We start from the raw sequence: 275,693 nt of genomic DNA, 5'->3' as shown, positions 1-275,693 counted from the left end.
CAATCTATACGTTAAGGGTTAATTCCTGTTATTTATTTACTTGCATGGGAAACAACCTCGTGGTTTCCTAACCCATTAAGGTTACACTGAACAAATACAGCTTATTGGCTGGTCCAAGTAGAGTTGGTACAATGGATAAGCGAACACAAAAATTGATAGCATGCGGGTAAGAGTCAAATACAAAATCAGAGGCTTCCTTGGACCCCTACATGCTTTAGGTGATTGTTACTGTGCCAACCCGTCAGAGTTTTTTGAAATTGAACACTTTATTTGCGAAAAAAACACGACAACAAAATTCACAAGAAAACGACATCCAGGCAATTGCTGAATTGAACGCTTCAGTATCAAAAGCAGGTTCAGTTTTCTCTCCTTAATTATTCAGGATCTAATTAAAATACATCCATAAATAGAGGAATTTCGAAGATCCCACCTCTACCCTATTTCAGAAACCAAAATAGAGAATGACATAAGCTAAATCAAAGATTCAAAATCAAGATTCATTCAATAAACAAACGTACGTACGTACTGTATTTCTATATACAAAACTACTTTGCCCATCTTGATGCTCTGCTAGCACCTTGTTCTATTCAATCCAATTTTAGAGAGACACTGCAGTGCTGGCTCTAGGCTAAAGCCCAAGAGGCCAGCGAAGCCCTAAAAAATGTGCAAAAACTAGGGTCCCTTTTTCAATGTACTTGTTATTACATGTTTGTTTTTTGTTCGACTCTTGGCCACACCTTTGCTAATGTGCTTTCTGCTAATTTTTAAAATAATTCAACTCCTTTATTTTTGAGAATTCAAGCAGTTGCAACTTGAGACAAAAAAAAAGCTTGTACACCTTTCTATGCCACAGTGGATCGGAAATCATAACTAAAAAACAATATTAACGTAAACCATATTTAATTTAGTTTTTATTTTGAATTTCACAGTAGTACATAGGGCCCATTCTACAAGTTCATCTTAGACCCCTCTATTCTCAGGTCCGGACCTGAGAGAGGCATAGAGTATTCACGTGATTCTTTTTTTTTCCCATATGATTTTTCTTAATTCACAAGATGGAACAACTAGCCGGGTTTTGGTCCCTAATCACGTACATGTGGCCAGATCCATATCCGTACGGGTAATTGTAATACCACGGAATCTGCACTGCAACAACCTCGTTGCTTTTGTTGTCCTCCGAGACCGGGGCCACGCTCACCAGTTCGGCAAATCCCACGTTTTTCCTCAACAACATTGTCAGTGCCACCGCGTCAATCCCGTCTCCGGTCACCTCTATTTGGTTCTTGTCCTCTCCTGCCCAAGCTGCCGATGCTACCCCTACAATTATTCAAATAATACCACATGATTAGTGTAAGTTGTGTTCTTGGAATAATTTATATATATATATATATAGTTAGGTTCCGGTGAGGGATCCCTCATTTTATTAAAATGCGGGACTCCCCTTCCCGATTGAATTTCGATGATCCGAGCCGCTCAAAGTGATCAGAACGTGATTTTAAGGGTCCCCGTGAGAAATAAGCAAAAAAAATGACCGGGAAAGGCTTCATCCGAGCAGTTTTCATTGAACGGTTCAAAAAAAAACTGCTCGGATGACGCCTTTCCCGGTCATTTTTTTTGCTGATTTCTCGCGGGAACCCTTAAAATTACGTTCTGCACACATTGAACGGTTCGGATTTTCAAATTTTGATTGGGAAATGAAAGTCCCTCATTTTGTTAAAATGAGGGATCCCTCACTTGAAAATTCCTCTATATATATATATTCTTCAGCAATTTTGGTGGGTTTTTTAAGGGTTGTTTGATAAAACTGAAAACTTAAAAATTAAGTACTAAAAGCTAAATGCTAAAATTTTTAAGTGAAAAGCTGTTTGATAAATATATTAAGTACTGAATTAAAAAAATGATGAATTAATTTTGTTCCAATTCTCTTTTAATTTACTAATAGTCATAAAATTGAAAAATTAAATACTGAAAACTAAATGCTAAAATTTTTAAGCTGAAAAGCTGTTTGATAAATATATTAAGTACTGAATTTAAAAAATGATGAATTAATTTTGTTCCAATTCTCTTTTAATTTACTAACAGTCATAATATACTTGTGGTAATGGTGGAGGAGTGGTGGAAGAGGTGGTGGTGGAGGAGTGGTGGAAGTGGTGGTGGCGACGGTGGTGGTGATGGTGGCGGAAGTGGTAGAGTGGTGGTGGTGGTGGAGTGGTACATGGGAGTGGTGGTGGTGGCGGTGTAGTGATGGTAGTGGTGGTGGAGTGGCGGTGGTGTAGTGGTGGTTGTGGTGGAATGGTAGTGGTTGTGGTGGAGTGGTGGAGCTGGTGGTGGTGATGTGGTGGTGGTGGTGGTGGTGTAGTGTAGTGGTGGTGGTTATGGTGGAGTGGTGAAGCTGTTGGTGGTGGTGGAGGAGTGGTGGTGGTGGAGTGGTATAGGTGGTGGAAGTGGTGTAGTGGTGGTAATAGTGGTGGTGGTAGTGTAGTGATAGTAGTGGTAGTGGTGGTGGAGGTGGTTGTGGTGGTGGTATGATGGTTGAATGTAAGTACACAAAAATTCAGTCAGAATTAAGTAGTTCAAAGCTACTTAATTTTTTTCAACTTTTTAGCTTATATTTTTAGTGGTACTTAATTTATTAAGCAATGTAAAATATAGTTATCAAACCTACTGAATCACTTATTATTTAATTGATTCAATTTTACGTGCTGAATTTAGGTTATCAAACAAGCCAAGGTGAACATGACAAGCGTGAGGCAGCAAAATAAACGATAATCTTTTTTTTTTTTTTTGGCTCAAGAAAATAAACTATACCTTACATAATGAGGTTGAGTTTGGACAAGATTTGTGGGTATTATGGACGACGTCTTTTTTTATCATTTTTTATAAAAAAAAATTTAGGAAATTGATATTCCCACTCCTGTTTTTGTTATTCACATTTTTTTTTCTTTTAAGCAAAAAATATATACACTTTGAACACTAAAAAACAAAAAAAAAGGAGTGTGGATAGCAAAAAAAAAAAAAAAAAGAGTGAATATCAATTCCCAAAATTTACCCCATTCATATTGAATTTTCAGATTAGTTGTTCTTCTTGATAATTGAGATGAATTGAAAAAATAAAAAATTATGGTCAAAACAAAAGAAACATTGACTAAAGACAAAAAAAAAATTAAACAAAACAAAAAACTATCTTTTTGTTCGTCTGTTTTGCCCACTTCGTACTAGTCGAATCACGGTTCAAGAACTCAGTTGTTTTTTGGCAAAAAATTCAGCCAATTCGGATCGAATTCTTGCAATTGTGCATAAAAATGGAGGGATTTAAGACAAGAAAATTTAGTAATGTATGTGCAGATATATACCTGGAACACCGACTGCAATTTGCATGGCTTTGCAACTAGACTTTTTTGCGTTTAGGGGTAATTTAATGACTACTTTTTGCTGCATAATCAAAAAAAAAAATTAGAATTAGAATTGGGGCAATTTCAAGACTGTATACTTCCTCTTTGTGACCAAAATTGATTTGTATTCCTTACTTGCATGGTTTTGGTTGCTTTGTTTTAGTGAAGAGAGAGAGAGAGAGAGAGAGAGAGAGAGTGTGAATGAGTGAGTGAGTGGCGGATCAAAAAAAAAAAAGTGAGTGAGTGAGTGAGTGAGAGTGGCATGAGTGAGAAAGAGGCTATGTGCTATTTATAGATGTTTTGGTGAATGGTTTTTATTTTGGGTAAATTTCACCAACACCCCCAAGGTTTTTTTTTTTGTCATCTTTATACATCAGTGCCTGATCAGAGGGAGTTAGTAGTTAGTATACAAGAGATTCAAAGGCTATTCCTAGCACTGAACACTAGTCACGTCTCCCGTGAAGCTCAAACTCATGCTTCCACCGGAAAGACAGGTAAGACAACCATCTTGACAAAACATGGTTTTTCCCCTACGGTTTACTTTGTACAGCTTTTGCTTAAAAGTTAAAACTATGAGAAATAACTCTCTCCACCTTGAGGTTTATGTTTGCCTTTCACATCCACCCCAGCTTTTAGTCAATAGTCAAGTTGGCCGTTAAGATCTTGAAGATATCTTTTTTAACCTTGGAATTGTCTAGTCTCTATTCTTAATGATTAATTAATTCATGCATTTTATCCACAAATTACTCTCTGTCACTCTTAACACTATGATAATCTCGCTTAGAAAAAAAAAACACTAGAATAATCTCTCCTTTCCAACAAGCATCATTACTATTCCCAAAACAATCACTATATTAGACACCGGCCACCAAAATAATGACTAGCAATCTGTTCGCCCCCAATTAATTGTATATATCAAAAAGTCTGGAACAACACACAAATACACTCTCACACACACCACAAATGTCTATGTATTTGAAGGAGTGTGAAAGGGACTCGGGGGCAGCAAACTGCTGCGCCACAAAACAGCACAGTTTGATATGCCCTACCCCATTTGTAATCTGTTTGTGGCTTTAGTCCTTGGTTGGTTTTCAAAACACCTAAATTTTTTTTAGGACCCATTACGGGTCTTACAAAGATGATTCAAACTGCAAGTTATTATTAAATTATTTTTTACGGATTCCTTAAAAAAATTACGGAGTAGCACAATTCGATATTGAAATGGCTATTTCAGAATTCATAGTGTATTTCAGAATTTGTAGGGCTGAATTCGTAGGCAGCCCTAAAAATTCTGAAACAGCCCTCACCGATATTGGATTGAGCTAATTTTTTTTCAGGAACCCATAAAGAGTAAATTGGGGTTTGAATCATCTTTGAAGGATCCGTAATGGGCCCCATAAAAATCAAAAAAAAAATTAATTTCATGAATGTGTATTGTTTATGCGTGGTACTATATACATAGTAGCAGAGCTATATATGCGTCAGCCATTGAATCTTGCCAGCCCACTCCATCCAATCATCAAATCCCAATTGCAGTAATTGACTTCATCATCTCTCTTTCTAATTTCAATTCAACTCCATGACTTCATCCCATATCTAACACGTATACATTCAAATGCATGCATATATGTTATTTTGATAGAAGAAAAAAGTACTACAATATTTAATTAATGTCAAAATTAAGACTTTTCTTTCAATCTTTCGTCTAGTGGTGTTTGAGAAAGAGAAATAATATTTTTCGAAAATCAGAACCCATTCACCACTACCAAGCAAACTACCAATTGCCTCTTACCACTATAAGTGGGCTTGCAGGGGTGCATGCCTCCATGTTGATCCAAGTATATATGCGCTCTCTTCACTACCAATGTACTCGTCTTCTACATCGATATATGGATGGCAAAACGTATTATAAGTACTGCTTATAGGACGACTTTGGAAACAAGCTAGTGTGAGAAGGAGGAGAAAATCACAACCGTGGTCGGCTAATGCAGTTTCGTGGGAAGATGGAGAGGAGAGAGAGAGAGAGACATGAATGTGTAATTTAGATAGAAAAAAGAGAGTAAAGAATTCGATTGTCAGAAGATCCGCCTTTTCTCGTCCAATGAATAAGATCCACAGCTCCTTCAATAGTTTTTGCATCAAACGGGGTTACAAGTAGTAGTGTCAGTCAATATTTAAGGACAACACTGTGAATGTGCAATCTCCGTTACCTCCATGACAACGGCTAACAGGGAGTGCAGTATCATTTCTGATCAACGTGAAGGAGGCATTGGTCTTAAATGTAAACCTCAGGGGGTGTTAGTGAAATTCGTCCTTAAATTTTTGTTTTTACCAAAAGCCAATTTATAAATTGCCTTGAGATGCAAGGAATCAACCCATATATGGATTACGTCCAAATCTAATTACACTGCCGCTAATTAATTATCGAGCTGGCCGGTGGTCGATTATGGTCCCTAAAAGGGAGGGTCTTGTTTGTTTAATACTAGCATGGGACCCAATCAGATTTTCCATTTAAGAATATAAAGATGTGACAATAAAAAAAGATGACTTTGATCAATTCAAAGTCCATGGGGAGGATCTACAAGGTAAAGACAAACATACACTTGATAAAAACATGGGATATCTTTTGAGTCGAAAAGGACAATTTTCTCGATGCTAAGCCAAATGAAAATAAATTAATCGGGGAGAAATTTTTGGATGCAAATAGGGTACAGTTGACGTGGTACCTGTGCAGCACATAGGAGCCGTCTAAACAAGCAACAGACAGCTCAGCTTGAAAAGTATCAAACAGATTTTTTTTTTAAAAAGAAAAAGAAAAGGAAAAGAGAGTTTCAATCCGAGCCATCGGTTGCATTATTTGGATGGTTTAGATGTGCTGCACAGGTACTACGTGGTACCCGATTTGCAACCAAAAATTTCTCCCCAATGTTGATTTTTGCACTCCCCCGTAAGAGTGCGGTTAACAATATGGGGAGTGCAAAAATCACTCCTCAATTAATTTAGCTCACCTTCTTGAAAATAAAATGGCCAGCCGAGAGCTTGTGTATAGGGGTACGTGTTTCTGATAATCGCGAATTTCTCCATATGTTTGCCATGGTTATGAAACAATAATCAAACTATAGACTTCAATAGCGTTTGTTGTAAAAGACCAAAAAAAAAAAGCCTTCTAAATTATTTATAAGTTGAAGTCTAATTTCAAAAGCATCGAAAATCAAGCTTCTCTAAAATAAAATCCTAAGAAAGTTTTTAGTTTTCTGCAATTTTTAGAATCTCCAAATTTGTTGATTTTTTTTAAAGAATGATAACGAAAACAAAGTGTCCAACTCAATCGTCTTGAGGGAACACTTATAATCCCTGTTGTTCAATATCTTATACTCCCTCCGTGCCAATTTGTTTGTCTAACCTAAAAATTTCAACTTTTTTAGGGAACACAATTATTACACCTAAAAAGATATAACTTTTCATATTTACCCTCAACTTTTTTACAAAAGTTACTTTATTCTACTAAAATAAGGGTATAAAGGAAAAATTGATGCAATTAGAAGTCAAATGAACAATCATTTTGGAACACTTAAAAGTCAAAAAGTGGACAAATAAATCGGGATGGAGGAAGTACTATCATTAGACCTATCTAGGCCTCTCTTCTTCAACTCACAAAGAAATTGCTAGGAATTGTACGTTGTTTAATAATTTTATGGTCACTAAGTAAGACCGTCAATCCTCAATAAATCAAGACCAAGAGAAAATAGCTTGTGAGATCGATGGATGGAATGCAAGATAAGTACTCATTGTCATAAAGCCATAGTTGTCTCCATTCGTGTACATTTTTGGTTGCTGAATTTGCTCCCAAAAAAAATGTTAAATCTCGCAATTTGTCTCTAACCCTGACGATATGCGAAGGATAGTGGCGTCAAGTCTGTATCACATTGTTTGAGAATATATAGGCAAATATATTTGTCTGTAGAAAGAGAGATCGAGTAGTGCAACACTTCAAATTTTGTGAGGTGGTTTTCTAGTTATCAAACACTAAAGCATCTTTTCACAAAAGAATGAACCTTAAAACAATAACCTTTCATTAAAATTAAGGGTCACACCCTAGCTTCCAACTTAAATCTTTAATTACTCAATAAAATCCCAAAAAATACATGGTTTCATTTTGTCACACGTACGTAGAGGAGTTGTCACACGGTAGTTGCTCCTTCTACTCGTTTAGCAAAAAATTAATTAAAAATTTACTTTTACCAAATGGATTACTCCTTTCACCCTCTGAGGCCTTGTTCCACTAAGCTTTGGGCGCTTAATTTATTCTTATTTTATCTTTATTCAAACTTAGTGAAACAAGGCTAAGAGTTATACGACGAATAAGAAAACTGTGAAAAGCTTATACAATTATGAAATTACTCGTAAAAAATATACTATTGGATTAATTAGTACTCCAACTAGTGGAGTTTAAAATTAAGTCCCAAGTCCTTTTCGTATTCCAACTAGCTAGTGTACTTGTTTCCTCACAACACAGTGCTGACCAAATTCTAGGAAAGTTCGTATACTTTGGGGGCAAGTAATTAGCTCAAGAACTTGATCAAAGTATTAGTATCACAATCGGACTTAGCCCAAATAAATTATTATTACAATATTAAAAACAAGGACGAGTTATACATGACACAACAACAACAACAAAAAGACTATTAAAAGGTTATACAATTATGTACTCCTCATTTCGGGTGGTGGATGGAAAGTAGATTTAGAAATTTGGAGAAAAATTTGTGGGAAGTTACTTTCTTTGTGACGTTGTGGTCTTTGTGGTTGACGAGAAATGATTATGTTTTTAACAACGCCACATCGGGAGCTGGGGTTGTGGGCGAGCAAGATTAAAGCTAGAGTTGCTATGTGGATAAAGGCAAAGTTCAACATTAAGGTGTAAACGGTCGAGGATTTTAAGGTTTTTTTGGATGGAATTAGAATGTTGAAACTGTAAAGATTGTTTGCAGTGGTGTATGAGGTGTTTGTTTTTTCCTCCAATTTTCTGTTGGAAGTCATTGTCAGGGGCGTGGCTTTTTTTTTTTTTTTTTTTTTTCTGCTTTTGCTGATTATTTGTGTAAGTTTGTTTAGCTTTCGTCACTCGAGCCCCCGCGATGTACCCTTTCGAGTTTATATATATGTTTCGTTTTGCCGAGCAAAAAAAAAAAAAATGATACTCCATATGCCGAGCAAAAAAAATAAAAAATATGATACTCCATAAGAAGAGTACTGTTATAAGACAAATTAGTACACCAAATTAATTATTGTAATTTGTTGACTAATTCGGTTGGATGACTTCTATGATGCCATCCTCATAATGATGTCACTTGTAAATCGTAGTCCTTTTGTCACTTGTAATTAAGCTGAGTTCTGTTAAGATTTTTGGGATTTTTTTTTTGTTTTGTCCTTATTCAAATTTTGTTTCGTGTTTGTTAGATTCTTCCAAAAAGTACAAAGAGTGAAATGTAGGTTGTGAGAAATAATTTGATAATATATTAATATCTAGTTAGTCTTGAAGACTAAACCCCTTTTTCGATTGTTCCTAAAGAAATTATCTTTACCATATACTATCTTGTGTTCAATACACATTTTTTGGATATTAATACACTTTTTACTTATTATCCTTTGCCCTTTGGGCAGACGTTAGCATTTTTCTAGGAAAAATTTATGTTGGGCTAGATTTTACAAGTTGTGAGACGCCTAGCCGAATGGTATATACTAAGTTGCGAGACGCCTAGCCCAATGGTTATTGTTTAGGGAAAATGACGGCCTATGAAGTGTTTTGATAATTAATACCGACCAAAGACATATTGAGAACATTTATTAATGCTGAAAATGTCTTTGACGGATATTAATTATTATCTTATCAAAACACGTTTTCGGCCTTCATTTTCCCTATTGTTTACGGGCTCAACACCTTGGGCTGTCTCGTAGTCCGCCAATTAATGCTACCATAGAAACCCTGAAATTGGGCCGAAGTAAAACCATGCTAGATGGTAAATCTGTTTAACTTAAGCTAAATGCAAGTAGCAGCTCAGCCCATGCAGTTGGGTTAAAACCCTTGTTCCCGAGTTCGAGTCAATTTAGGACCAGATGGGTTGGTTGTGAGGACTTCGTGTCCACTTACATTTTGGTGGGGTTCTGGTGACGGGTCTCACGATGTGGCCGGTGATGGACAAATATTTCTCCTCGGTCGAATCAGCATTCTAGGACGGGTGAGTTTCACTATGGTCACATCCAAAGGGGTTAGCATAATCTCTCCAACCCACCTTTTTTACTGGGCAAAAATTTTTTTTGGCCCACGAGCTGAGATTGTTTGGTCTAGGCAATTACATTTGTGATCTATACAATGGGAAACAAAGTCTGGACCGAAGCCCACGACCCAATTCTCACAAAAACCATTTTTTTTTGAACGAACTGTAATGTGATACACAAAAGCGAATCAAATCGTGTGTTTCATACAGTTTCCTTAAAATAAATTCACCGCCTATCAAGGGTAATGAGGTTGAACCAACGTCTGTCTCCCAAGATAATTCGACTGGAAACACGACCCACTGAACATCATCGTAGACTACCTTGGCGGATTGAACTTCGTCTGCATCTCTCTCACCCAAAAACAGTATCAGAATTGCTCTATAGAATATGAAAAACGTGACGTACAATGAAACCATTGAAACGGGATACATCGACATAACGACCAAGGTGAGACCCTTTGAGCTACTGTAGAATAAATTGGGGAAAACTGCATAATTGAATTGCTGCCATAACCTCACATAATGGGGGGTCTTAACTCGCAAAAACCTGCTAGAGCATTGAGCTGTACCACCCAGGTACATTGAACACAGGAGGGATCAATCCTTCGGTTGCCTCGGAAGACTCTCTGACTGCCTCGAATTCATTCACCTCCGAAAATTTCCAACCTTGTGTGCAAGGGCCAGATTCACTTTAGGTAAGCAAAGATTGAATTATAATCTCTTGTTTCTTAGTGAATAATCCTATGTGGTCAAATGAATCAAATTAATCCTGTAATGCAGAGTTGTTTTTTTTCCCCGCATTTGGTATAAACTCGACGCTAAAACTGAAAATTTGTTACTTAGTTTTCTTTTGTACTAATAAGTTCAGTTTAGTTCTACCGCGGCGAAAAACATTTAAGAATTAGAATTTGTAGGCGGCATATTTATAACCACTTTTGATCAAATTATCATGCCAAGATTAGTGGTTTTGAGCAGAAATTAAGGGCAATGCTAAGTGGGAACTACAGGCGACCACCGGGGCGGTCTGTTTAAAGTTGAAAACAAAAATTATATGATCAACTGGTCTTACAAGTAAGTACTTACTAGTGTTTTTTTTAAGAAGGTTTATGGAACGGGTGGTACTGGCCATAATACATATGTGGGTCAAGCGTGTATCATTAATGGGTCAATGCCAATTTGCATTTTGGGCCTGGTTGATGTCAGTTCCAGAATCGGGAGGTGGACTACTGGAATAGAGATGCATAGCAATAGCACAGAGAGCCTTTTTTTTTTTTTTTTTTAAAAAAAGTCATAAGCCCATCGGACAATATGGATTCTAGAAAAGATACAGTAAAGAACCAGAGTTACCTAAACTTCGATCTCAGACACCTACTGTCGAAGCAAGCCAGCCGAAATCGTCGATACATAAGAACCAATCTAGATTTAGATAAACAGAGAATCTAAAAGATCCACAGCTCAAACTCTAAAAACAAACTACCGTTGAAATCTGAAAGCAAACAACAATAATATCAACTATAAGTTAACTACTCTCATGGACTAATCCACAAGCGTTGCCCACCAGAGAGCCATAATTCCACTAGTTGTTACATGACAATGCAAAATCGAAATAGAAGGGATCCTTTCATTTCACAAGGATCTCGATCTTCTGATTCAAAGATATGTAAATCAAATTATCTTTGACTCAGAAGCATGATCCGCAATTCGATCACGAAAAAATTCACCCTAGGCAATTGCTAAATTGAATACTTTTCACTATCTGAAACAGCTTTTTCCTCTCCTTAATTTGTTATATAATCATAATCTTTCCCTAAAAAGAGGAATTCAAATATTCATTAAATCCAACTTTAGAGAGAGGGGGAGAGAATTCTTAATTCACATCATGAAACAACTGTCCGGGATTTGGTTCCTAGTCTCATACCCATGACCCAATCCATCAGCATACGGATTTTGGTTCTTAGTGTCATACACAAAACCCGGTTCATATGCATACGGGTTTTAGTTCGTAGTCTCATACCCATGACCGAGTCCATCTGCATAAGGGTTTTGGTTCTTATATAGTGTCATAACCATAACCCGGTTCATATGCATACGGGTTTTACTTTGTAGTCTCATACCCATGACCCAATCCATATGCATATGGGTTTTGGTTCCTATCCTCCTACCCATGACCTGGTCCATATGCATATGAGTTTTGGTACGAGAAATACCTCCTACGGGAATTTGCACCGTGCCGTCGTCGTCCCCACCGTACTCCACACCCACGCTTACAACCAGCTCAGAAATCGTCAGCTCCACTCCACCGCGTGAATCCCATCTCTAATCGTCATTCTGTGGCTATTGTCCTGCCTTGCAAAAGCTACTGATCCTACGTACCCCTACAATTATAAAAATAGTAACACATACTTAGGGAAAGTTGTTTTCTAAAAGTTGCAATTAAGGTTTTTTCTTAGTACTGGAGTAATAATTTTAAAATAAATGAATACTTGAAAAATTGTTAGTGAACACAAATAGAATACAAATTTGTATTTGAATAATGGTATGGAGTATTCATTGCAAGATATCAACTTTCCCAAAATCGATGATTGATTGCTAAGCTAAAGAGTCGCGATACAACTACACATGCTTCTCTCCTCAAAATTAAATATATCTTACCCCCTCCTACCTATTTTTATTTCTTTTCCGGGTAGGCGTGTCAATATTCGAATCCAAAATTAATTTATTTCATTTGTCTTTTGGAAAATTTCATCGTCAAAAAATCTCAATAGGAAGTTTTGATAGGCGGGACATAAATTTAAGAAGCAAAAAGACTGCACCAAACAAAAAGAACCAATAAATTAAGGAAGTATATAAGTAATTTTATTTTATTTTGTATTTTAAATCAGACCCCCCCTTATTGTCCTACTCCAACACTCTATTTGACATGAGGTGGGGCAATGCAATGTTGCGGACGTTGCTTGCTATTGTAGTGCTGACATACTTCTCTCTCTCTCTCTCTCTCTCTCTCTCTCTCTCTCTCTCTCTCTCTCACTTGGGAGAGGGGGTACAATATAGGTTTTTTTATTAATAAGCAGGAGAGTTTCATACGGGGGAGGGGGTACAATATAATTTTTTTTTAAAGCAAGAGAGAGAGTAGGAGAGTTTCATATATTATGGGGGAGGGGGTACAATATAGTTGTTTTATTATAAGCAGGAGGGGGGGAGGGAGGAGACTATGTCAACACTACAATAGCAAGCAACGTCGGCAACATACCATTGCCACACCTCATGTCATAGAATACTTTCAAAAGCTTAAAAAAACATAAATTCAATTTTATTTTTTTATTTTTTATTTTATAGATATGGATGAACTAGGAATCGCCATTTTTCTCTTTCCTCGGATTACCAAAACTGCAGGGCCAGTCCACCAGGCGACCATCTAGGGCCTCCCATTTTGGATCAAATAATTGGGCCCCAAAATAGTGCTATATATTACAAATATTAGGTATGTGAAATATTTTTCAATTAGGCTACGTAGCACAGTGGTTAAGCGCGTGTGTATGGAGCACAAAAACACGAGTTTGATTCTTGGCGGCTTTCGTTTTTATCCCAAAGTTTTGGAACATTTGTGGGAGTGATTCTAAAAGGTGGTACAAGTACTTTGCCACCAAACTACAGTCGTTGCTTGTTTGTTATCTCAAACAACTCATAAATATACTCAACAATGAGAGACCTATTTTCAAACTTTGCCTAGGGCGTCAGAAATCTCAGGGCCGGACGTGCAAAGATGCATATTTAATTATTTACATATGCTTTTCGTGATGAGTAATAGGCCTCTCTATACGTTTCATTTGGTCGCTTGTTTAATTTTCCCTTTCTGTGTAGCAGTGCTGGGTTGACTTGATTTTTCGTTTTCTCCCAAGTGGTTCTATGGCTGGTGGCCAAAGGAATTAGAGAATACAAAAGAAAGGGAAAGATGGAGGAGAGAAGGTAATTAAATTCTTATACTAATTGGTAGGGTTATAGAATTAAGTTTCTCAAAATCTGTTTTGGGTTAGGATCTTTGTAGTCCCTTTTAGGGACTGATCAAGGGACTAAACGGTTCCATGAGGTCTTTCTTAGAGACCATTAATTCCCGGGCTAATTTCATTTGTCGGAGTCCTTATGTACTTTTAAGGACTCGTTTAGAAAATCAACCATGTCAAGAAGATCATGTTAATCGAAAATCAATTAAATCAAAGTCTGACAACAAAAATAATCGAGAATGGAAAATTGCTAGAGGATCACGAGAATTATGAGAGGAAGGTGATTTATAACTTCGCATTTGTATATATCATTGCATACTCACGTGTTATTTCATCTTATTCGATTGAACAATTTTCTTAATGCATATTAGTGTCATATATGTATCCTAATTCAATTACGCAAGCCATTGAATCAACGGTAATGATTTTCAGATTCTATTTTTTTTTTATAAATGTACTCTATTTCTTATCTTTTAGTGAAATTTGTATAAATAATCTTTTCACTAAAAAATGACAGCGTGAAAATCATTTTTCTCTTGAATCAATTACAATAAACAAATCCACTTCAATATGGCAATCGTTCTCAGTAGATCTCACCCCACGCACATAATCTATCGGAGGAGACAGAAGAATATTCGTGGTCGGAAAGTAGTTACGTGTGTGAATGTTGACTAATTAAAAAATATATATATAATATAGTGACAGGGCATGTGATTGAGACCCCGTTCTAAAAACCTTCTTAAAAAATAAGCAGCTTATTTCACATTTTTAAATTCAAAAATAATATAAATGAAAAATAAATTTTTAAATTTTTTTGCATCGTATAAAATATCTCGATGAGATCTTTCAAATAAGATCCATATTGCATATTTTTATATTTTAATAAGTCCATAATTTTTAAGCTCGAAATTATCTTCTTAAAAAATAAGAATTTTTTTCCCGCAGCGAAACAGGGCCTGAAACACATTAATTAACTTGGTAGTTTCAAGGAAATGCCGAAGCCAGCGGACAAGCAAAATTGTATTCCCAAATGGAAAAAATTATACATTTCAGTGTCGACATTATACATTTCAGTGTCGACATATGTATCTTAATTCAACACAAGTCATTGAATCGATCGTAAACAAATATACTTATTTTATTGAATCAGAAAGTCTATGCCCGTCGCTTTCTTTCATCGCTCCTCCCACCGCTTACGCTTTGTTTGGAACTTGAGGAATGTGAGAGAAACGGAGGGAAAATTAAAAAAAATAATCACTCCCATTGTTTGGTTTAGAGAGAAAGAGGGAGAGAAAATAGAAAAGGCTGCTGATTTTGCCACTTCCTTTTTCGTTAACGCCACTCTTCTGTAAGTGTATTTTTGGTGCAAAAATACACTTGCAAGGGAATGATGTTAAAAAAAAATGAATGGTGAAATCATTTCCCATAGAAAAAACTAAAAATGTGAATAGAATAGTTTCCCTCTCATTTTCTTCTCGATTTTCTCCCATTTTAATTCCTTTCTCTTTCTTTTCTCTCACTTTCCTCAACTTTCAAACAAAGCTTTAATTTCACAGTTCATCTCGCCAATCAATTGTCCGAATTTTAAAAAAACTCTTACAGGAAAGAGTTTAAAAAAGTTAAACTCTTTCTTCAAAGCGTTTTTTTAAAATTCAGACCGTCCAAAAAACACTTTTGGGTGGAGAGATCGACCGAGTGTGGCGAAAGAGCGTGGGCGGAGACATGACTGACAACTCACGTGAATATGACACAATGGCAATTGCTTAATTGAAACACTTCAATATCTAAAACAGCATGTTTCCTTCTCCTTAATTACATTTTTAAAATATTAATCTCTACCCCTTTTCAGTGACCAAATTAAATAGAATAACATAAGCCACATCAAAGAACCAAAAATCAAGATCCATTAAATAAACAACTTTACATTGAAGCAATACGTTCACAATAATTAAGAACGTATTCAAGTATATTCATGTACACAAAAGTACTACTTTACATAGAAAATACACGTGAATTTTTTTTCGTGTATGATAAGTTTTTAATTCACATGATGGAACAACAACCGTCCGAGCTTTCGTTCCTAGTCTCATACCCACGACCCGGTCCATCTGCATACGGGTTTCTAGTCTCATAACCATGAACCGATCCATATGCATACGGGTTTGGGTTCCTAGTCCCATAGCCATAACCCACTCCATACGCATATGGGTTTTGGTTACTCACTTCATATCCATTACCCGGTCCATATCCATACGGGTTTTGGTAAGAGGAATACCCCCATAGAGGAATCTTCACCGTGTCGTCACCACCGTACTCCACCTGATCCACGCTCACCAGCTCGGAAGATCCCACTTTCTTTCTCAGCAACACCGTCAAGTCCACCGAGTCAATCCCATCTCCGATCACCACTACGTGGTTCTTGTCGTGCCCGGCAAAAGCTACCGATTCCACCCCTACAATTACACAAATAACACACTTAGCATAAGTTGTTTTCTTAAAAATGTAATTGAGGTATTTTCTTCAACAATATTATATAATGATTTTTTCTATAATTGAATTCTTGCAAAATTGTTAGTGAACATGAAAAGCGTGAGGTAGGAAACTACAAATCTAGGTTTGGATAGCACAGAGCAAATGGATTGTGTAGTCTCGGCTTTCTAAAAATCTTTTAAAATCAAATTGATTGATTGCCGATATGAAGAATCACGATACATATATACGTGCTTCTCTTTTCAAGATAAATTATAAACTACACCACTCACCCATATTTTAATCCTTTTTTGGTAAACATGCCAATATTCGAATCAAAACTAATTTATTTTTTTTAATTTTTAGAAACTTTCACCGTCAAAAAATCTCAACAAGAGACTATTAAAAGGCATAACAAAAATTTTAAAAAGCCAAAAGCTGGCACAGCTAAGCAAAAAGAACCAATAATTAGGAATGAAGTATACAATTACTAATTCTATTTCCGAGCAAAAAAAAAAAATTACTAATTCTATTTTTAGTGCTTTACCACATTACCGTATTGTTATCCCGATTTTAAATTGTCGAATGAAATTGCAGTATCCGCTCACTTTTTGGCGAAAAATTCCAATTAGAATTCAAAATGTAAATCTAAGACTCCCAAACACCACCAACAATCAATTCCTTAATTGAAGCAGATTATAAAAAATAAAAAATAAAAAAAAAGAACGAAAGCATAAATTCCTTCAATTTGTGCATAAAAATGGAGAGATAAACTGAGACAGAAAATTATGCAATGTTTGTGAATATATATACCTGGAACTTTGCCAAGAATCTTCCAGATTTTGGAACGAGACCTTTTTCCGTTCAGGGCTACTTTAACAACTATCCTCTGCGGCATAACGCAAACGGGTTTCAATTCAGGAATGAGGAAAGCTTTTGGCAGAGTTGTATATGAGTATCTATGAGAGAGAGAGAGAGAGAGAGAGAGAGAGAGAGAGAGAGAGAGAGAGAGAGAGAGAGAGAGAGAGAGAGAGAGAGAGAGAGAGAGAGAGAGAGAATTGCTATTAACAGATATTTTTGGTGAAATGATTTTTATACCAAATTAAGGCCGATGTACGTAGTAAGATACGAGGAATCATCCCATACATGAATTACGTCAACAAATTGACAAATAGTAATCACTTTATTCACAGCCGTTTATACGTATCTTTCACCGCGTGGTGGTATATTATGTTCTGGAAAGGATTTTTCTATATGAAACGCAACAGAAACGACGTGCATGCATGGCCGGTCCAACCCCAAGGCCAAGAGATCTGGACTTTGGGCATCCCAAAAATTTTAATTTTTAGGGAAACTCCATTATTTTACTATTTGGGTTTGAGTCGAACACTTTTTAAGCCCAATAGAATAAAAAAAAATATTGCCCAATTAGAGGTATTAAGTTAGCTCAACCTACCATTCCATAAGCCCAAGTGTCCAACCCACTAAATCCCCAAAATCATTTTCCCAAAACCACCGTATAATACCGTTGCAAAATTGTTTCCCCCCAAACCCGTCCCAAAAATTTGACGATCTCGTATTTTGTATTCGTATGTAATGATTAGTAAAATTTTATATTATTTTGACTTTCTTGTATTGTAATTGTTGTTATAAAAATTAGTAAAAATTAACTCTTTAAGGATCCACTTTTTTTATTAAGCCTTAGCACTAAAATTTTTTGGACCGGCCTTGCGTGCATGGCAAGTTTCCGGCCCCCAGGGAGCGGCAAAGCTGGTTTTAGGTCAAAGATGAGAGAGGGAGAGAGAGAGAGAGTTGAAAAGCATGAAGATTCCACAGTAGTCCTTTTTGTATGTTGTTTTGCCTCCGGGGTTGCACTTTTTTTTATATTAGTTTGACTTTCTTGTATTGTGTACATTTTATACTTCTTCTTCTTTTTAACTTTTTTTTTTTTTGTTTTTTTTTTATTTTGCGTCTAGATACTTTGAGAGCAAGTAATTGGCAGAAAGACTTGAAGCTATTAGGCTCCGTTTCGAAATTTTTTTAAAAAATAAGTATTTATTTTAAAACTTCTCATTCAAAAATAAGAAGGGTCATTCCACAAAATTCAAATAAAAAGTTCATTTCACATTTTCAAACTCAAAAATAATGTAAATGAAAAAAAATTCAAATTTTTTTGCACCGTATTAAAGATCTCAATGAAATCTATCAAACAAGATCCATAGTGATAAGAAAATTATTTGCGTAAATACATGATTTTTGAGCTTGAAGTTGCCTTATACAAAAAATAGGACTGTTGCTATGAGAATGGGCGCCGGCGGAGGGAATCGTACCGACGGCCGCACCGGGCCATCTCCGGCCACCGGATGGCCAATCTAAGCTGTCCAAAATTTCTAAAATAAAAAACCGAGGGGGCGATCGCGGAAATTAACGGCATCCGAGGTGTGTAGGGTACTTAATCCGAGCACCCCTTTTTCGTGTATATGATTTCACACGATAAAGGGGTGCTCGGATCAAGCACCCTAAACACCTCGGATGCCGTTGATTACCACAAAGGCCCCCTCGGTTTTTCCGATGGCTGGAGACGGCCCAGCATGGCCGTCGGTACGATTTCCCTCCTCGACCGATCGGTACCTATATAAATTCTTCCAAAATAAGTACCAACCTTCTTATTTTCCGAAACAAGACTTCTTATTAGACAAAAAATAAGTTCTTATTTCGGTTCCGGAACGGACCCTTAGTCAACAAGATGACTAGCTACTAGCTCGAGTAAAGAAGCCAACCCGTGCGATCAAGGTTGCCTACGATTGTATCACACCATTAGTGATTAGTGGAATGTATCACACCATTAGTCTCAAGCTCCAACAAGTCGGTCCCATGATCTGGTTGTGTGTAATTTCCTTCCCTTGTTAATGGAAATTGAGACTACCTTTGGATGCTCTGTGTTTCATGAAAATTATTTTTGCCCCAATTTTATGTTAGATTCATTCATACTGAAAATCGCAAGAAAATTTCACTAAAGAATGAGAGAGGTTATGGGGCGTGGTTGTTGAAGGGGAAAAAAGTCGTCATTGTTGCAGGGGAGAGAGAGACGCCAGGGATGAGTTTGGAGGGGAGAGAGAGAGAGAGAGAGAGAGAGAGAGAATAACAATTGTAGAGCTTAGTAGGGAAAGTCTTCAATACACACCACTTTAAGGTGTGTACCATATGCACCTATTGTGTGGTTCATATTGTGCCACCTCATACAAAATTACTTGTAAGACCGGTCATTCATAACATTTTATTTCGTATCGTAACTTTTATACTAAAAATTCATAACTTTTCAACAATATGATTCGTAACTTTTTAGCAATAGATTCGTAACATTTTGGGATTCATAACATTTTGGTGTATTTTAATAAGGGTGCATATGATACACACCCAAATAAGGGGTGTGTATTGTAGCACTTCCCAGCTTTTTAGTAACTACGATAACAGAGTCTAGACCCAAATTAACCCAAAACCCAATTCCCACAAGTACTTTCGGATGGTGAATTCCGAAATCAAGGCATGTGAGGTTATTACTATGGGTTTTACATTTGTAGGGTGTAAAAGAAGGCAAAGAAGGAATATCTGCAAGAAGATCAGATGATCAATCTCCTCGATTAATTCATTCCTACGTCAAGGGATGATGGTCTCCTCACTAGCTAATATAATCACCACCCGGCCAACCCCTCGGAATTCTTTGGAATTGAACACTTTATTTTATTACAAAACATGATCCTGGATTCAAGAGAAAATGACACCTAGCCAATTGTTAAATTGCTGATGTGACCCGGTTGAGGCAGGAGCTTGAAGTACGAGAGTGGGTTTTATTCGGAGGATTGGCAATTCGGTAGCGCACGTTGTGGCCAAAGATGCTGTAAAAGGGAGTGGGATTCGTTCGTGGAAATTCTATCCCCGGCTTTTCAACCCTCATGTGAGGATGAAAGCCCAACTTGATGTAATGGTACTTTTATTTCCTTGGAGTTAATAAAATCTATCCTAAACCTTTTTTTTGTTTTGTTTGGGGGGGGGGGAATTGCTAAATTGGACATTAATATATATCCATAACAGCTTGTCTCCTCTCCTTGATTTCACTATCTAATTATCAGAATTCATCCATAGAAAGAGGAGATTCAAATATTCATCGATCTCTCTCCCCTTTTTGAGTGACAAAAATAGAATAACATGAGCCAGATCAAAGATTTACAAACCAAGTTTCATTAAATAAACAATGTAGTATGTTCTATATATGCAGTATGCACAAAACTACTTGATTACAACTGGTAGAAAAAATACAAGTATCATAATTACACCATATTGAAATCAAGTCTATAATATACATCCAATCAACTAAAAGCCCCATTAAGAAGAAAACAAATCCCAACAAATACAAGGGAAATGACACGTACATGCAGGTGAAGAGATTCAAACTCATGACTTTCAAATGAAATGCATGAATCTTGATCAACAAAACTAGCCCGCCTAATTACACAAAACTACTTTACAAATCCAAATTCTTCCATTCAATCCAACTTTAGAGAGAATTCACATGAATTTTTTTCGTGTATAATAATTTTTAAATTCACATGATGGAACAACCGCCTGAGTTCTCGTTCCTTCTCTCATACCCATGACCCGGTCCATCTGCATAAGGGTTCCCAGTCTCATAACCATGAACCGATCCATATGCATACGGGTTTTGGTTCCTAGCATACGCATACAGGTTTTGGTTACTCACTTCATACCCATGGCCCGGTCCATATCCATATGGGTTTTGGTAAGAGGAATACCCCCATATTGGAATCTGCATGTTGCCCTCGCCGCCGTACTCCATCGGACCCACGCTCACTAGCTCGGAAGATCCCACTTTCTTTCTCAGCAACATCGTCAGCTCCACCGAGTCAATCCCATTTCCGATCACCACCACGTGGTTCTTGTCCAGCCCTTCAAAAGCTACTGATTCTACCCCTACAATTTTAGTACAAATAACACACTTAGTGAAAGTTGTTTTCTTAGAATTGTAATTGAGGTATTTTCTTCAACAATATTAATGGGTTTTTTAATAATTGAATTCTTGCAAGATTGTTAGTAATAATGAAAAGGGCGAGAGGGAGGATAATACAAATCTAGGTTTGGATAGCACAGAGCAATCCGATCGCGTAGTTTTGGCGTTCTAAAAGTCTTTTAAAATCTAATTGATTGATTGCTGATATGATGAAGGGGTCGCAATATAGCTATACATGTTTAGCTATACATGTTTCTCTTCTCAAGATAAATTATATAGTACACTAATATATCACCCATATTTTAATCTTTTTTGGGTAAAAGTGCCAATATTTGTATCAAAACTAATATATATTTTTGGATTTCTTAAAACTTTCACTGTCGAAAGATCTCCAAGAGAGACTATTATATTAAAAGACATAACGAAAATTTAAAAAGCCAAAAGCCAGCACCGCTAAGCAAAAAGAACCAATAATAATTAGGAAAGAAGTACACAATTAATAATTCTATTTTTAGTGCTTTCCTATTGTTATCCCGATTTTAAACTGTCGAAACTGCAATAATTCGGTCCCTTTGTGGGGGAAAATTTCTAATTAGAATGCAAAATGTAAATCTCTAGGTAAGACTTCCAAACACCCCCAAAAGATTAATTCCTTGAAGCCGATACAATAAAATAAATAAATAAATCCCTTTTTGATGTTGTGCATAAAAATGGAGAGACTGAGACAGAAAATGTGAATATATATACCTGGAACTTTACCAACAATCTCCCAGATTTTGGAACGAGACTTTTTTCCCTTCAGGGCTACTTTAATGACTACCCTCTGCGGCGCCATAACCAAGACAGATTTCCAATTAGCAAGGCAGAGTTCAGAGTTGTGTGTGTGTGTGTGTGTGTGTGTGAGAGAGAGAGAGAGAGAGAGAGAGCAATTGCTATTTACAGTTGTTTTTGGTGAGAGAGAGAGAGAGAGAGAGAGAGAGAGAGAGAGAGAGCAATTGCTATTTACAGTTGTTTTTGGTGAAATGATTTTTTTATACCAAAGGCCGATCGATTTGTTGGAGTAAGATGCAAGGAACCATCCCGTAGTACGTATGAATTACGCCAACAAGGTGACCAAAGCCTATCGATTGCCAAAAAAGAAGAAGGTGACGAATACACACTTATACATAGAGCGGTTTTATACGTGTCTTTCCCGCGTGGTGGTAATATTAATATTATGTTCCCAGAAGGATTTTTCTACTCTGAGCCGCCACCGCAGATTCCAAATGATGTAGGAGTATAATAATTTCGCTTCAAACTTATTACTCCTAAATATTAAAACTGCGGCCGAGAGGTTTTATTAAAGAGACTAGCTACTAGCCCGAGTAAACGTAACCCAGTATTCCCCTTTTTTGTAAGTACGTATATTTTGGGTGCAAGTAATTAGCTAAAAAAACTTAAAATCCTCAACTAGACTCAAAAGGCTTTTTCTTTTCTTTTTTCCGGGGAAAAAAAAAAGTCGATGTCAGGGTCAATTGTAAAAATATTTAGCAGCGAATATTTAGACTTTTGTGCTTATATTTACAAGCTTTTGTGCCTAATGGAGAATGTTTTAATTTTTGTGCTGAGTATTTTTTTATTACTTCATTAGTCTCTTTTTAAGTGTCCATTATAATTCTGCGAGCCATTTTGGGGAGAGAGAGAAAGAGAGATGGGGAGAGAGAGAACTAAGACTCAAAAGTTGAGTAGCTCAAAACAACATACTTTGGGAGCAAGTAATAATTAGCACGAAGACTTGAAACTGGAGTTTTAGTTCCACAAGATGACTACTAGCCGGCCCGAGTAAACCTGATGCATTAGTCCTTTTCGTATGTTGTTTTTCCACAAGGGAGGCCAGGGTTGGCCGACCAAATTCTACTTATCAAGTTCTTATCCTTCGGGTGCAAGTAATTAGCTCAAAATTGTGAAATTATTGACCAGTACCAAACGTTGAGTAGCCAAACTCTGCAATACTTTTTTTTTTTTTAGCGTCGACAATACTTCAGGAGCAAGTAATTAGCACAAAGACTTGAAGCTATTAATTAGTTCCACAAGATGATCACCTACTAGCCCAAGTAAAGAAGCCAACCCATGTCGAGGTTCCGTACGATAGTATTGATCGCACCATTAGTCTCAAGCTCCAACAAGTCGGTCCCATGATCTGGTTGTGTGTTATTTCCTTCCCTTGTTAATGGAAATTGAGACTACCTTTGGATGCTCTGTGTTTCATGAAAATTATTTTTGCCCCAATTTTATGCTAGATTCATTCATACTGAAAATCGCAAGAAAATTTCACTAAAGAATGAGAGAGGTTATGGGTCGTGGTTGTTGAAGGGAAAAAAAGTCGTCGTTGTTGCAGAGGAGAGAGAGACAGAGAGGCCAGGGATGAGTTTGGAGGGGAGAGAGAAAACAATAAAAAAAAAAAATTGTAGAGCTTAGTGAACAGTAGCTCGGGAGATTTGAAGAGTTAATTTAGCGTAAATTATTTTAGCTAGCCTTGACATGAGGCTGTTTTTTTTTTTTTTTTTTTTTTTTATCGGCTTGACATGAAGCTGTTGGATGCTCATTTTGGGTATTTGCCTAGGTATGATAGCCAATGTAAGCTTCAAAAAGCCGAGTTCTCTTTTAGTTGACAATTTTATCGATAAAAAACGTTCATAGATATTTTTGTGATAAATAGTGAGCACTGTTGGCAGGATATTATTGTAAAGCACTATTGGCACGTACATACAATAATATCCTGTCAACAGTGCTTCAAAATAATATTCTGACATGATAAAAAAAATGTTCTTTTAACGAACTTAGTCAAAGGAAAATATAAGCCAAAAAAAAAAAAACTTTTTGGCTCACTTTTTCATTTTTCCAAAAAAGAAAATGTTTGGTCCATTGATTTTTTTATTTTAAGTTCTATTGTCGAGACAAAACAATAATTTTAAATATTTTGACCAACAACTTGAAAATTCAAAGAAATAGGAAATTTTAAAATAATTAAAAATATCGCATCCTGAGATGATAAAATAATTAAAATATCTTACCCTAGAATAAGTCTTGTGCTTAAAAACAAGTTACAAATAGATCATCATTAGATATGAGTAGACAAACATGACCGCGGAGGGATTTTATGAGAATATTTTTTTTGTATTTTAAAACTTTTACAGTGATGATAAGCTTGATTTAGGGATTTGTTCAACAGTTAAACTGTAGAATTTCAAAATTAGTCGTTATAAGCGTAAGCCATTCCGCTTTAAAAGATTTTCAAAAAATTGCTGTAGATTCTGTGTCCAGCAATAAGTCTAGGTACAGAATGTTTTTGTGGTTGGGGTTGGGGTTGTGGTTAAATGTTCCGTTGGGCGCTTTTATATTTTAAAGTCAACTTTTGCAATGATGATAGGCATGATTTTAAGGAATTTGTTCGACACTTAAGCAACTAGTGAATTTTTTTTAAACGACAACAAGCCAATTACTAAATTAAAAACACTTTAATATCTATAATAGCCTGTCTCCTCTACTTAATTCACTATCTAATAGTAATCAGAATTCATCCATAGAAAGAGGAGATTCAAATATTCATCTCTCTCCCCTTTTTCAGTGACTTAAAAAAAAAAAACATGAGCCAGATTAAAGATTTACAAATCAAGATCCATTAAATAAACAATTAACGTAGTATATTCTATATACACAAAACTACTTGATTACAACTGGTATAAAATATCATAATTATAACACATCGGAATCAAGTATGCAATCACTAGCCAACTAAAAGCCACATCAAGGAAAGAAATAATCCTAACCAATACAAGGAAAATAACATCCACAAGTAGCTGAGGGGATTCGAACTCAAAACCTTCTAATGAAATATATGATATTATAAAATAAAAAATAAAAAATAAAAAAAGAAGAAGAAGAGGTATATGATCAGTCTTGATCAACAAAACTAACTCGCCCAGTTGCACTACTTTACAAACCCAAATTCTTCCATTCAATCCAACTTGAGAGAGAGAGTGTGTGGAAGAGGGAGAGGGTATTCACACTATTTTTTTCTCCAGTATGATTATTATTTTTAATTCACAAGATGGAACAACTGTTCGGGTTTTGGTTACTAGTCTCATACCAATAACCTGGTCCATATGAATACGGGTTTTGGTAACTAGTCTCGTACCAATAACCTGGTCCATATGAATACGGGTTTTGGTTCCGAGTCTCGGACCCATAGCCTTGACCCGATCCATAAGCATAAGGGTAAGAGTAATACCCCCCTACTGGAAACTGCATGGTGCCATAGCCGTCGCCGCCATGCACCTTTCCGTAGCCGTCGCCGCCATGCCCCTTCCCGTAGCCGTCTCCCCCATGCCCCTTCCCGTAGCTGTAGCCGTCGCCGCCATGCATCTTCCCGTAGCCATCGCTTCCATATTCCACCGGGCCCACGCTTACCAATTCAGAAGATCCCACTTTCTTCCTCAGCAATTTAGTCAACTCCACTGCGTCAATCCCTTCTCCTGTCACCACTATGTGGTTATTGTCCGGCCCTGCGAAAGCTACCGATCCTATCCCTACAATATACAAATAACACACATACTTAACCGAAGTTATTTTCATAGAATTGCAATTGATGTATTTCCTTGAGCTAGCAGGATTACTGATTTTCATACGATCGAATTCGTGCAAAATTTTAAGTGAACATAAAAGGCAAGAGGGAGCAAATTATGAATCTGGGTTTGCACAGAGCAATTCGCGAAGTCTTGACATTCTGAAAATATATCAAAATCTAGATTATTGATTGTTGAAATGAAAATATATCAAAATCTACGTATACCATTTTTGAAACCCTTTTTGGGCAGACGTGCCCATATATATGTTCGAATAAGAACTAACGTACTTTTGCAACTATCTTTAAAACTTTCACCTTCAAAAAAAATCTTAATGAGAACTTTAATTTAAACGGCGTAACAAAAATTTAAAAAGTCAGAAGCCCGCACGCAACATATGTGATTAATGAACTTTTTTCTTTTTGTGTGTACATTTAGTACTTTACTACCATTTTGAATGGTTGTCCCTATTTTATATTTTCAAGACAAAACTAAATAAGTGGCATAGAAGGCCCCACTTGTTAGTCTAACGAAGCTAATATGACTCAGTCGCTTTATAAGGAAATTTTTTAATTAGTCTAACAGGGCTTGAAGTTGTGCACAAAAGTGAAGAGATTGATGTATTTCGATATACATATATATACCAGCAAGACCACCAACAATCCTCATGGCTTTGGAACGAGACTTTTGTCCCTTGATGGCTACTTTAATAACTATCCTCTGCTGCATAACCAAAACAGATTTCAAATTAGCATTGAAGAAATTTATAGACTATATGATTCTTCTTTGTGACCAAAAGCAACTTGTAGGGCTTACCTTCATGGTTTTGATTTTCTGTGAACTAGGGGTTGCAAAGCTTTTGGCAAAGGTGTAAGAGAGAGAGAGAGAGAGAGAGAGAGAGAGAGAGAGAGAGAGAGAGAGAGAGAGAGACTTTGTGTCAGCGTGTGTGGTATGAGTTAAAGTTAAATAGCCCTATTTAGACATCTTTTTGGTGAGGTTAAATTTCACAAAGCCCCTCTCATTTGACGACTTTTCTTATTCGCACCCCATCAACTTTTAAAGTGCCTAACGGACCCCCTCATCTATGAAAGTTAACCAATTAGATCCTTTCTATTAAAAACCGTTAATAGAGGTTTAATATATAGAACAAACGTTACGAATTGGATGAAAATACCCTCCCCTCACTAGAAATCAACCGAATTAAATTCTTAAATTCCGAGCAAAAATTAATCCCCTAATTGAACACAAATTGAGCACCTACTCTAGAAAATCAAAAATCAATCTGTTGTACCCGATATCCATTAGTCACCATGCACCATCTCCTCCTCTCTCTCTTTTTTCTTTTCTTCTTTTCTTTTTCAAGGAAAGGGATTACATATATGTTACTCCCATGTGAAAATGGCTGAATTTAAGAATTTCAATTAGCAGGAGATCCCTCTAGAATAGAATAAAGAAGGAAATTGCCCTTATAGGTTCAAGATATATCAATGGATGCAGAATACAAATTAAGGTGTAAGCGTTATGACAAAATCAACCAGAAAAAGGAGCTCATTGATTTCCTCTACAAACGTTAAATGAGAAAATCTATTTGGCTTTGACAATCTAAAGCCGAAGCAAATCTAAACAATTCCCGGTGAACCCTAATCCCAAACAATCTCGATTACAATGTTTAAAGCATGCTCCTCTTTGACCTCCTCAACCCGCGGCTTCTCTTTCCTCTCCCAATCCAACTATTACCCACTCTCAAATTTCCCATACGCACCAACACAGCACCACCACCCAGAGTCACCCTCGTTTTTAGGCCACTATGCTCCGTCAACACCTCAATAGAAGAACTATTGCAACCCTTAAAGCACTCAATCCTCCTTGAGAGGCTTCAAATTAGGCACCTCAAGGACTCCTAAAAAAAAACAACCAGACAAACCTGATCGCCACCACCCACTGAGTAGAAGAAGAAGAAGTTGTTCAAAAGAAAAAAAAATAGAGAACATGAAGAAGAAGAGGAAGAAAAGTGAGGAGGTTTTGGCGTCGAGTTTTGAGGAGCTAGGGTCTAGTGACGAAGCAATGGGGGCTCTGGCGGAAATGGATGCATGTTTCAGCTCCTTTTGAGATTTAGAGTATTGGGATACCTACGGTATTGGAACAGAGAGAAAGATAGAGAGGGAGAAAAGAGGATATAGAAGGGTAAAAATTGTCAATGTGCTCATTCCGTTAACAGAGTTACATAGATTTTCATTTTGAATAAATAAGAGGGATTCTGTTTGAGCACTTTTAAAGTTGAGAGAGTGCATTGAAAAAGTCGATAGATAAGGAGGTCTCTATGGAATTAACCTTTTGGTGAAGAGCTCAAGTATGGTTACATCATTTGGTGTACACCAAATGTCCATCAGATTGTGTGAAATCTTTTAATATTCGAATATTGGTGAGAGCTACCTCAATTTATTCAATTTTCGTCGTTACGAATTCATGTCTGAAAATCGATCTAACCCTTTTCTAATATACGAATGGGTTGATTATTTACAAAAGCTCTTAAAAATATATATTCATCAGCACTTAAATTTTTTTAAAGATATTGAATGACTTCGATTATTTGTGCATGTGGGACTAAAAACGTAATCGACCTCCTCAACTGTATATCAATCGAAAGGCAGGGCGACACAAACCCAAACCAAGCTAGGGAGTGGTTACGTCCACTAAATTGAAGGATTGTATCAACGTCCATGAAATATGAAATTCGCTCTATTGATTCTATAAATGAGAAATTCTGATGGATTCCACATATACATTTTGGTGAAATGATTACCAATTTTTTTACGAGTAAGATGCAAGGAACCATAACAAAATGACGAATGCAGCTGTTTATACGCGTCCGTCTGGTGGCGGTGAAGTACGTCCACCAATAAAATAGGGCGACTTTGATCGATTCAAAGTACGTGGGGAAGTTCTACAAGGTACACAAACATACCATACACTTAAATAGTATAATAAAACATTGATAATAAGAGCTTGTTGCGCACGGTCTTCAATATATATTTTTTTTCAATTATTATTTTTGTTTGTCTTTCTATCTCTCTTCACTCTTTTCTTTTTTTTTATCAGCAAAAAATAATTTTATTAACTCATAAACACAAAGTTACAGAGATAATAGGAGCTTGGATACACCGGCCTGACCATCCAAGACCATCTTCTCCAAATCACACGGAGGAATTGAACTAGGCCCAACGGGCTGAGCTTAATCCAGGAATACATCCATTGGGACAAGCCCACACCTAAAAAGGCCTAAAAGCCCAGATCAGCATAATTCAGCACAAACCTAACCCTAACCCAACCAAAGATTCATTCACTCATTATCCAAAATCCAAAACCAAAATCCTAAAAAGAACAAGATTCCTTATTTAGAGGAAAATGACAAGTATCTCGGATAACTCGATGCTTTTCTAAGATTCCAAATGATTTTCGAGTTTCTCATTAATAATATTTTTATCGTTTCAAAAAAGGAGAAGAAAGATTCCAAATGATTTATAATTAATTTTGCCGAATTTACCACCCGAGTAAACCAGACACGATAGTCCTTTTCTTATGTTGTTTTGTCACAAATTCTATTAAGTTCGTATACTTCGGGTGCAAGTAATTGGCTCAAACACTTGATATTATTCACTAGTTGCACTAGTACAAAAGGTTGAGTAGAGCAAGTAATTAGCACTAAGATCAACTAGGAGGCTAATAATATCACGAGATAACTACTAGCCCGAGTAAACCAAATACAAGTCATCTTTTTATATGTTGTTCGGTCACCAGAGGGGATAGTTGACGAAATTTGATCTACAAATTAATGAATTCCTAAACCGGATACAAGTCGTCTTTTTATACGTTGTTCAGTCACCAGAGGGGCCGGTTGACGAAATTTGATCCGCAAATTAATGAATTCCTATACTGTGGGCGCAAGTATGTGGCTAAAAAACTTGAAATTACTAACTAGTAAACCAAAAGTTGAGGAGCCCAAGTCAAAAACTTGAAATTTACAAGGACAGAAAACAAATACATTAGGGATTTTACATTTGTAGGGTGTAAATTAAAAGAAGGCAAAGAAGGAACTTATACAAGTAGATCAGATTAATTCATTGCTATGTCAAGGGATGATGGTCTCCTCACAAGCTAGCTAATATTAGTATTACCACCCGGCCAACCCCTAGGAGTTCTTTGGAAGTTCTTTGGAATTGAGCACTTTATTTTATTACAAAAAATGACCTAAGATTCACGAGAAAACGATACCGAGCCAATTGCTAAATTGAACACTTTTAATATCTTTAACAGCCAGCTGTCTCCTCTCCTTAATTCACTATCTAATCAGTAATCAGAATTCATCCATAGAAAGAGGAGATTCAAATATTCATCTCTCTCCCCTTTTTCAGTGACAAAAATAGAATAACAAGAGCCAGATCAAAGATTTACGAAATCAAGATCCGTTAAACAAAAAATTAATGTAGTACATTCTGTATACACAAAACTACTTGATTACAACTGGCAAGGGAAAATACAAGTATCATAATTACATCACATTGGAATCAAGTCCGCAATCACTATAAATCTTATCCAACTAAAAAATCATATTAAGGGGAGAAATAATCCTAACAAATACAAGGGAAATAACACCCACAAGCAGCTGGAGGGATTTGAACTCATGACCTTCAAATGAGATGCATGACCAATTCGAGTATTAGGCGAACTTTCACATGCACTCGCTCATGGCTTCTTAACTTAAGAAAGTCTTCATCAACAGAACTAACCCGCCCAGTTACACAAAACTACTTTACAAACCCAGATTCTTCCATTCAATCCAGAGAGGGGGGGGGGGGGGGGTTTATTAACATTAATTCTTTTCCTGTATGATTATTATTTTTTTAATTCACATGATGGAACAACTGTTCGGGTTTTGGTTAATAGTCTCGTACCCATAACTTGGTCCATTTGAATACGGGTTTTGGTTCCTAGACTCGTACCCATAACCTTGACCTGATCCATAAGCGTAAGGGTAAGAGTAATACCCCCCTACTGGAATGCCGTAGCCGTAGCCGTAGCCGTCCCCGCCAAGCTCCCCCGGGCCCACGCTTACTATTTCGGAAGATCCCACTTTCCTCCTCAGCAATTTAGTCAGCTTCACTGCGTCAATCCCTTCTCCTGTCACCACCATGTGGTTACTGTCGTGCGCTGCAAAAGCTACCGATTCTACCCCTACAATTATACAAACAACACATTAACGTAAGTTGTTTTCATAGAATTGCAATTGAGGTATTTCCTTCAGCAGGATTAGTGGTTTTCGTATAATTGAATTCTTGCAAAATTGTAAGTTAACATAAAAGGCAAGAGGGAGCAGAATTATGAATTTTGGTTTGCACAGAGCAATTTGCCTAGTACAGAGCAATTCGCGTAGTCTTGATATCTTTTCATCTCGGCAATCAATCATCTAAATTTTGAAATATTTTCAGAAAGTCCGAGATGAAAAAATATCAAAATCTAAATATACCATCTACTGAACCCCATCCCCCTCCCCTCTTGGTAACCCTTTCTGGGCAGATGCGCCCATATGTTCGAATCAAAACTAAGGTACTTGTGCAACTATCTCTAAAACTTTCACCTTCAAAAAATCTTAATGAGAACTTCTTAACGGCGTAACAAAAATTTAAAGAGTCAAAAGCCTGTGCTACAAGTAACATATGTGATCAATGAATTTTTTTCTTTTTGATTGGTTGTCCCAATTTTAAATTTTCAAGACAAAACCAAATAAGTGGCTCAGAAGGCCCCACTTATTAATCCAACAAAACTGCAATAAGTCAATCGTTTTTTGAGAAAAATTTCAATTAGAATGCAAAATGTAAATATAAGACTCCCAAACACCCCCTAAGAATAAATTCCTTGAAGTTGTGCACAAAAATGAAGAGATTGACGTATGTCAATATACATATATACCTGCAACACCTCCAACAATCCTCATGGCTTTGGAACGAGACTTTTGTCCCTTGATGGCTACTCTAATAACTATCCTCTGTGGCATAACCAAAACAGATTTCAAATTAGTATTGATGAAATTTCTAGACTGTATGATTCTTCTTGATTGACCAAAATTATCTTATAGGGCTTACCTTCATGGATTCGAGTTTCTGAGAACTAGGGGTGGCAAAGCTTTTGGCAAAGGTGTATGAGAGAGAGAGAGAGAGAGAGAGAGAGGTATGTATGAGTTTAAGTTAAACAGCCCATCGGCTATTTATAGGAGTACATCTTTTTGGTGAGGTTAAATTTCACATAAACCCTCGGATCTGACGACTTTTCTTGTAAGTACCCCTCAACTTTAAAAGTGCCTAACGGTCCCCCTCATCTATGAACGTTAATCAATTAGAACCTTTCTGCTAAAAACCGTTAACTGAGGATCAATATCTAGACCAAATGTATGAATTGGACAAAAATACCCTTAAATTCTTAAATTCCTATGAAAAGTCAATCCTCAAATTGAACACAAATCGAACACCTGCATTAAAAAATCAAAAAACAATGGCACACTGTATGTTGTTCGTACGAGCCATTGTCTCAATGTTCGATTTGCAACTGGCCGGACTGAGGATGTAGTGGTAGCTAGCTACTTGTTGCAAAGGGCTAGTGCAAGACCACCTTTCCTACATTTTTACTGGTCTAGACATTCCAATCTCAAGTGAAGGATTAGAAAATTAGATCTAGCTAGAAAATATTTTCAGCACCAACGGCTATGTGAATTGGTACAAACATAAATGTTTGCAAGTGGTGATTAAGCAAGACCACTTGTGTGCTCCAACCTATACTACATCATATGCAAAGTCATTGTGCATTGTGATCAACTGAAATAATTCAATGGCGATGATTTGCCAAAACGATCATAAACAGAATATGCGTTTTATAAAATTGTTATAAACTTAGATGTGTTTTATAAAATTGTCACCATGCACCATTCACTCCCATTTTTCTTTTCTTTTCCTTTCTTATTTTTTTAGGAAAAGCAGTACGTATATGTTAATAATTTACTCCCATGTGAAATTGGCCGAACTTAAGAATTCCGATTAGTAGGAGATCCTTTTATGATAAAAGAAGAAAATTGCCCTTTAGGTTGAAGATATACCGGTGGGTATTTCAGCTCCTACTGAGATTCAAAGTATTGGGATACCTGCTGTGTTGGAAAGGGAGAGAAAGAGAGGGGGAGAAAAAAGGACATGGAAGGTAAATTCTCAATGTTTTCATTCTGTTAACAAAGTTACATAGATTTTCATTTTGAATAGGTGACAGGGTTTTGTTTGGGCACTTTTAAAATTGAGAGGGTGCATGTGAGAAAAGTCGATATATAGATGAGGGGGTCTCCATGAAATTTAACCTTTTGGTGAAGAGCCCAAGTATAAGTACATCATTTAGTTTACACAAAATGTACGTCAGATTGTGTGAAATTCATTTACATTCGAATATTGGTAAGGACTACCTCAATTTATTCAATTTTCGTCCTTAGGAATTCTTGTAGGAAAATCGATCTACTCCAACTCTTACTGATATACGAATGGGTTGATGATTTACAAAGGCTCTTAAAAATATGTTTTAAATATATTGAACGACTCCGATCATTTATGCGGAACCGAACATGATCGGCCTCCTCAACTGTGTATCGATTCAAAGGTAGGGCGACACATGCAGACCCCAACCAGGGGAGTGGTTACGTCCGTTAAATATTTGAAGGATCGTTTCAACGTCCATGAAAGATGAAATTCGCTTTATTTATCCTATAAATAATGAATTCTAGTGGGTCCCACATAGTCTAATATACATTTGGTGTACACCAAACGGTGTAGCCATAGTTTATTTTTTATTTTTTTTATCCGAAGCAGAAACTTCATTCGTAAAAGCCATATGGCATCTATACATAATTTCCATCTAAATACAGAGATAAGAAAAAACCCACCAATAAACGAAGGAAAAACAATAAGCAACCAGAGGCAAATAAATATCTAAGTCCTAATCGTGAGCACAAAGCTCCCAACACGTTACTCCCGAAACAGACCGACCAAAGCCGGCATAAGTGAGGTTTATACGAGTAAGATCGATGCAAGGAATCATCCTAATCTTATGGAGTACGTCAACAAAATGACGAATGCAGCCATTTTATACGCTTCCGTCTGGTGGTGGTAAATTACGTCCCCCAATAAAATGAGGCGACTTTGATCGATTCAAATTAAAGTCCATGGGAAAGGTCAACAAGGTAGGTACTCAAACATTCCATAAACTTATAATTTTTACTATAACATAGACAATAAATTCCTTATGCAGAGCAAAATATGATTTATAATTAATTTTGCCACCAACTAATTAAAATATAAAACTACCACCGGCGTAAAGTAGACAGGGTAGTCCTTTTCTTATGATGTTTTCACAAATTCTATTGCATTCGCATACTTCGGGTGCAAGTTCGTATGCTTCGGGTGCAAGTAATTGACTCGAATTAACACTTGATATTACTCCCTTCGTCCCAATTTGTTTGTCCAATTGTCGAAATACGTGTCTTTCAAAAATATACTTATATCTTATATTTTATAATGTTTTTTATTATTTTGAAGATTTTGTATAATAAAACTAATTGAGATCTATCAAACAAGATCCATATTGCATATTAAAAACTTTACGAATTGAAAATTATAGCCAATTCTTTGAGAGGTCAAACGCTCTTAAAAAGTCAAAAAGAGGATAAACAAACCAGGACGGAGGGAGTATTAACTAGTACTAGTACAAAAGGTTGAGTACAGCAAGTAATTAACACAGACTTGAAGATATTAATACCACAAGATGACTACTAGCCCCGAGTAAACCTGATACTGTGATATAGTAGTCTTTTTTATATGTTGTTCGGTCACCAGAAGGGGGTGGCCGACCAACCAAATTCGATCCACGTATTAATTAATTCCTATACTTTTGGTGCAAGTATGTGGTCCAAAAACTTGAAATTACTAACTAGTACCAAAAGTTAAGGAGCCCAAGTCAACATACTTTGGGATCAGCATGTAATTATTATAGCATTTACCATAAAGACTTGAAGCTATTAGTACCACAAGATTACTACTAGCCCGAGTAAACCTGATACTATGATACAATAGTCTTTTTTATAAGTTATTCGGTCACCAGAGGGGGTGGCTGACCAAATTCGATTTACAAATTAATTGATTCCGATACATTGGGTGCAAGTATGTGGCTCAAAGACTTGAAATTACTAACTAGTACCAAAAGTTGAGGAGCCCAAGTCAACAAAGCTTCGGGAGCAAGTATTTACTGTAGCATTTAGCACAAAGACTTGAAGCTATATATATTACTATAACAAGATGATCACTACTAGCCTTAGTAAACCTGACTCGGTTGAGAATGATTGCATACTGATCACTTCACCACCCATATATATATATATATGGTTGGAGAATTTTAATATCAGCTGATGGCTAAGGTTGGTGTATATATATGGACTTCTAAATTTAGAGGACGAAGGTATGCTCTTATAAATCTACTCCTCTATGAAAACTGCGATACCAAATGGTCGCTTTCTTCCTAACTTCACTATACTATACTCCATTTCAAGGCTGCATCATCACTTTTTTTTTTTTTTTTTTGAAAACATCTTTCGAGAGTAACTGAACAAGCTCGGGCGAAATACAACCCGGTAAAAGTATAACTGACTTGCTCAGACATGAAGAGGCAAGCCAATGCGCTATTCTATTCTTTTCTCTACATCACCAAGTAAATGACCAGTCCTTGTTAGTAGCCCAGCTCTTAATATCTTAAATAATGGCAGATATTTCCCATGGGCAGGGGGAGATTTTGTTGTTAAAGCAATTGATAAGCTTCAAGCAATCTGATTCAAACTCCACCTGTGAGTACCCATGTTCCATTGCTGCAGTACAAGCTATCCGTAGAGCCCAAGCCTCTATAGAGATAACAAATGACACCTTCACATGATCATCCTTCCAAAACTGAGCGAGTCCACCACTGTCTCTGGCAATGATACCAAATGCAGCCTTGCTGCGGGAGGACGAGTATGCTCCATCACAAATGCAGTTGTGGTGGCCTCGGTTACCGGTTTGGTAATCTCGCCGAGTGGTGTGAACCGACGACCAAAGAAGGTCGAGTCCGTAGCTTAGTACAAGATGTCCTCGGTAATCTGTTCAGTTAAGCGTTCGGTATTGGCCTTCGGTCGCTTCGGAGCTATCAACAGCATTGTGTTTGTTCCGACGCTTCCAAAGTCATTTAGCAGGAGCAGTTATGCCAGATGGGCCCGATGAGGATTACGCGGCAAGCTTAATCATTGGGGTCAGATTTGGCCAAGTGCTCCGTAACCGCTTCACTCCTTTCTGTCATATATATGACGTCACCCGAGGCGGTTATCCGAGCGTGACCTCCACGTGCTAGCTTGGAGGACAAGTAAATTTAGGTCTATAAATACAAAGGGATACTCACCTGGAAAGGTATGTCATTCTATCTTAATCCTAAATCTACCTCATTCCCCCTTGAGATCTAACTTGATGGTCGGAGGGTCACTGGGCTATCCCAGCCCTAGTGACTTATTGCAGGATCAGCAGCAGGAGTGCGGAGCCACGGAGGAAGAAACCTAACCTGAACCAAGATCAAGATCTCGTTAAATTGAACCCTACAGCAGCCTTGAGGTATTGTAAATATACTTTACTTTTTCAAATTACTAGAGTATTTTTCTTGTTATATATCCTCTTTGTAATCTTGTTAATCTAACCATTCATAGGATTCTATCATTCATTATCGACAGCATGAGTAGTTTTTTTTTTTTTTTTTTATGACGAACAAGATGATCCTATTAAGTGAGTAGTTGTTATGTTCATTGAGGCCCCGTTCCAGAAACTTTCTTAAAAAATAAACAGTTTATTTCACATTTTCAAATTTAAAAATAAAGTAAATGAAAAATAATGTTTCAATTTTTTTTTGCATCGTATAGAAGATCTCATCGAGATTTTCCAAACAAGATCCATATTGCATATTTTTATATTTCAATTAGTTTATAATTTTTGAGCTTGAAATTGCCTTCTTAAAAATAAGAATTTATTTTCAGTTCCGGAACGGAGCCTGAGTACGATATAGCGGCTGAATGGCTTAGAATTATTGGGTACATGAACAAGTGGGCTTGGACAACCATCCCCCGAGATGTACCAAAAAGGCCCAATGGCAATGATTGAAGCTGTGTGGGCCTAGATTTTGTTTATGTACGTACCTAGGAAAGCCCTTGTGTGAAGTCCTGTTTGAAAAATCAAGATATGTTGATTAAGCTAATATCACTTGAATTTCCCCCATTAGTCCGTCGTATTATATACTTCTCGCGTAATTTGTAATTTCAGGTACAAGATGGATAATTGGCGACCCATTTGTGCATTAAAGGGATTATTTTGGTGCAGAGATGTTTGGAGTATTTGTGTATTTTGAGGATTTAAAACAATTGTATTATACAATGATTCAATGGCCTATCATTTGAAGTTTTTTGGAGGCATATTAATTTTGAGTAAATGTCGAAATTCGGGTCATCACAATCCCGGTGATCAACTACGCCAAGACCATTGCCCCTGGTCATCTTCCATGTCCCGGTTGTGAAAGATGTTACAACTCCATTCTTGACAACTGACCAACTGAAATCAGATTCCTTGTCATACTAGGCACACGTCTAACATGATTCAGTCTCAGCAAGTCGATCTCATCATTATCTAAATAGACCTTCCAGAAATCCCCCCTACACAGTTCTGAAATACGAAGTATATCCATGCATAGAGTGACATAAAGCAAGGCTCTCGAATATACAATCCAAGATTCACTGTGAGAATCCAACAAACAAATCAAAGCATCACTATTTGAATCATCGGTAACATTGACATTTTTCTTACCTTCTTGATTATTCCCATTCTATTGCTTCTTCAGTGCTTTACTTACAATCTCGCTTAAGGTGCCCCTTCGGACTTAAGTCCCAGCAACCCTCTGCTTTCGCATCTCCTTCACAAAATTTACCCCTGCGATACTTTGACCTCGATCTGCGTAGCTCTATCCATTGGCCTTGAGTTGGTTATAAAGTTTCCATATGGTATCAGAGCGAGACCTGTTCCATCCCACATTATATAAAATTCACAATCGACACCCACGATGACAGACCAGCAAAAAAGCTGCACGATGATAAGCTACACGCGGCAGACCTTGGACGCGACTGCCTGTGAGGGGGGTATTAAACATTACTTTGGAGTGGAATAAGTGATCACTTAATAACATTTAGAATCTCTCCACTCATTGTCAATTGATTTTGAGATAGATATAAAGTTTCCACAGTTACCCCTATTGTTATTCCTGCCCGTTTTCTCAGTACTACGCGCTAAACTCGAAGTAACATCTTCCCCTAAGGTTTTTCTCCGAGCATTTTCTCCCGATATCAACCACACAACATCCTCCAATTTTGTCTTTGAGGGCCCGAAAGAATTGTTTTTTTTTTTTTTTTTTTTTTGATCAGATAAAAGGGTGGGAGGGGGCGACCAGCGTAGCAACCCCCCTTGGGCGTGACCATAGGGGCTCCCTATCCGCTGTGGAATGTTCGGTTTGAGCCATAGCTGCGGTCCGGAAAGACAGGCCGTCACCACAGCACCACCTAGGTGCAAGTAGGCATAATGCTTTATCCCCCACCCCCTTGCCACTTGACAAGGCTCGAAACCGAGACCTTGCCTGGGCATGAGGGGCACCTGCCCACCAGGCTACCACCCTCGGTGGTGCCCGAAAGAATTGTTCAAACTCGATAAAAGTACAAGAACTGTCATGCATCTCTATCATCGAAATTAATAGTACTGGCCCACAGGTTGCAACTAATTCATGATCGAATTAACATCGTTGAGATGTACATCAATAATTGCGTTTAATTTCAAGCATCTTTAAGTTAAACACATTCTCATAAGACATACCTTGTTCACTGTAAAAGGGCTTCCCACACTTTTTAGAGCTTTGAACAAATCTTTTGTCATCTTCTCTTTGGCGATATTCGACACAACAACTAATAGAGCGAGACTCAAGGCTATAGGACTTTTCGATCCAGAATATCTCAATCTGCTTGTTTAACGTCATGTGGCTTCTTGCCACCGAGAAACAAATGCAGATCCTTCTGATACAAGTTACCCTCGATTTGCATCTTCAAGAATGCGAATTCAAACTATTCAACTTCTCAATCTTGACTTCTCCATCTCTAGCCATTTTCAAAAACTCTGTTCTCCTAGTTTTTGGGAAGTTGGCCAAGCATTCGAACAAATATGTAACACGTGTAGAACAATAAAAAATAGAAATAGAGAACAAAAGACACGGATCTCATTAATGTCGAAAGAAGCCCCGCAAAGCCTGATTCAACAAAAGAATTTATTGACATGTGGGTGGGAGTCGAACTCAAAACCAAAAGCTTTTTCTGAAATCATGATTGCCAGGTGACTAATGGTCAAACATGAGATATGGAGTATGTGAAATTGAATTGTTCAACATCTAAAACAAGGAATCCAACCTTAAGAATGCCAACTCTATGATTTCCGGCGATCTTAAAAACTATTAGTACCAAGGTGTTGTTCCACTAAAGCAAAAAGTGTTTTTTTGAAAGTTTTGTTCTTATTAAAAAAATACCGCGTGATTTTAAAAACTATTAGTACCAAGGTGCTGTTCCACTAAAGCAAAAAGTGTTTTTTTGAAAGTTTTGTTCTTATTAAAAAAAAACCGCATTCGTTGCTTTTGCGTCAAATTTAGGTGCCGTTGAGCCTTTGAAATAATATGTGATTTCAAAAAAAAAAAAATCTAAAACAACTTGTTTTTTCCTTACTTTTGACTTGAAATCGAGAGAGTTTGTACTAAAAAATGGCCTAGATGTCAGGCAAGTGCTAGACTAGTACTAGGTTTAACATTAATTGTAAGACTAATGACTATGTATGTAATCCTAATGTGGTACTCACTTTCGTAATCTTTAATGAATTTTCGTTTGATCCGGGAAAAAAAAATGGAATCCGACTACACATCCCTAAACAGAGGAGTTTCAAACATTACAAATAAAGATACATTAGAACAACTTCTGGCATACTAGCTCAATACAAAACTATTTTGGAGACCCAGATTTTGTTGAAACTCTGGTACCCCTTTCCTCCTCATACATAGTCAGAATTTCTTACCCCATGTTTTTTCCAGAGAGAGAGAGAGAGAGAGAGAGAGAGGTCAATCAACCTTGAATCCCAACCCTACAGCCCATATTTTTTCTTTTCCATATATAAAATCGTTGAACTCACATGATGGAACAATTATCAGGGTTTTGGTCCCTAATCTCATACACATGACCCGCTCCATAAGGATACGGGTAAGGGTAATACCCCACTCCTGGAACCGACGGCGTGGCCTCGTTTTTCTTCTTATCGTCACCGCCGCCGTCTTTCTTCTCCGGGACCGGGCCCACGCTCACCAGCTCGGAAAAACCCAAGCTCTTCCTCAGCAACGTTGTTAGACAGACCGCGTCGATCCCGTCTCCGACCAACTCTAGTTGGTCCTTGGCCTGTCCTCCCAGAGCTGCCGATTCCACCCCTACAATCATACAAATAATACCACATGATTACTTGATCAGTGTATGTCGTTTCTTGAAACTCTAATTGAATCATAGTCTGCAGCAAAATTAATTATGTTCTCATAATTGAATTGGAAATGGCTCGTGCAGTCTAAGTGATCGCGTGTTTTCAATGATCCGAATTTATTTTGATATTCTTACGAGTAGGAAAATATTTTTACCAGTGAAAATTTGCGACATATCTAAACCATTAATTGACGACATCAACAGAGTCCAGATTGGATTGTAAACGCTTCTATGCTGTCAACAGCAAAGAAGCAGGACCCGATTGAATTCTTTCGAAGCCGTAAGTGAACCACAAATAATCGCTCTGTTCCCAACCGTTGTGTAATATAATATAAATATAAATGTAAATAGGAGTATATATTATACCTGGAACACCAACTGCAATCTTCATGGCTTTGGACCGAGACTTCTGTTCGTTCATGGGTACTTTAATAACCACCTTTTGCTGCATAGCCAAAACAAAAATCCAAATTAGCATTGGGAAATCAAACTTTCAAGATCACTAGAACATAATTCTACTTTACGACTGAAATTAATTTATAGAACTTACCTTCCCCATGTCTGGTTTTGGGTTGCCGTGAGATATGGGTTGCAAAAGCTTTTGGCAGAGGCTTACAAGATCTAGAGAGAGAGAGAGAGAGAGAGAGAGAGAGAGATGGTGATGGCGTGAGCTAGAAAGCCCATATGAGCTATTTATAGATCTTTTCGAGTGAATTATTTTGGTAGCCAAAAGGCCATTGTGAGGTTCAAGGAATCATCCCATGAACACGTCAGCAAAAATGACCAATGCACTTGCAAACCCGTAAAACGTGTCCTCATTCTAGTGGTTGTAAAATTATGGACCCAAAAGGAAGTCGTGTCTTTGATCAGCAGCGGAGGGTGCCCCGACTCCAGCGTTGCAGCTGGACCGTTTTCGGGCCTGTGCCGGGTCCGTATGGATAATCAAAATCGTTTACATTGTAGAATTTGTTGCGACCTGTAACCATGACAATAATTATTTTCATTGGATACTGATTAATATCTCTTAAAATCACATTTGTTTTGAGAAAAATAGACTCAGGACAGTGGATCAAATCCATTTTTCTCAAGGAAAATGCCTAAGGAAAATATCGATTTTGGTATCCAATGAGCATGATTTTTATCATGGTTGAAGTTCGCAATGAGCTCTATAAATTGCACAATTTCGATTACCAAAACGAGCCGACTGCACGCTGCAGTTGGGGTTGCCCCAACAGCTGATAAGCCTGTTCCTATCAAGTATGGGTCCCAAACATGTTTGGCGTGCGCATCCCGGAAGGAGTCCACTGGGCTTGGAACTCTGAGAATTTAAAGAAACCCCACAAATATATTTTTAAAAATCGTAACGATAATAATCGGCGACTTTGATTATTTCAAAGTCTATGGAGGGGGGTCTACAAGGTTAACTCATGAATTTTTGGGTGACAAGAGGGTACGACGTTACAGTCGGTGATTTTGGACGGTTTAGATTTATTTTCTCTCTTTTTTCACCTCTCACCCCATCACTTTCTCTCCTCTTTTTCTTTCTTTTTAAAATTCGGACTGTTCAAAAATATTTTTGAACGACTGAGATTACCGACGGGATATCACTTGTATGACACTTGTCCGGCACCCAAAAACTTCTCCCATCGTACACGTTTAAAAAAAAATCAAAGAATACTCCGTATTAGTATTTTGTTACTATTCAGTGGAGAATGACTAGTTTCTCGATGCTTAGCCGAATGATGTGCAAGTTTCTCAATGCTTAGCCAGTAGCCAGATTAGATCTAATCTTAACAGCATCCCAATTGTAATAAGCAAATGGGTATGGATAAATAAATTTAATAATAATGTTCAAAAAACACCCTATATTGTTAGAAGCATAGTTACAAATTTTTTAGCAAATAACCAAATTTCACTCATTTCATAACCAAACTTAACAATTTTTATCAATAGCCAAATCTCAATAACGAAATTCAAAACTCAATAACTCAAAAACACCCCACATTAGAATCGTCTCATCGAGACAAATAATTTGGTTTGGTTGGGTTCGTGATTGGAACTCGTTTCCAATTGGACAAATGTGCAATGTGTATTGTAGGGGGTTTTTTGGTTAGGAATGCAAAAATAAACGATGTGGAGGTAGAGGTTGTTAAATTTGATTATGCACTAAATGGATAATCAAATACTGATGTTGCACATTTTGATTATTGGTTTTAATTATTACCATTACGGATATGCTCTTATACTAGTCTGGGGGGGAGTAGATATATTTGGGTGAGGCTAGGGGTGTGCAAAAAACTCGAGCCCCGACGGACCCGACCCAACCTGAAGGGTTTCGGGCGGGGCCAAACATGTGGTTCGGTCGGGTACGGGTTCATTTTTGAAGAAAAAAAAAATCAATTTTCGGTTCGGGGTGTTATTTTTCTTACCCGACTCGACCCGACCAAAAGACAACCAATTCATATAGATTAAACCTGACCCGACCCGACCAAACAAGTGGTTCGATCGGGTACGGGTTCATTATTCGACCAAACAAATCGGTTATAAAATGTGAGTACCCATTTTCCTTCTCTGTTTCTGGCTTTTCTTATTTTATAGGAGTTTGTGTCACCTTCGTTTGGGAAACTCTCCTTTTCATGAATGTCGTGGAGCTAATTTTTCTTGTAACTCGTCGTAACCAAGTGACTAAAATTTTTTTGCCGATAAAAATAAAAACATTATAAACTACCATTCAACTTACAAAAGTAGTACGTGCGGGGTATAAAAATTGCCATCCGATATATAGTTTGCGTATAGGGATTATCAAATTCAAAGTCACATTCTTTCAACCTAAATCTTGAAACTAAATAAATTTCCAAAACCACGTGGTTTCATTTCGTCAAGTGTAGAGGAGTTGTCACATGATAGTTTCTCCCCTCCGAGCAAAAGAAAAAAAAATTACGCAAACAATATGAAAAACCAGCTAGGAAGAGTTATATGCGACCAATATAAGAAGACTGAAAAGCTTATCCATTTATGCCATGAAATTACTCGCATTATCGTTCCAACTAGCGGGCCTTGTTGGTTTTGGGTTAGGATAAAAAAATCTGGCCTTGTTCGTTTTGGGGTCTCAAAATTTCTAGGAGAAATGACAGCTAAATACGTGTTTTGATAATTAATGTCCGCCAAGGACATTTTCAGCATTAACAAATGTTCTCGGCATATCATTGACGGGTATTAATTATCAAAACGCATCCTAAGCTGTCATTTTTCCAAACTCCTGAACACAATCTCCTATAAAATTTTTCTATCTTATCTTTCTTCGCTCATTACTCTAAAAAACTTAGCTAACTCCCTCGAAATCCAAACCAAACAGTAGGACAAAGTCCCAAGTACTTTTCGTATTCCAACCCAATACTTGTTCTGTCACAACACGGAGAGGACGGTGCCAAATCGTAGAAAAGTTCGTATACTTGCTTTTGGGGCAAGTAATTAGCATCACAACATGACTAGCCCAAGACAACTTGACTCAGTCGAGAATGATCTGAGAGGGAGGATGAGGCCTCTATTTTTTTTGTGTGGAGTTTTAGCTTTCTTTTGTCTGTCGTCATATGGTGCGTTTAAGAGTTGGTATTGTTGTCTTGTGGTTTCTCAGTCTTGTTTCGGCGTTTTTGCGTTTTATAAGGTGTTGGCAGATGTGGGTTGTGTGGTTTGTCTTTGGTGGTTCGATTAGGTTTTTGGGTGTCCTTTTAGATTTTTCTCTGGCTTTTTCTTACTATTTTGTTGGCTTCTTGCCCTTCTTCTTCGGTCCTCAGTGGCATATGTCAATGTTCCTTTGCTTCGGAAAAGAAATGAGAATGATCGCATCACTTTAAAAGAATGTTAACATCAATTAATTGATGGTTTTGTACGTTGAACCTAGATTTCATCGCATTTGTGTGCCGCGAATAGAGGGGAAAAAATAAATAAGTATTACATATGGAAACTTTATATTCATCTCAAAACCAATTGGCAATAAGTGAAGAGGTCCCATATGTTATTAAGTGATCACCCATTCCACTCCCAAGCAATGTGGGATTTATTTCCTCAACATTACACAGTGAGTGGTTACGACATTTTTTGGCAAAGAGAGGAATTTTTTTGTCATCGATGACCGATGTAGATATTATTTCTATTGAATAAAAAGTTTGCACCTAGATTAGATGAATTGCCCACCTACAATTTTTGGAAGGACTTGCAAGTTAATTAAAGAAATATTAATGTTTTTTTTTTCTCGGCAAACGAAATTTATTAATATTGCATCGTAAAAGGATGGGTTAGGATCAATACACAATTTCTTCAAACTATATGGGTGCCAAGGTATACCTAGAGTCCAATTTCAAGATGGTACGCATATTTTTGGTGTATCTCTAGTACGCATATTTTCGTAGACCAACGGATAGGGGTGTACGATAAACTCCTAATTAGTAACAGATAGGTTTCGCCTATTTTCGTTACGAAAATTTTTGTAGCCAAATTTTTTTATTTTTTTGAAAAGTCTTCTCCATCTATCAAAACCAGGGGCACCCCTGTCTTCGGCCACTGGGCTTTGCCCCCTGTATATACGCAAAGATAAATAAAGTGATACACCTATTAGAATACTTCTGAAGTGACGGTAATATTAAAAAATTATAACACTGGATGAGATATTTTTTTTCAAAGAATTAGAATAAAAATAAAATAACTCTGTTAGAGTGTCCGAATTATCATTAATAAATCCGCGCATAGGGTTGATAGAGATTGTTGTTGTTTTCATGGAGATTACAATGACGTAGATTAATGTACCCTCTCTATGGAGTCATGCTTCTAAAAACCGACAGTGCAAAATAAAATATTACAAATAGCATACTGCGTCACATTGCACAATTTTCTTCCCTTTTGGCATATAGAGATTCGCCCTTAAGTTTTGTCCTTGGCTTTCTTGGTAAACCGACCGTATATACTTTTCTATAAAACTTACGTATGGTCAAAGTAAACACACCTCGATTCGATTCATTTTGAAAAATTAATACCACCATCAACTAACGGGCAGAGGGCAATTACAATTGGGGCAAAGTCCCTGTTTACACCTGTTTTTGACATCCAGTCATGTGCTAGCGTTGGAAGGCTAGTTAATTATCATTTGATTAGATTGGGCTAAAAATAAAGATGTATTGGGTTAAAATTAATGGACCAAGACAATATTTATTGGGCTCGATTAATTTTATTTTAATTCAGCCACGGACTTAGTGTTTCTGGGCCTATATAAAAAACAAAGAATAGAAAGGCCCATAACCCATGGAAGTGGATAATGTCTCTGGAAGCATTTTTGTGAGTTAAACATATAAATAGGTCATTTAATTTAATTAAATGGCTCATTACCCGAGAGACCCATGAAAAGTGGAAGGTGGATAAGTGCTTGTTGATTTGCAAAAATACATTTGACCAAGTCAAATGACTAGTGGTTTTTTATAACCCACGAAAATAGCAAATGGAGATGGCCCACTATCTTCATAACCGCCCATGAACAAGAGTAAACACATGGGTAATTTTCTGTTAACTACCCATGACCCCATGATCCCATGAAGTGGAAGTTACAAAGGACACATGGCGTCACAAGAGGAGGACAACAAAGCCTTTGCAAGCAGAAAAATCGAAGACCTTTGGCCTTTAAATGCAAGTTCACAAGATGAAAAAAGGATTCACACACCAATCAAGCTCAACGCTTAAAACCAAAGCCTTCCCAGCAAAGCAACTATCTCATTTCTCCCTCATTTCTATCTCTCTTGTACCCTTAATTTTATTATTACGACATAACAAAGTTATTCGTATCTCTCTTGTATCCCCAACTTTATTATTATGACATAATAAAGTTATTATACGTTGTTACTTCTTTTCTTACACGGTTAGGAAATTATTAAGTCCTCGCTCGTAAAGGCAAAACCACGAACCAACATTGCAATCCAGCCCTTAGGTTTACAGCACTTTCGCCCTCACGGTTAAGAAGTCAAGAAATGGGCATTCAGTCCTTTACGTTGGACGCGACAAGTCCTGGCACGCCCGCTCAGTCCTTGAGCCACTTCGGAACCGAAATAGTCCCGTATAGAGTATACTTTGGCTCCAAATGAGGTGATAGTTTTTTTTTTGTTTTTTTTCAATCAAAAGACCAAACAATTTCATTAATATCCGTCATACGACATCTACAAATAATCACATTACAGAGCAAGCCATACAACGAGAACTAATAACTAACCAAAATAAAGGAACATAAAATAACCACTGATCCAAATTTGAGACGACTCCGTTGAACTTTAAATCTGAGGTGATAGTTGAGATCCGAAATTTTAAGAGGGAGCAAACTTTAAAATCTAAGACTTGACCATAAGACTAGCCCTTTGAAACTAAACTTGTATGAGAGAGAGAGAGAGAGAGAGAGAGAGAGAGCGGGGGGGGGGGACTAGCCCTTTGAAACCAAACTTGTATGAGAGAGAGAGAGAGAGAGACAGACCGGGCCACCGGGGGGGGGGGGGGGGGGGGGGGGGGGGCGGTGGGTGTGTTGTAAGTAATCATTTGATCCGAAGACGCCAATTTGATTCGGGGGGGGCGGTGGGTGTGTTGTAAGTAATCATTTGATCCGAAGACGCCAATTTGATTAGGCAGCCTATTACGACTTGCGTCCCAAAATTGTTGTTCTGCCATAGTGGGGATAGCGTTCAAAGGAAGGAACGGTTGCGATTTTCATTGTCTTGTCAAATACTCCTTCAGTTCTTCCTTTCGATGAGCATAAAGACTTCAATTTACTAAGTTGGAAAAAAAAATATTACATGAAAATGAGAACAATTTAGGCTCAAAAATCGTCACAGATCCAACCTAGCAAAGCATATGTAGTAAGCGAAAACCACGAAATTAAAAAATAAAAGTCAATTAGTGTTAATGAAGACAACACGTATTAAGGACAAGGCTTCTCTGCCAGGTTTGAGTTGGGACTGCACTGCGCAATCCGGCAAACCCCGACCCCGTTTTGGGTTCATTTTGAAGATCGGTTTCGCTCACATTGCATAGCTCGTTGAGCACTAGAGTCATGCGAATAATCAAGTCAATCGGATACAAAATAATATCGAATCGCAACATGTTTATAGATTGCCTTGACTTTTGGCATGACCGTAGTATTCAACGACCTTTGTGAAAAATCCTTTTTCGCTATCTAAAAACTTAATCAAGCAAAATAAAAGGAATTGAAAAGCAATAAACGATGAACAGTACCGAACACAAGATATACGTGGAAAACCCCTTAAACGGGTAAAAATCACGGAAAGGAAATCATGCACTATAACTCATTGTACGGTTACAAACAAACCTATACTTACAACCTAGAATTGCTCTCGGTTGACCAAGGTTGATTGCCGAATCACTCGTTCACCGCACCCAGTGCTTGACCGCCGCTGCCTTGAATCGCTCAAGCCTTCCAATAACCTACGGAATCCACCGTCGGTACCCACCGGAAGAATGATTCACTCAATAGAATCAAAGTTTGAAAAGAACTCTTGGAGTTAAGTTGAAAGTCTGATGATCAACCGATCATATGATTACTCCAAGAGACAAGCCACAATCTCCCTTAGGTATTTCTCTGATTTGGAGCAAGAGAGGCCGCACAAAAATATCCACGGAAGAATGATTCACTTTGACTGACGAACACTTCCATATTAGCCATACACGGGATTGCTTTATTTCCTTTGCTGGGATTGCTTTATTTCCTTTGTTGGTATGAAATATCCACGAAGTCCTCTTGCACAAAGATTTCCTACCATGCTACTTTCCTTTGACAACCGCTCTCTCTGTCAATTACAAAAGACAATTGGTAGCCTTTCCTAAAGCAAATGCTCTAAAACAATAAGTTTCATCATAAATAATGGGATACAAATTAAAAGAGATTTTGTCATGGGATTTGCCAAAATATGGACTTTACAATCTCCCCCTTTGACACTTCCATGACAAAACAAGCAAAGAACGATTAACCTATCCCTTAATAGATGGAGCACAATTGTGAAGAGCTGCAAACGCAAATCTGGAAAAGATAATCGATTAATCAACAAATTACTCCTCCTTTTTGTCATGGAATGACAAAGGTAGAGCATAGAGAAATAACCACCCAATGAAAACACGGAAGTGAAAGATAAGAATAACCATTGAAAAGTTGAAACCATTTAAGTCAGACCAAAAAAATTTTGAGAAAGCAACACCATAAAAATAGGAGTCTAGAGAATATCTGCAAAAGTAAAAATCAACTGCCACACCGGGCAACTATCAACACAAAATAACTTGGGTTTCCATAGGAGACGGACACATTAATTCGAGATACGAGTGCTAAACCATGAGTCTCAATAAATGTCACTACATTTCAAAAAAAAAAAAAATGCATGAGTAAATTTGTATGCATCCCAAGCATGAATGAATCTGGAATTAAGTGTAACATGCAAAATGGGTCCATGACAATAGTGGGTGTGTGACACGTCAGAAATATTAAGACCACTATCTTCGGATACAAGATTTCTCGTGTTCCATGAGAATGGCAACCACCCTTCCTCCCACGAAGTCAAACCAGGCATGATGATACAAATGACATCCCAAGGCTTAGAAATAACTCCCCCTCAATGATTAAATACTCCCCCTCAACCAATGAGTAGTTTGTCATAACAATTTTTATTGATGCTCCCAAACAAATACATGTGTTTTTATATTTTTACCCCACTGCCGTTTGACACAAATATTGGGAATAAGAGTACCTCATACCCAATCCCCGGTTACTAAGCTAGTTGTCCAACACGGATGCCTTCCCAAAGTCTATCTATTTTGTGACACGAACGCTCAGAGAGAGAGTACCTCACCCCAATTGTCCGGTACTCGATGAACGCCCGGATAAGCATTAAGATCTCACAAATAGACTTTTGTCTTTCTTATATGGTTTTTTTTTTTATAAACAGAACCAAGAGAACATCGTATCCAACCAAGATGCCAAAAGGTCAATCGCCGAGGAAACAAAATGAGACATACTCATGGACAAGAGAACCAACTATCAAATCTGAATAATCTCTCTAATCCTGACGTGTAAACGTGGCGATCATAAAGTCATAAGGCATGGTGCAACTAATATCCAAATATATCTCATGAGTGGAATTAGCAAGAAATGTGCACGCATTCTAAAAAATGTGCATGTATTTGAGTCCCATGGCTTACTACTCATCCTCGAAAAATATGCTTATAGCCTCAAAACTTTTTTTTAAGAATTTTTTTATTTATGAATGTTTTTGGATTTTCTTTAAAACTCAACAAAACTAGGAGTAAAGGCACACAAAAACAATAATAATAGATTACTCAATTGAGAAATAAAACATAGCACTACTAATTAAGTAAAACAGGAAAAAGAAAAGAAAAAAAAACACTCAATCAATGAGGCATACCCCGACGGAATGTATAGCTAGACATATGACACGAATAACCACCATTGAGATTCCACATGTTAATCTTTCTAGTCTCAGAAACCGTATTAGTAGCAAGACAATGCAAATCACATCTTCTGACCCATATGGGTCTGGTCTTCACCTGCGAGCTCTCGCTCTGACTGATAGATATATGTCTAGGATTCATGTTTATAGTGTGGTCATCATTATATCCAACAGGTCTAGGCATTTGTCCATTGTTCCACCTAGGGGCAAAGTTATCACAAGAACCTTTTTTGTTAGTGGCATAAGAATGTTTAGTGGTGGGATAGCCATGCAATTTAAAGCAATTTGGTCTAATATGACCCTTAACTTGACAATAGTCACATGTTGGAATAAATTTAGGAAAATGGTCATGTCTAATATTATATACCTTTCCAATCACATTTTGTTTACCTCCGACTATTTTTGAGGACGAAGCTTCATAAAATCCAAGCCCTGTTTTGTCACTCGTTGGCCTTTGAACATCAAGAATTTCGTCTAACTTCTTGGAACCTGTATTCAAACGCTCAAATAGAATATTAGCATTATCAATTTCAATATTTAATGACTCTATTTTAACTTCTGACGCAGCGTTTAAATCAGTCAAGACTTTGTTCTTTTCTCGAAGACTCTCAACCTCCTTACTCAATTTTTCTCTCTCACTAGTGCATTGCTCAAAAAACCTTGCAACTCTTCCACTTGTTTTTTAAATATCACTAACTCCTTGTTAGAATTATTATAATTCTCAGCCATTTTCAAATTTGACTCATTAATCTTAATACTCTCCTTAAACAGCATATTATAGGATTGTTTTAACTCATCAAAACTAAACTCCTCATCACTTTCCTCATTCTCACTATCATCTGAGGATTCATGATCACTAAGGTTCGACTGTAAAGAAACCCCAAAAGCCATAAAGTTTGTGTTATCTACTTGTTCTTCCTTAGAATTGTTAGATTCACTATTGTCATCCCAAGTTATGTTGGCCTTGAAATTAGCCTTTTTCTTCAATTTGTTAATGCATTCATGCGCCAAGTGACCATATCCTTGACACTCAAAACACTTTGGCCCTACAGGAGGTCCTTTAATCCCCTTCTTTTCTTTAGCACTAGAAGACTCACTTTTTCCTTTGTTTTCAAATTTCTTATTACCATCACCTTTACTCATTTTGTTTTTAAAAAATTGTTTGAAGTTTTTGGTAAATATATCCAAAGCTTCAAGGTTATACTCATCATCACAATATGATTCCCTAGACTCGCTTTGAGAGCTTGCAAAAGAAATCAATGGTTTAACTTTAGATTTTAGAAACTCGGGTTGTAACATATCAGCTTCATAAGTTTGGAGAATACCTACCACTTCTTCAACAGATTTTTCATTGAGTTTATGTTTGCCCTCAAGCATAGTGACCTTTGTCTTAAACCGTTCAGGCAAGGATCTCAATATTTTCTCAATCACCGTAAAAGGAGGAATAGGCTCACCGAGGGTTTCGCAACTATTGATGATAGCGATCAATTTAGAGTAGAATTCATTGAAAGTTTCATCCTCTTGCATTCTAATTATCTCAAATTCAGTAGTGAATCTCTGTAGCTTAGATTGTTTAACAACATCCGTTCCCTCATGACAAGTTACTAAAATATCCCACGCCTCTTTTGCAATCTTGCAATTTGTAATCTTACGATGCTCATTAACATCAACAGCACTAAATAAAATATCCAAGGCACGATTATTAGCCTGTAAAGCAGCCTTTTCCTCGCGAGACAATTCAACAGTAAGTTTAGGGACCTGTTTTTCTTCTACTTTTTTCGTGGGATGGCTATACCCTCCGATGTAAGAATTCCTAATTTCCTCATCCACAGACCTCATGATAGCTTTTATTCAAGATTTCCAGCAGTCAAAATTTTCATTATCCAAAATAGGTGTACGACTCGACGGATGATTCATGTTATTGTTCATGTTTATTATTGCTATAGACCCGCTCTAGGAAGAAATCCAACAATTAATAAGCGACCCGCTCTGATACCAATTGAAAAATCCTTTTTCGCTATCTAAAAACTTAATCAAGCAAAATAAAAGGAATTGAAAAGCAATAAATGATGAACAGTACCGAACACAAGATATACATGGAAAACCCCTTAAACGGGTAAAAACCACGAGAAGGAAATCATGCACTATAACTCATTGTACGGTTACAAACAAACCTATACTTACAACCTAGAATTGCTCTCGGTTGACCAAGGTTGATTGCCGAATCACTCGTTCACCGCACCCAGTGCTTGACCGCCGCTGCCTTGAATCGCTCAAGTCTTCCAATAACCTACGGAATCCACCGTCAGCACCCACCGGAAGAATGATTCACTCAATAGAATCAAAGTTTCAAAAGAACTCTTGGAGTTAAGTTGAAAGTCTGATGATCAACCGATCATATGATTACTCCAAGAGACAAGCCACAATCTCCCTTAGGTATTTCTCTGATTTGGAGCAGGAGAGGCGGCACAAAAATATTCGGTAAAACTTTAAAAGTCAGCAAGTCTGTTTATAAATAAACTGCCGAGAGAATAGAGAAGTTGCTCGAGCACTTTGACTGACGAACACTTCCATATTAGCCATACACGGAATTGCTTTATTTCCTTTGCTCGGATTGCTTTATTTCCTTTGTTGGTATGAAATATCCACGAAATCCTCTTGCACAAAGATTTCCTATCATGCTACTTTCCTTTGACAACCTCTCTCTCTGTCAATTACAAAAGACAATTGGTAGCCTTTCCTAAAGCAAATGCTCTAAAACAATAAGTTTCATCATAAATAATGGGATACAAATTAAAAAAGATTTTGTCATGGGATTTGCCAAAATATGGACTTTACACTCTGCAATATGACAAAATCTACAGAATTTTACGGCGAAACGAATCTTAGACATTAAGAAGGAACAAACAGCAAAGTTTCAGGCTGAGACTACCAAGCCCATCCCACGGGGTTAGGTATCAATTGTATTGTTGAAAGTTAATTGAAACCCATATACATCATAAAACAAAAAATAAAAATTTCTGATTCTATGTCCCCATATTTATCTTTAAGCATAAATGTATTTCAAAAATACTACTCATATATCAATTGATATGCGATGGACATATTTCCTAATATAACTAATGTTCTTGACGAGTTCTAAAAAGTGAAGGTTTCTGATAATTAATTTGGGCTCGGAAAGAATCCACAAAGAGTTCAACAAAACCGTCCATCCCAAAAATGGATCAGAAAGGAGCTGATTCCAAAGTAAATCTCAGCTGGGGAAATTACACCAAATCGCTGGAATTACAGATTTGTCACTGTTAAACCCAGTAATCAAACATTATGTAGTCTTGACTCAGCACAAGGAAGGAAGATGCAACGAAACTATATTTTGAGAGTGATGGACCCGTTGCCTGGACGCGGTTTAGGCGCGGCTCAGCGGTGGACCTTGCTTGCCTTTTTCTAGCCGTGACCCCTGACCCTGAGGACTACTATACTACGACTAGTTTAGAGAGAGAGAGAGAGAGAGAGAGAGAGAGAGAGATAGAGAGAGAGAGATGTGGACTTGTGGCACAAAACTATCAAATGGCGCCAAAGTTCATTGTTTGCCATTATGCTTACGAGCGACTCAGCATTGCGTGTGGACCCAATCAAATTTTGTTGGCTGAATGATGATTCTATGTTTCTTCCCTTCAAATTGGGTCCATATATTCCATTAATCGAAAGGAATCACTTTTAAATATTTCTCCTACGTGTGGTTAATGATGTGACGTAGGTTGTTTCATTAAATATCGATAATGATTAGGATACGAATGTGTTTAGAGTCGTTTGATGCACGTGACTCGTGAGTCTCATCAATGTATTACGAAACTCAAGTGCGCATTTAGACAAATTTGGACACAAATATGAGCAGATCTATGGCCGGATATATGTGGCTCTAGCGCGGTCGCACTACTCTTTTGCTGCTATGTCAATCCATATTATAGAATAAATACTCTGAATAGCAAACTTCAAAAACCAAATAGAAGTTTCTCTAAGAAACTAATAAATCCACATTAGTGCACCCCACTAATGGCCCAGATTTTGGTGCGAGGGGGGGAAGATGACAAAATCTAGATTGGTTTCCATTTTCAGATATCCCTTTCACACTACTATCTCTCTTCTTCTTCTTCTTTTTTTTTTTGGGTCAAACGGAATTTCCTTTCACACTACTATGTCAACAATTGAAAGTAGGTGGAAGAACAGAAAAAAGCAACTTGTTACAAATACTCTAGTTGTAATTAAATAAGCAACTTTCCAGACTACTAGAATTTTCTCACTTTTCTAGTTCTTCTGTGCATGACGTGATTATAATATTTCGGTAGCGAAAAAATTGTAAAATTTTATTTATAGTCAAAAAGTTGTTTGGTATTTTCGATAGTAAATAAGTTGTTGAGAAATGTCAAATTATTTCTGATAGTAAATAAGTTTTTAATAGGTATGTGACTGAAAATTTTGTTGAATTAGTAAAAAAAATTTGTCAATAGAAACCAACTGATAAAAATTTTTATTAATAAAAATAAAATTGTAAAATACGTTATGTTTTTAGTGATTTTTTCTTACTAGATAGAAACGGGGCCTCAGGTAAATTCATTACAGCTGTCACACCATAAAAGTGAGGTTATTGAAAAGTTTCAAACTTTTCAGACCAAATTGCACTCCATGCGTATCCAAAAAAAAAAAATAGTTTGCATACGAGAGGAGGCCCACTAGAATTGTTGTTAACCTTTGCTTTTTTGTGGAAGCTATTTTTACAGAAACTTTTGCAAGTGCTGGTGATCTCAAAGCTGAGAATTGTGAAATGCCGTCAGTATATAATTATGTCGATATATATCACCCTTTGTGGGGTTTTTTTTTTCCCACTGTGTAAATCGGCACGTTGCATGCTAATGTGTGGTTCGTGTTTAGAGCCTTATTTTTCTTTTTCAGTCGGTCCCAAGCTCAGATAAAAGAGGAAGGTTGTGCGTTAGGTAGCTGACAGCCAGCACATTAAAAGCCCGTCAGATTTTTATGACATGTCTAGCGATACTTTGTGAGACAGAATGTTCGTCTATTAAGAAACAACAAGTCAGCAAGATGAGTGTAGCAGAAATGAGAATGTTGAGGTGGATGTGTGGTAAGACTACACGAGACAAGATTAGAAATGAAATGGTTCGTGAGATGGTAGGTGTAGCACCCATAGAGGAGAAGTTGAGGAAAAATAGGCTAAGTTGATTTGGGCATATCTACAGTAGACTAAGAGATGCAGTTAAGAGAGTGGATATGATAGTTTTTGGTAGCAATACTACGGAGAGGGGTAGACCTAAATTGATATTAGATGTTGTTGTGCGCAAAGATAGGTTTGAGTGAACAGGTGGCCCTTGACAGAGTTCAATAGAGGAAAAAAATTCACGTAATCGACACTAAGTGATTGGGACATAAGGCTCAAATTGGTTTGGTTATTATTTTCACATAACACAAGTAATCAATTGTATCCAAGTAAGCAATGATGAAAAAATGAGCTCCTTTAATAACTGGGAAAAAGTTTGATTTTTTTGATGGTCACAATTACAAGAAATTGTTATAAAATTAACGTTCAAAATTTTATTTTTTAAAATATTTATCTCAGAAACTTTTGGAAGAGAAATATTTTTGTGAAATTTTAAAATTAATTTTGACCTATTTAAATTGTTTTTGGACTTGAAATAAAGGTGGGTCTACTTCAAGCCCAATCAAGTCCAAGCAGCCCAAGAGGCCCAGCTTAACAAACCAATTATAGAGCCGGCCAAGCCACAGCAAATGCAAAGCGTTAGTCCTACACACGCTTTTAGTTTAACCGTCAAACATTACGGCCAGGACAAAAAACCTCGCGGCCAATACACAAAAGTTTGCGCTCAACTGCAACTTACTAGCTCTGGCCGCAACAAATGAAAAGCGTGTTATAACCCCGCTTTTAGCTTAACTATAAAAAAAACTGTCTAAATTATTTTTAACTGACTTTGACGAATAAAGCAAAACACGAGGAGTTGGAACCACAGGCACCGGTGTCGCAGCGGCCTCCATGCTATGCCCACCTCTCCTCCTACTTTCTCTGCACCGACCATCAATTCAAATCCTCGTCAACAAAGAAGGAATCAAAATCAAGAACTGGACTAGCTCGTTGACGCCATTGGCAACACCCCCTTGATCAGAATCAACAGCCTCTCCGACGCCACTGGCTGTGAAGTAACTTCCCGCCCTTCTCTCTCTCTCTCTCACTCCATCCGATTATTCGCCATCTGGGTTAATGCCTTTTATGTTGGGATTTGTAATGGGTGTTGTTTATTTTGGATTTTGGTTGTATTTCAGATTCTGGGTAAAGCGGAATTCTTGAACCCAGGAGGGAGTGTGAAAGATAGGAGACGTCGCAGCGAAAATTATTGGAGAGGTGGGTTTTTTTGGCTTAAAACTTTAACTTGGATGGTGAGAAAGATTGAGATAAAAGAAAGGACTGTCCTTTCTCATCAAATCTCTTCATTTTCGGTGAGATTGGGTGAGAGAGAAGGAGCCAATCAAAACATTTTTTTTTTGTACTTTTTTCACCCTATTTGGTTAGATAACACAACCCTTTCTTTTCTTTTCGCGTAAAATCACTCCATTTAGAGAAGGTTGTTTAGAAGGAAAATATACAGAGTATTTATTTGCTTTTAGCATAGAGGAGGACTAATTAAACAATGAATAATGTCAAAAATCATTGAAACCCCAAAACCCATAATTGTCACTCTAATCAAAATATGATTTGCTCCAATCCACAACCACCTTCTAAAAAATCTCCTAAAATCCTCTCCACTCAACTTTTTGTATGAAGATCAAAAAAAGAAAAAAGAAAAAAAGTTTTTGTATGTAACAGTATTTCAGTAGATTCTTTATTGTTCGATCGCGTGACACATCCCTTAAATTTCACGCGATCCGATGACTAGCAATGTACCGGAGTGTTCGCAAAGAATTTGATCCCCAACTGTAGAAGCAAAACTTCTAAAAACTCGATCTGATTTGGATTCCGATTATATGATCAATCCTGTATCAGGACATTCAATCGCCGTAACCAAATGGAGTGAACAATCATGTGAAAAATATCGAACCTCTTCGGAGTTCCATTGATCACAAAATGCCTCTGCACTTGCTTCACTCTCCTGTGCAATCTCAGGTAATGACTCTGGGATATCCCCATCAATATTGTCTTCAAATTCGGTATGTCCTTGACTGCCACGCTCACCGAAAACGCCTTCCAATTCAAGACATCGCTCAACGGGGGGACGTACCCATCCGAAATCAGCACGGGCACACACTCCGCGTAGATTGCCTCGACTAGCCTCGGACTGGCAACTTCGTACCCGCTCGGGCACAAGCAGAATCGGCTCTTTTTCAGCATCGATTCGTAGGGAACGCCATTGGGAAGGGTGTCGTAGACTTGTACGTCCTGGTCTTTTTCCTTCCACTGCTGTAAAAGGAGGTACCTTATGTGGCCGTGCAACCGGCCTGCAAAAAAGGCTAGAATGGGTCGTTTCGAAGGGGAGGGCCCGCCGATTAGGCCGGTGATTTCGCCGGACTTGAGGTTGATTTCTGGCAGGGAAGCGTCCTTGGAAGGGTTGAAACCTTCGGAAGTGTTGGCGTTGCATAAGACTCTGATGGAGTTTTTGAATAGATTTGGCACATAAGAAGTTGTGTGTGGCCCCTAACAAAACACGAACAAGGCAATTTCAGAAGATGTACCATGTTCAAAAAAAAAAAAAAAAACTCTAGTCATGGAGAAAATCAAAAAATTGAAATGCTATAGACGCAGATGAATATTCACAGATTCAGGTACAGATGTCTCTGTAATCATCCGTTGTCTGGGTTTCATGCATTATATATGTGGGGCATATGCATTAGGCGATTGCGTATATATCTGTGCCCGAATCTATCCACATTCATTTGTGTCTGTCCGAATCTATGCACATTCATCTGTGTCTGTGGCATTGCTTTCAAGAAAATGGAAGTGAGGGAAAGTTTCAAAACTTTAGGCCACAAAAACATTGTTCAAGTCAACAATTCGAGAAGCCTACCAAAGTTAAATACTCAAATAAAGGTTGAGTTAGATTTAAATAAAGCAAACTGTCTTTTTTATTTGTTTTTTAGAATTTCAATTAGATTCGCGTGAAAGTTTTTTACATTAGTAATTATCATTTGTCACGAAATCCATATCTAAAGATGAAAAAACTACTGTATAACCAAAAGCTAAAAACAATTCAGTAAGGGTGCTGCTAAATACAACTGCGAATTTACTACATGTAGTCAATTTATAAAAAGAAATTTTGAAATTCTCTTTTATAAATTGGCTACATGTAGTAAATTCACAGTTGTATTTAGCCGGGCCCTTCAGTAAAGATTAAAAAAAAACACAAAAAACAAGAGGTAGTTTTACTTTTACTGGCTTTTTTTTTTTTTTTTTTCATATTAAACACCAACCCATTGGATCTTTTAATGGCTTATCTATCACTTTAGTCCTATAGTTATAGGTAGGTTTCAATTTCATCGTCAAATTTTTAATTGAGTCGATTTAGTCCTCAAGAAATTACTCAAGTTTCAATTTAGTCCTCAAAAATTTATTTGAGTTTATTTAGCCCAGTTGGCATCACTTTGTCCTCCCCATGTGGAAGGTCAGGGTTCGAGTCCCGTAGTGGGCGTTTGAGATTCAAGGCTATGAATAGTCTCTGAAATTCTTTATGGACTAATCTACTAATACTCCGCTAATCCCCGCTGATATATATAATATTGACAGGAAAAAAAGAAAAAGTACTCAATCTATGTCAATTCAATCCTTTGCAAAAATATTAATCAAATTACATAGTCGATGGATGGTAAGAAATCAACTTTATTTCAATAGTCAGATTTTTGGTGTCCGAAGGTCGTATTCTGATCTTGGATTTATGGGGAATTCCGGAGGGAAAAATGTAAGGATTTGTAAAACTCATTTTTGTGGTCTCTTCGGTTCATTTTACTTTTTCATCTGGAAACCCGTTACAAAATTTAATCTCCAAACGCATCCTAAAAGTACTATCCTTTTCTAACACTTTTCTCTTTCTTTTTCTTTTTTTTTTTATCCGAAATCTTTTCAACATTTTTCAATTCAAGCTTTTTGCACCTATTTATGTACTTACCCAATCATGGCACGAGAGCATGAAATGATCAGCACCGAGGCTTCTGTTCCAGAACGGATGCCGTTGAGAAACCACATCTACATAGTCCGCGACGGTATGCCCTATGGCATGGTACTCATGAGCACCGGGCACGTACAGGTACTGAACCATCATGACCACGCTAAACGGAAGGAAATACACCAGAGCTTCATCCGGGTCTCTTGTCCGATAAAAATTCCCCTTCTCCATCTCCATGATGAACCTTCCCTCGCTTGAGTATATACTCCGGCAGGGACCGGTGTGGAACATCGGGAGCTCTCCTTCTTCGTACACGTATATCTTGAACAGTTTCTCCATCTCGAGATAGCTCCTACATTAACAATTGTAACGATAAGCACACGTACGAATTTAGTCAAATTTTGTTATCATGAGGAAGTTGTTGAATTGAGACTTTGTACCGATGAAACGCGTTGGCGTTTCTGTATATAGGGCCTCGAGGGACGTAGTCGGGATCTTCTTGGATTGAGGTCATGTTGTTTTTAGAAGCTTCGCGAATCGAAGACCGGGCTTTCGCCAAAGCTGCTTCTAGCCTCTCTAATTTAGTGTATGTCTTGATTACCCTTGCTGTGTCCGTGGCAGGGCTTTCAGTACTAGAATTCTGCTCTTCCTATGATCAGAATTTAGAGAGTATAAATTTATTACAAGGTGGAGTTTGAAATTGTGATGAAATTAGTAGAGAAAATGCATAGGAAACTACTTACAAATTTGTTAATATTCAACATGGAAGGAGCCAACGGAGGTTCTGCTATTCCAATAACACTAGAAGGCCTTTCGAGTTCTTTGTTTCCGTCTCTAGAGAAAGGCCGCGAAAAACCGACTCTCCTCGCCCATGGTGGAGAGTGGAACGAGATCCAAGACCTCTCGGGACCGAGTGTAAAATCGACTAGCGATGTGACAAACAAAAAGGTCAGAAGAAAAAACACCAAAATCAAGATCGAGTAGGGGAGATTAGACGAAGCCGAACGGGGCATATTCGTCGTAGAGCACATGATCTCCACACTAGCAATTTCCTCTGCCAAAAATTACCAAGACCCTGTTGTTGAACGAGTATAAGACGTATCCATTGCTTCAGAGCCAGTTATTCTTTGCTGCAGACCGGTACTATTCTCAATTCCAAAACCATGCAGAAAAAACACAGCGTGTGGTGTGTGGCATTTGTGGGCATTTTCCACACTGCAAGTTTTCCTTGAAAAAGGAATTCCTTTCTGGGTACAGTTTGTAAGCCAGTGGAAAGGCTAAAAGTCATGTGGGATTTTCAAACACTTTCTGTGGCGTGTTGCATGGGAGAGGGGAGGTATGGTAGGGAGTTGGAAGCAAGGAATTTTTGAATGACCAATTGAAAATTGTCATTTTGAAAGTCCTTTTTTAGGTGTCCATGATCAAACTAAACAAAAATAAGCAATGAAGTGAAAAGAAAGGAAAGAGGAAGTGAATCAGAATCTTTAACCCCATTTGGGTAGATTCTCCCTTCCCATATTCCAGCTCCTCTGCGGTCCTTCAAATGGATTGGAGAGTACAATTTCGGCCCGGAATAGATTTTTTTTCCTAGCCCACTTTGATACGTGATCGGCACCGTTTAATTTTTAGGTCACGATTCTGAGCCCACTTTGGTAATCAGCACCATTCATTTTTTGAACTCATGGAGAGCATCGATCATGGCTAAAATCAAGTTGATCGCGTATTGTTTAATATGATTTCGAAACACCTTTATATTACGAGAAAAATGTTTGAAATCGATTTTGATCTGGTGTTGCAATTTTTTGTTTTTGCAAGATAAATGCATTCAAAAATCATATAAGGTGTTATTCAACCAACTTGATTTTCAGCATGCTAGATATTGTAACCGAGCTAAAAAAAAATGAACGATTCCAATCATTGAAGTGGACCAGGGAAAAAAAATTCGGGTTGAAATTGTACTCTCCAATTGATTTGAGAAGAGCTGGACTCGATTTATGGAGACTTTCCCTATCAGGCAATAACAAGATGGCCAGTTTTACTGTTTTAGAAACTTAAGTTTTGAGGATCAAAAAAAAGAAACTTAAGTTTTGGAAAGGACCATAACAACAAGATTGCCTCCCATATAAAGACGGCCCTGATTTTACACTTTTTTAATTTTTTTAATTTTCTAAACTGAAAAAAAAAAATCTCAATCGTATCTTTCTTCCTAAAAAGAGAATATTACATAAACTTGATTTTCTCCTCATTCCATTTAAGTTTACACTTATCATAGAAAGCAACACATTTATTTCACAAATCAACACCAATTAAAGCAAAAAAAAAAAAAAAACAAATCACACAGAATTAGTTAATCTGCGCATATTGTTAATCATTTTTTTTTTATCTTTGTTTTTCAAGATATATGCAGATGTTTTATGATACACCAATTAGTACTTCCTCAAAAGTTTTTTTATTTTCATTTAGTTCCTGTGTGTATTTGAATTGAAATATAGAAAGCATGAAACATAGAAAGATTCATCATGCGCGAAAACCTTCTCTTACCTATTTTATTTTTATTCTATTCGCTCATTGCACGGGTTCACTGTTAGTTGCTACTATTACAAAACTACTTTTCTCCTTTTTTCGTGGGAGTTAAAAGATAATGAGCCGTCTTTTCTTTTCTTTTTTTCCATTCGTTCTACTCTATCCTATGGGACTAGGAGAGTGGGATGAGCCATTTGACTTAGCCAAAATGGCCTTTTATAGGAAATAACTGGCATCCACTTCCCATGTATGTACGTGATAAAAAGAAGATCATGGGCCATATAATCAAATTAAATGGCCTTTCATAAAAATAATTCTCTTCTTTTTAGAATATTCTCATCCTTTACAAGTTATGGGCTACCTTAGACTTTATATGAACATTAAAGCCCAAAAGATTTAAGCCCAAGACCGGATTAGATAAAAATTAATTGGGCTTTATCTATATTTATATGGCCCAATAATTTTTATCCAATAAATCATCAATTCATGGCCGAATTTAATTAAAAGTTTGGAAAAATGACAGCACATGACGTGTTTTGATAATTATTACATGTCAAGGACAAACTAAGAACATTTGTTAATGCTGAAAATATCCTTGGCGGGTATTAATTATCAAAACTCGTCATTGACCATCATTTTCCCTAAAAGTTTAACTAAATGGCCCTCAAGAGTTGGCCTAAGCCTAAGGTTTGGTGTGTAAAAAATGAGTGTAAACACCATGGTATTCCACGTCAGGTACAGAAGAAGAGCATTACGAGTCAACCTGAAGAATAGTATCCCGTCAAAGACCTTCCAAACCAGGAAGGAGAGTTCGCAGAACAATAGGTGAAAGATTAGACAAAGCTCTATACATTTTAAGTAATGAAATTTCAAATTTCAAAAGTTCTAGCACAAATATTGCCAAACTCTATTTTATTCCAGAAAGTCTACTCACACAGATTTTTTGTGCACATATTGTGCACAGATCACTGTGTGGGGCCTACTAAGGGTCCCACACAAATGATCCGAGCCATTCATTAAATTTAAAATATTTTTCAAGGGCCCTCACGAGAAATCAACTCAATCCGATACCTATAGGTACTCGATCCATACATCTAAACTTTCATTCAGATGTAAATTTAGATTTGACAACAACTAGTAGAATGAACAACTCTCAATAGATAGAGGTACAAAGTTGATTCATTGATCTTCAATTGGGATCTCTTGAGGAGTTAAGAAAGGCTTGGGAGGCATTTCAAGAGCTTCAACATTTCCTTCAAGCATCTCTACAACTTTGTTCATCGAAGGACGATCGCTAGGCCTCATTTGGATGCACCATAGCGCTGTTATAACCATCTTCCTCACCATCTCTCTTTCCTCCTCCGTGGCTTCTCCCACTTCGATTTCATTTCCTTCTTTGAATTGGTCATAAATCCATGAAGGGAAGTAAATTTGGCTTGTGTGATCGGCAAAAGGATTCAAGTTCCTCCTCCTTCCTGCCATTTCCATCAACAACATCCCATAACTATAAACATCAGCTTTGTGTGAAACACGTCCAATGTTTTTGTAGAACAACTCAGGAGCCATGTAGCCCATTGTTCCTCTTGCTGCTATAAGAGACGCCATGCTGTTATCGTTTGAATATAGTTTCGCAAGGCCGAAGTCTGAAACTTTTGAATTGAAATTCTCATCTAAAAGAACGTTGTGAGGCTTGATGTCGAAATGTAGAATTTGCATATCACAACCTCGATGCAAATATTCAATCCCGCGCGCTACTCCAACAGAAATGTCATACATTTGCTTGCAACTCAAGGTGATGTTCTCTTCTTGAGAAAATAAGTATTTCTCAAGAGAGCCATTAGGCATGAATTCGTAAACAAGAGCCCGTTTGGATCTCGTAGCACAAAATCCGATTAGTCGGACCACATTGACATGATGGATCCTTCCGATGGTTGCAACTTCATTCATAAATTCTTGGCCATTGGCTTCGGACTTTCCTAGAATCTTTATCGCTGCGAGGTAACCACTTCGGAGCTTTCCTTTGTATACAGAACCATAGCCTCCTTCCCCAACTTGTCCTTGAACCCTCTGCTCATCTTCTTTATTTGGGAGTACGAGTACCTAATCGGCATGAGGTTGTTTTGACTTTCTAGGAAACCTTCAACGGTATCAAACATTGATAAATGTCTTCTCCTAAACTTATAGATTAAAAATGCCCATAGGCATAACACCCCACATGAAGTCCTTGCTACTAGGAATATCCATCCTTCTCCTGGTATACAAAATATGATCAATTAATACTACAAAACAGAAATAAAAAAGAAAAGAAAAGAAAAACAGAACTCCTAGGTCTCTGCCATTATCACCAGCATCCTAGTATCATGGTTCAGTTTAGTCGTACTTATGTTGTGCGATCTTGTTCCTCGCATAGTCATCGTCCATTATTTATTTTCGAATCGCATCAAATAGATTGGACGATTTTAAAGAGGGCTGCACTTACCAAATTTGGTGTGCAAATCCAAGTAAAATACGAACCACTCTTAGTCCTTATCCCTTCCCTTCCCAGCCCAAAGCAATGGAATATAAATTATAAAAAATAAAAAATTTGTCCCCCAATTTGAAATGCGAAAACTCCTTATGCCCCACCAAAGTAATCCCGAAAACGAATATGACCTGAATTTTTCCATATTTTCCTCATCCTTCATAATTTGAAAGTGATTTTCTCCATTTTTTTGGGGCAGTAAAGATGGAACGAGGATAGATCTTACCTGTGATTTTGAGCACCCGGAAAACCTTTTTTCTTAGCTCTGCAACAAACATGCTCTATGATTCAGTCAACAGACCAAGGTAGTTCAATAGTAGTTAATGAGCAGTCCGGATCCAAGGATCCCGGATTTTATAAAAAATGCAGACCATATTTCTTACAAGTAAGAAATTGTCCGCAGATTCAGACCATTAAAAACACAATTCAACGGCTGAGATCATGGTCCACACCAAAGCCAAAAATCCGGGATCCCTGACTGGATCTGGACTAAGTTAATGAGATTATGACGCAATCTAAGACTCATTTAGTACCAGCCTTCCACATGTACCAAAAGGAGTTAGAAGATAGAGCCATTAGAATTGCAACGAGACCAAAGCTTGATCTATGACAAAATGAAATTAATTTACTCTAATCTAATCTTCACCTGAATTTGCCAGCTATCCACATCATTTTCATTAAATTGTTCCTTCGTATGAATAATTCAATTTTCCTCAAATAGAGATTCTATTTCCATTTCAGCTAGTATATCTTTATCGTCATTATTGGGGGCTTTTGAATAAATTTGGGCCCTGCTATCGGGTTATAGCAATATTTTAGTACTCCAGCATATTGTCCACTAAAAGGGCATAAAAAATATAAAAAAAATAAAAAAGAAAGAAGAAGAAGAGACAAAGAACACTTACGGTTGTACAAATTCTCCGAGCGACCTGCAGTTTTGAGGGAAAGAGTTACATACGTAAAAAAAAATCTCGAAATTCAAGTAGTTTTGTTTTGCTAATCTTCAAATTTTTACTTAACAAATCCCGGATGACAGCGCAACACGCGAGGTGAAGGATTTTTGGACCTCAAATATTATTGTTTGTTTCATTCATTCATTCATTGCATTTTCAGTGGCGCGATGCCCTGATGTATTCGAAAACACAATCTTGTGGCATGTTGACTGGAAGTGTATAAAAACATTTGGACACACAGTGTTCAGATTAAGGTATATAGCCAATATGAAATCTTACGCACATGGAAAGGAGTCTAAGGACAGGATTCGAAAGGACAACAATGTATCGCAGTATTTGTAGCAAGTGACATTGCTTGGATTGAGAGACTCAATTAATGGAGCAATATTCGTCTGGTCCTTGGCATTGTTCACAGAGAAAGGACAGCCAGTAAAGCTCAAAGCCTCAAACCCATACTCCAATTTACTGTGGAAATCCGAGAAGGAAACGTTTGCTTCACTTTTGTCAGCTGGCAAGCGCAACAATCTCATAACTATTTCGTATAGTTTGCAATGATCCGCCACATCCGAAGCTCTTAAGTTTTTTTTTTTTGTTTCACGGCGTTATACATCAGCGGGGTTAATAAGAGTGTTAGAGTTAGCACGAGGAGACCAGAAGCTATCTATAGCTCCGGTCCCCTAAAGGGTCTGCCATTTGTGGGGCTCAAACCCAAAATATTCAACAAAAGAAAAGCAATGACTGACCAACTGCACTAAGCAGTAGTTGTCAAAAAACTCTTAAGTTAGTCCCGAACAAAAAGTAGGAATAGGACCTCTTTTCCCCTGACATAGCGAAGAAGGAGGCGGAGTAGCTTTCGCAATACAACTAGAAGGGCTAGTTTTACTGTCCGTGTACAACGGATGTCTTTTCACTGGCTTCTCACAACTCAACCGTAGTGCTTCGGCTATAGCATATGGAATATTACTACTGTAATCGGGATAATTCTTTGTTAAAGAATATGTTTTGCCGTTCAAAAAGTTGTCATACGAATCATACGAAATAGAATAAAGAGGACGGGAGGAGCAATTTCCCCGTTGTAAGCCAACATCCACTACTCGGATTGTATAGTTGTCGTAGTTGATTGCGTGGACGTAGTGTCTTGCTGAGTGAAACAAGTTCAGTACAAGACGATTGCGCTCGCATTCCAAATCGTATTTCTTGATTCCACAGTTTTCTGGGTCGGATTTCAGTCGAAATGAGGGTCGGATGGGGATATTTCCACAAGAGGAGGAAGGTCGGACACAAATCAGACTTGTTTGAGCATTGCAATTGCCCAAAAACAGGGCAAGAACAAGAAGAAGAGTATGGGTTTTGTATACATCGGAGAGAAGCCTTTTACTAGACATAGGAAGGAGAGCGAGAGAGAAGCCTTCTACTTCACATAGGAGAGAGAGAGAGAGAGAGAGAGAGAGAGAGCAATTTAACAATTGCCCGAAAACAGGGCAAGAACAAAAAAGAGAGAGAGAGAGAGAGAGAGAGAGAGCAATTTAACAATTGCCCAAAAACAGGGCAAGAACAAGAAGAAGAGTATGGGTTTTGTATGCTTCGGAGAGAAGCCTTTGGGCCCGTTCGGACAAATAAGCCACAGTGGTTTATTTTTTGTTCTTATTTAAAAAAAATTTGTATCACTTGACTTATTGTCATTTTTTTTTTTTGGGATTATTGCATCCTCACGACAAGAGGAATCTAAAAAGTAAAATTTTTTGACCGAAATCCAATTTTTTTTGAATAAAGACGAAAAAATTGGCTTATTGATTTTTTTTCGTCTTTATTCAAAAAAAATTGAATTTCGATCAAATTTTTTTTTTTTACTTTCTAGATTCTTCTTGACGTGAAGATGCAATAATCTCCAAAAAAATGACAATAAGCCAAGTGATACGAAAAAAAATTTAATAAAGACAAAAAATAAGCCAAAGTGGCTTATTTGTCCGAACACCCCAGAGAGAGAGAGCGAGAAAGAAGCCTTGTACTTCACATAGGAGAGAGAGAGCGCAATTTAACAAGAGAAATTTTCCAGTGCGGAGTGGGTACCACGTCACTCGGCTAACGTGGTGCCCAAGCGAGCACATCCTAACAGTTCAAAAATATATTGGACGGCCCAGATTAAAACACTCTCTTTCCTCTTTCTCTCTCATTTTTCTCTCTTCAAATCCGAACTGTCCAAAACCACAATGGACGTTCCGGATGCACCGAGCGGGCACCGCATAGTACCGCTCGGCACTGATAATTTTCTCATTTAACATGGCTTCCTCTTGACTATTTCAACAATATAAGTGTTAATCAATTGATTTGAACCAGACATTTGTCGGTAACATATGAAGTTGGGTGAGGCTTCGGGCCCGCGTCATGGGCTAGCTTCCCACATAGAGAAGTTTGGTCTTTGTGCCGTGGGTGTGTGTTAAAATGGTTCTCTTGGCCCTCGTTAGTAAGCAATTATCTAGTTGAGTGAGTTTAGTAAAATTACCATATGCTTAAAAATTAAATGTTAATAACTTAATTACAAGGACAATGAGTTGTCAAAATGAATTGGTAAAAATCCATGTTATATTGAGGTGTACTTAGCAGGGGTCTTAGCATCTCCAATTAAGGAGGTCAAATGTGACATGGGATGTCAAGTGGATAAATTGACATTTTAACCAACGTCAACCCATAGGTTAATTGCTTAGATATATAGCTTCCACGTACAAGGAAACTTGCAACGTATCATTTTAGTGTAATGCACGTGGATCCTAACAAGACTAATTCTAAGAAACCAATTCTATTACCCACTAAGAAAAATTATTATATCCCCCTTATGTACATACATAGTTGTGGAGCTCTAAAAAGTGTATAAACCTCACAACAATATGTGATGGAAAAAGGACCAAGGCATAACCTAACGGTGCTTATAGGGGACTCAATAATCACTCCAAAAATCGAAGTCTATGGTACAAACTTACAATATATATATATATATATATATGTTGGTCATAAAATTTTGATTTTCAATATAAACGAAACGAGTACTAAGAAATAACTACATATATAACTTACCTGATGTCTAAACAACATTTCTCTTGCTCATTACCCCAAAACATCATTCAGTGCTCAAACCAAACAATTAAAGTCTAGAGGTCCGTTGAGTTTAAAGAAGAAGATATATATGGAAGAACTCCAAATCGGTGGATCCTCAACAACTAAGAACAAAATGGTGATCTTCCTCTTCTTCGCATTCTTCTTCTTTCCCGCAGAGGTTGGAGCCAGAGCACACGATCACGACGATGCGTGCATGCCCAAGAGGTGCGCAGACGAGGGCCCAGAAATCCGGTTCCCGTTCAGGCTAAAGGATATTCAACCAGACCGTTGTGGCCGGCTATGGGCCTGGCTTTGCTCTTACCTGCTCTCACAACCATGAAACCCTTCTTGATAACCTGTTTAACCTGTTTTGTTCCAGTATAGTGGTTGTTTACACCATAATTTAGTAATTTAGTAATTTAGTCTAATATGATCGATTAGGTCAAAATGTTACACGTGGCAGCACATTTTAGACTAATTAATGTAAATGCAATGTGAAGCCTATTAAGGAAAATCAAGTGGACTCATCGACGGTTAATATTCAACTCCGGAACACGTTTCAGCATGCGTTACATACAGATCGTGGACAAGACAATTAATGCAGGCAGGCAGTTGAAGCAATTACAATATTGAAAACATGTGAGATCATGAAGAAGCAACCGCCTCGTAGTGGAGCAAGAATAGGAAGCATGGAAGTAACCACTAAATTCAAATCAAAGAAGGGAATTCATCTGATTTGAATTTCAAGTTGAAGACAGCCTATAAATACAAGAATAAAAGATATTTAAGACCCCCCAATCAATCGCCCAAAGGCTTCTACTTTTATCTGTACTTTACATTTCTTACTCTAGGAGTAGCTTGTAACGTAACTGTCCGTTCGATTGTGTTCTCACCGTCGATCGACTTCTACCTCGAAGAATAATGAAGTTCATTTTATTGTTCTTCTTTCATCTCCATTCACTTCATTAAGTTTGCTTTCAAAGAAGTCATGAAATACGGCAAGAAACCAAACTCTACCATCACAAACACCCACATTTCCAGCACGCTCAACAACTCTTAGTCGATTCGTCGACTGCAAGTAAAAAAAATAGACAAACAGTGGTCCAACACATCAGTTACAGTACTAAGCAGTTTGACTACGAGTTCACCGGTTGTGTTCCGCATCAGGAAAACTCCAGCTTAATATTCAACACATCCCCCTGCCTAACCGGCGGGTACAATTACGTCACTGATCTCTGTGAATACCACATATTCAGTTGTCCTTCCTCCTCAGAATATCCATATGACCCATATCGATATTCCCCATATCAATATTCCCCAATCTATGGATGCGTTAGCAGCCCAAAGACGTATACCTTGGTGCTGGATTCCTATGATTTGATCTGCGGACTGTTGATGAATTGCACAAAGACTACTACCTTTCAATCAGCACGTGGCACGTGGCCATTATCCCCAAATTCTCAAGGCTACGCATACTGGTCCAGACCAAACTGTGGGGAATGTGAACAAACAGGCAAGTATTGCAGATTCAGTACTAGTAACAATAACAGCAAGCAGCATGAAACCGAATGCTTTGGCATCCCTAACCAACCAACAGGTACTTCCCATCATCTCATCATTCAGAAGAAAAAGGAAGAATGTTAATTTACTTCACTTTTCCTCGTGCTTTCATTTTATTTGCTGTTTTTTTCAATTAACTGAAGAGTTAAAGATTGGCTTCGATCTTCAAGTTGCGTTTTTTTATGCTTGTTTAAAGCTATTATATATATTTGTTAAATGACAAAAAGTAAACTAGAAGGATTGATTTTATTTTATGAATTCCAATAGAGTATGATAAATTGACTGGTGTTTTATATATTATCTTATACAGGTGAAACGAAAATCCCACTTGACGTTTTAGGTGAATTGTCTTTCTTTATATTATCTTCTCCTATCTTTTTTCTCTATATTCCCTTTGTAATTTGGATGTTTATACTTGCAGCTCTGATCCTCCCACCTGGCCTTTTGGTTCTTGTTGAACTTGTCATAGCTGCATACTTTGTCCACAGATCAATCATTTTAAAGAAAGAGTATCTAACGGTTGAAAGATTTTTAGAGAATTACAGAGCTCTCAAGCCTACAAGGTACACATATGCTGAGATAAAGAAAATTACTCATAATTTGAAGGACAAACTAGGCCAAGGAGGTTATGGAACAGTTTACAAGGGAGAGCTTTCCAATGATGTTCCTATCGCTGCCAAGATCCTCAACAACTTCACAGGAAATGGCGAAGACTTCATCAACGAAGTAGGAACAATAGGTATGATCCACCACATCAATGTTGTCCACTTGGTCGGATATTGTGCTGATGGGTATAAAAAAGCTCTTGTTTACGAGTACTTGCCACATGATCTAGAGAAATTCATTGCATCTGATCATAAAAAAGCTTCACTTGGTTGGGAGAAACTCCAAGATATTGCTCTAGGCATAGCCAAAGGAATTGAATATCTTCACCAAGGATGTGATCAAAGAATCGTTCATTTCGATATTAAGCCTCATAACATCTTGTTAGACAAAATTTTCATTCCAAAAATCTCTGATTTTGGGCTAGCCAAGTTGTGCTCGAAAGAACAAAGTGTTGTATCAATGACAACTGCTAGGGGAATGGTGGGTTATATTGCGCCAGAGGTGTTCTCGAGGAACTTCGGCAATGTGTTACACAAGTCAGATGTCTATAGTTTTGGAATGTTGTTGCTTGAAATGGTTGGAGGGAGGAAGAAGAATTTTGATGTTCATGCGGAAGAAAATAGTGAGGAAGTTTACTTTCCTGAATGGATATATAATCATTTAAATTGCGAAGAAGTAAATAACAATGAAGTTGAGAAAGGCGGAGATGCCAAGATTGTTAAGAAGCTAACAGTTGTAGGACTTTGGTGTATCCAATGATACCCAGGAGACCGGCCCTCAATAAAAGCTGTGGTTCAAATGCTTGAGGGAGATGGAGAGACTTTGGCCATGCCCCCGAATCCCTTTTCTACCACAAGTCGATCAATCACAAGGGGAAACATGGGCGGAAGGCATTTTAGTAGCATGTTAGAGATCATTTCTGAATCCGATTGAGAGTGTGTTGCTCAATTGGATGGAGTTATTACGAAATGCTAAGAGTACCAATGGGTTGGGTACTGAGACGAGCATGCGGGGCTCACTCCAGGTTCCGCACGGATGATCTGAGCCGTTCAATAATTTTTTTTTTAAAAACGGAGTGGACCCGTGAAAAATCAACTCAATCCGATATGTGTAGGTGTTTAATCCAATTTTGTATCTTTTCATTCATTCAGATTTCAGGATCCTATAATTTGAATGAAAAACGAAAAGATTGGATCAAAACTTACACATATCGGATTGAGCTGCTTTTTCAGAGGCCCACTCGATCTTTTTTTTAATTATTGAATGGCTCGAATTATCCATCCGGAACCTCCCCGCGGGGTAGGACTCAGTTATTAGGAGAGTCAAATGCACTATCTTTTTCTTTTTTCTTTTTTATAAGTAAATGCACTATCGATCTTTTGTTTGTGAGTATCGTAATACAAGTCTGTACTCATCTACTATTGTACTACCCTTATTCCAATACAATTTACGAGAGAGAGAATAAACTCGAACTTGCTTTTTCGGAGTTTCTATGAGAGTGAAGCCTTTCAATGGTGTGTTTACAGTTTTGCTTTGTTGGGTTATTTGTGAATTGCTTTGTTTTCGCTTCTCTCAATTTACTGTAATTAAGAGCTATGAGAAGGTTGAAACTGCAATTTACTGTTCCAGGCGGCATTCTTATAACTTAAACTTAATTTAAATCTAAATTTTTTGTCCTTATTTGAATTTTTTTCGCATTTGTTAGTTTGCGCCAAACTTTTGTGGGTTATTGATTCGTCTCGACAAGATGAATCGGAAAAGTAAAATTTTTTTCACTTTTACCAAAATATTTTGAGAAATAACCATTTTTTAGCGCAAAAATTCCGCATTTTCATTGTAGAAGCTCACATATTGTACTTCGACATAAAAAGGTTTGGGTTGAATGCTTAATTAATGTGACTGTCATGCAAGCGGCACTTACAAAACTAAAACCAATTTAATTTTGGTTATGAAGACCGTTTTATACTAGTATATATCAATATCCACACATACAAATACATACAGACATATATATACATATATACATATATATACATATATACATACATATATATATATATATATATATATATATATATAAACTAATAAATCTAATGCACGACTTGTAAATTTACGGAAAATTGAGTGCCTAAAATTATTGCAACCCGACGTTACCGAAAAGATTCGGCCATGACACCTCCTCGGCATTTCAATGAAACATACATGATAAAGAAGGGAGCAACCACATCACACCCTTCTTTTTGCATGATTGGTCATTTGTATTAATTTTACAGTAAATTTCCCCATTAATTTCATAGATTTTAGGTTCTTCAGAACATTGTGGCATTTTTATCAAATATTATTTCTCTCACGAAGTTATAGATCTTCGAGGTGATTTTTAGAATTTTAACATTGCCTCGATATTTTGGTTTTAGAGATTTTCTTTTGTCATCAACCCAAAAGAAAGGAAATTAATGAATCGTTGGCAGTAAAAATTGTAAAGATGAAAGGGCAAGGCCGCAAATGCATCATAACATGGAGCAAACATCCAACGAGCTAGATTGGGACCATCGCCTCGATAATCATATGTCACTAAAAACCCAAAATGAAACACAACTGGAAAGGAACCAACCAAAATACAATATATATTAGTCTACAATGTACAAAGACTTGGCAAAGTCACATGTCATTATCATAGAACTAATGAAAAAAATCTTTCCTCATCTTTTCGTGTTGGTTGCGTTTGAATAACAATGTGAGCTTGGGGCTTGTTCAAAAATTCTTTCAATCATTCATGGTAATATTCCTTGAACTCCATAGAGCAGCAATGCTCTTAAGACTAGGAAAGACTTGGCAAAATCAATTCATTGTCATTATCAGAGAATAGAGCTCGCTGGAAAAATCTTGCAATCAGACTCCATAAAGGCAGCATACACTTGGTAAAGTCAATTGTTAGGAAATTTTGTCTCCGTCTCCATCGATATTAATGAATAACGTGGAACTTGACTCATTGAAAAATCTTGCAATGAGTATTTATTCATTAACATGGCACGTCAACACCTTAATACAATCATGTAAAGACTAAAAGGCCCTTCATAAAGAAATAAGGTTTATGCGGCCCACAGGGGAGCTCTAGGGCTGCTCTGTAGAGATTTTTGACACTCCTCAAGTGTTCTCCGGCAACTTGCCAGATGCTCTAACTCTAAAAACACTCACCTGGCGTAGATCGAGCTATTTTGTTTTTTGTTTTTCTGAACGGCAAAAAAACCTTTATAATCTTTGAAATTGTTACTATTAACTCTATCGAAAGCATGTAAATCACGTAAGACTTATATAATAAAGCGCATCGGAATAATATATTTCAAGCTTTTCAAGATCGACGAACCGAGATCCGCTTTACAAGCACCAACTGCAAACACAAACACCGTCTTCTATTCTCGACGAGTCGAGACGAGAAGACTATTAGAGTCTGCTCTTGATATCCACACCACACAAATCCTAGGATTCTTAGATGGAAATCCTAGAGAGTGAAGATATTTGACAAAAGAATATTTTCTAGAAAAGAAGGAGAGATAGAATTATGTTTCTGGTTGTGTGTATCTCCGAATATTTGTTAGACTATATTTATAGATAAAGAGTTCAAAGTCTCCTAATAGATAAAGATAATCTATTATTTTTGAACTCTCCTAACAAATAGAAATAAGGAGTCTGTCTCATCGTTCTAACAAACCCAATCACTTAACCCATCATGTGAGTTGGATTCGGTCCAGCCGACCCATTTTACTAACATCTCTCACTCGTACACATTGGGCTCTTAGACAAATATCTCATCCATGTCAATTTTATCAGTTCTCTCCTCATACAGGAAATGAGGCGTGGGACCGACAAGAAAATCAAGCTAGATAGGAGTATCATATTAAGCTTCCATCAAACTAGCATGGCACATCACTCCAAAAGATCTCGTCATTTCCCTAGACAAAACTAGCCACATTGGATCGAGCATCTCCAATCCCTCTTGAGTCCCGGCTTAGAGTTATGCTCAACCCCCTTGCGTTGGTGTGCTTCCAATTTCAAAAGTATTTTTCATTTTGAGATACAGTATATAAGAAGATAATAACTTGTCCACGTTTCTATTTTGGAATGTCCCAAAATAAGCGTCCACTTTCTAAAAATAACCACCAAAATATGTCAAACTTCCAATTTTACCCCTAAAAGTACAATTTCATTTCTAATTGATTTGACAGCTTTTTAAATTTGTGTCATTTTTAGATTGACAATATCTTTCAATTTATAGGAGTAGTATTTTTCATGATTTTGAAAACTTTGTATAATAAAACTAATTGAAATCTATCAAACAAGATCCATATTACATATTTTTTGAGATCTATATTGAAAGATATAAGCGGTTTCAATACATATAATTAACTTAACAGTTTTAAGGTTAATTTTGAAAATTAATTAAGAGCAAATATTTTGACTTCTTAAAAAGCTCGATTTCCCGCAGAGGACACTTAAATTGGGACAGAGGGAGTATTATCTAGGCTTGTTAGGCCTTTAGGTGTTACGGGCTCGTCCCGTCTGGTTGTTTATCCGACTTTGGTGGGATTCCTTTTCCCCTTCCCCTTTCTTGATGTGCCCTTGTCAAGATCCTAATAAAATTTAATTTTGCCGATCAAAAAAAAAAAAATGAAAGGTATTGATCAAGGGCACGAAGGCATCATAACATGGAGCAAGCATCCAACTTGCAAGATTGGGACCATCACCCAGAAAATCATATGCCATTGAAACCCAAAATGGAACACAGTTGGTAAGGAACCAACCAAAATATTAGTTTACGACAAAGACTTGGCAAAGTCACATATCATTATCATAGAATGTATGAGAAGAGTCTTTCCATGTTGGTTCCGTTTGAATAATAATGTAATAATGTGATCTTGGCTCGTTCAAAAAGCAGCATAGACTTGGAAAAATCAGTCGCATAGACTTGGACTCATAGACTTGGAAAAATCAGTCATTATCAGAGAATAGTCTTTCCCCAGTCTTTTAGTCCTTGTTTTGTTAAAGAAGTCTTGCAATAACTGGTGGCCATATTCCTAAGACTTTGTACACCAGCCAAGACTTGGCAACGTGAAATACCATTATCATAGAATAGAACTCGTTAGAAAAACATCGACTCCGTATAGAAGCAAAGACAGCAATCAAACATAGTCTTACGCACTGACTCACTTTAAAGAAGGGAAGATGCAACGAAAGTATTTTGAGAGCGATGGAACCACTAATTGGGTCCATATATTCCATTAATTGAAAAGAATCACGTAGGCAATTTTTGTAATATCGATAATGTACAATATGAATGTTTTTCGAGTCGTCTGATGAGTGTGAATCTCATCAATGGATTATAGATTCAAGTGCATCGGACGAATCATTACGCAAATGTGTCTAAATCTTTATCCAAATATTTGTGGCAATGTCTCCGTTTGTTCAACATAGAACTTTCTCACTTTTTTATAGCTGTGATACCAGAATAGTGAGGTTATTGAAAAGTTAAATTGAACCAAACTCTAGAAAATTAAGTTCGCATGCTTTTGGGGCAAGTAATTGGCTCAAGGACTTTAAAAAATTAGCTCAAGGGCTTGAACTATTAGCATCACAATACGAGTAGCCCAAGTCAACTAATTGTATCACGTGGAATTCCACTAAGCAAAAAAGACTTTTTGAAAGTTTTTTATCTTTATTCAAAAAAAATTGCGTTTGTTAGTTTTGCAACAAACTTTTTGTGGATTATTGATTCGTCTCGACGAGAAGAATCGGAAAAGTAATTTTTTTCTTTTTACTTTTGCCCAAATATTTTGGAAAATAACCACTTTTCAGCTTTTTGGGTAAACGTAATTTTTTTTTTTTTACTTTTCCGATTCCTCTCGTCGAGACGAATGAATAATCACAAAAGTTTAACGAACACAATTTCTTTTTGAATAAAGATAAAACCTTCAAAAAGTGCTAAAAGTTGAGCAGAACGAAGCCTCAGTCGCGAATGCAAAAGATCGCATCACTTTAGGAGAATGTTATCATCAATTGATGGCTTGTTATCATCTATTGGTGGCTTGCAGAACCTGGATTTCATCGCATATCTGTGCAGTAGCGACATTTTTCTGTAAACAGATAAAATTGAATTATATATGTCATCCACGACCGATGTAGATATTATTCCTATTGAATAAAGATGTTATTAAAAAAAAAAATCGCACCTAGATTAGATTAATTGCCCACCTACAATTTTGGAAGGGCTTCCGAGTAAAATTAAAAGAAATAGTACTATTAAAGTTGCATCGTAAACCGATGGGTTAGGATCAATACACAGTTTCTTCACACTGTATGGGTGCCGAGGTGTAGAGTTCAATTTCAAGTTTGGTGATGCTACCAGCAGATAGCAGGACAGACTGAGTCCCACTAAGGTGACACTTTTTTGTTGCACAACATCGGCCGTGAAATTTCCAAACTAGATTTTTGCAGGATAACCAAGGCCGAGCGCAAAGAAGTTCATCGATCGCGCCCACTGCCTCGTGAAAACAGCGTTGATGTCTACTACTAGTATCACAGCTATAGGGGACATACCTCCTTTTGGTCTGGAGCGACGGCAGCTCTTCTTGATTTACCTTTATAGGTTTTGGATGTTGTTCACATTATGTTGCACCTACTTTGCCACGGCTGGCCTTGGGCTAAAGCCCGAGGTATGGCTGCTTTAAGCTTCAATATTGGGCAAAAATTAGGGCCTCATTTTCTATAGAAAAACGTTAATATATATGATATATAAAATGTTCCTTGTTTCAATGTAGAAAGGCATTTGGCACCAGTGTTGCGTGCAAATGCTTTAAAGCAAGAGGTGTCCTGGTAGTGACCTATCGTAATGCATACTGTAGGATTACTTACAGTATCACTTTTACATAACTATATAAGTTTTTGAGAAATTTTTGTTATTTTCTTTTTGTTTGTTGTAATCTTACTTTTAATATCAAATTCACAAAAAAATCACTGTCGACAATAAATAGACCAAAATAATTTGTTTTCACTCAACAAATTTTGATTAAAAAAAAGAAGAGAGGTTAAAATTAATTATTTTTTATTGCTAAAAATAGTATTATTACAAGAGTAAAGTTAATAACATGATTAGCTAGAGAAAACGAATAGTGTATATCGCCGTGGCAAAAAAAAAAAAAGTAATACTTCATTCTGTTTGTTTCATTTTTTTCTAATTGTAAAAGAAATTTAAAGTTTATTTTAGTTAGAAACTAAAAATACCATGTTTCATTGTTTTTATCTGTATTAGTCACCTATAATGATTTTTTATTTTTTTTAACAATAACCTAGGGCCTCCATTAAAAATTTGCTTTAGGTGTTGAAAATGTCAGGGCCGGCCCTGTACTTTGCATCCGTATTCCCTCGTAATTGTTTCCTATTATATATGCATTTCTTGCCAATATTCGATTTCATGAAGGAAAAAGCTATGGTACTACACCTACCATGGAAATGTTACGCATATTTTTATTTTGTCTATGTTATGTACTTATTTGGTTATTCACGGAGGGATCGCCATTGAAAGTTTACGGTACCCATAATTTTAGAAGATGGTACGCATATTTCTTGTGTATCTCTAGTACGCATATTTTTGTTAAGTAACGTATAGGGATGGTACGGCAAACTCCTAATTAGAGCAAGTTTACCAGCTGAGGGAAACAGGCGAAAAAGCTATTCTAGCTAACCAAAGAGTGAAATTTTCACCTGCAGCAGCATTGCTAAAACCCACGGTAGAATCCCTTTAGCTACAATTGTTAGCTTCTTCTACCTAACAACTGTTCATGAGAAATTCATTAAACAATTAGTTTCTCTCCTCCTCCTCTCTCTCTCCAACGAAGAAAGACTAGAAAGACTTGGATCTGGAATCAATTGACTGCACAGGAGGTCCGGCGAAACCGGAATCAATCTTGATGAAGGTCTTCAATGAAGAAAGGCTTGGGTTTCTCTCTCTATTGTTAGCCGGAATCAATCTTCAACGGAGATCCGGTGACGTCGTCAATCAATTGCGAGGTCCGGAGACCTCGATCTCACCCTGCTCGGTAAATATAGATATAGTATATATGAATGTATATAGAAATATATACTGTAAATGTATTATTTACTAAATAGTTAATGGATAGAGAGAAGAAGTTGGGGATGATTCTTGATCGGTGGGTTCAATTTTTGGACTGGATTTCTGGGTTTTTCGATGGTTTCGGGGGTGTTTGGGAGCCTACTTTTTGGCTTTTCATTTTCAACTTTTTGTCGTTTTAGCTTTTGAAATTATGATCAGAATGTATTTTGTATTTGATAGAGTGTTTGGATGATATGTACAAAATGCATTTTGCAGCAGGAGTAGTGTTTGGAAGATATGGAATGCAAATGAATTATGGATTGATTTTTTACTATGTTGCCCATGTTATTAATAATGGTTATAAATAATATTTTAATCTAATTTTTTTATGTTTTATTTTGAAATTGCTTTATTCTTCATCAATTGAAAGTCTCGAACTATTTTTTAATTATGTTTTTATTGTTTCAAGTATTTTTCGCTCTTTCCTCCAACAATGTTTTGATTTTTAATCTAAAGTAACAATTAAGTTAAATCGAATAATTGCAAAATAACGAGCTTGTTTCCCATAAAATTCTAGCTAATCAAAATCTTTCTACTCCAAGGAAAAAAAAAGAGGCTTCCACACGAAGAACGAGAAAACAAGAACAGGAGATCCATGTGAAATCAAATCAATCCCTAAACCAAACAAAAAGAAAACAACAAATACCCACAAAACAAATCAATCCCCAAACCAAACAGTACAGTGTCTAATCTCCAGAACAAAAGAAAGAACAGGGCACCCAAATTTTGACTAGTCTCATACACAAATCAGTAAGTGATGGGCGATTTCAAGACATTTAGAGATGGGCGAGGGTGAGTGTGTAGATTGGCAAACTTCTCCAGTCTTCTGCTCCTGGTCTCTATTTGTGTTGTGTGGTGGTAGATGTGAGTAATAAAAGTTGCAGTGGCGAGGATAAAGTTCACATGAGGGTTTTGAGGAATTATGGAAAAACAGAGAGGGTAGGGATGTAAAATGGTGTGGCTGGAAAACGAAAATTGGAAAACGAGAATGGGAAAAACTCCTCCTGACCTTTTTTTCTCTTCTCTTCTCCATTCTTCAAATTAGAGAACTCATTCTCAAAGAATGAGTTTTGTGTCTTGCAGCCAAACACCCAAAATAGGAAAAGTAGAATTGGAAAAGGCAAAAATGTGGCTCCCAAACACCCCTAAGTCGGAGAGAGAGATTTGTGGGTTTTTGGATTTTAAGATTTGGCTGAGGAAAAAATTGATATTTTAATAAAGAATAGGTAAAATAAATAGTATTGATGTGGTGGTGAAAAAGATTTGAGTAGGTAAAATAAAAAAATTACACTGTTTACTAACATTTTTATCTAACATCCGGTAAACTTGCTCTTAGTTGTGCTTGTTTTGGATGATTGCTCATTTTTTTCGTAGTAGTTACATACAGTATTTTTTTTCGGCGTTGGTTTCCCCTTTTATTCGTGAACAATTTTTTTTTTTTTAAAGTGCAACATAGGCTTCTCCATCTATCAAAAGCGGGGCACCCCTGTATATTCCGCCACTGGGCTTTGCCCCTGTATACCCAAAGATAAAAGATAAATATGTTTCCATGGCTCCTTTCTCTTATATCTAATTGCAAGATGCTTCCGTGGCTCCTTCCTCTTATGCAAGATGCTCCCGACCCGGTAAATAGAATGTTCAAGTAACTCGTATTCTCAGGAAAGCAAACTTCATTGCCGATGGTTTGGCATAAAAGGCGTTGGCGTCAGATGGAACTTTTGCATATGTTCCATTTTGTTTCACCTTCTGTATCTCAATGCTTTCTTTTTGATGTTAGTGGAATGGCTACCTCTCGTTGTGTAGCCTACCATCTAGTCTCAATAAGTAAATAGAAAGTCTACAGCCACCGCACGCCGTGTGGGGCCCATTTCGGGCTCCGCATGGATAATACGAGCCGTTCAATAATTTTAAAAACAAATACTGAGTGGGCGTCGCAAAACATCAGCTCGATCCAATATGTGTAGGTACTCATATCAAGCTTCTCATCTTTCTGTACACCAGAAAACCATTCTTTCCATTTTTTTTGATTTCTCAAATATGAGAAGTTTGATCCGAACACCTACACATATCGGATCGAGCTGATGCTTCGCTGCGCCCACTCAATTTTTTTTTTTAAATTATTGAACAGCTCGGATCATCTGTGCGGTGGCCAGCCACCGCATTTTTGGTACGGTAACGGTAGTGCTGCTCATAAATAAACTTGCTCCTTGAGATTAAAAAAAAGATAAATAAAGTGAGAGAATACTGAAGTGACGGTGATATAAAAAAATTATAATGCTGAATTAAATATTACTTACTTTTGGGTCGATAGAGATTGTTGTTGTTTTCATTGAGATTACACTGACATAAATCTATCTCTCTCTCTCTCTCTCTCTCTCTCTGAAGTCATGCTTCTTAAAACCGACAATGCAAAATAAAATATTACAAATAGAACTAAGAAAACGATTTAAATATGGGGGAAAGTCTGCAATATACACTACTTAAAAGGGTGTACCATATGCAGTTATTTTATGATTAATTTATAAAATTTTAGTGTGTTTTGTAACTTTTGTTCTAGAATTCATAACCTTTCAGCAGTACGATTCGTAACATTTTCATTATGATTCATAACATTTTGGTGTATCTCGTAATACGATTCGTAACTTTATAGCAATACGATTCGTAACATTTTCTCTACAATTTATAACATTTTGGAGGTGCATATGATACAGACCCAAATAAGGGATGTGTATTATAGTTTTTTCTTAAAAATGGTTTACGAATGCGATTGCACCTGTCAGTTGTGTCCAAGGGCATATATACTACGTCTAAGACTTCTAAACGAACCAAACAGCTCAAAATTTTATCTTGTTCAAACTTTGTTTATAAAAAAATAGAAGCCAAGCTTAGTCACGTTTTTCCGTTTGTTTATGAATTCAAACTAAGCTTGAGCATATAGGTGTTTGGCTTAATAAACTCGTGAATAAAGAGATCATTCTATAAATAATAAACGTATAGGGGTTCGATAATAAATATTCCAAAATATGATATATAAGTCACGTTCAATATAGATATTTCTAGCTATGGTTTTCTCGGCAAAGATTAGAGAGGTAATTAAGTGGTAACATAGTAGGTACTTCATCTTCCCTTTTCATTTAAACTCTATGTAGCTTGCTTTTTCTAAGTACTTGTTCTTCCTGAAAGCTCAAAACTTCATGAGTCTATGTTCATGCTTAGAATTTCGAGATTGGCTTGCATATTTCACAAGTCAAGCCAAGTTTCTCATGAACACAAAATTTCAAACGCAAGCCAAGCTTGAACAATTAATCCCAAAAAATTCTCAAACTCAAGCCAAGCTTGAATACTAGTAACAAAGAGTCAAGCCCGAACAATATTGTGTTTGGCTTGTTTGGCTCGATTAGCATCCCTACACATTTCACAATTTTCTTCCATTTTGGCCCCTTAATTTTTGTCCTTGGTTTTCTTGGTAAACCGACAATACTTTTTCTATAATTTAGGTATTAGGTCAGCTTACACACACCTTGATTAATTTTAAAAAAATTAATACCACCGTCAACTAATAGGTAGGGGGACTATTAAAATTGGGGCAGAGTCTCGTATAGTCTAACTCCAAATGAATTGCTAATTAAGATCCAAGACTTTAGGAAAGAACAAACTTCAAAATCTAAGGCTTGACCACCAGACTAACCCTTTGAAGTTGATAAACCAACCAAACTTGTATGAGAGAGAGAGAGAGAGAGAGAGAGAGAGAGAGAGAGAGAGAGAATTTTGGAGATAAGTGATCATTTGATCCGAATTGCCAATTTGAGTTAGGCAGCATAATCACGATCGACCAGCTTGCGTCCCAAAATGTTGTTCTGGCCATAGGGGGGATAGCGTTAAAGCAAATGGTTGCGATTTTCATTGTCCTGTCTAATATTTTCTTCCTTTCGATGAGCAAAAAGACTTTTGCTAAGTTGGGAAAAAAATTATTACATGAAAATGAGAACAATTTATGCTCAAACATCGTCAAAGATCCAACCCAAGCCAATTAGTATATGTCGCAAGTGAAAACCCAAAATTAAAAAATAAAATCCAATTTGTGTTAATGAAAAAAACAAGTATTAAGGACACGGTTTCTCTGCCGTTTGAGTGGGGACTGCACTGTGCAGTCCAGAAAGCTGACCCGTTTTGGATTCATTTTGAAGATCGGTTTAGCTCACATTGCATAGCTCGTTGAGCACTACAGTCATGTAAATTAAAATCGGATACAAAATAATATCTAATCGGAACATGTTTATATAGAAACAAAATAAGTAGGGCCCACTGGATTTTAACTTGATTCTATATAAATGTGTTCTGATCAGATATTATTTGGTGTCATACTGCCTTGATTTTTTGCATGACCGTAGTACTCAACGACCTCTGTAATGTGACGAAACCGATCACAGAATTAAGTCGAAACGAACCTTAGACATTAGAAATGAGCAAATCCTTAAGTCTCAGGCTAAGACCGCCAAACCAACTCCTTGGGATTAGGTACGTATGTATTGTATTGAAAGTTGAAGAACCGGACTATTTGCAACCACAAATTTCCTGAACGTAACATGTTTTCATATGCAAATGAAATGTGTATCATAGTATAAACAGGCTACGTTCAGGAAATTTGTGGTTACAAATAGTCAGCCCCAAGTTAAATCCCATTTACGCACATTAAAAAATTTCTGATTCTGTGTCCCCATATTTATCTTTAAACATAAATTTAAACACTATATCAATTGATATGTTACGGACATATTTCCTAATATTACTAATGGTCTTGACGAGTTCTAAAAAATAAAATATTTCCAATCATTGAACTGGGTTCGAGTAGAATCCACAAAGAGTTCAACGTACAAGATCGTCCATCCCAAAAATCGACCGGAAAGGAGCTGGTTCCTAAGTATAGTAACTCTCAGCTGGGAAATTGACACGAAATCGCTTGAATTACAGATTTGTCACCGTTGAACGAACCCAGTCTTGACTCTTGACTCAGTACAAGGAAGGAAGGTGCGACGAAACTATACTATTTTGACAATTGAAAGTAGGTGGAAGATGACAAAAAACAACTTGTTACAAATAGTTGTAAATTAATAAGCAACTTTCCAGACTACTAGATTCTCACTTTTCTAGTTCATCTATGCACGACTGATTATAATATTTCCATAGTAAAAAATTTATAAATTTTTATTTGTGGTTAAAAAATAATTAAGTGTTTTCGATAGTGAATAAGTTTTCGATGGATATGTGAGTGAAAAGTTGTTGAATTGGAAAAAACTTTTTTTGTTAGTAAAAACCAGCAGGTAAAATGTGTTAAATCTTTAGTGTTTTTTATTAGTAAAAATAATATGGTAAAATGCGTTAAATTTTTAGTGATTTTTTTTGTTACTAAAAACGGGGCCTCAAGTAAAATCATTATAAAACTGTCACACCATAAAAGTGAGGTTATTGAAAAGTTTCAAACTTGTCAGACCAAAATGCACTACATTATGTATATCCAAAAAAAATAAAAATTTCTTGCATTCATACCAAAATGCACTCCATGTGTGCGCCCAGTTCTTTTTTTTTTTTTTTTGCATATTAGAGGAGAACCACTAGAATTCTTGTTAACCTTGGCTTTTGAGTGGAAGCTATGTACTGAAACTTTTGATTTTTGCAAGTGCTGGTGATCTCAAAGCTGAGAATTGTAAAAGGAAAATGATTTATATACTCACTTTTTTTATTATGGCACTCCATTTCTTGTCTTTTAGTGAGACTAAAAGAGAAGAAATGGAGTGCTATAATCAAAAAATGAAGTACAGAAATCATTTGCCAATTGTAAAATGCTGCCAATATATAATTTTGTCGATATAAATCACCCTTTGTGGGTTTTTTTCCCACCATGTAAATCGGCACGTTGCATTCTAACGTATGATTCGTTCTATTTTTTGTTTGCTATTATTTTCACATAACACAAGTATTCAGGTGTATCAAAAAATTAAGCAATGATGAAAAAATGAGCTCTTTTAATTACTGTTAAATTTTTTGATTTTTTTGATGGTCACAATTACAATTATAAAGTTTCAAGAGACTTTTGGAAGAGAAATATTTTGGGGAGATTTTAAAATTAATTTGGACCTATTTCAATTGTTTTTGGACTTAAAATAAAGGTAGGTCTACTTCAAGCCCAATCAAGTTCAAGAAGCCCAAAAGGCCCAATTTAACAATTCAATTATAGGCCTGGCCTAGCCACAACAAATGGAAAGCGTTATTCCTAGAAACGCTTATAGGCCAAGCCCAAAAGGTTGGGATCTGTAATGGGTGTTGTTTATTTGGGTTTTGGTTGTATTTCAGATTCTGGGTAAAGCGGAATTCTTGAACCCAGGAGGGAGTGTGAAAGATAGGGGTCACAGTGAAAATTATTCGAGAGGTGGAATTTTTTTGGCTTAAAACTTTACCTTTGGATGGTGAGAAAGGGTGAGATAAGAAAAAAGAGTACTTTCTCACCAAATCTCATCATTTTGAAAGAAAAAGAGAGAAATTTTAACTTCAAATTTTGTGTTTTGTTTTTTATGTTGTTGTTTTGCCAAACTTGGATCTCTTCAGCTAGGCCAAATGCTTCAAACGATTCTCATTTTATTTGTATCTTTGTTGAAGTGGTCTTCTTCTTCTTCTTCTTTTTACCGAGGAGAAATTTCGCTTTCTTTTTAGGTTTATTGCAGACACGGTGAACAGAAATAATGTGATAATGGGAAAGTAGTTTTTGGAAGAGAAGATATAAAGGTTTTGCTTTTGCTTGATTGAGCTTAGAAAATGAGAAGAATATACATTTGGAAAGCTATAAAGGAATACTTTATTTGCTTTTAGCACAGAGGAGGACTAATTAAACAATGAATAATGTCAAAAATCATTGAAACCCCAAAACCCATAATCGTCTCTCCATTCAAAAAATGATTTGCTCCAACCACAACCACCTTCTAAAAAATCTCCTAAAAATCCTCTCTACTCAACTTTTTGTATGTAACAGTATTTCAGAAGATTCTTTATTGTTCGATTGCGCGAGAATCTTCACATCTTTTAAATTCCACGCGAACCGATGACTAGCAATGCTTTGAAAACTCGATCTGATTTGGATTCCAATTATGTGATGATCAATCCTGTACCAGAACATTCAATCGCCGTAGCCAAATGGAGTGAACAATCATGTGAAAGATATCGAACCTCTTCGGAGTCCCATTGATCACAAAATGCCTCTGCACCTGCTTCACCCTCCTGTGCAATCTCAGGTACTGACCCTGGGATATCCCCATCAATATCGTCTTCAAATTCGGTATGTCCTTGACCTCCACGCTCACCGAAAACGCCTTCCAATTCAAGACATCGCTCAACGGGGGGACATACCCGTCCGAAATCAGCACGGGCACGCACTCCGCGTAGATTGCCTCGACTAGCCTCGGGCTGGCAACTTCGTACCCGCTCGGGCACAAGCAGAACCGGCTCTTTTTCAGCATCGATTCGTAGCGAACGCCCTTCGGAAGGCTGTCATAGACTTGTACATCCTGGTCTTTTTCCTTCCACTGTTGTAAAAGGAGGTACCTTATATGGCCGTGCAACCGGCCTGCGAAAAAGGCAAGAATGGGCCGTTTCGAAGGGGAGGGCCCGCCGATTAGGCCCTTGATTTCGCCGGACTTGAGGTTGATTTCCGGCAGGGAAGCGTCCTTGGAAGGGTTGAAACCTTCGGAAGTGTTGGCGTTGCATAAGACTCTGATGGAGTTTTTGAATAGATTTGGCACATAAGAAGTTGTGTGTGGCCCCTAACAAAACACGAACAAGGCAATTTCAGAAGATGTACCATGTTCAAAAAAAAAAAAACTCTAGTCATGGAGAAAATCAAAAAATTGAAATGCTATAGACACAAATAGATGTGCACAGATTCAGTTACAGATGTCTCTATAATCATCCGTTGTCTAGGTTTCTTGCATTATGTGGGGCATGTGCATTAGACGATTGAGTATACATGCGTCCGAATCTGTGCACATTCATCTGTGTCTGTAGCATTGCTTTCAAGAAAATGGAAGTGAGGGAAAGTTCCAAAACTTTAGGCCACAAAAACATTGTTCAAGTCAACAATTCGAGAAGCCTACCAAAGTTAAATATACTCAAATAAAGGTTGAGTTCGATTTAAATAAAGCCAACTGTCTTTTTTATTTGTTTTTTAGAATTTCAATTAGATTCGTGTCAAAAAAATCTTGCATTAGTAATCATTTGCGTGACAAGAGAAATCCATATCTAAAGATGAAAAAACTACTGTATAACCAAAAGCTAAAAACAATTCAGTAAAGATAAAGAAAAAAAAAAAAAAAACAAGGTAGTTTTACTTTTACTGGCTTTTTTTTTCCATATTTTTTTTAGTTTTGGTCTAAATTTTTATTGTTTCACACCCAGACACCCTTCTGGTCGAAACAAATTGTAATTAAGTCTCAAATATTATATCGAAAATCCAAGAAAGAGTTTCTTAAACACCAACCCATTGGATCCTTTAATGGCTTATCTATCACTTTAGTCCTATAGTTATAGGTAGGTTTCAATTTCATCCTCAAATTTTTAATTGAGTCGATTTAGTCCTCAAGAAATTACTCAAGTTTCAATTTAGTCCTCAAAAATTTATTTGAGTCTATTTAGCCCAGTTGGCATCACTTGGTCCTCCTCATGCGGGAGGTCAGGTTCAAGCCCCGTCATGAGCCTTTGAGATTCAGGGCTATAAATAGTCTCTGAAATTCTTTATAGACTAATGTACTAATACTCCGCTAACCCTCACTGATATATACTCCATCCGTTCCATAATGTTTGACATTTTCAAGAATGCGTGCCATTTTTAAATTGCATATATCTTTTAATCCATAATGTTTTAGGCAGTTTTTTGAACTTTGTATAATAGAACAAATTAAACTCTATCAAACAAGATCCATATTGCTTATAAAAAATATTATGGATTAAAATATATTGTTAATTTTTTCACAAGGCTGGAATAGTGAAAGTGTCAAACATTATGGGACGGAGGGAGTATAATATTGAGAAAAAAAAAAGTACTCAACCTATGTCAATTCAATCCTTTGCAAAAATATTACTGTCAAATTACATAGTCGATGGATGGTAAGAAATCAACAAAGAAAAGTCAAGAAGTCAACTTTTATTTCAATAGTCACATTTTTGGTGTTCTGAAGATCGTATTCTGATCTTGGATTTACTCCAAATTCCGGAGGGAAAAACAAAAGGATTTGTGGTCTCTTCGATTCACTTTACCTTTTCATCTGGGAGCCGTTACAAAATTTAATCTCCAAACGCATCCTAAAAGTTCTATCCTTTTCTTACACTTTTCTTTTCTTTTTCTTTTTATCCGAAATCTTTCTAACATTTTCAATTCAAGCTTTTTGCACCTATTTATGTACTTACCCAATCATGGCACGAGAGCATGAAATGATCAGCGCCGAGGCTTCGGTTCCAGAACGGATGCCGTTGAGAAACCACGTCTACATAGTCCGCGACGGTATGCCCTATGGCATGGTACTCATGGGCACCGGGCACGTACAGGTACTGAACCATCATGACCACGCTAAACGGAAGGAAATACACCAGAGCTTCATCCGGGTCTCTTGTCCGATAAAAATTCCCCTTCTCCATCTCCATGATGAACCTTCCCTCGCTCGAGTATATACTCCGGCAGGGACCGGTGTGGAACATCGGGAGCTCTCCTTCTTCGTACACGTATATCTTGAACAGTTTCTCCATCTCGAGATAGCTCCTACAACAATCGTAACAATAAGCACACGTACGAATTTAGTCAAATTTTGTTATCATGAGGAAGTCGTTGAATTGAGACTTTGTACCGATGAAACACGTTGGCGTTTCTGTATATAGGGCCTCGAGGGACGTAGTCGAGATCTTCTTGGATTGAGGTCGTGTTGTTGTTTTTAGAAGCTTCGCGAATCGAAGACCGGGCTTTCGCTAAAGCTGCTTCTAGCCTCTCTAATTTAGTGTATGTCTTGATTACCCCTGCTGTGTCCGTGGCAGGGCTTTCAGTACTAGAATTCTGCTCTTCCTATGATCAGAATTTAGAGAGTATAAATTTATTACAAGGTGGAGTTTCAAATTGTGATGAAATTATTAGAGAAAATGCATAGGAAACTACTTACAAATTTGTTAGTAATATTCAATATGGAAGGAGCCAACGGAGGTTCTGCTATTCCAATAACTCTAGAAGGAGCCAACGGAGGTTCTGCTATTCCAATAGACGGAGGTTCTGCTATTCCAATAACTCTAGAAGGAGCCAACGGAGGTTCTGCTATTCCAATAACTCTAGAAGGCCTTTCGAGTTCTTCGTTTCCGTCTCTAGAGAAAGGCCGCGAAAAACCGACTCTCCTCGCCCATGGTGGAGAGTGGAATGAGATCCAAGACCTCTCGGGACCGAGCGTAAAATCGACTAGCGATGTGACAAACGAAAAGGTCAAAAGAAAAAACACCAAAATCAAGATCGAGTAGGGGAGATTAGACGAAGCCGAACGGGGCATCATATTGGTCGTAGAGCACATGATCTCCACACTAGCTATTTCCTCTGCCAAAAATTACCAAGACCCTGTTGTTGAACGAGTATAAGACGTATCCATTGCTTCAGAGCCAGTTATTCTTTGCTGCATACCGGTACTATTCTCCATTCCAAAACCTTAGAAAAAAAAACAGGCATGTGGCGTGTGGCTTCTGTGGGGATTTTCCACACATGCAAGGTATCCTTGGAAAAGGAATTCCTTTCTGGGTACAGTTCGTGAACCAGTGGAAAGGCTAAAAGTCGTGTGGGATTTTCAAACACTTTCTGTGATGTGTTTGCATGGAAGAGGAGATGCGGCATCAGGTAGGGAGTTGGAAGCAATGAATTTTTGAATGACCCATTGAAAATTGTCATTTGGAAAGTCTTTTTTAGGTGTCCATTGATCAAACTAAAACGATAAGGAATGAAGTGAGGAGAAAGGAAAGAGTTTGTGAATCAGAATCTTTAACCCCATTTGGGTAGATTCTCCCTTCCCATATTTCAGCTCCTCTACGGTCCTTTCAAATGGATTGGAGAGTATAATTTCGGCCCAGAAAAAGGGTTTTTTTCGAGCCCACTTTGATTTGTGATCGGCACCGTTTATTTTTTTAGATCACGATTCTGAGCCTATTCTGGTGATCAGCACCGTTCGTTTTTTGAACTCGTGAAGAGCATTGAGCATGGCTAAAATCAAGTTGATCGCGTATCGTTCAATATTATTTCAAAACACATTTATGTTACGAGAAAAATGTTTGAAATGGATTTTGATCGGGTGTTGCAATCTTATTTTTTTGCAACATAAATGTGTAAGAAAATCATATCGGATCAACTTGATATTCCGCATGCGTGATGCAGTCAACGAGTTAAACAAAATGAACGGTTCCGATCATTGAAGTGGGCTCGGGAAAAGAACTTTTTCGGGTTGAAATTGTACTCTCCAATTGAGTTGAGAGGAGCTGGACTCGACTTATTGGAGACCTTCCCTATCAGCCTATAACAAGATGGCCAATTTTAGAAAGTGAAGTTTTGGAAAGGACCATAACAACAAGATGTCCTCCCACATAAAGACAGCCCTGATTTTACACTTTTTAAATTTTTTAATTTTCTAAACTGAAAAAAAAAAATGTATCTTAATCGTAGGAGTATCTTTCTTCCTAAAAAGAGATTTCTCGAGGTAATTTTATATGATTGCTAACCCCAGAGAATATTATATAATCTTGATTTTTTAATTCCTCATTCCATTTAAGTTTACAGTTATATCATAGTAGAAAGCAACACACTTATTTCACAAATCAACACCAATTAAAACACAAAACAAATCCCCCAGAATTGATTAATCCACGCATATTAATTGTTAATCAAATGTTTTTGTTTTTCAAAGATATATGTAGATCTTTTGTGATACATCAAACACTTCGTCAAAAAGTTTCTTATTTTCATTTAGTTCCCGTGCGTATTCGAATTGAAACATAGAAAGATTTATCATGCGGAAAAACCTTCTCTTGCTTATTTTATTTTTATCATATCCGCTCATTGCACGGGTTCACTGCTAGTTGCTACTGTTACCAAATTACTTTTCATGTGGAGAGCCCGGAGAGTGCCAGTTGGTTAGACATTGAATTTTCAGAATTTTAAAGTTTTCTTAAGGGGAAAAAAAAAAAAAAAAACTTGGATAGGTGAATCCAATCGCCTAAGATTATTCATGATTTGGACGTATCTTATGTATATATGGGCTTCCTTCTTCCCGGCCTGTCCGGTGTGCGTGGATTGTGCTCCACCGGATCCTTGTGCACAAATGAGCATAATTACTTTTTCCACCAAGTCCTTCCCCACGCATAGGGTTGGCAACGGGGCGGGTAGGGGGTGGATACCACTATCTCCGTCCCCGATCCCCGAATCCAAATCCATTCCCATCCCCTCCCCGATTCGCACTGGAGAATTATTTTTACCCTCCATCCCCTTCCCAAACGGGGAACGGGGATCCCCGTGGGGAATCGGGGATCCAACTGGAACCACAGGCAAAATCGATATTCTTAATCTGGTATCCCTCTTGCAACAAGACGCCAAGAACAAACAACACACGCAAAACTCTTTAAAGCTTCGTTTTTTAATCTCTCAACAGGACGCTATTTCATGAGTTTCAGACGTAAACAATATTTATCAAACGTGAACAATATTTATCTGACTAGAACTATCGATTTGAGCTCTTTTTTCTACTAATCTTTTATCCGTGGTAAGTGAATTCAATTACTTCTATGTTAATTGACAGTGAGATTTAGTTTCTTTCTTTCTTCCTCACTTATGTATATATAGTACTCCTATATAATTTTCATTTATGTATATAACTTATTTATTTTATATATATATATATATATATATATATATATACACACACACACACACACACACACACACACACACACAAACGGGGCGGGGCGGGGCGGGACTCATACCCATCCCCTATCCGTTCCCCATTTTTTTTTAAAAATTATCCCCATCCCCTACCCACGCACGCCCAGCTGGAGACTCTCTCCCTCTTTTCTCTCTTTCCCTCACACGCGCATGCACATTTAGAAATCATCCCCTCTCTCCTCTGTCTCCCCCTCCCAACAAGTGGTCCCTCCCTCTCTGTCTCATCCGTAGTTTCCTCTCTCTCTCTCTCCTCTCTCATCCAAATCAAATGGGAGCTTCGGCGAGAAGGACATACTACAAGGATGGAAAAGATAATTATTAGTCCATCAATACATTATATACAGCCGGAGGTCCATTTACACCCCGCTTTCTTAAAATACCCTCCAACACTAGGGCTGTAAACGAACCGAATCGAGCCGAACCCTGTTAAGTTTTGCTCGGGTTCATTAAGATATGAGTTCTGCTCGGGTTCGGCTCGAGTTCGATTCGAGCCTGAACAACTTGGCTCGAGTTTGGCTCGTCAAAATTTTTCAAGGCTCGGGTTCGGCTCGGTTGGGTTCGTTAAGATACTAGTCTGGCTCGAGTTCGGCTTGGATTCAGCTCAGGTTCAATTAGATCTTGAACATCTTGGCTCGAATTTGGCTCGTTAAACTCAAATGAATCGTCGAGCCAAGCCGAATCTAAGCTCGAATTGAGCTCGTCAAGACTCAGGTTTGATTCAGCTCCGCTCATTAAACTCAAACGAACCCAAACTCTCTCATTGATCGTATAGAATTTAGGAGAAAAATAAGTATTGAATTATATATACAACCTTAAAAAAATTTACATTTACAAATAGACCCCTATTGAATTATTAATTAAATTTAAGTATAGGTTCGCGAACCTAACCGAGCCGAATACCGTTAGGCTCAGGTTCAGCTCATTTACGGAACGAGCCTAGAATTGAGGTTCAGGTTCAGTTCATTTAGCGGACGAATCGAACTCGAACGAGCTCTTACCGAATCGAGCCTCAAACAGTTCGCGAATGGCTCAGTTCATTTACAACCCTATCCAACACGCACAAAACCGGAACTGAGGAACAGAACAGAAAAAGGTTAGGAGGAACAGTAGTTATAATGCATCGGCCTTTTACTAGTTACATTACACGGCACCAGATTCTGTGTTATTTTCTTTACATTATTTCAACTTTTTTTTATCTGATGAATTTCAATTGGAGTATTAGATCCTTGGTTTTTGAACGTTTTATATTCCCTCCATCTCTAAATAAATTCCGACGCGAAAACCTAGGTCTTTAGAAATGTCTTTTTTTCTTTTAAAAAGTCAATTTTTTCATAACTTAAAGAAGAAGAAATTAAATAGGCATCCTACCTACTAGACTTATTTAGGTGTCTATCATAGAGGTTTTAAATACTTATGTTCTCATCCTTAAAATACATTGTTGCCCCATTATACCCCTATCCTTATATTATTATATATATTATGTATAGAATATTTTTATTTTAATCCTTAACTATAGGCCACTAAAGTTTCAAATCCCCCAATCTCTCTTTATCTCTCCCGATTATCCCGATTATGGAGAAGACCCACTGGCGACGGCTCTCGGCATCTCCTAGGATTGCGCCCTTATGATAAGTATAAGCCAAGTGTGGTATATGCCCAACACCCCAATACCAACTGGTACCCGTACAAAGTCAAGTTGTCCAACTAATCCATCCTTCTCCCATTCAGCATCTCTCTCTCTCTCTCTCTCTCTCTCTCTCTCTCTCTCTCTCTCTCTCTCTCCCCGCCAACCTCCTGTACTCCGCCGTTACCTCCGTCGCCGATGCTCCTGGTTCTTCGACGAACCATGGATGGCCCACGTCGCTCGAGCGATTAATTGCTCTATAAGTGACAGATGGCATGATTTTGTTTTTCAAAATAAGCGATGGTTCCGTAGTCGAAGACAAACATTTACCATCGTCATATTTTAACCCGTTGATTGTGAGAACTCGCCCTCCTGAGATCACATCCAACTCACCGCCCCTGTACTAAATTAGTTCCAGCATCACGCCCACTATTTCGAAGACCGGTGGATAAGCCACTATTTTTTGTCATGATTTCGGTGTATGTGTTTCGATTATTTCAAATTTTGTTATGATTTTTTATTTCGGTGTATGTTTTTCAATTTTTGTCATGTTTGTGAATTGATGATGTTTTGTTCATCTACCTCGATTGAAACCTATATTTCTCAAAACTTGTTATGTTTTCTGATTTAATCATGTTTTGTTCATCTATCTCGATCAAAACCTATACTTCTCGAAACTTGCCATATTTTTCAATTTTGTCATGTTTTTTAATTGATCTTATTTTGTTCATCTACCTTGATCAGGTATTGCCATGTTTTGTGAATTGATCGTGTTTTGCCATATTTTCCGACTTACACATTTGTTTTTGTAAGAGTCATGTTTTCTTTTCAGATTTTAGGGGAATAAAAATATGAGAGAGAAGATTAAGAGAGAAAAAATTCAAAAAATTAGGTGAGAGAAATGTTTGAAAGAGGAGAAAGAATTGAGATAATTAGAAAAGATAAAAAAGAAATGAAAGATTTAAAAAATTAGGAGAAAGAAAGGGTAGTTTAGGATTTAATTGAATTTGAGGATGGAAAGATAAGTATTTAAACACATTAGGATGAACACCTAAATAAGTATGGTAAAAAGGATGGCTAATTAAATTCCCCCTTAAAGAATTCGTTGATATCTATTGATTTGTGATTTTTTTTTTTAAAGAAAAATGCATATTTTTAAAGGTTTAGGTTTGTGCGCAAGACATTCATTTAGCGACGAAGGGAGTACAAACATATACTAGTATTGTAACATTGTTCTATGGAAATAATGTTTAGTTTAAAACTACAAATTTTTAACAAGGAATCCGAAAATGGTACCTGTTATTTTACCGTTATGGGTACATATCATACTAATAGCAGAAATGGTACCATATATGGTATGGTATTCAACACCATAATTGTTATGGTCCGTAAATGTAACGATCTGCGCCAGCTAACATGCTAATCATTCGCCTAATCACGTGCCTCAAGTTATACAATAGCTGGTCGAAATCCATTATATACCATTTCACACTTTCTAAAGTTCCCAATGTGGGACTTACCTAAGAGGTGGGCTATCACAATCTCCCCCACTTAGGCTGGCAACGTCATTGGCCCAGCAACCTTCCCCTGGTGACCCTAGTGTGTCACTTAGTTCTGTACAGCACAATCATTGTGTTCGTATCAAATTCTAGAGGTGGCCCCCAACATGTGGACCAGGGTTGTGCTCTAATACCAATTGTAACGACTCGCGTCAGCTGACCTGCTAATCATTCGCCTAACCACGTGGCTCAAAGGTTAACCTCAAGTTATAAAATAGCTGGTCGGAATCCATTATATACCATTTCACACTTTCTAAAGTTCCCGATGTGGGACTTACCCAAGAGGTGGGCTTTCACACTTTTTTTCCCCGAACACCCAGATAATCGATCTTGTAAAATATAAAGTAGTATGTGAAAAAACAACAAATAATGTTATTTTTGCTAATTTACTTTTTTCTTTCTTCAAAACAAAGTAATAGATAATGATATATGTCTTAATATATTCTTTGTGTCATTTAAAAAATAACATATAATGTTATATGTGTCACTATATTCTTTTTCTCTCATCAAAGTAAAGCACCAGCTAATGTTATATGTGTTAATTTATTGCTTGTATCTTCTGATAAAGCAAATAGATAACATTATCTATATCAATCTATTTGTTCTTTTTTGAAACTAAACATCAGATAATGTTATATATGGTAATCTATTTATAGTATCTTCAAAAAAAAATAACAAATAACATTGTCTGTATCAATATTTCTCTCTCTACAAAATAAAGAAACAGATACGTTATTCGTTCAAGTTTAATATTTGTATCTTTTAAGAAAGGAACAGATAACTTTATCTCTATAAAATAATTGACGGCTTGAAAAATACAATTAAATTTATTTCACAAGATCGATTATCTGGGTGTTCGGGAAAAAAAAAAGTAACATATTAAGTACTTTGCAAATAAAAGTTACAGATAATGTTATATTTGCTAATGTATTTTTTTCTTTCTTCAAAATAAAGCAATAGATAATGTTATCTGTGTCAATTTATTCTCAGTACTTTCAAAATAATGTTATTTGTGCAAATATATTAATTTTCTCTCTCCAAAATAAAGCAACAACTAACATTATTTGTGTTAATTTAATCTCATTTTTTTCTTTAAAAAAGCAACAAATAACGTTATCTCTATTAGTTTATTTTATTCTCTCTCTAAAATAAAACAACAAATAGTATTATTTGTGTTAACATTATCATTAGTTGAATATGTAAAAAAGACTAACAAATATTAATATCTGTTGGATTATTTTTTTTTATTCAATAATAATTGAGTTTCGATCACAGTTTTTATTTACATTTTGATTTTTTTCGTTGAGACTACTGAATAATTGGCAAAAATTTGGCACGAACCTAACAAATTAAAAAAAATAAGTACATAAAAAGAAGCCATTTTTTTAAATACATATCTTTGCCACGTGCTTAACACTTAGTTTTTAAAATAAAACACACAAATTCTCTAGTATGAATTGAAAAGCTAATTCAATTAACTCAAAATTTCTCTAACCCATAGACCACAGCTGATGCAATTTTACAAGGTTGGTCTTTTACAAGGAACCAACCGATCAAAAACAAGTCGTTGGCAAATGATTTTTTGGTCAATAACCACCAAGGTTTACTCTCACACCTCTTGTATATTTCATTATCTTTTGGGGTAGGTAAGATTATAAATATCAAAGAAAGGGCAATAAAAATCAGTAAGCTAGAGTTAAAAACTTAAAATGTCACGGAGCATCTTTTATGGAATTCAATTGAAAGACCTTCTTTGTTAATTAATTATGCTTGGTTAATTGGTTTGCATGTCATTATCAGGTGTCCTATTTTGAGAATGTGTGTGCACGTGGAGAGAGAGAGAGAGAGAGAGAGAGAGAGTGTGTGAGAGAACAAAACAAGTGTCCCATGGGAAAAGGTTATTACACATGTCACGGACTCACAGAGATGATGATGGGTGGAAAGCGAATAAGAGCAACTACATTAAACAATGTAAAATATCTTTTTGTCTATTTTGGAGAGAAAAATTACAAAACATGGAACATGATGAAACAAGAAATGAGATGACAAAGGATAAATGAAAGGGGGATTTGGAGGGGTAAAACCTTCCCAAAACCTCCCGGATTTGGCAACGACGGGGTTTGACCTCCTCTTCTCAAATCTAGCTTCTACCGGACATGAAACCTTTATAGTATTTATCTCCACCTTCCAAAAATCTGAACCAAACACCGAATTTGAGGGACACCCGGAGTAGAAATCTGGGGGACTCACATATCCCCCTTCATCTCCTCCATCCAAACAGCCCCTTAGGGTCCGTCCATTTAAAAGTATTCCAGTGTAAGATCCTTATTAATCAGACAAAAATACCCTTTCTCATCTCTCGCACGAGCGTGCCTCCCAATCTCTCTCATCTCTCCTGCAATTTAACCCCGTACGTTCCCACTAATCTCCCTTAGAACAAGTTTACCGATGTAAATGTAAACTACCCTGTGAACAGTTTTCAATTCTATTTTAGCTATCAATTTTTTCTTTCACAATTACACCAACACAATCTATTTTACCTATCATCTATTAAATTTTTTTTTCTTTTTTCAATATTAAAAATAAAGAGAGGAGAAAGGAGAGAGAAAAAAAACAATAAAAAAAGAAAAGAATATGAACAATTCTTAGGTAAAAATGACTAAGAACTGTTCACAAATGTACTTTACCTCTTCTTTTACTTAATTTGGTGCAATATATCACCTTCATTGTAAGGCCCTATATTATGGAAACTATTGGCCCAATAACTTATTGGAGTCTAATTAAACAACCCAAAAGGCTTACAGCCCAAGTTAGTTATACTCCCTCCGTCCCTTTTTAAATGTCCTACTTCGTAACTCCAACTTATTAAAAAAAATCATCATTATACCTTTTAGATCAACTTTTTCCTCCACTTTCCCTACTTACCCATCATCATTACACTTTTTACTCACTAACTTTTCAAAATGGAATCTACTTTTAGGGACAAAATAGACAATGTACCAACTTTTACCCACTAACTTTACCAAATGGACACTTATTAAGGGACAGTCCAAAATGAAATACTGGACTATAATAAGGGGACGGAGGGAGTAATATCTTTACATGCTTTCTTATATACTACTTAGGATCACTTATATAGATTTCTGATGTAGGACGGAGTTTTAGACTCATCATAATCTCTTTCTAAAAATCAATCCATATACGACATTTTAAAACAATAACGCTACCTACATGACAAACGGCCATAAGGCTAGATCAACCAAGTCATTTAAGCTGACAACAAAATACTTTTAGCACATGGACTAAGTCGCTGACAGACCAACCACACCTGACTCAATACAACTGTGCTAATTTTTAATATAATTGTTGAGAGAGGGAGTGGTTCTAGAAACCCTAAGCGAATCTAGATGTCTGAATACAGATCACGGAGCCGTATGTAACGATTCGAACTCATTTGGGTCCCATAGCATTTCTCTCTATGGAATAACTTTTAACTAAATCGAGATGGCGATTTTGATCTTGTAAATTGGTCCTAATGTTACATGATCTCAACTATATATAAACAACAACATTCAATCTTCTCAGCCAAATCGAGTGAATTATCATATAAAACACATCAAATCTCTTAGGAGGATCATTCACCAAAAAATGCCTTTGCACCTGCCTCACTCCCTCTTGCAATCTTAGATACCGATCCTCCGGTATGCCCACCAGAATATTCTTCAAATTCGGTATCTCACTCACCGAAACCTGAACCGAAAACGAGTTCCAATTCAAAACATCGCTAAACGGGAGCACATAGTTCTGGGAAATCAATACCGGCACGCACTCTGCATAAATCGCCTCCACGATCCTTGGGCTCGCAACTTCCCACCCGCTCGGGCAAATGCAGTACTTGCTCTTCTTCATCATGTCTGGGTATGACTTTCCCTCCGGAAGATATTTGTAAACTCGTACATCTTCATCTTTTTCCATCCAGTGTTTTAGAAGAGCAAGCCGAATGTTACCATGTGCACCCCCTGCAAAGAACGCCAGGACCGTGCGGTTAGAAAGGGGCAAGCCACCGGTGAGCCCTTCAATTTCGCCTGTTTTTAAGTTGATTTCTGGCAATGATGCATCTTTCTTCGGATTGAAGCGCTCGGATGTGTTTGCGTTGCATAGTACCCGAATTGAAGTGGAATATAATTGAGGAACATACCGAGTTGCACGTGGGCCCTGGAACATGAAAAAAATTTATCTGAAAATTGTAGAATATATTCCTCAGAGTTTACCGAGAATCAGATTTACAGTCTTACCCAATCATGGCAAGAGAGCATGAAATGATCGGCTCCGAGGCTTTTGTTCCAATACGGGTACTTCGTAGAAATGAGACGAATATAACTACGGATTACCCATTTTAGGACGGATTTGCTTTGGGTGACCGGGTCAAAGAGGGTTTGGAGGATCATCACCACACTAAACGGAAGGTAGTAAACATGAGCTCGATCAGGATCACGGGTGCGAAATCGAGTGTTTGTTTCCATCAACTTGATGAAAATTCCTTCCATGGAGTATATGTCCTTGCAAGGACCAGTGTGAAATAGTGGTGGCTCTCCTTCTTCGTAGATATATATTCTAAACATCCTTTCCATTAAATGGTAACTTCTGCACAATTCAAGAAAATCATACGAAGTGAAGTAAAAGAAAATGAAAAGTATTTTCTTTCTGAACATAGGATTCTTTTTTTGAGCAAAGAGGTTACTAGGAAAAGAGGATTATACTCGACCTGTGAATTTGTTACTCCAAACTGCAATCGCACTACAAGAGGCAATCCACCAATTTGAGGATGAGGAATTATCAAAAAATATACTATATATTTAATTACCTGCGGAAAGCATAAGCATTCAGATAAATGTCCCCTTGTGGAATATAATCTGAATCTCCATCAAGAGGCGATGAACGGTTCTGATTGATCACGGCATCTCTGATCAGAGCTCTGGCTCTAGCAAGTCCTGCTTCAACCCTCCCTAGTTTTTCATCTATCTTCTTCTTACTTCTTCTGAAACCAGATTTGATAGTGGCACCACCTTGCCTTGTGTCATCCTGTGCCATATAGGAATAGCAAACCCTTAGCGCATGCATTTTCCAAACGCTTGGCCCAACTAAAAACAAAATTTGATAAAACTCCTTTTAATATTTCCCGGATGATAGATATTGTTCGCAAAAATGATTTTCATTTTTCAATTAAAGGTGGAAAACATTTTCCAAAGACAACGAAACAGATCAACTAAAATCCGACAAACGCCACCAACAACCGTCCTACAACCACCACCCCAAATTGACACTATCATTAATTTGGCATAAATATTCATTGGAAAATGGTTTTTGAAAAGGTAATGTATTGTCGAGGAGCCTTTGGCCCAACAGCGTTAAGAGTGCAACTTTAGTACTTGGAGAAACAAACAGAGCAAGCATACTAATACAGAAATTACAGTTGAAATAGAGGAATTACGGTAAAGGAGAAGTTGGAAAAGGAAGATGAAGATGAAGATGAAGATGAAGAAAGGTAGGAAATGCCACCAGTCCGTGACCATCTTGACAGTGGAAGAAAGAACAAAGATAATCCTTTGGAAGTATTTGTTATTGCAACCAGAATAACAATGGCAAATGAAGTCACCAAGAAGAAGATGCTCATACGTAGGCTTGTTCCTTGTAACTGCCTCATCACTCTCTCTCTCTCTCTCTCTCTCTCTCTCTCTCTCTCTCTCTCTCTCTCTCTCTCTCTCTCTCTCTCTCTCTCTCATTCATGATGTGAAGAACTGAAATCACCATAAACAAGACATCCCAAAAAAGGGAAAGTCTACAATATACACCCCTTAAAAATGTGTACTATATGCACCTATTTTATGGTTCATTCATAATATTTTAGTGTGTTTCGTAACTTTTGTTCTAGAATTCATAACCTTTCAGCTGTACGATTCATAACATTTTCATTATGATTCATAACATTTTGGTGTATCTCGTAATCTTTATACGATTCGTAACTTTTTAGCAATACGATTCGTAACATTTTCTCTATAATTCATAACATTTTGAGGGGTGCATATGATACACACCTAAATAAAGGGTATGTATTGTAGTCTTTCCCTCCAAAAAAAATCTTACATGGGTAGTAACACTACATTTTTACCCTCATATTTATTCTCCTTCAAAGTCCCTCACATTTAATCTTACTGACTCAATCATTTTAGGGAAGGAAGACACAACGAAAGTATTTTGAGAGCGACGGATCCATTGCCTGGACGCGATTCAGCCGGCCGGGGACCTTGATAGTTCACTATCATTCAATGGTGCCAAAGTTTTTTTTTGGTTTCTGCTTTTTATGGTCTTTGTTCAGCCGGGGACCTTGATAGTTCACTATCACTCAGCACACACTGATGTTCAAGATTTCTAAACCTTGAATGGAAATTCTGTGTTTTTTCCCTTCAAATTGGGTCCATATATTCCATTTAATTGAAAAGATCACGTAGGTAGTTTTTGTAATATCGATAATGTACAATATGAATGTGTTTTGAGTCGTCTGATGCAGGAACGGAATCAAGATTTCTTAAACACGGGTGGCCGAATTATTAACAATAAATTTTGAAATCTCAAGAATCGGGAATCTGATACTTTATTTGGTTTGGATTTTGAGGGAGCTTTTTTTTTGAATAACGAGTTGAGAGAGATAGAAAGATAAACGAGAGTAATAATTGAAGAAAAAATTGATTGAAAACCATGCACAGCGAGAGTGGTTGGATTTTAGGACCCAAAAGAACATAGTTTAAAGTATTTAAATGTCTAACACTTAATACCAAAAAAAATAAGTAATATATAGTTGCTCTTACCAAACAAAAAACAACTAATCTTAATGTAAAAAAAAAAAAAAAAAACTCCGAAACTATGCGGGGGCCGCGACCCCATAAGCCTTGGATGTAGCTCCGTCTCTGGTCTGATGGGCGTGAGTCTCTAAAAATCTTTATCCAAACATCTGTGACAAAGTCTCTATTCGTTCAACATAGTAGAACTTTCTCACTTTTTTGTGCATGACTCATTAAAATTGGGATAAATTCATTATAGCTGTGATAAATAGTGAGTTTATTGAAAAGTTAAATTGAACCAAACTTGCCAGACCAAAATGCAGAAATAACCCAAATTTGGTATTTGCACTTGGCATGGAGGAGGACAAAGTAAACAATCAATAAACCCCAAAACCCATCATCAATTGCTCCCAAGTCTTGAAAAAATGATTTGCTCCAATCCGTATACCACATTCTAAAACAATAACGCTACGCACACGACAAACGGCCCCTAACACCAGCAATACCATTAGTATGGACCGAGTCATTTAAGCTAACAACCAAACACTTTCTGTACATGGACTAAGTCACTGACAGACTAACCACACCTGACGCAATACGAATGTGCTGAAAGAGGGGGTGGTTCTAGAAACCCAATGCGAGTGTAGTTGTCTAGATACAGATCACGGAGCCATATGTAATGATTCGAACTCATTTGGGTCCCAAAGCGTTTGTTTTCATGGAATAACTTTTAACTAATTATCGAGATGGCGATTTTGATCTTGTAAATTGGTCCTAATGTTACATGATGCAACAAAATAATTTCCTGCTTTCAAATTGATCAACTACATATAAACAGCAAAATTCAATCTTCTCAGCCAAATCGAGTGAATTATCATATGAAACACATCAAATCTCTTTGGAGAATCATTCACCAAAAACTGTCTTTGCACCTGCCTCACTCCCTTCTGCAATCTTAGATACCGATCCTCCGGTATTCCCACCAGAATTTTCTTCAAATTCGGTATCTCATTCACCGAAACCTGAACCGAAAACGAGTTTCAATTCAAAACATCGCTAAACGGGAGCACATAATTCTGCGAAATCAACACCGGCACGCACTCTGCATAAATCGCCTCCACGATTCTTGGGCTCGCGACTTCCCAACCACTTGGGCAAATGCAGTACCTGCTCTTCTTCATCATGTCAGGGTAGGAAATTCCCTCCGGAAGGTTTTTGTAAACTCGTACATCTTCATCTTTTTCCATCCAATGTTTTAGAAAAGCAGGCCGAATTTTACCGTGTGCACTCCCTGCAAAGAATGCTAGGACCGTGCGGTTAGAGGCGGGTAGGCCAGCGGTGAGTCCTTCGATTTCACCTGTTTTTAGGTTGATTTCGGGGAAAGATGCATCCTTCTTTGGATTGAAGTGCTCTGATGTGTTTGCGTTGCATAGTACTCGAATCGAAGTGAAATATAACTGGTGAACATACCAAGTTGCACGCGGGCCCTCCAATACTCGTAGTAAGTCGGGGGCAATGAGAATTTCGTGGCGTGAACTGAAGTCTGAGTTTGCGAAGTAAGTCGGGGGCAATGAGAATTTCATGGCCTGTGTTAGCCCCAAGGTTTTTGAGGTTTTTGATTTTGATGATAACAAACATGACCAGTTAGAATTACATTAGTCAATTGGGCATCATTGGTGAGATATATTATTATTGGGCTAATTATATTATTTCTTGATTTTGAAGGGTCTTAGAAGTAATTCTTTGGCTAAAAGCTTAAAAGATGTTCTTTCACAGGGAATCATTTTTCTAACCTAGTCTTCTCTGGCCCTCCACGTTGAAAAGAAAAGAAACAGGCGATGTAAACAAGAAGGAAGAGGGGCTGCGAGAAACAGGGGTTTCGGTTCTATCAAAGGCACAAATTGAGCAATTTTCTTCTTCAAAATTGCTGTCTCCAATAGATAAGAGAATTGAAGAAGGAAAGAGATTAAGGAAAATCTCTTCCTATTGACTAACGGCTGGAATGGGTTCAAAAAGGAAAGAGGAAATCTTGTGCAGGAAATATAGAGATTGAAGGAGGAAGCAAGTAAGGCAAGGGCTGTTTATTTGCAACGGCTAGTGGAAAAAGACTTCCACGTTCTTCTGATTTTTAAAGATAAAAAGGGAGCAGAAGAAGGCAGAGAATTATACACGACTCTTGAAGAAATCCACTGTGAGCTTTCTCTTAAAAATCTGTCAGTCACAAATTCAAAGCTTTCATCTTGAATATCTACACTAGTTTGAGTGTTATCATTGAACCATATTGTAAAAGGGTTTTCACACCCTCGTCTGAGATTGAGACTGTTTTTTGTGAGTGATTTTTTGGTAGAAAAAAATCATTTGGGTTTAGGTGTAACTAGCGCCGGAGTCTTAGCTAGTTGGGAGTGGATACGGAGAAATCGCTCGTTGTAAGGTTCTCTAGCACCCGCGAAGCTAGAGGTTTGTAACGACTATTGGAGATAGTGCAGCAATTCCCGAGTAGGACACTTGGGGAGTGGAGTAGGCCGTGAAGTTGCGGACCGAACCACTATAAAATCCTCGTGTTAATTTTCTCTATCCCTTACTCTTTTTCCTTTATGTTCTTGCATTTCTATATTGCATAAGCTAATTGATAAATTACTGAAAACAGACTTGGAGTAGAATAGATTGATAAATTGGTTATTTGCCTATTTATTGAAGCTCTAAAAATCTGTTACTTAATTCTCTGTTTTTGGCTTTCTGCTGTGTTTTAGATTTTAAGCTCACTCCATCTACTTTGTTTATAGTATTGCTGTCTGGTTTGAGTCCGACTCAAATATTGTGCTAAAGCGTTGTTTTTGTTTCACCTTGCAATTATTTTTTTAATTTGAGAATAGTCAGTGAGAAACCCAATTCACCCCCCTCTTGGGTTGCTTTTGGACCAACAGCCTGAACGGAAGTGTGAATTTCCGAAATGAGATACTCACGACTAGATTGTGCCCAATGCGCAAGGCTCCCTTATCAACTTCCGGGTAGTTGTCAAAATAACTCACAGAACCCTATAGTTGCATTTGGTTGATTTTAGTGAACTATAGGTGTGACGCCGGGTACGTTTCACCCATGATGCAAATTTATATGGGAATTGCTCAAATGAATTCGAGTAATTCATGAAGGTGTAGCATAATAGCACTATTGTAACAGGTCATGAATCCCACAAATACAGAATGAAACCTGGATGTGGTTTCCTTTCCTCCATTGTGATTTTCATTGGTTATGAATACTAAGTTCCGCTTGCCCATCTCTCCTTAGCTTATCATGCAAAGCCATTTCTGCAAATCTCTCTCCACTCAAGAGTTTATAGTCACTATTTCTTTCACTTACATCTAGGACTGTAAATGAGCCGAGCCAAATTTTAGCATTTTCAAGCTTGTTTATTAAGTTTTCAGCAAGCTCATGCTCTAGCCAAGCCGAAAGGAAGATGGCCTGGCCTTGAGTCAAGCTCGAGTTTGTTCATGAGCCCTAAGGAGCCAAAAGTATCATATATGTATATATATATATATATATATATATATATATATATATATATATATATATATATAGAGAGAGAGAGAGAGAGAGAGAGAGAGAGAGAGAGAGAGAGAGAGAGAGTTCCTTTCTGCTAAGGACCACCTTAACTTAATAAAATAAGGACCTCCCTTTTCCGATCGAATTTCGATGATCCGAGCCGCTCAATGTGTTCAGAGCATGATTTTAAGAGTACACGCGAGAAATCAGCAAAAAAGAAAGATCGGGAAGGGCTTCATCCGAGCAGTTTTTGTTTATTTTTTATCGAACTGTTCAAATTAAAACTGCTCGGATGAAGACCTTCCTGGTCTTTTTTTTTGCCGATTCCTCGCGGATACCCTTAAAATCTACCCTTAAAATCACGTTCTAAACACATTGAGCGACTTGGATCATCAAAATTCAAACGGAAAATGGGAGAAATGGAGAGGTCCTTATTTTAACTAAAATAAGGACCACCTTATTTGAAAATGACTATATGTATATATATATACACGCTACTAGGGCTACAATGTGAAATTTTCATTAGGTAGATATGTAAGTTTTAACATATAGAAGTTATTAATTAAAAAAAGTTCCTATTTGACGGAAATTAAAAGATAATTTTTTGTTTAGTACTTCTTTCTATCTTAATTTGTTTGTCCAATTTTAATATCTGTGCCTCTTAGAAAATTATAGATTTCAACTTTTGATGTTTTATACAACTCTGGAAATGGAAATTTTGTCAAATACTCCATCCATCTCTAAATAAATGTCTGGACCGAAAATCTAGGCCTTTAAATTATTATAAATGTCCGGACCGAAAACCTAAGTCTTTAAATTATTATAAATGTCCAGACTAAAAACCTAGGCCTTTAAATTATTGGAGTCGCTCAATTTATTTAAAGTATTTTTTGTGCAGAAAAATCGATCAAGCCATATTTTACAAAGATCTATAAAACAATATTGTAAACAAATGAGCGGTTTTGATCATTTTGTGTGGGACTCTGAAATAGGAACGAACACAATGCAGTGTACACCAAGTGGTGTACCCATAGTTTTATCCACAAATCTAATAAAGCCTTTTTTTACTACAAAAATGATTCCTCTCCCGGCAAAAAGTGGTCCGTCAATTGAACTTGCTTTGAAACTATGAATACATCATTTGGTGTACACCACATGTATAATGCATTGTGTGGACCCATCTTAGGGTCCCACATAATAAGAGGAGCTGATCAATTTATTTAGATACTTTTTTAAAAAATCCTGCAAAAGTATCAGTTCAATTGGATATCAGTAAGTGCTTGATCCATTCTTTACTCAATTTCATGTTAGAAAATTGAGCAAATAACACAAGCTGAGCTAATTTTTTTATTTTTTATAAGGTACTTTCAAAAAATATTTTAAACAAACTGTGTGACTTAGACCGTTTGTGCAAAATCTTGAAATAAGTCCTCACACAATACGATATACATTTGGGTGTACACCAAATGGATAATCCATGGTCGGACTCCAAATCTAGAATCCAATCCAACCTAATTATCTCCCCTAAAATTTGAAGGGATATGTGGAGCCGGAGATCACTAACGAGGTTGTATTCTTATGGACCTTTTGTCTAAAAAAAATTTCGGCATTTTTTTATTTTTCTTAATTTTTTGTTGAACTTTTCGTTGTGATTTTTGGTTTAATCATACCTCTCGACAAGAACCAAAAGTATAATAATGTGAAAACAAGTTAATGTAAAACAAAACTTTAAACAAAAAAATACTAGCTGATAGTATTTTCAGCTAGTATTTTTTTGGCCTTTGGTGATAATAATTTTTTTACTTTTTTAACTCGCCTAGTTGAAATTGATAGTTAATTCAAAAAATATTATGCTAATTTAACAAAAATTCACCAAAGATAACAACCAAATACACAACCAAATATACTGAAAGTGCTCATAAAAAAATACCGAAAGTTGCGGATAAATAAATAAATAAATATATATATATATATATATATATATATATATATATGTGTGTGTGTGTGTATACACAGTCCGAATCAAGTTCACATTCTTTTCCGTCCGCACCTCCACTTTTCCGATCGAATTTTGATGATCCGAGCCGCTCAATATGATCAGAACGTGATTTTAAGAGTACGTATGAGAAATCGGGAAAAAAATGATCGGAAAGGACTTCATCCGAACATTTTTTGTTTGTATTTTTTTGAACGGTTCAATGAAAAACTGCTTAAATCAAGCCCTTCCCGGTGTTTTTTTTTTTTTTGCCAATTTCTCGCGGACACCCATACAATCATGTTCTGAACACATTGAGAGGCTCAGATCATCAAAATTCGATCGAAAAAATGAGGTGCGGACGGGAAGAGATGTGGACTTGATCCGAACTCTATATATATATACACACAGTCCGTTTCCCGTAAGACCATCTCATTTTAATAAAATGTGAATCTCCCTTTCCCGATTGAATTTCGATGATCCGAGCCGCTCAATGTGTTCAGAACGTGATTTTAAGGGTATCCGCTAGAAATCAATAAAAAAAATGACCGGGAAGGGCTTCATCCGAGCAGTTTTTGTTTGTTTTTTATCGAACGGTTCTAACAAAAACTGCTCAGATGAAGCCCTTTCCGGTCATTTTTTTGCTGATTTCTCGTGGGTACCCTTAAAATCACGTTCTGAACACATTGAGCGGCTCGAATCATCGGAATCAAAAAATAGGAAAAATGAGGAGGTCCGCATTTTAATTAAAATAAGAACTCCCTCATTTGAAACTGAGTGTATATATATATATATATATATATACACACTCAGGATCCCCTCAGGGATCCCGGACGGAAGGCCTGGTGCGGACCGCCCCTCTCAGCCGTTGGATTTAATCCAACGGCCACGTTTTAAATAGCCAATCTCGCGGATCTAAACAAAGTTGGGTCGGGTAAAAACTATAGGATCCGGGTTATAACAAAACAATATCTCACCCGGCTCCTCCTATTTTTTCTGCGTTTGAACGAGACCACGAAGAGAGAGAGAGAGAGAGAGAGAGAGAGAGAGAGAGAGAGGGGAAGAAGAAAAAGAAGAAAACGATTCACGCACAGACGACGAACAAGAACAAGATCGAAACAAACCCACACCAGGTATATCTCTCTCTCGAAATCTCTGGCTCGTATCTCTCTCTCAACCGGACTGTAAATTAATTTTTTTCCCCCTTTTTTTTTAACCAGATCGACAAAAAACGAAGAAGAAGAAGATGAAGCAGATCGAGTCAGAAGAAGAAGAACGAAGATGAACAAGGTATATCTCTCTGTCTCTCTCTCTGGTTGTTCTATGTTTGAGCCCTAATTGTATGATTTCGAAGCCCTAATTTTGGGATTGGATCTATAATTTCAAAGCCCTACTTTTGTTCCTTCGCTGCTGTGGGTTTGTTATCTAGTCTAGCTATATGTCAAGTTCACGAAAGCATGTGATTTTGAATCCCTGCGTGTGATTTCGATCGGTACAACAAAACGATTCTTGTCGAGTTTGCCACCCACTTATAACGAACTGTGAAAATGGAGGCTCAATAAGAAAAGGAAAGCAAAACCAGTGAGAAATTAACACAATAATTCTTAACGGTTTTCTTAACTGCATGCTTGCAAATCCCTGCACTAACTGCATATATCATAGTTTATTACTCCCTCCGTCCCTTTTTAAATGTCCTGCTTCGTAATTCCAACTTATTAAAAAGACATCATCATTATACCTTTCACATCAACTTTTTCCTCCACTTTCCCTACTTACCCATCATCATTACACTTTTACTCACTTACTTTTTAAAAAGAAATCTACTTTTAAGGATAAAATAGACAATTCACCAACTTTTACCCACTAACTTTACAAAATGGACACTTATTAAGGGACAGCCCAAAATGGAATACTGGACTCTAAAAAAGGGACGGAGGGAGTAACAGATACAAGAGAGGTCCATTGCAAAGGAAAATGCTCCTAGGAATTTGGCTCAGCTTGTGTAGAATTTTGTAAGGCTCTCATCAGAACTTTGTTTGAGATCCTAGACCTATAATTAGAACACGCGCTCATGCATGCAAATAAAACAAGGAACGAGACAAATACCATGATTTAGCATCCTGTACTTTGGCTTTCAACATTATGGAGATTGAACAAAAAATTTCACGCATCCTGTCCTTTGAACAAAAATTTACAAATCTCAACACAAAAAGCTTAAAAGCCCTGTTTCACTAATTTAGTAATAGTATCATAACAAACACACTTCACTATCATGAAGAAATACTACTACTACTACTTGAGATCACTTGCTGCTTTTGTTCTTGCAGTACTTGTGCTGATTAAATACCAAAACCTACCACATACAAATTCGCCATACTAATTAACAGACTAATTTAACCCAATATGCCACACATGTACCTTATAACACAGAAAAAACAACCCAAAAGATAATTCAAGTTCATTTTCCCCCATTCCTCATTTGGATTGCATCAATCTCTTTCTGCATAGCTTCAATCTTCATCTACATTGTGATTGTTGTCTTCTGCATTTCTTTACTAATGCTCATAGATACTGAACTCTCACATTGTTCAACAGTCCTCACAGCCTTTAATTTCGTCTGAATCGTCATTGACCCCAAATCAGCCCTTTCTTGCAAAATGCAAGGCTCATTCCAGCAACAACAAAAAAAACACAATCCAACACCTACATTCAAAAAAAGGATAACCAATAGTCGAAATGAGAAGTTGAACAGCAAGACATTTAGAAATTAGCTAAAAGATTTGTTTATAAAAAAAATGGATTTCGTATTATCGAAATCAAGCCCTAGGCCAAATGAGATCGTTAGTCAGTTTGTGTTTCACAAATGAAGACCTGGGCATTTCAAAGCCCAAAATAAATCTTGCAGAAAAACACAGATAATAATCTCGTTCGATCCCTAAATTGAACCACAAAGAATTAAGCCTAGAATCCTTCAAGAAGCATAAACAACCAGTCCAAAATCAAGGCAGTCCGGAAAAAAGCAAAGCTAGCTAGATATTATAACTGGAAATAGCAGAGACAATGAAATCAAATTTGTATTAGAATTAGGGTTTTTTATAACCAAAATTACAATTACGATTTTTTTCAAAGCAGACTTAAATTATTGTACATGCTTTAGGTTGTTGAATGTACAACAAAGCAAAGCTAGCTAGATATTATACTTACGAAAGTTTGGTGAGTTTTTTACTGACATTTTCATAGCTTTGAGAAGAAAAAAGAAAACTCCAAATCCTTAGAAAACCGTTAAGAATTATTGAGCCTTTTCAAGTCCTTAGAAAACCGTTAAGAATTATTGTGTTAATTTCTCACTGGTTTTGCTTTCCTTTTCTTATTGAGCCTCCATTTTCACAGTTCGTTATAAGTGGGTGGCAAACTCAACAAGAATCGTTTTGTCGTACCGATCGAAATCACACGCAGGGATTCAAAATCACATGCTTTCGTGAACTTGACATATAGCTAGACTAGATAGCAAACCCACAGCAGCGAAGGAACAAAAGTAGGGCTTTGAAATTATAGATCCAATCCCAAAATTAGGGCTTCGAAATCATACAATTAGGGCTCAAACATAGAACAACCAGAGAGAGAGACAGAGAGATATACCTTGTTCGTCTTCGTTCTTCTTCTTTTGACTCGATCTGCTTCTTCTTCTCCTTCTTCGTTTTTTGTCGATCTGGTTTAAAAAAATGGGGGAAAAAAATTAATTTACAGTCCGGTTGAGAGAGAGATACGAGCCAGAGATTTCGAGAGAGAGATATACCTGGTGTGGGTTTACTTCGATCTTGTTCTTGTTCGTCGTCTGTGCGTGAATCGTTTTCTTCTTTTTCTTCTTCTTCCTCTCTCTCTCTCTCTCTCTCTCTCTCTCTCTCTTCGTGGTCTCGTTCAAACGCAGAAAAAATGGGAGGAGCCGGGTGAGATATTGTTTTGTTATAACAAGGATCCTATAGTTTTTACCCGACCCAACCTTGTTTAGATCCGCGAGATTGGCTATTTAAAACGTGGCCGTTGGATTAAATCCAACGGCTGAGAGGGGCAGTCCGCACCAGGCCTTCCGTCCGGGATCCCTGAGGGGATCCTGAGTGTATATATATATATATATATACCGAAAGTTCAAGGAGAATGGAATCTTTATCTTCTTCTTCACCGCTGATACACTAAGACTCACCACTATACACACAGGCGAGGAAATCATGTAAGCTCTCTTTATCTTTATCTTAATCTTTATCTTTATCTTCCCTCCTAATATGAAATCATGTAAGCTCTCTCTCTCTCTCTCTCTCTCAATCAATGTATGCACTTATATCTAGGTTCATTCACATATCTTATTCGATGTACTTATTGATTAGGTTCATTTAGACTTCTAGGAATTAGAAGAGTCTTTTCCATGGATTATGAATTGGGACGTAGTTTTTAATTTTATGAATAGAGTTGAGTATTGAATTTGAAGATTGAAGCTGCGGCCACCGTATTTGGGGCTACGATGCTTGCAAAAATCGCCTAACCAAGCGAGGGTGAAACACTCTTTCTCTCTCCTCTTCGTCTCATTCTTTCCTTTCTTCTTCTTTGCCTTGTTACCCATATAATATTCTTACTGGCTACTATGTTACAATCAGAAAGTCCCACATCACCTACGCATGGGCTTGGCCTAAGTGTATATAAGCTCTTGGGCACCCTCCTCTTGTAAGCTGGGTTCTACCCACGAGTTTGTATCATTCCCACCCAATGTATCTACGTTTCTTATTGTCGGCAGCAATACTCCCAAGTGTCGTAATACTGTCCTACATCACTTTTACACCAGGGCTCTATTGGAGAAAGACATAAAAGAGTAAAAGCTTGGGTTATCATATCTAGCAGTGACCACTGACATAATTTCTCTGGATTTGTAGGTTGATTTCTCAATCTGCATTGAATTATGTCTTGGTGAGACCAAGAAGTTGTAAGACTGATTTCATATGTAGAGCAAACAAATCTGATGAGGAACCTATTCAGAAGTTCAAACGCGACAGTCTATATATTGACAAGCATGGCAAATTTCAACACTTCAATCACAAGAAAGTTTCCAGAAAGAAAGGTAAGGCGATGTTTATTGGCATATGATTTCCGTACATTTACCCGAGCAATAATGGTCAGAATTTGCTTAAATTGTTCATCTTTGTTTAATAGGTGGCTCTTTAAGGGGACAAGGGTGGAAATATGGATCTGGATTTGTTGATGGAATTTTTCCAGTGCTGAGCCCAATGGCTCAACAAATTTTGAAGTTTGTGCAGAAGGAAGAGGATGTAAATAGGATACATGATTCTCTTGGAACTCTTCCTCCCACTAACACCACATGGGATGATATCATCAGTGGTTTGGTGCAGCTTCGTTTGAACAAGGACTGGGATCAAATCATAGTGGTCAGAACGTCCACTTTTCTTTTTCACTAGAACCTTCCATTCTTGTTCTCTTTCTTTCGATTGGTGGTTTGGGTTGATTTCCAGAGGCATAAACACTCAAAGATGCTATTGTACTGAGATATATTAATCTTTGGACACCTGTTTGGATGACATCAAAATGAGTTTGAAATTATTTTCTCAAAGTACATGAGGAAATTATACTAGTTAATTTTTTCCTTTAGAGTTTTTGATAATTTTGTGTAGCTTTGTCTCTTAACTAATTTGGAGGAAAACACATGAATAATTCAGTCTAAACCAAAATAAATTCTTATTTCAGGGCTTAGGCACCTCCTTATTTAACTCCAATGCTCCTGTATATAATTTGTCTAGGGGTTTAGATCACAACTGCCCATTTGACAGATATTAAAATACACGTAATGCCAAAAAGATAAGAACTGTAATGCACATTTCACATATTTTAATGCTGCTTAGATACTTCTATACACCTTTTATTATATATGTCGATACAGTTTTTGCAAATCAACCACCTCCCAATGGGCTAGTGGGTTGTTATTAGCATTTTCCTTTATATAAGAGCCTAAAATCACTTAATTTGAATTGCATCCACTCAAACATCTTGATTAAGTTCAAAAGAAAGCTCTAGGCATTGAAAAGTCAAATCTAAACAAATTTACATTAGGTTCATAAATACAAAAACCAAACCATAATGTAATTGACGTCTTCGAATTATGTTGTTCGGGATGGTGACCATGGCAATACTAGCTATTCTTCTGTTCCAGCTTAATCTGAGTGCTTTCAATTAGATAACACATTGTGTGGAAGATAATGACTATGAATGGTACTTTGGTTTCCGTTCGTATATAGGAGTATTTGCGTCATCTTTTATTTTCCACTTTGTGTTCTTATTTTTTCAAATTTCATTTTGGCTTGTCAATAGTTAGGAATAGTTGATCAGTCTTTCAAGTTGATCTCCCATGGCTCAATGTTTTCTAATAATGAATGATAACTTCTGTACAGGTCTGTGAATGGATTTTGCATAAGAGTTCCTTCCATCCTGACGTTATCTGCTACAATTTGCTTATTGATGCTTATGGACAGAAGTCACTATATCAGAAGGCAGAATCCACTTATTTGAACCTTCTACAAGGTCGATGTATTCCCACTGAAGATACTTATGCTCTTCTAGTAAAGGCCTACTGCATATCTTGCCTGCTAGCTAAAGCTGAAGCTGTCTTTGATGAGATGAGAAAAAATGGCCACCCCCCAAGTATGTTCTCGTCTTTTACGCCCTCACATTTAAACCAACTGTTATGGCCAAGAATTTTCCTCTGAAAATTTTCTCGAAAGGATAACTTTCTTCAATTGTTGAAGTCCGTACTCAGCTATATCCGTTCATTATCGAGAGCCTTAAGAATTGAAGCTTTTCAGAATCAGCTCTCAAGCAGTGTGAAAAGTTTTTTTTAGTCTAAAAGCAAGAGCAAAACCATTGCCAAATGAACTTGCACAGCTTTCAGTAACACGCCCTTATTACTCAGTTTATAGTGTTTTATGGGTTATTTGTATCTGGATGCATTTGCTTCTGAAATACTTCACAGTAAGCGTTGTAATTATTTTGGATTTTTCAGTTTGTTCTTTTTGGTAGGGATTACTTTTACTCCAAGTTGCTAATTAATCTAAGTCTCCAATAGATTGCCTTCTTACCCGAAACCCATGTATGCTATTATTACTGTTATACTAATTGCCTTTGTGGCCACAAGAAGTGTAATAGACCCTAGTGGATTGTTTATTGAGAGGTATTGCAAATTCACAATCAGCTTTTGACACTTCTTTTTTGACATGCTTTTTTTTTTTTTTTTTCCACAATGCTTGTATGCAGGTACAGTTGTATATAATGCTTACATGAATGGGTTACTGAAGGGAACAAACTCACAAAAGGCAGTAGAGATCTTTGAAAGGATGAAGAGAGACCACTGTGAACCATCTACTGAAACTTATACAATGATGATTAACCTATATGGAAAGGTGATCCCTGGTATATACTTGATTTGATTTTACATGTTTTTGCCCATGAACACCTATTGGCTTTTTATCGCAATTCTGTCAGTCAAATTCCTCGTATCATTTTTGCCAATAGACAAGTTAGATATAACAACAATAGCAGCCACAATTACTATCACTTAATATCATTAAGGTTGAGTCGATACTTATCTTATGACTCGAAGATAGTTAACAGTTATCTACTAAAAGATAGAAGAAGATGAGACAAAAGGCAGACATTTAAGTGAATTTTAATTATGATAAGCAACATTGAGCTTTATTATTCTTTTAGATCCTTTGCGCCTAGCAAAACATTAGACCAGACAATGCCGGTTGACCAGAACAATAATACTTTAGATGGTCTCATTCTTAGACAGTAGCGAATCTAATCACCATGCATTAGTCATGAATTTCATTGAAGCCAAATTTGGAGGACAAAACATCTGGCCTAATCAATGTATTATGTACGCAAGAAGAGAATAAGACATCTGCCGCCAAAGCATACTTCTGAACCACCAAAAATGACAATTATGAAGTTCATGCGTTCGACTCAAGCAGAATTGTGCATAAATCTTGATACACACAGTGGAAGTTCTAAAGCCCCATAAGTAGAATTGTTGTATTTTGTTCATTCATTATTGATGGGGCACAGACACTGTGTCCACAGTTATCAGTATTTCAGGGCAATTTCAGGCTATATTTAACCTACAGTCATGAAAAATTTTCTGACTCCAGAATAACTTTGTTAAGTACAGTAAAGACCATTTGATCATTCTGGTTATTAGAGGGCAGAGATCCTACGTAGGGTTATACTCTACCATTGCTAATTTATTGAACTTTCCAATATCAAGATTTTCTCTTTTGACGTTGCCCCTGACATTGTTTTCAGTAGTTTTATTTCTTCCTATGATAGGAAAATTCTAGTATTCCTCTATACTGCAGGCAAATCAGTCCTACATGGCCTTGAAGTTGTTTCATGAAATGAGGAGTCAGAAATGTAAACCGAATATTTGCACATACACTGCTTTGATAAATGCATTTGCTAGAGACGGACTCTGTGAAAAAGCAGAAGAAATATTTGAGCAGCTACAGAAAGCTGGGCATGAGCCCGATGTATACACTTATAATGCCCTCATGGAAGCATATAGGTGACTTCTCAAATCTCTCTCATCGTGTGCACTTTGTCACATGAAATCAAAACCATTTTATTGTGGTTTACTTGACCTGAGAAATAATAATATAAAAGAAATTGGAAGATGAGGAAAATAAAATGTAAACAAAGTTGATAAGACAAATCGAAACCGATAGGAATTTTTACAACATGTAGGTAGTTAAGATCAAACATGTTGGAATGAGTGCGGATGAAATGATCATGTTGAGATCAATGAGGGTGGTCTTGTTTTGTTTGAGAAGAGTTCTTTGAGAATTTGCAAATAAAAAATAGACCAATTGATGCACTTCCGTGGGGAAGTGAGTTATAATCCAAGTTACCAACGAGGAAGGCGTTTTACCAAAAAGATGATGTGTTGAGGCTGCAAACAACAATGTTCTTATTATATGACTTTACGTCGACTATCTGGATCCCATTGGTCTGAGTAATTTACATTAATGGAAATAGTATCATAGAACGAACTTTAAGTTAAAAGTATTCTATGGGGTGTTTCTGGATTGTGTACTGTGTAGGGACTGGGCAGAAGTGAAGTCCATTTGCTAAGTGATAATAAGTTAATGGTTGCTGTTGTTACACAGTTCTGCCACCCATGAACATAAATGTTCCTTGAAAACTAGTCTTTACTTCTCTTTTCTTTCTTGGACTTTTGGCTCCTGACAGTCGTGCAGGTTCTCCTTATGCGGCTGCAGAAATATTTTCACTCATGCAGCATATGGGTTGTGAACCAGATAGAGCTTCATACAATATTATGGTAGATGCATATGGGAGAGCTGGTCTTCATGAGGGTAAAAGATTGCACTAATCCTGTCTGTCAAATAATGAGTCTGGGGATTTGTTGCCTGATTTTGTAATTTATTTTGCTGAAAATTTTAATCCCGCTTGGAAAAACAAAAAGATGAGGTCTCATTTCACCCTTCTTTTGATTTGGTATTTTTGTTATTACCATCACTGAATCCAACGAAGGACCGAATACAAATAGTAAGAGGCTGAGTCTGCTCTTAGGAACCATTTAACAGAAACCCCTTAAAGCTGAATTTTCCTTTTGGTAGCTTTCACATATTAAAGAGTCCAAATGATGGCTATGAAGAGTTCAACTGTTGGCTAGTGGGATATGGAATACTACAGCAAATAGAACAAAGTGACAAGGTTACAGAATTCACTAGTCCCTGACTAATCAAACTATTAGTTTTCTGGGAGAAATGTTATAGCATTTTCCCCGTCCAAACATTAACAAACTAAATAGATTTGGGGGATATGAATGGATATGACTTGTCAACTCATTGAAAAACTTGGAATCGAATTCAATGGCATTGCTATTAATATGTATCTCACAATTGAGATGAATCTAGAACAAGCGGTAACTACATTCAAATTATTGACACAATGCTTGACTGATTAATGGAAGAATGATTGATTTAGCTCATATATGATTATTAAATTTGCTTCTTTTACATCAATCCGCCTCTTATGGCTTCACCTCTATTGTTTGTGGTTAGATGCACAAGCTGTGTTTGAAGAGATGAAGCAGCTAGGAATAACCCCAACCATGAAATCCCACATGCTGCTGCTCTCTGCCTACTCAAAAGTTGGCAATGTAGCAAAATGCGAAGAAATCGTGAACCAGATGCAGAAATCCGGTCTCCAACCAGATACTTTTGTTTTCAACAGCATGTTGAACCTCTATGGCCGAATTGGACAGCTAGAAAAAATGGAAGAATTGTTAAAAGTCATGGAAAATGGACCTTTATCTGCTGACATCACCACATACAACATATTGATCAATGCATATGGAAGGGCAGGTTTTTTCGAAAAAATGGAAGAGTTGTTTCAGCTGCTCCCTGTGAAGAAGTTGAAACCAAATGTGATGACTTGGACTTCTAGGCTTGGAGCTTATTCAAGGAAGAAACAGTACAATAGATGTTTGGAAATATTTGAAGAAATGATTGACGATGGTTGTTACCCCGATGGAGGGACTTGTAAAGTACTTCTCAACGCTTGTTCTAGTGAAGACCAGATTGAACAAGCTACTGCTGTCATTAGAGCAGTGCACAAGGAAATGGATACTACATTGCCAGCTTGACGACTGCCAAGGGGTGAACTCCCAAATGAGGCCTTGTGGGTTAAAAATTTGTTGTTTCCATAAGAAGAATGGGGCCCAACACTTTTACCTTTTTTGATTTTTTTTTTTTCTATTTTACTTGTTGAACGTTTTTAGAATTTTTTTTTCTTGCCTTGCCCCTGGAGATTGCAATGTTTTCGCATTGGGTATTGACTCAAGGATATGGCAATTTCTCCAAATCCGATAAGTACCCGCCACCCGCCCCGCTTATTTGGAGGAGGGTATTACCTGATTTTTACCCTATGGGAGCGGATATGGTAGAACTTAAAAAATCTCTGCTTTGATACGGAGCTGAAATGAAGGTTTTTGTTTATTGCTTTAACTTTCTCTAGTAAAAATTAAGAGAGAATAACAAAAAGAACATGCCAAAAAATCGCAAATAAGTTGGGGAAAATGGGCCCTTAAGAGTTACTATGTCCTGGATTCTTCAGGAAGTAGAATTTTAGTCATCAAGACACTTCACTTCATTACACAATTTACTCCTGGTGCAGATCATTGGTACCCCCCATCTCATTTCTGTGCATTGGCGGAAATTGAGCAAACAAATGATTTGTATATACAGACAATTCCATTTGATAAAAAAGGAAGCGGAATCATCAAAAAAAAGGGGATGAGATCATGAGTTGCATTATGCACATCAAACTGTGGAATTATCATCTCAGAACAATGTAACTGTGAAAACATACGCACTAATTCTGTTATAATTCATCACTAAATTACCGTACACGGTTAATGTTGGATGGGAAAAAATAGATGAATCATCTAACGGTCTTCATCAAGTATATTTGGGTGAGCTTCCCAAAAGCTCTGCTCAATTATGTTACAGTGTTCCACCACAACTTTCTTCCGAGATTTTCCATCAGGTCCATCACCGTACCTCTCAGTTGGATCCTCCTGCATACAAAATGAAAGGGTAAACTCTACAAATGTTTAGACGGAGTCAGCCACGCTCAAAGTTAGGTGGTGGTTCTCCTCTCAAAACTAATGGAATTAGTCCCGTTTTAGGACTGAAATCTTTGCTAATGTTTAAACTTTAGTCCTCACAAGAATTTAGTTTTTGGAAAACACAGCTCACGCTGCACAAATCATGTTTAACTTGAACGCCCTGCAAATTTTCCCCTTGCACTTCCTAAGGATTTAGTCAGGAGCACTTCAAGGTTTTGTTCCTTGCACTTTTTAACCGTTTTGTCATGAATAGCCTTGCCCATTCAGCAGGCGGCAGGATTAACTTTTGGCAATGGATTGATAAAATGTACAACATGCAAGTCTCACACTTTTTCAGAGTGGAAATGGTAAAAGTAACATAATCATGGCAGGAAAGAGATTGAGAGACCGACCAACCTTGTCCCAGAAAACAGAGGATCCCTGACGGAACATGGCTGGTAATGTCTGGTAGTCAATACCAAATTGCTGGACAAGCAATTCACTTTTCTCTTGTGCTCGAGTACCCTGTAGAATACACAAAAATCCATGGTTATGTGCATTCTTCTACTTACAAAACCATTTGTTTTGAGTTGATTCATGCTAAATTAGAGTCTATCCTTTCTATGTCATAGGCATGCCTCACTTATAGTAGCACATGGACACAAATGAGGATGAGTTCAGGAGAAAAAAAAAAAGATTATCTGGTCGCAGCCTAATGATAACTGGTGTCATCAGAAAACACACTCTTTGGTCTGGATGCATAAGCAATGAGCCAATGACCTGTGACGAATGACATCAGCAAATAGGCTACTCACGTTAGCCTTCACCGAATGCATTTACTGTCCACACCACGGCGAAAGGGCTTATAGGACTAACAGAATGTCAATGGGCATAGCAAGGCTTGACAAGTTTTCTCATCCCTTCATGCTTTTAAGTCAAGAAACCTCATATCCTAGTAGCCACGGAATCAAGGAGATTATTGTAAAAACAACGAACATTGAGGAGAAACAAAGAAAAGATAGTAACGCGATTTAGGAAGACAGAAAAGTAATGAGCAAAATAAAATAGCATTGACTGAAAGAATAATGCTCTGCCAAAGAAAAATACAGGAACACTTCTCAAATGAATATAAATGAATTCCAACAAAGTTTAGCACCTTTAGGTAGTCCTGAGCTTCACTTTTACTCTGGCCGGACTTGACGAGAATCCAGAAACAAGTATTGTACTGATTGTTAATGTGACCTATAATTCATAAACACAACAGAAGTGGTGCGTTTAGAAGGAAGTTCTCACGGAAAACTTTTTTTTTATCAAGGGATTGCTGTGCACCTTCTTTGTTTTGGTTTATACCATGAATATTAAGAAATCTCATACCAAAATAAGAGTCAACTCAGGAAACAAGTACTCACAATCAACTTGTCTCCATGCTAGGTAATCTAGAAGAATCTCCTTTGATGGATAACATACAGCCCGTCCATCAAAACTTGGAGGAGGGTTCTTCAACTCTTTCTGTGGGAAGAAACCTTTCCACTTCATTACATACATGGAAGAGAAAAATGATACAATGACAGACACAATGCCACTGCAAAGGTGATTTAAGGCTGTAAGTCCACATTAAATAGAGGAGTTGCCATCAATCAATTGCAACTAAACTTCACAGGAAGAGAGGAGGATTGTGTCTTAACATACTTCTAAACGGTAATAGTTTTCATGTAATGGCCAAATCAATATGCTTCTACTCAGACTGCAAGGGATCTATAGAGCCTAGAAAGGCCCTACCCCTACATCCCAGAGTTGAGTTTGTTTCAAGGATAAGGGGCTTCTATCATGATCATCAGTCACAAAAAATTTCAGACTCTTGAAGTAAAAAGTTTACAATCCAACAGAAAACAAAGACGTTGATCTCTAATCTCTATACTTCAGCTAGAAAATCTAGTAAATAATAGAAATCACAGTCACTATCTTTACTCACGAAAGCACTGGTAGAATTTTGGATTCAACCTACGAAAATATCCGAGAAGTAGATCTCATGCCAACGGTTAATTCTGCCAAATCAGCATTACTCATAATAGCAAGATTCAAGACTATTATTTAGACATAAAAGGTGTTCTCATTTCACAGGAATGATTGGTAAGCCAAAATATGCTAATCATGTTATCTAAGAAGATCCCACCCATCATGCAGTGCACCCAAAACTTCCCCCCAAGTGCATTTCCAGAATGATTTCCAACATGTGATATCTACTGGGAAAAATCAGCACAATAGCATAGGAAGAAAAGAGAACAATGGACAAGAAACCTGGCATGCCGGTCATGGAACTGGGAATCCCTCTTCAAAACAAAGCTGATAAAAAAAAAATTTAATTAGAAACAAAATTGTGCTGAATCAAAAGGTAGGACTGAAAAAGTATGCTAAAACAAATTTATAACCTGAACTCGTCACTGACACCATATGAGAAGACTACATCCTTGAACTCTTCCATCACAGCCACCGCACATGAATTCATAAGGTTCAAAGCCTGCCCATCGTTTGGCTTCTCAAATTCATGCTCTTCAGAAAATCTACCAAGAGGCATAAAACTGAATGGTTGAGTTCCACTAGCAACATCTAGTGGATTAAACAGGCCACAAAATTCCATGCATCACGATTTTTCCTAACACCCAGTAATCATAAAAATTCCTGAAACCAAGAACATCCTACACAGCAGCGCCCAGGTTCATTTGGTACTTCTTAGTGGAACTCATGGAACTCTCTGTCAGACTTCTTCAACAATGGAGTTTCTGCGAGTCAGTCAAAGCAACAGAGGACCATATCGCCAAACATTTATTTATTTACCCGTGAAAGTGACGGCCATCAATTCTGACCATGATCCAAGTAGAAGGCAACAACTTGCGCTCAAATTCGAAGGACTTGACATATTCAGGTTTAACTTTGTTGATGTCCTCTTCAAAACTACCTAGCTCCTTCAGGAGACCCGAGTGCTCACTCCAGAAGCTTCTTGATGCTATATTTCCTGAATGGACCAAAATTACGTTCCTCCCAGGACTTTTAACAAGAGTTTCACCGTCTTTATATTTATCAATATCTTCCCCCTGAAATAAAGATGATAAAGGTTTTAGCTTGAAAGGTTAGACGGAGTATGCAAGTGAAGACAGAAGAGAGCAACAAAGATTCGAAAGACTGAAGTCTATTTTCCCATCACGTGTATCTGCAGGAAAGACAAGGTATTATGTTTTCCTTTTTTCTCAAGTAGGCACAGTTAAGTGGCGTTCAGGCCAAGCAGAAAATCCCAAGCCTCGCTATCATGGTCTTGTACCAATTTATCCCAACCAACATTGACTACTACAAGATACTCACGCAGATTTCGGCTCCCAAAAGGACAATTGTAGCCTCTGTAGGATCACTTGGATCAGTAATCATGAAGTATATACATCCAGTATCCGGATCCTTGGATAAATCCTGGTGAATCCTTGAATGTAGAGGAGAACAGTTTGAAGGAACTAAATTTTATGTTAACACAAACTCCCAAAAGCAGTCAGTACACCATATTCCATTTTTCCTCATGGTGTCCCACAGTAGTGTCATTTCATCCTCTATATAGGCTTTGGACCTTCATATCGGCCTCAACAGGTGGCACCTTGTCCAATGAGATAGCGCACATCTGTACATGCAACTGTACCAGCCAACGCTGACATAGCTGGTTGCAGGATAGTACTAATTTTCACCTGTAGCGGGTCTTGCTACAAAAGCCGGCTTACAGGTGTATTTGTATGTCGATTTTTAGCCTAGCCGCCCGTAACCCTACAACCAATGCCTGTTATAGAGCCTAGCCACCCATAACCCTATGACCAATGCCTGTTACAGAGCCTAGCCGCCCATAACCCTTACGACCATCCATTAAAGCAAGATAGATACCCTATAGAACTGACAAGCAAGGAAAGTGATTCACCTGGATCTTCTTCCTATCAGCTTCTTCCAGGCAAGGAAAGTTACACGAGTCAGTGTAGCAAGGAGAGACTTCGACTCAACTAACATTTTCTGTGACATTCAATCATAAAGTTTCAGCACAAAAATGTTTCCACACTTTCCAATACCTTGATTTTTCATTTTTATCAAACTACCCCTAAGGCAATGTAAATTAGTCAACCATAAAATCACAGTTAAAAGAGTGTGAACTGTGAAATATAAAACACATTAAAATTAAAACTACAGGGAGACTTAGATTAGTTACATTAGTAGAAGCCAATTCATTAAAAATAAATAAATCAAACAAAATAAAAGGAGAAGAAGAAGATCAAGAAAATGGCAACCTCTGACTTGAATCTCTTTGCCCTCCTGAGAACGCATGACCCTTGGCGGAACATTGGAGGAAGTTTTTTGTAGTTGATACCAAACTGTTGGAAAAGCAGCTCATTTTTCTCTTGTTTCCCAGTTCCCTGAAAATAAACATCTAATCTATCAGGTTATTTACCCAATTTGCCGAGTTAAGATAGTGAATTGTCTGTTACAAAAGTTAATTTACACAGATGTGAGGGTCATATGTAAAGCTAATCCCATAGGCTACTATAAGTTCTTGTAAAATACCCTGGATATTGTATTCAGCAGTAGCAGCTGGGTGCTGTTGTATTATGTAAATATGTACTGGGGCTAGAGATGTCCCCTTCCTTACTTTAATCAATTCTAACTAACATTTAAGAACTCCCTAGCATCAATGTGCATGTAAGCAATTAACTATTTAGGAGAAAATCGAAGTCTAGCAAATCTCTTATCTTGAAGTAGGGTGGGAACACAATGGGAAACTGGAAGGCCAAGCAAACAGACCTCAAATGTCAAACACATAAAAGTGAATTATGCAGCATTCCTCAATCCTTGCATAGCTTGTGGACAAAAAGTCAAGGAATTTGACCGAATATCATTTAAACTAGATAGCAGAAGATTGATATCACCAGAAACCCTGTTCTACTTCTTCCTTCCAAATGCTAGACAGAAGCAAGTTCTATGTCTAGCCTATCGTCACATCACTAGAATATCGGCTGACTTTGAAGCATGGGTACTTTAAAAAAAGGTCAAACATATTCGGCACTATTACTAAGTGCACCAATACTTTGTGCATCACATCTGCATGCGTAGCAGATTTGCAAAACACAGAACCAAACTGCAATTGGGTTCTGAACTATACGGGGTATCGTAATAGCACTTCCTTTTATAACTAGATGAAATTAACATGATAGGACGTCTTTTTAATTCTTAGCATGCATTTAGAATTAAGCTTTGGTTTCTAGGTTATCTAAAATCTAGGCAATGGGAGACCGCCTAGCCAACTAGGCTGAATTTTAGAAAACAGCATTTACGTGCTCAGCATAAACTTCCATTGAACAAAAAAAAAAATCCATACATTTGCTATCAACTAGAACCCAGCAAGAGCAGTAACAAATGGATGCTACCAACATGAAAAATAAGACCTCACATCCGGGGCACTACATCCGAAAAATTCCTAAATTGGCTAAATAATGCAAATGTGAGCACCTTCAGAACTTCTTGTGCTTCCCTTTCACTCTTCCCACATTTGATCAGCATCCAAAGACAAGTATTACACTGGTTTTGGACATGACCTGCAAAAGAATAAAAATGTTGTGCTTTAATCACGTAAGTTCAGAACCTCTGTATACCTATCATGTATGAACCCAAAAATCCATATTCACGAAACAATGGTGAAATAAGATTACTCGGGGGCATTTTTCTGGAGGCTCAGTCTCAGTAGCAAACACTTACAATCGTTTTGTCTCCATGTAAGGTATGCTTGAAGAACCACCATTGATGCACAGGTTATGATACGAGATTGAAATGAAGGAGGGAACCTCAACTCCATCTGAGGAAAATCATCCTTCCACTTTGTCACATATACAGATGAGAAGAGGGATACAACGACCGAGAGTATTTTGCTGCAAAGAAAATTTTAGTAGTGAGCTTTCTTTTATTGAGAATATTTTAGTAGTGTGCTTAATAAGTCTATGACCCTGGTCAGGAAAATGATTAAAGAATTTCATTTGGTGGTAAGCTTTTTCATGTGGAAGATGGACAGTGGGAGGAGGATTCGAGGAGAAAACCTGCCTATACATGTAGATGTACATATCCCTTGGTTTTAAAGGCAGAACTCCTAAACTTCATCATTACCTAGGTTATTCCCAAACTGGACATTTTCCTTTCCGATACAAAATCCCAAGGGACCCCATATTGTTAACGTTCAAGATGGCTTTCCGTTTATAACTTCCCTAATTTTTTTCGTTGGAGACATTAGGATGGTATATGGACTTCAACTTAAGGTGGCTAGAAGCAAAAACACATATATGGCAAATCTAAATGATCAAAAGAAAAGGTTTCCATTGTCCTGCACTAAATTTCTATCAAAGGAAGGTATATTCTAGATAGTAACTGTATAAAGATAGAGCTAGATTCACAAAGTTCATATCTGCCTCTAAAGTGTTCTAGAAATGCAATACCAGGTACGATTTACAAACCAGATGTGATTATGATACATATGGTTATGGAGCTAGCTATTCTTGAAATTCTATTAGCACTAATGCTGTGACACTCCAACAATGGAAACCAGAAAAAGTTCTCTTGTGGCGACCTTCCTACATGCCCTAGATTCATACTGGATGGTATAGTACCGAGAAAGTGCTTATGCACAAGGAGAAGATCATCAAATCAACAGTATGCGTGACTATCAAAAAGAAGCTGGGTGCTTGATCTCCATGGCAATCAACAACGTCATTCACCTAATCCATTCACAACTACTATTGCTGCAGACACCGAATAAAGGGGATATCCATTGTGGTTATGACATAGCTCATATCTCGAATAAAGACGCTAGTATTATTTTTCTTTCTCTGCATTACTGACCAGTTTAGTTCAAAATAATCCTTATGAGCAATAGTAATCAAAACTCAACAACAGGAGGAAGTTAAACTTGATACATCTAGTACCTGACTGAGTTTTCGATTTTTGGGATGTCCCAAAATGTTTGTACTCTTTAAAAAGTCAAAACTAAAAAGTGTGTAAATTTTAAAAAAACTACCCCTCATTAATGATTAAAAATCATAAAAAAAATATAATCAAACTTTCTATGGAGACGTGCATTAATTGCATGTCCCCTTAAAAAGTTGGATTCCCCATACATGACAAGCAATACGGAACGGAGGGATCAAATATTTTCCAAAAATGCAATCCCGAATAGTAACTTCTAGTAAAGTTGCACAACCAACACACATTGACGTCGACTCAGAAGTATTTGTCACAATCACCAAAATCTGACAACACCATTAGGCCAATCACACAGAGGCTAAGCTATGAAAAGTACCTTGCACGCCTCTTGTAAAATGCGGACTTCTTTTTGAAAACAAAGCTGCAAGTCACATCCCCAAAAGTGAATAAAATCCACCAAACTAGTGATAGTGAAATGATAATGACCATCATGAAATTTGGCAAGATAATGAATAACCAAGGAGATACCTGTACTCATCCCTGAATCCGTAAGAGAAGACAATATCTGGATACTCTTCCAAAATGGCAGCGGCACAAGTGTTCATCAAATTCAAAGCTTTCTCATCGTTTGGTTTCTCAAACTTGTGAACATCAGAAAACCTATGAGAGAGAGATAGAACAATATAGTAAAGTTTCCAATATAACCATCAAATATGGCCTACCAACTACCCAGTGAAGCTTCGTACAAACCATGACAGCAAGGTCCGAAAGTGACACAATTTGTAAGATAGAGTCACTTCAGCAATCTCAATACAACCACAACCACAACATGCAGCATGACTACGTTGAGCAAATGTGCAAGCCATTTCAAGTTTCAACAATGTTAAATAGCCAACTTGTAATTTATCCAGCATACTCCTTTCTGCCTTTTTAACTTCAAAATCTTCATATAATAACTAATATAAGATTGGGAAGAAAATTCCTCCTCCCATTCTCACCCTTGGTCCTGCACACGTATGTGTAAATGCAAGTTCAGTAGAGCACAAACACATAGTTGTGGACAGTGGGTACAACCTTGCAGGCAATACATGGCCAACTCACATGGACACTCCTCACATGCACTCGTGCAGCATGACAACAAAATCCTTCAGTTCATGTCATACTGGCCATAGGCTGACACTTATCCTTACCAGCCAGCAGTCAAAGACTCAAATCTACCTCAAGCGAAACTAGGCTGAAAAAGGAGCTAAGTGAGTCCGCCTGAAATTATCATAGAAATTGTGGATTCGAGGATGGAGTTAGAATTCTCAACACACAATATAGCCTCGCCCTACCAATGGGCGGTGAGGCTTGCTCACTGATTAACTTGAGAGAGAGAGAGAGAGACCGTTGTTGACCAGAGCTGACTCCTAGTACACTCTATCTTACGATTCTTACCTACATCTCACATTCTAGATAAATGTAAAATGGTCCTAGGGGGTCAGACACGAGTGTCCCCAAGCACAACAGGTGATAGTAGTGGAACTAGGGAAGCCACGTCACCTCTCCATGGCTGAGTTGGCTCCCCTAGCTCTATCCCTCGCACAAAAGGGACCTCCCACCCATAAAAAAAGATTCCACAGGCCCACAGCATGCCAAGTGTATTCACTTGAATACCCTCGATTTTCATACGAACAAGTAGGTTATTCTCAGCTCATTGCACGATAAAATTCGAAACTCAATCCACCCTAATCTAAAACTTGAACATACATCCCAAGTTCATTTACGTATGATTAATTAGTTTGACATAAACATGAATATTCCTAAGGCAACCGTATGCGGCTAGATCATATTAACTACGTCCTCTTTTATCTTTAGCCCCCAAATCCCAACCCATTCGTGACTGGTGCAAAGGAGTCACATTACATAATAACCAAACGTGGCAATTGTAGTATTATTGTTTAAACAGGTATAGAATTTTGGTTCGACAATGTTAATTGTTAGGCCTCAAAAAAAATTGTTTTTCTATCTCTTTAAATTTTTAGCAGAAACTATATCATAGAACGCTCTCTTTTTGTGATTGGAGAATTTTAAATAAACTTATCAGTTAACAATAAACGACAAGTAATAATGTGTTGTTTATTTTCACAATCTTGAAACCTAGAGTTCTGGATGACAACCCACACAAACTGTCTAGAGCCGCCACTGTGCCTGTTGCCTGGCTCTCACATCTCTTCACCCTACCTCAGTGTCATCGCCGTTCATCATCAAGCCAATCATCTTCCCAGAGGGCTCGGGGTCAGTCAGGTCATCTATCACTGTCCAGTGACTCCAAACAAACAAAAGAATCCAGGATTTGTGATTCTAGAACTCAACAAGGAAAATGTTACTGATTTACAGAATGAACGACCCATCTCTTTGTTTCCTAAATCTCAACAATTAAATGCAGGAACCAGAGACCAGAACACCAATGAATGACGGAAAAGATGATCATTAGCACATATAATGTTTCAATCTCATATTTTGTATACTATTACATGTAAATCTTGGTCCATAAAAGAAATAAATACAGCTTTATTTAACTCAATGTCAGTCAAACTAATAATTGATTTTATTCGATACCTGCGAAAATTGCGGCCCTTGATCCGAACAACAATCAAATTAGGCAGCATAACTTCATCTTCTTCTTCGAATGATTTCACGTACTCGTATTTGCTGTTTGCCATAAGACTCAACAGCGTACAAAAGATACTCTTTCCGTCTGGCTTCTTGCTTTCTACCAGAACAACGAACAAACGCTTGGGAGTCTAAATAAATTCGTTCAATATATACTCGTATATGTATGTATGTATGCACACCTTTTGATCCGAAATAGCAGAGTTCTTTTTTTTAAGGAAAACATCTCTCAAACTATCACCTTATTTTTCTATTTCGTTCTCAAACTATTAAAATCACTTATTTCATCTTCGAACTATCCAATTCCCAGCTATCAAGTCCAACTCCTAACTCCATCCATGAATTTGGATGGAAAACTCACCATATGCCAAGCACGTGAGTTTTTAAGGGGTAAAAATGAAATTTCATTCCTTTAACTCCCAAATTCGGATGAACACCTCTCTCTCTCTCTCTCTCTCTCTGTGTAAGAGACAAACCAAATTTCTCCCTCTTCACACACCCACAAACCCGTATGGAAACCAATTCCAAACCCATTACTCTACAAAACAAACCCAATTCCAGCCCTCCTCTCTTTCTCACCCACACACCCACCGAACCCATAGAATTGTCGATATCTGTAATTAGAAAACTTTTTTTGTAAATCTCGCCGGAAATCTACCAAATCCCTTCTCTTACATCACTCAATCTCTCTTCCCAATTAATCAAAATCAAATTGGGATATCGAGGGCTGATGTGATGGTGTGATTAATCTCACGATGTCAGATTGGGAGTTCCCCGATTCATTAATCAAAATACCAAATCGACATCGGAGTTACCTGAGAAATCCAGTAACGTTGTCGTCAGAGACTAGGTGATTTAATACCTCATCGAGTACAACAAAAAAAATTGAAAACCGAAGTTGGAATCGTGGCTGGGACAGTGTTTGAATTGTCGGAATTGGACACCTTTCTTCATAGCAGTAATATGTGGTGGCAAATTAGAAAGGTCGGACCAACTAAAAGGAACCTCTCGAGTAGACGATAGAGTGCCCCTCTAGTAACCCGATCAGCAGAGGGCCCCTCTGGTTACCTGACCAGTATGTGCCATTGGTCATACCGGTCGCATGTAAGGATTCCAACTAGCTCTTGATTGCGATTCATACATTTTAAGGGCGCTTCAAAATTTTCTCAGCTATATGTCGTAACAACATTGTTGTTGCATAAAGCGGTTGCAGGATAAGCCGAATGAATATGAGGAGAAAATTTCTCTTATATCCTTTCGACTTTGATCAAAAATTCATTTTGGTCCTTTATTTTTCAATTTCGGCATAAAAACACTTCGACTTTTCAATTTTTTTCAATGTCATCATTTAGAGATATATACATATATACACGAAAAATAGGGTGTTTGGATCAAGCACCTTACATACATCGGATGTCGTTGATTCCCGAGTTAGCCCCCTCATTTTTTTTTTAGAATTTTTGGACAGCCGATTTGACCGGAGAAGGCCCGACGCGGCCATTGGTTCCTATATCAGGACTCAAAGAAAACGGAATCCTTCTAAAGGATGACATTTAAAAAAAATTGAAAAGTCAAAGTATTTTTATACCAAAATTCAAAGGTAAATGACCAAAATGAATTTTTGATAAAAGTCGAAAGGATATAAAAGAAATTTTCCTGAATATGAGAGATAAACATAATAAGAATTACGACTCAGTGCACACGAGAGATCTCCACAGCCATGGAGTCAGGGGAAAATCAGAATTACGCAAACTTACGGATCCGGGGGCTCTGCTATGCCATGAGGCACAGTAGCGCCTACCCACACCCCAAAACTGTGCCGTTTTGAATAAAAAAAAATTTTAAGTTATCTATTTGCAATCCTAAGGAGCAGAAACGTGATTATGAGAGCTTTAGAGATAAAATTTAATTATGTCTCTTTAGAATAATATGATCAGAATAAAAATATCTTTACACTGGTTCAACCTGATTGAAAATTGAATCGGTTAATTTTTTAACCATATTTTTTAATATATAAACGTTCTAAAAAAATTAAGTGCTCAAATTTTTAATCCGTTTGAACAAGTACGAAGATCTTATTATTCTGAACATATTATTCTAAAAATGCATAATTAACTTTTGTCTTTAAAGTTTTAATAATCGTGTTTCTGTTCCAGAAGATCCTAAATAAAGAGCATATACTTAATTATGAGAGTTCTAAAGATAAAAGTTAATTATGATCCTTTAAAATAATTCGTTCAGAATAATAAGATCTTCGTACTTGTTCAAACGGATTAAAAATTTGAGCACTTTAATTTTTTTAGAACGTTTATATATTAAAAAATATGGTTAAAAAATTAACTGATCCAATTTTCAATCAGGTTGAACTAGTGTAAAGATGTTGTTATTCTGATCATATTATTTTAAAAAGATATAATTAAATTTTATCTCTAAAGCTCTCATAATCACGTTTCTGCTCTTTAGAATTACAAATAGATAACTTAAAATTTTTTTTTATTCAAAAGGGCACAGTTTTGGGGTGTGGGTAGGCACTACTGTGCCTCATGGCACATGGCACAGCAGAACCCCCGGATCCCAAACTTACCCAATCATGGCACTTTCGCATGAAATGATCGGCTCCGAGGCTTCTGTTCCAATACGGGTACCTAGAAGAAATGAGACGGACGTAGCCACCGATCATCCGTTCCAGGACGGCTTTGTCGCGGATGATCGGATCGAAGAGGGTGTCGAGGATCATCACCACACTGAACGGAAGGTAGTAAACATGAGCTCGATCGGGATCATGGGTTCGAAACCAGGCGTTTGTTTCCATCAAGTTGATAAAAATTCCTTCCATGGAGTATGGAGGGTTTGGGAACTTACTTTTTGGCTTTTCATTTTCAGTTTTTCGGCTTTTTGACTTTTTGAATTATGGCCAGAATGTATTTTGAGTATAATAGAGTGTTTGGGAGATTTGTGCAAAATGTATTTTGAAATTGTAGTAGTGTTTGGTAGATGATTGTTGAGAATGAATTATGAGTTACCTTTTTATCATATTGCCCTTTGTCTTCTTATAACAGGTCACTTCCGTTTTTGTGTTAATTTTTTTTTTACTTTATTATTGAATATTTTTTATGAGCTGTTTATTGAAGTCTATTATTCTAAAGTAATGTTTTGTGTTTGTCTCTTCTTCTTTTCTTTTTTTTTCCAGATCTGCTGTTTGCCTTTGGGCAATATATTATTGTGGTAAAATAATTGTTTTTTATATGTAATTTTTTTCCTTTTTGTAATTTAAGGAATACATTCGGTATTTTTATTTTGGTATTTTAGACATAAAAAAATAAGACCAATGTTACAAGTAACACTTTAATTTAACGACAAACACATAACATAAATATAAAGAACAATAAAACAAACACAAACACTTTATTAATATTACAAGTCCGAAGCCAAAAAAAAAAAAACACACACAAACCACGCCTACAAGCAAAATGAAAAAAAAAAGCACAGCGAAAAAAACAAACACACAGGTTCAACAACATTACACAACCTCCAAAGTGTCGAGGTGACCTAACGTATATTGTTTTTCACAATGAAATCTCGCATAGATGCCCTTACAGTGTCCATGTTACGATCATCACGTTGGACCCTACTGCCATGGTTGCCGTTAGGTGCTGTAGTTTCTACTCCTCGATCTGAAGGCAAGAAATTTGGTCGCCTATCATAGAAACCAAAAGGAATGTCAGGAAAGTTGTTCCTTCTTATAAAATTATGAATCGTCATCGTTGCGGACACAAGAGCTACTTGTGTTGTCATTGTGAAGCCAACAGGCATGTCACAAATCAGAGGCCAACGAGCTTTCCAAACGCCATATGTCCTTTCAATGGTGCACCGAAGAGAGGAGTGTATTTTGTTAAACCTTTTAAAGTTGGTCCTTGGTGCGCCTCCGTCACGCCATTCAGGAGGGTGATATCTACAACCTTTGTATGTGGTGCTAGATAACCACGAGTGTTTGAGTACCCGGCATCTACCAAATAAAATTGATCTGTAGTGATTGTCCAATACGTTAGTTGTAAAATTTTAGTACAATTAAGGTGTAATATAAGTAAAGGAGAAATCACAGGACTAACCTCCTTGTGGTGTTGGAAAATTTAACGCAGGATTTCTTATACAATCATAAAAAATTCTTGTGTCGTGCGCACTTCCTTCCCATCCCGATAACACGAACGTGAAGCACATATCAAAGTCACATGCGGCCATAATGTTTTGTGTTGGATATCCTTTACGACCAATCCATTTCTGTATAGGGTCGTCCGTAGGTGGGTGGGCTTTTATGTGAGTGCCATCAATAGCCCCAATGCAGTCCTACATATAGAAAATTGAATGGTTAAAAGCCCAAGGCTACGAATTGGCTGGGTACTCATAAAACGAATAAATCAATTACAAAAAATACCTTGAAATGTGGATAATATCTTGGATTGTTAGCTATTTTGCTATGCACTCCTTGTTGAGGCCATGGTCTAACCCAATCAATAGCCATGGCATTGAGGGCGTTTAGCACATTATGGAACTGCCTTGATATAGTCTCCCCTGAATGTTGAAAACGTTCTTGGGCATTTCTATTATTAGCTCGTTGGCCCATTATTCAGAGAAAGATAGCTACTTGCTCAGCAACCGAGATTCGCTCGGATACTTGCAACCCATAATTATGCTCAAGTTGGTAAACAAGTGAAAATAAATTCATCTTACTCATACGAAATGATTGATACATACGCTTTGGGTTTCCCTCTTCTAGCTCGGTGACCCAAGCTTGACCAGTTAAGGCAGAGGTACGGCACGGTTCCTTGCACATGTACGTATCATGGTGGATGTTACATATCCCAACAGCAGCTCGTCTCATTCTTGCATTTGCCCGACGAGGCGTAGGATGACTCGACCCTTCCCCGGTATCGTACGGATCTCCATCGTAAGGATCTCCGCCATACGGATTATCGTTGTCACAATTTTCTTCATCATAAAGATCATGATTGTAATCATCCAGATTTGTATAATTTGCCATACGGATTTGTAGGGGTAAACATGCACAGTGGTAGAATATGGGCGGTTTTGTTGCAAATGGAGCTTTGTTTCATGTTTTAAAAAACACAGCCAAGTGTATGGGTATTTATACACATTCTTGGTTATTATTGTTTTGTAAAGCAAACCCCCCTAGCCATGTTGCCAACAGATTTTCAATTGGCACTATTCAAATTTTTTCGAGAAGTTAAATTCACTATTCACATTTGGAGCTATTTCATGCATTATTGGACTTTTTCCATAAATGTGACTTGTCCTTCATGCATTATTGTCCTCCCCCATTTGCCAAACACCAAATATACAGCCAAAGTGTCAGGAAAGTTGGGAATTCAGAATCTGCAAGGACTCGTGAAGTGCATTATTGGCCTCTTGAAAGCAAGAAAGCTTTGAATTATTGGGCTCCATCTGATTGCTGAAAAAACCTAATCATGTATGAACACACCCCATAGATGCAGATTCGGGCAGGGAACTGCCCATATTAATATGAGTTAGTCGATTTGTGAAAGGGGTTAATTTGCAGAACTTTCCACACAATCCTGGCCATTGTGTCACCCAACGTATGACTTTGTTTCTATTAATCAGTAATCTTATGATGAAGTACTCGGAAGTTAAAGAGGCATATGATGTGACCACAAGCTCCATTGTATGTGATGAACAAAACACAGCACTTAATTTGCAGAAATTTGTTTCGGCAACAAATAAAACTTTCAGAATAAATGTCAAGGATTCCAAATTTTCACTGAGGAAAAGATCTCCAAACAGGCAAACACAGTCAAACACAAGTACATAAATGATCCAATTCTTCTTAAGGAGCTGTGTGACAGAAATTATTTATTTATTTATTTTTGGAAGAGTTGAAAGAGAGCGGAATCATGTTCTTTTAATCTTTTCTCAGCTGCCTTTAAACATGTGATATATTGTGATTTCCTTCTAAATAACTCTATGAATCCATGATTGGCATATAGACCTACTGTACCATTTGAAGGTTTTTCTTATCTTGTTCACAGAAGCTAGTAATGAAAATAAAAGACCACCAGAAAGTCAGCCAGGATTGTTTAGAACAGTAAATGGGGACGCATTTCATCCAATGACCCCGGTTTTAACCAATTTTTTCTGTTTATGAAGTGGTGCAACAAATTAGACTTGCGGACTTTAACTGGAAAAAAATAGCTGACTTCATTATTTTAGTGAGATACCCACCCAGTTATTTAACGAAATTACACAGAAACAATTCTCATTGATTTCAACAGCATAATATTTCAAAAGTCTGCACATACGTATTAATATGAGTTAGTCGTTCATATGACACATCACAGAAAAGTAAAATTTGGTAAATAAAAAAAGAATCAACACAGACAATGACAATACAAGTTCTAAGAAACTGCCTAAACATACGAAAAAGCCATCGTTTTTGTTCATATGGCATAGCAAACTTCGAATCAATTCGACTTCCAATGCAGCAGCTTATCTGAGCTACAAATCATTCAACTTATGTCAAGCTTGCTTAAACACCCTCAAACTCATGCCAACATTTTTTCTGTTATGCTTGGAACCACAAAAATTAACCATTTAACTCCAAAAACAAGCATCAATAACTCCAAATAGTACCATTAACTCCAAATTCTACCATTAGTTCAGTAGTCGACCAGACAGAAGGACCATCAGTCTAAAAGTACTACAATCACAGTCATACAAACACAGTCATACAAGTCTCATAAAGTGTCATCGAAAACCACCCAAATTTAAAACACGCAAGTCTAGTAAACACCGCTTGAAAGAGGGCAAGACATGAACTGAGGTCGCCAGACAGAAACTTACCGATTGTTGAACCAATTGCCACCACCCATTTTCTGCAACTCAGCTGCTTCCACCCTTTGCAATTCTTGGGTTATGAAGTGGTACCTCCTAATTTCGTCCGGGCAAGTCATGAAAAGCGTTCGGGTCCTCGCATCTCTGAAAAGGTTATGGGCTTTTGCCCACAACGTTGGATCTGTGTCAAACTCAGGAAGTAGCAATAGCTTCTCACCGCATTCTTTTATCGTTGGAATGTCAGAGGCAGCACGGTGGACGGAGGAGGGAGAACTTGCACTGTCAGTTGAGTCGCAGATTTGTTGCATGCAAGCTTCAAGTCTTGAGCCCATGGTACCCTTTTTGCCTTTGCCTTTCTTCGTAGCCGATCCATCAACACGCCTCTTCTTGGAGACATCTTCAAGTGGGTGCACCAATTCTTGAACCTCAGCATCATTATCCAACAATGCATCAATGTCATCCACCTCCAAATTATAGTACACTCTTTCGGGGTAGCTGGAATTGAGCCAGAACTAGGTGTGCATATGCTCACCAGTAGCTGTATTGCTACCAAAAAGGATGCGCATTTCCTCCTCAAGTGGCAAAGGTTTTTCCTTGAACTTGATACAATCAGGATGGCGCTGCAAATAAACATATCATTTAGGAAAATGATTTAAAAATAACCTCTATATTTTGTCGAAAGAAAAACAAATTCACAAGGCACAAATACAGTGCTTGAAAGAAATTGGGAGGAAGGAATACCATCAACTTGAGATCCCACCACTCCTCTGATGCTGTAATAGCACCCGTGTCTGGATCCCTACCTAGTCCGGTTTCACCTAAAACCAAGTGTTGCCATAGCTGCCACTCCTTTTTCAAAACACCCCATTGATTCTTCAGTTGGCTTCTGTCATAATCCTTTCCTCTTCGTTCATTAAACTTCTTCAGAACATTGGCCCACCCAATCTTGGTAAGTTGGGTTCCTTCTTTGTATCCAGCACCTCCCAACTCTTCCACACATGCTTGGATGAAGCACTCTTTGGACTGTGCATCCCAAACTGCTTTCGTAGCTGTAGTTGCCACTTTTTTCCCTCTCGAAGATGTTGTTTGAGTGGAAGACATGTCTATAGTAGTGGAAAAACATAATTATACGTTCTGAATAAAAGGAAAGCACAACTGTCCACCAATCGAAACGTCCAACCAAATGATTCCTTCAATGACCACCAATGACAAGAGGAAGTTCAATTGGATGCAACCTATGCGAATATTACATATTTGTACACGTGTATTACTTCTTTCATCTACTATTTCATCATAGTATTGTAGGTAGACAACATTCATATACTTTCATTGCAAATAATTGCCAATAATTGCCTTAACACAATTCCAAGTAAAGAAAATGGTACTTAGGTTCAACACATAGGTCATAAGTACGACTAAACAAGCCAACATTTATACTCCGAATTAAATTAACTACAATAAGTTTCTGCTACATCTTGCCAATTCCTATTACAACATAATAATGACAAAAAGTTGGGAAATTACAAAATAACGTGGGCATCAGTACTTGGCTAACACATAGCCATACTAGAATCTGAATTTAATAACATCTCCCATCTTCATTTCAACACGATGACCCCTATCGCGATAACAATGCATATGGCCAAAAACTTTGTCAACATCTTTGAATACTCCAATTGTTGTCGAATGATCATAACCTCTTTCTCAAGTGCTACAACTTCATCAATGACCTTGGTAGCACAGACATTGGAAGCACAGACATTGGTATATTCAGTCGATCCCCAACCGCCAATTTGACCACTGCTTGTCCATTCCACAAGGAGGCACCAGTCAAAGAACCCACACCGAGCTGCCCTCTCCTTACGACATATAAAATACAATTCTCCTTTCGACTTCTCACTCTTTTCAACAACCTTAATTTCAACCCTTGTCCCACAATAACAATTTCTTGGCTTATACAGAAGTTTGGGGGTGTTGGTAACCCCTTTCTTGGTCTCACTCTCCGCTCGGTAATAACTATTGCTCGATGACATTTGCCTTTAACAAACAGATATATTACTACAGATTAGTGCAAAATAATTACTATAGATTTTCTTTTTTAAGAACTGAACGCAGGGTAGAATTTTTTTCAACAAAATCTGCAAACATTAACCAGTACCGTAAACCCTAAATGTTGATGAAGAACTAAAACAGTAGGATATTCTTTCATCTTCTTCTTCCCCTAAAGAATAAACTGGGGATGCTTTGGTAACTAATAACTGTAATTTACTTTGCTGTTGAGACTGGAACTCAGATATAAGATTTGCTGCTCCAACAGTTAGAATCAACTGCAGGCATTGAGAGTGGGTTTGGAAGGATTCGTCGTAGTGGACATAACCCAACCGCAAAGCTCATTCCTGTTTGTATTTTTTTTTCTTTTTCAGCCTGTTTAATTGGGGGTTTAAGATTAGATCTTGCTGACGGATATTAGCTACTATTATCAAGGTTAACGGATATACCATGCAATATCTAAAACAAAAGGGGAATTATGAACATCCTAATACAAGCAAAGATCTGTTTGGGCTATTGCCTAATCAAAGAATAATTCCTTGTCAAAACAAATTATACTAGTTGCATTCTACTCTTGACGGAAAACTGAACAGTTGCATTTTAAAAAACCAGGAATTAATGTTTGGAACTAATGAAATCACAAAACAGTAGGACAAAAGAAGTTTTGACAAAGAGAACTGCTGCTGTGCCCAGGTCACTTATCTTGTTCAATCACAAGAGGGTGATCTACTTTTGGTGGAAAGGTTTTGGCTAAAACCTGATTGTGAAACCTGGAAAACTTGGAGATTCATGGTTTTTAAGTTGCTACACTCCACTGGGGAGACAGGCGCTTGGGTACCAATCAAGAGCTTAGGCAGTCAAGCCTTATTTCTGGGCGACAATCATTCTGTTTGTGTTTCAACATTAGAGTTTCCCGAGTGCCTACCCAACTGCATATACTACACGGCACAATGAAATATGGGAGTCAAAGCTAAAGTAGAGCTTTTGATCGATAATTTGATTTTTCTTTTTTTTCCCCAAAACACAAGGGTCTGATTGATTCAACACATGGGCCACCAAAGTCTCAACCTGTCTGTCATGCTTACACATTTTGGGGATTTCCCATTCAGGACTTCCACAATTTGGTAAATGACCCATTATTATCACATCGATGTTCCACCATACGTTTGTCAGGGGATCGATGAGGACTCGGGCATGGAGGGATTATATTACTGGGACACAAAACAGGAGAGAGAGAGGACCCAATACTCTGTAAAATCGGAAAATATAAAACCCTTGTCAAATCTCTCTCTCACTTGCTCTAATCTAACAGATCTTTATAACAACCTACACACAGAAACCCTAACCTCAAGCCGCAGAACAATCCTTAGCCGAAGAACAAGAAAAGAATACCTGAAGATTGGGTACAAAAAATTGATGAGAGGTGTGGTGTAGATCTGCTCCGGCTGCCTAACTGTGTACGACGACGACCGTTCTTCTCGTTAACCTCTTTCTCTGCTCTTCTTTCTCTACTCTTCTTTCTCTGGTCTCTCTCTCTTCTCTCTCTTCTCTGGGTGACCTAACGGTTGTGTGGTGAGCAGATGAGATGGGAGTGGATAAGGAGGAGTTGCAAATTTGGTAAAATGAGAGAGTATTATAGGTATATTCGTAATAGACACTCAAAATCCGAAAATGAGAATCCAAAAAACTCCTCAAACCCAGATTTTGGTTTTTGGCTCCTAAACCCAAAATCCAAAAACCTATTCTCCCAAAATCCATTCTCAACTTCAGTTGTCAAACACTCAAAATCTGAAAATGAGAATCCAAAAATTTGCTTGCCAAACACCCCCTATATGTCCTTGCAAGGCCCAGTGTGAATGCATACATTTTCCAACGTTTGGCACCGCGAAAAACAAAAATCAATTTTGTTTTCAATATTCCACGTGCAATAAATTTTTTTTTCCAAAACTGATTAACATTTATTGATTAAAGGTTAAAAATGTTTTTCGAAGTTCAAGGAATATATCAAAATCCGACAAATGCCACCAACATCCTCAGCATCACCAGTACCCACTTTGGCTAGTGGCTACCACCGTTGAGATAAAACCGCCACCACCACCATTGCCACAATCACTGGGATGAGTATTTCTTGGAAAATGGTTTTTAGAAGAGGTAACGTTGGTTTAGTAAATTGTTTCTTTGGTACGAAACAAACAGAGTCGTACGTAACACAAAAGGTTAGGGTGGAAACGGAGGAATTACGGTCGAGGAGGAGTTGGAAAAGGAAGAAGAAGAGGAAAGGGAGGCAATGCCACCAGTACCCCATGACCATGTCGAAGATGGAAGAGAGAACAAAGACAGTCCTTTGGAAGCATTTGTTATCACAACCACAATCACAACGGCAAATGAAGTCACCAGGAAGAATATGCTCATACATAAGCTTGTTTCTTGTAACTGCCTCATCTCTCTCTCTCTCTGATTTTTTGTGGTTGCAAATTTCAGTGAAGCTTGTAAACCTTAGGTGGTCGGCAGAGGATTGTATTGTATACGTACGACCCCCTATAAAACTGCTACTACATAATGCTTTATACAAAATTTCCGTAAGAACAAACAATACCACACCGCGTATTGTGTCTCGTTATGATTTTCAAAATGTTATGAATAGAAACAAACAATATCGCGATATCGCGCGGCATTGTCTATGATTTTTGAAAATGTATGTCACATAACCCATGGTTTAATCACTAAAAGCACAACCGTAAAATCAAAACAATCTCTGTCAATTCCTTTTTTTGGCAACAAAAAACGGGCGGAGGCGGTCTTTCTTTTCAACCGCATACAGTTCACGCCATTTTGAAGTAACGAAAAACAAGTATAATCAGGCTCCAACTGATGATTTCCCAACACATCAATCATACCAACAAGACGAGCAAGAACAAAATATGTTTCCAATCGAAAAGATATACCAATCGACCATAGGCTTCTGATCATCAAGTTCAAATCCACCAATATCGGTTGCGCCTCTGCTTGTACTTTGCTACTTGATGTTCAAACCAGTCCATGTAACGACAACCTATCAAATCTGCATCATCCTCCCCACATTGGAGAGAATTTACCCTCAAATTCACTGGTTCTTCGTACCACCTATCCCCACGATAAGGCATGAGATGTTTTCCCATAAACACGTCAGAAGTACGAATATGACTTGGAAGCTTCAACCGATACGAATTGAAACATACAGTCTTGTCAACAAATCTCATACGGCCCAATCGTTCACCCAGCAAACTTGTTGTCCTCTCCTATTGGAAATCGATCCCTAGTCAAAACAGCCTACACGAATAAATCCACGGATGAAGACTCCGCAAACGACTTCACGGATGGAACAAAAAGCTCCATGAATAACACCACGGATTACAAACGAATAGCTCTCACTTAGAAATCCTCGAAAGCGTCTTGCCTCCACGGGTATTTCACCTTGCTCTCTCCATTATAACTATCTCTCAAATATTCAAATAGTTCTGATGGCCAACTATGAATATCCTAGCGCACAAACCCCCCCCCCCCCCCCCCCCCCCCCCCCCCCCCCCCCCCCACACACACACACACACACACACATATACGTATAATTGTTTTCAGGTCATAACCTCTTACGGTCCACACCGTCTGGACCTCCCCTTTCCCGATCGATTTGCAATGATCCGAGCTGTTCAATCTGTTCGAAATGTGATTTTAAGGGTAATTGCAAGAAATCAGAAAAAAAAATGATCGAGAAGGGCTTGATCCGAGCAGTTTTTTACTAAACCGTTCAATAAAAAACTGTTCGGATCAAGCCTTGTCCGATCATTTTTTTTGCTGATTTCTCGCAGGTATCCTTAACATCATGTTCTGATCACATTGAGCGGCTCGGATCATCAAAAATCGATCGGGAAATGGGAGGTCCGGACCTAAAAACAACTCTCTCTCTCTCTCTCTCTCTCTCTCTCTCTCTCTCTCTCTCTCTCTCTCTCTCTCTCTCTCTCTCTCTCTCTCTCTATATATATATATATATATATTATATAGGAAGAGAGCACAGTGGTGGGATCCATTAGAGTTCTCATTCAGTCAGTTAGTTGTGGGAAAAACCCATGACTTATCATGGACCACTTTCTTAGGGAACGACTTTCCCCTCTTCCTGATCAATCTGTTATACAGATATTTATCACATCCACATATTACAATCATGTCCATCAACATATTGTGATAACATTATAACTATAGAGAATTATCAATGAGGCTCTTTCCTACGATTTTATTTACTATATTCCACATGAATCATAACCGTAGAATAATTTCATTCAAAAGTTTTTAGAAAAACTTTTAGTATATTATACTTCTATAATAATAAATAAACGCTTTAAATGAAAATGTCACCGGCCGTTTTATTTTGGTCCAATGTTATTGTGAAAATTGCTCGAATATAGTTGCCCATTGGACTTTATGTTCACATCTCATGTCGTAGCGAATAATAAAAATTGTTACCCAATAAACACATATCTATGGATGAAAACAATTAACTTAACCAAAAGAAAAAGAAGTTCAACCATTGATTTTTAGGGCATAAAATTAACAAGTTTAGTTGGTATTTTGTATGGGCGCGTATGAGGGGTTTGATGATGAAAAAAGGCAAGGTGACAAACTACTCAGTTGGTCCTGGTAATGCCCAAGTTGTTTTGGGGGATGAGGCAGGGTATTGGTTGGGGAAAGGGAGACTGATTGGTAGTAAGGTATACCTATTGACATTTTGTAGGCTTAAAAAAATTTGAACATACATTAAGGGGCAAAAAAACTTATGTACACCCCAAACTTTATGACAACAAGTAATTCAAAATTCAAACACATAGGACCGATAAAAATTCTTTTACAATCATGCTTTCAATTGAACTATATATATACAGTTATTTTCAAATAAGGAGGCCCTTATTTTAGTTAAAATAAGGACCTCCCCATTTCTCCTATTTTCCGATTGAATTTCGATAATCCGAGCCGCTCAATGTGTTCAGAACGTGATTTTAAGGGTACCCGCGAGAAATCGGCAAAAAAAATGACCGAGAAGGGCTTGATTTGAGCAGTTTTTATTTGAACCGTTTGATAAAAACATAACAAAAATTGCTCGGATGAAGCCCTTCCCGGTTTTTTTTTTTGTTGATTTCTTGAGGGTACCCTTAAAATCACGTTCTGAATACATTGAGCGGCTCGGATCATCAAAATTTGATCGAGAAATGGAGGTCCTTATTTTATTAAAATAAGGTAGTCCTTAGGAGAAGGGGACTCATATATATATATATATATATATATATATATATATATATATATATATATATATATATTGCTTCTTCGAAGTTCCATATTATTTCATAGTTTGACAAGTTTAAAAAGTATCATATAAGAGACAGATGAATGTGATTTTTCTCGATAAACTAGGAAACGAAAAAATGTTATTGGCTATTCTTACAAAAAAAATTCTAGAGCCGCCATTGTCCAGAAGAGTATGTATAGTCATGAGGACAAAACATCGTAGTATGCAGTGGAATCGTGCTTTCTCAGGAAGCTCATGTGTCCAGAATTTGGCTCTAGCAAGTGCTTGAATAGAAAATGCAATTGATTTATCTCATGATATCAACCAAATGGTTTGGGGACGACAACTCTACAAATGAGTCGTTACATTAGTTCAAGGTCATGCTCCTTATTCTATTGCAGCTGATCTCGAGTACGTTTTCCATTTGGAGAGAGAATTTGAAAGTAAAGCACTCAGACTTGAGAGGGAATGTCTTGTTGCAGTTGATGTCACCTCCTCTCTTGTTATGGTAACCTGGATAATCTCTCTTCTCAAACCTCACTCTCTCTTTCAGACAGAAACCTGATTCAGCTGCAAGCACTTCCAATTCCCATTTGTTGTAAGGATAGTCATCCCTGTGGGTGACATGGACTTCACCGCCTTCCTTCACCAGCATCCCTCTGGCACTATTGAAGAACCCCCTCAACAGATCCTTGTGCAACCTGTGTCATTGTTTGATCACCTCAATAGAATCATTAATATCATAGTGTGTCTAGATCGAACGGAATGCTGCAATAAACACTATCATATCAAGGTTTTGATCGAATCCCGTACATCTAGCCGGTACGGTATTCAAAACATTGCTTCACATTTGAATTTACGGTAGGCACCCCTTAAATTGTACGAAACTTATAAATTGTAGTAAATGCTTACTCAATTAGCTCTTCATCTTTTTCGGTGTAGCCAGAAAAATGGCCAGCATGAGGGAAGTTAAAAACTACAACGTCGAATTCCCTGTGTTTTAATTTGTGATGGAAGCTCATCTTATGAACATCAACTTTATGCAGTACTAGACATCCCAAGCTCTCCAATTCCTCCAAGTGTTCTACACTGCTCCAGTGCTTCTCTGCTAGCAAACCTGATAAAACACATAAAAGATACGTAACACAAAATGAAAACAGATCCTTGTGGAGCCAGAAAAGAAGAGAGGTACGATATTCAATTTTGTGTACTATTCCTTTCGACTTTATGCAAACCTTAACAAACTCAAACATTGTCCCCCCAGAATTAGTCGGAATACACGCAAACTGGCCCGGAGTTTGGATAACTCAAACATAGCCTAGTCATAACTCGTAGTAAGTGGATATAACTCACGTTTGGAATGAAGGGAAGTGGCAACCATATTTCGTCCAAAGCCAAAAGCTCTGGCTAAACATGCTGAAAATGAGAAGTCCCCTTCCCCCACCAAAAGTATCTTCTGGGCACTGTTGTAGTGTTTTATCCATCTCACTTTCTTCTTCTTCTTACCCATCTCTCTCGTCTATCTTTCAATATATTATAGAAATGTAGTTGAAGCCTCCAAACTTTATAAGAGAGAGAAATGTGGGAAAGTGGGGGAGAGAGAGAGAGAGGGGAACGTGGGAGAGGGAGAGAAAGGGAGTTGAACATGGAGAAAAAATTATTCTATGCACCTGAAATACCATCACGTGGTACTTCAAAATTATTTTTCACATACATGTGTTTTTCAATTCATAGAATGAGGCCAGTGCTAGTGTGACAAACAAAAAGGTCAAAAGAAAAAACACCTAAATCGAGATCTAGTAGGGGAGATTAGACGAAGCCAAACGGGGCTTATTCGTCGTAGAGCACATGATCTCCACACTAGCTATTTCCTCTGCCAAAAATTACCAAGACCCTGTTTTTGAACGAGTATAAGACGTATCCTTTGCTTCAGAGCCAGTTATTCTTTGCTGCAGACCGGTACGATTCTCAATTCCAAAACCACGCAGAAAAAACACAGCGTGGCTTTTGTGGGGATTTTCCACACCGCAAGGTTTCCTTGAAAAAGTAATTACTTTCTGGGTCCAGTTTCTACCGAGGGATTGCGCTGCACAGCCCCGTGCGGCGCAGTGTACTGTGGGGGTAAATCGTTGTTGTTCTGGTTTTACTCCGATGATCGGAAATATTTACTTCGTAGAGCTCATCGAGTAGAACAAGTGTATCAAAAATTAGCTCGATCGGATATCATTTAGTGTCTCATCCGAACATTATTATCTTGAAATTATTAAGTGTACCAAAAAACAGTGGATTTTAATTTAGTGTTTCGGTTCCATTCATTTCAAGATAATAATGTTCGGATGATGCGCTTAATGATATCCAATCGAGCTGATTTTTGATACACTTGCTCTACTCGACAAGTTCTAAGAAGTGAACGTTTTCGATCATCGGAGCGAGACCGTAGCGGCGGCGATTTGTCTCGCACAGCACGCTGCGCACCACGTCTCTCGGATATCATCTTGATTTTTTCCTCATTCCGCGCATATTGTTAATCATTTTGTATGACCGTTTGTATGACCATTAATCCGCGCAATTTGATAGCTATGTGGAATATTGTCCAAGTGTTATGGGACTGTCTGTCTATGACGATAAAAGTCTTCTGTGCCTTTCTTTTGTTCTGTACGCAGTTTCTCCAGTACTGGACCTTTAATGGTCCCCTATTTCTTTGCACATGTAATGTCGATTCCTTTATTAATGAGCAAAAATTGAGAGAGAGATAATGAGAGAAGACAGAGATCAGTGGGAAAATGAGACGGATGGACCCCCCCGCCAGTGGGACATTAATAAAGGAATGTTGATTCCTTTAGTATTAAATGAATTCACATTGTTTGGGAATGGAATGGGTGATCACTTAATAACATCTGCGATCTCTTCACTCATTGTCAATTAATTTTGAGATGGATGTAAAGTTTCTACGAATGGTGTGAAAACAGAGCAGGGTGTTGGCGGAAGCTAAAAGCAAAAGAGAGAGTACTACTAGAAATTAAAGCAAAAGAGATATTTACTAAAGCAAAAGGAAATTAAAGCAAAATAAGTATGGACCTCTTTTCTTATGGTCCTTGTCGGTAGAGATGGCAATCCCGGCCGCCCCACCCCGCCTCAAATGGATTGGGAATTCGGAGATTTTTCAGAAATCGGGTAGGGGATGGGGATAATTTTTTTTTTTAAATGGGGAACGGGTAAGGGATGGGTATGAGTCTGTCCCCGCCCCATCCCCGCCCCGTTCGTGTGTGTGTGTATATATATATATAAAATAAATAAGTTATATACATAAATGAAAATTATGTAGGAGTACTATATATACATAAGTGAGGAAGAAATAAAGAAACTAAATCTCACTGTCAATTAACATAGAAGTAATTGAATTCACTTACCACGGATAGAAGATTAATAGAAAAAAGAGCTCAAATCGATAGTTCTAGTCAGATAAATATTGTTCACGTCTGATAAATATTGTTCACATCGGAAACTCGTGAAATAGCGTCATGTTGAGAAACTAAGAAATGAAGCTTTAAAGAGCTTTGCGTGCGTTGTTTATTTTTTCTTGGCGTCTTGCTGCAAGAGGGATACCGGATTAAGAATACCGGTTTTGCCTGTGGTTCCAGTTGAATCCCCGATTTCCCACGGAGATCCCCGTTCCCCGTTTGGGGAGGGGATGGAGGGTAAAAATAATTCCCCGGTGGGGATCGGGGAGGGGATGGGGATAGATTTGGATTCGGGGATCGGGGACAGGGATAGTGGTATCCACCCCCTACCCACCCCATTGCCAACCCTATTTGTCTGTCAGAAAGGGAGAGAGAGATAATTCACTGTCATCGGAGACGGAACCAGGAATTTCACCATGCAAAGACGACCGTGCATGTAGGAAAAAAATATAAATACACGTGCATAATAACGTGAATATATTAAAACTCAAAATAGCAACACTGCATACTTAATTATGCTTTTCATAAATTAACAGATTGCAAAAGCAATAACGACTCACCTTAGCCTATCTAGTAAAACGAGGCATCTTGAATTGTACTCGACGCTCTTTCATGTCATTAAAAGCATCGATTATAGAATCGGTGTCATACCCTCTCACAATATCCTTCTCGAAATTGCCTTTGCAGTCTTTAACAATTGGAAATTTTTGTGCTGAGAGAGAGCGGGGAGGGGGGTGTGCCATTGAGATTTTAGGGTAAAAAGAAATAAAATTGTAAGACACTAAACACATCTAACGAAACGTGGAGGTAATTAAAAAAAAACTAATGAAACGTGGAAATTTATTATTTGAATATTCACAATGTTAACCCTCTAATTTTATGTTTTGTTATATTATTGATTTTTAATCCTTGAATGAAGATTTTGTGTTTTTTCCGTTCAAGTTGGGCCCATATATTCCATTTAATTGAAAAGAATCACGTAGGAAAGTTTTTGTAATATCAATATGAATGTGTCTCGAGTCGTTTGATGAGCGTCAGTCTCATAAATGGATTATAAAATTCAAGTGCATCAAACGAATCAAAATGCAAATGTGTCTAAATCTTTATCCGAATATCTGTGGTAAAGTCTCTGTTTGTTCAACATAGTAGAATTTTCTCACTTTTTTGTGCATGACTCATTAAAATTGGGATAAATTCATTATAAATGTGATCCCAGAATAGTGAGGTTATTGAAAAGTTAAATTGAACCAAACTTGCCGGACCAAAATGCAGAAATAACCCAAATTTGATGTTTGCACTTGGCATAGAGGAGGACAAATTAAACAATCAATAAACCCCAAAACCCTTCATCATTTACTCCCAAGTCTTGAAAAAATGATTTGCTCCAATCCGCATACCACATTCTAAAACAATAATGCTAAACAGCCACAACACCAGCAATACCATAAGTATGGACCGAGTCATTTAAGCTGACAACCAAACACAATCGGTACATTGACTAAGTCACTGATAAACCAACCACACCTGACTCAATACGACTGTGCTGAGAGAGGGGATGGTTTTAGAAACCATAGCGAGTTTAGTTGTCTGAATACAAATCACAGAGCCATATGTAACTATTCGAACTCATTTGGGTCCCAAAGCGTTTGTCTTCATGGAATAACTTTTAACTAAATCGAGATGGCGATTTTGATCTTGTAAATTGGTCCTAATGTAACATGATCAACTATACATAAATAGCAACATTCAATCTTCTCAGCCAAATCGAGTGAATTATCATATGAAACACATCAAATCTCTTTGGAGGATCATTCACCAAAAAATGCCTTTGCACCTGCCTCACTCCCTCCTGCAATCTTAAATACCGATCCTCCGGTATTCCCACCAGAATTTTCTTTAGATTCGGTATCTCACTCACCGAAACCTGAACCGAAAACGAGTTCCAATTCAAAACATCGCTAAACGGGAGCACATAGTTTTGGGAAATCAATACCGGCACGCACTCTGCATAAATCGCCTCCACGATTCTTGGGCTCGCTACTTCCCACCCACTTGGGCAAATGCAGTACCTGCTCTTCTTCATCATGTCAGGGTAGGAAATTCCCTCCGGAAGATTTTTGTAAACTCGTACGTCTTCATCTTTTTCCATCCAATGTTTTAGAAAAGCAGGGCGAATTTTACCGTGTGCACTCCCTGCAAAGAACGCTAGGACCGTGCGGTTAGAGGCAGGCAGGCCACTGGTGAGTCCTTCAATTTCGCCTGTTTTTAAGTTGATTTCTGGGAATGATGCATCCTTCTTCGGATTGAAGTGCTCTGATGTGTTGGCGTTGCATAGAACTCGAATTGAAGTGAAATATAACTGGCGAACATACCAAGTTGCACGCGGGCCCTGCAATATGAAGAATTTATCATAAAAATCCCTAAGATAGAGAATTGTTACACAGGAAAGTGCACACACATGAATTACTTGGCTCCCTTAAGTTTTTAATGAACAATATTAGCCACATTTAAAAAGGAATTCGACCACGCAGTGAGAGCAGTTTATGTGCTCTTTCCATTCTCAAGATTTTGTGTAGATAGTAATTTAGTGTAAAGTTTTTCACTTGTGATGTGAATTCTATCGAAATTGGAGTACTATTTCAGTATTTCAGAATTAACAGTAACATGTGGTGGCAAGAAAGGTCGGATCAGCTAAAAGGGGCCTCTCTAGTAGACGGATCGATAGAGAGCCCCTCTAGTAATCCGACCAATAGAGGGCCCCTTTGGTAACCCGACCAGTAGGTGTCATTTGGTCATACCAGTCACATGTAAAGAGTCCAACTAGCTCTTGATTGCAATTCATAAATTTTAAGGGCGCTTCAAAATTTTCTCAGCTATATGTTGTAGCAACATTGTTGTTGCATAAGGCGGTCGTAGGATAAGCAGAATGAATAAGAGAGATAGGAAAGACAGATCGTGAGAGACTCAGAGAGAGTATAGCAAGTGTTGTAATTTGTAATGCGTATGCTAGATTGATTTTCCTCTCTCAGGAACATAATCAGTGTTACGCAAACTTACCCAATCATGGCACGACAGCATGAAATGATCGGCTCCGAGACTTCTGTTCCAGTACGGGTACTTGGAAGAAACGAGACGGACATAGCCACCGATTATCCGTTCCAGGACGGCTTTGTCGCGGATGACCGGATCGAAGAGGGTGTTGAGGATCATCACCACACTGAACGGAAGGTAGTAAACATGAGCTCGATCGGGATCACGGGTTCGAAACCGGGTGTTTGTTTCCATCAAGTTGATGAAAATTCCTTCCGTGGAGTATATGTCCTTGCAAGGCCCAGTGTGAAACAGTGGTGGCTCTCCCTCTTCGTAGACATAGATCCTAAACATGCGTTCCATTAACTGGTAACTTCTGCACAAATTCAACAAAATGATAAAGCAGTAAGGCACAAGGCAGCACTGGCCGGAAAATGCGGCCGGGCGCAGGGCCGGCTCATAATGGAGGCGAGAGAAACGATCGCTTCCGGCCCCCGAATTTTGGTTCAAAATTGAGGCTTCACTGTAATATAACTTACATATTAATATTAGAATGTTTCCAAATAAAAACACAATTGTATCTTATTTTCTTCAAAAACTCGTACAATCATATCTTTTTACATTTATATTGTCATAATTGTATCCTTTTAGTTTGACTTTTTTGTTATTTTTGTACTTTTATCATTTTTTAAAAAATTCATGAATATATAAGGAGTTCAATATATGGAATTTGTTTTGGGCCTCCGAAATATATGAGCCGGCCCTAGCGGGGCAGAGGATACGGTCCGTGCAAATCGATCAAATATTCATTCGATCCAGTGTATTTTTTGGTATTTACAGACAAAATAGCACTTGGCCACTTTGAATAGTTAATTGTTGTACTTAAATCCCTTCAGAAATCTATTCTCCTCCAAAATCCAATATTCATAAAATGTTTTCTTTTATGAATTCATTTAACATAAGAAATTTAAGGAAAAGTTCAAAAGCAGTTGTTTAATTACGTAGAACCTAACGTAGGAACCTATTTTCCTTACAATTAGGTTCCTGCAAAAATCTTGTATTTTTTCAAAGAAAATTTTATTTTAGAATTTAATGAACAAAAGATTTCTTAATCTACAAATCATAAGTGCGAGGAGAATTAAATTTCATATTGCTTAGTCCAAAATAGTACGTAGGTAATGGAAATTTTGAATTTTCTACTCCAAAAGTTGAAACTTTTTGAGTAAAGTCGAATCCGATTATTACATATTTTGAAAAGATAATCCTAGTAGAAAATGTTAAAGATGTTCTATTACTTTCCTGCTAACCGAAAACATTTTCATGAAAGTAACCGTTCCAGGAGCTGGGTCAGACCAGGTCATTACTAACCCAACTCGAAGCATTCAAAAACACAGAGGACTAGAACAAGCCCATTTATAAAAAAACAAAAATGGCCCATGAGTTCCCTTTAAGCCCAGCCCATCAATATAACATTAGACATTTTGATCTTCCAAGGATGAGTGATAACTGTGATATACATGACCAATTTTTTTTGGGTGCATATGTAAAATTTATTTTGATCTCTCAAGTAGATGACCATGCCTAAAGGCACATCGAAACGTAATAGGAATGCTCATGGCTAAGTTACCCGCTCTACCTGATTGCTCTGCGCAACAAATGTAATCCACACATAGCGTCGCTTATGATTTTGTGATATTTTTCTATTTGATCATAAAATGCAACATTTAAATAGAGATACATTACCTAAAAAGTAAGGAGAGAGAGTGTAGATTTATTAGGAGAATGTTCTACATATCTTTTAAAAAAGAATGATCTAACGATTACAACTTAACATGAAAAATATGATCCCATGGCCATGGATATTACTTTTTTTGTACATACCGACATTTTTGTGAAAAGCCACTCTGTTTTATAATATACATAGGAAAATATATTAAAATGGTTAAACTAAGAAGTTTCGGCATTTGAGCATTTACCTGTAATTTCAAGAATAAAATTATTTACCTGCGAAAAGCATAAGCATTCCTGTAAATGTCCCCTTTTGGAACATAATCTGAATCTCCATCAAGAGGCGATGAACTGTTCTGATTGATCATGGCATCTCTGATTAGAGCTCTGGCTCTGGCAAGTCCTGCTTCAACCCTCCCTAGTTTTTCATCTCTCTTCTTCTTACTTCTTCTCAAACCAGATTTGTTACTGGCACCATCTTGACTCTTGTCATCCTGTGCCATGCAGGAACAGTAACCGATTAGTGCATGCATTTTCCACGTAGATAAGTTTTCTTCCCAAAATTGATTTACATTTATCGATTAAAGGTTAAAAATGTTTTTTGAAGTTCAGGGAATAGATCAAAATTAATTCGACGAATGCCGCCAACATCCTCAGCGTCACCACTACCCGCTTTGGCTAGTGGCTACCACCATTGAGATAAAACCGGCACCACCACCATTGCCACGATCACTGGCATGAGTATTTCTTCGAAAATGGTTTTAGAAAAGGTAACGTCGTCCTAATAATTTGATCTTTGGTTCGAAACAAACAGAGTCATACGTAACACAAAATTAGGGTGGAAACGGACGAATTACGGTGAAGGAGGAGTTGGAAAAGGAAGAAGAGGAAAGTGAGGCAACGCCACCAGTACTCCATGACCATGTCGAAGATGGAAGAGAGAACAAAGACAATCCTTTGGAAGCATTTGCTATCACAACCACAATCACAATGGCAAATGAAGTCGCCAGGAAGAAGATGCTCATACATAGGCTTGTTCCTTGTAACTGCCTCATCTCTCTCTCTCTCTCTCTCTCTCTCTCTCTCTCTCTCTCTCTCTCTCTCTCTCTCTCTCTCGATTATTTGTGGTTGCAAATTTCAGTGAAGCTTCTAAACCCTAGGTGGTCGGCAGAGAATCAGGTAGCTTCCAATTGTAGCTCTCTTCAACCCACCCATCCCCCGGAAATGGTCAATGCATTGTACACGTACGACCCCTATAAAACTGCTACTACATTATGCTTTACACAAAATTTCCGTCATCAGAACAAATAATACCACGCGGCATATTGTGTCTCGTTATGATTTCGAAAATGTTATGAATGGAAAAGAACAATGTCGCGTGGCATTGTGACTCGTTACGAATCTTACGATTTCAAAAATGCATATCACATAACCCATGGTTTAAATCACTAAAAGCACAACTGTAAAATCAAAACAATCTCGGTCGATTCTCTTTTTGGGCAACAAAAAAGTGATCTTTCTTTCCAGCCGCATAGAATTCGATTACGCCATTTTGAGGTAACGGAAAAAAGGTATAATCAGGCTCCAATTGATGATTTCCCAACACGTCAATCATACCAACAAGATGAGCAAGAACAAAATATATTTCCAATCGATAAGGCATGAGATGTTTTCCCATAAACACGTCAGAAGGTAGATGTTCGGACGTTCAAATTCGAGGGGCATGCACTGGGGCTCGTTTGAAAGATGGACTTGGTGTTTGGAGATTATACTTTAGAATGGGATAGGAGAAGGATACGGACCATAATTTTTTTTGTTGGTAACGCAGAGTGTCTCAGGGCCAACTTACACGCACTACGGAACTAAATCTCTAGGGTCCCCCACCAGCCTTGGCTAACCCAAAGGGTTTTTACGCATAGATTTCGGCATTTCGCAGTACAGAGGAGTCGAACCTAGGACCTTTAGATGGTAGCCCCCTCCGTCCTGGAATCCAAACGGTCGATTGCTGAGATGAACGGCCGAATCGATCGCTCTGCACAGCTCTACAGTCTCCCATTCCAATAACATAAGCCTCAGTTTGGTTGGTATTTTGTATGGGTATTTTGTATGTGTGCGTATGAGGGGTTTGATGATGAAAAAAGGGCCAAGTGACAAACTACTCAGTTGGTCCTTGTAATGCCCAAGTTGTTTTGGGGGATGAGGCAGGGTATTGGTCTGGGAAAGGATGACTGAGGCTGCGTTCTTTAATTTTGAACTTAACTTTAACTTAACTTAAATATACGAGTTTTGTTTTTATTTGAATTTTTTTCGCATTTTTTAGTTTTACGAGTTTTGTGGTTATTTCTCTAAACACTTGGGTAAAAGTAAAAAATTTATACTTTCCCGATTTCTCTTGTCGAAACAAATCAATAATCCACAAAAGTTTGGCGCAAAACTAACAAATGCGAAAAAAAATCAAATAAGGATAAAACTTTTAAATTTAAGTTAAGTTCAAGAGAACGCAGCCTGATTGGTAGGAGGATATACCTATTGACAATTTGTAGGCTTATAAAAAATTTGAACATACATTAAGGGGGGAAAAACTTATGTACACCCCAAACTTTATGGCAACAAGTAATTCAAAATTTCAAACACAGAACCAATAAAAATTCTTTTACAAACATGTTTCCGATTGAACTATATATATTTGCTTCTTTGAAGTTCCCTATTATTTCGTAGTTTGACAAGTTTAAAATGTATGGTTATCTAAATCATATAAGAGACAAGATGAATGTGATTTTTCTCGATAAACTAGGAAACGAAAAAAAGTTATTGGCTATTCTTACAAAAAAATTCTAGAGCCGCCATTGTCCAGAAGAGTATAGTCACGAGTACAAAACATAGTAGTATGCAGTGGAATTGTGCTTTCTCAGGAAGCTCATGTGTCCAGAATTTGGCTCTAGTAAGCGCTTGAATAGAAAAGGAAATTGATTTGATCTCATGATTTCAACCAAATGGTTTGGGGACAACAATTCTACAAATGAGTCAAAATTACATTAGTTCAAGGTCATGCTCCTTATTCTATTGCAGCTGATCTCCAGTTCGTTATCCATTTGGAGAGAGAATTTGAAAGTAAAGCACTCAGACTTGAGAGGGAATGTCTTGTTGCAGTTGATGTCACCCCCTCTCTTGTTATGGTAACCTGGATAATCTCCCTTCTTAAACCTCACTTTCTCTTTCAGACTGAAACCTGATTCAGCTCCAAGCACTTCCAATTCCCATTTGTTGTAAGGATAGTCATCCCTGTGGGTGACATGGACTTCACCGCCTTCCTTCAATAGCATCCCTCTGGCACTCTTGAAGAACCCCCTCAACAGATCCTTGTGCATCCTGTGTCATCGTTTGATCGCCTCAATAGAATCACTAATATCATAGTGTCTGGAACAAAAAATGCTGCAATAAACACCTCATGTCAAGGTTTTGAATCCCATACCTCTAGCTGGTACGGTATTCAAAACCTTGCTTCACATTTTAATTTACTGTAGGCACCCCTTAAATTGTATGAAACTTATAAATTGTAGTAGTATATGCTTACTCAATTAGCTCTTCGTCTTTTTCGGTGTAGCCAGAAACATGGCCAGCATGAGGGAAGTTGAAAACTACAACATCGAATTCCATGTGTTTTAATGTGTGATGGAAGCTCATCTTATGAACATTAACTTTATGCAGTACTAGACATCCCAAGCTCTCCAATTCCTCCAAGTGTTCTTCACTGCTCCAGTGCTTCTCTTCGAGCAAACCTGATAAAACACATAAATGATGGTTTAAATTTTAACGAGTGATTATGAGAGACAAAGAATGACAAATCTATGAATTTGATGGGCCATGTGACCCCATCACATTTCGAAAAACACCTGCTAATGTGTTAAACTAAGTAAACGAGGTGAAAATTCCTAAAGAAACTTAAGTTCGGAACCAATTCAATCTCTTTAAAATTGAGAGCATTACAATAAGTCGGAAAAATATCTACGACGTCGTAGAATTTCATCTACTTGTGGCCGGTTAACTTTTCTCAGCTTGTGAAAAAAGAATAGTTGTGATCCCGGCCATTAGATGTAGAGTCACCCTTGAGGATCCAAGACTTCAATTTTTCTTTAAATGAAAAGAGAAAAGAGGTACGATATTCAATTTTGTGTACTATTCCTTTCGATTTTACGCGAACCTTAACAAACTCAAATATTGTTCCTGGGCCAGAATTAGTCGAGGTATACGCAAATTGGCCCGGAGTTTAGATAACTCAAACATATAAAGCCTAGTCATAACTCGTAAGTGGATATAACTCACGTTTGGAATGAAGGGAAGTGGCAACCATATTTCGTCCAGAGCCAAAAGCACTGGCTAAACATGCTGAAAATGAGAAGTCCCCTTCCCCCACTAAAAGTATCTTCTGGGCACTGTTGTAGTGTTTTATCCATCTCACTTTCTTCTTCTTCTTACTCATCTCTCTCTCTCTCTCAGGTTTACCCTCAAGGGATATCTATCAATATATTATAGAAATGTAGTTGAAGCTTCCAAACTTTAAATGAAGAGAGAGAAATGTGGAGAAGTGGTGGAGAGAGAGAGAGAGAGGGGGGAACGTGGGAGATGGAGAGAGAGGGAGAGACTTTAAGGGTTGAATATGGAGAAAAAATTATTCTATATACTTGGAATATCATCACGTGGTACTCCAAAATTATTTTTTACACACATGTGTCTTTTAATGCATAGAATGAGTCCCGTGCTAGCATACATCAAACACGGGACCGGGAAAAAATATGAAATTATATTTTTTATCAACTAGCGTTGTACTCATTCGATACACGTGAACCAAAAACCACTAATATTATACTCCTATGCAAATGTGTTTTACCTTCAAAAGCATCCAAATTTTCTAGATACGTGGTATCCCAAATTCATTTTTCACCGCACATATTTTTTAATGCATAGAATGAGAACAATGCTAGTGTGTATCGAATTTGGGATCGGAAAAAATATTAAAATATCTTTTTATTAACTAACTTTATGCCCGTTCGATACATGAGGCCGAAAAAACCAATGCGGTTTTCTTTATCCTGTGCAACGAACGGACACAAACGCTAGTAACTAATTTATACACGAGTTTACTGGATTGAGTGGTAGTACTAGTATTAATTAAGACATTATGTGAAGTGCATTGTGTTGGGAAAACGAATCCCCAAGACCTAGTAATGACGAGTACAGATTGGACAACAAAAATACTGCAAAAACCCTACAAGGCGGAATTAGGGTTTTACCACAACTCCTGCGTCACGAACGCTGGTTGAACTTGTTACAGCACATCTTGCCGTATTCCCCACACGTCTAGAACACGAACTTAGTGTGGACTCTTTCGTGATCTGTTTGCTCTCTCTAAGCCTACCTCTATTTATTGAATAATAGAAAAACATCCAATCTGACCTAGAGAACATAACATGTATATATAGAGATACGATAGGGACATAAAGAGTAATAAGTCTGGGCTCTCAGTGTAAATAAGAAAACTTAATCCACCATGATTCTATTTCTTATTTCACTAATTATAATTCACCCCATTACAGAATTATAATTGCACTCTTGTCCTTATCTCAATTATATTACGAGCTCCATGATATTAAATATTTATTAATCTCCCTACGTTAAGATTACAGATACCCGCTGATTAAAATAAATTACTAACACATTGAACAGAGGATAGAAGATAGAGAGGCAGCCGTTCAAGTTTCCAAGGTTCAAGTTTTCAAGGTCGTTACTTGACTAATTACTCGAAAGAGGGGATATTAATGTGATGGTGGTGAACAATATTTACAGTGAAAATTGAAGTTTTAATGGTCGTGTAGTGGATATTAATTTTTTGTTCTGTTTTATTTTGCGGAACCAATCTCACCAATCACAACTTTAGGTCGCGTGGCCATACGGTAACTGCGGCCCTTTTAGTATAGAGACATTCCGCACAAACTTTCGTTTGCAACAAGAGTGGCCCGATGAATTTTCGCTCTTAGGACTTGGCCAGCTAGTCTTGTAGCTAGTTTTGTGTTTTGGGAAAGATACGGAAGAATTTTCGCACAAAATCTTATCATCAACAATGTGGTGATGAATAAAGTAATTGTTCTCTATGAGCTCACATGTTCAAATACCATCGAGGCTTACATTTCAAATTTCTGGACCGCTGAAAGATTCGCTAGCACGCAAGCTAGCACGGACATCCGACTATAAAAACAAAACAAAAAAAACAATGTGGTGTTGCCACATTTCAAATTATGATCAACAACGACAGAGGTTTTGTGAGAGTTTCATGCTATTTGTGAGACTCGCATTACTCTGTTTTCTAGTGGAAGATTAAAATATATTGGTCTAATTTACTTTTGTTATGAATTTTTTTTGAAAAATGATATGGCACTCTAAAAATTGATGGAAAGTGACTTTGGAATCACACTGATTTTGAAGTGCCTCTATCAATTTTAGTGCTAATATCATTTTCCTTTTCTTTATAATAACCATAGTTGAGGTGGTTTGATACACTTGGTTAGGGTTTCGATCACCTCACCTCAAGAGTACTTTTATCCTCCAAATCCCAACAAACCTCAACCATTTTAGGTCTAGATTGGAATTGTTTAGAGTAGTTGTTCCTAAAAAAAATACACTCTCTTTGAATTACATTTGAGATTACTAATCCACATCCCACCACCTCCTTAATAATCATATGCAACCCAACTCACTCCTTGCCAATCCCACCTGAGCCCTGCTATGGAAACACTATTTTGGTGTACATCAAATGTTCACTGCATTTTATGTATGCATTTGGTGGGACCTACTTTGAAATTCCACAAAAATGATTTGAGCTATTCTACTCTCTTTAAAAAAAATTTAAGGGTCCCCTATAAAAAAAAAAAATTTAGTTTAGTCAAATGTCGGTAAGACCGATTCTTTGCTCAAATTAATGTCAGCAAATTGGGTATAGAATCGATCAACTTTTTACCGCTATCCGATTAAGCTGATTTTTTTGTGTAGATCCTTAAAAAGTGTTTGAAACGAATTTTACATAGATCCTTAAAAAAGTATTTCAAATGAATAAAGCGGCTCCAATCATTTGTGTGAGACCCCGAGGTGGATTCCACAAAATGCAGTGTACATTTGGTGTACACCACCACCACCATTGTCACGATCGATCACTAGCACGAGCATTTCTTGAAAAATGGTACTTTGGAAAGCTAAATTTTTCCTACGAATTAATTTGTTGGTTTGGTCGAAACAAACAGAGCGTGCTTAACACGAATGTTAGGGTGGAAACGGAGGAATTACGGTAACGAAGAGGTTGGAGAAGAAGAAGAAAGGGAGGAAGTGCCACCGGTGCATGACCATGGAATTGAGGATAGTGTTGTGCAGTGGTGTGCGCAACATCGTGTTGTACACCTCCGAGCCATCAGACCGTGCATCTAACGGCTATGATCCGACGACTCGGATCTCATCTCAGCAACCAATGATTCAATTGTTAATTTCCGATATGAGATCCGAGCCATCGGATGTGCGATCCAACGACTCAGAGGTGCACAGCACCAACCCGAAGTCCATGACAATGTTGGAGATGGAAGAGAGAAAAAGACAATCCCTCGGAAGCATTTGTTGTCACAACCACAATAACATAATGGCAAACAAAGTCACCAGTAGAAGAGGATCATCTCGATTTGTTTGGTCGAGTTTTGAGGGACATCTTGGGGGTAACGAGTTAAGAGATCAGAAAGAGAAATGAGAAATAAAAATAGAAGAAAAAATTTATTAAGAACCGTGCGCAGAGAAATGGGTTTGTTTTAGAGGCCCAAATCAAAAGCAGAGGACAAATATGTTATAAACTAACAAGAGTAAGCCGAATTGATTTTTGTTAAAGATCAGGTACAGAATTAGTGCTATTCATAAAAACACAAAAGTGTTTTCACAATTCCAACATTTAGTCAATTTCAGAAGATGCAAGTACCGACACTTTCACTTCCCAGTTTTAGTACACCATAGCAAGAGCTAAATTTTAGATTCATCGATTTTTGGATGAATTCTATTAATTAGGTCTTTTGCATCATCCGAATTTTCGCTCTTAATCCTTCACAAAAATATTTAGTCTAAATATATATATGCTAAATGCATTAGAATCAGTGCTACGAGTAGAGATGTGTCTAGAGACTCTAGAGTCATCCGATGCACATAAAATCCACACACGTTAATTAGGCGGCTACAAACATGTTTAGAAGTTAGAATCTATACCGAAATATATGCATCTCATCTATTTTCCACATATACGTGGTATAAGCATAATTACTACAAACATGGAGATCCCAACAGCAACAATTATACCTCCCAGTCCGATGTGACCAGTAGCACATTCCTCTATCTTATGGTCATGCTCGTTATTCTCTTGCAGTTGATCACCAGTGTTTTCCATGTTGATTTTACCTCCCAATCCCACTTCGCCAATAGCACATTCATTTATTTCATTGTCATGCTCGTTATTCTTTTGCAGCTGATCGCCAGTGTTTTCCATGTCGATTTTACCTCCTAATCCCACGTCATTATTCTTTTCTAGCTGATCACAAGTGTTTTCCATGTGGATTCCCAATCCCATGTCACCACTAGCACATTCATTGATTTCATGCTCATGCTCATGCTCATTAATCTTTTGCCGCTGATCATCAGCGTTGTCCTTGTGGATTACACCTCCCAATCCCTTGTCGCCACTAGCACATTCATGAGCTACTTCACGGTCATGCTCCTTATTCTTTTGCGGCTGATCACCAGTGTTATCCATGTGAAGTGAGAACTTGGATGTAAAGCACTCAAACCCGAGAAGGAACGTCTTGTTGCAGTTGATATCACCTCCTCTCTTGTTGTGGTAACCTGGATAATCTCCCTTCTCAAACCTCGCTTTCTCTTTCAGACTGAAACCTGATTCAGCTCCAAGTTTCTCCAATTCCCATGTGTTGTAAGGATAGTCATCCCTGTGGGTGACATGGACTTCACCACCTTCCTTCACCAGCATCTCTCTGGCATTCTTGAAGAAACCCCTCAACAGCTCCTTGTGCATCCTGCATGCGTAAATTTTCAATCGCCCCAATTGAATCATTACAGCATCATAGTGTTTGCAGATCGAAATGCTACAATAAACACTTCATATTTCAATTTACCGTATAATTGTATGGAAACTTAAACATTGTACCGTAAATTGTATGGAAACTTATACATTGTAGTACTTACTCGATTAGCTCTTCATCTTTTTCGCAGTAGCCATAAAAATGGCCAGCATGAGGGAAGTTAAAAACTACAACATCAAATTTCATGTGTTTTAGTGTGTGATGGCAGCTCATATTATGGACATCAACTTTATGCAAAACTAGACATCCCAATCTCTCCAATTTCTCCAAGTGCTCTTCACTGCTCCAGTGCTTATCTACTAGCAAACCTGAGAATAATTACATGAAAGATATATTATATGTGCTGCATGCAAAATGGAATCAGAACATTCGATTAAGTCTTGTTTGGGGAACTATCATTCTGTCTACTAGTTTTTATTAGGTTAAAATTCCAAAAGAACTTAAGTTAGCAACCAAACATTAGAATAAGTTGAAAAAAATATTTACCCCGTACTTAGAATTTCATCTACTAGAAGCCGGTTTCACTCTGAGCTTGTGAAAAAAAAAAAGTAATCGTACGTGGTCCCGGCCATTAGACGAAAAAAGAGACAAGGGATCATTCAACATTCTCTAAGAAATAAGTATGTACGGCCATTTTGTTTAGTCGTATTCTTTTCTATTTTACGCGAACCCTAACAAACTTAAACATAGCCCATACAATCGTAACTCGTAAGTGGATCATCCGTTATTCCGAACTACCAAAAAAAGAAAAAAAGAAAGAAAGAAAGGTAAGTGGATCACTCACGTTCGGATTGAAGGGAAGTGGCAACCATATTACGACCAGAGCCAAAAGCTTTGGCTAAACATGCTGAAAATGAAAAGTCCCCTTCCCCCACTAAAAGTATCTTCTGGGCACTGTTGTAGTGTTTTATCCATCTCACTTTCTTCTTATTACTAGTACTCATCTCTCTCTCTCTTTCTCTCTCTCTCTCTCTCTATGATTTACCCTTTTGACTGATTTATATAGGAGTGAACTGGATTAAGAGGTAGTTACTTTTTGTACTAATTAATTAAGACACTACGTCACTATCTGAAGTGCATGGAACAGAGGATAGAAGATAGAGAGGCAGCCGTTCAAATTTCCAAAGTTCAAGTTTTCAATGGTCGTCACTTGACTTGATACTCCAAAAGAGGGGATATTAAAGTGGTGGTGGTGAACAATATGTGTGGTGGTGGAAATTGAAGTTTCAATTAATGGTTGTGTCATGGATTTTCATTTTTCATTTTTTTCGATCACGCCGAACCAATCTCACAAATCGCGACTTTAGATCGCATGGTCACACCGTAACCAAGGCCCTTTTGGCAGAGAGATATTTGAATTTTCACACAAATATTTTGAACAATGTGATACTGCTTCAAGAATGGCTGGGTTTGGATTAAAAATTTTAAATGACTTTTTTTTGTTTTTATTTAAAAAAAATCGTATTTGTTAATTTTGCGTCAAACTTTTGAGACTATTGATTCCTCTCGTCAAGAGGAATCGGAAAAGTAAAAAAAAATTGATCAAGGCTCATAACTTTTTTAACAAAAATATGTCAAAAAGACTTTTTGACTTATTTGACTTATTTTTGTCTTTATTCGAAAAATTATGAGTTTCGATCATAATTTTTTACTTTTTCGATTTTTCTCTCTCTGGGATGAATCAATAAATTACAAAATTTTACGCAAAACAAATAAATGCAAAAAACAAATAAATAAAGATAACCAAAAAAAAATCACTTAAACTTTTTAATCCAAACCCACCCATCTACTTCACGCTTGCACGAGTCAAATATAGTAATACTATTAGAGCATCTCCAACCCATGCTCTATTCCTCTATTTGAGAGTATGAAACTCCTCCAACCCATCCTCTCAAGCCTCCTCTATTTGAGAGGATGTGATTTTGATCCTCCATATTTAGAGTATTAGAGAAAATATGGAGGATCTCCTCTAAAATCACTTTATGAATAAATAGAGGGTTTGTGGTTGGAGTAAATAGGAATAGTAATTTTCTCTAAAATCACTTTATGAATAAAATAGAGTATTTTGATACTCTTAAATAGAGTATTGGATTGGAGATGCTCTTAAGAAAGAAAAAAGGAAAAAAAAGAAGAGAGATATCCCAAGGACGTTAGATTAGATTTGTTGGTGGTAGGTTAGTCCTTCACATAATTGATTAGGATTTGATTCTTGAGATTAGACCGTAAGATAAGAAGGTAGTAATTTGTTGTGAATTTTTTAGTCGGGCTACTCTTTGACCGAACCGAAAAAGAAATTAGTTAAGGTGCGTGTAAACTTATTCGAACACGATAAAAACAAGAGAGAGAGAGAGAGAGTGTTGTCACTGTGGTGTCACTATCCATCCCGATGCTGTACCACTCCATGAATCGACACGCGGCGGGTCGACCACCAACTGGCGCCACGTGTTCATCACGAGGGACTCGCCCTCCCCACGCCTTCTCTGTGCCTTTCTTTTTCCCCACTGCCACTTACACCTTCAATCGCAACACCAGAATCGGATCGACATTATAATGCCCTCCATGTATATACTACTAGACATACAATATTAAACCCAAAAAAGAGATCCCAGATTTCCACAACGAAGTACTTACTTTCCCTTTTTACTTCCTCTTCCTCCGCCTCCGGCTGTAGTTTAACTAAAACCATTTATTTACCCAGAAGAAAGGAGGGGACTGGGAGGATATATACAATGAAGGTTCCAACAGGGTTCATAGCCACGCTCTGGAGCTTCCTGTCCTTTCTTCCTTTCTTCTTCTTGCTCCTCCTCCTCGGCCTTCTCAAAGGTACATAGTTCTATATATATGCACATATGTATTCAAATGTAACCCACTCTTTTGTCATTTCATAGTGTTTATGTGCGTACCCTTCAGCTTTATATCGTCTTTCCATTTGGGTATATAGGTTATTGGCCGGTTAGGGGTCATTCCACTAGTTCTAAAAATCATTCCTACAAGTCAAACATTACATAAAGCCAAAGGGAAAGAAGTGGGTAGCAGAACTTGTATAGGTGGAATGCGGAGTCCTTTGGAAGCTTAACCCATCAATGGAAAGTCTTTTTTTGTTTTTTGATCCTTTAGAACTTGGGTTTGTCCGAGAACAATGGGAAGTCAAAATGTTACTCCAGTACGGTGGGTTTGTGAACTTATGCAGATTGCATCAAAAAACTTGACTTCTTTGTGTTAATTAACTGAAGCGTTTATAAACACCCATTTTGTGTGGTGTGTGTCCATTTGAGATGGGGATGTATGTTGGAAATCTTTTATACGTCAGAATTGGTGATTTGGGTTTGTGTTTTGCTGGAAAAGGGGTGATCATGGCTCCAGTGGTGGGAAGCATTATTGGGTTTGGAAATTCAGCAGTGATTATTGGGCTTTGGCCAGCACACTTCATCTGGACCTGCTACTGTGTGGCAAAGTATGCTTCCATTTCCCTTACCCCTATGCCCGTTTGTACATAGCTCTTAACATATACTATAATCAAGTACTGTTCTGTTCTTATGCTCTGTGTTTCTCACTTTCTCCTCTTCCATTTGTCCCCTTTGTGCACAAAATGTATTTCAGAACCAAAAGGCTTGGACTGATCTTGAAGATTTTGTCACTGTTGTTGCTGCCAGTGCCTTTAGTCCTTTGGCCGATCGTCGGAATAGTTTGTAGCTTTTTGGGTGGCATTGCATATGGGTTCTTTGCTCCTCTACTTGCAACTTTTGAGGCTGTTGGAGAGAGTGTCACCGATAAGTTCTTCCATTGCTTTGTTGTGAGTCACTCTACTTTCACTACTTTGTCTTAACTTTCTTCTTGAGTTATGTTCTGTTTGATACGTTGAAGTAAATTTCTGCTTAACGCCCTAGTTTAAAGACATTGCTGAACGCGCATCATTACCTTGTTTGAATTGTTTAATGGACATAGAATTGAGGATAACCAGCTCTAGTATCTTCTTCCCTCAGAGATTTTTTTCCTCTCTTTCTCGGCGAAAGTCAGTATTGTTAATTTAAGTTGGTGAGGTTTGAACCCAGTCAAATCCATGGAAGTACATGGTGCGTACCACTCCACTTGCTCCCTCCTCTATATAATTGCACCTTTTTGTATTCTAGCTTCACTATTTCTACTTTTTGTCTGCACTAATAGTTTTTCCTGATAAATCCTTATGTTCAAATAATCTGAAGGTTGTTGGCCTGATACTACTTACTATTACCAAACTTTTTCCACCAATATCCAAAATTATAATTCTGTATTCAATTTATTTCCTAGCTCCTATGAAGCACGGATACTCTATTTTGGCCTCCGTATCACGTATCCGTATCGGATACCGATACCCTCAGATACTCTCCGGATACGTATCCTATACGCTTTGTAAAGTATCCTGCTTTTAGAATTATTTTTGGGTATCCCGATACGTTTCAGATACGCGCGAATACTCTCGGATTTGTATCCGATACATTTTGGATACGCCGGATACGTGTCGGATACGCTCGGATATGTTTCGGATACGCACGAGGGTAAATATGTTATTACTTAAAATATATGAGTTAAAATTGCAAGTAGGACTATATTTTTCTTTTTTCCCCACCAATCGACACCAGAAACACACCAACAATATCCTCTCTCGACAACCTTGTAAGTCTCTCATCTCTCATCTCTCTCTCTCTCTCTCTCTCTCTCTCTCTCTCTCTCTCTCTCTCTCTCTCTCATTGTGTGTATGTAAATATATATAACTATATTGATACAATTATATATATAGAACTATACGTGAATATATCGCTCTCAGTAGGTGAAATGGTGAACTTGTGTAATGAAAAACCTAAATCATTAATGAAATTTTAGGAATTAAAAATTATATATAATATATTTTTAATTTACTTTTATATTCAACGTATCATATCCTTCTTTTTGGAAAAATCACGTATTTGCGTATCCGTATCATATCCGTATCATGTATCCGTATCCGTATCTGTGCTTCTTAGCCTAGCTCGGATGGTTTCAAAACCCCATAATTATGACTACTTCGTGCTAATCTGTCATCCAACAGATGTTACATGGACTCGGCTACTGGTGTTGGGTGTACATATGTAATATTGATTTCGGTTTTATGGAGACGTCAACGTGCCATAAATATAATATTGATTTGGTCATATCTTCCTTCTATTTTTCAAGATAAATGGGTTTTACAAGGTTCCTTATGGCATTAGTTAATAGCCAATGGTAGTTCATGGTAAATTCAAAGTAGAAAATATGCCTTAATAGGGGATTTCCATTTAAACATGTTAGACATGGATCCCATACCCTGTTTTTTACCGGATGGAAAAAAAAAAAAAAGGATCACCCTCACTTCACCAAATGTAAACACCCTTAATTATCTCTTCTAAATGTACCAAGGCAAGGAGCACCCGCCACACTTGGATAATGGGATGTTTGACTTGTGTAGACTAGTGATAGATATAAACACTGTTGAACATTTGAAAATAAATGAATTGTTTTGGAAACTATGAATAGTTTACCGTGTTCCAGTTCCCTTGAATGCGTAAGTAAAGGAGTCTGACATTTAGGCGCATCCCGGAACCAAATGCTTCTTGTACCTTGGCCTTTAATTACCCCCAAGGGCTCTTTCCATCCAACTTTTAGACCAACCCAAGTAACTTTCTGTTGGTATTCTCTGTTTCTAACTCGTGTATTGCATAAAGTACAGGATGGAATTTGGTCCACAATCGAGTCAAGCTTCACGGTGGTATGGGATTTTACCGATATCTGCTTCCACTCATATTTCTCCTTCATGGATGAGCTGAGTGAGGAGATGCCTGCGGACCAGAATCCTATTGACATAAAGTAAAAGTTTCCATTCAATGTTTCAGACACAATGACAAATGGTTGTAGATATGGACTTAATTTATTTCTTGTTTTGTTTCGTTAGGCTATTAAAAGTGCCGAACTGTTTGTTGGTTATCCTTCTTGGCATCCTAGTGGATGTGCCTTTGATTACGGCTGTTGCTATTTGGAAAAGCCCTTGCATGCTGTTTAAAGGGTGGAAGAGGATGTTTGAAGACTTAATTGGAAGAGAAGGTCCGTTTCTGGAGACAGTATGCGTCCCATTTGCTGCTCTTGCAATAATCTTATGGCCACTGGCCGTAGTGGGAGCTGTGATAAGTGCTTTCTTTGCCAGCTTCTTTCTCGTTCTATACAGTGCAGTGGTTGTCCATCAGGTCTGCATTTCTGACTTCTTTGCAACTGACTTTTATGACTTTCAAGGTAGTAGCTAAAGTCTGATATAAATTTTCCAGGAAGACTCATTTCTGATGGGACTTGCATACGTCATGGCTGTAATTTCTCTTTTTGACGAATATACAAATGATTTACTGTACTTGAGAGAGGGGTCCTGCTTTCCCAGGTACGATGTAGGATTATGGATTCTATGCTGTATAACTTGGGCATAATATGTGGTCTTTGAAACCTAAGCTATTTGCTGTATATCATTCCATGTTTAAGCCAGGTCAATAACCTATGTTACATGGACGTGGTGCGAATGTCATGTATGCATGTGGGAGTGTGGGATTCTTCTAATTTCCATCTCAAGGCCACGGACATGCCACCTTGTTATATTTCTTTTTTGTTATCTAGGATAAATACAAGGTGCCTTGGGGATTTCATCATAATGTAGGAGTTCCATGCTAATTTCGAATGACAAAATATGCTCTCTAGGCTAATGTCTGTTGACAGTCTGACTGTCCAAAAGGGGTCCTTTATACAGTTCGAAGAGCCCTTCTAACGTAGTTATGAACAAGTATTTATTTTGTATTCGACGATTTTGATTTGGAGAAAACATTTCGGCAGTCAGGCCAAGATACCGTCGGCACATAAGCCGTGGCGGCGGCATTGACAGAAAAGAGTCAATTGACAGTGTTAGAAATGGTCAGCAGAATTGGAGAGAAGGATCATACAATTCAAAGCTGGTTTCAGAACGATCATGGACATTAAAGTGGGCTATGCAACAGAACACCCCTATACAGGTTCGGGATACATTTTATGTGATTGCTAACAAAAACTGTTTTATGGATTGTGGGATCATTGTTACAAGTGGCAGATATGGGATTGGCTGTTCAAATCATGCGAGGTGAATGGGAGGATACTACTCCGTGAGGGTCTAATTGATGTCAAAGACTTGGAGGAATGCGTTCTACAGGGAAATTATAAGAAGTTAGGTATTAAACTACCTGCATGGTCCATTCTACAGTGTCTTTTGGCTTCAGCGAAGTCAGATTCGTCAGGGTTGGTGATCTGTACGTTCCTGTTCAGGCTCATTATTTTGATGATGTATGTTAAATAGACCACAAGATTATATTTTCCTCTTGGATTTTTTAGCTGATGACGTTGAGTTGACGAGAAGTAACTGGCCAAACGACAAAGTGTTTGAGTGGTTCATTGGGCCACTCTTGATAATGAAAGAGCAAATAAAAGGACTTCAATTACATGAAAATGAGGAGATCTGCCTGAAGAACCTTATTATGCAGTGCAAGAATGATAAACCAGAAGAGTGGGATGACACTGGTTTTCCATCCAGTGACAATGTCAGAAGAGCTCAGTTGCAAGCAATTATTAGAAGGTGAGTAAATTTCTAATATTTACTGGAAACACAAAATAATGAGGCTTAGAACCGAGAAAGATAGATCCTTAATGAGCCAATTCGGGTGAAGGAGATTATATATTTAGCATTAGGCTTGTTTACATCCTGATATCACTTACCAGAGGGAAGAACATGGAACATGTCAGCCATGAAGTAGATTATACGTGAATATCCACTAGATATGAATTTGCAGTTCTTAAAGTTATTGAAACGTAATATTTATAGTGTCTGTGATAGGCTGCAGGGAATTGTTGGTTCCATGTCCCGGATGCCAACCTTCAGACGACGGTTCCAGAATTTGGTGAAGGTGTTGTGCATAGAAGCTATTCAGACAGGTGTTTTAGCAAATGATATGGGAGAGAGACTGAAAACCAGATATGGTGGCAAAAACTTCCCTGGAGGTGGCAGTGGGAAAAGTAAGGACGCAACAGCAGAGATAAGCGAGCATTATGCGGATGATGGGAATATTGTGTGATGATAGTGTGACTGTGTGAGAAGAATTTTCCATGATATGTAATTGAGCCTTTTGGTGAACTGTTTCTGAATCCCCTTTTGCATTCTAAATCAAAAGATCCTCGTCATCGACCAGTCTGTCATTTGGGGAACATTTCTATAAATGAGTTCAATATATACTTGTAACAGACGGAACGTTGTGATATACGTTTGCTGTGGCCTGTGGGATACCAGTGCTCAAAAAGGCCGCCTTGGGTGATTATTTTGCATAGTGATAAGTGCAATCATTTGTAGAACCGACTTTACCTTGGCTTGAATTATTTTACCCCGTGTCTGCTGTTGGAGAAAAAGACTGCATTTTAATTGCATTTCTGAAAGAATGGAGTTTTCCCAGTGCAATGACTCAGTAGCCTTTGTTTCAACATGCATTATGGTTGTGTGAGTTGGTTATGTAAATTGAAATGCAAATCTTGTATTGTTACCAGCAATATGATTGTCTGCAGTTCAGTCACCCCATTCTTTGGTTGCGGCGCACTCAAACTCGAGTATGCAGTGATTCTCTGTGCGCACTCAAACTAGATTATGCAGTGATTTTCTGTGCACAAGAATCTGTTTACTGCAAGAGTTGGAAGAGTTGGTACATCGGCTCCCACCTTACTTGTAAAGTGGTAGATTTTCGGGAATCAATCCCGGGCTTGAATGTTAGGCAGGTTGCCACCTTACTAGTAAAGTGGTACATTTTTGTGAATCAAAATCGTGCTTGAATGGTAGGCGGGATTAGCTGTCTAATTCCCTGAAAATCGGTATACGAGGTATCCTCCACTCCATGACTACGAAGTTGAAAAACAGACCCATTGGCTCGTAAAATGTTGAATGGCTTGAAAAACTATAATGATTTGAGGACAAACTTCACGTCCATGCAGTGGCAGAGCCACCTTAGGTTCACCAGGAGACGGGTCCCACTGCAATTTTTTTTTTTTTTCAGTTTTTTTTTTATAGTTTAAGTTTTACTTTAATCAAACAATATTGTTTTTATATGGTTGAGCCAACTAACTAATACAGTTACATGCATATCAAGAAATTTTGTCAAATAACTGAAAATGAGGTGAAATATATTTTATATAGAGTCGCACTTCAATAATCAAAGCCAATTGTTGATGGATTTAGACAACCCCATCTACACGAAAACTAAATAGAATAAAAACACCCTTTGTTCTAGTCCAGATTTTGCTCCTTTACTTTTTATGTTCAAAGCCCTAGAATTGCCTAGGCAATTTTCGCATTGAAATCACTGTACCAATCCAACCTCTGAGCTACCAGACTAGAAGGCTGAAAACTGAAAACGGTTGGGCATAAGGAACCACCTCGATCAAAGAGAGTATATATAGTTAGAAGACGAAAATCGAAAACCTGTTGAATGTTTTCCTATTTTAAGCCCTTCTTTTTAGGGAATCTGTTGCCCACAGCCTCAAGGTGGAGATTTTTCCTCAACAGAAACAAAAGGAAAATAATGTTAGAATCTCTTTCTTTTCCCTAGACTAAATTTCTGAACCATCTTTCTCTGGTGAATTCCACAACCCTTTCAAATCATTCTCTGGTGAATTCCACAACCCTTTCAAATCATTTTCCCCACGAAATCACCACTTTTCTACCTTCAAAAGAATACCCAACATCGCCGTCGATGCAGTATTGTGGCTCCAGATCTCGACATCGGAACCATTTTTCTCCCCTACTAGCTTTGATTTCAAGGTAATTTGCATCTTATCAAATGCTCAATGAAGAATGCATATCAGTACCCTAACTGTGTAAGAAACACAAAACATTGCAACGATGGCTTATAGACTCTCTTCCTCGAAAGCCCAATCATTCTCCTACTCCGAACAACCTTTAGCAGAAAGATTAACAGACGATCCGGTAACACACAAAACAGCACAAAGCACGGTCATCTGCGTCTACCGGGCCCACATCGGGGGTTACTGGCGCAACGTGACAGTTTTATGGTGCAAGAACCTTATGAATCATTCCATCACAATTTCTTTTGATAGCATAGACAGTGAACACAATCAATCTTGCAAGATTGACTTCAAGCCTTGGCACTTTTGGAGTAAAAAGGGGTTCAAGCCCTTTGATGTCGACGGAAACCAAGTTGATATTTATTGGGACTTGCGATCAGCAAAATTCTCCGGTGGGCCTGAGCCATGCTCGGATTTCTACGTTGCCCTAGTTTCTGAGGAAGAGGTGGTGTTGCTTTTAGGGGATTACAAGAAGAAGGCTTATAAGAGAACCAAGTCAAGACCAGCCCTAGTTGAAGCCCTAATGTTTTACAAGAAGGAACATGTGTTCAACAAGAAAAGTTTCTCCACACGCGCCAAGTTTGACCAGAGGAAAGAGGATCACGATATAGTTGTGGAGAGCTCGACGGCAGGGGCCAGAGACCCGGAAATGTGGATTAGCATAGATGGTATCGTGGTGATCCACATTCAGAACTTGCAATGGAAATTCAGGGGAAATCAGACGATCTTGGTAAATAAATCACCGGTTCAAGTTTTCTGGGACGTACACGCTTGGCTATTTTGCACACCTGGCTCAGGCCATGGTTTGTTCATTTTCAAGCCGGGTGCACCGGAATCAGATAGCGACAAAGAGGATGAAAGCAGCTGTGGTGTTGGTGGTGATGGAGAGAGTGACGATTGTAGTAGTAGCAATAGCAGGTATTACTCGACTCTAAGTCATTCAAAAGCATCTGAGTTTTGCCTTTTTTTGTATGCATGGAAGCTTGAATGATTCTGTCTCCTCATTTGGAAAATGGTTAAAAAGAGATTGCAAGAAATTGCATCAATGTCATTGGGCTCGGTGTGGAACAAACAATTGGGACAGTAGAAGAGTGTGGGGTGACTGGTCCATTTTGATCTGGTTCAAACCCAGGAATGTTGGGTGCATTATTCCAATCAGGATGCAAGAACTAAGGAAGCAACATGGATGATTTACCAGTGTAGATATCAAAATTTTGAGATACTGCACCATGTTCAATGTGTAATAAAAAAAAAGTGTTGTAGTACAATCATATAGAAACACCTAATAGAAATCCAACCAGCCTTCAGATTCTCTTCATTTTTTATTTTTTATTTTTGATAAGTAGATTCTCTTCTTCCTCTCCTGTTTTTGGTGCACAGCCTAGAATTCAGCTTTGAGCTAAAGAAATTGGACAAAAGTTTTTGCAGCAAAATAGTCAAGGTTCATACAGGGCCAAAGGAATAATCAGACATCTAAAGCATGTATGGATTGATAATGTAAAACTGCCAAGAAATAGTAATTCCAGATGCCATTAACCACACTCACTTTTAAAACAAGCCAGTTCAAACAAGGCATTCACATAGATCAAGGAAGTGACCAAAAAACAAGGAGGGCAAAATATAGGACAAGCCAGAAGTCTACGTCACCTCCCAAAACATCTTAGTATCGAAGATGCAAGGGTTGAGGAAAGAAACTTCAATCCAACAGATCCTCCAGGGAAGTAGGAAATCGCATAGTATGACAGGGCAAGGACCTATCGAGATAGAGTGGCAACAATTTAAACAAAGCAATGTCACAGAAAATACAATTAAGATGTTTAAAAAGATATGAAGAATCAGCACATTTGAGAATGCATCATCATAGCTTTTCAACAGGAAAAAGAGGGCATGAACTATGAACCATCATAGCAATAACCACGTTGCATATCTTTTCCAACCCCTGGGGTTTAACTCCCACCCATGTGCTATTAGTTATTGTCTTGGGCCAATCCATAGAGGGTTTTGGCCTAGCTTTCATTGGGACCCCCAGTAGTGGACAGTGGAATTGGTCCTGCGGACTAGTCAGTCCATTGATCCGGATAACGTGTCATCAAAAACAAAATATGTGTATCTTTACCGAAGTGTTCTAAGATTAGAGCTAGCCTATGCCCATACAGCCATACAATCTGCTTTACTTACAGCATCACTGAATCCTCGTTTCTTCACCTTAAAAGAACAGTAGGGAACTTTTCAACAAAGTGTGGATACTATTTGTGCTTTGCATGTTCAATGAACATTTGAAGAATCTAACTTCTGATAAGACCAAATGCAACGCAACTAATTAAAAGGAATACAAAGAAATGATTAAGAGAATGCTAATTAACATCAATGACAAGATCATATCCAAAAATTTCCATGTCTTCAAGGTTTGTGTTCATTAATTTCAAACCTGACTTCAAGTTCTCATGGCACCACTGAGAAAAAATGGAAACTGACAAGCTATATTGCTACAGTGTTTGAGAACAATTGCTTGCATAATTAGTTTTGTGCGAATAATTCCACTAAAATTATTTGATGTAGTTGTGTCTAACACATGTTGTCTAGAAGGAGGCACATTATTTGCAAGAGCGCATAAGGTTTTGGCCAGGTTCGGAATTATCAACTTAGCCAAGCCTCAGGCTTTTAGACACACTGAAGAACCCATCTGGAACCAGATCAGGTTGGTATCTATCCAGATTTCTTTGGCAAAGACATTCTACAGATTATGAAACAAAGTGCTGGTAGAGACCAGAGACAAGTAATGCGTACTGTAAAAGAGGGATTGGTACCTGTAGCACAGAGAAGAGCACGGAAAGGATATAGCTGTGAAGCACCATGGAAACATAAATTGTACCCACCATTGTGCCAATGAATCCCAATGTAAAAGGAAGCCTCTGGAGATGGAGAAAGAAAGAAACATAAAATGAGTGAAAAGCAAGAAAATGATAGATAGTCTAAACGCGAAGAAAAAAAAAGGATGAATTAAATTTCTCAAAACAGCAGAACCAACAATATAAGGTTATTCATTTCTGTACAAGAAAAGCATACTACTAAACAAGCAAAATGTAAAGCATAGCTGTGATACCTCCGTGGATGACATGTGTTGAAGCTGATTCTTAGGACCTTTGAGGGCAAAGAATGAGCCAATAATCAAGGCGCAACCAATAGTAAAGCAGAGTGCGAATTTTTGAGGCATTAGAACCATGACAGGAAGGAACATGGTGAAGGCTATGAAGATAAAGAACACTCCAGTGGCAAGGAGTAAACCAAAGTACACCAGAGATTTTCCAGATGGGACATTGCTGGTGGCAGACTGTAAACTCCCTGGTAGATCCCTCACTCCTTTTGAAACCCTATAGACAAAGTCCAATGAGTTGTATTTACTGATTTCCTATTTATGACGTTAGAAAAACAATTTATTGCCAGTACATGAATACTCACCTGTAAATTAGCAAAATAAAATATAGCAAAAACAGACCTCACAAATTCATCACACTACCGAGCTTATTGATGAAAACAATGATTTTCCAAACCAAGCCTTAACTCCTTCTCAATTAGGGTCAGCTAAGTCAATCCGTTTTCTCCGTTGAGCTCCGTCAAGGACATTGTATTCCGTAGTATCAAAGAACCCAGTTCTTTTTTATCTACCACCTCTAAGGCCAATTTTGATCTACACCTCACCTTAGACTTAGTGATGCCAAGTACCATATGCTGTCACCACATCACACCTCTTGATTACCACATCGACCGATCTACAATCATGTCTAAACCACCTTAATCTATTTTCTTTCATTTCACCTTCTTTTATCAGTGCTACCCCCACCATTCTGCAAAGGTTTTCGTTTCTAATTCTATCTCACGAAATCTTAACACACATCCATCTCAAGTTGTCAACATTCTCACAATTTTCCTACAAATATTCATTTTCCACGTCTTAGAAACTCTCAACATTTACCCGTACTTCCCTGAAAGAGCCCACAACATAGAATGGTTATCAGCATAAAAGTTTCATTGTGCATCAGATCATCAAAACATTTCCCGTTAGCTATTCAAAGCCATTCAGCTACTTTACAACTTCCTAACGAACTAACAGCCATTTTTTCTCATTCAAGCTCAAATTTCCATAAGCACCCCTAGGCCCTAAGCAGAATATATGCTATCAATAATTTCTAAATACAATCTCCTCACATTCACATACATAAACAGCGAAATTAAGACCTAAATTTTGCATAATTCGATGGCAATTTCAATAAATGAGCAAGGGTGACAAACGGGGTTAAATGGGCCCACTAGTGGACGGTGGGATTGGTCCCCGGGACTTAAATAATACATTTTTCCAAGAAAAATTTGAACTTTTCTCATGAATTTAAAAGAATTTATTGATATCTAGTAAATAGTTGAAAACTTGAATATTTCTTCAAAAATTTATCATTTTAATTTCTTGTTTGCAGACTGGACAAACAATTTGGGACGGAGGGAATATCTAAAAAACCTCAAGTCCTTTTGAACTACAGCCTGTAGGGCCAATTTTAGTTTACCTTCTCCTGTTACTACCATATAATTCATCATACGAACCCATATCACTCCTCTTGACTACCGCATCAACCAATCTATGATAGACATGTTCAAACCACCTCAATCCATCTTGTCTCTATCTTATCCTCTATCGGTGCTACTCCGGCCATTTCACAAAAGTTTTCATTTCTAATTCTATCTCAACAATCATTTGATGTTCCTACTTCAAACAGTTTCCACATCATAGAAACCCTCAACATTTACAGTATAGGGAATGGGTATCAGCATAATCGTTTCATTCTGCATATCAGATCAGCAAAACTTTTGCCAAAAGCTATTCACAAAAAAAAAAAATTGATTCCAATACTACACAACGTTCTAACAAAATAACAGCCAAATTTCCTCGTACAAGCCCATAACTCTCCATAGCCATCCACAAGTAGAATATGCTATCCATAAACACTAAATACAATCTCATCACATCCACATACAGAAATCAGAAACAGTAAAAGTGAGACCTAATTTCACCAATTTCAATGGCAATTTCAATAACTAAGCAAGTAAGGGTGACAACAGGGCCAAATGGGCTCTGCTAGTGGACGGTGGTATTGGTCCCGGGATCACCCATTTCTGTCTTTTCTTTGTCCCTTTTTTGTCTTTGCTTTTTTCGTTCTTCTCAATAGCCCTTTTCATGTCATGGACTCATGGCTTCCCGAAACGAAACTCTATGTTTCAATTGTGCGGATATATAATGTGCAAAAACAATAGGGTTTCCGTAAGGTTTCGCAATTACTCGAAGCACACGTCTGGTCACGAACGAATACAAAAACTAAAAAAAGAAAAGAAAATGGGGGTTGAAAAACGGGGTTTGTGCTTACACGTTGAAAGTGCCGGAGACCTTATCGCTGGCGGTAGTGACGGCGGCCTCGAGATCGAAGCCTAGGGCTGATTCTGATTCTTGTGACTCTTTCGACGCAGCGTAAGCGTTCCAATCGGCGAGCAAAGACGGCGACGTTTTCTGCAGATCGTTCCTGCCGTTGCTGCTGCTACTGGGGCCGCCGGCGAACCATGCTTGGGCGGTTTTCTGCATGGTTTTATAGGGTTTTGGAAGGAGACAGAGAGAGAGAGATGAGCGTGAGGAGTGAGAGAGAGGGAGTATAGAGGATGGTTCGAATTTGTCAGCAGCCAAATCTCAGACTCTTTTCTCTCTCTCTCTGACTGTAAGAAGGTTCATTTTGACTGGAGATCTGATGCGTCTCTTTTGGTGGGTTGTATGGAATTTGTTTGTCGCAAAAATGAAGGAAGAAGAGAAAAATAGTCGACGGAAGAATACGGAGTTGAATTTTGTTCATCCTCGCCTCAATATGTTGCTATTGGTTGAAATGATGTTGCTCTCGTCATAAAGTGATATCGTGTTTATAAAAAATGTGTATTGCATGATAAGCAATTAAGCATGATATGTGATATCGTGTTTATCAAAAATGTGTATTGCATGATAAGCAATTAAGCATGATATCACTTTATGGTGGATCCACGCCATTTCAACCAATAAAATGAATGATAATATTCATCATCATTTAAGGAGGGGAGCAAAATTACACTCATATGTGGAGAAATTTTTTTTCTTTAAAAAAATAAGAGCACTGTATTTTGAAAACTTTTCTAATTTTTGTTTTTACGGTCTTGCTAATCTCTACCCACTAGACGAAGGATAATAAGTATATAATGACAAATAAATTTGGATATTAATAAACATTTCACGAATATCAATATATTTTTTATGAGTATCAATACGCTTTTTATCCTTTATTCTACGCTTAATGGGCTAAGGTTAGCATTTTTCTTCTTTTCAAATCAAACCAAGGAAGAGCCGATCAAAAAACAAAAACTTGAAAAACAGGAATCATTCAACCAAATTTAATTACGTCGTCCAACCAATAGAAACTTTTGTTACTGGTGAAAGTCAATCAATATTTATGTAACTAACCTAAATATTTACGAGTACTAATCAAACTGATTATTTTAAACAATTAAAAATACTATAATATGTTTCCAAAATTGTAGGAGTATTCATAACTACTCTGAAATAGGGGTAAGAAAATGATGTGTGAACTTCGAAGTTCTTAACTAAAACAGTGCATTATTTCACTTTTTTTTGTCTTATGCATTATAGTTACAAAATATATGTAACAATTTTTGCGATAAGTTTTTATTAAAAAAAGAAGAAGAAAGAAATAGTATTCCTATAACAAAATAAATACTAGCACTCCCTCTGCCCGCAATTGCTAGTTCCTTTCTAGTATTTCAGATCTCTCCAAAGAATTGTCTATATTCTTTATATATGATATTTTTTATATGTAATATCAATTTTATTTTATAGATTTTTATTATAATTTTTTTAAAATTAAATAAAAATTATTAGATTGTGAATTATAAATACAGTAATAGTAATTTTTAAAGTGACACAACTGCTTAAAAGAGATGATGGTGGAACCTACGAAAAGAAAATTAAAGAGCTATTCTCTTCATTATTCCATATGTTTTTGGAACCCTACGGGAAAAGAAGGAAAAAAAATTCCTTCATTATTTGGTTTGGAGAGAAAGTGAAGAAAAATTGAAGATTACTTCCAGAGAGCGTTTCAGAGAGGCCTGAAGCAGCAACGAAGATGAAGGTAGCTCCGAAGCTCATTTTCCTTTTCAACGACGCCGACGGCTTCGGCACCGCCATATTGGACGCTCTTCAACCAAACCCTAGCTCAACTCTTCGTAGATTGTAAGTCTTTCCTTCCAACGTCTATTCTGTTCCGAAAACATAATCTTTCTGTTCATGTTCTTACAGCAATTTAATCTAGTGGGAAGAACTTGTATTTTTCAGGGAAGACTCGTTCGAACTGTCTCTGGAGGGGTACGGGATCAAAGATCGTAAAGTTTCTGGCAAAATCGTTCACTTTGTAGACCATGACGGCCATTATCAGGTAGGGTTTTGATGTTACGCCCTCTATAATTGGACATCAATTTGTATTAATTTCGGTGATATTAATCGTTTTTAGGGCAACATATGTATATGCTTTAACCCCAAGGGGTTGGCCTAGTGGTCAAGTCCTAGAACTTAGGTTTTTTTTTTGGGTAAGTTAAAGTTTTATAACCACCACAAGAAAGCACAAAACAAGCCCAGGGAATACCCATTGGCCAAGCAAAACAACGGAGCCGTAGCTACACCAACTCCTAAGATCTACTAAAAACACATGGAGAAATAGACCAATTTCGACAAAGCATGTCATGCTCATAGGAGTAAGGGACTCTTCCCCATGAGCAAACCCTATCTCTAATTTCCGCCACAATAGCTTTCACAACCAAAACCGGACTCCTACTCTTTTGAGTGAACACTCGAGCATTTCTCTCAAGCCAGATGTGGTAAATAGCTGCAGCCAACGACAACTTGTATATATCAGAGCAAAACCCCTTAACTTTACAATGCTTTACAGCCCACGCGTGCTCATAATCCCAACTGTTCGGCCGACGCAAAACCAAATTCCTACCCAACAGGTCAGACCAAATACCCTTTGCATAACTACAATCAAAGAAAATATGTCCATGAGATTCCATACCCTGATTGCAAAGCACACAACAAGCAGACACTACCATACCCCAAGCACAAAGTCTATCCTTAGTTGCTAACCTTTTAAGGCAAGCCAACCAAACAATGAAAGCCCACCGAGGGACATTTCCAATAAACCACACCACAGAGGACCAAGGAACATGCTGCCTTTCAACCCGAATAGCTTTCCAAGCAGATTGCATTGAGTAAACCCCTGAAGAAGAAGGTACCCAAACAACAGCATCCTCAACCTGGGAATTAGGAAGGAACCCAGCAGGGGTACCGGCAACAATTTGCAGGGTAATGTGATTTCTTGGCCTAGGCCAAACCCAAGCGTTGTTTTGAATAATAGAGTCCACTCTGGCTAGAAGAGATCTTCCAAGGTTATAGATAACAACATCCCCAAATCTTTGATGCAAAGGCCCTAAAGGGTGCCAATTATCAAGCCAAACAAAGGTAGCCTTTCCATTCCCAACTATACGCTTGATAAGAGGCTGCCCTAGAGTCCTCAACTTAAACAACTTCATAATAGTCCAGGAAGAGTCATGAGGAAGAGCCATATACCACAAATTCTGATGCTTGATAATATACGTATGAACCCATTCAACCCAAAGAGAATCAGATTTCTTACTAATAGCCCATAAATGTCTTAACATAATCGCCTTATTCCATTCTTTCAAAGGTTTAAAACCCAAACCCCCTTCAACTTTAGGGACACAAACATCTGTCCACTTAACCTTAACCCCAGAATTCTTGAGATCAACCCCAGACCACAGAAAAGCCCTCATCAAAGCTTCAATTTCTTCAAGATGCGCTGAGGTAAACGAAAAGGGAGCACCAATACATTTGGATCTGAAAAAGAACTGAGTGAATTAACTGCGCCCTCCCCCCAAAGGACAAAGTTCTGTTAGACCAACTAATAATCCTCTGCTGAACTTTTTCCTTCAACTGAATACAATCATCATATCGAAGTCTAGTGGATATCAGAGGCACACAAAGGTATCTAGCAGGGAGATGTCCCTCCGGAATAGGCAAAAAAGACAATAAAGAAGCCTCAATAGTAGTTGACACACCTGAGAAGAATATTTGACTTTTCTGAAGATTGGGCTTCAACCCAGAGAAATAATAGAAGTCATCCAGCGCCTCTTTAAACACAGAGATAGAATCCCAATCAGCACCAGACAGCAAGAACAGGTCGTCAGCAAAAGCTAAGTGAGCTAAGGACAGCCCACCACAACGGGGACGAAAGGTAAAATTCCCATCTCTAATCTTTTCTTCAAGAATAGCATAAAAACCCTCCATAAAAAAGAGGAAAAGATAGGGAGAGATTGGGTCTCCCTGTCCCAAACCCCTCTTCCCAGGAAAGAATCCTTCAAGTTCACCATTCACAACAACAGAGAACATAGGCGAGGTAACACAAATCTTAACCCATCTGATAAAGGTATTAGGAAAATTCATAGCATGCATAACCTCAAAGAGAAAACTCCAGTCTACAGAGTCATAAGTCTTCATCAAATCGACTTTAATGGCACATCTTTCAGGAGAATCATCCCTATGATAGTTCCTTACCAACCCCTATGATAGTTCCTTACCAACTCTTGCATTAGAACGATATTATCTGAAATAGCCCTTCCTTTAACAAATGCAGCCTGAGAATGATTGATAATAAAGGGGATAACAGGTTGCAACCTTAGCGCCAAAATCTTAGTGATGCACTTATAAACAACATTACAACAAGCGATTGGCATAAAGTCCTTCATAGTGAGAGGGCAACTAATCTTTGGAACCAAAGCCAAGGCTGTGGCATTCAAGCCCTTAGGCAAACATCTGTGAGTGAAGAAATATTGAACTGCAGAGATAACATTTGGACCCACAATAGACCAATTCTTATGATAAAAAGAAGCAGAAAAACCATCAGGACCAGGAGCCCTTTCCCCTCCAATAGAAGACATAGCCTCCTTAACTTCAATAGCAGAGATAGGCCTCACCAAACAGTCCACCATATGCCCAGGAACCTTAGCATGAATGAGAGAGTCCAAAATGCCAGAAGAATCCTTTTTAAGGGAGAAAGGGTCACCCAAAAGCTTCTTATAGAAACCTAAGATCTCCTTTTTAACCTCCTTAGGCTCCTCCAATCTGACCCCAGCATCATTGCAAATAGACAAAATTTTACCCCTCATAAAATGACTAGACATCTTCTTATGAAAGAACTTTGTATTTTGATCACCTAAGGCCAGCCACTTTACCCTAGATTTTTGCCGAACAAAAGCTTCCTCAGCAGCAACTAACTCAACATATTTCATAAGCCCATCCTTTTCCAAACCATGCAACACAGAATCAGAAGGAGAACTAAGACATTGTATCTGCAACTGATCCAACTCCTCCTTAGCTTTAAGAACTCTATTATGGACATCACTATAAAATTCTTTGTTGAAATCCTTCAACAAAGGCTTCAACCGATGAAGCTTGAAGGATAAACAATCCATAGGATTCCCACACACCTCCAATTGCCAAGAGGGAACCAGAATACTAAGAAATTTCTCAGGGGACATCCAAAAACAAAGAACTTGAAATAAGATTTCCTCCTAGCTTGAGGAAGAATAGACACCACAATAGGGCAGTGATCAGACATGCTGGGGGCCTGGAAGACTGCCTCAGATTCAGGAAACTGAGCCTGCCAACTAGAATTAACAAATGCTCTATCAATCCTAAACTACCCCTCTTATTTGACCAGGTAAAGAAGAGCCCCTGAGAGGTCATATCATCCATATCAATATCTTCCTGACTTTCATTAAACTCAGAAGTAGCAACAGAATCAAAGGTCTCAGAACCAACCCTTTCATTATGCCTACGAATTGAATTAAAATCACCCATTAACAGCCAAGCATCCCCACCAACTTAGGGATGGCAATGGGGCGGATCGGAGGCGGATATTGCAATATCCGAATCCAAACCCTCCACCCACCCTCCGAATCCGCCCCGAACTCCGAACAGATTATATTTTTGTCCTCCATCCCCGCTCCGAACGGAGAACAGATATCCAAATCCGAATTTGGGAAAGAAAAAAAAAACAGATTGGAACTCGATAAAAAAAAACTCACAGATTGAAAAAAAAAACAAATAAAACTAACATGGGGAGGGAGTCTCGCGGCCGCATTCCTGAGGGGAGATTGCCGCATCCCTTCGTTGCCGGAGGGTTTTTTGAGAGAGAATGAGAGGGGGGTTGGGGAGGAGAGAGAGAGAAGGGGGAGAAGTCATGGTCGAGGAGGGTTGTGTGAAGTGAAGTCGATTGGGTAGGAGACTGACTATTGACTAACACTAACCCTAAAAGTAAGAGATATTTATATAGTCGGATATTCGGAGGCGGATCGGATATCGGAGTCGGGGCGGATCGGATCGGAGGTAGACTTACCTCCGAATCCGATCCGATCTCCGAAATTTTTTTGAAAAATAATTCAGAATCCGCCCCGATATCCGAAAAATCCAATCCGTTTAGGACGGATAACAGATAGGATACGGACGGATCGGCCGAGATGGCCATCCCTACACCAACTACACCATACAAAGAACGAAGATCATGCCATAACACCCTCCCATCCAGAGGTTATTGAAGCCATAAATCACAGACACATAAAAGAAAAGCTGTGACTGGACCTGCTGAACTCGACAAGTAATACTCTGATCAGTAATAAGACTTGGAGAAACAACATAACAAGAAGGGTCCCAAGCAACAAGAGCCCTGGCAACCACACTAGACCCTATATTCTGAACGAAACCCCACTGAGAGGGCGAACAAGTCCTCATAGTAGAATCCAAATTATTTAACCTAACCTTAGATTCAACAAGACCAACAAAGGCCAACTTATTATTGTCAATCCACCGCCGAACCTGATTTTGTTTCAGGGGATCATTCAAACCCCTTATATTCCAAGAACCAACTCTATTCATTTCTTCTTTCTCCTCCTACCCCCTTGAAATTTACCACCCCCACCCTTCTCCTCAATTGGAGAAGCACACCCAGTAGCAGGTAACGAGGGGCCTTGCTTAACCACCCATATTTTACCTTCAGCCTTTGGCACAACATCAGGCACAGAACATTCATTATGGCCAAAAACTTTACACTTACTGCAACGAGAAGGTTTCCACGGATACCTAACAAAAAGATCAGTACAAGCCCCTTAGGAAACTGCAGCTCAAACGATTCCGGAAGCACAGAGTCGATATCAACTTCAAAACAGACCCAAGCAAAGCTAAGGCGCTGATTAGCTTCAGTTACCTCATTAGCATAGAGGGGTTTGCCCACTGCACTTGCAATGTAACTCAACCCTGGACCATTCCAGTATTCTAATGGAATATTAAAAATCTGAATCCATAAAGGAACCTTAGATAGACCCACTTTCGCCAGTTCCATCTGGGGATACCACTGCTGTAGCACCATAAGCCTGCCATTAAAATGCCACGGACCATTCTCTAAAATCTTCCTATAAGCCCCATCATCACCAAACTTAAAGAAGAAAAAACCCCTTCATTAGAGAATACATCCTCAATCCCAAATTTATCCCAGATATTAAGAGCAATAGATTTAACAAGTGGGAATGGTAACATCTTATCAATAAAATAACCCACAATACAATTCTGCCATCGATTAGCCCCTTCCTCAACCACAGAAAGAGGGGGAGAAACTCTAATCTTCTGACCATCGACAATTGGAGGAAAGAATTCAAGAGTCATACGAGAAGAAGAGGAAGCACCAGTTACCTTATCTTTCCAAGAGGAACGAGGAACAGGTTGCTCTGAAACCGAGAGCTTCTCCTTTCCTCCCGGAGCCATTTCAATTTGGTCACCTCCGCAGAAAGTTCCTTGATCTGTTTCGCAGCAGAACCATCAGTAGCAAAATTAGGAACCGACGCCTTCTGAAGCATATCAATAATATCAACTTTTGGAGAAACCCTAGACATGTCCAAATCCGAAACCCTAAGACTAGGAGGATTGGATCAGATCCGGAAAATTCTCCATGAAATACTTAGCTGGTCAGTTTTATAGAGGAAAGGATGAGAGGTACGACGGCATCAAAACCACCGTCGCCGTCGCCTGGTGTTCTTGGAACTTAGGTTTGCTCCCTCCTAAGGTCTCAGGTTGGAAACCTTGTAGATGCTATCAATTCCTATTGGGCTCCCTGCAAGTGGGCAATGGGATTGGGTGCCCAGGATTAGTCGAGGTGCGTGTAAACTGGCCTGAACACTTGAGTTATTAAAAAAAAAAAGAGAGATGTATCTGCATTGGGTGCCTGTCCCTTGCCTCGTTTTTGAATTCAGAGATTACTAATACTGCGTTGTAGCTATGTGTGTCAGATGATTGAGATAAGTTGATCAGTTTGGACCAGTTTGCATCTTTACATGATCGCGCTAGACCCAGCTTGTGAAACCTACAATTCTCGAGATCTCTGACAGTGTAATGGTGTAACTTGTAGAGTTTTGGTTGCCCGGTCTTCCTACCCTGAGTCCATGTTTGATGACCAGTATAGGTTTCGGGGAGTTTGACCAGATACTAGGTACTACGAGATTCTGGGAGGGATTAGTAGCTCAGGCTATTGGAAGGGTGTGGTGAGACTTGGGGTTACCTTTACTACATTTGCTTCAGGTAATATGATATAACATGGTAGCGAAAACATAGGATAAATTTGGACCTTTCAATGGGATGTGTTTAATCCCACAGGGTAGGTTTATCAATAACACCATTTTTTGGTTTTACCAATACCGTTGGATTACCAATGCCAATCCGAGCACTCCCATTGCCAATCCAAACATGCTCTCATGCGGCCCACAATATTACCAATCCTGGTCCTTGATTCAATCCCACCTCCAAGAGGGTTATCTAACATGCCTGAAGAGTAACCTTCTACCAAAACCACCCATTAGTGAATTCAACATATTTCCTGTGAGGTGATGTTCAATTTGGATCTCCTCTTCTAGATCTCTTGAGTTGGATCTGGACTAAGATCCTTCTTCCCAACCCAACTCATGCAAGACAGAGAACCACGTTAGTGCCTAGCCGACCAGAGTCGACCGGTAGGCACTCCAATGGCTAAGTAAGTCTCAGTTCAAGGAGGGAAGTACAAAGCTAGAGCGAGTAAGAATGACTTACTTCTCTAGGATATTGTTCCCTACCTTAACTTGCCTTGACCAAGCCAGCTTGTGCCTCTCATGGTGTCATGAATGACCGTTTCCAGTTCTGACGTCATGCATGACGACTGTTGAGTGCCATGCTGGCGATGGCCCGTGACTGAGCCATGTGGCACATTCGTCACCCGCTGCCACGTGGGCAAACTGATCTATGCGGCACAGACGTGGACTCGTTTCAGAATACATAGCCCTCCACCAGCCGACCTAGCGCCTCAACCCTCCTGCGATGACATGGTCCAAACAACCCGTTCAGCCGTTTGGGGGCATTGGTTGCTGGGCCTTCCCCAGGTTGGGCATGTTCGGACGGCCTGGGTACAGGACCTGCCATCCAGACCACTACAATTCCCAAGTTTATCCGGGCACCTTAACAGGGAAAAAGAAATTTATTTGACTTTTTAGGTTACTACCAAACACCATAAAAAAATCTAAGGAAATAACTTTGTTTTATGAAATATTTTATGAAAGATGTCTGGAACTTTATTTTCCGACAAAACATGCAGAGCAGTTGAGTGGAAATCAATGAAACGTTATGGATATTCATGGCATTGTTTGAAATTGGGAACATGATAAAGGACATAATGTAGAACAATGGGTATATAAAGCTAAACTTTTGTTTCTGCTCCGTTCATTGTTCCCATCATTCCATGCTTGAACTTTGTATGTCAACCACATATTGAACTTTCAGTTTGATTTACACCCTCGATATACATCAGTACAGGATACTTGATATGCTTTTCAGGTGACTGTGTTACTCATGCAAGATTATGAGCCTCCGGTTTTGGCATGTGCTGTCAATGAAGTTCTGGCATCAATGAAAGAAGAAAGTTTTTCAATTGTGCTCCCAATTGTTGTGGCAGCACCAAAGCTTAAGCTGGAAAGAAAATTCTCCACAACTAGTGACAAAGTTTCACTTTATGGTCTGCAAATAGGTCCAGAGACAGATATAACTCGAACCATGGTCGCGAAAACCCAAAAGCCACCATTGTCAATGCAGATTCATCATGAACCTTTGGCTTGCTTTATTCAGTTGGTCCGTGTCTTGAACCTGCCAACATGTGTTCTCATTGGGCGGAGTAGTGATCAATTTCAAAAGACATCTGCAGAGGAACTGGAGGTACTTTTTTCTTTCCTTTAATTTTCATCAAGTAAAATTACTCTTTTTCCCTGAACTTTTTGAACAATGGTCGGAAATATGGAAGTTGCAATTGATGATTTTTAGACTATAACCTGACCTTGTGCATGAATCCTAGATGTAGTTGATGCTGATATTTATAGGTGTGTTCTACTTCCTGAAAATCCAATAAAAGAAAAGACATAAAATTCCAGCAGTTCTACTTCAGCTGTAAGAATGAGAAAACAAATTTTTTTGTAGTAATTATGATTCTAAGCTCAGTGTTGTTTTGCTTGTCTATGTTCTGCCATGCCAACAACGATTTGTGACCATCAACTCTCTAGCCTTCTCTACGATTTCGTATTGGCACTATAACAGTTTCTGTTACACTGGTTACTCCATATGCGTGACTTACAATGTGGGAACCGACATCAATATGATTGTCGGATATTCTATAGGAGGAGGTTTACTTCTTCAGTCTCTTTGTCTTCTGAATTAGTAAATCATATTGACTTGGTCACCAATCATATTATCATTTGGAGCTTCACAATTCAACTGGACTGGTGTTTTATGTTCCTAGTTAGATGGAGATAAGCACAGGGATGACTCTATGTTACAAGTATACTCGGGTATTATTACTTTGGGACCACCTTTAATGGGACGGTAACATCACCCCAAGCACACAAAGGCCCTAATTTGAGAATTGGGCAGCTCACTGTGCATTTGCTGCTTTTTGTCCTGCGGCGTGCAGTGGAGGAAAGGTCACTTAAATGGGTCAATAGGATTTTGGTTGTAGTCATATCCAGTTTTCTCTGTACAATTCTTTTTTAGCTCTCTTCTTACGGCTAGTCTATAGCTTTATGCGTGATCTCAATCTTCGTACTTTTGTTCACAGGTGATCAATGAGATGGCAGAGCTCTTGACAGGCATGTCTTCCTTGAGCTTTTTGAGGGAGAGGATGACATGGAATCCAACCAAGACGTCAAAGGACGACAAGGAACCATGGCGCGCACTCTATGGCTGAACCTCAGTTGTTTTGGGGACATTAGATGCGCTTATGCGACCAATCAGTCAATGCATTGACTTGTTTTTCATTCTTGTCTTGTTCTTGGGGTTAATAGAAGAGCCCGAAAGCACAATTCTTGTAACGCTAATCCCTTTTTTGATAGTGATAGTCATTGTCTAATACAAGAGGAAAACCACTTCTATTGTGAATCCGTTCCGAGACTTTGTATCTCTCATTTTTGTGGAAAACCACTTCTATTGTGAATCCGTTCCGAGACTTTGTATCTCTCATTTTTGTGTTCTTTTTCTCCAGTAGATACATTTCTGGAAGCTCGTCCATGATATCACCTTATTATATCAGACTCTGGTTTTGAGCTCCCGAGGATGCGATTTGCAACTTTGCCATGGCTGTGCTCTATTTGTGCGTCTTATACGTCCTCAGATTCGTTCAAACAATTTCTTAAACAAATAATGGTAATGCAATCATATTGTTAATAGTTATTACATCATGCGACCCCTTGCCTCTCTCGCGCCACAATCTTCCCCACGGCCATTTGCCACCCGTCTCCTGCCCTTTTTCTTTGCCAAAGATAGGGTGTTAAAGGATTAAGTAAGTACTTAAATAGATCACTTATAATGTTTTGACTATTTACTCGAGTCTAAATCTCATTCTGAAAATTGATGCTACACAATCATTGGACTACCTGGCCGAACCTACCTTGTTCCTTTTGGGATTTGGAATTTCTCTTTGCATACGGTCTCTAATAAATTTTATCTCAATTATTAAGCTTATTTCTCGATCTATTTCTCTCCACTCATTACCAAATTTCCAAAATCAAAATCTCAAAATGAAGCGGAATTTTTGTGACATCCTCTTTGTCACAAGCATATGTATTTTACAAATTATCATAAATTCAAGTTATTAATTTATCTAAATTAATACTCCATATCTCGCATCTTTGGAGGTGATGAATGGAACGGACAGGGAGAGAGGGAGGAAAAATGAATGTCAGAGAGGGGAGACGGGGGAAGAGAGCAATAGTTAATTGCGAAATATAGCGGGCATGGAGAGAAACAATTTCTTTGCTCTTTTAACATCCCAAAAAACTTATCTCCAAATATCTTTGCTGCTTTGTTATTCATGTTTTTTTCGTGTTCAGTGATTTTATACTACTATTTAACTTTATATTATTTGAATGTATATAGCATATCTTTTTCTAAAAGTACAAGAATTATTAAAATATTATAAAAATGATAATACCGATATTGTTTTTATTAGTGTGAAAACTGTAGTGTATAAAAACCTCGTACCAGCAACACCTTGACTGAAGACAAATACGCAAAATTATGTACTCCTACAATGTTCTTATCTCGAAAACTTGTCTCAAAACCAGTGGGTGTATGGAGATTGGAGAGTGCGAAAAAGACAAAAGTGGGTGCATTTAGAAACTCCCTTTAAACTGCATTTGGTTTCCCGCACTAAACCCAAAATCTCTCTCTCTCTCTCTCTCCCTGCTCTGCTCTCTTCTACAATCCCCCAATTCAGAAACCCTAGGTCCCAAACACCCACAATTCCACCAATCCAAAACCAAAGTAGACACCTCTTGCAGTACCAACTACTCTCCTTGACCAAAATGTCTGCAAAGGCGGCAGCCGACGATCCCTGCAACACCGAGACCGATGAAGGCACGGTCGCTCTCCAGAAGAAGCGGTCACGGCGCGTGAGCTTTGCCGAGATCACGTCCGTCCACGTGTTCGACCGGGACGACGACTACGAGACGCCTCCCGAACCCAGACCTAGCTCCGAAAACGAGGACGAGTTGGGGTTTCTCCGGTTCCTGGCCGACGGCGAGGAGTCGTCGCAGAATGAGGAGAAGGTGGAAGGAAACGAAGAAGACGACGAGCTCGAGGACGGACGGAGGTCGTTCTTCCGGCCGTTTGAGTCCCCGTCTCCTGGAAGCACCATTGGGTCTGCTACCTCTAATGATGGCAAGTTCCTTAGTACTTGGAATGTCTGAATATTTATTATTGGTCTGCATTTGGAGTGAATTGTCTCTTTCGACGCGTTTTCGTTGCTTAATCTTGCTCTATAGGTTAAAAATGGTCACTTTTTTCTTTTAATCTCCGGTGATTACTCTTTTAACTGACTCTGTGATACCTGTCCCACATCTCGGAAGTCTACATTTGTGATCCTGGATATATAAGGAACCATGTAAGCTACTATTAGTAATTAAGCATTTTGGGTCATGTGGTGAGGCTTGTGGATCAAAATCAACGTACTAGGCCAGGGATTTGCTTGAGGCCTTACAAAGGGTATCAGAGCAACCTGGGTACCCGACCAAGTGGGCTCGAGTCAGGGAAAAGACCCGTGAAATATCGTGGTGACTATAGGCTCTGGGCTTATGTGGCCCCTAGGGAAAAGACTTGTGTTTTACCCTGTGACTCTAGTGCTCAACCCCTACTCAAACTTTTACCCATCATTGGAGACTCACTCCAATGATGGCAAGTTCCGTAGGATTACAATGTCTGAATTTTTGTAATTGGTTTGCATTCGGTGCAAATTGTCTCTTTCGACCTGATTTGGTTGCTTAATTTTGGTTTATGGGTTGCTAATGATCGCTTTAATCGTGTTCAGAATGAGCTTGTAAATTTTGTGGCAAAAAAATTTGGTCACAGGGTGTTGAAAGGGGGAAATGCTACTATGCATCCTCTAGAAAGGGCTCTTCGGTAAGTACACAAAATTATTCGGAACTGGTGCCAAGATAACACATAACAAACACTAATATCGGGCAATAACCTAGTTCAAAGGGACTCCCACTGTCTGAAGCCTGCCAATATAGATTACTGGGAGTATTAAATTACTCCTATGTTTTGTAAAAGTACATTAGAACATGAACATTTGGTTTCTTAATTGTGTTAATGGGGTAATAATGGTCACTTTAACTATGTTCAGATATGAACTTGTGAATTGGGTAGACAAAAATTAGGCAGCTGGGGATTGAAAAGGGGTAAATGCTAATTCAACCCACTAAAAAAGGTTCTTTTGTTGGCAGTTGGCACACATAATGGTTCGTATCGAACGCTGAAAAAGAGCGTCACAGACACTTAAATGACAGTCACTGTCTGGAGCCTGATTATATTGTTTAACCCTTAAATTAGTAGAAGCTCTGTTCCTGTATTTTTGAGGGTACATGAGTATGTGGACATTATTTTGATTTTGGGGCCAATTGATTGACAATTGAGTGAAATACTTCTGAACTATTAATCTTTATTTTTTCCAAAGTGGGGTAGCAGGTATAATGAACCATAGAAGGGGTGAGTGAAGGGGTGAATAGATGAATTCCTGCTTTTGTTTCTTCACTCTTTTTATGAGTAGTTTTGGGGACATTTAGTCATGTTATAATGCAGAAGACAATTTTGCAGAGGACAATTTTTTCGGCCCTGTATCAGCTAGTTTTATCCAACATGGAAGGTTTTCAGACTCTGCAGCTTCAGATGAAAACCATGATATTACGTTGGATTCAACAGCTTTCTCAATGCATTTTCGTAGTCTCGCAAGATCAGACTCAGGAGGGGATTTGAAAACCCCAATGGGTGTTCATCTTTCTTTTGAAGAGAAAACTCCTACACAGAACACTGTCTCCGCTAATGTAGGAAGCTCCATGGTACTGACTGTAGCTAAGCCGATATCGGAGTCTTCTACATCTGTTGATAAGTTAAGTGGCAGTCGATATTCAAATGATATGAGTCTTGTTGGAGAAAGCCCACAGAGGTATGACTATGGGAGATTATCTCCTGGACTGGATGCACTACTGGCTGAAGGAAGTAAGGACTTGCATGCTGTTTCAGTCTTGGATAATATACCCTTTTCCGAGTCATCAATAAAACTAAAAAATAGGTCTTCGCCATCTAAGAAGCAAAGTGGCCTGATAGAGCCTGTTGACGGTAGAGAGAAAGAAATGGGCAGCATTGATTCTGCTGAGTTGGATGACGCAAATGGTGGTTGTAATGTCTCCCCCCTTGGTAAGATCACATCCGGTTTATCTGATATGCACAATACTCCAGCTTCTGATGTCTCTGTTGATAAGCAATGCTGGTCTCCTAATCAGTTGACTGAAGTAAGAACCTTACTCCGTACCTACCAAAATTCTTGTTATCTTTGTGCTTTAGAGTGGGTTTTATTTTTGTGGCGAGTCAATTGACTCCAGGTTTGTTACATGAATGATGCTAATACATGTTGTGATAACTTGGATTCTCTTCTTTTTCAGTCTCTGCAGCTTTCTTATATTCTTGTTTTTTTTTCTTCCTTCTTTTGTATTCTTTGGTTAAGAGTCATTTTAATCTTCTAAGTGAATCAACTACTCTGAGTTTTGTAACGTGAATGGAAAATAGATGCAAACAATAACTTGTATCTGTCTTCTCTTTCCTTTTCTGCCATTTCTATTTATAAGTTGTGCTGCGTTATTTTCCTTCTTGGCTATTACATATCTATTCTCGTATGGTTTTTCTTGGGGGTTGATATCATGTATTTCTGTTTACGCGTGTGTTTCTTCTTTGAACTATATTGGAGTATTTTATGGTATGGTTAGTCTTGCTTTTACGTTTCAGTTTTCTGTAATAAAATGCAAGAAAGTGACTATGTGAAGAACACTTGTGTTTTGGTAGATATGATTGGACAACCTTGTTTTGGTTTAGACCTCTCAAGATTTGCTAAAAAATTGGCACCTTCTATCTTGCTCATTTCCATTATAACCAAAAGTAGCGTAATCATTCTTCTTTGTGTTGGTTATGTGAGTCTCATTGTTGCTAGTTATCCGGTTGTATCATTTGTGATACTCTACTAAGTGGTAGGCTTTACACAAATTTATTTATCTTTTGTTGGAAGTTTCTGTGTATTGAGTCCATGTTGCTCTATATTTAACACTGCAAGGAATTTCAAATTGGAATTGCAGCAAAGATCGTATGATTATTTGAACTATTGTGCTGGATATGGAATTGCAGGGGTTGACATGTGCTAAGACTAAGGATTCAGACGCTTTGGAAATAAGAAGGCCAAATTCGGACTGTGATGCGGCTATTTGTGAAAGCCAATCATATCTTGATAACAAAGCTCAACGAACGGATGTTTTTGCTTCAAGTGGATATGAAACCCCACCAGCGCCGGCATTGTCTTCTTTATCTGCTAAACAAAGGCTAATAGTTTCGAATAATGATAGTCCCTTGCAAAACCTCCAGATTACAACTCCTTTCAAGAATCAACAAAGTTCATTTGTAAGAGATTTAACAAGGAAACAAAGTGAGATTGTATCGTCCATTCAGAAAAGCATTTCAAAACTTAAAATGCTCAATGCCTCTCCCTTTTCCTCTTCTCTGAAAGTTAATAATGGTTCAACACTCATACCACTGGACATTTTCAAGAGTACTGTGTACAATACTGTACTAGATAGAGACAGAGAAGATGTTCAAATGGAATGTGTGGACACTGCAGTTGCTTGTTCTGAAGATCGATTATTTATTGTCGCCACGGAAAATGGAGAACTGAAGTCTTCAATCAACATTGATGCCAGTGACATTGAAACTGTGGAAAACAAGGTAGATGTAAGTCATGCTAAAAGCTCCTTAGGTGTTTCAGAGGATGGAATTTCACCTGGTCATATCTCTTCAGGTTTCTTTCCTAAACTTAAGGAAGAAGAGGGTTTACTCTCTCAGATCACTTGGTCTGGAAACAAGATGCGGAAGAATTTATTGACACCTGGAGACCCAATCAAAGGGATGGTTTTTACCTCTGCAGAGGACTCCTTGTTCATGGAGACCATGCTTGACCCTTCCAATAATAAGAAAACTACTGGTACTCCTCATAGAACTCTGCCTTCTTCAGAAAAAATCATGGAAAAGGCATCAATAGCGTCGGAAAAATATAGGGCTCAAGATAGAAGACCATATGATCAGGTTAGCAAAAGTGCAGACGTGAATCCAGGACGTGATGCAGATTCAAGGGACAATGTTAGAAATGCAAGCCCTTTTACTATCAATAAATTGGATTCTTTGTTCTTGGATACAGCACTGTCTAGCTCACCCATCATGGAGATCAACCATCCGAAAGAATCCATTAGATTAGAAAGTATGGATGACATTGGGAACTTCCAAACACCTTTGAGTGATAAGGACACAAAAGAAGTTCACTCTATGATTGTGAATGGGAACCTCGATGTTGACAAACCAGTGAGATTCAAGGAACTTACAATGGGAGGGGTAAAAGTTTCTTCTCTTGGTTCTGCTTCTCCATTTGCCCATAGGGGCGGCATTGAGCTACAAAGTCAAAAGGTAATTTTACGTTCATGGATGCATAGCTTAATTGTATTATTCACCTTGCACTTGAGGTAAGGTAGTGTATGCCCATCCATGGAGATTTTGAGCCCCATAGAACCATATAATAGGACTCTCTCTTCTTTTTATCCACTGTTTCTTGATCAGTACTACTGTCATTTGCTTAGAGACCAATAATAGTCGTTGTGGGGTCAGTAGAAGTCATAGTTAGGTGCCCATGCACAATCTCCTGACTACAGTTCTTGGCTGATTGCGGTTTGGCTGTCTTTTGATGCTTACACAGTTAAATATGCAGCAAGTGGTGAAACTGGTCACTCAAAGTCCGTCAAGGAAAGAGAACCATAATGCTGCACATAATGACAAACAGCATTCAGTTATGGTGGAAGGCATACTGTCTCCCAACTCCAATTACTTGACAGATTCATTTGGGAACTTTCATGCACGAAAAAGAAGAAGGGAAGACACGATACCTGGGAATAGTGCCCTTTTGGATGAAATTTCCAGGATCCGTAGGAGCCCTAAACATCATAGAAGCAAGGTTGTTTCAGAATCCTTTTCAGAACAACCTAGTGAAAGTAGCACTGAAACATCTACAGTAGGACGTGACAGTGAAGCAAGAGTGCAGCATTGGGCTGATGTATGTATCTTTGCCTTTTTCATGTTTTAATTTCTTTTTCTTTGCCAGGTGGTTCTGACTTTGAGCTATTAACTTTTCTCCTCCTCATTCTGGCCAAGTTTAACTGAAGGTTCTGCACTACAGGTCTTTTCAAAGTTCTTAGCAGATGCAAAACAATTGTTTTCACCATCAACTGATAAGCTTAATTTGCCGGCGGTATTGTCCCCTCTCACCATCTTTTTTATTTGTCTTTTTCACCTGACCCTGTTTATAAACTGGTTTTGGGCAGGGTCTAAATTGTTGTTTGCATTTGGTGGAGTTGTATTTTCCGCATTTCTAGTTATCTATCAGAAAAAATAAAAGTAGTTTCTATGATATGTTTATTTACCACTAGGTGTTATCAATTTTTATTTATTTATTTATTTAGCAGCAGGCAATTTTCCCCCTTTTCCAGTGCATCTTTTTGTTTGGCAGATTGCCGTGCTAGAAGATGTTTTGGTTAACCTGCGGAGGGTGCAAATATATGAGACGCTGTGCTCTGAAGTTCGGTCTCAGGTCTGCTTGCTTACAGGGTTGTTGAGTTATTGAATTAGGCATATCCTTGTTTTATGGATTGATGATTCTGTAGACATAAATTAGGAGCAAGTAATAGTTGTTGACCTGCTAACACACTTCATGGACTGCCTTTCTACCTTTTCCAGAAATTATCTCATAATTTCAGCAATCCTCAATATAAAAGGTGATTTCTCTTTTATTTGCTTTGTAGGTATGATTACTACTTGTTTATATAGGGTTGGGAAAAGATTTGTGTAGCTCAATATGCTTGTATCTCTTATGTTTGTCTCACTCATTTCCCTGGAATTTGTGATCATATTTTTGCAGAATTGCTGAAACGAAATTGTTGCTGCATAGATTTGTGCATGAACAGGCAAAATTGCAGTTGATGAAAAAGAAGCGTGAGAGACTAATGGTACTATTCATTTATATTTGTGTTTTAGTTTTGAAATGTGGATTGTATGTGACATTCTAATTATCTTGCCCATGCAGAAAAAACTACAGCTATTGAGCTCTGGAATTCAGGAGTCTCAAATGTTAAAGTTGAAGTTTCTTCCCCGCCTGTCTGTACCATGTACAAGAGATGCTTGTGTTGAGTCTGTTGACAATAATCATCGCCAGTCGGTTAATTTTGGGGGCACACAGGAGGAAGAGGTATACCCATCGGATTTAACATACGTTATAGATGCCCTTAGCCCAAGGATATTGCTATACCAAGTACAGAATTGTTCTCTTTTTGTTATATGGATTACAATTTTGTTTTGGCTCCAATTATCTGGTGAAATACTATCTTTGCTGGTATCATGAAAGCTTATTGCCATCATGATCGCTCATGAAATCCCATAGTTAGACATTTTGTCTCTCTTAATTATAAAGAATGAGTTCCTTGATTATCTGATGATCATTCAATCTCTTTGCTGAAGTAATATTATGTGAATAGCCAGGAGGTTTCAAGTAATTTTATTTATTCTAATTGTGTGGTGAGAAATCTCTTCTCTCGTTTGCATGAATTTCTGAAGTTTGGGTTGGTTGTGTCCTTAATGGAAAGTCTAATCTTAAATTGTAGAGTAAATATCTCTGACACCCCTGAGGTTTCCCTTAAGTACAAATGCCCCCTCCACATTTGGGAAATTATTTTCAACCCGACATTTGGTGCTGCATTTCAATTACACCACAACAGTTAGTTAACAGTTATGTCAACTGGTAAAACTTTCAAAACGCCCATTTTAACTTAAAAAATCTATGGGTACACCGGTTGGTGTGCTCAAAATGTACACTAAATTGTATGGGACCTATCTCAGAGTCCCAGAGCCATCCAATTTGTTTAAAACATGTTTTTAGGAGTCCGTGTACAAAATCAGCTCAGTAGGATATCAGTTAGGACTTGAATTGATCAACTCGTTCAATTTGTTGGTAGGTACCAAAACTTGAATGACTTGATCAAGCCTTTACCGATATCCAACTGAGCTGATTTTTTATGAGAGCCCTTAAAAAATGTTTTAAACAAATTTAAAGGCTCCCATCATTTGTGTGGGACATCGAAGTGGGTCCCACACTATCCATTGTTCATTTTGTGTATACCAAATGGTGTACCCAAAGTTATTTGTAGTTAAAACAGGCATTTCAAAAGTTTTTAACGGTTGACATAAGCATTGAACTAACTGTTGACTAACAGTTGGGGTGTAATTGAAATGCAACACCAAACCTCAGGGGGTCGAAAATCAATTCCTAAATGTGGAGGGGGCGTCTGTACGTAAGGGAAACCTCAAGGGGTGTCGGTAATATTTACCCTAAATCGTATTGTATTTGATTAGCCCTGTATTTTGCACTCCTATCGTATATGCTAAACAAGAAGAATCACTATTACTTCACAGCTTAAACTTGCTGGTTTTTTTCTTGGCCCATTGGCAAGCATAGAAATACATTATTTCTAAATTGTCATTAATACCATTTTTTCTGCAGTTTGATGTCTGTTGTAGACAAACTTTGTATTATATAGGAGTAGCAGTAATGGAACTCCCTTCGTGATTAGTTTGTCCTTTTTCTAAGGACTTGTACTGATTTGATTTCTTCTTAACTCTACATCCTCTCTCGAATCGGTTGGGACAAGACGCAATAGGTTAGGTAAAAATATGTATGTATATATATTCATCTATGTATATAAAATGACTCTGGTTGTAGGCTGATTTATTATCGATTCTCCATCATAAGATTTATTTTGCGTCAACTTATTTCTTCTTTTTGGGTTTTTTGTTGCTTCTTGTTGATAATATATGGTGGCTGCTGCTTGTTTTACAATGTCAGGTTTCTGGCGACAAAGTAACTGCTCTGAGGCAGGTACTTGATGACTCGGAAAGAAAAGTTATGAGCTTATGCAAATCTTTTCTCAATTATTCTAAGAAGCAGGGACAAACAAACAGTGCAGACACTATTTTATTTGTTAGTGATCAATTGAAGAAGAAAGCTTGTTGCAGGTTTATACGCTTGGATATGCAGGTCTCTCCTTTTTCTGTGCTTATTCTCTCAGCGTTCAATACCAATGTGTTCTGTTGCTGAGACATGTCATGTACCTTATTTGGTCAGTTGTGGGATGTTGATAATCTGGAGAGTGCAAATGATCATCATAACATTGTTCTCAATTTCCTTGGATTCATCATTCAAAGGTCGGTTCTGCTCTAATTTCTCCTTATTTTTCTTCTCTTTGTGGCTCAATTTGCAAGAGCCAATTTTTGCTTATGTTCATCTCATCAAATGTTAATGGTGTTGTGAATTATAGGTTCACAATAAATGTTGCTCCAGTTTCAAGGATAGTCATTTCAAATAAGCCGAATGATGTGAACATCTCGAAGGTAATACTATTTTATGTCTTTTATGTCTGAAGCAGTGGCTTACTTTGCTGTTTGTTCTGTCCGATTGTATAATTCAGTGCTTGTTTGCTCAGTAGAGTTTCCCAAACATGGATGTTTGCACTGCTTTTGCATTTGTGTTAAATGCAAGCACTACGCGGAAGTATGTTGGTTCTATAAGTTTGACTCAAGAAACACAAGTGAGTTTCTGTACCTCTTGCATTTTTAGCACATCTTTTTCTGGTTCACTCCTTTTATTAAACTATGTAATTACTCCAATTCGTTTACAGATTTTCTATATACCAGCCCTTGTTTCATGGCTTATTGGCCTCAGATTCCACTTGTATTAACATTCTGTGAGCGATAGATTTTTCAGGAAACCTCATGTATTTCTCAATACTCACATTCATATTGGAATACTTTTTGCAGATTACCAGTTCAGTTTTAGGTAATTTGCTAGATGTTGTTCAAGAGGTACAAGCAGCAAGTGTTGAGCTACAGAATCTGACATATACAAGTTTTCGTTCTACATCTGGTAACTTATGTTGCATCCTCTTTCACTTTTTTGTTACGTAGATGTGTCAGTTCCAAATATATTTCAGAATTTATTCTTTTGTAGGGAAAAAATTAAAATCATCTGCCTACAGAAAGTGATGTGGTCAAACATAGTTCCATGCCATGAAGGCATGGATATAAAAGCTCATTTCTTGTCAAGGCAGACATTTCATATTGCTTTTATATGTGAACCTTGCTCGTGTCTGAGTTTTGACCTGGGTTATACTTCAGGTCATCAGCAGTTGAGATTATTTTCCATAGGAAGTCAAACTGATTGAACATTATATTTCCTAGTTCTTGGCCTGTTTCCAGCTTCAGTAGATAAACAAATTTCAGCTCACCTCTGGGAAAGATGGTGCTCGAGTTTCGACTATTAATTCCAATAGGACTCATCAAGGTGTATGCCCTACCAAGTAACGCAGTTGCCTCAGTCTTTCAGCCTCAATCCATCTCAAGACGTGTTTACATAGACTTTATACAAGGAGTTGTTAACTCCATCTCTCTTTTGGAGCTTGAAAGAATATTTTTGTTTTTCAAAATGTTGACTCGCTCTTACGACCTTGCTGCCTCTTGCTATGAACTTTGTTGTATACATTAAAACAAAGCGCCGAAAGATGGAAATGTAAAAGTAAAAAGATGGACAAGAGGCTGTACTGTTTATACGTGAAAACATTTCTCTGAAACTGGTTTAAGGTGGATCAACATTACCTGAGAACCAGCGTTACAAAAAGGTTAAAGATTTAACAGTGGACTCTTCCTTTCTATCAAAAATCCTCCTATTGTGTTCTTCCCAAACAACCGACATCAAAACCATAGGTACCAACAAGCAGGTAAGTGTTCCTCTTCTTCCTCACTCTAGCTCCACTCCAAGAACAATGAAGGTATGCCAATGAAGAAGGTTCTCCACCTAATCTTATGGGGAAAACCCTCGCCGAGTCAAGGATCCAGAACCACAACTCCTTTATCACCTCTCAGTCGATAAGATCGCTAGTAAGTTCCTCCCTATCAAATCACCCCTTGCAATGGAAGAGTTGCTTCTCATTTGGTACCTTGCCTAGAACAAGCCAATCAATCGGGCGCAGGAAAGAATTTCAGGGGGGAGCTCACCCGTCTTGTTCTCTACTCTTTGCTCGGTGTTGTCACACATAGGAAAATGCCACCTTAGGGGAGCATTTCCCCACACCTTTCCAAAGAAGAAATGACTACATTTCCTTAACCACCTTATTGGTGTGTGACTGTGGGTGTATGTGATCTTGTAATAACTACCTTATTGTCTTTGGCATGAAGGATACAGAAAGGAAACATTACATGTTACATGCTTGAGTGGTTCAATTTCATTCATACTTTGATGGAAAGTGGGCTCAGGATTTAGCACCATTGAAATTTCTGTCAGTATTATACTGTTATTGTATGCTACGTTCATTTGCAGATATTCATATGGTTGCTCAGAATTGAATTGCACTCTATTTCTTCCTGCAGTGGAACAGCTTGAACTACATCTTCATTTCATCGATTTTAACAGTGGTAGGAAGGCGGTGTTGTCTGTTGACTTGTCATGTGTAAAATGGTATGATCCCTTGATCTTAATTCTGGTGTTCGAATTGATTTCTTGCATATATGTGTACATCTACTCCCTTCGTCTTATATTCTTTGTCATGTATGAGGACTTCAACTTTTTAGAGAGACATGCAGTAATTTGGTTCGAATTTCAATTCTTTGTCATGTATAAGGACTTGGAACTTTTTAAGGAGGCATGCAGTCATTTGGTTTAAATTTGAATTCGATAGCATCATTCACAAAATTGCCCCAAGTTGTTCTACTTTTAGCTATTCTTATAGCTGTTTATAAGGATATCTTTTTGAAAAAACACTTTTTTCGTTGACTTTTCAAAATAGACAATGTTTTTGGTATATCCAAAAAGAATACAGGACCTGGATTATGGATTTATGGGTTAGATGGAAGATATAGTATAGTTATATATGTAGTCATTCCATATGTGAACTGCCTTGCCTGGTTGGATCTTGTCTAGCTATTCGGCATTGCTTCTTGCATCGCATTGCATTGATTTACCTTTTGTTAGGCCACCTGATGTTACCCATATGATTTGTGACACCCTTGGGCCATGGGAGTCAGCAATTTATAAGCTTCACTTGTTGGCATGACCCCAACATTCCAATTAGTGAAGAGAGTTTGTTAGGAATCTTATGATATGATTATTTCTCCAGCGTTCTACCATACCTACAGCATTTGTATCTGCAAATTGACAATTAGAGTTACATTAATACATTCATATGCATATGCTACAAGCATGTTTTTATATAGATATTTATGCCAGACTATCGTAGTTCCAGTGTCTATAGGAGCATTTAAAGCCTTAAATCATTGCAAAGGTGACATGCTGTGAAGAGATATGGTTATCCCTCATTGCATTTTGTTAAGACATAAAGAGTGTTATGATATTTTAGTCTGAGTTGTCTATTTTTGGGTCATTTCCTCTGTGAAATTTGGATAATTCTTGCAGCCTATAAACTGCAACCTGTTTATTTGACAAGATTCTGTATCTATTGTAGTCAAGATTTTGTTTATTTTAGTAAGCCCCTTTCGTTTCCCTTTTTCCGTCTTCCTTCTTTGGCTATCCAAAATACAAATCCTCTGTTCTGAGTTTTCTGTACGACCCTTGAAAATCCCGATATTATATTTGAAACCTCCTTAGTCAAAGGGCATCCCTATCTGTTCTTTTATTTTAACTCCATCAACCCTTAAAATACTCATTATCTGGCCACTTCGTCTTTGAATCATGCAACTTGCCCTGTAAAATCCAAATAAGCTCTTAAATATTTACTGAAAAATCATAGGAAAATCTCTCTTAGCTTGACCCAGCAAAGCTTTTTCCCAATCAATCAACAATTTGGATTGGATGCTTGATCCCTCCAAGTCATGGAAGAGTTGGCTACTAGAGATAATGAATTCTTTAATTTCGAAAATGATAGCTCTTCAGGTTTAACTTAGCTGCTATTACTTTTTCCCCATAAATTGTGGTCCTGTCCTGTATTGGTCCTTTGTTAGGTTCTGTTTTTTTTTTTTTTTTGGATTGGTTCCTCTTGTAGAATGGTAGTTGAGTTTCATACTCATGCAATTGAATTCCTCTACTGAGCGGTTATTTTCCCTTTTGAATAGGTCCTGCCACCAATATAAATGTGCTAGCTAAATGTTGGTATATATGTATGTGAGCTGATCCATTGACCATATAAAAGTATAATATTCTGCTAAGTAAAAGATGAAAGAGAGGGCAACCGACTATAGCAACCTTCCTTGAGCATGACTCTATAGGGACTTCAGATTGGCGAAGGATTACTTGAAGGACTAATCACCCATAGGTTTCTACCGCCTCTCCAAGAGTTAATGGGTCAAAGTTGGGCCAGTATGACTGCAAGGTACAAGGGACGTTATCTAGAACTTGCAACCTCTGGAACCCAAACCTTGTGGACATGAGTTGTTTACCATTAGGCTACCATCCCAGTGGTCCATAAATTTATGCTCATACTCTTATGTATGCATGTGTCATTATTGTGTCCTAAAAATGTATCTCGACTTGTCTGATGTCTTGGTTGTCAAACAGGGGGATATATCCTTCTGATGCAGTACCGGCTGTACCACCTCAGTTGGAGGGTCCACCTGATGTGTCACGGAAATTGCTACCTGAACCACAGTTAGCTGAAATTAGAGCTGCAGTTCAAAGTCTTCGAGTTGGATATTCGAGGATTATACGCCTTTGTAGGTGTGTTTCCGAATTGGTTCAAACTTGGAGCGGGTGAACGGTAATCGGTACAAAACTCCAACAAAAGTGAAGCTGCCAACAATTTGTTGGTTTGCCTTGCAATGCAGGTGCCGAACTCTTTTGGCCGTGTAAAACATACAAGAGGTGATCTCATACGGGTTTCTATAAGTACGGATCTATTTGGTGTATTTTTCTCTGTTGTTCCAAGAAACTACCAGTGTGCGTATGCAATGGAAATGTTTGGATAAAGGAATGTGCTATATAATGTACCGCAGCTAGGTTGTCCTGATGAATGGGACTTGGATCTCTGACTTATCTAGTGAGACCTGGCAGAGGCTGGACCTGTGGTTAATTCAATTAAGCAGGATGTTTAGAAAGCTGAACTATTTGGTTGGTTTTCTGCCAACTATGGGTTGACCATTTGGTGTACACCAAATCTACACAAGTTTGCATGTGATTCATTTTGGAATCCCACACTAAGGTGTAAGCCGTTTAATTTGTTCATGACATTGTTTCAAGGGTTTTTGCTAAAATTCATTTCATTCGGAGATCTCTTAAGGCTTGATTAATTCATTCAATTTGTCCTTGCAAATTCAGTGACAAAAATCGATCAAGCTCTTACTGAAATTTGAAAGAGCTGATTTTTCACGTGGACTCTTCAAAACATGTTTTAAACAAACTGAGTGGCTCAAAGACTTTGTGCTGAGTCCAACATAATCGGGTGTAAATTTGGTGTATGATGAATGTTGTACCCACAAGTGTTTTTTTATTTATTAAGAAAACAAATCTCACTGCATAAGCTGAAATCCCTTGTCCCAACATCCAACATAACCCATTGAAGAAGGTGTATTAGTGCGAGAAGGGTTAATGTACACAGCATCACCCGACTATAGTGGGATAGCTTTATTGGCTACCGCCCTTGAACCAGGCTAAAAAAGGTGTGGTGGACTGGAACTGGAGACGGAAATTGTTCCAACAAAGAAAAAGGACTTTTGTGTTTGGACTTGTTGCAAGACAATTAAGAATAAAAAGCCGTTTGTGGAATTAATCTTTTATTCGGGTGAATTCTCTGCAAATTGTACGATTTTAGTATTTAGTCACGTTTTTCATTCATTTTAATCTGGAAAAGAAAAGTCTTGTATGTAGTTCATGATCTGGAATTAATCTTGCTACGCTTCCAATGTTATAGTCTGAGAAAAGGAGAAAAACACTTTAAATGCTTAAAAAGCGGCTGAAAATGGATTAACCTGTTTATGCAACTACCACGAGATGAAAATTGCACGTATTTTCATTGTAGACGATCTTTGTGGGACGGATGGACTATATAATTATGTAGATTGTCGATGTATCACGCTATCATGCTTGAATTTTTTTTGATCGGCAACATTATCATGCTTGAAGACCACTTGTTGCCGCCCAATGGGCTAGCATTGATTAATGATGGACCGTTGATTGTGTACTTTGAATTCTGATGATTTAAAAAAAAAAGAGAGACCACTTTGTTAATTACCCATTTCATGGTGAGATAGCGTTCGTTATCCTTGGGGCATTGCCACGCACATATTGTCGCTCGAAACCCCTCCACCACAACCCATTGTCGTGGGTATGGCTGCGAACGAACCGAGTTGCTCGTGGCTCGGCTCGTTTAGTAATTGATTCGAACTCGAGTTTTAGCCTCCTTCAGTGAACGAGCCGAGTTTAAAACTCAAAAGCTCGGCTCATTAATTTGCATATTCTCATTAAATAAATTAATCAAGTTCGGCTCGTTTTGCACCCCTTAATTGTGGGATTTACGCACTTAGATGTAGGTCCCACAACAATGTCTCGTAGCGGAAAGATTTGGAGTACTATGGATGGTGCTTCAGGTGCGATGTAAAAAAAAAAACCATCACGGAGGGTTTAGATCTTGTAAGTCTTATCGCTATCTCGTCAGAGTGGGTGATTGCTCTTACAAAGTTTCAACAAGTGGTAGTCGTGGATTCCACATTTGTGCATGATTTTGTACTAGTGTGTACTCCTCCTTACACAGACCCATGATGTGTCGATTGCTATCAGATACGATAATCATTTACAAATATATTCAAGCTAATTAAATACCTCCGTCCCTATTTGTCAATGAAAGAGCCATTGGGATGGTGTCGTGCAGTGATGTGCGCAGCACCGTGTTGCGCACCTCCGAGCCGTCGGATTGTGCATCCGATGACTCGAATCTCATCTCAGCAATGAACAGCTCTCGAACGTTAATTGTCGAGATGAGATCCGAGCCGTCGGATGCACGATCCGACGGCTCGAAAGTGCGCAACATGGTACTGTGCACAACGCCAACCCGAAATCCATGAAAGAGTAACACCTCAGTTTAACAGTTTTTCCAACTTACCAAAAGTGGGACGGTGTTTAATTTCTTCAATAAGCATTACCAAATTGTTTGACAATTTTATGCTTTTAGGGGACCATTATAGTGGAGATCTAGAACTGTTAATCATAAGGAAATTTCGTCTTTCAAACGATCTTTCATTAGATTAGTTTATTATAGTAATTAGTAGGGGTATTAATGTAATGAAAGTATTATAATAGGTATGTGGGTGTCGCACGTATAAAGAGCATTGCACGTGTGCATACACATTGTAGGATAAAATTATTATGAAATTGAGTTGCCCTTCCATTTTTCAACACGACTTATCTGGATGTCCGGTCAGTTTGTCCGTACCACGATTAATTCTGGGGCTTAATTTAATAACCAAACAAACCCTCGAGTGGCTCAAATGTTTGTAATGTTTGACCTTCGTAAAATTCGAACATGTGATCTCAAAAATTATTTGTTTTCTCATGCGCACTTGGATCAAATTCCCTAGGGTTCACTTCCTAACTCAGATCTTCCTCTGTAAGAAGCATAAAAGAAATCTGCGGGAGAAATTATATGAATGCGGAACCGATGAATTTTTTTTATATATATATATATTAGCTTAGGGTGTCCAAGCTAGATTATGTGCATCAAGAATAACCTCTGGAGAAAAAAAATCCTACCATCCACTAGCTGGGCATTTAAAGTTGGTCCTATAAGAGTTGATAGTATCTAAGATCGAGGTTTCAAACCTCATATCTAGGAGGACATAGACTCTTAAGTGTCATGCTTTTACCATTAGGCCAATGGGTTGACCGATTAAGCATTAGGCTCCGTCTAGTTGTCAGGTACATTGTGTGAGAAATTGGTTCTCATAAAAAATGAATTGAGGTGAAGTAACAAAAAAATAAAATTTATTTTCCTGTATGTGTTCTCTTGACAAGAAATCTTGCAGAAAAACGAGAATTAGACCTATTTTGTAGGAAAGTGTTTTCCAATGAGAAAGTAAGTAAAATCTTATGGCTCGCGTATTTGGTTATTCTGGATAATCTTAATAAGCAATTCGCGCGTCCGATTCCCAGCAAACAAAGTACAGTATAATCCTTCAGTATATCATACTACCACAAAATGAGCCGATAAGCAAGCCAACAAATTGCAGTAAAGATTCTCTCGTATGACAATCAATCATGTAATCTAAAATAAAGACTAGCAGTAATTTCATTTGATGATCCGATCCGATCATTTTGTGCGTCTCGATGCATTCATCGTCATCGTAAAAAAAAAAGATACTGAAAGTCAAACTAGGTATTCATAAGCGCTTGGTTATCCTATGTTTGAAGAACAAATTACTTTTGAGGCAAATATTATTTGTCCATTTGACATCAATGTCATGTCAAATTGATCCCCTTCTTTTTCTGCAATGATGACATACACATACTATTAACAAGCAAAACTAAACAGTTCAATTTACTAGGTTGCGTTTTGTAAATTTGTAAATCTGAAACTTTTTTCGGTATTTTTTTGTTTTTTTTAACCTTTAGTTTAGCTTTTCGTCGTAATTTTTAGGATTAATCGTTCTTCTCGACGAGACGAATAGGAAAAGTATAAAAACATGTACCGATATTGAAAAAATTCAAATTAGACGACATTTAAAACAAATAAGACAACTGTTTGATATTTATTTTGTCTCTAGTGATTTTTTTCTTTTGTTTTCGTTCAAAATTTTGTACTTTTTAGACTCCTCTCGTTGAGTCGAGGCGGATGATTAATCCAAAAAATATTACTCGAATCTAACAAAAATTCAGAAAAGACTAACAAAACACATAAAACGAAGAAAATAATTAAGTTCACAAGAATGCGCCCTAATCCAAATCGGGTTGGACCGATTAGTGCCAACTCGTGAGACCGAGCTGTGCCGGCTCGCACCGGTTTTTTTTGTTATAAAGTCTCCGGTCTCCACCCACATAAAGCAGAATATGATGATGAAAAATAAGGCCACAAAGAAAAAAGGCGAATGAGATAAGGAAAAAGCTTATGACGTGTCATCGCATGTGCCAATTACTCCTAGTACACTTGGAAATGTACACAGTACTACTACAGTCTTTTGTTTACGGTCGAACATGATGTTCGGGCCAACTTACGTGCGCTTCTACTAATCTACTTTATGGTGTGATCGAAGATAAATCATTCACCCCACAACTAGAGCTGTAAACGAGCCGAGCCGAGCCGAGTTTTAGAGTGTTCGAGCTCGGCTCGCCAAAAATTTAGTTGGCTCGAGCTCGGCTCGAGCTCGTGACGAGCTGCAGGACTCGAGCTCGAGCTCGGCTTGAGATGTATTTATAGAGCTCGAGCTCGGCTGGTTTCATAAACGAGCCGAACATTTTAGCTTGAGCTCGTTCGTTTGTGTCTCGAACCGAGTCGAGCTGAGCCGTTATCGAGCCGAGCTTCGAGCTGCTTGCGAGCGGCTCGAATCGTTTGCAGCCCTACCCACAACTACGGTATGACTCAAGAATCGAAACTTGATCAACTGTGCAGAAAGCAAATCTACCGACTAATTGGACTTATAGTTTGGGCTACAATACTACTACTAAATACTACCAACCTATGCATACAGTAGTATGTTTGTGGTAACAAGACACCAGTACGTTTTGGAGAGAGAAAATATTTTGAAAGCAATGAGACCTGAACTGGGATTTGGCTGCTGCTTTGGGAAATGACGAGGATCCTCTCCTATCTTGTTATGGTACATTTGGAGTAGATTGTTCATTTATATACTACCTTTGTCACAATTTAATTATCACTTTTGAGAGTTTGTGTCGCTTTTTAATTGATTATATTTTATAATTTATAATATTTTAAGTGATTTTAAAAATATTGTATTATAGAACCAATCGAGATCTATCAAATAAGATTCATATTGGATATAAAATTTATTACTAATTTAAAAATATAACTAGTTTTTTTATCCAGTTAAAATAAAACTGGAACAAGTAAATTGGAATAGAGTGAGTATTAGAATAGATTGTTCATTTAATAGTAAGAATCTGTCACCATTTTTTGGATACATTTTGTATAATTACTTGATAATACGACGAAATCTCATTGTTGTCATATCTGGTGAGTGCAATTGTAAGAAAAAAAAGTTACTATAATAGAAATAAAATTGTATTTGAAAATATTAATTTAGGCTAGAATACTGCTCCCTCGGTCAATTTTAATAGTAGTACCTTACGGGAAAAAAAGGTGCAATTATTGAATAAAATTATATAGTACTTGTGGTCATGAATTTTCGAATTTTTTTGCATCAGATTAAGTAATCATAATTTTTAATTCGATGCAAAGAAACTCGAAAAGTTATGTACAAAAATAGTTTATTTTTTGATCCGAAAATTACACGTCTTTTCATAAAGAACTATCATTTCAAAACGGATTCTGTTTGGTTTGGGATCGGGAGGAGATTTTGAGAATAATGAGTAGAAATAGATAAAAATAAAAATAATAATAATAATTAAAGAAAATATTTATTAAGGATCATACGCAAAAGAAAGGCTTGAGTTTTTGAGACGCAAAACTAACCCAATCATTTTCCGGCGCCAAAACCCAAATTACGTCAGTATTAGGAGTATATGACTATAGCACAAATATCTATCCCGTACAATTATTATCAGGAAAAGTGAACCCTGCCTTTTCGATGAGGACCGAGGCCAAGAAGCAAAAAAATCTAAAGGATACTCGGAGACAGGATTTCCTGTGCCAAAATTTTTTGTGCCTTTGTGCCAAGAATTTTTGGGACCGTTGGATTTTAAAATATATTAAAAAATCACATAATTCGTCGGTCGAAAAGTCTCTTTTTACGAAAGCACAAAAATTTTCAGAACGGAAGAGATCGGACCAAATGGGAGAGGGGCCTAACTTTACCTCTCGTGACAGGGACATGGTCCCACCGCCAGTATCCCACCACACTCTCTCTCTCCCCCCACTTTTCTCTCTCTTTATCTGCACTTTTTATCTTTATTTGAGATATTGTATCTTGTGTCACAAAAACATTACACCCACCAAAAGTCTTGCAATACCAAAGAACTCTCAGAGTCAGAGAAGATATTTCGGAGAGAGAGAGGGGGAGAGAGAGAAGAGATAGAGTCAAATTTTTTTATTGGGTTTTCCAAGATTTGAAGTACTGTGCTTTGTGGGCTGTTTTCGGCTAAAAACAGGTATTTATATTTGTGAATTGTCTGAATTTTTTCCATTTTCTTTTTCTATCTGAAACAAATAAGTTAGATTTTTGCTATAACTTCTTTTTGTTTGAAGATCTGTTCTTCTATTGAGTGAAAATCGAATTTTAGAGTTTTCCAGCTGATTACTCTGTCTGTGTCTGTTTGTGCTGTTTTCCGGATAGCTCTTCTGATTTTTCTAGAAAATTCAACAGTTAAAAATTAGAATAATATGTGAAATTCAACTGGAATTCTGAACCCTCTGGTGTTAGATTTTTATTTTTCTACTATCACAAGAAATCAAAATCTAAGCTTCACCTGAGTTTAAGTTTAGTTTTGGTAATTTAGTGCACAGATAAATTCCGAGTAGTTTTTATTTAATTTTTATGGAATTTTGGTTCACAGATAAAATTGTTAGTTTTTATTCTTTGGTAAAATTGTTAGTTGTTTTTGGGAGTTAGTGAACTCATGTAATAGTTTTTATTTTATTGTGATTGGAAATAAAAGCACAAGTTCTTTGATTCTTGTAATTCTTTTCTCTACATGGATTCTAGATGCTCAATAAGTTGGGTTTCCTTTATCTATCTTTTCTGGGTATATATGTCTCCTTTACTGATGTGCTTTTGGAATCCCTTATCATTTTCACATCCACTGTGTGAAGCATACTTTATTTGTCAACTTATGTTCTCAAATTCCTCACAATCTTTTGAGCAACACAAACTTGTTGCAATGGTAAATTCATTTTCCCTGTCCTCTTACCCATTCAAAAGGAAGAAAATTTTATGCATTAAATGGTCTTAGATTCCCATTTAAGGGCATAACCAGTGCACCAAGCTCATGCATATGCAGGGTATGGGGAAGGGTTGATCTACGCAGCCTTACCCTGCAAGTAGAGAGGTTGTTTTCATCCACTATTATCAAAATAATAGGCAGATAGTGAGCAGGCATGTTTCGTTGAACCACATTTAAGTTCGGTGTGTTCTCATGGTTATGGTTCTTGGTTCCTATCTATTTCCTGCTAATATGATAATATCCACCAACAAAGGGTAACTGTGCAATTCAGTGGTTATGATAATTAATCATGCATTAACTTACATGTTGGCTTGCTTAATGCAGATCACATACAAGTAACAAGAAGGAAACAAAGGAACATGGGTTACGCTTGTGATTTCTGTGGGGAGCAAAGATCGATGGTGTATTGCCGGTCTGATGCCGCTTGCTTATGCCTATCCTGTGACCGCAACGTGCATTCAGCGAATGCACTTTCGCGTCGTCACTCGAGGACCCTTGTGTGTGAAAGATGCAATTCGCAACCTGCATTCGTCAGGTGTGTTGAAGAGAAGATCTCTCTTTGTCAGAATTGTGATTGTTTGGGGCATCCTAATTCTACCTCAGGTTCAAATCATAAGAGGCAAACAGTAAACTGTTATTCCGGTTGTCCTTCGTCTGCAGAGCTCTCTACAATCTGGTCATTTGTTTTAGATATTCCTTCCGTGATTGATTCCACTTGTGAGAAGGGACTGAGTACAATGACCATTACTGATAGCAGTCCAACAAAATGTGAGGGCCCTTCACAAAGTAAGGATGGGCAAGACGTGTCTGTTCCAGTTGAAGTAAATGATGTGAAGATTGTCGATAAGTCGAGTGCTTGGACAGGGTCTTCTGCCATGCCTCAACGGAATCGACCCGCGGGATTGACAAATTCAACATCATCCAAGGTAATTTACGAGGCCTTGTCTTGAAAGAAGACAGATATTTCCCCTTATCTCAGGAACTGGCACCTTTTATTATGTGGAGTTATCATACCCATACTTGTGGATATCTGATTTCTACATCTTTTCCAAATTACTCCATGGCCCCTCTTTATGCATCCAAGCATTGCTGTATTTGTGTCTTACTGGGTCAAATTAACCTGAGGCTATTTGCTGAGCAAAAAAAAAACTGGAGGCTGTTTGTTCGAATCTGAGCACATCCACTTTGTTGTTCCTAATCCACCCACTTAGGAAAGATGGTATCCAATCCTAGGTCTCTAATTTATTTGGAGACTTGATTGCCTTGGTAGTGGTTTCAATAGAAATCTAAAGTGAAGGCCTCCTGATTGTCTTAAGTTCCTTCTCCAATTACCTATGAACGAAAAATGTTTGATAAGCAGTAGTTCTTGCAGCAACTCTTTTCCCAAGTACAATTACCAAGAAGTTTTCCATCTATTCCTCAAAACCTTTTTATTATTAGAAGCATAAGTGTTGTTGTAGTCAACCAAACAGTGTTCATTGTCAGAGTCTCCTGCTTCAACTCATCAAGGTCCTACCGTTGCAGCTCTTTAGCTTTGATTTTTGGGCCTTTTGTGGCAAAATGGGCCTTTGTTCTTGCAATGTAATTCATCATATTACCAAGGCTAGTCATTCAGTAACCAAATTAGGCGGAGTTGCATGCAGTGATAATTTGTTGACTGTCAATTTGGACTACCCAAGAACAAAGTAGATCTAGCGGTTAGCTTTGACTACGTAATATTATGATTCTGGTTGGATTTTTTATTTATTTTTGTTTCTTCTGTTGCTTGAAATTAATCTGAATTTCTTAATTTATATCAGATGTGCAGTCCTGAAACAAAAGCACCTGATCTATGTGAGGATGATGGATTCTACGAGGACCTGAATATGGATGACGTTGATTTGGACCTTGAAAACTATGAACAACTATTCGGCGTAGCTTTTAATGATCCCGAACACCTTTTCGGGAATGATGGGATTGGCAGCTTGTTTGGTGTGAAGGGCATGTCTGCAGCTGAGGTCCGCTGGCCTTATCTCATCTTTATTGTTCTTATATGCTGTAAAGGTCGTGTTTGTTGGTTGATTTGGTACTTATATCTCTTTCTTCTGATTGTGCTGGAGAAATGGAACTTCACCGATAAAGTTTGCCACATTCCCTGTCTACCAAATTTTAATGGACTGTTGTAGGTGGATATCTCTTAGCAATGACACCCTCCCACACCTCCCAAAAAAAAAAAAAACCTCCCTGGTTTTGTTATTTCTTAGCCATGCGGAAACATTGACGAAATTAATTGTCCTGACAATATTTTATGCCTTCCTGGGAAAATTTCCATGTCCTGTTTAGGCCCCACAGCCGGCCCAGGCCTTGGGCATCCCCAAGATGCCCAATTTTTGGGGCACCCCAATTTTTTTTAGTATTTGGGTTGGTAGGACTCTTTTCAGGAAATGCTTAGTCCAAGTTTCATAAGCAAGGCCCAGCCTCTTGAGCATTGATACTGAGGCAGTCGGACTTTCTACTTATAAAAGATTCTTTGCCTTCATTGTTTCCTTCAACTAGCGATGTGGGACTATAGGTGAGAGGCTTTGTTTTGCAACTTGTTTGTCCCACATCAACAAAGGAAAGGCTCAATTGGCAAAGTGGATTTAATACTATAGTTTTGGCTTTCTCTGACTGTTTTTTTTTTTTTTTCTGTAAAAATTGTCAAGCGTTTAGGGCACCATTCTTAGAACAGGCCTTGGGCACCCAAATACCTTGGACCGGCCCTATTAGGCCCTAGTCACAAGAATCTCCTACCGGGTTTGATGATTCCCCTCTTGAACCTAAATTCTGCTACGCAGGGTAAGAAAGTAGTTGTAACCTTGCTCTCATACTGAAAGGACCGCATTCCCAACTGGGATGGACGCTCTCAAACACTGAATCCAAAGCAACACAATTGGAAAAAAAAATTACAAAGCAAGAAAAAAATCTGTGGTATCCATCAGCTCAACAGTTAATATAGTTCGTGATTGACATTAATCTCCAGTATATTTGTGTCTACAAATAACATGTAGATGTTTCCATAGATACTTCCGAGTCCCAACCTTGAACTCTTCAATGTGCCCTTCCTTCGCTGCACTGGTTTCTGCTTCGTGCAACTATGGTCTACCAGTTATTGTAAGAAATCGTTTTTCTTGTATAGTGAGGCTCCCAGACCCTTGGGAGGCTTTTAAATGTCGCTTGGCGAAACTCCAATACTTGATGGTAAGTGCAACTTTGCCTCCACAAGAGTTTTAGTAGCAGTTTTACATAAATGTGCCTTCCAGAAAGTGTGATGTCAAGTTGATATTTGCTTTTATGCAAACATTCCTTAGGAACCTCCATGGAAGGACTTCCAGCATAGCTTACTACACCTCACAATTCTTGAAATTTCAATTGGCGCCTTTGGTACTCCAATTACAGCTCCTTGCTCTCCGGGTTTTGGGTTACATGGAAATTCCTAAGTGAGCCTGGACAGCTAAAGTGGAGTTCCAGTGGTGCTGCCTTTATTTTTAAACAGAAACGGACAAGTGGAGAGAAAGAACTTGTTGGGTAATGATGCATGTATTTAGGTAAGTCCAAAGATTCATATATGGGGATGCCAATTGGAGTAGGCAATAACATGTACTTTTGTTGGCCTTGGCTCTGCACCCTGAGACCTAGTTATGTCTGTAATTTGTTTTCTCTCATGGCTCTTGATATACACACTCTATTCTTCAGTAGATTCTGATATGTTCTTGCAGGTTTTCACACATTTCGTTTGTGCTGAAAACCTTTTCCTACACCCTAGTTTTGAAATTTTCTAATTTTTATGCACTTACTTTAGATGTTCGTTGTTTTTTCAGGAGTCATCAATGGGAAAGGTTAATGCAATGCAGCCAGCTTGCAGCAATGGGGCATCTGCTGATTCCCTCCTGAGCTCTAAAACTGAGCCAAACCTTGGTTTTGCAAAGCAGGCACATTCCACCCTCTCATTTTCTGGGAGTACTGGTGGAGATCATCAAGAGATTCAAGACTGTGGTGCTTCTTCAATGCTTCTCCTGGGTGAACCTCCATGGGGCCCTCCATGTCCTGATAATTCATTGCCTTCAACTATTAGGAGTAGTGCTGTTTTGCGTTACAAAGAAAAGAAGAAGACACGCCAGTAAGACTTCTCTTTTGTTTGAATAAACCATTCAGGTTTACTGCTACTGTTTATTATGCCCATGTGTGCAATCCCAAGGAATAAGAGGGAAAATATGTCAGGAAAAAGACCAAAGTAGGCTATTTTATGTTGGAAATATAAAAAATGCCGTAATGAGAGTTGAAAATCGATAAATAACGAAAATATGTCTTGTTGTGCTGACCGACTCAATTTTTGTGCTCCTATGAGATGACCCTGCATCTTTCTGCTTTGGATATAGTTAACTTTTAGCTTCCCACGTATCTGTTGTTGCTATTGTCGTCTGATTCCGAAAAGATGGTTTGGTTTCTCATAATTGACTATGATTATGTTGATTGTGTCATTAGATTTGAGAAGAAGGTAAGATATGCCTCTCGCAAGGCAAGGGCTGATGTAAGGAAGCGTGTCAAGGGGCGCTTTGTCAAGGCTGGTGAAGCTTATGATTATGACCCATTGAGCAAAACAATGAGCTTCTGTAAGTACAGGTTCAAATTTTGCCATCCTTTTGATGAAATAATGATCAAAGTGGGAAACAAACTGACTTTTTTTTGGGGGGTGATTGTATCACAGGAGCTACATTGTCTTAAGTGCATAAAGGTGGAAGTAGAATGCTCTCTCTTTGAAGCACCGATGAAATTCAAGATGAGTAACAGTTTCTCCATCAGCAGAAAGGATGAATGGATCGTGACATGATCCGATGATAAATGTATATTGACAACCTAAACACCGTGCTTTATCCGATGAAAGCAAGTTTGCATGCCCAATCTTCTGTACCACGGAAGAAAAAAGGAACTCTGATCGGTTTTCTCAGCTGGAACCGCGATGAGTGTTCATTATCTGGACTCTGTCTGACATTTTTTGTTCTTGAATCTGTCACATCTGTGAACCGTGAATCCCTTGATGTATGATCGGTTGCCAAATTCAGTGGCCAGGTCTGATTTGTAATTTTCTTCTTATTATTAATACCTCTTTTATTGACATGTATAGTAGATCATGGCTTGGTTAGGTAGGGAGGCAAGAGGCTTGCAATTATGTAGTTTTTGCTTTGTTATTCGGCCGGCATGTACATCATATATCCTTTTGCTGGAGTTTGGAGACACTATCTGGGAAATCTTGTAGCAGTTCAACATTGAACTTTTTTGTTCCTGTATGACTTACTTGAAAAGCAGCTCGATTGTAAAGATACTTGTATTTATGTCAACTTGGTATTACTTACAGACTGAAGGCTGGCATTGCTGTTTGTATTCTTGTGTAGGAAAGATCAGTACCAATCCACTGGTCAATTTAAGTGAGAAATTGCTCCATAGAGATAAGTTCATTGACTTGTATAGAAGATATACCTACAACAGTAAAGCTTGCCGTTTTTATTGACGGTGGAACAAAAACATTTCCAATTTTTACGTCTTCCATTTCCAAAACCCGGCTCTAGCAATAACCTTGAGCACGTAGTCACAATTTGGGCACAATTTCACGTTTCTAGTCCTATCAGAATCAGGACAGGTTTATAGGACCTGATAATGGAGGTTAAGATGTACTGCATTTCTTTGTTCTTCCGAGATATTTTAAACCTCAAACAATTCCACGATCGCAAACATATGATTCAATCCGTGCATCACCCTTGCAGAAACTCGTATGTGCCCTAATTTCCTTCTTGATTTTTCTTGCGTTGGACTTGGACACATTAAATTGAGTAAGCTGCTCGGTGTGAACCCTAAAATCCAGTGATCCAACTATGCAGAGAGAAATTCTAGGCCCAGAGAAAAAAAATTGGCGCCAAACTATTTATTAAAATACTTGCTATATCGAATCGGTAAATCGCGAATGGAATGTGCCAGGAGGTGGACAGTGATCCGACCACGAAGACAGAAATTCTAGGCCTTTGGAAAAAATTTGGAGCCAAACTATTGATTAAATTACTTGAAAAATCTATCCGGTATGACAAAGTACTCATTACAAAACTTTGGCATCAAGGAGAGAGTAACGAACAACAAAGCACCCAGCTCTTGTTGGTGTTCCACACGTCAGTCATCATCGGATGAACTATCTGATGACACCCTTCCAACATCATCTTCCACCGTTGTATCCTGGTTGCACATTGCACAGAGTTTATTAGAGTGAAAATTTAACCTCAGCCAATGATGTGAGAGAGAAAGAGAGAGAGAGAGAGAGAGAGTAGCGAGAATGTGTAAACGCGAATGGCAAATTTATACCTGCATCTTATCCCAATCCTTAAACTTGGGATTTGTTAGCATGTAACCATCACGCAGGGGAGCCCAGGCAGGACCTTCACCGTCAACTGTGCCTCTGGATGTACCAGCCTGCACATCATTAAAAAATCAACTCATTGGAACATGTTGGAATCAACAAGACACTAGCAAAAGGAGAAATGAACCCCACGATCCCAGCTCCCAATGGTTAATTGCAACATTTTATTCATAATTCCTCGGAAAAAAAAAAAACCATAAAGAGGTCCAGCAGAGTGGTACACAGAGAGAGAGAGAGAGAGAGAGAGAGAGAGAGAGAGAGAGAGAGAGAGAAAATCAACCTTAGCGAGAGTTACAGCTGTTTGTGATGGTGTCTTGCCCAACTCTGAAAAGAAGGCTTCTTTCCTCCGCTTTCTTATTGCTGGCAAGTCCAAGACAAGTAAGAGTCACAGAAAGAACTAAGTCATGGCAGAAACTCAAAGGTGGATCATTTAAAAACGGAGTGAACAATAAATCTCAGTAGATAAAGTAAAGGGTATCAATTCATGACATATTCAATTTATTTTTTGTTTTCTTTATCTAGAGGATGGACCAAGAAGCAGAGCAACTGGCTTAGTATCAGCAATGATAAGGAAGATTAATCTTCTAAGCATAGGCCAATCCCAGTGCAAGGGATGCAAATGGGTCTAGATTGGGTTTTGGGCCAACTTCAGAAATTATAGTTACCAATGGTTTTCTTCTCCAAGAGGCAGCTGGCTGCTGCTTTAGACGGCAAGCACCAATTCACTAATTTGTTCTCTAACAAATGACCTACTTTACAACTCTTTGGGACCCACGCACTTACTTTAGAGCAGTCAGTATGGGCTATGAAATAGTACTTAATTACTCATATGTATGGATTGATAAAAAATTCATAAAGTAATACATCAGTCGAAGATGATTTACCCTCGCTATATCTCACTTCTTATACTAAGTAGTATCATTCAAGTATCAAAAACATTCTGTGTTCTTCTCTAATTATCTTACTCGGCTACATCTTAGAATTGCTACATAATGAGGTTTCAGATGTGAACCAACATGTTCACAAAGAATCAAAGAAGTAGCTACGTGTTTGGGCTTTGGATAGTGCCTTGTAATTCAAATCACAAATTTATAAAGAAGATACAGAAACAATTTGAACTATATGAGAAGTATTAGCATCCAGTGTAGATAATACATTAACACAACCCCTGGAAGTTATCTGCTTCTAGCTAAGCTTTTCCCCCTTAGCACCTTTCCGAGTTTTGGCAAATTCAAAGGAAGTTACTACCAAATTCCTAAGTATAAGTAAGTAGTTACATTTCCTAGGCAGAGCAAAACACAGATTATAGCTATCAAGTTTTAGATTCTCAGCTTCCATACCAATTATAGTCCACATGCTCATACAATTCAAAGGCCACATTTTGGGAAAGTAAGATAACACATGAGGACTAGTGGATTACATAGATATGCAGTGGTAAGCTCTATTGGTTTCAATGATTATGGGTCTGTAGTTTTCTGATTGACAATTTCTATTTAATATGAAACAGCACGATGATTAAGAAGGCACCCAATGGTCGCACAGCCCAAACACAAGGAGCAAGAAATAACCTAACAGATGGAAACCCTTATCTAGCCCAAAAATAAAAAGGCTCAAAGGGTTAACATTCGCCTAATCACTGCATAAAGCATGGTTAGAAAATCTGCCCTGCCTGCCTTGGAAGTGCGGCTCTTCAATATTCAGAAGTGTGATAGTTCTTAATTGACAAATATCAGAAGGACTAAGAAGTAGTCCCATGTCAATTCCTCCTCTCTCTAACTCCACTTTCCTCCAACAATGAAGAAGCACCAAGTAAAGTTGCCTAAAAGAAAAGCCCCTTTCTTATTATTCTTGTCTTGCTTGCCTTCGCCCCAACAAAGAAGTAGGTCTTTTAGCATTCCAAACCAAGTAGGAATTAATAATTATCAACCCCCTAAACGTCCAACTTACAAATGGTATCATTTTAAATTTCACCAAGAACAGAAAGCCAGCTAGGGCAGGACTTCAGCAGAATAACTATCTTCCATGGTTACACCGCTATCTCAGTTCAAATCATATTTACCACTAACCAAAAAAGCAATAGATCACAATGAACCAAAGTTTCTGTCTGCATACCTTTTGCATCTTTAGACCTTGACGGATTCAATCCCTTCTGAGCAATTTGAGCTTTGTTGACCTGTATGAGATGCCCATCAACATCAGTTCAAAATGAAGCATGAGTCGAATGTGGCAGCGAAAGCAAAACCTCTTATGAAACAAAACCCAAAAAAGGATGTTGATTTTAAAAGGAACACAAGCAACTTACAGCATTAAATAGCTTGACCACTGAAACTCCAGCAATGCATGGTGAGGAATTCATTAGTTTTGACATTGGAAATTAATACAACTAAGAACTTTTTTTCCTGATAATATAAATCTTTTTGACATAAACAAGTCTCAGTACCTCCTTTTGTAGCAACTCCAATAAGAAACTTCTCATGGGAATCCAAGAAATTAGCAGGCTTCACGTGCCCCTTCTCCCTTATCTACGTGATTAAGAAATACCAAGTTAATGAAAGGAAATATAATTGCATTGAAAAGAAAACAAATGTGGCACATAGAACTGAAAGCACATAAAAAGGACAGGTGAAAAAACAAGTCATGACAGTTGAACATTATACAGAAGTCAAACGAAATATCACGAGCCCCTTCTCCCTTATCTATGTGATTAAGAAATACCAAGTTAATGAAAGGAAATATAATTGCATTGAAAAGAAAACAAATGTGGCACATAGAACTGAAAGCACATAAAAAGGACAGGTGAAAAAACAAGTCATGACAGTTGAACATTATACAGAAGTCAAACGAAATACCAACTGCTTCTCCTTTTTTGCCTCCCCCTTGACTTTCCTTTCAGTTTCTTCTTCAGCAAGCTTCTCTGCCAGTAGCTTCTTGTGTGCTGATAATACAGGGCCCTGCAAAGATAGTGAACATTACAAAAGTCCTTGAATTAAAAAGTAAGAACGTAAACCAAGCAGCTTAATTACCAGCAGATCATCCGAAATATTCGTCTTTGTAATTTTCTTGAATGCCATCCGGAAAGCGTTACAGCCTTCTGAGAACTTCGTAATTCCTGGCTGAATTTCACCATCTTCATCTTCAGACATTTCATGCTCCATGTCATCATTTTGGGGTTCCTCTTCTTCTTCGTCCGAAGATTTTCCATCAAACACCTTATTTCTGCCATATGATTGTTCATTTCCATTTCTAGCAACATGGGAAGGCTCATCATCATCATCATCATCCTCATCATCATCATCAGAATTGTAGTCCCTCGCCCTTTTGCTATAAAGTTTTTGCATTCTCTTGTCTATTTTAACCTTCTTCTCCCTGGAGCCCTGAAACACTTTTTGCTTCTTCTTTGCCTTGCCACCCTTCTTGTGCCCTATTCTCCTCTTATTCAGGCCATTTCCAGTTTCTTGTGTGTGTACCTCTTCAGCCATTCAGAAGCCCTAACTTCCGAAAGGAAATACAATCAGAGCATTACAGAAAATGAAAAGGGTATTAGTCCACTGTACTCAAATGTCAATCGCAACAAATACTGGCTAGGAAAATTGTTTGCATACTACATTTATAGGTATTCTTTTAAAGTCCAAACATGCTGGCAGTTGCAACAGCGATACAACAAGATACAAGAAAAGCAAAAGAAAAAAAAAGTAAAAAAAAAAAGGAAGGAAAGGAGGAGGAGGGAGAGGGAGCGAAGATAAATATAGTTTGTTTGCTCCACTGTATATATGTGGTATTGCGTTCTCAAAAATGTAAAGTCCTACCTAGTATAAGATTCAGAATAATAGGAACTGAATGAAGCAGTGTTTATGCATTCTAGTCCTAAAATAGAATGTCATAATGAATGCATTCAGCATATACACACGTATTCATAATCTACACTCAGTACACTGTCTAATTACTCTCCAGTTTTGTTTTCCTTCTTGTTTTTAACAAGAAGAAATTATCCCTACTTCAGTGAGTAATTACAATGGTATTCTACAATCCTCCATAGCTCCAAGCCGAACTCATAACAAACGACAGTAAGCTATTTTCTTTATTGATAACTCAAGTGTCCGGCCCTCCTTACGTGAACCTCAACTTATCCTGGGAACCAATCCTACCATCCCCAAGTGGAGGCCCAATTACGACGGTCAACTATTTTCATTTCTGATAACTCAAGTGTCCAGGCCTCCTTACGTGAAATCTCAACTAATCTCGGAGACCAATCCCACCATCTCGGAGACCAATCCCACCGTCCCCTAGCGGGAGCTTAATTGAAGCAGTGGCAAAGCCCCATATGGCATGGCCTTAAATGAGTTGATAGCACCTCTAAGGTTTCGAACCTGATACCGAACGACGGTAAACTATTAACAGCCAGTATTCATTTTAAGTTTACTATTGATGCCACGCATTAGTATTGATGACCGGAGGAGGAGAGAGAGTGATACCTGATCGTCGCCGGAGACGCCGACCGTCGGGGGAGCTGTTCAATGAAAAAAAAAGTTGGGGATTTTGGGGGCGGTTGTGATTCTGATCGATTACTAAGGGCTGAAGCATACTTTTACGAAGGGATAAGCAAAAATCGAAGGTAGAAAGATTGCAATGGGTTGGGCTTGGTGATTGAAGCTTGGCCCGCCCAAAAGCCCACCCCGCAAGCCCAACCGATTATCCGGTCCGCCAACCCGCTATCTAGCCCGCAAAGTTAGATGATAAATGTCCAACAGATTATCTGGTACGAACACCATGTATTATTATTTCAAAAAATTACCTTAAAGTTTAACAATATACTACTTTTTTTTTGGCAGTGATTTCGCTGTCAAAAACTTAGCATATCAACCTATAGGTTACGGGTTTAAAAAATATTTTATGCTGAGAAAATAAGACTGCCTTTCGAAATAAGTTCTAGCATTTTTTTGGGCTTATATGTTAATAATTAGCCTATCAAAAAAAATATATATGTTAATAATTACCTGAGCTTTATTAATGGTTTTGAATTGAGAAAATTGACATGACTTAATTGTGTGATGATTTGGTAATGGTAATTGAGCAATAATGCATGATAATTGAGCTTTACTAATTAATGACATCATAAGAGATAATGTCAGGATTGTCCTTTTGCTAAATGCTACGACTTCAATGACATGTGGATCATTTTTATTAATTTCATGCGGGGAAAAAAAAAAAAAAAGACACGTGCGCACATACTCAAAGTATAAAAAGGCACATGCAAGAGCGAGAGAGATATAGGTGACGGCCGTGACATCATTATAAGTTCCGGCGTTCCGCCAAAGTACTTGTCATTTTCATGTTATTATATATATACAATATGTTTAATCGACATGCAGGCTCTTTAGTACTATCTTACAAATTAAGATGACAACGGCGATGGTTATATATTGATCGGAGAAGTTTTTCCAAAATTATATTGAGAAATATATGTTTGTCTGTTTTTTCCTCAACCTTTGTTTTTACTTTCTAACTAATTGGAACGCGTACACCAATAGTTATATGTGAGAAAAACAAAGCTGACAGTTTCAACAAACCTATAAATGTGGCTTTTTGTGTTAATTAATGACGTTAATTTGTCTTTACTTAAAAATGCATTACTAAAGTTATATGCAAATTAATTAACAACGTACAAATGACAGTTTCCACCTAGTTAACCCACAAGTTTTAATTAGTTGGATATATATATATATATATATATATATATATATATATATATATATATATATATATATAGTGTTAAATTAATCAGAGTGAAAGAATCAGACATGCCTTAATGGTGTTATGATCAGTTTGACAGTAGTTCTACTTTTAGAAGGTGCATATCTGTGATAGTATGTATATATATTTTAAAAATATGAGGTTGGGTATCTCATGCACATCTTCTTCAATTGAAAAAGAAGCATATATATATATATATATATATATATATATATATATATATATATACTACTATATCAGCTACTTTTTTCAAAAGAAAAAAATCAACAAAATATATAATTTTAATATAATTAGAATTATTGAGTGAGACACAAGGTGAACGACTATAATAATTGAAATCTAATTTTTTTTTTTTATCAAGATGAAAAATTAATAAGTATGATAAAGACTAGATAAGAATAAACACGGTAAATTACATTATTGAAATTAGAATGGAGGAAAACATATATCAACGAACAACTCTAGCAAAATAAGAAGGTTCATGTAGGATAAAAATGACATAAAAAATAAAAATAATCAGAGTGATGATTATATCATTATATGAGATGTTTGACACGTGAAACGTACGTGCTCAAAATGGCTAGTCTCTAAGAAAAATGACACGCATACATACATATATATATATATATATTGCAAATTTAACGAACTTATTCAATGCAATTATGCGTAAGTGAAATCAATATGAGAAATAAAGAGATCTTGTGAAGCTTTAATCTAAAGGCAACATCTCATAAATAAAGAGATCTTGCGGCTAAAAAGATGACATCATGCAAATACAGCAAGACCCTATTTAACCAAATGCTATGATATTGTTTTAAAGTAAACAGTGTAATACTAGTAAAAACAATTTTGCACACCTTTGGATTTCGTTCCCCCCTGCTAGACACCCGTTGTGGGTTTGGAGCTTTATGGTCACGCCAAGGGACAGGTCACCACGTCTGGTTGTCCATGCACTCCGGCCCTGTCATTTAGCGAAAAAAACAAAACAAAAAAGATGAGTAATGTGTTTGGCACGTGGAGTGCACGTGCTCAAAGCGGCTAGTCTTGCCATAAGCTCTTAACCAACTCCCTCCATTCACCACTTCGATTTGATTGCACGTGATTGGAAAGTGACAAAAACTTAGGTCATTGTTTGGGCTGACATGATGATAAGCACATAATATTGTATATTATTGTGCTTAATATCTCCCATTTATCACATCATTTTGTTTATTATTGAATATTTTATATGATATTACGTGTAAGGTATGTTTTTTTTATATTTTTATTTCAGGTAATTTAGGATAAAGTGTGTCTTTTGACATCCAATTTGGCCCAATCACTTGAGCGCACAAAATGATGCCGAAAATTTTGACTACTGTATATATACCCCGATCGGACACCGTTAGAAATCAGTCTAGAGCATCGCGGAACAAAGCAGTGCACGGTTGCAAGCCATTGGGGTGTCGGCAGCCATGGCTATATATCAAAGACTCCACTTTCCCGTGAAGGACAGAAAATGAAATATCTACATGCCATAATTAGATAGCTATAATTGTAGAGAGTAGATATTTTTGTATTATATCTTGGAGTTATGTACAAGCCACATGCATAGCAACATGCGTGGCTTTCTTTTATTCTCTTGGCCTATATATATGTATAAAAGAAGACAAACCAAGATGGTCAGAGGGGAAAAACTCGGCAGAAGGGGCCAGGGGAAGGAAAAGAAAGAGCTGAGCGCCAAGGCAGGAGCAGAGGCAAAGCCTCTGTTCCGAAAGATCTGTAACTATACTCTTCTGTTTTATTCTTGGATTATAGAGATGAAATAATACTGGCCAAGTAATTTTAATTATTGTATTTTATTTTTGGTTTCTTTCCGTTTGCTCAATTAATTGTATGGCTCTGCTAAATGATTTTCTTGAGTATTTAAGATCGGGTGTTTGTTGTTTTGACGAACTCGAACACTACGCCGTAAAATAGTTTTCCTAGAATACATGGTTGAGAAATGATGTAATCTATACTTGAGAGGACGGGTCGTGCTTGAGCAATTTTAGTGTAGTGTAGTGTAGAATCGAAGGCGATTAGTGACAGATCGTTCTTAGATTACGTAGCGAATAGTCGAGGCCAATTAGTGACAGGTTGTGCGTAGATTATTTCGAGTCTTTGACGATTCGTGCCTTTCTTGATATGCTATGTCAATGACAAATTATATTTATCCTCTTGACGATTTTAGTGGGGTTAATCGCTACCATGAATCACAGCTGAATGGATGGATTAAGACCTTAAACTAATACAATACAAATGTTACAAAGCCAGGGTGGAATTGAGATTCCAAGACCTTCTCTATTTCTTATCTTTATCCTCCATTTTATTCTTTGTTATTTCAATTTATGCATTTCATATTTTAAAAATCCAAAATCATCTATCTTTTGCTCGGATTAAAGTAGAAATTAATTTTGGCAATTGACACACTTATTTCCCTGTGGATCGACTCGGACTTCCTCGCTATTCTATGCAAATCTTTAGTTGTAGTCCGGTTAATGAAAATAAATAATTGAATTTGACGATTGTTTGATAAACTTCAAAGACTACTGAAGGGGCGCATCACATGAATTTTGCACGTGCGCAACGCATATCGAGTAATTAGATTTTGAATTTCATGAGCTAACACGCCAGGCTAAAAAAATTGAGAAGATAATGTCATGCGGGATAAAAGATTGAGAAGATATTTTGAGAGAGATATTTTAGACATAAATGAAAGAAAAACAATGGGGGTTATTAAAGGGGAGAGGAAGAGATGATATAAAGCAAGCATGGTTGGGAAAGTGGTAAAACCAACCAAGCTTAAGTTTAGCTGGTAACATCTTTGAGGGAGAGATTATTCAGTGTCCATGGCTAGTATGTGGCCTCTCTCAACATACATTGGCGCAAGATTCATAAACTTAGGCTTAAAGGCCCCGCACCAATATGTGGTAGTACAAGAGTTGGAGCACCACATAATGGTGTGACAAGAGGACAAAAGGACTGAATAACTTTCCCTTCATGGGGCCAAGGGCTAAGCTCCTAACCTACCCACTTCATTCACCACTTTGATTTGATTGCATGTGATTGAAGAGTGACAAAAACTTAAGTCATCGTTTGGTCTGACACGAATTTGTACGTGCACAGCGCGTATTGAGTGAATTTTGTGAGCTGACACGCCAAGCTAAATACTTGAGAAGATTTGACACGATAAGAAAGAAGATTGAGAAGTTAGTGCACGCGTGTGTGAGAGAGAGGGGATCCAAAACGATAAATTAAACATAAATGAAAGAAAACCAATGGGGGTACGTTATTGAGGGGGGAGGAGGAGAGATGATATAAAGCAACCCTAGTGAAGAAATCCACCCTCAAGTTAGCCAATAACATCTTTGTGGGAGAGAGTATTCAGTGCCCCTGGGGCACTACATGGGACCCCACCAAATGGTATCCCAAAAATCTCCATCACCACAAGTTGATGTGAGGTTCATAAACTTAGTCTTAAGGTCCCGCACCAACATCCGGTAGTGCAAGAGCTGGAGCACCACATGGTGGTGCAACAAGAGGACTGAATATGTAATACCCCGGATTTGGGGGTTTGAGAGTGTTTAGTACCACATTGGTTGGGAGCTAAAGCCTCATGTGGCATATCAACACCCACCTAGGAGCTACATGGTACATTTTTAGGTATACCTTTTCAGGCCAAGTGTTTGGGCCAAAAGAGAGTCCATGGTCAGCCGGGTCAGGTCGTTACAGAATAAGTTTCCCTTTGTGGGGCCAAGGGCTAAGCTCCCAACCTACCCTCTTCACTCACCACTTTGATTTGATTGCATGTGATTGGAGAGTGACAAAAACTTAAGTCGTTGGTTGGCCTGACAAAAATTTTGTACGTGCATAGCACATATCGAGCACATATCGAGTGAAACGATAGGAAAAAAGATTGAGAAGTTAATGTGTGTGTGTGTGAGAGAGAGAGAGGATCCAAAACGATAAATTAAGCATAAATGAAAGAAAAGCAACGGGGATACGTTATTGAAGGGGGATGAGGAGAGATATAAAGCAACCATAGTCAGGAAATTAGTAACCTAACCACAATCAAGTTAGCCGGTGGTAACATCTTTGTGGGAGAGAGTATTGTATTCAGTGCCCCTGGCACTACATGGGACTTCGCCAAATGGTGTCCCGAAAATCTACCTCGTCACACGTTGATGTGAGGTTCATAAACTTTGTCTTAAGGTCCCGGACCAATATGTGGTCATTAAAAGTCGTGCACCAAACCGAATTTCGATGTACCCAAAAAAAAAAAAAAAAGAAGCTGGATCACCACATGGTGGCGCAGCAGAAGGACTGAATAATTTTCCCTTTGTGGGGGCCAGGGCTGTGTATAAATACGCAAGTTGGGTGGTAAAGAAAGGCCATCACAATCACCATTGTTGTCTTCCTTAAACAAGACTCTGCTCTAAATCTTACCATTTTAGGTTTAAGCCAATACTTATATGCCAAATCTATATATATTTCCATATATATAGCTCAAACTTCGAAGCTCCACCCTGTAAGTTTCTATCCCATTTAAGTACAGTATCATTTTGTTTTGCAAGAATAGTTTTTCTTCCTTGTGATAAATGATTAAATGGCTTTATGGGGTATATTTTTTTCCTTACTATTTTCGTAATTTCTTGATTTCAATAAGTTTTTTTCAGTGGTTCAAATTTGTGGTCCATTTTAAAAGGAGGGTTCTTTTTTTTCGGGTGACAAAAATGTTATATTCCATTATGCGCTTTGTTTTCTTTTATTGCTTATGGTCATAATCTATAATTTATTTGGTCTCCCATATTTAGTGGGCTTATTGAATCTTAGATCTCTTCATGTCATTTTATTTTTCCGTTTGATGTGATGTAATGAAATTTGGGTAATTGGATCTAATGTGTGAGAGTTATGCGATATCCAATTAATTATTATTATGCATATCTTCGTGTACTGCCAATATTTCTCTTTAATTACTTAATTTTTCTCCCCATATATACAGCTAATTTATGGAGTAAACTCTTTTTGGATCAAATTAAAAGTTAATGTGGAGGAGTTAGAGCAAGTCCAATTGGGGGTGGATATATAGTCATTTTCCAATCCCAGATGCAGAATATAGTGCTCCAATGGGGATGAAAAATGGCAAAGATGGAAAAGGGATTGTATATTTTCATCCCCAAATGACTATAGCTATCCTTGTCATCTCATCCAAATCCAACTACCATCTACCAGAAAGTTTGTTAGAGTTACCTGATAGTCGCTGAAAAATGGCCAGAAAGCTTGAAACCTGTCGGAAATATGGAAAACAGGCCCCGAACTTGCACCGTTCAACTTTGCCGGGGCATACCGATGGTGAGATTGAGGGAGGAGAGAGGGATCGCTGCCGGCGGAGCGTTCAATTTGGAAGATTAGGGTTTCGCATGGTTTGGGATAGGGTTTCACACGGGGTGTGTGTGTGTGTGTGTGTGTGAGAGAGAGAGAGAGAGATAGAGAGAGAGTAAAGTTGATCACTAGAAAACAAAATCAGGCTGTTGGAAAATATAACCGTTCAACGGTAGTTGAATTAAGTTGGGAGGAAATAAGGTGGAGAGAAAGTTAGTTAATATTTAGGATTCTTTGGTTCTATTTTGAGTACTACTATTTGCACCGACGGTTTCCGTAGGGAAACCGTACCGATGGCCACCGGACGGCCGATCCGAGCCGTCCAAAAATTTTTAAAAAAAAAGCCGAGGGGGCCCTAAGCGGAAATCAATGGCATCCGATGTGTGTAGGGTGCTTGATCTGAACACTCTTTTTTCATGTATATATGTAATTGCAAATAGCTTTTTCGTTCTATTTTAACTCACCATTGAAGAAGGGCGAGTCTTATTTTACAAGCAATTAACTTTTAACAACTTTTTGATGCTAAAATGACTATCTCCCCATTGGAGATGCATGCTCTTATGTGTGGGGAAGAGAGAGCAGTTTTAACCCATCACGTTATTTGTTGTTGCCTTTCACCCTAAACGAAATAAAATCCTTAGAAAAATTCCAATACTGATTAATATCATGGTTTATAATATGATTTGCACTCTTTTCATTTCGCTCATCAGTCCTCTTGATCGCTTTGGAAGTGTTTTTTTAGGAGAATTATTAGTATCACATATATCACGAGAGTTACAAAAACTAGACACTACATCAATCAAATGCATGCACTGGTAGTTTTTGATAGGAAAATTCTGAAAGACAAACAAAAAGATTTACCCTTGGGTTAGCATTGTCATTGAATTTCTCCTCAAAATGGCATCACTGGTAACTAGATCCACGTATAGTTGGGCATTGTTCCACTTCATTCTGCGTTCTTATAAATTTATTTTCATATTTTTTGGATTAATCATCCGTTTCAACAAGGTAGAAAGCAAAAAAAAGTTCACTAAAGACGAAAAAAATATCAAATATCGTGGGAGAACAAAGCTGAATGACTCAGATTTGCAATTAAGGTTTAGGGTTTTCACAGGTTGGGCTTAGCCCACTTTGGCGGAGTGAGCTAGATTATCCTTTTTGTGCTTAATTATAATATCTGAGTTTTTGACCGTACGATATTTTGGTTTTTAATTATAAGATCTGGGCATGTAGGCCAACATATGTAATGAGCTTTGTCCCAATATGTGTGATTGGGTTTTGTCTCATCTGGATGTATTGTCTAACCTTGGTTAGATTTTCCCTTTCCGTTTCCTTAATAAATGTTACTTTATTAAACGGAGAAGAAGAAGAAGAAAAAGTTTACAAGAAGAAGCATCTTTTTTCTTTTCTTTTCGGGACCTATGTTTAGCTTTCCATATGAATATCGTGGGAGATTTCAGAAACGTGAATTTTACTGTCATTTTTGCTTTTCTGAGTAGGAAACTAAAGGCAAAAGAGAACACCCAAAGCATATGTTTTTGGTTCATGTAAAAGCAGGCAGGTACTTGGGAGCGGAAAGTGAAATGCATCCTCTCTTCTACTTTTTTTTTTGGTTTGACGGTCAGGGTATCCGATTCAATTTACGCACACCTCAACTAATTGTCTCATCAATTCGGTCAAAGGCAGGCCATCTACGCCGCCTGAACAAAAGAATTCACAAGAAATTACTTTCTTCAAATGAATTTTTCAAACGGTCTTTGCTAATTTCCGCCCACTAATCAGAAGATAATAAGTGTATATAATGACAAATAAGTTCGGATATCAATACGCTTTCTTCAAATATCGGTACACTTTCTACCCATTATCTCCATCTCCTAATGGGCAGAAGTTAGCATTTCCCTTTTTTTCAAATGTCAATGTCAATTTCGGTGAACATTATTACACTGTTTTCATAGGGGTTTCTTCAAAGTTTATTCTTCTTTGATCTTTTTGTAGATTTTGTCCTGGCATCTCTCCATTTTAGTCTTTGCATCATTTTGGATTGAGAGTTGGCAACTTCTTTCATTTCTTGTGCTTAGGTTCCGAGCCAAACATGGGTGTCTGCATGGATCTAACTCCAGCTGATGGAGGAATTCTGCTCCTAATCGCGGTATGCATACTCAAATCCATCCTCTTTGTCAGAAACATCCTCCTTGCCCCCTTCCATCTTGCAGGCATCCGCATCGCATGGTTGGAAGAAGAACACGTCGAAAACCCTTGGGATTGGCACAGTCTCCACGGGACGCGTTCCATGGAGTTGTTCCTGAACCAGTCCCCGGTACTCAGGTTCCACAACTGCCGTGGGGTCCAACACCCGCCTGAACAAGAGTGCATTGTTTGCCTCACCGAGTTTGCACCGGATGCTGAGGTGGATCGCCTTCGTTGCGGCCATGTTTTTCACAGGATGTGCTTGGAGAAGTGGTTGAAGTCTCAGAAACTCACCTGCCCTCTTTGTAGGACGTACGTGGTGCCCCGGGAGGAGGAAGACTCTGCCCCTATGTGAGTTGTGTGCGATCATATCGTACATGTTTCGTTAGCATAGGGCATATGGAAAAAAGGGTTTCAGCTTCTAAGTTTCTATGGTAGTCTGTTTTTGTGGTCACTTTAGATGGATGACAGAACAGATGTAGCAGCTGTTTCTCAGCTCTGTGTTTTTGAACTTGTAGTAGTCCGGAAAACCAGATGAATCTGGTGTCAAATAAAACCTATAGTTTGGTTACGAAACGTACGCTTTGATTTAGCTATGTACAATCTTTCATAATCCAGTTGTAGTCAGTGCAAAGAGAGGATATGGAAATATAGTTCTATGACTACAAACAGCAAAGGAATCTCCAGGATAGCAACCTTATGCACATTTCTTCGCAAAATATGAACCGGTTTTATTGTTATTCAACAAGAATAAGCAATTGCACCAAAGTCAATATCACGAATCGTAAATAGTGTCAAATTATGAACAGTAAGAGTGAGCAATTTTTGATCAAGGTCTCAAATATTAGCAGAAACGAGTACAATCACCGTAGGCCAATGTTAAATATCATGTTTTCATAGAACAGAGTTCGTGGTTGTCCGGTGGAGGAATGAAGCTTATTAAGCGTGGAGTTGGTCGCACATTCTGGACGGTTTGGGCTCAAACTCCGAGAGTTTGGAGCTGATCTCAGAGAGTTTAGAGCCGACGGATGAGCTGCGGGTAAAGCTTGGGTTCCTGTGGTAGCGGCAGCGAAAGGATCCAGCGTGGGTGGTTGGTGAACAGAGGCAGTTTTGTTTGACACTTGATGACTTCTGTAGAGCCATGGGAGATGGTGGTGGTGAAGATAATGCTGTTGAGCTCTTCACCTCCTCTAGTGTTGTGTTTAGCAGCACAGATGTCCCTTGTTGCTTCCTAGATGTTTGATCCATCCTTGCTCTGCATTTACCTGGGGAGGCACATTTAGTTTAGAAATTGACCGATCCCGTTTCGCTAAGGTTCTTATTTTTTAAGTACTTATTTTTTGCTTTACGAGACAGATCATTCTCTCATAATACATCACCTTTAATTCAAGTGTCAAACACAGGAACCTTAGCGAAAAATAAAGATGAATTATTGTTGAAAGTTGGTTCATGAAATCCGGCCAGTTGCTAGTAATGATATGGTTGAAACTTGCTTCTGATTCTAGTGATCAAATGGAGATTTCCTGTCGGCAAATCAACAGCTCAAAATGCAGAGATCGCAATCGAACACGTGGAGAAGTAATTACTGAAACAAAGGCAATCCTGTCAGAAAAGGAAGTGGTATGTTTCTTTTCTGAACCATAGGTTATGTTTGTTCTGCCTTAAATTTCTCCACCAAAGCCTACCAGTTATCCAGGAAATTCAATCCCTGGAAAGAAGAGAACATCTTTGGGTTCACAACAAAAGAAAGAAAAAAAAGAAAAAAAAGCTAACCCCCCCAAGGATTGGCCTGGTCGTCAAGACCAGAAACATATGAATTTGAACCCTCCTAAGGTTTTGGAATTCAAAATCTCTTTGGTACTATCAATTTTTTTGAATTGCTCGTCTATCTGCACCCCTTGCACTCCCAAGGAGAAGGACACGGGCTCTGACACAAAGGTCCCCTACAATAGGTCTTTTAAGTACGTAATCTTGCTTTCGGCTTCAAAAGGAATGGAGGGGTCATCTAACTAAGAATACTACCATGTATTGTACTAATTGATTTTGGTGAATAGAATTCGACGATATTCTGTCGTTGATCAAAGGCATCAAATTAATGTTCCAAAACACGAAACCTCGAATGTCGTCAAGAATGCCCGTAAATAATATACGCAAGCGAAGCGAACCATTAGAAACGCTTCTTGTAATGCCAATGTGTCTGCAGCGTTTATTTCATTTTGTCAATATTCTTGCAAAGACGTACAGGAAGAATCAGCAAGAAACAGAAGAATGAAATAGACGCAAAATTTGTTCCGCATCAGAATTTATATGGTTTGGCGTTGATATAGATTGATGGCCATTACCTGTTGTGTCAAATATTACCCAACGACTCCGGCTTCGAATTGGCTCATCAAAATCTTGATGGAGAGAGAGAGAGAGAGAGAGAGAGAGAGAGGGAGAGGAAACTGTTTTGAGGATTGTACGGTTTGTTAGGAACTTGAATTTTGATTTATAGAACCAAGCCCACGATTTTTACTCGGTCCAAGTTTGATTTTAACAAACTTACCCGCGAGTTTTAGAAATAATAAACCTAAAAATACCACATGTATTCTAGGGGGAAAAAAAATTGGGGGTATTCAAGTGAACGCCCTTCAAAGGGTGGAGCCGCCACAGTCACTACTGCCGGTACTAAATAATTCTTCCTAAGGAGGTAATCCAAAAATTAATCATCCTAGTAGACCACCATCACCACACCTCTAACAATTCTTGGAGCCACCGGGATGATTTTCTCATGTACTCCTCGCTCCGTACCCCTCCAAATTCTAAGGATCTACAATGATGATATGAATCATTCACCTTATAGGTCCTGCAATGTAGAATTTATGTATATAAAATCAGCTTAATCGAATATATATCGGCGCACGAAGAAGTTGCATTTTGTTTTATAAAATGGACGATTTAACTTTGAAACTATATTCATTGCCCCTTTATCAAAACGAAACATAGATCGCTTACATGCTTACTGATAACCAATCAAATTGATTTATTCGCATAAAAAGTTCTTCTCTGTGAGATCTATCAGATTAACAATTCATTCATCGAATGATCGTTGCAGGCCTTGAGATTAAGAATTCGAATGATAGTTGTAGGCTTACGATGAGTGGCGTTTGGAAGAGAATAGAGGGATGTGGCCTGTGGGTATGAAGGGAAGCTGATCACCTACAGTTCAAATGGGCCCGGCAGCAGATAAGCAAACAGGTCAAAACTACCATTTTGGAATCTGTTAGTATTAACCATGTAAGGATTTCACAGAAGGCCTGTTATGAGATACACTGCAATTATTGTGAGACAACCAGAAAGACAAAGGCATATGGTGTATAAAAAACCACAAAACCATTTTTATTACCAGCAGAAGAAAAAATATGACAAAGCGCCCATGGAAATGATCAAGATTGATCTGAATCCAAGACGACGAGGAGAGTCAGGAGACCAAACGAGTGATCGATAACAATATTATTACAACAAATTCCATATTATGTAATCTAATATCAATGGGTACAGAAGAGTCCGAGCAAAAAGAAAACCGAAAGCAGCAGTTACTTTAACAGAAGAACAAATAATAGAACAACACACTGTTATTCTCTCTAGAAGTACAGGACACATGGGAATGCTACTTAAAAGTGCAAACTACAAATTAAGATCAAAATTCTCAAAAAGCAAACGAACAATACCTAAAGACACACGAGGAGATTCCAAAATGTAGCACCACATAGAATGTTTCAAGTCTTGGAAGAATACGGATTAGCTGGAGGCCGAGCTGCAGGAGTTAACTCCATCCTTGCAATCTCTAGTGAGATCACTGAAAGTCTCAACCTGCTTTTTCCCCCTAAAGAACACTTCTGTATCAACAGAGCTCCTCATGTACCCATCAAATTCAACCGGAACCCCATTGTTAAGTTTCATAGTATCACCGTACCATTCACTGTTCTGATCCCATAAGTCCTTATATTCATCAAGGAAATGAGTGGAATACTTGTCTTTCAAAGGGTCAAAGAAGGACGTGTCCGCCTCATCTGTGGCAATGTAAAGGTTCCTTCCATCGTCAATCTTACTAGACAAAGTTGAAAGAAGAGCTCCAGGAGAGGTATCCGCATCAAGATTAGGCCACAGCTCCTTGTTCTTCGCTTTCTCTCCTCTCACGATGTGAACAGAGTCAAAATCCCAATTCAACCTAGACGCAATTGCAGAAACTATGTCCATCAACCGCTTAGACTTCCATACCAGATGCCAAGGCCTTTGCACAACTGATTCCGTCTCCCCTTCGCATACCCTATACCAGTAATTATCTGGCTCAACAGTACCAAACTTCCTCATAATCAAAGTATCCTTAACCCCGGCTAGCTTCATTGGAGTGACCCTTACGTCCTCCACAAGATGGAGGCTCAGCCCATCTTTCTGGTGCCATTTAGTCCAATCGGTCCAAAATTGAACATGGTCCAAAACGGAAGCCGACTCTTTCAAATGCTCAAAGTCAAAATAAAACCTGAAATCTTTCCCTTCTTCATCTTGCTGTGATGACATATGAATTGAGGACAAACAAAGACTCAATTCCATAACAAGTGTCCTATTCAAGTACTGGGCTTCACCTAAAGCACACATGAAACTCCACAGGTACTGTTGCATGCTCTTGCATCTATCGCCACCTCCCTGATAAACCAAGTACCTACCCTGGCTAAATGAATGCTCTGATTCAACCACAGGTAGTGAGTCGTTTACAGTTTCTCCAACTTCAGGCAGAGCGACAGGGTGCAGTTCTTGTGTTGGGAGCTTCTTCTCAAACTCTCCTTTGTGATTCTTCTTCCTCTTTCTGGCATTACCACCAGAATGGTATTCCCCGATGCGAACAACACTAAAAGTGCAATTCTCAGATCTGGAAATCTCAAAGCTCCGGTAGTCCTTATAAAATGCCGCTGCCTTTCCTTCCTTGGGTCTAAACCTCCATGCCATGTGGCAAGAGGTTTCATCCGATCCACGAACAGGTTTACCAAACCGGTAGAAGTGAATGTCCATAAATTGTTCTATGGCAGCCTTCATCATCACATGGAACACCTCCTGGTCTGTGCAGTCGATTGGCTTACCAACCTCAGCCTCGCATTCAAGACTAGTGGTGGTGACAGGCGTCGCATCCTCAACAACATCCGTAACATTTATGAAAGTGGCAAATGCTGTCTGATTTGCAGCCATGAAGTCCTCTCCAGTCTTGACAACTGTGTCATCAGACTTAAAAGTGGCATTTGACGTCGATGTGAGGAATGTTGTGATTTTTGTGGAAGGATGAAACAAAGGGTCCTCAGGTTCATAAGTCGCGGCAATAATAGTGAAAATCAAGACCCCTAGTACAAAAATTGTGAAACCAAGGTTCCTAATCTGTGCAAGAGCATTTTGGCCAAGCTGCTCCGGTCGGAAGCCACCGCTTTGCAATAGTTGATTCCGACCAACCATAGTCGAAAACTTCAAGAAAACCCTACACCCCACCAAGAATAAATGCAATTGAACAAATAAGCAAATACTCAAAGAGAAAAATTAAATAATTCTAACAGTAATAGGTCGAATGATGTCCAAATATTCAATTTATGAAAAAGAAACAAGTAATAGGTTGGCCATGGGATTCAATGTATCGTGACAAAATACAAGGCTGAATCAAACCAAACTAAGTCTTTTGTCCCTATTAATTAGGCTCCGCTACGATATAATCGGCATTTGGCTCTGTCAAGGGCCATATATAAATCGAAAAGCACCTCCATATTTTGCTATGTCAAGACCCCTCCAACCTTGATTCCTACCAGGGCCCAAAACATTGGCCCGAACCGTTCATTTCGTAGACATAGCACAAATCTATTTGATTGGCCATCGATAGGAAGGAACAACTCATACTTTGTTGGACAGGAAATTAAATTCTTTAAACTTAAACTGTCCATTTGATAAAACAAAATATGATTTCATGTGTCTATTAACGTTTAATCAAGCTGATTTACTACAGGGATATTCATTGCGACAACTAAATAAGCAGTTGGGAATGCATAACTCATCAGTATAAGGTATCTTAGTTGTAAACATCTTAGAATGACTATTTTAATCTTTAAGAAGAATGAGGGAAAAAGGGTTAACATGCTCCGAATCAGAATAAATACCAATAATAACAAATTTTGCATGGGAATAAGATTTTTCGTGCTTAACGGTATATTATCTTGTCTTGCGCCCATGCATCAACATCGGTACTAAAATCCCAACCGGAGCTATCTCCGACGGTGTACAGAGTTGCTCTGCATGTTAGAGCAAGGCCAAGGACCAGAAGAATAAATACTAGAAACTGTTTTGCTATTACTCAGGGATCAATGTTTTAGGGCCTGGTAGAACCCAAAAAATCAAGTTCGGAGGGATCTTGAGAGATGGGGTCGGGAGGAGCTGCTCCCACATAAATTCACTGCACATAACAAAAATTTGGAACAAATGTTCCCAATCATTTGCAATTGCGTTCCGGCTCAGATTCAGCCAGCAAAAATACTTCAAGATAATGGATGCTGGCCCAGCGTTTGGGAACACAAGCCTCACAAAACCTAGGCCCCCCACCACAAATAAGAACACTCTCAAGAAATAATATATGAGGGTTATGTCAGAAGCAAAAAGGTCATTGTGTGCAGCGAGAAAGGCAATAAGGTTTGAGAGATTTTGGTAAACAATCAAAGCACACATCAAATCTTTCTATCATTACAGGGATAGATAATCAGAACTCCAAACCTAATAAGGTGTACGTAACATAAGGTTTCTTCGATCCTAATACAAGCGTAACCTAAATCTTTGTCCTAATCAATTAGGGTCCGCTAGGATAATCCATGTTTGACATTTTGCTCTGTTAAGGGCTATCTTTAAACGTGGGACAAGCTCACCTCCGTGTTCCCATCTCTCAAGACCCCTCCAAACTCGATTTTGTGGGTCCTACCGGGGCCCCCAAAAATTGATCTGAACTATTTATTTGATAGACGTGGCACAAATCTATTTGATCAGTCATCAATAGGAAGCGAACTACATGGAAAATATAAATTTAAACCACAACCGTCCATTTCATGAAATAAATTACCATTATTCGCATGTCTATCAATATCCAATCAAGATTTATTTTCTACAGGGACGTTCTTTGCGACATCTAAGAAACGAAGAGTTTGGATCAATGTTGTGGGGTCCGGCACAACCCACAACATCGAGTTTGGAGGGGCCTTGAGGGATGGGGTTGGGAGGTGAGCTGCTCCCATATAAAAACACAGCACATAACAGAAACTTTGAAACAAATGTTCCCAATCCAGAACTTAGTCCAGTGGCTCAAGATTCTGCCAGTGGAACCTAGTCCAGAACTTAGTAGCATAATCATTCAGTAGGACCCCCGTCGTGCTCTCAATTCCCGCTTACGCGAATTTTGGTAATTTGGGATGTTTTCAAAACAGCACTTTCACCCAGGCACATACGCGCATTATGTGACCTAAGTTAAGAATAGTGGATTCCGGCCCAACGTTTGGGAACACAAAGCACACAAAACCCTAGTCCACAGCCCCGCAACACGAATACAAACACTCTCAAGCAAATAATAACACAATCAAAGCACAAATCAAATCGTTCTACCTCCACAGCGATGGAACATATCAGAAATCCAATCCTAACCATCTCCAATCTTAACCTAAAAGCTTCCCCAAATCCAAAATTTGGACAAAAGCCACAAAAATCTACCCTTCCCCATTTTGGATTGTACCCATTTCTTTGCCCAAATCTGGGACAACCCAAATCCTTTCCCCATTTCTCCAACGGCTAGTTTGAGAGAGAGACGTACCAGGTATTATCGTGGCCGGACTGGACACACTACCGCATAAGCAATCGCCAGCAAACTGATTTCGAACCCTCACCGATTGAACTTTAAACACATATGCGAACTTCAAACCCACCGATTGAACCTCGCCATTGACGTCTGAGTCGCCGGCGACCGGGATCTCGCCGTTAAAAGGGCGAAACCGAAGAAATCTTTGTACAAACAAAAAAACGAATCTTCGATTTCTGACCATAAACGCGGAGAACGAGAGAGAGAGAGACGTACGTGGTGTATATATATATATATATATATATATATATATATATAGGTAAAATTTGGGTTTGATGGATGGAGATGCGCCTATCCAAAATGTGTTTTTATCCAAAATTTGACTCAAAAAAAATAAATGGGTGAAGGCTAGAGATGCTCTATAATGTGGGCGCAACACACGGTTTCGTCGATCTAAACTCCTAATGAAGACGAAAAGCAATTCACATAGAGAGATAAGCAAGTATTATTAGAGAAGTGGTGATTCGCGTAAATACAGATCTGTATCTACAGCATTCAGTGATGAAGTGAGAAGCACAGTGGCCATACATACGTTATACATGCGCATGGATCTATAGACACAGCATTTGCGATCGTAATCTCGTGAATGAATAGATTTCTCACCTTTTCGCATGGAGGGCAACAGCGTTTGTGTCTATCATTGCAGCAGCAGCAGCAGCAGCACTCAAACCACACACTAGATTTCTCTCTCTCTCTCTCTCTCTCTCTCTCTCTCTCTCTGTCCCACACGCTGTTACAAAAGCAAACTGGATTTCTCGACCCTCCGTCAAAAGTCAACGTCTTTCGATGATGATTGAACTAGTTCAACACTGGAAAAAGATGAGTGGCCTTGAGATGCTTCCACGTGTGCGGCGGGATTACGTGGACGGTGGGATTGGGGGGTGGTGTATTGCGCACCCGTATCATGGGCACGTCGTTTTTTAGTAGTGTACCGTATTGAATGGAAGCTCTTCCACCGACAGCTAGTTCTTCAGTAACGGAAAAGCAATTATTCCTACTATTTAAAAAAAAAAAATCAATTATTTTTAGACTTGATTTTCAATGGGAGTGGTGGACTATTTCCAGATCTAGATCTCTTCGATAGCAGCGTTTACTACACAACTACTGCTACGGATATAGTGCTCCTAAAGATTTAGGTGGAGTATTTATTTAGGCGGTGTTCACTAAAGATTTTTACGACTTTTTTTTTCCCCTTATTTGGATTTTTTCCCGCGTTTATTAGTTTTGCGTCTTATTTTTTTGGACTTTTGATTCGTCTCGTCAAAATGGATCGAAAAAGTAAAAAAATTACTTTTACCTGAATATTTTGAAAAATAACCATTTTCTAGCACACAAAAAAAGGTCGACTTTTTCTTCTTCTTTTTTTACCTTTTTCGCTAAAAAGTGATTATTTTTCAAAATATTTGGGTAAAAGTAAAAAATTACTTTTCCGATTCATCTCGCAATAATCCACAAAAGTTTGGTGCAAAAGTAACAAACACGAATAAAATTCAAATAAAGACAAAAAGTGCTAAAAGTTAAACGGAACAGGATTGTTAGTTTTATTTATTGGGTTTGGTCAAGAATGTAAATTTTGATACAAAATAATTTTGAGTTTGAATATTATTCCACCCGTCTCCATTTTTTAGTCACAGTTAGCACTTTTTGCTGTCCCAAAAATATTGTCTCACTTCCAAACCAAAAGAGTTATAGTTAGTGAAAGTTCAATTTTATCCTTCTATTTTTAAATCAATACTATTTTCAAAATAAAATATCAAAAAGTAATGATTAAAGAGTAGAATGAGAAAATGTGATAATTAAACATGCAATAATTATGTTCTCTTCTGAAGACAGAAGATTTTACTTACTGGTAGATGAAACTTAACTTTGAGATTCTTGAGCTGATGTATGTGAATTGGGTTCACCTCCAGTCCAGTAGCCTCCCTCCAGTGTACTGTCTAGTTCGTATTTTGTGGGCCTATTTAAGGCCCACGTCGAAAATCGGAACCGTTCATCATGTAGATCTCATTGAGACGAGCCATCTCGTCAAAAATCAAGTCCATCGTATATGTGTTGATACGTGATCGGAACATATAAACTTGCTACCAATGCGTTTTTATTCAGTGTGCCCAACACCATTTTAAATGTGTATCTATCAGTTATCAATACATATCCGATGGACTTGATTTTTGGTGTGGTGGTTCGTCTCAACTAGATCTACATGATAAACGGTTTCGATTATTGACGTGGGCCCAAAATGAGCCCAATAAATGCGAATTGGACACTGGAGGGAGGTTAGTAGACCGAACACGAACCCATGTGAATTGTGGTACCACATGCTGCAAAAAGGACTTGGATTCGATTTCCTTATTCAGCAAGCCGTTCCACAAACGATAAAAAGTACTTTACTTTTTTCCAAATAAATTTTTTTATAATTTTTAAGCTTAAAAATAATGAGCTTACTGAAATTTAAAAATATGTGGTATAGATCTTGTTTAAAAAATGAGATTTTTTATACTATGAAAAAAATTGAAAAATTATTTTCGTAGGCACATTATTTTTAAGCTTAAAAAATTAAAAATAAGTACATATTTTTAAAAAAGGTTTGTGAAATAGGCCTAATAAGGCTACCGTTGATTTGAACATCTCACAAGAAGAGGCTCTACAGCACTGCGTTTTGAACACCAAGAAGTGGCTCCTCAACTCTGATGACCCAATCAATTCGGACCCGAATGCTACATTTATATGGCCCAACATAGAGAAGCACAACATTTATATGGCACAATATAGAGAGGCAAGATATATACAGGAAGCTAAGCAAAAGATAACACAAATAAGCTATAAGACCGAAACATAGAATGGTAGCCAATGCTAGCCTGAAAACCAGAAGATAGCACCCGAGATGGATCGCAAGAAGCAGCAATTACCAAAATTCAATAAATGTAAAAATGGATTTCTAGCCATCCAAACAGAGCATTATCAAAATATTTATGTGGTTGATCAACAAACACTGCCCAAAGGGCTACATTGCTACGCAAGCAAACGCGAAACAAGAGAAGCAGGAGGCAAAAAACAGAAGCTCTGTCAACAGTTTCACTTTTGCATCACCATAAACTTCCTTTAGTTGTGCTGCATCTCCAACAGCCAGAATCGGAATGAATTGTACATGTTAAAACACATTTTCACATATTCAGTTGTTAATATTCAAGATATACAAATGCCCAATGAGGTCAAGAAAATCACCTCAAAAGACCCAGGATGTATACCAGTCATTACTCATTAGCATCTACCTCAGTACTAAATTATATTCATCATTCCCCACCGTACGATTACGATTAAACGCACCAAGAGCAATGCATGTTTAGATCAAAGCTCCTAAACATTTTCCTCACATAGACGGAATATCTGAAGGTGTACAAGATCCTGCTCTCAGCTGGATTTGGCTCAAGCTAAGCTCCACACTTCTGTGAACCATATCTTGCAATAACCTCTTAGCAGTTTCAGCCGCTTTGTCTGCTCCATCCACCCGTTTTGCAAAATCGTAAACAATCCTTTCCAAAACAGAAGAAGTCAATGGCTTTTCCGGCGGAGAATCCCTAAGAAGGTCCAAAAGCGTGCGAGCTCTCTCCTGAGCTTCAGTTGTACCCTCTGCTGTTAATCGTAAAAGGCCTGGAATTGCACCTTCTTTGAGTATAAGTTCGCGGTACTTGTTTCGGCAGCTTTGGCATAATGTGAGTAAAGCCCCAACTGCATGCTCAGTGCTTACAAGAGACCCATCTTCAACTGTCTCCACTAGAGTCAAAATCCCACCTTCTAAATTCGATATTGCTAACCGTCCATCTTCAGTTTTTGAAAGTATTTCGAGTAGGGCTGTGGTTTTCTCAGCAAACTTGGAGTATTTCTTGCATTCTCTGAGAAGGTTGATGAGAGGAGGGACCGCTCTAGCGTTTAGGATAAAAGTGGGGTCCTCTGAACCAGTGCAGAGGTTGTGGAGGGCTGTGACAGCATCGACTCTACCTTGAACAGTGCCTGAGCTGAGGAGATGAACAAGAAGAGGAGCGGCCCCAGAAGATGCTATAGTTGGTTTGTTGGGGGCAGCAGCTGAGAGGGTTAATATTGCGGCAGCTGCTAATTCTCGTAAACTGCTGTTCTGGAAGTTGAGGAGCTCAACAAGAGGAGGGATGGCACCAAATGTTACAATCATGACCTTGTTTCTGACAGTACATCAATGTAAAGGTATAGTATGATATCAATGACCATGCATAAGTAGCTCAACCCCCAAAAAAGGGCAAAAATTAGAAATATGACAACATTAAGGTAATAAGCTGCAAACAATTCACGGTAAAAAGAACTGCCACAAAAGCTAGAGTAATGATGGTGAAAAAAAAGAAGGTAAAACTGATTCCCATCTCTGGTGATGGATAACAGGACAGGAAATGAAACTTAATTTGTGTTCGGTTTTTTTACTTTTGCTTTCTTGGTCCGGTGTTTATGCCGCATGTGTTCGATAAACTAACAGGAGTCCACTAAAGGATAAAATAGAAACATTACAGACTCCCAGCATCTTTCCGTGGAGAGACATGATACAAAAGAAAAGCTTTAGAACTATGAACTAAGGTTGTTGAGGATGATTGCATGAGTTACCCAGATTTCAAACCCTAGGAGCAACTTGAATTCCCATGAAAGGATGTTAGGACATGACTGTTAGACATCTTGATCCACCATGATATTACAAAGGACGATGCTAAGTTGCTAACCAACGCCCTTATGGCGGTGCATAATGTGTACAAATGCATTGATGTCCGAGAAAAAGTGATCAATTTGCTATATTATGTGAAGAGTTTTATGCGATCAATGCTAAATATTTCATGTAAATCCCAAATCAGATAGCAATGGAATAATTTTCAGAATCAGAACATAACTTCTTCAAAAGTTGTTACAAGTATAATTTATTCCTTTTCTGTTAAAAGAAAGACTTGAGCATTACTATCCTCACTCCTCAGTAACTCATATAATCCACATACTTGGCACATCTGAAGGAGAGAAACTAGCTCGACAAAAACCTTACCTGCAAAAAAAAACTCCTAGTTCCCTAACTATCCAATGCCAATTCCCAGCAGCATAATCAATTGAAGTACGTAACCCCACAGCCCCCTTCCACGACTACTCAACCGAAGTCATAACCTTAGTAAGTTTGGTAATCGTTGCGGATTTCACACTAAAGCTATGCAACATAAGGATGGTAAGCCCTCTTTCGTTTCACTCATTTCCGATAATTGGAATGTCCCACAGAGACTTGTTGGTTTCTTTAGCTTCTTGAGCTTTGTAATTTGAAGGCTTTTCCCTTCTAGACATACATATACCTTATTCGGTTTCAACAAGTCTCTCGATTATTTAACCAACCAAACCCATTTGCTAGCAAAGGATCAAAATATCTGGTTGGATCAAAATATCTGGTTCTAAACCTTAACTTTTCTGTTAATCTGGTGGACCCGAGGAAGTGGTTTCTATTTCAGTTACCTAACAAGAAAGTGCAAACAAGAAATTCAGACATGGGGTATGTGGATTGATGTATAGAGACAGAAAGGGGGCGGGGGCAGAGACTTACCGTTCGTTTCTGACGGCGAGATTGAGGAGGGCGAGGAGAGAGGATTCGCGGGCGTCGACGTTTGGGGAGAGGAGCATCGACACGAGGGGCTGGATCACTCCGGCCGCCGCGAATTTGGAGCGAGTCTTGACCGGGGATTTCCTTACTAGTTTCCTGATGTCTCTGGCGGCCTGTATCTTCGCATCGAGATCGCCGCCGATGAGCTTTTCCGCAACTTCGTCAATTAGGGTTTGCTTTTTCTGGTTCCATGTTTCTTCGTCCTTGTCCATAACTGATTCCTCCTCCCCCATCCCCTCCCTCCCTCTCCCCCCTCTCTCTCTATCTTCTCTCTCTCTCTCTATATATATATCCAGATTACATGGATCTGTATGTACGCATGTATATACTCTTGGTTTCCTGGATCAATAGCAATTTGGGGATTGATATTCTCACTATCTTTTTGTTATCCATACTTCTTCTTTTTTTAATATTAAAATACTCTATTCATTTCATATAGAGACTTGAGAGTCTTTATTTTCCTATCTTTTCATTTTTCAAATAAAAAAATTAATTACTTCTATATATAATTTTTTGATTTTTTTTTTCACCGTATTATGGAACAGTGGGAGTATATTTTTTTGCTAAAAAACTAATAAAAAAGAGTTTAAATAACAAAAAAAAAGATGTGTGTGAATATCAATTCCTATAGCAATTTCTTGTTTATTCGCTGTTCTGGTTTTCCGCTGTAGTGAATAGTGATTAAGGACAAAAACAGAAAATAGAAAGGGGGACCCAGTTAGATTTAGGGGATTACTAGGATTCTTCTCTATTGAAAAACATTAGCAAAGAGCTTTTAGCCTAAAGATATATTCTCCGGACCTTCTTTGTGGGAGGTCAAGGTTCGAGTCCCGCCTAACCCCTGCTGATGTATACCTGCTTTTGCAAAAAAAAAGACGTTAAAACTAATTGCTCAATAAAAAAATTCATAAAAAGGTTAATATACTAGCTAATTTTGTAAAACATTTTCAGAAAATTATGCAAGGGCCTAAGAAAGAGATTTATTGTTACTGAACTTATAATAAAAAATTTAAATGGGATGAAAAACGAATGATAGTTAAAGTTAAATTGTATGAAACAAAAAATAGAAATTGGAGTATATATCAAAACAATACTTCTTAAAAAAAGACCGTCTTATTATACGTATCTTTTAAAATTATCTAGATCGCGGGCTTAGCCCGGTTGGTTGTGTAGCCCTCTCTTTGGGGGTAAGGTTTTGAATTCCACTCCTACGGATATGTTACTTTTTTTAGTTGCGACTCTAATGGAGTATTTATTAACACACTAACGCTTAAAAAACAAATGTTTGCCGCGATTTTTATAACAAAAAGAAAGTCATAATTTGTAAGAATGGTAGCGAGTGTGAAATAGGACTGGTTGGAATTCTGCTCATAGGGTTGGCGATTATTGTTAGTATTTTTAAAAAATTTATGTAGCTGAAATATTCAAGATTGAGGTTACCAAAAAAAATAGACTAGATGAAGAGGAGAGGTTTCATGTGGGCAGAGACAGACAAAATTTCGAAGGTTGCCTTCTCTAGGGCCAAGTGGAAGTGTATCTGAAGAAGAAAGAAGGCACACCTGTGTATCTCGGATGAGGAAATTATTTTGAAGCCCTCTGATTGGTTGGTGGATTTGCTCCCATACAATTGGCCAGGGTTCTGTCTTTAGGATCATGCTGCAAGAAAGTAATTTCTTGTGCATTCTTTGATCCCGGTATGAATAGTCTACCTTTGATCGGACTAGGAAATGAATTAATCGAGATGTGCGTAAGCTATAGGCCGAATACCCCACCGTAGAAACAAACAAAATTATTATGACAATATAAACATCCTTTTAGGTCACCTAATAATTGACCAAAATATCAATCAGTTGCCTCCATCTAGTCTTTTTCCTATTTAATAATCTTAAATCTGGAGGAGTGATTAAGATTATTGATTGAGTTGAATTATTGTTGACATAATTGATTATGCGACTATGGGAGAGGAAGGATTTGTCCTTGCAAAGGACGAGTTAGTTGGGATTTTTTGCCTCGTGGGTCAGGACTTTGACACGCTTTCCTCATAAATCACACAAAATGTCATGGACCATAATTTCCGGACAAAATTATATTTGGAGCCGTTCGATATATGTGAGCCGAAGTTGAGTTTTAAAGTTATGTCTAATAAATCACTTGAACTGCAACAATTGATCAGTTATTTTGCCTATACCAAAACCAATCAGTACAACATTTTTAGTACATCCTTGCTATCAAAATTCACTTTACAGGTAAGACGGGCAAACCAAGACAAAACAGGAACCGAAAATTCCTCTAAAAACCTAACCTTACTGCCAGAGTCCTACAAAAAAAAAAACTTCAAATAATAACCTGAAGGCAAACGAGACTCGGTAAAAAAGAAAGAAAAAGGTTTATCGACGCTCAATCAAGTCAGGAATTATTGGAAGGCTTGTCAATGTCTCCCTCAACGAACTTAAAATTGTCGATACCAGTTACAGTAGGATTTCACCTTTTAAAAGCTCCGCCAAAGCAATCAGAAGCTACTGACAACCAAATTTCTTCACCCATACGTCTAGGGATTTACACTCAGTTATGGCCAATCTTGTACCCTTTCGGCTATGTGCTCCATCTCAACTCAATGGAATCCCCAAAAAATCTCATGTTTGCGGGAAGAAAAATGGTTTCTTCAGTAGTTATTTGGCCAGTTGACTTGTGCATGCTGCGGCTGCTGATAGACACTAGTTGTAGGTCCCATAATATCAGCAGCTGAAGCAATGGTCTGAGACTGCTGTAGAAGAGGGTGATGAACGGTTGCTGCTGAAACTGCCTGCGCTGGGTGGTAGATTCCAGCAAAGGCGCCATGACCAGTTTGTGTTGGGGCATAAGTCACCTGACCCTGAGGAATGTTGTAGAATGAGCTAGCCTGTAAGCTGGAAATGTCTCGCCCTGGTGCTTGAATCCATGCTGCTGGACCTTCGCTCTGCTAGAAGGGACAAAAAAACAAAGATGGGTACCAGCAGGGTAAGCTATGGCTGGATTGAATCCTTCTGGCTGTAAGTTCTAGAAGAAAGTCTTTGCCAGGACGAAAACAAAATTACAATTGTATCCTCCCGTAGTTCCCGAAGTAAGATTACATTGAAATATAGACACTATATCTACATGCAGAACCTACTGACATACAAACATATATATAAGAATGTAGTTACCTAAAATAAAAGGAAGCTCTCTCCTTAACTCACTCTCCTACATGGAATTTTCTCATTTCTTTTTATTCACCATTCTACACTTTGTACAAAATACTATAAAATATATACTTTAATTTGCTTGAAAAAGAAACTGAGTTCAATCAATAACATAGATTTCAAAAGAAACTAAGCTGTATGGTTATATACTTTATTTTGCCTCAAACATATCTTCTTTCTTTTTTTATTGTTATATGAAGTTTTCCTAACTTTTTACAAGAATAGGAAGTAAATTTCAAGAGTCATACATGTCCACCCACTGATGCACAGGATAACCGGAAAAAAAATTCTCACTGATGTTTTTGTTTCCGTCCCTGTGCATCGAACGGGCAAGATGCTGGTGTAGGTATATACAAAATCAAGAAATCTACGTTACATGATGCAAGTAGCAGTGTTAGACGCTCGACCCTCAGGGTGAGGGAGTGGAATGTGTGTCTGACATACAGACCCAATTTAGACACGCTGGATACCCTACTTTTTAGGACATTCTCGGAAAGAAACTCGCATTAGCTAGAAAATCGATATATCTACCTTCTAGAAAATCAATATTTATAACCTTCTAGATAATCTTCATAATCCCATTTGATTTCAAGTACATTTGTTGATCATTTACCATGTTGTCTTCTATTGTTGTCCAATACAATACAAACAAGTGTTCATGGCCTGTTAACTTTCGGGATTTGGACACAAATATCCTAAGATTTCTGTTGAGGGAGTTTCCAGCTTGGACACACACCCGTACCCAGTACCCGAATCCGAGTCCATGTAACATGGAAGGAAAGAAAGTGTTCATCTTTCTTTGAGTTACAGCTTGCATCCTCTTTTATATCACAAGGGGATTGGGTAGTGGCTTATATCCAGGCCCTCAGTCTCAAAGAATCTGAAGTCACTGTATGATTAAGAACTGTGCAGACTAAAAAATATATAATGTCAGATTTGTGCAACAAAGAAGCATCAACTTGTTGCGACACAAAAAGCGTAAACCAAAATATACAGCAGATAATCAAATATACAAGAAACAAGGGCGAACATCTAACACTGCACCGCTAAATGGATACATAGAGCCCAAATTTGACTATAAACAAAGACTGCCAAATGGTTTCACCTCACCATAGAAAATGTTTTTCCACGGGAAACGGTTTCTTGAGTTTGGTTGCAACCGTGAAAATAATGGTGCTAGTGGCTATGTTAGTGGTGGTGGTGGATGGTTGGTAATCTGGCAGTGGTGGCAGTTGTGGGTGGTGGTTGAGTTGTATTAGTAGTGGCATCATAGTAGTGCAATGTTTTCTGCTTTAAAAATGTGAAAAATGATCCACCAAAATTGACTAATTTTCATTGGAGCATGGGATACATTTTCAGTTTGACTTTTGTTTTCTGTTTCACAAAACCCTGGAAAACACAATATGTTTTTCAGAAAATCTTTTCCACCGAAAGAAACAGAGTGGAAAACAGAAATAAATTTCAACATAAACTAAAAAACATAAGCATTGCTGCAATCAAAAACCAACCTGCTGCCCTGTAATGTAAACATTGTTTTCCTTGAATTGGGGTGCACTGAGATCGTCATTGGAAGGTGAGTTTCCAGCTGTTGAAGCGGAACTGGGGTTATAACCACCTGGGATGGAGCCATATGATCCATAGCCACTGGCAACTCCAACATGTGTAGTGTTTCCCGTATTATTTCCCACCTTGTACTGCGGAAGTGAATATTTACCAGTTGCTCCTTGTGGAGCTGGATATACACTGCCAGCCTGGGGTTGCTGAGGGAATGCACCATTGCTAAAAAATTGATGGATGGATGGAGGGGGAACATAATAAGGAGAGAAATAATGACCATATGGAAAGTAGTTTGGAGGATAGTGGGGTATAGGCATCCCAGTTGGTTGTCGATAGAGAGGGAGAGATTGCTGAGGTACAGCTATCGAGCTCTGCATGACCCCAGCGGCCTGAGTCACAAGAGTTGGACCTGCCGTTGTCATAACCAAAGAGTTTCCACCCTGCAATCGGACAAACGTAAGCATGACAATTGCGAGTAAGGAAATTCTAAAGAAATTGTTCTAGAAACATAGAAATGAAGTGGGCAATAGTACAATATTGACGAGCACTAATCTTTTTTCAGATACTACGTAGACATCAATGTTATTGGAGGCTAGAGAAAAACTGTTTCTGCTTGCAATTGTATTATGAGAATAAACAACAGCATCTTCCAGAATCATAAACAAGTATGTCGCCCCCGTCTTCGGCGCCTCACTAACGCAAGTTTTAGTTATTTAAAGCAGGCTCATTTCAAAAAGGTTTTATAACTTTTAGACGTTCATTTATTCAATCTTATCATGTGTTCTATAGTGACTGAGCGATGGACATGTACTTGTTAATGAAAATGAAGTACCTGCTTGTTGTTATGCAGTTCTTGTACTTGAAAGACGTTCATTAATTGTTAGATAATACAAGAACTACATAACAAGAAGCAGGAACTTCATGTTCTTTTATCTTTATCTTTCAAGTTCATCTTTCACTATCTTCTTTTTTTGGATAATACCACCTTTCACAACCCCATTTCAAACAGAAAATACCAGAGATGGAACTTATCGCAACCCAACAACCCTTTGTCCTAGTTACTCTGCATGGCTAAACTATCCATTTCCTATGGTTGATTTTGTTCAAAGCCATATCCACAGTTACGTTTAGCGTAATTGTTTTTTTTACCACCTCAAGTCCTGTACTCTCCGCCCTTCTCCATTTCTCTCACCACCCTCCATGTGGATATGGTGTCAAATAATTTCTATTTTCTTTATTCCATCTTGGCCAATAGATTGAGGACTTGAGGGGTCATTGGCAGCAATACTCAGTAAGTTCAGACCTACAAGACTTAAAAGAGCCGGAAGGGAAGGATAACAAATGACAAGGAGACATTTGTGAGTATACACACCCTCAAGTGGCATTGAATAAGCAGTTACGCCCTGATAGTAGAAGCATCATTACTAACCAAAATGACATAAGTGGCGGCATAATCTTAGAATCTGAAAGGGAGGATTATTTTATTAAGTTCTTCAGCTATTGGAAGTTTGCTCTCATCAACGATTGTTAGAACATTAATGAAACAAAACATACATTCAACAAGATACAAGGGATGAACTTTGTGGAGAAAACATATGGAGACAAGACAATGATAGAGACAGATAGTGCGCAGGTCTTCATTACCAAAAAACAAGTTCTCCTCCATACACGACAGAAAAGACATTAGCAACAGAATAAAGAGTCGTGTGACTTAGATGCTGTACATAGACTGGACATGGCAATAAGAGAAGAAATATTTTCTGAGCAATTTAATCATCACGTGCATATATTCTTTGAAAGGATTGGCAAATATGTCCTAATCTTTTCGTGCAGTGGCTAAAAGAGTCATAGGTTCTACACATGTACAAACCTCTTGTACAGATTGAGTAGTCTGTTGAGACAACACTGCAACATTTCCATTGTGTTTCGCTGAAACTCCAGGTGAATGGAAGGGAGAAGTACGGCCATCACCATCAGTGCCAGATCGATAGAACTGTGCATAATAGCTGGCTGGGTCAAACGGAGGTGGAACCTATATGCAAAGATATTACGACCAAACCTTCTTAGAAGCTACATAAAACTATACATTCAGAATCCACAACATTTCCATTAGTGGAAAACCTAACAAGCCAGCTTCAATTTAAGAAACATGATATCCATTACATAGTTTACCTTTCACTAGCTAGCATGAAAGAAACTTTATGTATTTAATACGAGATTAGCATCTTCAAAATAAACAACAGATGGAAATGAGAAACAAAGACTTACAACAAAGCTAGGAAGGCGGGAAACGTCACGTGCTTGAGAGTCGGAGCTTTCAAATGGTGCAAGCTGGCTACCAACCACTGGTGGCATGTAACCAAAACTGTAGCTAGGAGAAGTATGAATCATCGAATAATTATGGCTTCCGGGCTGTAGGGAAGTATCGTGCTTAGATTCGCTATACTCTGGCACCGTGCTGGATGAAACATTGCTCTCAACAGCCAATGCATTTTGCGGTGCATGTATAGGTGACTGGGGATGATCAGGAATATCTCCTTCTTCAGTAGTGCCCAATGCATTTTGATTGCTGTACACAAAGATACATGAATACTAAATGTTCATGCACAAAGAGAGTACAGAATATAACGGTCACAAAATGTGAAATATCAGTGCTCATTTAGAGCAGGCACTCTAAAGGAGGGTAAAAAATTCAAATCTTGATTGGTAGGAAACTTACAGATTTGATTATCTAGAGCACTGGATCAATTTATTGTTTTACAACGTCACTGCATGAAAGATCATTTCCTATCTAGCTCTTGTAGGGGATAGCAATTATAAGGCAGCATATTAGAGTACACTAAGTTAAGATCTAAGAAGCACGGATACGGATACAGGATACGGACACGATACGATACGGATACGCGGATACATGATTTTTTTTTAAAAGAAGGATACTATACGTTGGGGGATACGTTGAAAATAAAAGTAAATAAAAAATATATTATATATATAGTTTTTAATTCCTAAAATTCCATTAATGATTAAAGTTTTCCATTACACAAATTCATCATTTCACATGCCGAGAGAGATATATTTACATCTAGTTATATATTAACTGCATCTATATAGTTATATCTATACATATACACACTACGAGAGAGAGAGAGACGAGAGACGAGAGAGAGAGAGAGACGAGACAAGGTTGTCAAGAGAGATGAGAGACGAAAGAGAGGACATCGTCCGTGTGTTTCTAGTGTCGATTGGTGGGGGAAAAAGAAAAATATAGTTCTAACTTCTAATTGCAATTTTAACCCATATATTTAATTAATAACATATTTACCCTGATTATCAAAAAAAAAAATGGTACTTACCCTTGCACGTATCCAAAACGTATCTGAGCGTATCCAATACGTATCCGCGTGTATCCGAAACGTATAAGGATACCAAAAAATAATTCTAAAAGCAGGATACTTTAAAAAAAACGTATAGGATGTGTATCCGGAGAGTATCCGAGGGTATCTGTATCCGATACGGATACGATACGTGATACGGAGGCCAAAATAGAGTATCCGTGCTTCATAGGTTAAGATCATAACAACCTGAACCACAAATTGAGCAGCCATCCCATCAGGGCTTGACTAAGGGATTTTCTACTTCAAAAAGGATCGCATGTTTCATAATTCCCACATTTACCTTAGAGTAAAACTTGTGCAAATAGAGCAAATACACAGAGGCTGGAAACTCCACTTTCTTAGATGCATATCACCAGCTCAATTTTCTAACAATGCAACGGAATATTATGATTTATTCAACGCTCTTGTTCTTGGCAAGTATAAGATTTCTATAACATGACAGCTGATACATGGTCAAGAACTAACACCAATGCTCTCACTTTATGAAAAGGGCTATCCAATCTTGCCATCCCACTCAGAATCATGATTGTAGTAAATCCCTAGTTTTATGGAGAAGAAAAATCTGGTCATTGTAGGCATTAACACAAAAGAGAACCTATTTCACATGAAATCGCGGTAAGAGTATTGGTCACATGGCCAGGTGTTTATCCAAGCATCAGCCCTACCTAAACTCTCTTTACCCGGCCGTTAAGAATCCATAAGTTGCATACAGATACATGCACACACTAAACATTTCAAGATACCACATATCCTGACATAAGATGTTGTCGATTTTAAGGAATATGTTTCAAATTCTTTTTTTGATAAGAATTAATATGCTTGAAATTAAATGGAGCTAGGGGCCAAAGAAAGTTCTATCGCCCATCCATGTAAAGGGACTAAGAGGCTCTAAAGTTTTCCTTAGTATCAGTTGTAAGTTTCTTTTTCTGCAAACAATGAAAAATTGGACGATCCAAGTGCCTGCTGGACACTTGATCCCGTACACCTACCCTTGTCTAGCCGTCAGCCAATGGACGAGGCCCAACGGTACACTGGAAGGAATGGAAGAGTCAATGTAACACCAGTTACCCCTGAAGAATTATTAATGCAATATTGACAGGTTCTTCCTCCAGAGTATCTTTGGTCCCATGAGACAAGCCAAAGGTAACTAATTACACAAGGAGTTACAAGGTTTGTATGATGTATGAACCCAATATTTCAACCAAAACTAGAAAATAGCAGGAAAAACAAAACCTTGAGGACTGCTCTGCCGTCTCCTCAACACTCTCAGAAGTTTCAGAAAGAGTTGTCGGGTTCATGTCATTCTCAGGACCATCATCATAGTCTGTGCTTAATCCAAAACTAGCATCAAAACTTCCAAAGCAAAAACCAAATTTTCCAGCTTCAGGGACATGGAGATGATTTGGGATGATAACATGTTGACCATCTGAAACATGTAACTCCTCTAGCTTCCTCTGTAGTTTTGATGTGGCTTCTTCTGAATCAAGGACACTCGGAACAGGATTGGACTGGATAGTAGCTTCTGCTGTGGTAGGAACCTCAGTTGAACCATCTATTCCAGATCCTTGAGTGAGATTTGGGTTCGCTGGCTTTGGTTTCCATTCCTTACTGGGACCTGCCAATGGAAAACAGACGAGCTCATTAATTTGTCACTGATGTACAAGAAATTAATGTCACAAATATCCAAGAGATTGATACCTTTTTGAGGACCAATTACTTGCGGTGACCGTCTATTATAATTGGGCAAAGGCCTAAGAACAGAAGAGCCATGAGTAGAAGACGCAGGTTGTGTTGAATCTGAATGTTGATACTTTCCTACCCCCGGGGATTTGCTCGTACTTGTTCCTTGAATGGTGGAGCTTCGTACATCAGAAACTGCTATTTCAGACGTTAACACAAACAAAAATCGTAAGCTGCCATTTAAGTAGACGAATGTATACTCAAGAGAAAGTTGCAGAAGTTCTAACCAGGAATTGATTTTCCCTCAGAAGGGTCAGAGGAAATTTGTTCGACTGGAATTCGCTGACTTCCCACCTCACGCTTAATTGCACCTACAGCTCCGGGAAGCCGAGAATCATGAGATGGCACCAGGACAGGATCTGAAGCTGAGAAATAGACTCCAGGCAAAGTTGCCTGGGTCCCAGCAATTGAGTTGCTGCTAGAGCTTGATGTGAGATGCCCATGAGCATCTCCTGTCACAAAATCAATGGGAGGTTTTTCCATCGTGCTGACCGGATGTGGAGGTGGTGGTGGACCGTTCAACTTACTCATATCAGTCGATGAGCCCTCTCCAGACTGGTTGTCCAAACTTACTGGAGACAAATGAGCACGTACAACACCCGTACTCCCAGGAGCCACCTCAAGGGGGCCATTGGTTATGACCGATCGAGGGCTGCAAAACAGTGGAGTATAAGGATAGTACGATCCGTAACCCATGCAATTCTATAACCAATTTCAAAAACTGATGAGGGGTCAAAAAGACTCATGGTAGAACTTCTTCTTTTTACTTGTCTGTTGGGTCAAAGGAAAATCTAAAATAACATCAATGAAACTTTAATTGCAGAGAGTACCACCTCGTGGAAGGAAGGACTTCTTTATTTTTTGACTCCTGAGAGGTGGGCAAGGACGAGAGCCCAACACCCTTGTCTGGAACTTGATTGACTCCATTTTCCTTTTCAGAAGGATGTTTTCTGCCACCACTACCATCTGAAGAGGGATACAGTGAGAAACAAAACAGCTGACATGTGCATGAGACAACTGACAACTATGAGGAACATTGTATAGCTTGTATGTGTTAAGGCCCTTGCAAATTTATCCATAAAAGGATGTGAAAGATAGATTGCTATATAAACTTAGAAAGAGATCCCCACATATAACCGGGATTCAAGGACCATTTCCCAAGGTTGATTGAAATCACACCACGATCCCACATAGAATCACCAAACAGTAGCACACCCATCGCCCAAACTACCAGACTGGTCCGGACATTTGAAAGCTAACGCATAAAATAAGTAAGACCCATTTGGCATTGCCAGAACGTTGGGCCCTTCAATATGCCAATCTTTCCTATAGCTTCTTTCAATATATCTGGAAAAATCTTTTCTTGAGAGTTTAAATCATGTAACTTTACTTTCAATGGTCCACCAAACAGTAAATTTAGTCTTGCAACCTTAATTCTAACCATTGACAGTTTACAAATTTCTGGTAGAAAGGTAGAATCCCCAAGATCAGTCAACCCCAAACACATCTTAACCCCCATTTTAGTCTAAGCACCGCTATCTTCCAGGTTGCCCAACCCCGAAATCTTCACACGATGATATTTACCTGAACTTCCTCATATATACTGTAGGACCTAGCAAGTTCTAAGTAAAAGGTACAGTGGGTAGGCAAGAACAAGAGATATTTACTATGTCCACATATATGCAGAGCAAAAGAGGGGAGCAAGAGAGTTGTCTTACCGTAGGATTTACTAATCCCCATAGACATACAGAGTGGTCTCTATTTATTAAGACAACCAAGATGGCAACACATTGCCCTAACTTTGGAGATTTTTCTTGAAACAAACAAGTCCGAGGTGTCCATCAAAAATTGAATTTAGAAGCACAAAGGAGAGAGGTAGACTTGATTTCAGTTTACAGGGTTTAAGTTAACACTGACTAATACTTTCTGCGCATAACTGGGGTTCAATGAGCAAGTAGCAACAACAAGAAGAAAATGTAACATTAAGGTAGTGCATTACCGTTAGATATGTAACGAGGTGAATAGCTCCCCCGTCCACCCCTACTCCCTCGCCCCTGCATACCAGGTTTCCGCCTCAATTCTGCAGACTCTTTGTTGCTCAAAGTCTGTAGGAGTGCAAACACAAAGAAGCCAAAATTATTACAAAGTTCCAAAGGTGGGTTAAAAGGACATAAAGGTCATATTCACCAATCACCACATACAAGAAAAAGAATCATAACACACAAAAATTAAGGTTTCAATTCTCTCTGTCACATGCTAACTTAGTCACTTGCTTGCTGGGAAAAATCCGTTTAATAGCTATTGTTATCCTGCAGCTTTTACCTATTTATTTCGCATCGTAATAGTCCCAACTAGCGACGTGTGATGCAATAAATTCTAAGGATATGGAAACATAGCACGTATCTATGAAGAATTTTTTGGACAAGATAATCTCTGTCCGGAGCCAATTATCCATGTTGATAGACAACACTCATTTCTCTGTTCGCAAACAACACACTGAAGGAAAACTTTCACACTCGTTAATGTAAACTCCACCATTAAAAGATCAATTGCAAACCCACAAAAGTATCTTTACCTCTTTTCTCCTGCCCCGTTTCCTTTTGACTTCATGAAATGTACCTGTAAAACCACAATACAAACTTGTTATTTTGCTTCAGAAGGAAGATCAAAACAAAAGATAGTAAGAGTAAATAATAACAAAAGAAGACTATCAATTACAAGGTATAATACAGAGTTCAATAAAATATCCATTCATTAGTTTAAGTGCCCAACTTCAAACTGAAACCAAAGCGCACAAGTAACAAGTTACAGTAAAATGGACTTCTTAAATCAGCTATTGTCCAAACGAAAGCACGTGGCTTGAAATCATATTGCCAAAAAACTAAAGCTGACAACCTTGGCAAGCTTGAAGGCAAACAATCAAGAGGTATCATCATTGTTCAACTAATTTCTTGGTTAGCCAAAGTGAAATGCCAAAATCCAGGAAAGGATTAACATAAGTCGGGATTTACTTTCAAGTTTCGAACACTACTTGACTGACATTACAGATATATCCTAGTTAAGCTTGTCATTGCAACAGACAGAAGTTTCTGCTCTAATGTACTCACACCTGGTTTTTTTTTTTTTAATAGTAGTAACCTTTCCTGTGGAAAATAATACAGACAACCCAAAACAGACCAAAATAATTACAGCAACAAAAGAACATCTAAATCTCAATCTTGTCTCATGTGGTTAACTTATAACACACTAAAGATCCTCAAAAGTGAAAAACAAGCTCATATAATCCAGCCAAAATAAATTAGGTGGTTATTGCGGCTTTAAGTGCCACTCTTTTTGCCTCAGAAGCTGTGTCAAATCAGCATTATGCTTATTCGCCGGAAAAACAGCTTAAAAAGCTTTGGGGGGGGGGGGGGGGGGGGGGGGGGGGGGGAACTTTACTAAGTTCATTCTGATGCTTTTTAATAATATAATATGAGTTCAGCTGCAACAAACACCCGCAAAAAGTTTATGCTTATTGGCCAAAAAACAGCTTAAAGAGCTCAAAAAACACACGATTTTCTTTGTCACATGATAGAATGTTAGTATGTTAGTTAGATTTTACTACAAAAGAGCCAACCACTGCTCCATCAGCTCGAACCCACGACCCCACCCTTAGGACTCAAACCCAAGGGGAAAAAGCACTGAGCCAAAGCCCAAGGTCTCACGATTTTGATAAGCTTCATTCTGATAACTTTTTACTAACATAGAAGTTCAGCTACAACAAAAACCTGTACAAAGTCATTAAAATTTTTCAAACGGCACCTATTTTAGAACTGAGAATAACCAATTTAATACCAATAAAAACCAAATCACCAACCAGAATTATTGATAGCACACCACCAACTCAATAAAACGGAATCAAATTAAATGCGGATCATAGCCACAAATCAGAAAAAGGAGAGAGAAACACGAGAGAGAGAAAGAGAGAGACCCTGAAGGAGGAGCTTGGCGGCGGTCTCGTTGGGATCCATGGAACATTCCTTGAGCATTGCGTATATCTCCTCTTCACTGTGGTTGCCCGTGATCTCCTTGATGTTCTGGATCGTCTTCTGTAAACTTCCCGGGATTGAAACCCTCCCCGCCCCACTGCTGCTCATTTTTCACAACCAACAATGATACAGATGCTTATATGTAGATATATATATATATATATATAGAGAGAGAGAGAGAGAGAGAGAGAGAGAGGTGTATGAGCTGATATGTTATGGATAGAGAGAGAGAGAGGAGGTCAAGGGCGGAGTTTATAGAGAGAGATTGTGAGGGGATTGAGTGTGATTGTTTGGTGGGAGGGGGGGGGGGGGGGGGTTTGAATTGATCTATTGGTGAAACAGTGAAAGTACAGAGAAACGAAGAGGAAAAGGGAGGGGAAGACAAGGGGAGAGAGAGAGAGAGAGAGAGAGAGAGAGAGAGCAAATGGGAGAGTGTTTGCGTCCTTAGGGAGAGTATCGGGCTTTTTTCTTTGTTTTTTTTTTTCCCTGATTTATACAGCACTACTACTATTTTGCAATTTTGCAATGTTCAGCTTCTTCTTTTTCGCTCTTTATGCTTTCTTTGCTTTACAATACAAAAGGAATTTTTCAAAAAATTCTTCTTAGATTCTGCTACTTTCAACGGATGATGGTACGGTGTCCCCGGTCATTTTAGAGACACCGTAATTTTGGGCATAACTTCACCATTATGAGCATAACTAAAATCCATTACAAGCATAACCGAACCCAAACAAGGTATAACCAATGAATATCTAAAAAACCAACCAAGGCATAACCAAACCCAACAAAAGCATAACTAACAAGTTATGCTTTGCTATGGTTCTGTTATACTCATAATGGTTTTGGTTATGCTCATAATAGGTTTTGATTATACTCATAATGGTTTTGTTATGCCAAAAGTTACGGTGTCCCCAAAATAACTGGGGACACCGAAGTCATTCCCTTCTCTTTTGGATCTCTCTCTATTTATTACTCTTATTATTTTTCAAAAAAAAATTCAAAAACTAATCCAAACAAGGTTATTGGACCATTTTCATTGGAGAATAAATTTTTTACACCGCTAATGTAAACATTTATTTCCTCCAAATCAATTACATTGTGTCACGTTGTAAAACAATGGTCCCAAGCAATAAAACATGGCGACGTGGCGCATTATAATTGGTTTGGAGGAAACAAGTGTTTATACCGACGGTGTAAAAAATTTAATCTCTTTTCATTGTGCATAGACTATAGTGTACCTAACCAGCTAGTGTAATCCTGGTTGATTGGGAGTGGAACTTGCAAAGGACCTCGTTTTAATGATCGGACTCATTTGGCAACAGTTGTAACCAGCTAGTGTATTCCTGACTGATTGTGAGTGGACCTTATAACGGGCCTCGTTTTAATAATCAGACTCGTTTGGCAATAATTGTAACCAACTAGTGTAATTCTGGTTGATTGTTAGTCACTACGCCAAATATTGCTTTTACCGGCATTTCTATTACCGGCAATCTGAAAAATGTCGCTAAAGGGTACTATTACCGGCATTTAACAAATACCGTTAAAGGGCACTATTACCGGCATTTGTAAGCAGTAACTATAAAATGTTGGTAATAGTACCCTTTAACGGCATTTGTTAAATGCCGGTAAAAGTTCTATAGTACAAAACGAAAACAAAAAATGCGATTTTAACACCAAATTCATGCTAGCCCAATGGTTAACAAGTTGTTGGGAGTTGTCCAAGAGTGGGTTCGATTCTTGACAACAACACAATTCAAAATATTAACAAGCCGCCACGTGGTGTGCACGTGGAAGCCACGTGTTGTGTACGCGGATGTCTCGTGGCAATTTTTCTCCCTAATGATGTAGCACTAGTACTGGCATTTATAATAATGTCATATCTTTATCGGCATTTTTTAAAATCTTCACCGGCGACTATTACAGGCATTTGTTAAGTGTTGCTAATGATCATATTTGCCGTGGTGAGTGGACCTTGTAATGGGTTTCGTTTTAATGATCGGAATCGTTTGGCAATAGTTGTAACCAGCTAATGTATTCCTGACTGATTGTGAGTGGACCCTGTAACGGGTTTTGTTTTAATCACGGTCGATCTTTTTTTCTGTACAAAAAAATTGGACCTTCTACATTCGGATCCTATTTACAAAAATATCATATGTTTTAATTACAGAAATACCACTAGTATTTACAAAAACGTCATCACATCCATATTCTTTCGTCCAAACAAACCATGTAGAATTAATCACTCTTGTATAGTAATATTTCATTATACCGTATTCCCCATACCGGGAGAAATTATCCTAAAGAAGAAAAACTTTCGAAAACCTATTGCTGTTTACAGTATTATGAGAGTCGCTAACCGCTATCATACTTCCAACTTGAACATGTATGCATCACTGGAGGCATGTAGAAGATGAAATTATCAATTCAAAACACCAATAATTTTTCCATATGAGGAGTATTTAACTAGTGATGGGTTCATAATCATGTTCGGATGGTGATTAGGTGGATAGATAATGGACAGTAGTTTGACTAATAAGCTGAGCTATTGGGTTCACTTGATCGATTTTCAACGGGCAGAGTACTAATCAAATCAAATTGCTTTAAAAAGTTTGTTATTATGATCATAAAGTAGATAGAGAGTGGAAGATAAGAGTAGCATTGGCGAGATATTAAAATCAGAAATGCTAGGGACAAAAAAATTTTACTCTGAAAGTATCTCGAACAAGATCAACTAGTGGTTGAGATTCACTTTAATGTGTGTGACATAATCATCAAAGTGATTCTCAACCATTGATTTCTATTTTCGGGGTACTTTCGGGGTAAATTTTCTATGTACCTATCATTCCCCTATTAAAATTTGTTTAGAAATACACATGATCCAATCATGCCGTATGGCTTGATTAATGAATTTGCTTCTTCTGTGAAAAAAAAAAAAAAAAATATCATGCCTCTTTAATCAAACATGGAAGGCAACCTCTCTGGGGACTGGGGTCAAATGGGTCTCGATCATTCATTAGAATACACACGTGATAAATAAGAATATTTTGTGGCCTGGACGGTAGGAAAAATTATTTGGTGGTTTTGGGTACTGTGATGCGGTGCCTCAATACTCTTATTCGTCTCACATTTTTACGAGGTCCAGTATTAATTAATCACTATTAAATGTATAGATTCTACGAAATTGTATAGTGGATAAGAATATTGAGGCACTGCGTGATGGTGCTCCGAGCGACTAAATAATTGCTCTCACTCTAGAGGGCAATTGATGAACCAATCTGAGTTGAAACAATAATTTTACAAAGCACAATATCATGTTATTTTCGGGAAGGAAAAAAAGAATGCACGTAGCTCTTTCAAACTAATTCATGCGAATCCCATAATTCGTATGCTCTATCAAGGATATAGCATAAATTTAGCCATGCATAATCTTTTGGGCTCTTTTTGAGTATAAAATGACACGACAACCTATTCTACCATTTTTTGGGCAAGAATCAAGATTGGTTTTAGTGGTTAAAGACGCAATTGCAACTGGGCCAATCGATTGATGGTGTATGATGGTTTTGTTATGTGTTGGTGGTATAGACTTCAACGGTTTTGAAAAGGGCGTCAACATTTTTTTAGGCTTAAGTCATTTTGTTGATGTGGTTCTCGAACTAAAGATTTACTATTGTTGGTAGGTAGTATTGTAGATTTTTAACAGATGTGCTTCTTGGTGTGGTGATCGGAGATGACGCATATATATTGAGAATTGTATATTGACACTATTTAACTATCCTCGATCACCACATATGAGCTCATGTGGGTGGAGTCGGATGTTTTGGCTTATGGTATGTATTTGGTGGTAGATGATGATGGCTATGGTGGCGCGAGGTTGGTTAGTCCGAAGGGAGGGAGGATCGAGGGGTTGTATGGTAACTTAACCATGTCATTTAATGAAACTTCTACTATTATTATTTTATCCCTCTCCACCTTTATATACACCTCACACCCGTCCTCAAGTAAATCCTTTCAATCGACAAAAGCCCTAACCCTAGCTCTCGCGAATCCAGCACTCGATCTGATCCGTAAAATCTCCGGCCCCATTCACCATGGGTTCCAAGAGATCCGACTTCGGCGATGGCGCTAGCCCTGGGTCCGTCCTCTCTCTCTCTCACACACACACACACACAAAAGAAATTTGTATGCACATATGAATTCTATCAACGCCTCTACGTTTAGAGCGTTTCTTGCCTGTTGCTGATAAGGTTTTCTTTGTAATTTACAGCAAGATTTTCATTGGTGGGTTATCCAAAGAGGCCACACTAGGTCAGTTATTTCTTCTTTCGATTTGAATTACTCTCACAAGTCACAACTTCGTAAAGCATGTATGCGTGCGTAGAAACCGTGTGGTCGGTGGAATTTTCGGGTATTCTACAAGTGATTTGTGTGTCGTTTACGTAGTGTGATTTGGTGATTGCGGCGGGGTGCGGTAACTATTCCCGTTTGATTTTACTTTCACGGTTTCTCCTGTTTGTAAAGTATGCATATGTGTAGAAACCCTGTTGTTTAGGGGTATTTTTGGGCTATTTGTAAGTGAGTTACGTCGTTTCCATTGCGTGATTGGTGATTATGGGGAGTGCAGATCAGTTCACAAAGTACTTTGGGACCTACGTATATCTGCGTAGAAACCGTGTTGTATGGTGGAATTTTCGGGTATTCTATAGATGATTTGTGTCGTTTCCATTGTGTGATTTGGTGATTGTGGCGAGGTCCAATAATTATTCTTTTGATTGTACTTTCTCATGTTTGTAAAGTATTTATGCATGTGTAGAAACCCTGTTGTTTGGGGGAGTTTTTGGCTATTTTTAAGTGACTTATGTGGCTTCCATTGCGTGATTGGTGATTATGGCGAGTGCAGATCAGTTCACGAAGTACTTTGGGAAGTACGGAGAAATAACGGATTCAGTGATAATGAAAGATCGGCAAACTGGTCGACCGAGGGGTTTTGGGTTTATCACATATGCTGATCCGTCTGTTGTTGATACTGTTATCGCTGAAACCCATGTCATCAATGGGAAACAGGTCGGTAATAATCTATTAACCTTTCTCTTGAAAATCTATTAACCTTTCTCTTGGAAGGAATTCTGTGTGTGTTAATCTTTATTCTATTGTGGGCTGTGCTCTTCTTGGATGCCAAGAAAAAATGAAATAGAAAAGAAAAGCAAACTGGGAATTTACATATTGTTCTATTCAATGTGTAAATTTCCCAGTTCTCTTTGCTACTTGCTTTTATCTTGAAAGGGGGAAAAGTGCTGTTATTGTTTTCATGTAGGTGTAGAAATATATCCCTCTTGTGTTATCTTTGAAAAACAAGATTTGTGATGCAAACAAGCACTAAATGGTTTGATGAGTGCCAGTTAAATTGAGTTTTAATATCCCCATCATAAGCAATGGAGAACCGGAAGTACTTTTTAGGTTGGTTAGATGTTTCTTGATTAGTACTGATTGCCCTTGACTAGAATTTCTCAATTCGATAAAAACTTCAGAGGAACATATGATGAATTGAATGGTAGTATATGTGTAAGTCATACGGAGTATAATTTTAGCAAGAGCTTTATGCACTTGATGCTGTAGTTAAATTTGAGTAGAGATTGCCCTTTTGAGGAAGGGCTGGAGATAAGTAAAGATTTGATACATAACAATCTTTTAGCCTTTATTCCTTTCCTGTGACATCACTCTGACCGGTGGAGAAATTCTTTATGCTACATCGCTGGGAAAATTAGAAAAAGACTCTCCTCTAAAATGAAGTACTAAGTGCTTTTAGAATTCTCTGCTATCATTTGTCAGTATTGGAGTTTAGCTTGATCTCCTTCCCATGACATCAGTCTGGCGAATTGAGAAAATAAGTCACCTAAAAATATAAAAATGCATATCACTTGAAGACATGAAGTTCTCCTTTTTCCACCCATTATTCTTCTGTTTGAAGCTAGATTGCTAGGGCAGAATTAGAAATAATCTCTCTGTTGAACACAATATATATATATATATATTGATAAGTATATTAGAACGAGACATTAAGGGAATGCCGCCTGTATTAAAAAAAAAGAAGGCCAGAGACAAAAAGGCCCTATACACCTCCGAGAGAAAAGAAAAGAGCAAACCAATCTAAAAACAGATTAATAGAAGGATTACAATCTCTTTTCTCCCAGCTGTACAAACTATTCACCAAAAGACTCTTAAGTCTAGCCAATGAATGCTCGATTCCTTCAAAACATCTAGAATTTCTCTCTCGCCATATAACCCATATTAAGTACTTTTTAAAATTCTCTCCAATCATTCCTGGGTATGGGAGCTTAGCTAGCTCTTCTGACTCTTCTTCCCACGACACTGTGACCAATGGAGAAATACTTTATGCTACATCGCTGATAAAGTCACTGAAAAAGGAAATAAGGCATACTGCTTTAAGATTGAAGTTCTCTTTTGTCCACCCATTATTCTACAGGTTGAATAGAATTCTTGTCATATAATTGGGTTGACCTTCATAGTGCATATCGTAACTCATATTAGGCTTTTCATTCGATTGTATCTCAAATGGATTCTAGTTTTCGCCAAGAAAACTTGTCATAGTTGGTGACATTTGGATTTTCAAGATTGCTGCAGAATCTTAAAAATGTAAATGGGCATTATAATGTTATCGCATGCATGATCTTATGTGAGAAGGTTTAGATATTGCAAGTTACGTATTTTAAAATTCTGAGCAGGTTGAGATCAAAAGAACAATTCCAAAAGGTGCTGCGGAATCCAAGGATTTCAAAACAAAAAAGATTTTTGTTGGTGGGATACCAACTTCTGTTACTGAAGGTCTGGGATTTCATACCATTTTTTGTTTGAAATACATCGTATTCCGTTAAAATTTTTGGTTACCCTTGCTGATATTATGTTATTAAACTTGTTTCCTGTGGCCCTCCCCCTTATTTACAGATGAGTTCAAGAATTTCTTCTCGAAGTATGGGAAGGTAGTGGAACACGAGATCATACGAGATCATGTTACCAAACGCTCCAGGGGTTTCGGATTTATTGTATTTGATAATGACCAAGTTGTTGACACTGTCCTTGCCAATGGAAGTATGATAGATATGGAAGGGACACAGGTAAGTTCAGTCCTGTGGGTCACCATGACATCTGATGTACAAAGACCTATTTTTTTTATTTTTATATCAATACGAGATTATGTTCCATCTAAATCCGATAGTTAGATTATTGATGGATCCCATTTCACTCTGCTAACGTGTAATTTTACTTAACCCTGAGGGATAGATGATCAGTTCATAGACCACACCTAGGGAAGTGGAGGTCTTAGTTTCAATTGCTCTCATGCGATTCTGCATCACTTAAAAAAAAAAAACTGTAGATTTGCTAGAACCACTTCTGGGTATGGTTAGAACTTGAACTTTGTTTAAGTTAGCAGCTTGCAGGTATATTTTTTTCTCTTGCGTAGCTGTCAAATCCTAGGTTAACTTACTTCTTTGTTGTAGGTTGAGATCAAGAAGGCTGAACCAAAGAAAACCTCAAACCCAGCACCTACTCCTGCTTATGGTAGTGATTCTAGGGGTCGAGGATATGTTGATGATTTTGGTGGCTTTGGCAACTCTTATACCGGGTTTGGCAGCGGTGGTTACGGCCCTGCTTCTTATAGGAGTTTTGGTGGTCTTGGCGGTAGGTTTGGAGATTATGGAGTATATGGTGGCGGCAGGGGTAGTGACTTTGGTGGGCGATATGGTGACTTTGGTGGCAGTGATTACATGAGTTATCGAGGTGAGCCTTCCCTTGGCGGTGGCTACTCTAGTCGCTTTGGTTCCTACGCCGGAGAGTTCGGTGGGGGATATGGTGGGGGTGGACTTGGTGCATATGGCCGCGGAGGTGGAAGCTATGGCAGTTATGGCGGCTCAGGCTCTGGTGCTAGTTACGATTCTGGCCCTGGTGCTGGTTATGGTGGTGCAGGGGGGCTTTATGGAAGTAGGGCAGGATATAGTGGCAGTAGTCGTTACCATCCTTATGGAAGGTAGATTTCTAAGCTTTTCCTATAGGAGGGGCCACAGTGTTGCATCTTCCAGTTTGGACTTCATACACTTAAGCACTTGCTGCAAGAGGGGACACGCTAGAAGATCAGAAGAACCTTTAGCTTTTTTGTTTGTTGATGAAATAGACAGCTGAATCTAGACCACCAATCTAGTTTATGCCTTTGATTGTCTGCTCTAGATAGACGTCTATGTTCTTATGAAGTTTTTATTAGCTAGATCTTACCAGTTGGAGCTGTGTATGTACTTTTTTTGGAATTATCCTAGACTAGTTGCTGCTTGTCATATTTTTTCCCCTTACGTCTAGATTGCTTAATATTCGTCTCAAATTAGTCTTATTGCATGCTACCTTGGGTTAGGCGGGGTAACTTTTTGGGTTCTAGTTAGTAGTTACCTTATTTGGTCTTATGCTTTTCTGCTGCATAACTTATCGTGCAATAAGAAGCACGTTTGGTATATAATTGTTTCGTAGCTTAACCTGATGGTGCACTACATTGTATATTGTTGTACTAGCCAGTGTCAGAATGATTTATCGTTCAGGCCTGACGTGCAAACTAGGATGTAGACTGCATAGCTTTTAGGCTTAATGTCTTGGTCCTTTATTTGGTGCATTTTGTGATAGAATTGTAATTTATCGAGCTGACTTATTAAAACAGTACATAACTTATTAAAACAGTACATATGGTGGATATCTCACTGGGTTTTTAGTGCAGAAGGGCAAACTAGGATCTTTGTGGGTAACAAAATTGGCTTGAAAAGCAATAAAGCTGCTTTGGAATTTTGTGTGCTCATTGCGCAGGTGGAGTATAGAATTTCAAGAAGCTAAACCAAATAGGTTCATCTTCCCTGTTTGAGATAAATTCACGGAAAGTCTTTCACGTCTTCAGTTTTGGTAATCGTTTCGTTTGCATATTTGGTTGAATTTTCTTCATGTTGGCATTGTTATCTTTTTTGAGGAACTGGAGTCTTCAACTTGTAGGTAATCTCAGACGTATAGTTTTTTATGGTTTATTGTGAGATTGGCCTTCGTATAGTGTCTATGCTTTCATAATATTGACAGTTCGTTGTATGATTTATGTGGGTGGGTGGTTGGTTGGTTGGTTGAGCATCGTTGATTTTCTTAATGAAATTGCATCAAGATCCCAGTTGTTTCCTCGAAAGTAAATTTTAACTCTAGCTTGAATATTGTCGCAAGTATTGATTGTGGTTGCTCTTAGGTTTCAGTTGCTGCATTTTGGTGTTGATTCTATTAGTTTTTTTGCCATGGAAGTTATCGGGTTTTTTTTTGTTCTCGACTTATCTTTGTTTTCATGGCTTTCATAGCTGTTTAGCTTTGAAACCAGAAATAACCGGGTTTGTTATCCTTTTGGATTGTTTTCCCCCCAATTATTTCCGATCACAACCAATTGTAGCCTTTGGTTAACTGGATGTTGATTGTTCCACAGGGAGTAAGTTAATTTTTTCTGCTATAAAATCCTCCGTTTATATATCATCAACTCACTGACTGAGGTTGCCGGATTTGGGTTTTGACATTTTGTTGAGGGGTTTAAGAAAGCCTTTTTTCGGTTACCAAATCTCTTCGCGTGATATAGAATTTCTTAGTAGTTTAATGGAAAATGGTAAGGAGAAACTCAATTATCTTCTTATTTCTTCTTCTCTTTTTCATAGATGGGTTGCTTTAATGTTAGGACTCCAGTTTTAGGAGAAAAACGGATGATACTTGTGCCTCAAGTTAGGATTCCAGTACCTGAATGATGGTCAGCTACTTATATCTGTGTTTACAAGTAACCTGGTCTGTATTTAAAATTAATATTGTTCTATGAATGGTCAGCTACTTATATTTGTGTTTACAAGTAACCTGGTCTGTATTTGAAATTTATATTGTTCTATGGATATATTTCCATCTTCTAACAAAAGGATTGAGTACGGAACATTACTCCTCTACCCGACCCCGAGATCTCGAATTCTTTCTTGCTCTGGCCTTCATCTTATTTTTATTTTCTTCAAAAAATTAAAAATTTTGGTTGATGTTTTCCACCATTTTACTCCTGGATTCTTGGATCTCAGATATTCCCTGTGGTTTGCTCCGACTAAATTTCCCTATAGATGATCTTGTAATGACACCATTTTACTCCGGGACTCTTGGATCTCAGATATTCCCTGTGGTTTGCTCTGACTAAATTTCCCTCTAGATGATCTTGTAATGATAAGCTTGTTTAAAGTTATCACCGTACATAAAATATTGAAGCACGAAACCATGTTATCCCGGAAGAAAGAAAGAATAAAAATGAAGGCATAGTAGTGAAGAATGCCTGCTGAAGTATAGGGTAGAGATTACTCTATTTCTTCCAGAATTTATTGATGAATAAGAACACGACTCTCATTTCACCGATAGGCTATTTGCCTATGTATTACATTCGACATTGGGCTTTATTGTTATGGCTTGGATGTGATTGCCGCACAAGCTTTTATTTTTTTCCTGAAAGAAGCAAACTTCTTGGATCTTATTCCGGTGTGATACTAACTCAAAACTTATTAATGCTTGGTGGAATCGATATTGTCGGGTGGGTAAGGTGTTATAAAGAAGTGCCTATGGTTGGGTGGGGGAGAAGTTACCTCCTCGATAGGGGGGAGAATCGGGCCAGCGCAAAGGGCCTTCTTGGTGGAATCTACGTCATCGGGTGGGGAAGTTGTTATGAAGTGCCTATCTATGGGCGGGGGAGAAGTTACGCACTCCTCAATTGGGGGGAGTCTCGGTCCAGCGAGGAAGGCCTTCTCGGCAGTGGCATGATATCCTGCAAGGTCATGATCGGGTGCGGCGAATACAGCAACAGGATCGGGAGCGGAGAGCAAGGCGCGATTGCCAGCTGCATTGGTAGAGTAGACAACACAGGCTGCGAGCAAAAGGAGCATCAACATGAACTTAGGATCCATGAATTGAATCGCCAGCCAAAGAAATGCAAAATGAAAGGTTGTCTTGAAATTGGATGGTTGTTTTTGTTGTGAGTTCGGATAGCGAGGGTGAGACTCCGATTTATATCTCGATGGGACGGAGCCGGTGGCATGAAAGCTTGTTTGGACCATCATGTGGTGCTTCTTTTGGTTTGAGCCGGTGAATGTGAGTAGATTGAATGTTTAGATGGGTGAAGTTGACGACTAATCAAATGGGGTGTTTTCTTTTGTAGTTTTGGTTCATGTGCTTGGTTTTGGTTCCAGATGTATCTGCACTCCCTGGGTGGATTGGGCTGTTAGGCTCGTGCAAATAGAATTGCACTTTCTCACGGAAATATTTGTGGGAAGACCTTTACCAAAATGATGTGGCCAAGACATTTTAGTTAGGGTTGCTAAACGGAGTTCGAGCTCGTATTCTTTCATTAAAAGCTTGTTTAGGATCGACTTGTTATGTAAGCAAACTAAGCTCAATATTTTTTTTTTTGGAAGCTTGTCAAGTTATTGAACCGAACTTGAACAAGGTGCTACTTGGCCCTTTCGGCTTATGATGTAAAAAAGATTTAAGCTGCTTGAGATCAACTCGTGTTTGGCTTGATTGAAGCTCGTTTGAGATTGGCTTGCCTCATAAAAAGTTAAAGCTCAAACTTACTTTTGAAGCTCGTTACGTTTTCAAATCAAGCTTGATCAATTACATGCTCGGCTCATTTGGATCATTTATCTCCCCTATTTTCCTGTTGGGTCCATCATATTTTTGGACTAGCGAATGCCCGTGCCTGAAGGCACTGCTCAAACGATCAGCACATGCAAATAAATTATGAACTCACATGCAATATATCAACTCCTATTCAATGAATCCAACTATGCAAAAAACAATAACCTAAGCATATACATTGACCTGTTTAACTTAAATCAGCAAATAAAGAACAAATAATTTTCTAATCCCTTTTGCTAGAACTTTAGTATTTCTGTTTAAGAATAGAAGAAGAAAAATAAAAATTGGTCAACCATATAAATCATCCACCCATTAGAGTAACACAACATAAAGAACTAACAAACATACCTATAACATCATCAACATAGAGAACTAACCAATTGTACTCCACAGTATAGTTGAATCCATAAGTTGTAGATTCCCAACTGCATAATAATAGTTATATTTTTTTTAATAAACAACTACATTCACTATGAAGCTTTGTCTATCTTCAAGACTCCTACAAAGCTGCTTTCAACGGTAAAATAACTCCAGCCTTCCATCCGTGAAATTTCATCCTATCAGAGTCAAACCAAAGCTTTGTAAGAAAGCAACAGACATATTAGCTTCCAACGCAAATAGCATCTTATTAGAGCAGATAGTACACCCAATTTTTAAAAAATAGAAGTGGAAGCATACCCTCGAAAAGTATTCAAGGCCAGACCTCTACCACTTAATCATGCCTAGAAGTGATTCAAATAAAATTATGAGAGAACTCGAATTAACATGAATTCCTAGAACTTGAAATCAAATCTCACCATCAAAAGAGTATTCGGTTCACACCTAAAAGAAATAGACACAGAGGCACATTGATTTAACCAAGAACATGTAAACTTTTGAAGCTGAATTTTATCCTTCTATATTTTCAAGACACAAAACTCTAAAGCAAAATTTTCCTCAAATTGTGCCCAAAAGAGAGTAGAGAATAGAATCATTTATCGAGTTGTACTCAAAGCTAAAACAATAAAGTAATGATCGATGCCATATAAAAGTCAATATAGCACTTGATTTCAATGGCGTCCATAGCTTTCCCATTCACAACTTCGGGAATTATGTTCGATGGTGTCCATAGATTTTTCAATTCTTCATCAGTTGATTTCATAATAATTTCTATACTTTTGGGAAATAAGGTCAAATTCTATTTTATTTTTTATTTTTATTTTTTTAGACAAATAGATATATTTAAGAGGAAAACCAATGGTAATAGCGTAAGGGTAAAAGAAACCAAAGCAAACTATCAAAAATTAGAAGTAAAATTCACATCTACCTCTCAAACAACTTAATTGAATGACTTACCTATTCAGTGGTGTCCACAACATTTCTTTCTCCATTTCCTACTACCTGTGTATCGATTATAGACTCAATAAATGCCACATCTTACAACTTTTGTTCCTTTTCCACAGGGTCATAAAAACAGGAGACGATATAATGAGATTTTAGGAGAGGTACCTGCAACCGAACAATGAGAAATTTGGACATTGAAAACTACTTTTCCCTAATTAATGCTCCACCAATTCCTTAAGGATCTAAAAAAGATAAAACAAAATGAAGTTTAAAGGAACCATGTATATATCTTGTTGTTTGTGTGTGTTTCAAGGATCTTATACGTACAGTCAAACTTCCATGAGAAAAATGGTGTGCACTCCCCTTTAATCATGCGAAATGGTGACAAAAAGAAATATTTCAGTTTCTAACAAATACTTGGATGCCCCACCTGTTGTTACCACTTACCCGTTGTTGCTATAAAACACAGAGTCATGTGAAATCCTCTGACCTAATTAAACAAGATACCAATGACAAATTAACGAATGTATCCCGACAAAAGTGTGCTGATGAGTTACCTGCTTAATGCCAGAATCATATGCTAGAGACATCTCTAGCTTTTGCTAAAATAAAACACATCAAGCTACAACATAAATTGGATTTTGTTAAGAGTAGAAGAACCCAATATAATTAAATTATTGTGTTACCAAAATATAATTGCGTTGATGTGTTATAAATTTGTTGCGTGAATTTGGTTGGGCTTGGTCCTCAAAAGAATAATTTTCTCTAGAATATTGGTTATTACATACAGTACATGTTAGGGCCCTTGTAAGGAGGTATAAGGAGTAATATAGATTTATCTATTGAAACAATACCATAGGTTATTAGATGGGTTAGTAATATGATTTTTTTATGTACTCAATCCAAGACCCACAAATGAAGAAACCCATAAATGTTGTCCATTGTAATCCAACAAAAGGGGATAAGGTAGCATCATTCCTTCTACATAGCATGATTAAAGTGTAGCAATCGACAAAGCAAAAATAGTAGAAAATGAGCATAAGAAAAACTTAGCCGTTCTAAAAGGAAAAAAAAAATCAGCTAGATCAAACCATCAAAATATACGAAACTCAGCAAACCACCATGAGCATTGACACTACAATGCGATAAACAAAACCCACCAATCTTCCTTACAAACTCATGTCAAGAAACCTGGAATGAAGCATAAATCATGATAAAAGGAAAAGAAAAACTAAGGGAATAAGATCGGTAATAAAAAGAACAAATATGCAGTTTCCACATCATTGTTATTTCTCATACACTAAAGAAAAAAAAAAACTAATTCGTATTTAATTTTTTTTATTGTTCATATTTTCACACTCTCCCTGCGTATATAGCACAGGTTGTATATACTCGTGATTAAGATTAAATAATCATGATTTTAAACTTTCGATTGCGTCGGGCAATGTTAGGATTAATATTCTCACTATTCATCTTGTAAATGGGACACAATAAAACGAAGATACTTGCCGAAAACAAACAAACAAACGCAGAAGAATAGAATCGGAAGCAGTAGTGTAAATAACCAACTAACCTGGAATGGGTTGAAGTAGTGGCATTGGTGGTAGACACGTCGAGGAGAGAGAGCAAGAGGAGGGGTGAAATACTTTTGGTTCTATAATTTTAGTAGAGAGGTAACTTCCAAAAATTTTCCATCCTTTTGGCGATTTCCGATTGTCGAATTGCTTCAATTGGTTTAAAAAAGAAATGTTTGTAATTTGTGTATTGGTCAGCCTGTGCTATCCCACAAATAGAGATAGGTATACGGTCAAATTGTTTCAATTGATTTGAAAACGGAAATGTTTTTGTATATATGCCTTATACTTAAAACGTGAGTATAAATTATGTCTTAATTAATAGGATCCCACAAATTATGCCTTAATTAATGGATTCCACAAATTACGTTGTTTGGAAAGTTATCCCACATTTTAAGGAGTTAGCTAACATACGAAAAATTAAGAAAAGGGAGAGGAAGAGAGAATGGGTTATTCATGATTCTACCCATATAAGCCAACGGTCTAGATTTACGCAGAGGGATAAATCTGGAGCGTTGGTTGTCTTTTGGATTCAAACATAGCTCTGTTTTATTATATAGATTATCCAGAACACAGCTATTCTACAAATCCTTTGATTACAGTGAAGCGGATAATAGTACTTGTAGGTGTACCTCTCTCTACAACTCTTCCAGTACCCGTAGGTTCTATAATTAGTACTTTATATGGAATTGATTATTTTTGACATTTCTCATTGGGAGTGCGGTTATCAATTAGTACTTGTAGGCATACCTCTCTCTACAACTCTTCCAGTACCTGTAGGTTCTATAATTAGTACTTTATATGGAATTGATTATTTTTGACATTTTTCATTGGGAGTGCGGTTTTCAATTAGTACTTGTAGGTATACCTCTCTCTACAACTCTTCCAGTACTTGTAGGTTCTATAATTAGTACTTTATATGGAATTGATTATTTTCGACATTTTTCTTTGGAAATACGGTTATCAATTTGAAAAGTGTCAAAATCACTCCAAAACATAGATTACTTTTTTGAAACTACATAGTTAGATTACTCAATCTTTAGGAAACCACTTGTGAGCTGACCCAGCATATTGTCAAAAGAACACCTGTATATTGTAATACAGGCTTCGTATGGCCACTCACGTATACCCATAAGTTTCGGATACGTGTTCTACTTCCAGAACCTACATCACCCAATCAAGCAGCAACTTATGGGGATACGTGTGCAGGGCCAGATTACGCAAATCTGGGACTAATTTCTATAGTATCTTTCACGCCTTTGCCACGCTTACACGTGAGGTGACGCATTCCCAATGTAGCTGACAAGGAAAATCAAACCTAAACTCTTTAAAGAGAGGCAACCCTTAAGTCTTTAGGCTCATACCACCGGTTCAACGCTCCACACACCTACGGGGACACATGGGCTCTGCTGTCCATGGGAGGAAGTAGCCCCTACCTAGCCCTTGAACGACAACATTTTTTAGAGGAAGAAAAAACTCTTGTCATCCTTATTTGTAATTCTATAGAGCAGAAATTTAATTACGAGAGTCCTAGAAATAAAATTTAATTATGTCTCTTTAGAATAATATGATCAAAATAATAAGATCTTTGCATCGGTTCAAACAGATTTAAAAATGGAGCACTTAATTTTTTAATCATATTTTTTAATATATAAACAATCTAAAAAAAATTAAGTGCTCAATCTTCAATCCGTTTTAACCAATGCAAAGATCTTATTATTCAGGTCATATTATTCTAAAGAGTCATAATTAATTTTTGTCTCTAGGCCTCTCATAATTAAGTATCTATCTGCTCTTTATTTAGGACCCTGTGGAGCAGAAACTTAATTACGAGAGCTCTAGAGACAAAATTTAATTATGACCCTTTAAAATAATATGATCAGAATAATTAGATCTTTGCACTCGATCAAACGGATTGAAAATTGGAACACTTAATTTTTTTAGACTTAGTTAAATTTTGTCGATAAGACACTCATAATCACGTGTCTGCGCCATAGGATTGCAAAATAAAGAGAGCAAGTGCTTTTCTCCCAAAACGTTGCCGTTTTGAGGGGTGGGTAGGGGCTGCTGCCTCCCATGAACATCAGAGCCCCCGCGTCCCACGCGTACATACTTAACACATAAATTAATTTACATGCAGATGTGAACTATCCTCATGTGTAACAAATGTTGAAATAATAAAACTGAATTTGACAATAAGTTTTAACGATAAAAAAGAGTGCAAATAAAGGATACAAATTAAGAACATTCTTTGCAAAGAGAATGAATAAGTAAAGTTATGTGAAACTAAAGGATGCCTATGTCAAAAGACACGTCGAAATCTAATATAGTCTCAACATACATAATTTTTTTTTTGTACCCGTGTGTTTTACCCGTCAAATTAATCTACACATAGAGTTAGTTATAATTTTGAGATGTTTTTCTATTTATGAAGCCAACTAAAAATTGGAAAATTCATAAGACAGTCTTCTGAAAAGGAGATATAGATAAGGAAACATTAGTGTATGGGTAAATTAAGAGGCAATCAATGTTTGGAAGTCAAATTCCCGAGCATATATTACTGTATTCATTAGTTTCGGTTAATATACATGCAAAAATTCTTTTGTATACTGTTAAGGGAAGAATAATCAAACAGCTACGATCTTATCTTAAAGGTGACTGGATGGCTGTAGAGGTGCTCATGCTTGATTGGTAAACAAAAACCGTTTTGTTTTTATAATATAGATTATGATTGTGAAATATGGAGAATAACCTCCATGAACAACTTCCTAAAATCATATAATTAACGATTGGATAACATTTTTAAATTCATTCTAAAATCACTAATTCTTGTAGGTTCGAAAACCCACGTATGGCCATTTTCATGATTGGGAACTTGAGGCTCAGCCAACCAAGGCTTCGTGGGGCCTGCTCCCATTGGAATTTTGTTTTTGTAAACAAAAAAAGTGTTATTTTTTTGACTGTTTTTAATTTCCTAATAAATTGACAAATTAATTCCTTCAAAATCTTGTGTATGCATTTTGTTGTGCCTCTAGGATGAAAACCAAACATACACGAAACACACACAAACACACAGGATATACGTGGTTCTCTAAAATCAGATGCATCCACAAAGGAATCAGAGCAATCTCACTATGAATTGAGACAAGTTATACAAGTGGAGTTTTCTCCTAACTCACCACACTCTCTTTTTGGTGCTCACTGCATTCTCTTTGATTACATTGTTGCTAGCCTCTCAGATCTCACTCTCTGAGATTACAGATGGTTTGCCTGGCTCTCCACTCCTCACCTCTGCACATACACATTCATATATAGGGAAAGTGCGAGGGACGGAGCTAGGATTTTACTCTAGCAGTGACAAAATGTATACTAAAAAAATAAAAATATGCATTGCAATATGTGTTCAAACACTTTGTTCAACACTTCTTTTCTTAAAGAACGAGTCAATTATTTTCTTGACCATGATTACATAACGCATTAGTTTACACAAATCAATAAATTACTATATTTCTTTCATATAGTGCAGGGTAGTCCTATGGTACACACCCTTTATTAGGGGGTGTACCATGCGCACCATGATTTTAAACCATTGGATTTAAAAGTGAATAATCTGGACCATCCATTTATTAAATCAATTAATAAAATAAAAAAATGGCTTAGCAGGTAATAGGCTATTCTCTCTTTCTTACTCTCTCTCCCTCTCCCTCATTTGTAAAATACTACAAATTATATAACATAACCATAATTGTTATGACAACACAAAAAATTGGCATGCCACAATGTGTCGTATCAAAAGAACATTAGAATTGTGCATTCAATATACTTGATATAAAACCAATTTCTCTGTTGTAACTGAATGTACGGTTAACTTGCAACCGCGACACAACAATGACGATCAAAACCATTATTTCGTTATATTTGTTGATTAAATAATCCATGTAATTTTTTGGTTTGATAGGGTTTAGAAAGCCCTTTCATCGGCACCCGAATTCAATAATATAAGGATTTTTTTTGTCTGATTAAGGGTCTAATGATAAGCGATCAACTTCATTCTTGTATCTGGATACATTAAATTTTTTCAATTACGCAGTTGTCGATATCTAATTTTGGTGACAATGCTGAATATCGCATGACTTAATATTCTAACAATTATGATCGATCATTCTAAAATTATACTCACTAATGATGTTTAGTACGGTATTTTGTCGATTATAATTATCGTTAATTGAACATTCCGATTGAATTTTTTTCATACGACACGTTGTGAGTATGAAAATGTCAATTTATGGTATTGTCATAACAAATTTGGTTATATTACTAAATTTGCGGTATTATATTTTGCTAATTATAACTATCGTTAATTGAACATTCCGATTGAATTTTTTTATACGACACGTTGTGGGTATGAAAACGTCAATTTATGGTGTTGTCATAACAAATTTGGTTATATTACTAAATTTGTGGTAATTTGGTCTTGTTACGGAATATTTTAATCAATTTCCTTTGCTATGACAGTTGTAGGCATGAAAATGCCAAATTATGGTATTGTCATAACAATTATGGGTTGTTATATAATTTGTAGTATTTAAATATGTTTTCTTTTGATACGACGCGTTGTGGTAAAAAAATGACAATTTTAGATGTTGTCATAACAAATTTGGTTATTTTACTGAATTTGTGGTATTTTACACATGTATTTTGTTTGGGTATAACAATTGTTGATTCTGATACGACATATTTTGATTTTGTTACGGAATATCATACGTGTCAAAGAATTTTTGGTACGACTCATTGTGGTAAGATAATGCCAATTTATGATGTTGTTATAATATTTGTGGATAACATTATTTAATTTGTGATATTGTACACGTATATTTGGTTGGGAACAAGTATTATGGTTTCTGGTATAAATAATTATGGTTACATAATAACAATATTTTTTAACTATAGGTAACTTGCTAATGACCTGTTCAACAGGTAAATTTTAAAGTAGAAGTCGTAACTAGCATAAAAAATATGCATTAGAAAGCCAAAAATTATCATAATGAAAATCACAAATTGTCATAATTTAGTAATACGGTATACCCTGTGTACCATAACTTTGTCTTATAGTTCAAATATGTGAGAGCCCAAGAATGGGCAACAATTCCACATCGGCCATGAGATGAAAAGTAATATGGTACTATAAGTAAAGGTCAACCAGCTACTATTAACTTGAGGTTAACATTTTGAGTCACGTGATTAGGCTTAGGGTTAGCAGATGAGTTGAAAAAAATAAAAATATGCATTGCAATATGTGTTCAAACACTTTGTTCAACACTTCTTTTCTTAAAGAACAAGTCAATTTATTTTCTTGACCATGATTACATACCGCATTAGTTTACACAAATCAATAAATTACTATATTTCTTTCATATAGTGCAAATATGTGAGAGCCCAAGAATGGGCAACAATTCCACATCAGCCATGAGA

General features: G+C 37.9%; 31 protein-coding genes, 2 long non-coding RNA genes and 1 pseudogene across 56 annotated transcripts; 10 read left to right on the top strand and 24 right to left on the bottom strand.

Moving 5' to 3' along the window:
- Positions 1 to 883: 883 nt before the first annotated feature.
- Positions 884 to 3,656, bottom strand: LOC131329057 (heavy metal-associated isoprenylated plant protein 46-like). Its single transcript, XM_058362112.1, has 3 exons — positions 3,528 to 3,656; positions 3,354 to 3,432; positions 884 to 1,317 (listed from the first exon to the last, which is right to left on the bottom strand). The coding sequence occupies exons 1-3, from the start codon at positions 3,531 to 3,533 to the stop codon at positions 1,049 to 1,051; spliced, it is 354 nt and encodes a 117-aa protein (XP_058218095.1). The 5' UTR covers positions 3,534 to 3,656; the 3' UTR covers positions 884 to 1,048.
- A 12,001-nt stretch (positions 3,657 to 15,657) lies between these two features.
- LOC131329053 (uncharacterized) lies at positions 15,658 to 22,161 on the bottom strand. Of its 3 annotated transcripts, none has more exons than XM_058362106.1 (2): positions 21,908 to 22,080; positions 15,658 to 16,118 (listed from the first exon to the last, which is right to left on the bottom strand). In XM_058362106.1, the coding sequence occupies exons 1-2, from the start codon at positions 21,993 to 21,995 to the stop codon at positions 15,709 to 15,711; spliced, it is 498 nt and encodes a 165-aa protein (XP_058218089.1). In that variant the 5' UTR covers positions 21,996 to 22,080; the 3' UTR covers positions 15,658 to 15,708. The 3 variants fall into 3 exon arrangements, with proteins under 3 accessions (XP_058218089.1, XP_058218090.1, XP_058218091.1); XM_058362107.1 differs by lacking the exon at positions 21,908 to 22,080 and adding an exon at positions 16,948 to 17,120; XM_058362108.1 differs by lacking the exon at positions 15,658 to 16,118 and adding an exon at positions 20,413 to 21,123 and having other exon boundaries at positions 21,908 to 22,161.
- Positions 22,162 to 25,211: 3,050 nt separating this feature from the next.
- LOC131329052 (uncharacterized) lies at positions 25,212 to 26,678 on the bottom strand. 2 transcript variants are annotated; one of them, XM_058362105.1, is made up of 4 exons: positions 26,581 to 26,678; positions 26,409 to 26,484; positions 25,345 to 25,728; positions 25,212 to 25,296 (listed from the first exon to the last, which is right to left on the bottom strand). In XM_058362105.1, exons 1-4 carry the CDS (start codon positions 26,584 to 26,586, stop codon positions 25,244 to 25,246), a joined length of 519 nt encoding a protein of 172 aa, XP_058218088.1. In that variant the 5' UTR covers positions 26,587 to 26,678; the 3' UTR covers positions 25,212 to 25,243. The 2 variants fall into 2 exon arrangements, with proteins under 2 accessions (XP_058218088.1, XP_058218087.1); XM_058362104.1 differs by having other exon boundaries at positions 25,212 to 25,728.
- A 3,533-nt stretch (positions 26,679 to 30,211) lies between these two features.
- Positions 30,212 to 32,014, bottom strand: LOC131329054 (disease resistance protein Pik-1-like). The gene is made up of 3 exons (XM_058362109.1): positions 31,905 to 32,014; positions 31,732 to 31,807; positions 30,212 to 30,996 (listed from the first exon to the last, which is right to left on the bottom strand). Exons 1-3 carry the CDS (start codon positions 31,908 to 31,910, stop codon positions 30,671 to 30,673), a joined length of 408 nt encoding a protein of 135 aa, XP_058218092.1. The 5' UTR covers positions 31,911 to 32,014; the 3' UTR covers positions 30,212 to 30,670.
- A 6,567-nt stretch (positions 32,015 to 38,581) lies between these two features.
- On the top strand, positions 38,582 to 40,056 carry LOC131329058 (uncharacterized). Its single transcript, XR_009200606.1, has 2 exons — positions 38,582 to 39,401; positions 39,493 to 40,056. It is a non-coding gene; the product is annotated as an uncharacterized LOC131329058 (long non-coding RNA).
- LOC131329055 (disease resistance protein Pik-1-like) lies at positions 39,864 to 41,145 on the bottom strand. The gene is made up of 3 exons (XM_058362110.1): positions 40,998 to 41,145; positions 40,814 to 40,892; positions 39,864 to 40,401 (listed from the first exon to the last, which is right to left on the bottom strand). Exons 1-3 carry the CDS (start codon positions 41,004 to 41,006, stop codon positions 40,109 to 40,111), a joined length of 381 nt encoding a protein of 126 aa, XP_058218093.1. The 5' UTR covers positions 41,007 to 41,145; the 3' UTR covers positions 39,864 to 40,108.
- A 14,818-nt stretch (positions 41,146 to 55,963) lies between these two features.
- On the bottom strand, positions 55,964 to 60,437 carry LOC131329049 (probable glycosyltransferase At5g03795). Its single transcript, XM_058362102.1, has 4 exons — positions 59,867 to 60,437; positions 59,564 to 59,772; positions 59,127 to 59,475; positions 55,964 to 57,661 (listed from the first exon to the last, which is right to left on the bottom strand). The coding sequence occupies exons 1-4, from the start codon at positions 60,152 to 60,154 to the stop codon at positions 56,999 to 57,001; spliced, it is 1,509 nt and encodes a 502-aa protein (XP_058218085.1). The 5' UTR covers positions 60,155 to 60,437; the 3' UTR covers positions 55,964 to 56,998.
- A 2,337-nt stretch (positions 60,438 to 62,774) lies between these two features.
- LOC131329051 (rust resistance kinase Lr10-like) lies at positions 62,775 to 64,174 on the bottom strand (annotated as a pseudogene).
- A 5,145-nt stretch (positions 64,175 to 69,319) lies between these two features.
- On the top strand, positions 69,320 to 71,394 carry LOC131329050 (rust resistance kinase Lr10-like). Its single transcript, XM_058362103.1, has 3 exons — positions 69,320 to 69,810; positions 70,084 to 70,113; positions 70,195 to 71,394. Exons 1-3 carry the CDS (start codon positions 69,609 to 69,611, stop codon positions 71,136 to 71,138), a joined length of 1,176 nt encoding a protein of 391 aa, XP_058218086.1. The 5' UTR covers positions 69,320 to 69,608; the 3' UTR covers positions 71,139 to 71,394.
- A 13,975-nt stretch (positions 71,395 to 85,369) lies between these two features.
- On the bottom strand, positions 85,370 to 89,129 carry LOC131329048 (probable glycosyltransferase At5g03795). 2 transcript variants are annotated; one of them, XM_058362100.1, is made up of 4 exons: positions 88,734 to 89,129; positions 88,428 to 88,639; positions 87,994 to 88,342; positions 85,370 to 86,354 (listed from the first exon to the last, which is right to left on the bottom strand). In XM_058362100.1, the coding sequence occupies exons 1-4, from the start codon at positions 89,127 to 89,129 to the stop codon at positions 85,692 to 85,694; spliced, it is 1,620 nt and encodes a 539-aa protein (XP_058218083.1). In that variant the 3' UTR covers positions 85,370 to 85,691. The 2 variants fall into 2 exon arrangements, with proteins under 2 accessions (XP_058218083.1, XP_058218084.1); XM_058362101.1 differs by having other exon boundaries at positions 88,428 to 88,633.
- A 9,041-nt stretch (positions 89,130 to 98,170) lies between these two features.
- On the bottom strand, positions 98,171 to 100,567 carry LOC131330285 (probable glycosyltransferase At3g07620). The gene is made up of 4 exons (XM_058363819.1): positions 100,209 to 100,567; positions 99,582 to 99,799; positions 99,013 to 99,361; positions 98,171 to 98,932 (listed from the first exon to the last, which is right to left on the bottom strand). Exons 1-4 carry the CDS (start codon positions 100,419 to 100,421, stop codon positions 98,270 to 98,272), a joined length of 1,443 nt encoding a protein of 480 aa, XP_058219802.1. The 5' UTR covers positions 100,422 to 100,567; the 3' UTR covers positions 98,171 to 98,269.
- A 1,623-nt stretch (positions 100,568 to 102,190) lies between these two features.
- On the bottom strand, positions 102,191 to 144,203 carry LOC131331446 (uncharacterized protein At4g26485-like). Its single transcript, XM_058365388.1, has 4 exons — positions 143,974 to 144,203; positions 143,533 to 143,737; positions 142,992 to 143,321; positions 102,191 to 102,559 (listed from the first exon to the last, which is right to left on the bottom strand). Exons 1-4 carry the CDS (start codon positions 144,128 to 144,130, stop codon positions 102,463 to 102,465), a joined length of 789 nt encoding a protein of 262 aa, XP_058221371.1. The 5' UTR covers positions 144,131 to 144,203; the 3' UTR covers positions 102,191 to 102,462.
- LOC131331443 (pentatricopeptide repeat-containing protein At2g35130-like) lies at positions 111,222 to 118,152 on the top strand. 2 transcript variants are annotated; one of them, XM_058365383.1, is made up of 8 exons: positions 111,222 to 111,299; positions 111,994 to 112,178; positions 112,271 to 112,503; positions 113,521 to 113,770; positions 114,380 to 114,525; positions 115,483 to 115,688; positions 116,372 to 116,496; positions 117,208 to 118,152. In XM_058365383.1, coding segments are annotated over exons 1-8 (1,731 nt in total). In that variant the 5' UTR covers positions 111,222 to 111,297; the 3' UTR covers positions 117,792 to 118,152. The 2 variants fall into 2 exon arrangements, with proteins under 2 accessions (XP_058221366.1, XP_058221367.1); XM_058365384.1 differs by having other exon boundaries at positions 111,292 to 111,361.
- LOC131331444 (tRNA(His) guanylyltransferase 2-like) lies at positions 118,430 to 129,470 on the bottom strand. 4 transcript variants are annotated; one of them, XM_058365385.1, is made up of 13 exons: positions 128,340 to 129,470; positions 126,267 to 126,398; positions 126,115 to 126,159; positions 124,527 to 124,696; positions 124,281 to 124,366; positions 123,065 to 123,190; positions 121,590 to 121,846; positions 121,184 to 121,315; positions 121,053 to 121,097; positions 120,164 to 120,336; positions 119,911 to 119,996; positions 119,172 to 119,279; positions 118,430 to 118,724 (listed from the first exon to the last, which is right to left on the bottom strand). In XM_058365385.1, exons 1-13 carry the CDS (start codon positions 128,441 to 128,443, stop codon positions 118,593 to 118,595), a joined length of 1,596 nt encoding a protein of 531 aa, XP_058221368.1. In that variant the 5' UTR covers positions 128,444 to 129,470; the 3' UTR covers positions 118,430 to 118,592. The 4 variants fall into 4 exon arrangements, 2 of the variants coding, with proteins under 2 accessions (XP_058221368.1, XP_058221369.1); XR_009201391.1 differs by lacking the exon at positions 118,430 to 118,724 and adding an exon at positions 119,570 to 119,706 and having other exon boundaries at positions 128,340 to 128,806; XR_009201392.1 differs by lacking the exon at positions 118,430 to 118,724 and adding an exon at positions 119,535 to 119,706 and having other exon boundaries at positions 119,195 to 119,279; positions 128,340 to 128,806.
- LOC131331448 (uncharacterized) lies at positions 131,847 to 133,104 on the bottom strand. The gene is made up of 3 exons (XM_058365390.1): positions 132,826 to 133,104; positions 132,503 to 132,737; positions 131,847 to 132,090 (listed from the first exon to the last, which is right to left on the bottom strand). The coding sequence occupies exons 1-3, from the start codon at positions 133,012 to 133,014 to the stop codon at positions 132,056 to 132,058; spliced, it is 459 nt and encodes a 152-aa protein (XP_058221373.1). The 5' UTR covers positions 133,015 to 133,104; the 3' UTR covers positions 131,847 to 132,055.
- On the bottom strand, positions 136,630 to 138,875 carry LOC131331449 (uncharacterized). Its single transcript, XM_058365391.1, has 2 exons — positions 138,699 to 138,875; positions 136,630 to 137,294 (listed from the first exon to the last, which is right to left on the bottom strand). Exon 2 carries the CDS (start codon positions 137,288 to 137,290, stop codon positions 136,856 to 136,858), a length of 435 nt encoding a protein of 144 aa, XP_058221374.1. The 5' UTR covers positions 137,291 to 137,294; positions 138,699 to 138,875; the 3' UTR covers positions 136,630 to 136,855.
- A 3,542-nt stretch (positions 144,204 to 147,745) lies between the features above and the next one.
- LOC131331445 (probable glycosyltransferase At3g07620) lies at positions 147,746 to 151,973 on the bottom strand. Its single transcript, XM_058365387.1, has 4 exons — positions 151,697 to 151,973; positions 151,116 to 151,333; positions 149,139 to 149,487; positions 147,746 to 148,470 (listed from the first exon to the last, which is right to left on the bottom strand). The coding sequence occupies exons 1-4, from the start codon at positions 151,892 to 151,894 to the stop codon at positions 147,808 to 147,810; spliced, it is 1,428 nt and encodes a 475-aa protein (XP_058221370.1). The 5' UTR covers positions 151,895 to 151,973; the 3' UTR covers positions 147,746 to 147,807.
- Positions 151,974 to 153,680: 1,707 nt separating this feature from the next.
- LOC131331447 (uncharacterized protein At4g26485-like) lies at positions 153,681 to 155,343 on the bottom strand. The gene is made up of 3 exons (XM_058365389.1): positions 155,163 to 155,343; positions 154,414 to 154,618; positions 153,681 to 154,208 (listed from the first exon to the last, which is right to left on the bottom strand). The coding sequence occupies exons 1-3, from the start codon at positions 155,317 to 155,319 to the stop codon at positions 153,875 to 153,877; spliced, it is 696 nt and encodes a 231-aa protein (XP_058221372.1). The 5' UTR covers positions 155,320 to 155,343; the 3' UTR covers positions 153,681 to 153,874.
- Positions 155,344 to 159,144: 3,801 nt separating this feature from the next.
- On the bottom strand, positions 159,145 to 160,783 carry LOC131328686 (uncharacterized). The gene is made up of 2 exons (XM_058361600.1): positions 160,113 to 160,783; positions 159,145 to 159,943 (listed from the first exon to the last, which is right to left on the bottom strand). The coding sequence occupies exons 1-2, from the start codon at positions 160,220 to 160,222 to the stop codon at positions 159,145 to 159,147; spliced, it is 909 nt and encodes a 302-aa protein (XP_058217583.1). The 5' UTR covers positions 160,223 to 160,783.
- Positions 160,784 to 162,518: 1,735 nt separating this feature from the next.
- LOC131330166 (uncharacterized membrane protein At3g27390) lies at positions 162,519 to 168,507 on the top strand. Of its 2 annotated transcripts, none has more exons than XM_058363660.1 (10): positions 162,519 to 162,832; positions 163,355 to 163,463; positions 163,610 to 163,802; positions 165,732 to 165,868; positions 165,954 to 166,242; positions 166,321 to 166,427; positions 166,875 to 167,046; positions 167,121 to 167,316; positions 167,399 to 167,639; positions 167,905 to 168,507. In XM_058363660.1, exons 1-10 carry the CDS (start codon positions 162,739 to 162,741, stop codon positions 167,963 to 167,965), a joined length of 1,599 nt encoding a protein of 532 aa, XP_058219643.1. In that variant the 5' UTR covers positions 162,519 to 162,738; the 3' UTR covers positions 167,966 to 168,507. The 2 variants fall into 2 exon arrangements, with proteins under 2 accessions (XP_058219643.1, XP_058219642.1); XM_058363659.1 differs by having other exon boundaries at positions 162,522 to 162,832; positions 167,898 to 168,507.
- A 579-nt stretch (positions 168,508 to 169,086) lies between these two features.
- On the top strand, positions 169,087 to 171,366 carry LOC131329800 (uncharacterized). The gene has a single exon (XM_058363171.1). The coding sequence runs from the start codon at positions 169,944 to 169,946 to the stop codon at positions 170,895 to 170,897; it is 954 nt and encodes a 317-aa protein (XP_058219154.1). The 5' UTR covers positions 169,087 to 169,943; the 3' UTR covers positions 170,898 to 171,366.
- Positions 171,367 to 171,368: 2 nt separating this feature from the next.
- Positions 171,369 to 175,794, bottom strand: LOC131329801 (protein transport protein SFT2-like). Its single transcript, XM_058363172.1, has 4 exons — positions 175,318 to 175,794; positions 173,010 to 173,277; positions 172,714 to 172,818; positions 171,369 to 171,660 (listed from the first exon to the last, which is right to left on the bottom strand). The coding sequence occupies exons 1-4, from the start codon at positions 175,527 to 175,529 to the stop codon at positions 171,550 to 171,552; spliced, it is 696 nt and encodes a 231-aa protein (XP_058219155.1). The 5' UTR covers positions 175,530 to 175,794; the 3' UTR covers positions 171,369 to 171,549.
- A 1,148-nt stretch (positions 175,795 to 176,942) lies between these two features.
- Positions 176,943 to 186,602, top strand: LOC131329516 (uncharacterized). The gene is made up of 4 exons (XM_058362672.1): positions 176,943 to 177,212; positions 177,315 to 177,414; positions 184,959 to 185,333; positions 186,226 to 186,602. Exons 1-4 carry the CDS (start codon positions 177,106 to 177,108, stop codon positions 186,352 to 186,354), a joined length of 711 nt encoding a protein of 236 aa, XP_058218655.1. The 5' UTR covers positions 176,943 to 177,105; the 3' UTR covers positions 186,355 to 186,602.
- On the bottom strand, positions 178,633 to 183,092 carry LOC131329517 (uncharacterized). Of its 4 annotated transcripts, XM_058362676.1 has the most exons (3): positions 182,796 to 182,995; positions 182,314 to 182,479; positions 180,669 to 182,189 (listed from the first exon to the last, which is right to left on the bottom strand). In XM_058362676.1, exons 1-3 carry the CDS (start codon positions 182,993 to 182,995, stop codon positions 182,160 to 182,162), a joined length of 396 nt encoding a protein of 131 aa, XP_058218659.1. In that variant the 3' UTR covers positions 180,669 to 182,159. The 4 variants fall into 4 exon arrangements, with proteins under 4 accessions (XP_058218656.1, XP_058218657.1, XP_058218659.1 ...); XM_058362673.1 differs by having other exon boundaries at positions 178,633 to 182,479; positions 182,796 to 183,092; XM_058362674.1 differs by having other exon boundaries at positions 178,633 to 182,541; positions 182,796 to 183,090.
- Positions 186,603 to 187,781: 1,179 nt separating the features above from the next.
- Positions 187,782 to 201,320, top strand: LOC131329515 (uncharacterized). 4 transcript variants are annotated; one of them, XM_058362669.1, is made up of 16 exons: positions 187,785 to 188,324; positions 189,759 to 190,453; positions 191,337 to 192,659; positions 192,958 to 193,299; positions 193,423 to 193,494; positions 193,753 to 193,833; positions 193,980 to 194,017; positions 194,161 to 194,248; positions 194,326 to 194,487; positions 196,138 to 196,329; positions 196,417 to 196,496; positions 196,610 to 196,682; positions 196,778 to 196,879; positions 197,109 to 197,214; positions 198,714 to 198,801; positions 200,854 to 201,320. In XM_058362669.1, exons 1-16 carry the CDS (start codon positions 187,970 to 187,972, stop codon positions 201,047 to 201,049), a joined length of 3,993 nt encoding a protein of 1,330 aa, XP_058218652.1. In that variant the 5' UTR covers positions 187,785 to 187,969; the 3' UTR covers positions 201,050 to 201,320. The 4 variants fall into 4 exon arrangements, with proteins under 4 accessions (XP_058218654.1, XP_058218653.1, XP_058218652.1 ...); XM_058362668.1 differs by having other exon boundaries at positions 187,787 to 188,324; positions 192,946 to 193,299; XM_058362670.1 differs by lacking the exon at positions 200,854 to 201,320 and having other exon boundaries at positions 187,783 to 188,324; positions 192,946 to 193,299; positions 198,664 to 198,802.
- Positions 201,321 to 207,363: 6,043 nt separating this feature from the next.
- Positions 207,364 to 213,729, top strand: LOC131329509 (zinc finger protein CONSTANS-LIKE 9). Its single transcript, XM_058362658.1, has 6 exons — positions 207,364 to 207,564; positions 208,681 to 209,282; positions 210,156 to 210,353; positions 212,196 to 212,494; positions 212,860 to 212,987; positions 213,083 to 213,729. Coding segments are annotated over exons 2-6 (1,194 nt in total). The 5' UTR covers positions 207,364 to 207,564; positions 208,681 to 208,715; the 3' UTR covers positions 213,085 to 213,729.
- Positions 213,730 to 214,401: 672 nt separating this feature from the next.
- On the bottom strand, positions 214,402 to 247,850 carry LOC131329511 (uncharacterized). Of its 3 annotated transcripts, none has more exons than XM_058362662.1 (9): positions 247,841 to 247,850; positions 217,801 to 218,265; positions 217,627 to 217,728; positions 217,218 to 217,299; positions 217,080 to 217,099; positions 216,890 to 216,950; positions 215,058 to 215,137; positions 214,723 to 214,830; positions 214,402 to 214,596 (listed from the first exon to the last, which is right to left on the bottom strand). In XM_058362662.1, exons 2-9 carry the CDS (start codon positions 218,254 to 218,256, stop codon positions 214,534 to 214,536), a joined length of 972 nt encoding a protein of 323 aa, XP_058218645.1. In that variant the 5' UTR covers positions 218,257 to 218,265; positions 247,841 to 247,850; the 3' UTR covers positions 214,402 to 214,533. The 3 variants fall into 3 exon arrangements, with proteins under 3 accessions (XP_058218645.1, XP_058218643.1, XP_058218644.1); XM_058362660.1 differs by lacking the exon at positions 247,841 to 247,850 and adding an exon at positions 219,250 to 219,395 and having other exon boundaries at positions 217,801 to 218,269; XM_058362661.1 differs by lacking the exon at positions 247,841 to 247,850 and adding an exon at positions 219,250 to 219,342.
- Positions 222,204 to 228,688, top strand: LOC131329513 (probable E3 ubiquitin-protein ligase XERICO). 3 transcript variants are annotated; one of them, XM_058362664.1, is made up of 3 exons: positions 222,204 to 222,289; positions 227,431 to 227,488; positions 228,010 to 228,688. In XM_058362664.1, the coding sequence occupies exons 2-3, from the start codon at positions 227,464 to 227,466 to the stop codon at positions 228,471 to 228,473; spliced, it is 489 nt and encodes a 162-aa protein (XP_058218647.1). In that variant the 5' UTR covers positions 222,204 to 222,289; positions 227,431 to 227,463; the 3' UTR covers positions 228,474 to 228,688. The 3 variants fall into 3 exon arrangements, with proteins under 3 accessions (XP_058218647.1, XP_058218649.1, XP_058218646.1); XM_058362666.1 differs by lacking the exons at positions 222,204 to 222,289; positions 227,431 to 227,488 and adding an exon at positions 224,552 to 225,077; XM_058362663.1 differs by lacking the exons at positions 222,204 to 222,289; positions 227,431 to 227,488 and adding an exon at positions 225,297 to 225,901.
- On the bottom strand, positions 228,856 to 231,165 carry LOC131329514 (uncharacterized). Its single transcript, XM_058362667.1, has 2 exons — positions 231,113 to 231,165; positions 228,856 to 229,373 (listed from the first exon to the last, which is right to left on the bottom strand). The coding sequence occupies exons 1-2, from the start codon at positions 231,148 to 231,150 to the stop codon at positions 229,058 to 229,060; spliced, it is 354 nt and encodes a 117-aa protein (XP_058218650.1). The 5' UTR covers positions 231,151 to 231,165; the 3' UTR covers positions 228,856 to 229,057.
- Positions 231,596 to 236,807, bottom strand: LOC131329508 (uncharacterized). 2 transcript variants are annotated; one of them, XM_058362656.1, is made up of 2 exons: positions 236,625 to 236,807; positions 231,596 to 233,621 (listed from the first exon to the last, which is right to left on the bottom strand). In XM_058362656.1, the coding sequence occupies exons 1-2, from the start codon at positions 236,660 to 236,662 to the stop codon at positions 231,899 to 231,901; spliced, it is 1,761 nt and encodes a 586-aa protein (XP_058218639.1). In that variant the 5' UTR covers positions 236,663 to 236,807; the 3' UTR covers positions 231,596 to 231,898. The 2 variants fall into 2 exon arrangements, with proteins under 2 accessions (XP_058218639.1, XP_058218640.1); XM_058362657.1 differs by having other exon boundaries at positions 236,554 to 236,663.
- On the bottom strand, positions 239,081 to 242,022 carry LOC131329510 (U-box domain-containing protein 3). The gene is made up of 2 exons (XM_058362659.1): positions 241,609 to 242,022; positions 239,081 to 240,214 (listed from the first exon to the last, which is right to left on the bottom strand). The coding sequence occupies exons 1-2, from the start codon at positions 241,896 to 241,898 to the stop codon at positions 239,389 to 239,391; spliced, it is 1,116 nt and encodes a 371-aa protein (XP_058218642.1). The 5' UTR covers positions 241,899 to 242,022; the 3' UTR covers positions 239,081 to 239,388.
- On the bottom strand, positions 243,823 to 256,036 carry LOC131329507 (uncharacterized). Of its 4 annotated transcripts, none has more exons than XM_058362654.1 (11): positions 255,546 to 256,036; positions 254,151 to 254,194; positions 253,575 to 253,680; positions 252,409 to 252,541; positions 251,803 to 252,227; positions 251,534 to 251,713; positions 251,069 to 251,450; positions 248,709 to 249,009; positions 248,311 to 248,472; positions 246,392 to 246,880; positions 243,823 to 244,621 (listed from the first exon to the last, which is right to left on the bottom strand). In XM_058362654.1, exons 1-11 carry the CDS (start codon positions 255,709 to 255,711, stop codon positions 244,328 to 244,330), a joined length of 2,682 nt encoding a protein of 893 aa, XP_058218637.1. In that variant the 5' UTR covers positions 255,712 to 256,036; the 3' UTR covers positions 243,823 to 244,327. The 4 variants fall into 4 exon arrangements, with proteins under 4 accessions (XP_058218637.1, XP_058218636.1, XP_058218638.1 ...); XM_058362653.1 differs by having other exon boundaries at positions 243,823 to 244,624; positions 251,534 to 251,710; positions 255,546 to 256,024; XM_058362655.1 differs by having other exon boundaries at positions 251,534 to 251,710; positions 255,546 to 256,019.
- A 3,522-nt stretch (positions 256,037 to 259,558) lies between these two features.
- LOC131329031 (heterogeneous nuclear ribonucleoprotein 1-like) lies at positions 259,559 to 263,945 on the top strand. The gene is made up of 6 exons (XM_058362067.1): positions 259,559 to 259,735; positions 259,868 to 259,908; positions 260,501 to 260,664; positions 262,344 to 262,443; positions 262,564 to 262,733; positions 263,118 to 263,945. The coding sequence occupies exons 1-6, from the start codon at positions 259,692 to 259,694 to the stop codon at positions 263,646 to 263,648; spliced, it is 1,050 nt and encodes a 349-aa protein (XP_058218050.1). The 5' UTR covers positions 259,559 to 259,691; the 3' UTR covers positions 263,649 to 263,945.
- A 3,539-nt stretch (positions 263,946 to 267,484) lies between these two features.
- On the bottom strand, positions 267,485 to 269,054 carry LOC131329869 (uncharacterized). The gene is made up of 3 exons (XR_009200874.1): positions 268,975 to 269,054; positions 268,813 to 268,889; positions 267,485 to 268,704 (listed from the first exon to the last, which is right to left on the bottom strand). It is a non-coding gene; the product is annotated as an uncharacterized LOC131329869 (long non-coding RNA).
- Between the last annotated feature and the right edge of the window lie 6,639 nt (positions 269,055 to 275,693).

This window comes from Rhododendron vialii, chromosome 6a (assembly GCF_030253575.1).
Source record: "Rhododendron vialii isolate Sample 1 chromosome 6a, ASM3025357v1".
NCBI classification, from domain to species: Eukaryota; Viridiplantae; Streptophyta; class Magnoliopsida; order Ericales; family Ericaceae; genus Rhododendron; species Rhododendron vialii.
Note: the sequence above shows the minus strand (reverse complement) of the source record. Positions and strands in the feature narration are given on the sequence as shown.

What these genes read in the sequence shown, in the direction of transcription:
- LOC131329057 (XM_058362112.1), bottom strand. An exon ending in AATTGCAGTCGGTGTTCCAG is followed by an intron (nt 1,318 to 3,353) that starts GTATATATCTGC and finishes GAATAATTGTAG; the next exon opens with GGGTAGCATCGGCAGCTTGG.
- LOC131329053 (XM_058362106.1), bottom strand. Translation starts at nt 21,995, where the DNA reads ATGGCGCCGCAGAGGGTAGTCATTAAAGTAGCCCTGAAGGGAAAAAAG. An exon ending in GATTGTTGGTAAAGTTCCAG is followed by an intron (nt 16,119 to 21,907) that starts GTATATATATTC and finishes GTGTAATTGTAG; the next exon opens with GGGTGGAATCGGTAGCTTTT.
- LOC131329052 (XM_058362104.1), bottom strand. An exon ending in GATTGTTGGTGGTCTTGCTG is followed by an intron (nt 25,729 to 26,408) that starts GTATATATATGT and finishes TGTATATTGTAG; the next exon opens with GGATAGGATCGGTAGCTTTC.
- LOC131329054 (XM_058362109.1), bottom strand. An exon ending in GATTGTTGGAGGTGTTGCAG is followed by an intron (nt 30,997 to 31,731) that starts GTATATATGTAT and finishes GTATAATTGTAG; the next exon opens with GGGTAGAATCGGTAGCTTTT.
- LOC131329055 (XM_058362110.1), bottom strand. An exon ending in GATTGCAGTTGGTGTTCCAG is followed by an intron (nt 40,402 to 40,813) that starts GTATAATATATA and finishes GTATGATTGTAG; the next exon opens with GGGTGGAATCGGCAGCTCTG.
- LOC131329049 (XM_058362102.1), bottom strand. Translation starts at nt 60,154, where the DNA reads ATGTGCTCTACGACGAATATGCCCCGTTCGGCTTCGTCTAATCTCCCC. An exon ending in TGTTGAATATTAACAAATTT is followed by an intron (nt 59,773 to 59,866) that starts GTAAGTAGTTTC and finishes TTCTGATCATAG; the next exon opens with GAAGAGCAGAATTCTAGTAC. An exon ending in AACGCCAACGCGTTTCATCG is followed by an intron (nt 59,476 to 59,563) that starts GTACAAAGTCTC and finishes TTGTTAATGTAG; the next exon opens with GAGCTATCTCGAGATGGAGA.
- LOC131329050 (XM_058362103.1), top strand. Translation starts at nt 69,609, where the DNA reads ATGAATTGCACAAAGACTACTACCTTTCAATCAGCACGTGGCACGTGG. An exon ending in CATCCCTAACCAACCAACAG is followed by an intron (nt 69,811 to 70,083) that starts GTACTTCCCATC and finishes TATCTTATACAG; the next exon opens with GTGAAACGAAAATCCCACTT. An exon ending in AATCCCACTTGACGTTTTAG is followed by an intron (nt 70,114 to 70,194) that starts GTGAATTGTCTT and finishes TTATACTTGCAG; the next exon opens with CTCTGATCCTCCCACCTGGC.
- LOC131329048 (XM_058362100.1), bottom strand. Translation starts at nt 89,129, where the DNA reads ATGTGCTCTACGACCAATATGATGCCCCGTTCGGCTTCGTCTAATCTC. An exon ending in AACGCCAACGTGTTTCATCG is followed by an intron (nt 88,343 to 88,427) that starts GTACAAAGTCTC and finishes CGATTGTTGTAG; the next exon opens with GAGCTATCTCGAGATGGAGA. An exon ending in TGCTCTCGTGCCATGATTGG is followed by an intron (nt 86,355 to 87,993) that starts GTAAGTACATAA and finishes GTGTTTTGTTAG; the next exon opens with GGGCCACACACAACTTCTTA.
- LOC131330285 (XM_058363819.1), bottom strand. Translation starts at nt 100,421, where the DNA reads ATGAGGCAGTTACAAGGAACAAGCCTACGTATGAGCATCTTCTTCTTG. An exon ending in AATGCTTATGCTTTCCGCAG is followed by an intron (nt 99,362 to 99,581) that starts GTAATTAAATAT and finishes TGAATTGTGCAG; the next exon opens with AAGTTACCATTTAATGGAAA. An exon ending in TGCTCTCTTGCCATGATTGG is followed by an intron (nt 98,933 to 99,012) that starts GTAAGACTGTAA and finishes TTCATGTTCCAG; the next exon opens with GGCCCACGTGCAACTCGGTA.
- LOC131331443 (XM_058365383.1), top strand. An exon ending in TGATTAACCTATATGGAAAG is followed by an intron (nt 114,526 to 115,482) that starts GTGATCCCTGGT and finishes TCTATACTGCAG; the next exon opens with GCAAATCAGTCCTACATGGC. An exon ending in GAGAGCTGGTCTTCATGAGG is followed by an intron (nt 116,497 to 117,207) that starts GTAAAAGATTGC and finishes GTTTGTGGTTAG; the next exon opens with ATGCACAAGCTGTGTTTGAA.
- LOC131331444 (XM_058365385.1), bottom strand. Translation starts at nt 128,443, where the DNA reads ATGGCAAACAGCAAATACGAGTACGTGAAATCATTCGAAGAAGAAGAT. An exon ending in GGATTCAGGGATGAGTACAG is followed by an intron (nt 126,160 to 126,266) that starts GTATCTCCTTGG and finishes TGTGACTTGCAG; the next exon opens with CTTTGTTTTCAAAAAGAAGT. An exon ending in AAGCTCAGGACTACCTAAAG is followed by an intron (nt 119,280 to 119,910) that starts GTGCTAAACTTT and finishes TGTATTCTACAG; the next exon opens with GGTACTCGAGCACAAGAGAA.
- LOC131331448 (XM_058365390.1), bottom strand. Translation starts at nt 133,014, where the DNA reads ATGGGCCAACGAGCTAATAATAGAAATGCCCAAGAACGTTTTCAACAT. An exon ending in GATATTATCCACATTTCAAG is followed by an intron (nt 132,738 to 132,825) that starts GTATTTTTTGTA and finishes TTCTATATGTAG; the next exon opens with GACTGCATTGGGGCTATTGA. An exon ending in TTTTCCAACACCACAAGGAG is followed by an intron (nt 132,091 to 132,502) that starts GTTAGTCCTGTG and finishes TTTCTATGATAG; the next exon opens with GCGACCAAATTTCTTGCCTT.
- LOC131331449 (XM_058365391.1), bottom strand. Translation starts at nt 137,290, where the DNA reads ATGTCATCGAGCAATAGTTATTACCGAGCGGAGAGTGAGACCAAGAAA.
- LOC131331446 (XM_058365388.1), bottom strand. Translation starts at nt 144,130, where the DNA reads ATGGGTAAGAAGAAGAAGAAAGTGAGATGGATAAAACACTACAACAGT. An exon ending in CACTTCCCTTCATTCCAAAC is followed by an intron (nt 143,738 to 143,973) that starts GTGAGTTATATC and finishes GTGTTTTATCAG; the next exon opens with GTTTGCTAGCAGAGAAGCAC. An exon ending in AAAGATGAAGAGCTAATTGA is followed by an intron (nt 143,322 to 143,532) that starts GTAAGCATTTAC and finishes ACAATGACACAG; the next exon opens with GTTGCACAAGGATCTGTTGA.
- LOC131331445 (XM_058365387.1), bottom strand. Translation starts at nt 151,894, where the DNA reads ATGAGGCAGTTACAAGGAACAAGCCTATGTATGAGCATCTTCTTCCTG. An exon ending in TTTCCAACTCCTCCTTCACC is followed by an intron (nt 151,334 to 151,696) that starts GTAATTCGTCCG and finishes TGCATGGCACAG; the next exon opens with GATGACAAGAGTCAAGATGG. An exon ending in AATGCTTATGCTTTTCGCAG is followed by an intron (nt 149,488 to 151,115) that starts GTAAATAATTTT and finishes GAATTTGTGCAG; the next exon opens with AAGTTACCAGTTAATGGAAC.
- LOC131331447 (XM_058365389.1), bottom strand. Translation starts at nt 155,319, where the DNA reads ATGAGTAAGAAGAAGAAGAAAGTGAGATGGATAAAACACTACAACAGT. An exon ending in CACTTCCCTTCATTCCAAAC is followed by an intron (nt 154,619 to 155,162) that starts GTGAGTTATATC and finishes GTGTTTTATCAG; the next exon opens with GTTTGCTCGAAGAGAAGCAC. An exon ending in AAAGACGAAGAGCTAATTGA is followed by an intron (nt 154,209 to 154,413) that starts GTAAGCATATAC and finishes ACGATGACACAG; the next exon opens with GATGCACAAGGATCTGTTGA.
- LOC131328686 (XM_058361600.1), bottom strand. Translation starts at nt 160,222, where the DNA reads ATGAGCTGCCATCACACACTAAAACACATGAAATTTGATGTTGTAGTT. An exon ending in AAAGATGAAGAGCTAATCGA is followed by an intron (nt 159,944 to 160,112) that starts GTAAGTACTACA and finishes TTACGCATGCAG; the next exon opens with GATGCACAAGGAGCTGTTGA.
- LOC131330166 (XM_058363659.1), top strand. Translation starts at nt 162,739, where the DNA reads ATGAAGGTTCCAACAGGGTTCATAGCCACGCTCTGGAGCTTCCTGTCC. An exon ending in CCTCCTCGGCCTTCTCAAAG is followed by an intron (nt 162,833 to 163,354) that starts GTACATAGTTCT and finishes TTGCTGGAAAAG; the next exon opens with GGGTGATCATGGCTCCAGTG. An exon ending in CAGAATCCTATTGACATAAA is followed by an intron (nt 165,869 to 165,953) that starts GTAAAAGTTTCC and finishes TTGTTTCGTTAG; the next exon opens with GCTATTAAAAGTGCCGAACT.
- LOC131329800 (XM_058363171.1), top strand. Translation starts at nt 169,944, where the DNA reads ATGGCTTATAGACTCTCTTCCTCGAAAGCCCAATCATTCTCCTACTCC.
- LOC131329801 (XM_058363172.1), bottom strand. Translation starts at nt 175,529, where the DNA reads ATGCAGAAAACCGCCCAAGCATGGTTCGCCGGCGGCCCCAGTAGCAGC. An exon ending in GTCTCCGGCACTTTCAACGT is followed by an intron (nt 173,278 to 175,317) that starts GTAAGCACAAAC and finishes CTTTGTCTATAG; the next exon opens with GGTTTCAAAAGGAGTGAGGG. An exon ending in TGCTCTTCTCTGTGCTACAG is followed by an intron (nt 171,661 to 172,713) that starts GTACCAATCCCT and finishes CTATCTCGATAG; the next exon opens with GTCCTTGCCCTGTCATACTA.
- LOC131329516 (XM_058362672.1), top strand. Translation starts at nt 177,106, where the DNA reads ATGAAGGTAGCTCCGAAGCTCATTTTCCTTTTCAACGACGCCGACGGC. An exon ending in ACCATGACGGCCATTATCAG is followed by an intron (nt 177,415 to 184,958) that starts GTAGGGTTTTGA and finishes TATGCTTTTCAG; the next exon opens with GTGACTGTGTTACTCATGCA. An exon ending in CATCTGCAGAGGAACTGGAG is followed by an intron (nt 185,334 to 186,225) that starts GTACTTTTTTCT and finishes TTTTGTTCACAG; the next exon opens with GTGATCAATGAGATGGCAGA.
- LOC131329517 (XM_058362673.1), bottom strand. Translation starts at nt 182,995, where the DNA reads ATGTCTAGGGTTTCTCCAAAAGTTGATATTATTGATATGCTTCAGAAG. An exon ending in GTTCCTCTTGGAAAGATAAG is followed by an intron (nt 182,480 to 182,795) that starts GTAACTGGTGCT and finishes TTTTAATGGCAG; the next exon opens with GCTTATGGTGCTACAGCAGT.
- LOC131329515 (XM_058362668.1), top strand. Translation starts at nt 187,970, where the DNA reads ATGTCTGCAAAGGCGGCAGCCGACGATCCCTGCAACACCGAGACCGAT. An exon ending in GAGTGCAGCATTGGGCTGAT is followed by an intron (nt 193,300 to 193,422) that starts GTATGTATCTTT and finishes TCTGCACTACAG; the next exon opens with GTCTTTTCAAAGTTCTTAGC. An exon ending in ATGATGTGAACATCTCGAAG is followed by an intron (nt 196,683 to 196,777) that starts GTAATACTATTT and finishes TTTGCTCAGTAG; the next exon opens with AGTTTCCCAAACATGGATGT.
- LOC131329509 (XM_058362658.1), top strand. Translation starts at nt 208,716, where the DNA reads ATGGGTTACGCTTGTGATTTCTGTGGGGAGCAAAGATCGATGGTGTAT. An exon ending in AGGGCATGTCTGCAGCTGAG is followed by an intron (nt 210,354 to 212,195) that starts GTCCGCTGGCCT and finishes TTGTTTTTTCAG; the next exon opens with GAGTCATCAATGGGAAAGGT. An exon ending in GAAAAGAAGAAGACACGCCA is followed by an intron (nt 212,495 to 212,859) that starts GTAAGACTTCTC and finishes TTGTGTCATTAG; the next exon opens with ATTTGAGAAGAAGGTAAGAT.
- LOC131329511 (XM_058362662.1), bottom strand. Translation starts at nt 218,256, where the DNA reads ATGGCTGAAGAGGTACACACACAAGAAACTGGAAATGGCCTGAATAAG. An exon ending in CAAAAAAGGAGAAGCAGTTG is followed by an intron (nt 217,300 to 217,626) that starts GTATTTCGTTTG and finishes TTAATCACGTAG; the next exon opens with ATAAGGGAGAAGGGGCACGT. An exon ending in AGGATTGGGATAAGATGCAG is followed by an intron (nt 214,597 to 214,722) that starts GTATAAATTTGC and finishes ATGTGCAACCAG; the next exon opens with GATACAACGGTGGAAGATGA.
- LOC131329513 (XM_058362663.1), top strand. Translation starts at nt 225,817, where the DNA reads ATGGCCAGAAAGCTTGAAACCTGTCGGAAATATGGAAAACAGGCCCCG. An exon ending in TTTGCCGGGGCATACCGATG is followed by an intron (nt 225,902 to 228,009) that starts GTGAGATTGAGG and finishes TCTTGTGCTTAG; the next exon opens with GTTCCGAGCCAAACATGGGT.
- LOC131329514 (XM_058362667.1), bottom strand. Translation starts at nt 231,150, where the DNA reads ATGCGAATAAATCAATTTGATTGGTTATCAGTAAGCAT. An exon ending in GATTGGTTATCAGTAAGCAT is followed by an intron (nt 229,374 to 231,112) that starts GTAAGCGATCTA and finishes AGGTAAATGCAG; the next exon opens with AGCAAGGATGGATCAAACAT.
- LOC131329508 (XM_058362656.1), bottom strand. Translation starts at nt 236,662, where the DNA reads ATGATAGACACAAACGCTGTTGCCCTCCATGCGAAAAG. An exon ending in GTTGCCCTCCATGCGAAAAG is followed by an intron (nt 233,622 to 236,624) that starts GTGAGAAATCTA and finishes GGTGGGGTGTAG; the next exon opens with GGTTTTCTTGAAGTTTTCGA.
- LOC131329510 (XM_058362659.1), bottom strand. Translation starts at nt 241,898, where the DNA reads ATGGGGGAGGAGGAATCAGTTATGGACAAGGACGAAGAAACATGGAAC. An exon ending in CTCGCCGTCAGAAACGAACG is followed by an intron (nt 240,215 to 241,608) that starts GTAAGTCTCTGC and finishes ATGTACTGTCAG; the next exon opens with AAACAAGGTCATGATTGTAA.
- LOC131329507 (XM_058362652.1), bottom strand. Translation starts at nt 255,711, where the DNA reads ATGAGCAGCAGTGGGGCGGGGAGGGTTTCAATCCCGGGAAGTTTACAG. An exon ending in TGAGGGAAAATCAATTCCTG is followed by an intron (nt 251,714 to 251,802) that starts GTTAGAACTTCT and finishes CGTCTGAAATAG; the next exon opens with CAGTTTCTGATGTACGAAGC. An exon ending in ACGGCAGAGCAGTCCTCAAG is followed by an intron (nt 249,010 to 251,068) that starts GTTTTGTTTTTC and finishes CTTTGTGTACAG; the next exon opens with CAATCAAAATGCATTGGGCA.
- LOC131329031 (XM_058362067.1), top strand. Translation starts at nt 259,692, where the DNA reads ATGGGTTCCAAGAGATCCGACTTCGGCGATGGCGCTAGCCCTGG. An exon ending in GGCGATGGCGCTAGCCCTGG is followed by an intron (nt 259,736 to 259,867) that starts GTCCGTCCTCTC and finishes TGTAATTTACAG; the next exon opens with CAAGATTTTCATTGGTGGGT. An exon ending in TAGATATGGAAGGGACACAG is followed by an intron (nt 262,734 to 263,117) that starts GTAAGTTCAGTC and finishes TCTTTGTTGTAG; the next exon opens with GTTGAGATCAAGAAGGCTGA.